Here is a 288,358-nt window from a genome sequence, read left to right on the forward strand (position 1 = left end):
ACGAAAGAGACCTCCAGGCCCCTGCCCACAGGGAGCTCCTGGGAGACAGCCGAGGGAAACTTGTACATGAACCAAAAAAAAATTTACAAGGTATGAAAAATGCAGGAAAAAATGAAGGAAAATGGGATGATGAGAAAGAGATGCCATATTGAGAGGCCATGACGGAAGGGGGAGGTGGTGCCTGGGGAGGGAGGTCAGGCAGTGGCTGAGGGGGCAAAAGCTGGGCGGGAGAAGCTTGCCACAGAGAGTACCGCAGGTGTGGCCCCTGCCCTTGATGGTGGCCACCATTATGCAAATGACTTCCCTCCTTCCTTACCACCTGGGGGGCTCTTATTGTCCCCTTCGAGGTGGGAGGGGACAGAGGCCCTAGGGAGGTGGAGGGAAGGGCAGGGATCCTGGAGCAGGGATGGGTCAGATCCCAAAGGAAAATGAGCTTAGCAGCTCAGCCCCTGGGGAATAGCCTGGGACGCCATTTTGACCCTCAGGAAGAGGACCCCAAAGGCTGAAGAAGGTGCCTTTGGGGCCAGAAATGCAACCTGAGGTCATGAGAAGAGTATGGTCTCTCCTGGGGCCAGCTGTGTGCCCTTGGGCAATGTACTTGACCTCTCTGAGTCTGTTGCCCCCCTTCCCCCTGCCCATTCAGTCCTGAGGGCCAAGGTGAGGAGCGAGGAGTAGGAGAGCGGAGGTGAGTCAGCGCCTCCCAAAGCTCAGAGCCCCGGGCCCATCTTGGCTGCGGTCCTTCCCCCCAGAGGGCTTTCATGAGCTCCCATAGCATTCGGGCTCTGCATCCTGGGCCCGGCCTCCATCACCTTGATCTTTGCAAGCCTGGGACACAGAAGAACTATCTACAAGAGGGGAAGTTGTCCACAGTCACACAGTGAGGACTCAGGTGGGTGCTCAGGCCCCGTGTGGGAGCCTCTGCTCTTCCCCAGGCCCCGATACTGGAACTTTTCTCCAGCTCCTGGAATCTGGGACGCATTCGGCTCAGCACGAAATGTTAGAGCTGTAACAAATGTTCAGCACTAGAAAGTCTCAGATCTTTCCAGGGCACAGACTAATTTGTTCCTGATTAAGCAGATGCCATAGGTCACTGTGTGACCATTTCTAATGCTGAATTTTTTCTGATGACCTCATTCTCACCCCCTGCTCATTTCCGTCTGGATTCTCTGCCTGCAGGTCCCCGGGTGCCTCAGGAGCGAGGCCCCTTCCTTCCTCTCTTTTTTCTCCCAGCCAGTGTTCCTGAGCTGCTGCTGTGAGCTCCAGAAAGTTCTGGGTCCAGGGAAACATCTGGAGCTTCCTGCCTTGAGAGAAGATGACAGGAGATTGAGAGGTGACTCTGCCTGTCCTCCAGACCCCAGATGGGTGGGGTAGGAGTGAGGGTGGGGGGCGTCAGCCTGGAAATCGGCATTGACCATCCAAGGACTGCTGTCCCTCTGCAGGCTCTCCCTCTATTAGCCTACTTGTCTCCCCAAGATGGGCAGACTCCAGGAGCCAGAAATCTGTCTCCCCACAGCCAGGAGTCCCTTCAGAGTCCTCACCCAACTGGCATCAGTCACTGCTTGTCAAAGAAAGGCGGGAGGGGGGGCGGGGAGTTGAGATTGGAAGAGTCGCTGGCTCAGCTCCCAGCCAGTCTGGAAAGCTGGCCTGGGTGGGGAAGGGTACAGCTCCCACCCCCACAGGCTTCTGCTCCCAAAATAGTCCCTGCTTCTCCCCCAGCTCACCGAGGACCCTGCACGGAGCCACGCGCTGATGAGTGTTTTCCTGCCCGAGGGGACACTGTCGCCCTTCTGAGGGCTCAGTACAGGGAAATGGGCGTCCGTGGCAGGACAGGGAAGGAGGCAGGCTCATCTCCCCGACTGTGGCCATGACGGGGGTTCTTACCCTTCTGGACGCTGCTCACTCGGGGGATCTGCAGGGAACCTCCGTTGAGGTGACACTTCGGGGGAGGGGGTCTGAACCGTGTGTGGGGCTGAAGGCCACCCAGAACGCCTGTGAGACCGAGGTCTCCTCATAGCAGACGGGCAAGGTCACTGCCATCCTCTCTCCCATTCAGGAGTGCCTGGGACAGAAGCCAAGAGAACAGACGTTCCCAGGAGCTCCCACTCGCCCTGCTCACCTCCCCTACCTGGGAGCTGCCTCCAACCTGACAGGACACAGGTCCTCCTTCTCTGGGGAGAGGGTCCCGGGTCCCTGCTCCAGGAACACTCTGAACCTCCTCGTGGAGAATTCCAGACCCAGGGGCTTAAAGAACTGGGAGCAGCACACTAGGAGCTGCTCCATCCTCCCTGCATGCTCTTTTCCTCCAGTCTGTCCTTCAGGGCCCACCTTGGGCTCCTGCTCCTCCAGGAAGACCTCCCTGATGCCTCCAGCCAATGCCGACCTCTTCCTTTCCTAATCCTCTCCTGTGCTCTGTGGGGCAGGGTCAGGTGGGGGAAGGAGCCTGGGCCTTAGTGGTGGATGCCTGGGGTTTGGACCTGGTCTGCCATCCCGAGCTGTGTGACCTTGGACAAATCACTAGACTTCTCTGGGACTCCATTTCTTCCACTTTAAACAGTGTATTTGAACTCATTTCTTCCTGTGCCCATGCATGCACACATTCCATGGTGATGAAAATTAAAGTGTGGTTGAGGCACATACATTATGGTTAGAGCACAGTGTCCAGCAGGAATGTCAGGAGTACCATTCTGGCTCCTGTGTACCCTGCTCTCCCCTCAGTGTCTCTGGGCATCCCGGGGTCCCCATGAGGGACTTAGGTCCAGGCAGCCACTCCACAGTGGCCCTGGGAGACTCTGGGTCCCTGCTCCTCCTGACCCTGCTTCAGGCTGCCTCCTGTCTACCTTCTTCTGGGAGCTCAGGATGACGGAGGCAGAGCGGACTGGGGCTAAGCTCTCAGCGGACTGAGGCAGGGCTCTGACTGAGCACTCACTAGACACCGCTATTTCCTTCTCACAACAGCCTTGTGAGTGAGACAATTAGTGGACAAGAAAACCCAGACCCAGGGAGGAGCTGGGGTTTGCCCAAGGTCATGTGGCTGGTGAGTGTCTGAGCCAGGATTTCAGCCTCCTCCAACATGTTCATGTACTCTGTGTGGACTTGTCCATGGGGATGTGCAGAGTTACTTTTCTTATCCTCTACTCTGGTGTCCACCGGCCAGGATGGCAGGGTCCCAGTCCCCAGTATGTCCTGGGGGTGCTGCTCCCGCCTGTGACACTGACCACTTCCCTGAGGCCAGCTGTCCTCCTCCAAGGAGGTTGATGAACAGCTCTTGCTGCAGCCGTTGGGGAAAGCAGCTGCTCATTCATCAAGCCTCCTTTATACACCCGTGATCGATGGTCCCAGTGAGGTCCTCTGTAGCCTGAGAGGGGCAGGTAGCTCTCAGGAAAGTGGAGAGTGGGGGAGCCAAGGAATGGGAAATGCCAAGTTCATTCACTTCTTTGCTCACTGTACAAATACAGACCATGGGCCAGACACGGTGCTCTCCAGGTGCGTGGGGGTAGAGACCTACAGTGCATGGCTGGGACTCACAGAGCTCTGATCTGACTCAACTCAAACTGGTTTAAATAGAGAAAGAAAAATGTATTTGCTCAAGGAAGTCAGGGGGGCTTCTGGTTTCAGGCCTGACTTGACCCCGGGGATCAAACAATTGCCACTTCTCTGTGCTGGGCAGCCTTCCAGGGCTGGGAGCACAGCAGGGGAAAAGCAGAAGACACTACTGTCTACCTTCCTTGGGCTTATGGTCAGTGTGATCTGAGTGCATACGCACATACATGTCTATACACACACTCACCCAGGCCAGCTCTTTCTTCTCTCTCCATTTTTCAGAGCTGCATTTATCTTCATTCTTAGGAAGGCTGTTTTCCAGATGACCACCAGCAGCTCTGGTTCATGCTGACCAACATAGCTACTCCTAAATTGTTTAGGGAAAAAAAAAAAATCTAAGGTCTAATTCTGATTGGACCCTCTGAGATCATGTGCCCATTCTTAGCCAATCACAATCGCCAAGGGGAGGAAATTACTGATTGGTTGACCATTGGAGGAGTCACATACTCACTCACTCTTGAAACCAGGAATGGGGCTCAGACCCAGCCACACCACTAGTGCTGGGGAAAGATGGGATTGTGGGTGTGGAAAGAAGGACAATACACCAAGTAGATTTGATTCTTATCTTTTCCTTGGCCGCTGGCCTGGGACAGCCTAACTCACCTGGGCTAATGTAAGGCGACCTTGGGGAACCTCCATAATCAGGAGACAGTGCACCTGTGATCTAGCATCCCCTCCAGACTCGGACTGCCTGGATCTGGTGACCACCCAGATGTCCACCCAGTCGACCTGGCCTCCTTCTGTCAGCGCATGGGTGGGCAGAGCTGCTCTGAAGCTGGCTGTCGTCAGAGCACACACTGACTGGGGCTCCCTCCCTGGCCCTCTGACCTGAGTGAGTTCCTCAACTGCTCTGAGCCTCAGTGTCCTCATCAGTAAAATGGGAATGATTAATGGCCTTGTAGCAGGGTGGCTTGTTGGGAGGGTCGGACAACCTGTGGATCACCTGGCTTTGGACGCAGCACACAGTAGGCACTATTGTATACAGGAGGCGCTCATGGAGTGGCAGCCTTTAGTCTGGTGCTTTCTTGGCAGCTGGATGATGTGTGTTGCTGGCAGGTCTGCCTCCCCCATCTGACTGTGACCTCCTCTGAGTCCAGGAACATGATTAATCTTTCTCTCTAGGTCTGGAACCCTGCACATGGCCTGGCGCTAGGTGGTAACATCTGCTGACTCATTGGAAACTGACGTCCCAGAGGACGGAAGGACAGGGAGGGCACATCATGGTTATTGTCCAACAACCACTGGGCTTGAACCTCTCCCCAATGTCTGTTCACGGCCTCACACATCTCTGTAGGACATAAATTTCTTGGCAGCAAAGGGGTTATTTAAACCTCCATTAAAACAGCTGGACCTTGATGGAAACAGAGCAGTTGTCACCAATGGGGTCCGAGAGGTGTCTGGGAAGGGCAGGGGCACACAGGGGGGATGTATTGCAGGCCTTTCAGAGGTGCCTGGGCTCAGGATGTGAAGACACCTTCTGACCTTGGCATTGGGAAGGGCAGCCTCCTGGTTTGCAGTGGAGAGGCGTGGGTGAATGCTTCTGTGCTGGGGATGTGGGGGTTTTTCTCTTTCTCCTGGAATCTCATCCTTCTTAGAAATTCCCTGAGACCTGGCTGCTGTGGCAGAGGGGAGAGGAGGCACGTTTTGGCTGCTTTGCAGAGAGCCCAGAGAAGGAGGCTGGCACAGGAGACGGATTCGTTGTTATTATTATTGTTGTTATTTATTTGCTCCCCACCCCCATTCCTACTGCCCGTATCGTCAGAAACCAGATTCCCCCACTCTTCTTTCCCTTTATTGGTTCAGTTAACCCTAAACTCCACGTATTTGAGTTGGGACAGAACTTTTATTGTCTTGGCATGTCCTCTTGGTTTAGCAGAGTTCATTCACTGTGGGAACAAAAATATCCCTGTCAGGTCAGTGGGGACCAGCCTGAGGGTGTGGTTTTTGGTTTCTGATTATGGTTCATGGGCAGCTGCTTTCTCCCTTTTCACTTCCCAGACAGAGATCATCAGTAGATCCTGGGTCACTGGTTTCTAAATGTCTGGGCAAGACCCTCCTGCACAAAACCATAGATCCTTGAACCAGGTGGATCATCTGGTTAAACCTCCTTGTGGTACAGTTGGGAAACTGAGGCCCAGGGTCAGGATTTGAACTCCTGACCCAGGGCTGATGCTCTGTCTGCCTGAACCACATGGATCCCATGCCTGGGGCTGGCTGGGCCCAAACCCCAAGCATGACCAGACAAGGGCTGGGGACTCGGGCACGAGGTGTGAACTTGTGCAGAGGGGATGAAATCAAGCCCATGGAGTGAATGCCTCACGCTAAGTCCCTAGGGGTCTGGAGGGGATGGTGATTGGACAGTCCCGACTGAAGCCAGTGGACAGACTTGACCCTGATGTCATGGCAGCCTGGGATGAAATTGTTATAGGCTCTCGATAAAATGAGGGAAAAAAAAAGGTCAATAGAGTCTGCCAACTATTAACACCTCCCAAATGACTCTCCTGACCCCAATTTTAAAGTGCATTTAAAAATCAGCATGATTTAGCAATGAACTTCATGGAATTGGTTGGGCTCTCCTGAGAGTCTGCACTCGGTGTTAGGAGGCACAGGGCTGTGTCAGCTCTATTCCTATGCCATTTGGGGTTGAAAACCATCCCGCAGAGGCATGGCAAAGTTGAAGCCCTGCCTTCTAATCCAGAAATGACAGTGTCACCCCTGAAGGCCATCTCAGCACCAGGGGAACAGCTCAGCTCCCCAAACCCTGGCCTGCTGACTCGCCTTCTTTTCTCTTTTAGGGTGTTTTCATGCGTAGATGACATCACAGGTGCTCGAACATTGTAGGGGCGGGTGGCAAAAGGAGGGTGACTCTCGCTGGTGTGTCTGGAGCCCCTGTCTTGGTGCGAGATGATGGGGCCACCGCTGTCAGCTTTGGTCTGGGTGTCGTGTCCCTGCTGGGAGGTCTGGACTGCTTGCCTCGTTTTCCATAAGAATTGGCCCCAACCTGAGCTGAGGTCCTCTAGTCTTCTGCGGCTGCCCCTTATTCTGGATAAAAAATGGGATCCGGACTGGGGCCATGACACATGGCACTGCGGGGTCCCCGCACAGCACCCACTTCATACCATGTTCCCTCTTACCTCCAGGCCTTTGCACATGAACCTCTGGCTTCCTTTCTGCCTCCAGTGCTGTCGGCCGTGAACTCAGCCCCAGGGACAGGAGCCTGGGCAGCATCACCGTGCGGTGCGCGCCTGGGGAGAGCAGGGCAGAAGTAGTGTCGCCCACTGTGAGATTTTTCAGACTAACCTTCTGAATCAATGATTTATTCACAGGTAAACAAGTCACACCATCATTTCTTGAAGCATCAGAGACCTAATACTTCAGTGTGGAAGAGCGTCGGCAGAAAGAAATGGTTTCTAAGGAACAAAGACTCACGGGCTTGTGATCATGTCCAATCAGGCAAACCCAGTCATTCTTAGAAATGAAAGGAAATGGCCCAGAGGTCATGGAGTGGAGAGTGGAGGTGTCTGAGAACCACGGCTGGGGCAGAAAACCGGTGGATGAATAGGGCAGTGTCGTTCCCCCAGGGCATCAGGTGTAACCTCCACAGAGGCCAAGGATCCAAAGGGAGGCCAAGTCACTCCAGCAGAATAACATTACTGCTTCTTGTCATCATTCCTTCAACTGACTTTACTGAGCCATAGCCTGGAAGCCGGGCTCAGTGGCAAGCCCTTCCTAAACATTTATAGGGTTTAATCCCATACAACAACCTTGGGGGGCGGGGAGTCCCGCAAATCTCCCCATATAACAGATGAAGAACTTGGTACTGAGAGCTGGGGTCACTTGCCCAGGTCCTGCAGGAGAAAGTGGTGCTCACCCAGGTTTGGGGGAGCCTAAACACCCCACGCTTCAGCCCTGGGGCTGCACAACGCTCACAGACACAGTGTCCTTCTCTGTAGAGGTGGGAGGGGCTGCTGGCCAGGGCAGGAGTGGGGGCTGGAAGGAGGGGGTGCTTTGGAGCGCTGACCCCCTTTCCTGCCCATCGTCTCTGCCACAGCCATGGAGGGCAATGGCCTCTGCCCTTTGAGCTGATAGGGAAGTGGAGACTTGGCCCAGGGCCTCCCTGGGGCGCTTCTATTCCGAGATTCCCACCTGCCCAGGACTGAGTGAATCCTAGATCACCATCAGTGTGAATTTTCTTTACCTCCCCATTTCCAATCTTCATTTTTTTTTAAAGATTTTTAAAAATTTATCCATTTAAGACCGAGTGACAGAGAGAGAGAGAGAGAGCGCGAGCCTGAGTTGGGGAGAGGCAGAGGGAGAGGGAGAAGCAGACTCCCTGCTGAGCCCGGGGCCTGAGGCAGGGCTCGATCCTACCACCTGGAGATCATGACCTGAGCTGAGGGCAAATGCTTAACTATCTGAACCACCCAGGCCCCCCCCCCCCCCGATTCCTGATTCCTTTTCTTCTTTTTGTTTTTTTTTCTCTATTTGCTGTGCCACTGACAATTTCATGCCCTGCTTCCTGATTTTCTCCCAAATTCAACGGAAGTCAAGCGGCCAGGGCATGTCCCACTTTAGGACTGGAGCAGGGCCATTGTTCCTGGAAGTCTCTAGGTACAGAAGGTCTGGCTTTCTGTCTGTTGTAGCGCCCAGGGTCCAGAGCTCCTGGGTCCTTTGTTCTCTGAGCTGGTAACCAGGGGCTCTTCTGACCTGCAGGAACCTGGGCTCCAGGGCCTCTGCGCAGCCTGCAGGGTTCAGGCTCCCTTATTTTTGCTTGTCTAGATTGTCATTCTTCCCAATGGATGAAAGGTTAAGAAGCCCCCTGGGAAACTGGGTGCATTTCATCTTTTATGTTTTTGTGGGTGTGCCTCTTTGCCTGCCTCAGGGGTGGTTTTACTCGGTGTCTCGGCGTCCCCCACCTCCAACCCACAACAAAGGTTGTGTGATTCTCTGGGTGGTGGGGTAGAAGGAGCTACTCCTGGATAGGAAGGGGATCCTCAGTGGGGTGTTCTTGGTGGGGGGAAGAAAGCACCTCAGGCCCACCAAACGGAGTGGTCTGTCCCACAGAGAAGGGGCCAGAGCCCACGGCAGGAGGTGGGCGGGAGGTGGACACCCTCTGTCCTGAGCTTTCCAGACTCAGAACTCGTCACCTGGACTCTGTCTCAGATCTCATGTCAAGTGTCAGTCACTCGTAGGTGTGTGTGAACACCGACTCTTGCAGGCACTGTCCTTAGAGCTTAGAAATGACACAGAGATCCCTGCCCTCACTTTGTTGACAACCTTGTGGGGAGACAGATGATAAATGATAAATACAACACATTCTACAGGACGTTAGCGGGTGCTACGCACTGTGGAAAAGAAGAGGAGAGAGCACGGGTACTGAGAGGAGCAGGTGCGTGGGTCGAGGGGGTGGGTTCCATATTCAGTAGTGTGGGGCCAGTAGGTGTCTGGGAGCAGAGACCGGAAGAGGGGAGGGTGAGCCCAGCAGACAGCAGGGAGGGCATGCCTGGCGGAGGGAACAGCTCGAGGAAAGCCCCTGAGGTGGGAGGGTCCCTGTGTTTGAGGAGTAGCCAGTGGGCTGGTACATCTGGAAGGACCGGAGGAGGAAGGGGGTGAATGAAGGAGGAGAGGTCACAGGGAAACACAGGCCAGATCATGTGGGCTCTTGAATGTTACTCAGAGGAAGTGGGAGCCCATGGCAGGGGCCTGAGCCGAGTGGCTTGGTCTGACTTGCATTTTAAGAGCCTCTTTCTGGCTGTATATTGAAATTCTTTAGTCGGCGCAGGCTGCTGTTAACAAAGGGTTATAGATTGGTGCTGATAAGCAGCAGAAATGTATTGCTCACCGTTCTGACAGAAATTTATTTCTCACAGTTTTGGAGGCTGGGAAGTCCAAGATCATGGTGCTTGTTCACCTGGTGTCTGGTGAGAGCTCAGACAGCCTGCTTTCTCCTGTGTCTTCATGTGGGGGAAGGGTGAGGGAGTTCTCTGCAGTCGCTTATATAAGGGGACTCCTCCCATTCATGGGGGCTCCCCCCCAGTGATCTCATTACCTCCAAAGGCCCCACCTCTTAATACCGTCACGGTGGGGGTAGGGTTTCACCTATCAGTTTTGGAGGAGATACAATCACTCAGTCAACAACCATGGTCCAAGGTCAAAGGCAAGGAAGTGTGTTGGCAGGTGGAGGTGTGGGGTGTGGGCGTCTGGGGTGTGGAGGGCATGGAGGTGTGGACAGTTTGTGTGGGCAGGAAGGGGGTGTGGGTGGTGGGGGGTTGTGCAGGAGGTGTGGGGGGTGGAGAGGATATGGGTGGTGTGGAGGGTATGGGGGCATGGGTGATGTGAGGTGTGGGGGATGTGGATGGTATGGGGTATATGAGGGACGTGGGTGGTGTGGGGGTATGTAGGGTGTGAGAGATGTGGGTGGTATGGGGTGTGTGTGTGTGTGTGTGTGTGGTGGGGTGTGTGGTGCGGGGCATGTGGGGTGTGCTGAAGATGTGGGGAATGTGGGTGGCATGGAGTGTGGGGTGTGTGGGTGGTGTGGGGCCGTGGGTGATGGGGGGCTGGATGATATGGGCGGCACAAGCACCGGCTGGGGTCAGACACCCCAGGGTTCAAGCCCATTTCTGCCCCACACTCACTGAGTGCCCGTGTGCAAGTCACTCAGCCCCTCCGTGCCTCAGTGTCCTCATCTGCAGCATGCAGTTTAGGACAGCACCTGGCTCTTGGGACTGTGGTGTGGGTGAATGAGACAATGCTGAGGCAGGGCCAGCTGGGGACTGACAGCGTGTCAGCGCCACATCTGGATGCCCACTTGACCCAGGGGGTAACTGGGGCTGATGCTGGCATTGACATGTGGTGTGTGGGTCCACAGACACCTGCACACACATGTTCTCATTGGATCCCCACGGGACCATTTTGAAGATGAAGAAGATCAGTCTCTGAAAGATGAAGAGGTTCATGTCATGAGGACCTGATCGAAGGGCCCTGGGCTCCCTGCAGCCCTCCTTCCACCCCTGCGGGCTCTGTCTCAGATGCAGCAGCCACAGACACGGCTAGTGTAAAGAACATGTAGAGGACATGTAAAGGACAGTCTCATCTCATCCTTCCATCTCTGTGAGGTGGGCATTCAAATCCCCAAATCCCCGTTTTACAGATAAGACAATTGAGGCTCTGGGAGAGTAAGTGAGTGCTTTGGGTAAGAACTCAGAGGTGCATTGTCTATATGTCCTGCTCGACACTGAGCATACAGTAGGCAAATGATTTGATAAATCCCTGCATTGTTTGAAGTAAGACAAGTAGGAGCCCTATAAGGGCTGAACGTGCACAGTCCTTACAAGTGAGACCTGTCCCAGCCTCCCCAGATGCCCTCAGCACACAGCCTGGAGAGCAGGTGGAGCAGAAGGTCCCAGAGCTGGGATGGGGCTGGGATTGGGGTCAGCAAGGTGGTGGGTGGGGACCTCAGTTCAGGTGAGGGAGCACTGAAGCCCAGCCTGGATGGAAACCCTGTGAGAGCCACTAAGGCACATGACCCCGAGATGTCCGTGTGGCTGGTGCATCCTTTATAGAACTTACACCATTCCTGTCTTACTTCTGCCACTCCAGAGACCTCTTGGCCTGCGTCAAACTCATTCCTCACTGTGGCTCATTAATTTCAACTGGACGTCCATTTGTAAAGCTTTGCTATTGATAAGATTTGGGGCAGCTACTGTGAGACTCAAAGTGAAAGGGTTGAAAAGAATTTAAAGATGCCTACCAGTTACTGTATTAATATGGTTCTGCATCTATTGCCTGTGTTTTTTCCAAGAAGACTTTTTGGAGCACCTTTAGGTCTACAGTAACATTGGGAAGAAGAAGTAACATACAGTAACAGAGATTTCCCATATACTCCCTGCCCCCACACATTAGGTAGCCTGCCCACATGATCTGATTCAAATTACTCACTGGGGCACCTGGGTGGCTCAGTCAGTTAAGCATCTGACTCTTGATTTCGTCTTAGGTCATGATCTCAGGGTCATGAGATGGAGCCCCATATCGGGCTCCATGCTCAGACCAGAGTCTGCTTGAGGTTCTCTCTCTCCCTCTTCCTCTGCTCCTCCCCCTGCTCTCATACAGATTCTAAATAAATAAATAAAATCTTAAAAAAAAAATTACTCTCCGTTCTGGTGACCCCTCCTGATCACTCACAGTCTGTAGTTTACCTTATGGCTCACTCTTGGGCATTGTATGGGTTTGGACAAATGTATAATGATATATGGCCTTCATTATAATACCCTCCTGAGTATTTCCACTGTCTTAAAAATCCTCAGCACTCTGCCTGTTTATCTCCCTCCCCACCCTACCCGCAAACTCGGATCTTTGTCCTGTCTTCATAGCTTTGTCTTTTCCAGAATGTCATGTAATTAAAATCATACAGTAGCATTTTCAGATTTCTTTTACTTAGTAGTAGGCGTTTAAGTTTCCTTCATGTCTTTTCATGGCTCGGTAGCTCATTTATTTTTAAAGCTGAATAACACTTTATTTTATTGTTATTTATCTATAATTATCAATGTGTCACAGTTTATCCATTCACCTACTCAAGGACATCTTGCTGTTTCCAAATTTTAGCAACTAAGAATAAAGCTGCTGTAGACCTTCACGTGCAGGTCTTTGTATAGACCTATGTCTTCCACTCTTTTGGGTAAATACCAAGGACTGTGACTGTTGGATCATATGGTAAGAGTATGTTTAAATTAGGAAGAAAGTGTAAAGCTGTCTTCTAAAGTGGCTGTCCCATTTTGCCTTCCCATTAGCAGTGTATGAGGGTTCCTGTAGCTCCACATCCTCGTCAGCATTTGATGTTGTCAGTGTTCTGGGTTTTGGCCATTCTAATAGGTGTAAATGGTATTTTTGTTTTGTTTTGTTTTAATTTGCATTTTCTTGCTGACTTACAGCATGGAGCATCTTTTCTTATGCTTATTTGCCATCCATATATCTTCTTTAGTGAAGTTTCTGTTGAGGACTTTGGTCTGTTTTTTTCACTGGGTTGTTTATTTTCTTACTGTTGAGTTTCAAGTGTTCTTTGTGTGTTTTGGATGACAGTTTTCTCTCAGATGTCTTTGCAAATATTTTCTCCCATTCTATGGCTTATCTTCTCATTCTCTTGCTATTGTCTTTTACAAAGCAGAAGTTTTAAATTTTAATGAAGTCTAGCTATCAATTGTTTCTTTCATGGATTGTGTCTTTGGTGTTCCATCTAAAAAGGCATCACCACATGTAGGAGTGTTGTTTTACATTTGGGTCTAAAATCCATTTCAACTGAATTTTTGTGAAGGGTGTAAGATTTGGGTCTAGATTCTCTCTCTCTCACTTTCTCTCTCTGCATGTAGATGTTACTTTTCTAGCATTTGTTGGAAAGACTATCTTTGCTCCTTTGTCAAAGATCAGCTGACCATTTATGGCAGTTTCTTTGGGGTGTTTTATTCTGTTCCATGATCTATTTGTCCCTTCTTTCACCAACACCACACTGTCTTGAATACTTCAGCTTTATAGTAAGTCTTGAAGTCAAGAGTGTCAATCCTCTGATTTTGTTCTCCTTCAATATTATAATATTATGTTGGCTAATATTATGGGTGTTTTTTTTCCTTCTCTATATGACTTTTTGAATGAGTTCAATATCCACAAGATAATTTGCTTTGAGTTTGACTGGGGTTGCACTGAATCTATAGATCAAATTGGGAGAAACTGACATTTGACAATATTGAGTCTTCCCATCCATGAGCACAGAATATCTCTCCATTTATTTAGTTCTTTGATTTTGTTTATCAGAGTTTTATAGTTTTCCTCAGATAAATCTCATAAATATTTTATTAGCTTTATACCTAATTCATTTGGGAGAGCTAAGGTAAATAATATTGTATTTTTCATTTCAAATTCCACTTATTCATTGTTGATATATAGGAAGGTAGTTAACTTTTGTATATTAACCTTGTATCCTGCAATCTTGCTAGAGTCTCTCATTAGTTTCAGAAGTTTTTTGTTGATTCCTTTGGATTTTTGACATAGACAATCATGTCATCTGTGACAAAGACAGTTATATGTTTTTCTTTCCAATACATATACCTTTTATTGTCTCTTCTTGCCTTATTACATTAGCAAGGACTTCCAGTACAATGTTGGAAAGGAATGGTGACTGGGGACATCCTTGCCTTGTACCTGATCGTAGTGGGAATTCTTCCAGTTTCTCACATTAAGAATGATGTTAGGTATAGGTTTTTTATAGATAGTCTTTATCTAGTTGTGAAAGTTGCCTTCTTCTGTAGTTTACTCAGAGTTTTTATCATGAAAGCCTGCTAGATTTTGTCAAATGTTTTTTCAGCATTTATTGATATGATCATGTGATTTTCTTTTTTAGTCTGTTGATATAATGGATTACATTCATTGATTTTCAAGTGTTGGATTAGCCTTACTTACTTGGGATAAATCCCATTTGATTGTGGTGTACAGTTCTTTTAATGGTTCTTAAAATATAATTTGCTAATATTTTACTGAAGATTTTGCATCAATGTTCATGAGTATAGTTTTCTTTCCTTGTAATGTCTTTGTCTGGTTTTGGTATTAGGGTAATGCTGGCCTCCTAGAATAAGTTAGGAAGTAGTCCTTCTTCTATCCTCTCAAAGAGATTGTACAAGGTTGTATCATTTCTTGTTTAAGTGTTTGATAGAACTGACCTGTGAATCCTGTGGGCTTGGCACTTTCTGTTTTTGAAAGTTACTAAATATTGATTTAATTTCTTTAATAGATACAGGATTATTTGGAGCATCTATATTTTTGGTGTGAGTTTTGATAGATCGTGTTTTTCTAGGAATTGGCCCATTCATTTAGGTTATTAAATGTGCGGGCATAGAGTTGTTCTTAATGTTCCTTTGTCAACCTTTTAATTTCTGTGGGATCTGTTGTGATGTCCCCTTTTTCATTTTTGATATTAATAAGTTTTGGCTTCTCTCTTCTTTATTTAACCTAGCCAGAGACTTATTGATTGTATTGATCTTTCAAAAGTACTAGCACTGGTTTCATTGATTTTCTCAATTGATTTGTTTTTCTAAAAGTTTTTTTAAATACACCTTTTAATTGTTTAGTTAATTGCCTGGCTCCTAAATGTATCTCTTTAATTTTTATTTATTTTTCATTTATGCAATTTTTATTATCCTGGTACTATGCACCACAAAATGTTCTAGTGCTTGAGATTCAGCAGTGAAGAAAATGAGCAAAAATCCCCACCTACATGGAGTTTATGTTCTGGAATTGGAGGGAGTGAGTTGGAGAGATAATAACCAAAAATTTCAAAAATTCAGCCCTTAATTTCCTAGTGAGGCTAGTTCTAAAAAAACTTGTTAAAGCAAGAGTTTTGTTATGTTCTTCCTTCATCATTCTCTTAAGTGTGTCTCTTTTAAATCTCAAGTAATGCTCTGACAATCAATATTTAATTAACATGACTAAATGTTAGTGGTGTGGTTTGCATAGAAGGAGGTGTGTTTCCCATTCTCAGGGCTATAGGAAGGAGAGACTGACATGGATGTGGGGAGGGGACATCTCATAGCATCCAAAAGTAACCGCTTCTCCATTAACCTCCCAAGATGTTCTTGGCAGTCCAGAGTGGGGTCAGAAGTCCCAGACTGCTGCTTTCTAGTGGGGCCTGTGGCCTCAGGAAATTTCAATAGGAGTTTCTCTAAAATGGAGATAATGATAACAATATCATGGGGTTGGTGTTCTTTTCCTGAATGAGTCTTAGGACAGAGGCCAAATTTGGTGAATGTTTGTGGACAAGGCAGGGGAAGGGTGCTCTGGGGAGAAGGCACAGCATAAACAAAGTCCTGGAGGCATAAACTGTATTTCACTTTTGCCTGGTTATAACCAGAGCATCAACCATAGCGAAAGAATGAGGGTCAGTTTTAGGGTGCCTTTGCTGAAATGTGGGCTAATTCCTGGGAACCCAACTAATAAGGTTGTTGGAAACATTTATATGGTGTTTAAATTTATAGATTTTGGAACCAACTGCCTGATTGCAAATCTGCCCTCTGCCATTTGTTTACCTAAATGTTGGGCAGGTTACCAAACCTCTCTGAGCCTCAGTTTCGTCATTTGTGAAGTGGATGCAGTGACAGCTCCCCATCCTGGGCTGGGTGGGGGTAAACCTATGTAAAGACCCTCAGGTTGTTCCTGGTACCCAACAGGCATCATGAGGGTGTTTTCTGGGACTGATGTTCAACTCCTAATCCTGAGAATTGCCCGGGAATGGGGGGCATGGTCAGGGCCACTGGTCCGGTTGAAGAAACTGAATCCCTTGGAATGAATTGGCTTCTTCAAGATCACACGGCTAAGCTGGTGCATGGGAGCTGAGTCTGCCCCTGTCTGTCTGACTTGGGAGCCCGGCCAGTGTCCAGCTCAGTGTCTGCCCCATGGTGCGGCTGCCTTGCCCCTCCCAGCTCTCTGGGGAGGCTCCTACTGCACCAGCTGAAGTGAGCCCAGACCCCGGGGATACTGGAAGACCCCAGATGCCCGGTGGAGAATGGTCCCATCTGCACACACATGGCCCCAGACCTGCTGGGGGACGCTCTCCCCCTGGCTTTGCCCAACCTTGGCCTGAAGCCTGCGCACAAAGGCCCTCTCAGTCCCTTCCACAGGAGACAGGGGCCCTCTTCAGATGGCAACAGAGGCCCAGTTACCAGCCCCTCCTTGAATGAATATAAGCAGAGCATTTCTGTTGAAATCCCTGTCTGGATTAACCACTGGCTGGAGGATTTAACTCGTGTACACACAGAAAATCTCCACACACTTGTCTCCTAATATTTATTCTGGCGACTGGAACATGCAGATAAGGTGAGTGCCTGATGTTGGAAGTGCAGAATAAATTTACATTCTCAGAACCACAAGAGCCATACATATATCCATGATACAAGCCTTGTTGGGGCCTGGGAAGGGGGAAAGGCAGCTTCCGGCTCCTGGAAGATTTGACTGGTGTTTCTCTGTCAGCAAAGACTCCCATGCGGGATTCCTAGCACCTTAGAACCCAAAAGTCCTTGACTCCCAGAATCTTAAATTCCAAAGTCTTAGAATCTCCTGTGAATTGAATCTTAAAACTATAAAAAATTCAGTCTGAATCACAGGGTTTTAGGATTTTGGGATCTTCCCCATCATCTTGCCCAGACACCCAAATGGCATCCTAGTCCCTGCCTCAGTGTTGCAGTGAATGCATCTTGTCCCAGCAGCACCTCCCCCAGAAAGCCCTCCTTGACTATGCAGACTGGTTCAGGGCCCCCATCACAGGCCCTTATGTCTCCATTGGCTTTGCCTTATAAGACCCACCAGGAGTGCCATCTTAAACTTGATTCTTACCCCTACAGGGAACTCTGGAGGGTAAGAGAGGATCTGTTGCTGTTCACTTATGAATCCCCAGCACAGAGGCTCAATGAAACCACCCCACAAGGCTACACAGCCCCTCCAGCTGCTGTGGAACTGCTCTGTAAGGCAGGATCCATGGCCACTTATCTCTGGGTAACTGGGTCCTGGCTGAGCCCACATGGGGGAGGGTGTGCAGACAGTGTCCACATTCCTCTACTGGGGGTTACTGGGTCAGGGACACTGTAGGGGGAGAGGTCAGGACCAGGATCTGTGTGGGTATTCAGAAAAGCCACGTGACCCAGAGGGTCAGAGCCTCAGTGGTGGAACCCTATGCTTGATTTAAAACCTGGCTCTTCCATCCCTGACTGAGTAGCCTTGGACAGTTACTGGACGCTTCCCGTGCATCAGTTTTCCCAACTATAAACTGAGGATGGCAAGAGTTCTTATACAGAGTGAGATAATAGGTGTAAAGCTCATAGCTCAGGACCTGGCTCAGTAGGTGCTCAAGTCTTTGTATCAGTAAGTTGTGTTCACCGGAGAGCATTCCCCAAGGAAGAGGCACCAAAGGACCGAGTAAATAGTGACGCCACAGCTAGCACCAGCCGTGACCACTCCAGTGTTGGTGTGACAGAGACAGAGGGAATGCATAGGCACAATGGCCTCGACCCCACTACCCAAGAATGGTCTAGCACTGCTGCTTCTGTAAACTAATCTGTCACAAACCATGACTGAACCCCAGAAATGGTGTCCTTGCTCAAGGAGAGGAAGGAGCAAGTAAGCCCCAGTGGGTCCCTTGCAATGTGGCAAGGCCCAGTGGTTTGTTCTCCTAGGAGTAGCCATGTCTCCCTGGTGGGGCTCCGCCAGTCCTGCCTGTGGGGCCTCAGCTGGCACCACTGTCTGGGGCCTTCCAGAGTGTTTGATCTGCTGGCCTGGGATCTCACGTATCAACGTGTCCGTCCTGGGGGATGGCTTGCTTATGTAAGGGACATGCAGGAACAGGCTCAAGGCCAAGGGGCGGATCTGTGTCACACCCGGTCCACCCAGAACCTGCCAGCCCCATGGGGTGTTGGAATGGTCTCCCGCACGTCCAGCTGAAGTGCCACTTGGAAGGAAATGCTGTGTGAGGCCAGAGGCCCATAAAGCCTTTTATAAGGGGCTGCGTCCCTAATGAGAGAAATACAGGGGTTAAGAAGCAGCAGGTAGAAGTGAAAGTGGCTTCACTTACCACCACTCCTGGTGAGCCACCGGGCGGGGGTGGCTGGTGGGACCTGGTGATTCTCCTCCCTGCAACCCTGGGCTAGGCAGGGCTCTATGTCCTGCTCCCCAGAGGACCCACACGGGCCAGGGAACACAGAAAGAGTCTCTGATTGATTTACTATGGTGGCTGCCTAGGTGCTTTGGGCTGCTTCTATCTAGGGACTAGATGGCAATGAGGGGGGCACTGTCTTGTGAAGGATCATTGATGCAGATCAGGGCATCTTGCTTTCAGAGGGGAGGGTGGCTGCTGGGCACGAGGGTGGGGAGCAATATGTGAGGACCCCTGATGATCTGGTGGGTACCTCTGATGCTCCATCCTCGAGGGACGGACCATCCAGCTCGTCCACCCAGCCTCCTCCTTCCCGGGGTCCACTCAGGGCAGAGTGAGGCAGAGAGGCCTGGCCAGTTCTGCCCCGTGCAGTCAGCTGGGACAGACGTCCCTCACACCCCTCATGCCCTGCTCCAGACCCGTTTGGCAGAGGTGGTCAGACCTACCTCGCAGTTCGACTTCCTTCCCTCCAGCCCTATTTCCTCCCCCTGCCTTTGCCCCATTGATCCCTAATAAATATCTCTCACCCCCAAACCCATCTCCAGAATCTCTACTGTGACAGGGGAAACCAATGACTTTGGATCTGTCAAACCAGAGTGTGAATCCAATGCCCATCATTTAACCTGCCAGGTAACTGGGTGGTGAACACTTTGACTCTCTGTGCCTCAGTTTTCTCATCTATGAAATGGGGCTAATAAATCTCCTGGCCCTGCCGGGAGGTAAAGGATGGACAGAAGAATACTTTGTAAAGGAAAATAGGTGTGCGCGAGCGCACACACACACACACACACACACACACACACAGAATTCATCAAAATCCTGTTTGCCTCTGTGCCTATGGTATAGGCTGAGAGCTACAGGCAGGGGCCTGGCTAGAGCTGACATCCTGCTGGGGAGGAGGTCTCAGCTGCCTGACTCCTCAGGCCAACGCACCAGTGTGTCCTGCTCAGCCTGCCTTTCAGGGTCCCTGCAGAAGGGAGGGGCAGGAGGCCAAGGCACAGGGTCGGGTGGGGGGGGCAGGATGAGAGGGCCCAGTGCGGGGACTAGTCCCTTCTCTCCCCTCTTTGCAGGAAGCCTCCCCTGCTCAGGCTGCTGCACCACGTTTCAGATCAGAACAAGATATGGATGTGCCAGCCGCACATGCGGGGAGGGGAGGCTAAGTCTAGGAGGGCCTCACAAGATCCCACTCTGTATGTGAGCAAGCAGACAGGCCAAGACAGGCCATGTGTCTCCCGAGGGCCCCAGGCTAGATGGGGAGAGTTGTGGGCGGCTCAGCCTGGGTGGGGGCTCCAGAAACTGATGCATTAAAGAAAATATTTATCAACAAACCAGGGCAGGAACCAACACCCTTCCCTGTTCCGGGAGACCTTGAATGATGGTTCCTGGATCTGCCAGCCCAGGGTTTTGCTTCTTGCTGAAGGTGATGAGTGCAAAGCAGCTCTGATGAGCAAGGGGCCTGGCCCCAGCGACATCCACAAGGCTCTCCATCTCCACCCTCTTCCATCTGTCAGCATGGGCCATGGGGAAACACACTCATTCACCACAAGGACTGGGGCTTGGGCGCCAGGCAGAGGCAGTCTGACCCAGAGGAAGGGCCTGGCACCAGCTTGGGGGGGGTGGCGGTCAGAGAGGGCTCTGGAACCCAGGTCATCAGGGCAGTCTGAGCAGCCTCCACAGGCCCCCAACAGAGCACGTGGATTCTCTAGGGGCTTGGGCTAGGTAGGGATAGGCACACAGGACTGTGCCTGCGCGGTGTGCCCCCCACCCCCCAACCTCAGCAGTTCACAGTAGAGGTGGGCATCTTCCAAACCAGAGTTCATGTCCCAGCCTGGACTCTTAGCTTTGTGACCCCGGACCTGCTACTTAACCTCTCTGTGCCTCACTTCCACCCACTTAGGTCCATTTGGGATGAAAGCCCCAGCACAGACTAAGGGCTTCAATTAGAGCTTTGTTCTTGTAATTATCAGTGCGATCCCCTAGCCTTTCGGTAGTCAGGGATGGCAGGTGTTTCCATACAGTAGAGCTCATATACCCGAGATCTTACTGTATATCCAGTTTCGTTTCCTTGCTTGTCACTGTTTTGTGAGTGTTTTCTCACATTATCAGAAGTTCCTCAAGAGCAAGATGTTAATAGCTTTGTAACAGTCCCTCATCCAGATGTACAATCATTTAATTTGTTACCGTTTATGGCTGGGTAAACAGCGAGTTACAGTTTCTCAATCTTACCATGGAGCGGCAGTAAACATCTCTGGGCATAATCTTTGCTCAGATCCCTGACCACTTCCTAAAGACTAGTTCCTGGAGCCCGCCCTTCTCCCGTTCATGATCGTTGTTACTTAATTGCCTTCCAGAAAGTTTTCCAGCAGGGGCTGGAGAGTCTCTGTCTCACCACACATTTACCAGCAGTGATTATTCTCTTTTTTATTGAGTCTTTACTAATCCCGTGGACCCCAAATTATATTTCATTGTCTTTTGGAGACACAGAGCTATGGTCTGTGGCTTCTATTTCCTGGCAGGGTGATCATCAAATTATGTTCAGGGTCTTCCAGCAAGCCTCGTGATGAAAGGCAGCCTGTGGCAGGGTAGCTCCAGGCGGGGAGTCAAAGAGCTGGGCCCCAGTTTTGCTCACTGACTGTGTGACCCGGGGATTTTATACTGCCCTCTCTGGGCCTTTGTTTATCAATCTACTATAGTAGCGTTCTGGCTGGTGCCCCCTCCCTCCAATCTGTCTTGTACCTAGAGCAGTGCCTGGCACATAAGTTGCGTACAACAAATATTGGTCGAAGACCGAGCTGCTGTGGTGACCTTTTTAAAGGGAAATCTTTGCCGGCTTGTTACGCTGCCTGTAACCTTCACACAAGCGCCCTAGCATTTTGTTGACTTATCTGGTCTTTTCCTGAATTTCTGCTTCTCCTTAGGATATGAAAAGACACAAGAGAGAAAATGAGAAAAAAGCCAGAGAGTCTACAAAATCATAACTTTTCTTAAGCCCACCAGGGAGCTGGGGCCGCAAGGTACCCAAGTGAACGGAAATCCACAGGATAACGAGACTTTCTGAAGAGAGATAGACTATGGAAACCGTTACCCCTCGGCAGAGCTCCGGAGGGAGACGCGGCTGCCATCAAGGCTGGTATGGAACAGCTAATATTTTGATGAATTCTTAAAGGCTGACTATGGACCAGCATGACAGCTTAATGTTCCTGTGAGCCCCAGATACAAGGGGAGTTCACGTTCATTCATAAGCCATTTCCCATGGTGCTCGGCAGAGACTGGGGGTGGGGGGATGGGTCTGCGAGAGTCACCTGCCTGCAGCAGAGCACGCTGGGATGGAAACCCACCCACTCCCCCACATCCTTCTCTCCTGTGAAGCTAAGCCTTAAAACATTTCACTTCCACTTCAGGAACCTGTCACTGTCAGGGCCCCGGGGAAAGATCTGCTGGCTGCCTCTGGGGGAAGGGCAGAAGCAAACATCCCCCCCCCTTTTTTTTTTTTTGCCAGGGAAGTGGATTATCTCCAACAGAAATCACCTTGGGGTGCACAATCTGGGTGCACATTCTTTCTAGACCCTCCAACCTGCATTGTGACCTCTGGCCTGGTTCCTCATCTGAACAATGAGGTGATTGGTATAGCTCAGGGGTTCTCAGTTCCAGCAGTGGAGATCTCTTCCGGGCAAGATGGAGTGACAGGGTTTGGATTTACCTTCCCACATGAAGTGACCAAAAGACAAAATTATGAAATAGTGCTTTACAAGACCCTGGACATCAGGCAACAAAGGAAGGATGAGAGACCAATTAAGGGGGCCCCCGCAACTGCACTGACTTCCAGCCCTGGGAGAGTTGCCAGGCCCTGGGACAGGGAGGGAGGAGGGACCTAGGTGGAGCCCGGGGGTCCGAGTCAAGGCGCTGGAGCTGAGATTTCAGAAGTCCAGGGTGACTGGAGTCGGCAGGACCCATGACCAGGAGGAGAGTAGCACGGAAAGAGAGCTCTCTGGAGAGTGTGCAGAAGGCGCTTGCCTCATGTGGGGAAAATTTAGCCCTAGACCCAGACCCGCTCTGGTCTCACCTAAGAAATATTAAATCAAGATCCTAAAGGTATCGCACTATTTTCGAGTTACAGAACAAAGCTTGAGAATATTTAGAGCCAAACAAAAATACCCAGTACCCAGCGGGTGATGTTCACAGTGTCTAGAAAGACACGTGGCTACAGTAATGTCTAAAAAGAAGGTTTCAAAGCAAACGCTTTTACAGGAGTTAAAGATCGTATTGTGAATTCATCCAGAGGACCTACCGATCCTCAATGTTTATGCCCCTAATAGCTCTTCAGAATACGTGAAATGAAAAGTAGATGAAGCCCAGTGATAGTCAGAGGCTTTAACACCCCCTTCTCAATAATGGACAGAGCAACCAGACAGAAATTGACATAAACCATACAGAGAACTTGATTAACACCATCAACCAATTTGACCTACGTGACATGGAATATTCCACCAGGCAACGATGGAGTGCACATTCTTTGCCCTGCGCGTATCTGAAATGCTACATAGACAATATTCTGGGTCATGAAACAAGCCTCCATAAATTTCAGGGGCTCGAGTAGAGAGCATGCTCTCTGACCACAATAGAAATCAATTGGAACCCGGCAACTTAACAGAAAGATTTCTTAAAAGTCTCCAAATATTTTGAAACTAAATAGCATACTTTCAAATAACCCATAGTGTTAAAGAACTAACCAGAGGGGAATTAGAAAGTATTTTTCACTGAAAGAAAATGAAAACACAACATATCAAAATCGGTGGGATGCCGTTAAAGCAGTTCTTAGGGGAAATTTATCGCACAAAACGCCTACATTCAAAAAGGAGAAATGTTTTCAATCCGTGACCTCAGCTTTCACTTTAAGAAACTAGAAACAGAAAAGCGGATTAAATGCATGTAGATAACAGAGGGGAAATAAGTATCAGGGTAGAAATCAGGGGAGAAAAGCGATAGAGAAAATTAATGAAACCAAAGCTGGTTCTTTGAGAAGATCAATAAAATTGATAAACTTCTAGCCACACGAATCAGGAAACAAAAAGGGAAGACACAAGTTACCAATATCAGGAATGGGAGAGGGGACATCACAAATTCTACATAAATTATCTGGAATCTCTTGCAAATGAAATCTGTCTTTTCTTATTCCTTCATTCCTATCAGTTTGGACTCACAAGTATTTATTTAATACTTTGGGTTATAATCCGATACTAATTTATTTATTTTGTTGCCCAAATTGTTCCAGCTTTGGAGACTGATAACACTTTTAGTTGGGCTCTTTTCTCCCTTTGCAATTTGCCCTTCATGGTGAGATTGTTTTTTTATTTTTTAGCACTTCCTTACTTTTGGGCATTAAAAGGTCCACTGGCCTCCTCTTATCTATTTCCTATTCTAGTTCTAGAATCAGCCTTTTCTCAAAGGAGCCCTAGATTCTGTTACCGGAGAATTCTATGACAAACCAAGATCTGGGTGCTAGGTATGCTTGTTGCTATTTGGAAGTCATTGGCCTCAAGGCCCTGTCAGCTCACTGAGCAAGGAAATATAGTTACACTAACTCATGCCTAAACAAGGATGTATAAATATTACTATAGGTAAGCATCTCTATCTGCATTCGGCTGAATGTGAGTTGCTACTGATGTTTCCAACTCTAATCCATGGCCACGTGGATCATTCTAGCCTTCTCCCTTTGTTTGTCTGGAAACTCCTACCCCAACAGTGAGAAATCTGGCTCCCACCCTCTGCCCTCTAAACACTAATGTTCATTTCCAGTGTATTTACATAGTGATTTCAGAATTGTTAACCCCTGTGGGGGAAGCAGCTCTATCCACTAGAGTCCAGTGCTTCTGTGTATCTCCTTCTGCTTTTCATCATATGAGTTCCACTCCTTTCCAAAGTTGCATAGATCAGCATCTTTTACCTCTACCTGCTTCCCTGAGGTTGTTCTCCACATTTGTAACACGGTGAGATTCTTTAGTCCTAGTCTGAACCCCATCCTGGCGTCCCCTAACCTCTTAGACAATGTCTTGAACTCTACATACATTCACTAACAGCCGCTCTTCCTACGGTCAAGTTCTATGGATTTTGACAAATTTGTGATATCATTTATCCACCATTATGGTAGTTTGCCTAAAGCTTTACCGCCCTGAAAAACATCTTTGGTGCTTTACCTCTTCAATCCTTCCCTTCCCTGAGACCCTTGCAACCACTGACCTGTTTCCTATCTCTGTAATTTCTCCTCTTCCGGAATGTCGCATTCATGTAACCTTTTAAGATGGCCTTCTTCCCCTTAGCAATAAGCATTTAGGCTTCATCCATGTCTTTGCCTGGCTCCACTGCCCATTTCTTTTTCCCACTGAGTACTTTTCCATTGTATGGATGTACCACGGTTTAGTTATCCATTCACCTATTGGAGGACAGCTTGCTTGCTTGCCGCGCTTGGCAATTACGAATAAAGCTGCTGTCAGCATTCACAGGCAAGTTTTTGTGTGTTCATAAACGTTCGGATCAGTTGAATGAATACCTGGGAACGTGCTGCTTCATCGTATGGTGAGGCTATGTTTAGCCTCGTATGAAACTGCCAAACTGCCTTCCCAAGCGGCTCTACCACTTTGTATTCCCACCAGCAGCGGGTGAGAATTCCGGTGGCTCTGCTTCCTCTCCAGCAGTTGGTGTCATCTGGGTGGGATTGAAAAAACACATCTAGATACTTGGGCCCCATTCCCAGAGATTCTGACTCCACCTGCCTGGGGTGGGGCCCGGAACTCAATGTTCTGGGAGATTCTGATGCGGGGTCAGGCTTGACGACTATGGAGCCACACTGACCGCCTCATGGTACAGATGGGGAAACTGAGCCCTGGGGGTGTGAGTGCCACTGTGGGACTGATCTCCATGATCCTTCCAGCGAAGGGTCTGGGAGGGGCTGTGTGATATCCTGGTTAAGAGCCAGGTTTCTGGACTCCCAGGCTCAAAGCCTGAGTCTGCCTTTCATCAGCTGGGTGACCTTGGGCAAGTGCCAGCACCTCTCTGAGCTCCTTGTCTGTGGGACGAGGATGTTCACGGGACCCGCTGCACAGGTTGTGTGAGGACCAATTGGATCAATGAGTCCAAAGCACTCACTCCAGAGCTGGGCACGTGGTGGAGCCGGGCACTGTCTACCACTGTCAGTGGGACTCTGATCACATGTCCTAGGCTGTGTCTGAGCTCCCACACTGGGAGGCTGTGCTCTGTGCCTTTTCTGGACCATGGGGGCCCTCCCTGCCCCTGCTTCCCATCCCCACTCCCGGTTGCCACTTGATCTCCTCCTGGGGCCTGCAGGGGCTCTCCTCTCTCCTCTCTGCCCCTCCCTTTCCTTCTCCCACTTAACAAACAGCTTCACTTAAAAAGCCATCTGGGAGGATGGATGGCACAGGCACATTTTGTAGAATAAGTTTTCAGGGAGAAGAGCCAAGAAATTAAAGGCACAGCACTTAGGATGCTTCCCTTATGAAGCCCCATAACTCTGACTGCTGGGAGATTGCTCCTGCATCGTACATTCATCCCTCCCAGCCCCTGCCCAGGGCTCGGGGCTCTGTTCTCTCTAGTTCTTAGTGGGCCTGCTCCCACCAGCTCTGCGGACTCCCTCCCTCAGGTGATCCTTGCCCTTTCTCACAGCTGGCGCGTTCCTCTCTGAGCCTCTCCCCTCCTGTGGGGTCACTGCCCCACCTCAGGTAGCTGCTCACTGCCCCCAGGAGTCCTGGGTGAAAGTTTATCTACTTCCGGGGTTCCCAAGGCAGATGGGCAGACAACAGGTGGTTGTCCTGGGAAGGAGAAATTTGTCTGCAGTTGGGATGCATGGATGGCCCTGGGGGGCGGATAGTGAACTCCCCATCTCTGGAGGTGTACAAGGAGGACAGGTGAGCACTCAGCAGAGAGACCTCAAAGGAGGCAAAATGGCCAAGAGGAGAGCTTGGGCTTCAGAGGCTGAGAGCTGTGGGCTGAGTCCCGAACATCTTCGACCTTCCGCAACAATTTTTATTCATTAAACCTCCATTTCTTCATTTGGAAAAATCAAGCAAAGGAATAATTCCCACTCCCCAGGGTTGTTATGGAGACAAAAGGACATGATGGGTGCAAAGGGCCGGGGGCAGAGTGCATGCTGTCATGAGCCGGGATGGAGGGGCTGGGCTGTGACACCTTGAATGATCTAAGATTCAAATGGCTTGGAGACGATTTAAGTTTGGAGTTTGGAGACATCCAAGGCTCTGTGGTCCCATCATTCAATTATCCTAAGATTCTAAGATTCCCTAGGATGCTAAGGCGTTAAGAAATTACGATTTTGTTCTTCTCATTTAAGGCTCCTGAGGAAGCACAGAGCTGTGTGATTCTCAGATCCGCATTCTAGACCCATCCGTCCATCAGTGAGGCTCGTCCCCGCCGCGGGCTGTCTGCTGCTAAGGGAGCATTTATCTCTGTCCCTCTTCCTTCTCACGTCCTCCCTCTGTATCCCCCACTGGCCCATCGCCCTTTCTCTGGGGACCCTTTTTGCTAATTCCAGGCTTCTCCACCGCTGCTCACTGGTACCCACATCCCGACATGTTGTCTCCTGCACTCCCACTCTCACAACAAACCGCATCTTTGGAATCTTCCCCCTTCAAGGCCAGAGCCTGAGGCAGACCTTCCAGGAGGCCTTCCTTCCCTCCCAGTTGAAATGAATACCTTTTGCCTCCGTGTTTTGTGCAGATTTTGTTTCAATCATGATAATAGCATTTATCAGAGTTTTAACTCATTATTGGAGAGAAACCTGTGCCCTTCATCTCACGGCAGACCCACCTCGGGTGTCTTTCCAAGACTCTCCACACTCCCCAAGGAAGGCAGCTCCATTTGGACCTGATCTTTCGGAGGTGGGATGCTGATGGGCCACGCTTCCTGGCAGGCAGGGTCAGTGCACGGAAGGTGAAGGTGCTGGACACGCTCCCTCCTTCCTCTTTTTCTGCTGCTGCCTGAAGCCTAGAGGCCAGTCAGTCTAGGACCAGCTGGGTGAAGCCAGGGTGGGTATCCCTGGATCCCTCCCTCGCCCTCCTGTTTCTCCCTCCCCCTGCAGGAGCTCACCCAAGTCCGTGGGGGGCGTCCCCGTCCATGCACTCACAGCCCCCGGGCTCTCTGTCCTGCCAGCCCCCCTGAGCCATGATCGACATCGAGGTGCTCAGATGTGCCCAGCACGTCCCAAGAGGAAGACACACAGTGGACAGGCTGCCTACCTCCCATCCCTTCTTGTCTGAGGGCTCCTGTAGCCTCTGACCTACAGAGAGCTCACTGTCTCCTGCCCCTCGGGTTTAAAGCGGAATCTTTCAGCTTCCTGTCGACCTGCTCCTCCTCACCTTGGGGATCCCCCAGCCCCTGCTCACCCAGATCAGAGACAAGGGCGACATCCCTGACTCTGTCCTGCTTACAATCCAAGGCCATCAGTCTTGCCCATTTTTACATCTTCAAACCTCCAGACACCACCCCCTCCCCCATATCCCTGCAGTCCATTTCAGGCCCCTGTCACCTCTGGTCCAGACATCCCCACGCCCTCCCACCAGGTCCCTCAGCCCCACTGCTGCCCCTTTGTCCATCCACTCTGCGACCCTGAGACCTGAGCAAGAGCGGGCCCAGCTCCACCCTCCTCCAGCAGTATCGCTCCCATCAGGACACGAGGGCACAAGGTCTGGTGCCCCGAACCCACAATCCCCTTCCTGATTGACTAGAACCTCCTTCTGGGGCCAGTGTGGGCCTCATCCCTGGGTCTGCAGTCCTTAGGGGCAAGAGCACGGCCCCTGTGCATACACTTGGAACCACAACGGGCGACTGTCTGCGGGGACTGGAGGCTGGGTCTGGGGGTTGGGGTGTCTGCACGTTGTGTGTGAGGCTGTGGGGGGACTGTGTCCAGGGAAGGAGGGCTGGCTCCAGGCTGGGTCAGGGGTCAGGGGCCGGTCTTCTCTGCTCCCCACATTCTAGTGAAGAGATCAAGAATTTATCAAGGTAGGAGGGCAAACTAATTTTATTTGACTGTTACTCGATTTATAACTTAGATATTTCGTTCACTGGTGTATGGGCCTCACTGGTTCTCTGGCCCTGGGCTGCACACACGTTGGGGCCTGCACTGATGCTCCGCCTACCAGATAGTGATCGTCCAAACACAGGACAGTCCCACGATCGCTGCCCAGCACCCTTCACGCTGCCCCAGACCTTGGGATAGCTTCTACATGCTGAGCCTGGCTCCTGGGACTGGGTGCCGTGGCCCTCCCTGCTTCTCCATCATTACCTTCATCTGGGCACCAAAACCACACTGGGGAAACTTCGGACTATGCACAAGATGCTGCCCATGTGGCGGGCTCAGGGCTCACAGACCTTGCTGCCCAGAGAGAGGACTGGGAGTGGGCCTAGCATGGCACTGGGGTGGTTTGGAGCTCATTGTATCCTGTGACTGATGGGAGCCCTGACTGCCACTCAGAAGTCAGCAGCCCCTGCGTCCACACCAACGTGACCAACCCAGAGCCCACCTGCTGGGGAGGATGGGGGTAAGACTTTGAGACCTTTGACTATATCAGGGAGAAGCATGTGCAGAAAGTTGGGGCCCATGCTGGGTGCTGGGGGAATGTACCCCTAGGGCTAGCGCTCCCATCCAGCCAAGTAGCAGACCCAGCCCAAGTCACTGGACCCCAGCCCGCCTCCAGGAGCCCGTTGGCAGCCCTGGCAGCTCTGGTCTTGGCCCAAAGGCAACCAAGCAGAGCTCTGCACTTCTCATTTCTGCTGGTAGGACCTGGGGGGACAGAGGAGGTTGTACCAAATAGAGCGTGGGTGACTTCCTCTGTCCTGGGGATTCTGCTGTGGGGGGTGAGAGAAGGAGGGCCTGACCCTGCCTGGGCTCAGGGACACCTGGCTCTGGAGGCTGGAGCCCGACTCTGGGCCTCTGCCGCAGGGCAAGTTTCCCAGTCACCCTGTTTCCGGGGCAACCTGAGTCCTCCGGCCAGGCTGAGGCACTCCCCACCCACAACTTATTCTTGCCTACGGGAAGGGCTAGCCTCAGGGCCAGCTTTCCCATCCAGGGAATGTGCCCTTGTCACAGAGGAGCAGGTAGGAAGAGGGGCTCATCAATGCAAGCTTGGGGTCCATAACCAGTGATGATTACAAACCCAGGGGTCCTCTGCCCCTGCTTGCTGCTGGTACACATCAGGGAGGTTTTAGAGCAAGGAGATGGGTCTGTGTGTGCTTTCGCAGCCTCTGAGCCCTAATACATCCTTCACTGCCTCCTGGCTCCCCTTTTCTGGTTCAATTCTCATCCCATTGGCTCTCCTGGACTCTGCTGTGTGAGCCTCCAGGCCAGTCGGAACCCCAGTGCACCTGGAGACTGCCCTGTCACCTTGCTTCTCAGGTGGTCGCCGTCATCAGGAACTCCGGCTTTCACCCGCAGTCCCCCATGTCCCCCCCCCCCATCCCCCAGCCCATGGAACACCAAGCCTCCCTGGGTGTCACCTTCCTCCCTGCTCCTCCTCCTCTTCCCATCCCTTCTTGCCACCTCTTCTGCCGAGGCACTGGTCCACACCCCCGCTGCCTCTGGACTCCTTCCACTCATGTGCCAGGATCTTCCTGAATCCAGCCTTGCTACTCACCTCCTACAGAGCCCAGAGTGGCTCCTGGTCTCCAGGATAAGGTCCATGCTCCCTCGTGTGACTCCCATGGGTGTTCATTCCACGGATGCACATGACAGGAGTCCTGCTGTGTGCCAGGGGCTGGGGCCACAGCAGTGGAAACAACAGCAGGAAGAGGTTCTGGCCCCGGGAAGCTTATCTTCTACTGGGAAAGTCGGACAAAAAACATGGAGATCTAATGTATTTTGTATGTAACATGGTACCAAGTGCCAAGGCGAAAGGCACATATGGAACTCAGGGCTGTGGTTAAAGTGAGGGCAGGGTACCTGGGGGGCTCAGTCAGTTAAGCGATTGCCTTTGGCTCGGGTCCTGATCCCGGGGTCCTGGGATTGAGCCCCACACTGGGCTCCCTGCTCAGCGGGGAGCCTGCTTCTCCCTCTCCCTCTGCTGTTGTTCCTGCTTGTGCTCTCTCTTTGTCTGTCTGTCAAATACGTAAGTAAAATCTTAAAAAAAAAAAAAAAATCAGTGAGAGTGGTTGAGGAAGGCCTCCCGGAGAAGCTGATGTTTTTCCAAAGCCTTGCAGGAGACGAAGGACGGAGCCAGGTGGGTATCTGAGGAAGGGCATTCCAGGCCAAGGAAACAAGGAGGGCAAATGCTCTTAGAGGCTCCCCAGAAATACAGGCTCTGGATTCCCCTGAGTTAGTCTTCATTACCTTCCCATATAGCTTCCGGTGCACGCCTGGCCCCCCTCCCCCCTTCCCTCCCCCCCTTCCCTCCCCCCTTCCCTCCCTCCTCTCTTCCCCCCTCCCCTCCCCTCTTCTCCCTTCCCTTCTCCTCCCCTCCATTCCTCTCGCCCCACCCCTTCTCCCCCCTCCCCCCCTCCATCCCCTTCTCTCTTCTCCCCTCCTCACCTCTCCTCCCTTCCCTTCTCCTCTCTTCTCTTAAGCATGCACGGTGCATCATCAGAACTAGTAATTACAGTTCCCGTCTCTGGCTCGTGCCTCCTCAACTCAGGGCCCGAAGAAGGAACTGTTTCATATTTAATCAGTATTAGTTCTGGAACGCTCTCAGGGGAGCGGGCTCACTTCAGGGCTGCGCAGTTTAATTCTCAGTGAGGCTAATTAGATCAGGAAAAGAGCCCGGACTCGGACAGGGCTGCTGCAGGGTCACCCACTAAACAAGCAGAGAGGCCGAGTACCCCCTGTATCCCCCTGCCCCCACCCATCCTCGGGGCTCCAGCCCCTGCCCCCCAGGGGTGCACAGACCCAGATGTCCTTCTCATGCCTTCCATGACTGATGAATCTCTGGGAGGAAGCGGGGCAGCTCATGTTCAGAGGGGGAGTCAGCCACCTCCGCTAGAGTTCTCGTCAGAAGGTTCCAGAGCCTTTTCTGCATGGCAAGGGATGAAGGACAGGTGGGGCATCCACGGAGAGTCAGCCCCATCCATTCCCCTGGTGAGGACGGGTCTTTGCCTCACCAGTTCTCCTCCTCCTTGTTCTGCTGTGTTCTGCCTGTTTGCGCGGCCACCCTCATCCCCTCGGCCTCCAGGTCACAGATGCTACCGGGTTCCAAGCAATTTAAACACAAGATTGCAAGTCTCGGAGGAAAACCTGCAAGAGGGCATCATTATCTCCATTCCTCAGATGAGAAAATCGAGGCTTAGAAGGTAAAATGGCTGTCCCCACCGCCAGGTGGCCAGTGGGGGATGGGAAGGCTTGGAACCAAGGGCAGCCACAAAGAAGCCTGGTCCTGGCTTCGGAGCTTACCAGCTGGGTGAGCATCGGGCGCGTTACCATCTCTGAGCATCAACTTCCACTGCTCTCTTACTTCATCTGAATCCCCTAAGGACATTGCAGTCTGGTGGTTATATTGTTTTCTCTCTCTCTCTCTTTCTTTCTTTCTTCCTTTCTTTCTTCTTTCCTTTAAGGTTTTGTTTATTTGTCAGAGAGAGAGGGAGAGAAAGTGAGTGCAAGAGAGCGAGAGTACAGCAGGGGTAGGGGCAGAGAGAGAAGCAGATTTTCCGCTGAGCAGGGAGCCCCATGTGGGGTTCAATCCCAGGACCCTGAGACCATGACCTGAGCCGAAGGCAGAGGCTTAACTGACTGAGCCACCCAGATGCCCCTGTTGTGTCCATTATTGCAGATGCAGAAACCGAGGCTGGGGGAGGGGAGAGCTTTGTTCATCTCTGAGCAGGTCAGTCTTAGCGGCGCAGGGACCTGGCCAGGTCTGTCGGGTGCTGTTCTCCCCTCTGTCCCTCTGCCCCAGCCGTGCCCGCTCTGCTAGGGACCCAGCGAACACCCTTCCCCGGAGCTCTCTGGGACAGATGGGTTTGCTCAGGGATGAAGAACACCCTCAAGTCAAACATAGAGGGTAGGGTCGTCCACACACATGAACTCATACAGTGTATTGCCAGTGCCAGACATGGCCTGGGTCTCCCCCAGACACCCAAGGTGTGGACCTTCTCCCTGACGACCGCCCAACCCTGCCTTCTGCCAAAGCACACAGACCAGGAGTGGCTTTGCGGGCTCTAGTGCCACACTGCCTGGGATGGACTCCTGGCTCGGCCACGGACCTGGCCTGTGCTGGGTGTGGCTGGGCCACAGACAGGGATGGGACCTGCAGCGTTGAAGCGTGGAGAGGAGATCACAGGAAGTGACCTGTGCTCAGCCCGGGGTTCCAGAAACATGACCATTCAGAGCACAATGGCTACTTCATTATTTGCACTTGGTTTGGTTTTCCAGGTCCACTGCAAAGGGTTGGGCAAGCCCCCAAGTCCTTGACCCCAGTTCCCACCCAGTGGAGCTTGTGGCTTTGGTCTTGGAGTCAGGGCGCCACATCCAGGACAGCTGTGATGACCAAATACATGCCTGCCTGGGCTCCGCCGGGATTCTCCGTGTGATCTGGGGCACCTTCAAGCCAGGCTCGAGAGATGACATCCGGGCTCCATGTGATCTTGAAGACTCCACTGTACTGAGATCAGTCTGAGCCCCCACCCACAGAGGAAGGAGCAGCAGCAGAGAGAAAATCCCCCCAGAAGAGAGGGGGCAGGGAATCCCACCCACTTCTGTTGTCTTTCTCTTCACCAGTGAGCCCTTCCTCTGGGCTGGGTGCTGAGCTCTGTACAAGCCATGCCTTGTTCAAAGCAACTCCACGAGGTAGGTACGGTTACCATCTCCATTTTGCATATGGGGAAACTGAGGTCTCTTGCCCAAGGTCACTTGTGACCTTGACATTGATTCCAAAGCCCGTGTTCTTGACCTCTTCACCATGAGTGCTGGGCTAAGACCTTAGAACTTTGCTGTGCACATGGGCATTCCGGATCCTAGTTTTGGGATGAGGAGAATGAGGCCTGAGGAGGCTAAGCAAGGTCATTCAGCTAGTGAGAGGTGAACCCAGACTCCGACCATGTTGTCTGGACTCCTAATTCCAAATCCCTCCCACCAACGTCCTCTGCCTCCCTTACTGTAAGCCACCTCATAAAGCCAGAGCTGGGGTGGGGCGTGGTGGGTGTCCCCTAGGTGCTTCACAGTCACTGGGCTTCTTTCTTGATTTTCCTTTCTCTTGTCCCACCACGGCTGTCCCAAGTAGCCACCCTCTTGGCAGGTGACAATAGGAAAGAAGCAGCCCCCTACCCCAAACATGAGCTTCCTCTCCCTTGTTCAGTCCTCATGCCATGTGTCATCATGGAGCCCTGCCCTGCTCCCCCTCCCACTCTCTCCCAGTCCCCTCTCTTGGTCCTGCAGGGATCCCTCTAACCATCACCTGCTGGTGACCATGGTGGGGCCACCGCAGATTACCATTCAGTGGTTGGTCACCACTGAACACCTACTGCCATCAGCCACCAGTGCTTGTGCTGGTCGCTGCTGACCACCATGGATTGCCTTTGACTACCATGGGTCATGGCTGACTGTCACTGTCATCAGTGATCATGTCTGGCCCCCACATCTTGATTTTCTGTCCCCCCCCCTCCACACATCACTCTTTCCCTTTCTTAGTTCCCCTCCCTCCTCTCTGATGAATTATTCTCAGCCTACTTGACTGGTTTTTCAACTCATCCTCATATACACCACTTTTATTATTGTCCTCGTCACATTCCCTCGGGAGCGTCTTGTCTGCACACACAGCATCAGCTTCCACCTCTGGAGCCAAGGGCCCCACACTTCCATCCCCAGGGCCACAGATGGAGGGCTGGGGACAACTCTGTCACTTACAAACTGTAAGGCCTCAGGCAGGTTGCTTCCCCTCCCTAAGCCTGTTTCCTCACCTGTAAATGGGGGAAATGCTATGGTCCTCTCTGAAGGGACCCCTGTGATCAAATAAGGTGACAGAAGAAGCTTTGACCAAAGACCTGGCACACAGGAGGTGCTCAGCACAGGCTCGTCTCTTCTCTTCCCATGAGATCCCCAAACTGACAGCCCTTCACTGAACTTCTGCCAATCCCTCTGGGTCCCCGGAGGAAGAATGGGGTTTCTGTTAGATGGGGCCGTCAGGGGGAGGAGAAGATCCTTCTGGGGAGGTGACATTTGATGAAGTTGGGGAGTGAAATACATGGATATCTGCAGAAAGAACCTTCTAGGTAGAGGGGACAGCTAGTGCAAAGGCCCCGTGGTGAGCATGGGCTTGGAATGTTCACAGGGAATTGGGGAGGCCACTGTGGCTGGGTGGAATGAGCATGGTATGAAATGGGGGTAGAAGGTTCTGGTGAGTCTGGGGACATGAGCTTTGAGGGATGCAGAGACACGATGAAGAGCTGTCCCTGCCTGCTCCCCACACTCTCCCCTCAGCACCATCCTGGCCCATTGGGAGAGGGGACAAAGGAAATCTTACTGGAAGAGACATTCGGTCTCACCCACCTGGCTCCCAGCAGGGCCTCAGTGATGCTCCCATCCCTGCACCATCTCTGGGGTTAGAAAAACCTGGCCCCTTGGGAGAGGAATCTGCTCCCTGGTGTGACACGTGTTGAGAGGTGGGGTCTTCTAAGGCCAACCCTACATTCCTGAACTCACAAAGCCCAGATGCTCACATCTGCTGCTCCTGCAGGACTGCATCGCCCAGAGACCTTATCTGCTTGTTCACCCTTTCTCAGCAACTTTACTGATCCTTCTGTGCCCAGTCCTGGGCGAACCATGTGGCAGCTAGAAATGATGGGACACGCCCCCCCCCCCCCCCCCCGCCTTGTCCCGTGAAGACCATGATGTTCACATCACCTTGTGAGACTGTGGGCGGGGACAGGCGGGAAGAGGACTGCTTTCTCCAGCAGATGCCCCACTTAGCCACAGTGCCAGTTCCTCTGGGGTCTTGAGGGTCTGTGAAAATGTGTAAGGTCCGGAAAATATCATGGCATTAAAATACAAACAGAAAACTGTACCACTGACACTGACATGTGTCAAAGAGTCACTCTCTGTTCTGCTTGGCTCTCACACGGTTACCTGCGTGTGGATTTAATGCGGGAGCCGATCTAATACGTGTCATCTCATGGTAGACAGAGCTTCCAAAAGTGAGAAGGTCTGGGGCCGGAAAGGTCTTAAAAGAACAAAGGTGGGATGGGGGCGGGGAGAGGGAAGCACTGGTGTTCCCTTCTGGAGCCTCTGTCCTTGTGGCACTTTCTTCCCCATCACTGAGGACCAGCTCTACCTTCATCATCACAGAGCTGAGCCAGTGTGGTGGCCGCAAGCCCTCTGGGTCTCCCCACTGACCACTCGGCCTGACTCCGGGTGTCTGGTCCTGGGAACCCACATCTGCTCATGGGGTCTTGGCATCAGAAGCAAAAGTCGGGGACGGAGGGGAAGATTAAAAAATGTAGAAACACAAACCCAGCTCAGACTGTTTTCACTGAATTTCTAGAAAGGAGCCAATTTCTACTTCTCTCTCTCCCTCTCCTCAGTGTTTCAGTTGAAACAGCCCACGTGTCTCCTTTAGGGAAAGACAAGCAGTTGAAAGCCTAATTTGGGAGTTACACCCATTCTTCATCCCAGCCAGAAAAAGCCTTCAGGCTAGTGATGAGAGCCTTGCAAACACCCAGCGCCTTCCTGGAGCCCCTAGAGGTGAAGCGGAGAGTTTACCGCTGCTGGATAGTCAATTAATGCAGCGGGGATCAGGGACCTGCCTCCCAGCGGAGCACAGATTCGAATGTGGGTCCTCACCTGGGCAGGTCCAGGCTGCGGTCCCACACTCAGATGCCCACAGCCCTGCACTCAGATGCTGAGCTGCAGGCGGGAAGGCGGAGCATCCCACCCAGCCACCAGCCCCTCCAGGCTGTGGTTCTGGGGTAGGCGGGGCTCCATGCTCCATCCAGATCCAGCCCACCGGCCACAGGCCCCCAGGTGATGGTTGAGCTCCCACCATCTGCAAGTTGTGGTTTTACCTTAAATGTTACTAATCCAGGTTGCCTTTATAAAGCACACGTTTTTTTTCCAACCTCAGGAGAATGAATGGAGGCTCTTCTCCCCAGAAGGCAGGATAAATGAGCACCTGGGAAACCTGGAGATTGAAAGGGCTGCTGAGAAAGGCAGAGAAGGGGAGCTGGATTGGGGAGGGGTCCGGGCAAATCGAACCACCTTCCAGGTCGTCCAGGGGAAGGTGCTGAGTGGCCCAACCCCCTTTCCTGTCTTTGTTGCACAAGGGAGGGGGTGAGGGGGTGTCTCCATCACTAGAGGACAGGATTGAGACTCGCAAGGCGTGAAGAACTGCAGGGCAGCAGGCTGGGGACCCAGTCCCATCTAGCTGGACAAAGTGCCTCCTGTGAATGTGGCTATATCCCAGATCGGGAGGGAATCTAGTCTCGGCTGGCTGGCCTCCTTCTCAGCAGCTGGCTCACCTGCGTTGCAGGGCATGTGAACTGGATTAGTCGTAAGGCTATTAGTAGAGCTCACAGTTTACTGATGCCTGGCACTGGGCAAGCTCTCATTGAATCCTCTCAAGAACCCTAGCTGGTGCAAACTATTACTGTCCACTTGTAATGAAAGGAAAGGAAACTGAGGCACAGAGAAGGACATGAATGTCCAAAGACGTCAGGTAGTGAAAGTTGGAGCCATGGGGTGATGTTCAAGTCTTCTAAGACTTTCCAGATCTTGAGTTTTCACTCTAAAAAACCATAATTTAATGATGCCATAAATCTAAGGTGTTCTGTTTCTAACACTTCATAATTCTAAGAGTCTATGGTCTGTGCTATGATGCTAAGTCTGAGGACCTAAGACTCCGTTGCCCTAAGATTCTCTATGTCTCATATTTTACAGGTAACACTGGGGGTTATTCAAAACCAAACAGTATGTGGCAGGGAATTGTTAGCCCTTACTTCCTCTGGAAGAGAGAGGTGATCTCTGTTTCCAAAAGTTCAGCTGTCCCTCCTGGCCCCTTGGGCCTGGAAGGGGAAGGCAGGGGAAGCCAAAAAACTTTGCTATTTTAAGCCCATTAATCTGAGATGTTCCCAAGGGAGATGGTTGGAAGCCAATGTATGGGGAAGGGTCTGGCCCAGAAAGCAGGGATGGGTCTTCAGCCGCATTTTTCTGGAGGTGAGCCATCAGTGACCCCTCCCCCTTGCAGCCTTCCCAGGGTCTGGGGCCCCTGGGGTGGCAGGTGTTTGGAGGGAAAGGGCTACAAGGTGTATGCCTGGAGGTTGGTCCTAGGGGAGCAGTCCTCTGCCCAACCCCTCTTCCCACCTCCAGGACTGGAACCCTCTGTCCAATTGTCCTCAGAGTCAGGGTCACTGTCTGTGGCTACCTTCCTCAGGCCTGTGTTTATGTTCATTGCTCCTCTGTCTGTTGAAATGTCAGCTCCCTGAGGGCAGAGACCAAGCCTGGGCAGACCTGAGGCAAGTATTTGTTCTCTGAAAGGGTGATGTCCAATGGCCCCATCAGAGTAAGGCTGAGAGTGAGCCTCCCTTCTCCTCCCCTCCCCCGTCTCCACATCTGATCAGTGGTCCCTATCGCCTAAAGAGCTCTGGGGTCCACTCCCCCGTAGCCCCATACCCCTGTTTGTAATGTCCTCAGTGAGGACGCAGGCTCTGCAGCCAGAGGCTGGGATCAAATCTACCACCTACTAGCTGAGTGACCTGGGGCAATGACTTAACCTCTCTGTGTCTCCTTCGCTCTATAAAATAGAGGTGACAATAATCCTTTTAAGATTAGTGGAAGAAATAAATGTCTAAGGTATTCAGAATATTCCTGGCAAACAGGAAGCCCTCAGTAAGTGTTAGCTGGGACTATTAATATACACTGTGATCACGATTACTCTCATACCTCCTCTCCCTAAAGCCTACAGGAAGAGGCCCAAACCCCTTCCCGGTCTGGCCCTCCTCTGCAGCCTGAGGGCACCCACCATCTCTTGGGTGGCACAGAACTCCTCTCCTCCTGCTTTTTCTGGCCCCCTTGCCATTGGGCATGCTGTTCCCCCTGACTGGAAGGGCCGCCCATCATCTTCCTCCCCCAGCAAACTCAACTCAGACTCTGCCCTGATGAATGAGCTCAGTTACCACCTCCTCCTTGAAGTCAGTTCAGACCTCCCCTCCCCACCCCCTTCTGGAAGCCCCCCTGGGCTGCCAGCACCTTCTCTGGGCTCCCACAGTAACTGATACATTTCTGTCAAATCACTCACCCAGTGCCAAAAGCATCACTTACATACATCCCCCCACCCCTGGGGCAGAGACTTCCACTACTGTCTTTCCTTCTCTCTGTCCCTGGTCCCAGGGCTCCTGGTGGCACAGCGTGGGTGATCATGAGTGATTACAGAACAGGTAAGGCACGGTGCCAGGGTCTGGGTCCTGAGTAATCTGCCCCAGCCATCCCTGTCTGAGCCTCAGTCTCCCCATCTGTGATATGGGTGTGTAGCCGCTCAACCCACCCCACCCTGGAGCATCCAGGCCCACGTCCAGGCGCCCTTAGGCCCGCAGCCAGCCCTGTGTGCAAGGGAAGGCATTCTCTCATTAATTAGGCTCATCAGTTCTGGAGCCTGGTCTTTGGGAGAGGAGCCTGGCGGGTAATGAGGGTTGTCAGGGGAGACGGAGACGGGGCTGCAGTCAACGCCAGCGTCACCCTAGAGCAGCGGACCCGGGGCTGCGGGCGGCAGAGGGAATCTGGGACTCCGCAGGCAGGCTGGCAGGCACCTGCTGCAGGGACAGAGAGGGCCCCGCACCCTCGTCCGGGCGTGGCGACCTCACGGCGGTGCCGGCTCCGGCCCCAAGGTGGCGCTGCAGGCTCTCGCAAGTGTCGGAGGAGGGATAGAGGTGGGGAGGAGGGGAGTAGAAGGAATTGGAGGGGGGTAGAGAGAGAAGAGAGAGGGGGGGCAGGGAGTCCAAAGGAGAGGAAGAGAGAAAATGCTGGGGAGGGGAGGAGAGCGGAGGGGAGGGAAGGGGAAGAAGGGGAGAGGGGCTTCTTCCAGGTCTGGGGCTGGAGGAAGCAGTTCCTCCTGGAACTGGGCCCCCCACAGGCACCCATGCCTACAGAGCAGTCACTTTGTCCCTTAACTCCCCTCCATCTGTCCAGGGCTCCCCAGGGCCCTCAGGAGGAAGCCCCGACTGCACAGCCCAGCTCACCCATCCTCTGTGATCTGACCCCATGTGCCCTCAGCCTCCTCTTCCTCCGTCTCCCCACCCCCCACTTGCACCCTCCATCCTAGGTCCCAGCCAGGCAGAGCTGCCTGCCACTTCCAAGGGGACAGGGCTCCCCCTCTCTGCCAGGTTGTGGCTGTCAGTACTAATCTTCTCCCCCATTTCCCCCTCCTCCTGGAAACCCCCCTTCTTCCAGTCTCAGCACGATCACCTCCTCCCAGAGGTCTTCCCTGACACCACTGTCCAGGGTCTGGTTTTCGCCTGGGCTCTGTGGCCTCCTGCCTCTCCCCCATCTGTGCACTGACCACTCTGGATTGTGATGGATCCTTCTGTTTCCCCAGCCAGAGACAGCGGGGAGACAGGGGGCTCCCTGAGGGCAGGGACAGGCCTCGTCTCCCTGGGCATCCCCAGGCCCAGCCCAGGACACAGTGGGCAGCAGAGGGTGCCCATGGGATGCGTGAATGATCCAACGAGAGGCCGAGTGTGGGAGCAAAGGAAGAGAGACGGGGAGTAGAGGGAAGAGCACAAAGCAGGGAGGAGAGGGAGAGAGTCACTGAGGAACCTAAGCCCCAGTGTGCAGGGACCCTCGGAGCCTCAACACTGCTGGTCTGTGATCTCCCTCTGAGGTCAGTTGGTCGCCTGGGTTTGGGTCCCTGACCCAGCCCTGGCTGGAATCAGGGCTCCTTCCATCATGAGGAACAGTATCTGGTTAGTTGCAGGGAAAAGATAGTTTAGTGTGAGGACCCTGGTCTTTCCTTTGCCACCTGGAGGGGGAGTGGGGGACTCTGGGAGGGACCCGAGAACCCATGCTCTCTGCCCCATCCCTTTCTGCTTCTCTTCCATCACAGTTTCCTGTCTACACACAGCATCACCCACCACCCATCATCCACCGCCCAAGCTTTACACAGCTTCAAATACCTTTCAGCCCCTAAAGTATGTGTGTTTACACACACACACACACACACACACACACACACTTTATGAGAAGAGGGAACAAAATCTTAAGAATTTTACTGAATGGCATCATAGAGCAACATGGGAACAGGCAACATAGCTCAAATCCAGCTCTAGGAGATCTGGTTGCCCTGGCTCAATGTTGGCATGAATATCAGCCTGGCCTTGGTCCCTGGTAACAACTCCAATTACCGGCAAAGCTCTTCTCTCCAAAGAAGCAAGGTGTAACAAGTATAGCCTACTTATTTTGGGTCTCATGTTAGGCACCGCTTCCTCCAGGAAGCCTCCCTGGATTGCCAAACCTGGATTAAGTACTTCCTCTGTGAATGTCTGTAGTCTCCTATAGGTCACCCATCATGGCACACGTTGGTATTGCTTGTCTGTCTCTTCCCATTGAACCAGGGGTTCTTTGAGGGCAGGGACTGTGGATCATGGCTGAATCACCAGGACATGTGTGTTTAATTAGCATTTGTTGAAAGAAGGAGTAAGTCCAGTGATTCCAGTGTCCCCACCTACCTCTGAACCTCTTCTTTTGCTCCTACACCAGCCTGGATCTCTGTTCTGACCCTTTGCTTTCGGGTCCTCCGTATCTGTCCTCTGTCCCATCCCCTTCCTTGCCCAGGGAAGTCACAAAAGGTCCAGGAAACACTGAAGTTACCAACTCACAAAAGCCCCATCTGTCATTGTCCAGCTGAGTGGCCTTCCGGAAGTTCACCTTTCCTGTTTGGGTCTTAATATTGTTTTTTTTTTAACTTTCTAAAAGAGATGGTTTGCAAGCAAGGGAGAGAAATTTAATAAACTATTTAATAACCTCCCTGGCAGAGACAGAAGGGAGTTTGTGCAGAACAGGGCATAAAGGGGAGAGAGGGAACTGCAATTACAGCTACCAAGAGACGGAAGCTGTCAGCAGGTGACTGCCATTTAGAAAATGACATCTGGACCTCGTTTCTCACGGTGGTGACATGGACGGGGCTACACAGAAGAGTGAGGGGTATTTGCTAAGCCTGGGAAGGGGCCAGGGGCAGGGTTTCTGGGGAGACAGGCAGGCTCCACAGCGTGCTGCCTGGCTCTGGGGCAGGGAGGCCCTGAATGGAATTGTAGAAGGACGATTTCATGTTTTTCCTTCACTCAGCCCAGCCTGGGGAGCCAGCCCTCTCCTACTGAAAGGAGAGGCCATTGCCAAGAACCATGGGCAAGGGGGCAGGGACTGGCGTGGACATCCAGTCCTCATCACTTCTGACCCTTGACCATATTTCTGGAGCACCTGCTCTTGCCCTGTGCAGTATGTAGTTCTGCAACCCTGCCTGGGCAGGGTTCATGTCTCTGTTTCACCAATGAAGACCTTGAGGCTCACAGCCCCAGGCTCTTCCCACCCTTCCCTGTCCCCAAATTCTGTTTCTTCCTCTGTGTCCACCTTGCTAAGTCACCAAGAGGCCCCTGCCCTCAGTGGGGCAGAGAAAAAGAGCCAAGGCCCCCGAGAGCCCGGGAGCCACGCTGTGCAAGTTGTTTAGTTGACCCCTTCGCTCCATCTGTAGGCAGCCAGCAAACTTGGCAAAGCTCATCTTCCATTCTCTTCCCTTGCCATGATTTGCTATTTGGGGTCCTTGGAGAAGCCCCCAAGTAAATATTAATAATGTGCCGTTGTGTACATTGGCCGAGACAGAGAATGAATCATTTCCTGCTTCTCTCCTGGGCTCAGAATCTTAACTAAAAATATATCAGATCTTTGGGTAACTTTGATGGACTTGTTGGAGGGGGCTGAGTCAGCACCAGGAAACAGCTTGCCCCGTTGGATGCCCTGAGGCTGAAAATTCCATCATCTCCCCCACCATGCCTGGGTTTCCCTAGCAGCACACAGAGCACTTGTACCAAAAGGCCTAGGTTCATGTCCTTCCCGGCTCTGGCATGTCCCAGCTACGTGGCTGTCGTGAGTGTTTCCTTTGCCCCTCTGACTCTTGCAGGGAGACCCCCAGTCTGTGTGCCATCCAGCAGGCTGGCCTGGGCCCTTCTGCAGGGCAGGCTCAGCCCATCGGCCCCGGCTGTCTGATCGGTTCCTAGTGCACCATTTCTGCATGGAAGGAGATCACGAAATGTGGAAGGAAAACATAAATCAAACTCCAGGTTGCCGAGGGGGCCCAGAGCAAAGGAAGACAGGTGGAAATGACAAGCCAGCCTCCACGCACTGGGTTTGCCAGTCAGCGCTGGCAAAGCTTCTTCACACCTGCTGTTTCATTTGATCTTTATGACAAGCCTGGAAAGTGTAGAGAGCTGCCCCATTGCAGAGATGAGGAAGCAGAGGCTTGTCAAAGGACCTGCTGAAGGCCCCGGTCCTGGTGAAAGAAGAGAGGTTTAGGGTGGGACTCGTTCAAGATTCATTCTTCCTCCAGCCCCATACGGTGACTGGGGAAGACTCATGGACAGGGGAGGGGAGATCAGGGAGGACACCCTCAAGGAGGAAGCTTTTGAGTGTTTCTGGAAGAAGAGAAGGAATAGACATGGGATGGGAGGGGGAAGGCGAGATGTAAGACTTGGGGGAGGGAGGCTCTGCAGGTGCAGCCAGCTTGTTTGTGGGGACAACAGCAGCTGCATTTACTTGAGCACCTACTACGTGCCTGGACTTTGCTAACACCTGGGATGTGTCATCTCATTTACTCAGGCAGCCCGAGATGTGGCCATTATCATAGCCGGTCTGTCATGGAGTCAGGATCGGACCCAGGTGTGCCTGTTTGCAGAGCCCAAAGTCTCGGCAGCCACACCCCAGATGAAGCTTCTGCCCCCAAATCTCTCCCTGGCTGTGTGCCAGTGGCCAAATCACCTAACTTCTCTGAGCTTCCATTCTTTTATCTGTAAAGCAGAGACGATAATACCTCTTGAGCACCAGGAAGGCATTTCTGATCATCACAGCTCTTGAGGAGCGTGGAGTCTTTGTCTGGTGGATGCCCAGGCAGATCAGAAGCTGACAGTCTGAGGACATGGAAACAGCTGGCATGAAGGTGTCTGAAGGGACACAGGTAAAACTGCTCTGTGTGAACCAGGATCAGCTTCCTCCTGAGAAGGCGGGGGAGCAGCAGGGAGAACAAAGCCGGCAAGCTGGCCAGTCGGCATCCCTCCCTCCGACCCCACAAATCTCCAATATACCAGTAAGTTCGGAATGCTTTGTGGGGGCGGGTGTTAGGGAGGGGATGAGGGGCTAAGCTTTGCACGGGGCCTGGGCTGGGGAGAAAGGTCTAGTTCCGGGCCTAGGACGGGGCCGTGTCAACACTGGCCTTGGGTGTCTGGGCTTCAGCCAATTACCCCCATGTTCCCTTTGAGTGTCTAGCACCAGCCAGCCCCTGGATGATGCCCACTTGGGTCTCATCAGCCCTCAGATACCCCATAGCATGTATTTCCACTCTTTCAGAGGCCAAGCCATCTGCTTTCACTATGAACCCCACCTTCACCCTGGCACACCCCGCTTTTCTTCAGCCCCATAGCATCTCCATGAAGCTAACTCAGGGAACATCTCCCATATTTCATTCAAAAGGGAACATAAAAGGCCCACGTCCCCTCCAACTGCCTCCCACTTTCTTTGCCATTGGAGCCAATTGTCTGCATCGGCTGGGGCCTCCTCCCCTTTCCATCATTTCTTGCCCAGTACAGCCTGGTCTGTCTCCATTACAGTTCTAAATAACCTTCACATCTCTACTTCATGTGGACACTGCTCCCCTGTGGCCTTTGGCTTCTCTGTGACGTTGGCTCAAGAGATCACTCTCACCTTGGGGAAAGCCATGTCTCTGTGAGTTAGTGCCACTTGCACTAACTCCTTTCAAGAACTAAGGAAGAAAAATTCTAGAGCTTTCTATAAGCCAACTGTGTCCAGGGGTATAATAGGCTGGTTCTGGAGGAAGAGGGGAAGAAGGAGGAAGAGGGACTTCAGGTATGTTGAGCACCTACTATGTGTGTTAGGTCCCATTCTTGAGGACTAAGATTTTCATCCCCATTTTACAGAATGTGAAACAGAGGCTCAGAATATGTAAGGGGTAACCTAGGATCACCATATAATGGGGGGAGGATGCTGCATTTACAGAACGATGCCAATAATACCTAGTACCCTTTATCCAGGTCTGCGGGGTGCTGGGCCAAGCCTTTCCTGTGAGCTGAGCCATCTTGGTTCTCACCACCACCTGGAAGGAGGCTGTGGTTGGCATCACCATTTGAAAGGAGGGAAGCTGCATGCCCGAGGGTAGGGGATTGACGTGAGTGCACCTAGGAAGCAGATGAAGGGGTTGAACTGGGGTCTAGGTCTGTCAGAGTCTACATCTCTGGGGGGACCAAGCACCAGGGGGTGACCCTTTGACAGGGTCACTGCTTCAAGGACCCACAGGACCTCAGGACGTGGAGCCCAGTGACAGGGAAGACCCCTTTCCACTTGAGGTCCCAGGCAGCTCCCTCAGAGAGACCCCACTGCCACATGTGCCTGGATGGCAGCTGCCAGCTTTGGTCTTCAGATAGCTGTTTTCAGACATCATCACAATCCCTTTCTGCAAAAACAGTCATTTCTGCTGTGAAAGCCACTGAGTGGCCAGGAGCACAGACACACAGAAGGAAAAGGCCAAGTGGGATCCAGGTGGCGTTTTACTTGGTGTAGACCCAGCTGGCCCATGCAGAACAAGCAGGGAGTCCGGGCATTGGGGGAAGGAGTCAAGGCAGTGAGTTGAGCTAGTCATCTGACCTCCACTGAAACATCTCAGTGACGGGGGACTCATGTTTGTTTGTTCATTTAACAGAAGTTCAGAGAAGTTCAGCAACTTGTCCACATTCACGCAGCTGGTGGGCAGTGGAACAAAGAAGCAAGCCTGGGGCTCTCTGATGGCAAAACCCATGCTCCCTCCATCCCTGAAACAGAAGAGGGGAAGGTGCATTTACAGCGAACATTTACTGAGTCCTTCCTAGGAGTCAGGGGGTTTTGTCTTCATGTTTCTATTCTAATAGGATTCCCACACACTGTGAAGTCATTACTTCTGCCTCTGTTTTGCAGATGAGAACACTGAGTTTCAGAGTGGGGACTCAAACTTTGACCCAAATGTCAGCACTCTTTTAAAATATTTTGGAGAAAAAGGAAGACCCTTGAAAAGGATCTCCTTGTTGGGTCAAGGTCATCAGAATGGAGGCCGCTGTCTGGGTGGGGCAGAGGCACTGGTGCATGGGAAGACACCGCCAGAAAAGAGAAAGTGTTGCTTGCAAGATGGCAGCCTCCTCCAGCGAGCCGACAGTGAAGGCCCCTCCTGAGTGTTTGCTTGCCGTCTGCTGTTGCTGGCTGACAGCACTGCAGGGTCTTGGCTGGAAGCCCACAGCCCCTTGCCTTCCCACAGGCGACTATGGGGACACAGGGTATGATGAATGAGGTGTAACATGTGACAGATGTGATGTAAAACAGGGTCTGAGGAGGAAGTGGAGGGAAGCTGAGGGGCCCATGTTGTCGGGGGCTAGCTGCAGGGGAGGGTGCTGGGAGTATGCAGAGGACTATGGGAAAGTGGCCAGAAGGGACAACTGGGTCTGGAGACCTCTGGATCTTGGTTCAGGAGTCATGAATATCAATATAAACATGGCTCCTGGTAAGTATTTTCTAGAAGCGGCTTGGAACAGTAGCAGGAGGACTTGTGTAGAATCAGAACAGGCAAGATGTGAGCCCAATTCTGCTTCCGACCTGCTGTGCAGCCTCAGGGGGCTCACTCAACCTCTCTGAGCTTTAGTATTCTTACCTGAGTAAAGGCCGAGCTGGGGTGTCTTAGGCTTTGGCAAGCCTGCATGGTCTAGAGCTGCATCCCCTTCACAGTCTGTCGTTCTAGTGGCTTTAGGACTGTGGATCTGCTGCTATGTTATTGTTTTTTTGTTTGTTTTGTTTTGTTTTGTTGATTATTAATTGTGGTAAAATACAAATACCTCAGAAGTTACTATCTTAACTTTAACAAAACGTGCAGTTCTTCTTCTTCTTCCTCTTTTTAAAAGATTTTATTTATTCATTTGTCAGAGAGAAAGAGAGAACACAAGGAGGCAGAGTGGCAGGCATATGCAGATAGAGAAGCAGGTTCTCCACTGGGTAAGAAGCCTGATGCAGGGCTCAATCCCAGGTCCCTGGGATCATAACCTGAGCCAAAGGCAGACGCTTAACCGACTGAGCCACCCAGGCGTCCCCAAAGCATGCAGTTCTGTGGCATTCAATATACCGATGTTGTTGTGTGACTGTCACAACCATCTGACCCCAGAACACCATCAGTCTTGCCAAACTGACTCTCTGTCCCCATTAAACACTAACTCCCCATCGCCTCCCCTCAGCCCTTGGCAACCACCATTCTACTTCCATCTTTATGAATCTGATGGCTCCAGACTCCTCATATAAACGGAGTCATAAGGTATTGGTCCTTTTGTGACTGGCTGACTAGCATAATGCCTCCCAGGGACCTTCATATTGTAGCTAGTGTCAGAGTTGCTTTCCTTTTCAAGGTTGAATAATATTCCATTATGTGTAGAAACCACATTGTGTTTATCCCATCATCCATGGATGGACACGTGGGTTGCTTCTACCCATTAGCTAGTGTGAATAATGCTGCTCAGAATGGAGGTGTACAGACAGCTCTTCAAGACCTTGCTTTCAATTCTTTTGGGTATCTGCCCAGAATTGGAATTTCCAGATTGTAGTTTTACTCTATTTTTATTTTTTTGAGGAATCATCATGTTTCCTGTAGCAGTGGCAATATTGTATATTCCCACAAACAGTGCATAAGTTTCCAATTTTTTCATACTCCCACCAAGACTTCTTTTCTTCTCCTTCTCATCCTCCTCCTCCTCCTCCTCCTCCTCCTCTTCCTCCTCCTCCTCTTTCTTCTTTATAGTAGCCATCCTAATTTGTGTGGGTGGTGTCTCACTGTGGTTCTGATTTGCAGTTCCCTATTTAGTTATGTTGATTATCTTTTCAAATTCTTATCGGCCATTTGTGGATCTTTTTTGGAGGAATGTCTATTCAAGCTCCTTGCCTATTTTAAAATCTGGTTGGAGATATGTTTTGGATATTAACTCTTTATGTACTTATATATTTTGGATGTTAACTGTTTATTGAATATATGATTTTCAAATTTTTTCCCAGTTCCTGGATTGCCTTTTTGCTCTGTTATCTTTTGATGCACAGAAATTTTCAACTTTGATGTATATTGCTATGTTTTTGAGGCTGCTCAGAGGAGCAAAGTGGCAATAATCAAGTTCCAATTAATTCTGCCTGATGCGGAACTCCACATACCATTTCTCACCAGTCCCTCCACTAATGGTTCTCCCGCAGGAAGGGACTAGATTCTATGAGATAAAAATCTAAAATCTGTTCTGTTTGTGGAGCATCAATGCCCTTCAGAGAATAGGGCCAGCTGTGGCTTCAGATAAGAGTGGGGCAAATTTGGGCAGGTCAAGGTCCACCTCTGAGCCCCAGGTTGCTCATCTGAAACATGGAAATAACTCCCACCTTGAGGAGAGCTGATGCACATGTGAAAACTCAGTATCCTGGCCCCATGGGCCTTACAGTTTGCATTTGTAGCCATCCACAGGACAGAAGCTTTGGGGAAGCTGGGAGAAGCTGGCTACTTCCTTGACATAATTTTCAAGAGGTCAAGGTCTTTCTTTCCACACTCCTATACCTTCAATTGTCTGTAACAATTTAGGTTTATCCAGACCACATGGTTTCTCCCTTCAGAGTCAAGGAGATTGACATTTGTGTTGTCTTCAGCCTCTCTTGAGCTTTAACCTCACTGTTTCCCAAATTTTAGTCTCTGAGATTTGAGGAACAAATCTATCTTCTCCCTCTTCACATTTCGTGAGGTAGACAAGGTTTATTCCTCAAATCCTGGAGAGGGACAAGAAAGTGAACCATGGGGCCATCTCTTGCCAAAACAGAAGAGGGTGCTAGGAAGTTCCTGGATACAAGATCTGTGTTCATCATCATCACCACCACCACCACCATCGTCATCATCACTATCATGATCATGATCATGATCATCATCATCATCTCCATCATCATCACCACTACCATTATCATCATCACCTCCACCAACATCACTACCACCATCACCATCATCATCACCATCATCACTACCACCATCAATCACCATCATCATCACCACCACCATCACCATAACCATCGTCATCATTATCACCATCATCACCACCATCATTTCCATCATTACCATCATCTCCATTGTAATGGAGTTTGACTCCAATTTTTATGTTGGATCACTGACAGTTTGAAGGTCACACTCTTCTTTCCCCCTTCTTGTCTCTCGTCTGAACAAACTGATGAGAAGGTCCATGCTTCCTCCCTTGACCCTGGCAAGAAGTTCAAACCAAGTAAACCATGTCCCATGCACGAGAATTCTCACCCTGGCCACACCCTTAACCATGATAGAAACCAGAGCCATTCACCTCTCTCTGTATACAAACCAAATGGACAGCATGGGTATATTCCCTGCTCTCCCCAGAAAGCCTCATTATGTGAGTAAAAAACTATTTCAGTTGGTTTGTGTATGACATCATTTGATTCAACATCCAAACCAATTGTGTGTGTGCATGTGCGTGTGTGTGTGTGTGTGCACATGTACCCACTCATGCACTTGATCCTGCCCTCTATGGAACAATCATGAGACAATGATGATCACCATTACCACTTTATCGTCATCATCACTATGGTTTAACTTAGTGGTTATTGCTGAGCACAGTGCTTTCCATGGATTATCTCATGTAGTTCTCATGACAACCCCAAGTGATGGGTTCACTTTCATCCTTATTTTAAAATGAGGAAACTGAGTCATAGAGAGGACAAGTCACCTGCTCAGGGTCATACGGTGAGTAAGAGGGAGAGCTGGGTTTCACACCCGCCTTCTTAACCAATGAACTCTCTGTCTTCATGGTGAGAAAGTTCTTCTCTATGTCTAACTCCTCACTCATCTGCTGCAGCCATAGTCCACTTGCTATTTCTGACTTCAGAGGAGTCTATGGACAGAATCCAGCTAGGGACTCCAGAGCTCCCCTTGGTGAAACTGTCCCTTCATCTCTTCTCTTCCCACACTCTCTCCTAGGGGACTCTTTCACTCCTGAGATTTCAATTATCACCTTCCTGTTGCTAATTCCTAAACCCTTCATACCCCAAGGGGCTCTGCCTGCTTTTAGTCCCTCAAACAATGGTCAGGAGCTCTGAGCTCCACTGCTTTGCTATTTTGTTGTTGATGTGCCTGACATCCCTGCAAGGTGGACCTGACCCCCACCCCCCACCTACTTACCGATGGAAAACTGGGGCCCAGAGAAACTAGAGCAGGGTCAGGGCCACTCCCATCTGGGCTCAGATCCTGCACTGACCCTGCACCTGCTGTCATCCTACCTACTGCCTCTGGGTTCTGTGCCCCCTGGATCACCAATGTTACCAAGCACTGGTTCCAGGCACTCCTCTTTAGGCTAAGTCCCTCAGTCCTCACAGCACCCCCTAGGAGGGGCCCTCAGGGTCCACAGATGAAGCGTCACCCAGTGCTGACCATCAGGTGGCACCTTGGGGCTTCACTCTGGTGCTCCCGCTCCTAACCCCAAGCTTCACTGAGGCACCTGCTGTGTCTCCTCAGTGTGGCCCCCATTGGCTTCATGGCATGTGCATCAGGAAAAATACTCTTGTTTCAAGGGCCAAACAAAGTACCACCTGCTCTGGGAAGCCTTCCCTGATCTCCACTCCAAGAGCCCCCCATCCCAGGCCTTCCTCTGGGAAGGCATCACCTCCCTCTTGCTCAGGGTGAGTCCATGTGTCCTTCTCCCCCTCTAGACCACGGGTGATCACAGGAGAGGTGAACAGGATGGCGCTGGCCGGGAAGAGGGGACTTGGGGTGTCTCCTACATGAGGAGCTATGTCCCCAGGGCTGAGAACAGCACCAGCCAGCAGGAAGAGAGTGGCCACACATCCCTGAGGGGGCCCTGGGCATGAGTGGATCCTGTAGCTATGAGTGAGCACTACACTCAGACCCCAAGAGGTACTCGCCCCCACGAATGAATGGCACTCCTAGTGTTGGCTGGCACCAGGGTGTCAGTGGGTGGAGTGTCCCTCCCAACCCCAGCTCAGTCTCATCCTGCAGCCCAGCTGCCTAATCCTCCTCAACTGCTCTGGTCCAGAGGCAGGTGGAATCCTCTGGATATGGGCTCTTGCTTGTCCCTCCTCTTTCCAAAGGATGTGGGTCTTCTGTCCTGGGGGAGGCAAAGGGAGGTTGCAGGTAGCTGCAGACTGGAGGGGAGCTGGAATGTGGGATCCATGCTTGGATGGAGAACAGAGAAGCAGGAAGGAAAGAAGTAGTGTGTAACATACATGTTACTGACCGGCACGCGGATGGATTTCCAAGTCTTTGCCAAGACTCATCCCTCCTGATGCATGGCCTTCCTGGTGACACTGGCATGATCTCATGGGACCTGGCCCCCTCCCCTGTGATCATGCTATGGCGAGGGCCAAGGGGACCACAGCAAAGGGCTCTGTGGGCCACAAGTCAGGACCGGGATCTGCACCCTCGGGCTCGATTCCACTGGGCTTCCCTGCCAGGTCCCATCCGCCGTTCCCACTTAGCAGCTTCCCCCCAGCTGTGTGACCTGGGCACTGGGCCCACCACAAGGCACTGAGGCACCCCTCTCACCCCCAGCTTCCCTGGTGCATTGAAGTGGGTGGCAGTCGGCCTGTCCCACTCCAGAATCGGTTTGACCTGGCTCAGCCGTGCAGCCTGACGTTCCTGTTCCTCCAGGTCCAGCCCCACCACCTCTTCAGCTTCCTCTCCTCCACCCTCACCTACCTTGGGCCCCTACCCCACAGCTCTTCTGGAACAGACCCTTTGTAGAAAGAACAGAGTGGTTAACCCCACACTGGAAGAGATCTCAGGAGATCCCTTACATCACCCAACCCCTGCCACCAACCCAGGCTGGAGACTGCTCAGGGTTTACTCTCTCCCCACTTTCCACAGACCCCCAAGCAGACCCCACCCTGGGCCATGCGGTTTCTATTACACAATGAGATCCCCCACCAAGGCTGATGGATGTCACCGTGGCCACACTCTGGGGACCTGTGGTCTAGAGGGGGAGAAGGACACATGGACTCACCCTGAGCAAGAGGACGGTGATGCTTTCCCAGAGGAACTCTGCCCTGGGATGGGGGGTTCTTGGAGTGGAGATCAGGGAAGGCTTCCCAGAGCAGGTGGTACTTCGTTTGGCCCTTGAACCAAGAGTATTTTTCCCAATGCCACATGCCATGGGGCCAGTGGGGGCCACACTGAGGAGACACAGCAGGTGCCTCAGTGAAGCTTGGGGTTAGGAGCGGGAGCACCAGAGTGAAGCCCCAAGGTGCCACCTGATGGTCAGCACTGGGTGACGCTTCATCTGTGGACCCTGAGGGCCCCTCCTAGGGGGTGCTGTGAGGACTGAGGGACTTAGCCTAAAGAGGAGTGCCCGGAACCAGTGCTTGGTAACATTGGTGATCCAGGGGGCACAGAGCCCAGAGGCAGTAGGTAGGATGACAGCAGGTGCAGGGTCGGTGCAGGATCTGAGCCCAGATGGGAGTGGCCCTGACCCTGGCTCTAGTTTCTCTGGGCCCCAGTTTTCTATCTGTATGGGGTAGTTGGCCCTGTTGGGCAGGAATAAAGTTATCCTTCGGTCTGTCATCTGCCTCTGGTGATCCCAGAGGATACTCCCATCCCAGACCCATACTCAGGACTTTACCAAGAGATTTTCCCCAAGAGTTCCTTACCCCCTTGATGGGAGATCAGATGACAGCCCCCTTCTCAGGCTCTCTGAAGCCAGCCCTTATGGCCAGAGTAATAGGTGGGTCTTTTCTCCTGCCCCCTTCATCAGCAATGGCACCATTAATACAGGTATTAATACAGGTCCTGTGGTCACAATATTTTATACTCTACTTTCCTACTGAATGGCTTCTGCTACTTTGAGCAGATAAAAATGGACATGGTTGAGACAGGGCAGAAAAAATCAATAAGTAATAACAGTTAACATGAGAGTAAATGTGTTATCTCAATCACAGAAAGAGCCACGAAGGTATCTGAGTTGTGAAATGGACCTAGCCCAGAGATGCACCTGAGGCCCCAGGAGCCCCAGGAAGATGCAGCTTTGGGGGTGGGGATGTGGGGAAGTAGGCTCAGGAGCTCTACCCCCTGCCCACTTGTTCCAGCGTCTTCCCAGGGGCCCTCACAAGCCAAGGCAGCAATGGAAGGAACTGGACTATGAGCCCATGTCCTCGAGCACCTCTCTCAATGTGCTCATGCATCATTCAGTAGGCATTTATTGAGCACCTATTGTATGCTAAGTGAATATAGTACAATGGATTAAGAGCATAATTTCTGGGATCTAACTGTTCTGGGATCTGAAATATTCATATTTCATCTCTGCCACTTACCAGCTGTGTGTCCCAGGGCAGGTAGTTCAAACTCTCTGTGCCTCAGTTTTCCCATTCACACATGTGAATATCTATCTTATAGGAATGTGACAAGAATTGAGGGAGATAATTCACATGAGCTGCTATGATTAATGCCTGGTCCATCATAAGTGCTTGATAAATTTAGCAATTTTCCTTTTGTATGAGCCCCTGCACTGAACAAGACAGACTCAGTCCCTCTTCTCATGGAACCTACCTTTAAGGTAGGGACTGCCAATTCTGTTTTAGCAGATGAAGATACTGCATTTTGAGCAACTTGCAAAGGTTGGACAGGCTAACTGTCTTACTCAGGTCACTTGGCTAGTCAGTAGCAGAGAAGAGACTTGAGTCCAGATCTATCTATATCAATTACAACTGTTTTTAGCTATAGGTAACAGAACTCTGGGTAAACCTGTCTTTTTCACCTGAACAAATGTCCAGATGTGGGTGACAGCGGGCCGTGGTTCAGCATTCCATGATGGCACATAGGACTAGGTTCTTTCTGCTCTACCATCTTTAGTACACGTGGCTTTTTGTCCTTGGGTTTATAGCCTCTTGGTCATAAAATGGTTGCCATAGCTCCAGACATCATGTCTGGAATAGCAGGCAGGAGGAAGAGTTTGAATGAAGACTAAGAGAATTGTACCCACTGAGTCTGTCTTTCTTATTCAGAGAAAGAAATCTTTCCTAGAACACTCATGTGAGAGGGATTTTCTTCCGCTTCATTGGGTGGAATATATAGCAAGTTCTGGACCAATCACTGGCCAAGGAGATGAGATTCCGTGGTTGATTTAGGCCAAACAAAATTACTCTCCAAAGAGTATTTTTGGAGGATCTAGCTGGGGGATCCCAGCCACTGCTTGCTTTCATCTGGACAGATGAAGGTTTTGATGAGTGATGAATAGTGTCAGTCACACAGTCTAAGAATAAGAGCACGTTGCCCCTCTGTCCTCTGACAGCCTGATGTTCTCTACCCTCTGTGCACTGAAGCTCCTGACTGGGATAGGCCCAAAGCCAGGTTCTGGGGCTGCAGGGGGTAGTGAGGTGTACCTTTACCTTCAATGGGGAGGCAGATGGACAAATGGGCCATTTCATTCTGGGTGGTCCTTTGTATGGTGGGGATGGGCACATGGGGCTGTGGAGCTTGGGGCAGTCAGGGCAGACCTCCCTGAGGAAGGACATCCCTGTAGACACCTGGAGGTCCCGGGAGAGGTGGTCAGTGGAGGGGGAAGGGCTCTTGGGGCAGAGGGGCCAGCTGCTGCAATGGGCCCCAAAAGAGCAAGTGAGACACACACATACACACATTAATACACACACACACACACACACACACACACCAGCAGGATGGTGGGTGGGTCTGTTTGGCCCAGGCAGGTGGGGGGTATTGGGTGACCCTGATTGAGAAGATGGAGGAGGCAGTGGGTCTCTGTAGAAGGAGATCCTCCTCTCAGGAGCCCCTGTAGAAGGATTTGACCTTGGTGCTGAGTCCAGTGGGAGCCCTGGGCGGGGGGGCAGGAAGCCCTGGAGAGATTTGGTGGGATATGCATTTTAGAAAAATTAAAATTATGCTGTGTGGAGGGTGTCAGGGGAAAGTGGTGGGGAGAGAGGGTGGGCTGAGGTGGCAGGTAGTGGGGAGAGAGGGTGGGCTGGGGGGCAGGTGGTGGGGGGAGAGGGTGGGCTGGGGGGCAGGTGGTGGGGGGAGAGGGTGGGCTGGGAGCTGGGGGTCAGTTTCGGCCCTTGGAGGGCAGCTTTCTCAGGACATCACGTTGTGCTGCTACCTGCACTGGGGACTCAGGCATTTGGCTGGGGGGTCCAGATGCCTGCAGGTCCAGGCTTAGGCAGAAAGCCCAGGTATCAGGACCCCCGAAGGGATGTTCATGCAATGATTCCTTCATCCTCTGGGCCATATGCTCCAGGCACTGGGACACAGAACTAAAGAGGATATGACACGCTTTCCTGAGGTTCCCAGGGATACAGGCAAAGGGTGGTGAGCAGGGGTAGAGGTGGAGCAAGAGAAGGGCTCACCTGGGGGTAGGTGGGAACTTGGCCTGGCCCTGCAGCAGGAAAAGATCAGGTCCCTCTTCCCACCAGGTTCTGTGCTGCATGAAGCTCCAGGCCCCTCTCATCTCCCGGACCATGTCACAGAATATGAGGTCTGGGCACGTGGGTGAGTCCCTACAGCGCAGCCCTGCAGGCCTGGGTGACAGCCAGTGGGCCCGAAGTCCTGTTGTAGGAAAGTTAATTAACAAGTTACACTGTGGGGTGTGTTGGCACTGTCACCCCCACCCCAACTGATCAGGCTTACCTCGGGAACACACAAGGTCATGTTGCAGACAGGCCTGAGTCCATCTCATGGACTCAATCAGGCAGAGAGTCATCACCTTCACTGGTGACAATGACAGAGGAAAGGGGGCGGGATAAAGAACAAGGCTGGCTTGGCCACTTATTGTGTGACAAGGTGGACTCGTAGTTTCACCTCCCTGAGTCTCAGTTTCCCTATCTGACAGACGTGGCTATAATTCAGCCTACCTCCTGGGCTTGACTTGAGGATTATACCAGACAATTTTCTCTGAGCCCATTTGTGCTGTCTGGCTTTGGACCATCCCCTTCCCCTTGCTGGGAGCACCCAAACACTTCTCCATCTGGCGAACTCATATTCACCCCTCAAAACCCAATGCAGCTGTCCTGTCCTTTAATGGTATTTACTGTTGTGCCCGTGGCACCCATTCTCCTTCCTCTGATAACAGAATCTTGGCTTTTCCTGTGGTCTTTGTGGTCCCAGAGGGGCCACTCAGCATCCTCAGGCTCTCTTTAAATACTTTATATGAGTCAGCACATTTAATTATCATAAAAAATGATGGTGAACATCAATATTTATTACCATGGAAAGAGGTGCAGCAAGATCTCATTTGGATAAGCCACAGTGATAGATATTTATGCGGAAGGCTGACATATCAGTCAGGGCTCTGGCGGGAAGCACATTTACCCTGGGGGGTTCAAACATAGAGGCTTTGATGCCTGGGCTGCTTGTGGAGGTGATGGTGAGGTTAAGGGAGCAGACAGGGAGGCGAGGAATGCCAGGGCAGGGGCACCAGGCAGCCGTGAGCACCCACAGCCAACAGGAGGGGGGCGATGAGCAGTGCCCCCAGAGCCCCATGGGAGCAGGTGGTGGTAGAAGGTCTGCCCCAGAAGCGTGGTCTCACGGCGGGCGCAGGCAGTAGTTTGAGGCCGGGACAGAGCAGGGAAGACAGACCCTGACCTCCCTCTCCTCCCACTGTCTGGACTCCCGGGGGGCCTCTCGCTAGTCTGAGAACAGGAAAGCCAGTCTTCTGGGAACCCCCACGACAGCCAGTCCAGCGGCCTCCTCCCCAAGCCGAGCAGGACAGCACAAGTGGGAATGAAGCGGGGGCGGGAAGTGGTGAAGGCGAGGGCCAGGCAGAGCGTCTTCCTGACATGTTAATAGTGTTACTTGGGCTGCATTTTAGGGATTTTAGATTCTTTGTCTTTTGGTGTTATTTTTTTGCAGCAAGAATGAGTCACTTGAGAACAATGAAGTTTTTTTATTTTAAGTGATCAGAGGAGGAAGCCGTGGAGCCCTCCAGAAGCCCCCTAATGCCTCTATACTCGGGACCAGAAAGTGGGTGAGGAACCTATGAACTTGACCTCATGACCCCTACTGGGAAACAGAGTCTCAAAGGCTCATGGGGGCTTGGCAGGTGAATCAGGCTGTGGTGACAGGAGGGCCAGGAGACCTGTGTGGCCTTAAGCAGGTCCTGCCCCCCTGGGCCTCCGTTTCTTTGTGAACAAGAGACTAACGACGACTCGGAACCTGTTTCTCATGAGGACAGGAGAACAGACATGGGGCTCTGGAAAGTGCTCTCGGCGCTTCCAGGATGATTCACACCCAAAGGTGAAGACCCAGAATCAGTGCTGTCCGGGATGGGGTGGGAAACTGAGAGCAGGGGAGATTGCAGGGGTCTGGGCGGGGCGGGGGGCCCCGGGAGTAGCAAGGGGTAGCCCAGCTACTGCAGCAGATGCAGAGACCTAGCCTGAGCCTGGGGCAGAGGCTCCCCTGCCCCTACATGGATGTGTGACCTTGGGCAAGCCTCTTGGCCTTTATGAGCCTCAGTTTCCCCAGCTGTAAAACAAAGAAGTTGAACAGATAACCCCTGTGGTCCTGTCCAGCTCTGTGTCCACGTCAATTGCGGAATCCCATGTAACAGGTAAAACTTGGCAAACTTCATTGTATCCAGAAGTAACCCCCCATAAGGATAGTAAATCCTGACTCCAGGCACACCGTGGAATGAGCTTTCATAGAGAAATGTCCAGCAAGTGGCAGGGAGGTCGGGATGCCATCAGGGGTCCTACTCGAGGGCCTGGACCCAAGAGTCAAGGCCTGGTCCGAAGCAGATGGCTGAGCAGAGACACAGCCACCCCCGGGACCAATTACTCGGAGAATCCCAGACCTGGAAGGCTCATCTTTGGAGGTGAGCACACCATGTAAGATTGGGGTGTCAGTTCAGTCAGGAACCAGAGGCTCAGAATCAGGCAGCTTACACCCAAGGTCCTCCTGGGAGTTGGGAGCAGCTCCAGGACCAGGAGCCGAGTGCCCAGGTGGCTCCCAAGGTCCCAAATCCCCCTTGATAGAGAGCAATCCTTGCTGTGGTCTGCAGCCTCTGCTGGGCTCAGAGGAGGAAGAGAAGCCAACCTCACATCATGGGGGACCTGGGATTCCCAGCAGCTGAGCAGCCTGAGGAGCCAGGTGTCCCCTCCATGGACATACCTGGGCCACTGGGATGGGGTTTGGAGATGAACACACCACGTTAAAGTCCCAGTGTCTCCTGTCACCAGGAAGTGCACCCAGGCCCCCCAAGGCATCTTGCTGACCCCCAGGTTCCTGTTTGCCAAATTCGTTCAGGACACCTGCCTCCCCCACTGCCCCAAGGACCAAACGAGAAGACATCTCTCCTCCATCCAGAACTGTCGTTCCCTGATCCGGTGCTGGTGATCCTTGTCTCTCTCCCTGAGTCCTCCAGACAAGGCAGGTGCTGTGATTGCCCCCTTTGTTGATAGGGAAGCTGAGGCTCTGCTGGGTGAGTGGCACCCCTCAAGTCCATGGCTATGGGCGGGAAGGCCATGATATCCACAGCCAAGCCTCCTGCAGGGCCACCTGCCCCCCCCCCCCCATGCCCATTGTGAAGGCACTCACTGGGGTCAGCATTTGATATTACATGAGGTGCGGCAGCAGTAACCGCATCTTGCACATCCCACGGTTGGCGAATGTGGCCTGGACTCCAGCCAGTGGAGTGAGTTCTGCCCACTCATCCGAGTTGGCCAACACCATGACATTGCTCCAGGCCCAAGAGACTAGGGGCCAGAGCAGCTGAGAATGAGGGGTATAGGCAGCTGGGGCAAGGGGACCATCCATGCTATCCTGATGGGTTGGAAAGAAACAACCAGGGGCCCTGTCTCTATGGCCAGAAAGCTGAAAGGGAAAAAACCTATGTTTCCATATTAAGACCCTTAGATCATGGAGTGTCCTGGCTGGAAAAGCCTTTGGGAATCATGTGGCATAGCATCTTCATTTTAGAGGTGAGACACGGACGCTCTAGGGAGCGACTGCCCGAGGGACTGCAGGAGCCGGTGTTCTCGAAGAAGGACGAGAATTGGGCTTCCAGACTCCTCCCTGGTTCTTTCTCCACGACAGCCTAATGGGCTTTTCTGCATGTTTGTGAGTATGGAGTAGTCTTGGCAAAATACTGCCCAGATGCTGCAGGCTGGGCAAGGTGTATTCTCTGTGATCTGGGCTTTACCTTGGTGACATTAGAGTGAAATCTATCAGGTCCTCATTTTCTGTTTCTGGTCACGCTGCTTCCCCAAGAAGCTTCTCTGAGAAAGTAGGTTCTGTCCATGGTGCTGGACTGGGATCTGTCTATTAAAAATAAATCAACAACAACAAAAAAGAGTGATGGCCTCCTGCCTATCTCCATCCTTCCCTTGAACTACCTACCCCCTCCACCCCCACTACCTGTAGCAGCCCAAAATGTTGCTGTTTGGAGCCTCTGGCTCCTGCAGTGGGACCATGCCTCCTATCTCTGAGTGGCTCAGGCCACTGTCACCCTCACCAAAATCATCAGCGAGGGTTCCCAGGGCAACTGTGAAATCTTTGTTGCCATGGCAGCCTTTGCCACTCCCAGTCAGTTTCACTCTAGCATGGACTCAGTTCCTGAACCTCGATGAACCAAGAGTGGGGACTTTAATAGAATGTTCCCCGGGAAGGGCAGACATCAGAATTAATGCCTTGAGGGGTCTGATAATGAGAGAAAGGAAGCACATAGTATGAGTTATGTGCCGGTCGATACTGCAGATAGTGTTCGTGTGTTATTATATATGATGAGGCCCATTTCACAAATGAAGGAACAGATTCAGAGAAGCTGAGTCACTTGCCTGAGGCCACACAGCTCATACGTGCAGGTTGCGCACCAACTTATCCCCAGCTTCCCTTCCCTGAAAAGCTAGCCTCCGATTTGGTTGTAGAAGACAAACACCCTGCTCCTTGGGGCTCAGGGCCCCTGTCCTTCCTACCTCCATGTAACTAGGTCACTGAGTGAGCAGTAGGATCCCCAGGAGCCACAAAGAAGAGCCCAACCTGACTTGCCCATATCCTTCCCTGGAATTTTGGGACTGCTGAATTGAGAAGATTCTTCTAGAAACTAAATCCTGCTCCAAGTCCAGCATCATCAAAACAGTCAAAGGAAACTGATGATAGGGATGACAGGTGCCTATCCATGTCCACCCTGTTAGGTCTGGGGCTTGGTGCTGATTTGGCTACCTGTTCGATGTCTGGCAGGTGACCTATCCTCTCTCATCCTTCTTGAAATAGGGCTGTGGAAGATGAACTACAGCACCAAGAAAGCTTAGCCCCTAACCAGCTTTCTGAAACCTTTCTCTTCCTCTCTCTCTCACCTGTTCGCCTGATCATTTCAGAATCTGCCATATGTGTGCATAGGAACCCGTGCTCTGAACAGAGGTTCTGGTGCTAGCTGGGGCCATAGCACTGTCCTAGGATTTGGGAGATGAATGTGAAAAGGTAAGGCCCCTCTTTGTCCTTTGTAGGCTTAGGGGCGAAGGGCGGCCCCATTCTTCCAGGTGGGCTGAGGGACAGGGAACCCTTATAAGGGGGAGGGAGCAAGCAAGCAAGAAAAAAAAAGCTTCTCAGATGAAAACAGGGACACAGACCGGGGGGAGCATTTTCTGGGTTTGCCTCTATTCCAGCCTGTTCCAGGCTTTCATCTCAGGCCCTGGATACCCAACATCTCTTCAACTCATCCACATTTTTATTTATGTCTGCCAGAGTGGGTTGCTGTCCCCAAAACCAGAAAGGCTGAATATATTAAGTATAAATGTTCTGTAGTAAGAACTAAAGACCCTTGTCTGAAGCGGGACAAGTACTGCCTGCTTCCCACCCACAACCACAACAATGCTATAATGCGTCTTCCCTGTGGCCCCTCCTGCTTCCTATCTGACTTCTCAAGAGAACGTTCTCCCACATCTGAAAACTTCTTGCTTAACCCCTGATTGTACTCAGAGGCCATGTCCTTGGGGTAGTCTTCCAGGATTGCCCTGGCAGAGCTCAGCCCATCTCCTGCCCATGAGCCACCTACATGCCAGATGTCATTCAGATCCTCTGGGCCTCTGCCTCAGGGTCCCCAGGAGGACCACGCTCCAAAGTTCTGAGCCCTGAGCCCCTGAGCCAAGCACTGAGGACAGACCTCACCCCTGCTGGATCCCTCTCTCCCTCCTTTCCTCATCTGGGGGACCAGGGAGCTGCCTCCCCCTGCCCACTCACATAGAGGCCCACTCTATGTAGGTTCACCTCCTGTCCTCAATGCCAAGGCATGATTCTGAACCAAGGCCAAGGCAGATAATTTTGCCAGGTCCAGCTGTGTGCTTTCCAACTTTTATTCCTTCTAACCTGACTTCTGTTGTACTGATGTGGGAAAGAAAGGCAGAAGAAAAATTATTAAATTTCCTTACTACGTTCTGCCCACTGACAGGTCATTGAAACAGGCAGAGTGACATTACTCTAGGGACTCATAGCTGTCTTGATGTTAATACTTTGCTAAGGGCAAGAGGCAATCCTAGTCTGAACCCCCACCCCAGAATCCCATAAGTCTACTTTAACATAAAAATTCCTTTGGAAACTTCCTTTATCTCTACCCCCCAAGATACATGTTGGCAATCATGCCCTTAACATATGACCCAACGATATACATCTGAAGAGTCTCATGAAGGAGTTTTTACTAAACAGTAATAAGTGACCTTCCCTAACAATAGCTAACCCCCTCAGGGTCCTGGAAACCTTGTTTTCAAAATAACTGGGAAACTTACGTTATCCCTAACCCCCTTCCGACTTGAAAGTATATTATGGGGCACTCCTTATGACCCTACTGCAGCTCTTCCAACCCATGGGTCCTATCCCTGTGCTCTAATAAAACCACCTTTTTGCACCAAAGACAGCTCAAGAATTCTTTCTTGGCCACTGGCTCTGGACCCTAATGTCTTTCCTACATCAGCTACAGCTGCTCTGAACTAGCTGGGCTCTGAAGGCATGAGTGGGTGATTGAGTGTCCGAGAGTGGATCTTCCCAGCATTCTTATCCTCCTAAGGCCACTTAATCCTCACCCCAACTCCCCTCCCCACACACTTAGTGCCTCCTGCCAGTCTAGACAGGAGCTTGGCCCTGCCCATCCCCCCTCCTGGACCGCTCCGGAAGTTCCTGGAACAAGTCCTGCCCCTCAGGTCAGACCTGAGAGCGCCTTCTTCCTGGAATGGGCTTCTCTTTTCCTGTCTCTCCCCCACTCACTTTCCATGGTGCAGAGCACAGAGCTTTTTTTTTTTTTTTTTCCTTCCCTCAAAGATTTTATTTATTTGAGAGAGAGAGAGAGAGAATGAGAGTGAGTAAGAGAAAGAGCACAAGCCAGGGACGGGGGCAGGGACAGAGGGAGACGCCCAGCAGGGAGCCCAATGTGGTGCTGGATCACAGGACCCTGGGATCATGACCTAAGCCAAAGGCAGATGCTTAACTGACTGAACTATCCAGGTGTCCAATCACAGAGCTTTCACAACACAAATCCCTGGCATGAGACCCCAGTTTCAACAGGTCCCACAGCCCCTACTACCTTCGGATAAGCCACTGGACTTTGGGACAGCCCACATGGTCCCATGTGACCTGGTCCTCGCAGGTTTCCAGGCTCTTTCCGGGCGTGCTGACAGCCTATTCCTGGCATGCCCCATGCTCCTTCCTGCCTTGGGGCCTTTGCACAGGCAGTTCCTGTCACCAGGAAAGCTCTTTCTCTTTCTTTTTGCCTAATTGGCTCCTCCTGCACAGTCTGGTCTCAATTCCAATGTTTACTCGGGGAAGTCTTTCCTGATAAATCAGATCCTGTTGTTCTGTCTTGAGTATTGTCTCATTCTTTCCCTTATTTGAGCACATCCAGTTTCCATTTATGTATTCATCTGCTTGACTGTCTAGTTCTCTCTGCCTCCTCCCTAGAATATGAGCTCAGTGAGGGCAGGAAGCATCCTGTGTATAGTGCCTCATGTACACTAAAACTGAAGCAAAGGCAATGCATGAGTGAGGGAATGAAGAAAACAAAGTTGAAGGTTCTCAGGGCCGCTGAGTGAGAGAGACAATGAGAGGTAGTGTTCCTGGGAGTGCATGACAGGTGCTTTCTCTCACAAATGCCCATGTCCCCTCTAGTGAGTGGGAAAGTCGGCAAGGATGCTGGCATCATGGGGACACATTCAGGAACCCACATCCCATTTCAGGCCTATACTTAATTCCACTTGGTTCCACTCATCACTTCTCTCAGGAAGATCATAACGTTTTGACCTCATCAGGGGCCTGAAGATGCCGAGGTATCAACGTGCCACTGAGGGTCAGGCAAGAGCCCTTCTCCTGCATGTCTCTAAAGTGGGCCACCCAACAGGAAGCCCCTTTGTCCTCTGTGTGTTGGGGGGGATGTGCCCGCAGATAGGGGAGGTGGGGACAGCCCCCGGAGGTCCTAGGTCTTGGGAAACCTGGAGGGACCGCCAATGCCAGCCCACCTGTCTCTTAATAGGAGCTCATGGCGTTGCTCAACACGTGATTGGTTGAACAGAAGAATTAATCTGATTGGTCCAGCTCATGGGCAGCAGTTACTGATTGGTTCCTGCTGTGGTGTGCTTGCCTGTCTCCCCAGTCCTGGGATATTTTAAGGCGTCTACCCTTGTATTGCTTCTTCGTCTTGCCTGGAGCCCTCCAGGCAGCCTAGCACAGACCGTAGCCCTTGAGAGTGCCAGGGGCATGTAGCTCTTCCAGAGTCCAATGGTACTGTGGTGGGGCTGGGTCACCGGCTCAAGTCCCTCTGGAATTGTTTTCTCTTCGCACCATTAGGCAGAGAGCCAGAGAAACACACTGGAAAGTTCTCCTACTTTTCCCACAAGGACTGTTTCCTGAGCTCTTTGAACTGAGCCGCCAGATCGGGGGGCCCCGTTCTCAGAAGCAGAGGGAAACTGGCCCTTGGTGGGTCCTCGTCTTCCTAACCCCAGATCCACCAGCACCACCAGAAACCTCACACATGCACGTGGGTGCCTCCATGTGCCTCCCCCAGGCTCTGCGAGCAGCCACCCCTTGGCATCCCTCAGGTCTGGTGCTCACCCCACACCACAATCCATCCTCAAGAGAACAGACCCATGGAAGAGGCTCATGTGGCTCAGAAAGTGGGGTCTAGGCCATTTGGGCAGGGACTTCTGAGGTCCTAGGTATAGAAACTGTGAGCAAAAATAGGAGAGGGACCCAGGTTTCAGGCAGCCAGTGCAGATTACAGCTACAGTGGGCCAGAATGGAGTCCTTTAAAGGGCAGGGCTGAGGCCAGGGGTCTGTCTTCACCCAGGTTTGAGGATGGTATGACATCTAGCCCATCCAGCACCCCCACTCCACTTGCTGGTCCATCTGCCTGGTTCTGCCATGGGAAGGACCCAAGAGGCTGGAGCAAGTCCTTAGGAAAGTAAGACTGACAGCCTCAATGCCAAGTCCACATGCAAAGGTCAAGAGATAGGACCGTAGCTGGACCATGGAGCCTCAAAGATAGATTTGGCAAGAAAAGGGGTCTGGGCTCAGGGAGGAGTGTTCAAAACAGAACCTCACACCTGCCTCCTTCTGAGTCCACCTAAACAGGGTTGAGGGTACATGTAGAGCCTTTCTGGGCTTTCTGACAGGGCTGAGGGAGGATTGGCAAATCCAGCCAAACCTGCCTAACCATCTGAGCATCACAGCATGCAATGGAATCCATGGGTACCAGTTAGGAGCAGGTACTTAAAGAGAGATCTACAGCAAAACAATTTAACCTGTACCGTGAAATTGCCTGAGTTTGCACACTCACATTTGGTGGTACTTCATGTTGCAAATGAGTATAATTTTAAGAGCCATGACTTCCAGGCGTTCATGAATTTTATAGACTCCTCTCCTTTCCTGGTTCTTCCCCAGACGGAAGACTGAACAAGAGATTTTGTCATTTAAGGAAAAGGAAGGAGAAAAGGGAAGGAGTTGTATGGTGGAACTGATTTCTATATAATGTGTCTTAAAGGCTTAGCTTCATTTTCCCAAATTGTCAGCAACAGGCCCCTTACTGGTGAGGAGGGAGTGGGGGGAAGTGTGTGCAGCCTGAATTGTTCAGAGGAACAAAGCAGGACCCTGACAGGTCTGTGCTCCCATCATGAAGTGGAAAAGAAAATTGTTTTCTATGATTCTCAGGGTGAATCATCAACTTTTATGAGCACAGAGAATCCATTTCTGCAGACTGAGTTCAGGCCAGACCTGCCCTTGTCAACGCTGGACAGCAAGACACAAAATGGTAGGGGATCAAGGGTGGGACAGCCTTGGGCCCGCATGAGGGATTCTGGAAGGCCACTCAGAGTGAACAATAGTTGTGGGAATCACAGCCCTCCTGTGGATCCATAACTTCATGGTCTAAAAGGTCCCTTTAGAACCAACCCCCTACCCCCAGTCCTGGGTGAAACTTGCCACCTTTGGTGAAGAGCACTGTGCCAGGCACTGTACAAGGATTGTGTCACTGAATCCTCAGCATGACTTGGAGGGAGGTGCTGTTATGATTCCTATTTTGCAGATGAGGAAGCTGAGGCTTGGGGAAGGGGGCAGGCTTGCTTAGGGTCCCATAGTCAGGAGACAGTGGAGCAAGTACACAAGTCTCAGAAGCATGACTGTGGGGCGCCGGTTAAATGAGGTAGCCAGTGTGGGTGTATGGGGTGACGTTAAGCTCCATAAATAGGAATGATTATGCTTTTTAGCTGCTCTAGTTTACATGACTTCCAGGAACATCCAGCTCCCACCAGTGACGCTCTCTCCAGAGTTTCCACTGATGCTAGAATCCAATCAGAGTGGGATGTAGATCTTTCCTTTTTCTCAGTTCAAGGGGAACAAGATGAGGAGTTGAAATAACCGTCCAGGTGCAGCCAATGCAGAACCCACAGCTGAACGGAATTAAGGTTTTTCAGTGTCTGATGAGCTGCAATTTACCTCATTGTAACCTGTGTCCTGCAGTAAATTGAAGGTGTAAACTTTGTCCTGCTTCCTCCCCACCCCTCGCTTCCCCCCACTCAACCAGGACTGGGAGCCTGGTGATCGGTGCCCCCACATTTCCTGCTCACTGATCCATGGAGAAAGGATGGGGACAGAGTTCATTAGAAGGGCCAGGACCCTAAATCTGCCCTCCGGGTTGGTAATGAGAGATGACTGGAGTGGCTGCCTTGGTTTCCCTAAGGTGGTCCTAGGGAGGTCAAAGAGAGAACACTTCAGAGAGCTCTTGAGTGGAATATGCTTTAGGCCTGTTGAACAACCACCTCTCCTCAGAGACGGCAGAGATGGCTCCAACCATCACCTTCAAATCATTCGTTCTTGTGTTGGGTTCTCAATGTATTTAGGAAACAATGGGGCCGTCATCCCTCCCCAAGCTCCATTCTCAAGTCATCCAGGGAAGCCTCCAGAGCAAGCCTCCATGAACCAGGTCTTTGGCTGTCCACCATGAAGTCCAAGCCCAAGACAACTTGGAGAGGAGCCCAGGCTTTGGAGCAGGCCATCCTTGAAATCAATCACTGGGGAGGGCTTTGAGCAGGACACATCTTGGGGTAAAGCTCACTCTTGTAATAGCGAACATATTGCTTTACCTTAGATAATGCATCTATGTAAGATAGTGGGGTGATGTGGGGATCATAGGGTGTGCTAAGCTCTAGCAGTCCCTCCTTGATGGAATCAGGGTTGGAGTCCTGCCTCCACCTTGACCTAGCTATGAACTTCTGATGTGTTCCTTCACCTCTTTGCTACTTAGTTTCATTGTCTGTAAAATGGGAGTAATGTTGCAGGTTTGCTCTGGGGATGAAATGTGATTAACATTTGCAGTAGTTCAGCAGAGGGCAGGGTCCATGGTCACCAAGGCAGCTATGCCTTGAGCCTATCCAAAGTCCTTGGGACAGGTGATGAGAGAGTTTACCTGAAAAGGGTCCAACAGCAACCCTGCAAATATATGAATCTCACAGGAAATACCTGCCTTACTGGAAAGTTACTGAAGGTGCCAATCTCCATAAAAACCCAATCCTAACATCCCCAGCATGATGACAGTATAACCACACCTGTCCAGGATTACCTGATGCAGGCAGAGAGTGGGACTTACTGAGGGAAAGCACAGGCTGCAGAGTAGGCTTTATTTACTGGGTTCTAACTGCCTTACTGAAGTATAATTGACTTACAATAAACCAGTCATATTTAGAGTGTACAAATTGATAAACTTTTTAAAAAACATATTTTTATTGAGGTGTAATTGACTTTCAATAAACCACACATATAAAAAGCATGCAATTGGGTATGTTTTGACAAATTTATATACCTATAAAATAATCACCACAATCAAGATCATGAATTTAACTATCACCTTCCAATCAGATTCCTTTTATCTCTTGGTAATCCCTCCCTCATGCCAACCTCCGCACTAACCGTCCCCAGGCAACCACTCATCTGCTTGTTGTTACTGTAGATTACATAGAATTATATATAAATGGAATCATTCAGAATGTCCTCTTTTTGGTCTGGCTTCTTTCAATTCTGCATAATTATTATGTGATATATTCATATTGTAGTGTGCATCAATAATTCATCCAGTTTTTAAAGTTCCAGCTCATTTTAAAAAATAAACTTTTCATTTTAAAATAGTTTTAGATTTACCGAAAATTTTTGAAAATCGTACAGAGAATTCCCACGTACTTCATACCCAGTAGCCTCTATTTTTTTAAACCAATGTTTCAGTCCTCAGATTAACCCCGTTTGGTCATAAAGTATTATCAGTATTATCCTTTTTATATTATCATTGAGTTATAATTGCTAAAATTTTGTTTAGAATTTTTGAATCTATGTTCATATGGGGTATTAGTCTATGATTTTCTCTCCAATGTCTGATTTTGATATCCAGACAATGGATCTCTATCATTTACCTCTATCATTTGTTTCCTCCTGTGTGTTTTGAGTTTAATTTTCTGGTTTTTCTCTAGTTTTGTACTGAAATGTTGAATACTGAATTATATGCCTCCCCCAAGTCCATATGTTTTTGCTCTAACCCCCAAAATGAGTGTATTTGGAGATACGGTCTTTAAGAAGATAATTAGATTGGGAATGAAGTCATAAGTATAAAGTCCTTCTCCAATAGAACTAGTGTCCTTATTTTTTTTTGACAGAGAGAGAGTGCAAGTGGGAGGTGGGAGGAGGAACAGAATCATAAGCAGGCTCCATGCCCAGTGCAGAGCCTGACATGGGTCTTGATGTGGGGCTCAGTCTCATGACCCTGAGATCATGACCTGAGCTGAAATCAAGAGTTGGATGCCTAATCAACTGAGCCATTTAGGTGTCCCAGAACTGGTGTCCTTATAAGGAGAGGAAGAGATACTGAGTGTGTGTATGCACAGAGGAAAGCTCACATAAGGACACAGCAAGAAGGTGGCCATTTACAAGTCAGAAATAAAAGTCTCATGAGAAACTAAGTCTTCCAACATCCTGATCTTGGATTTTCAGCCTCCAGCACTGTAAGAAAATAAATTTCTATTGTTTATAACACCCAGTCTGTGATATTTTGTTATGATGACCTGAGCAGCTGAATGCATGCATTTAGTACTATAAATTTCTCTCTAAATACAGCTATGTCCTCTAAATTTTTATCTGCCTTATTTTTATTTTCTCTTTATTCAAAATTTTTCTATTTCCCTTAAGATTTCCTTTCTGACCTATATATTTTTAAGTTTCCAAATATTTGGTCATTTCCCAATTGTATTTCCATGGTTGATATCTAATTTAATTCTATTCTCATTTGAGAATTTAATTTATATTATTTCTATTCTTTTAAGTGTGTTTTATGGTCAAGAATATGATTTATACTGATGAAGGTTCCCTGTGTACTTGAGAATATATTCTGCTATTGCTGGGTGGAGGGGTCTATATAGGTCAGCAAGGTCAATTTAGTTGATAATGTTCTTCAGGTTATCCATATCCTTACAGATTTTCTGTTTTTTTTTTTTTTCTCCAATCTATCAATTACAGAGGTGTGTTGACATTTCCAATTATAACTCTGAACTTGTCTATTTCACCTTTCAGTTCTATCTGATTTTTCCTTAAATATTTGAAGGTTCTTTCCTTAGGTGTATATACTTAGGGTTGCTAGGTCTTCTTGGAGAATTGTCCCACATATCATTATGTAATGTTACTCTTTATATCTGATGACATTTCTTATTCTGAAGTCTATTTTTTTCTGATATTAATATAGCCACTCCAGCTTTCTTTTAGTTAATGTTTGCAAGATATTTCTTTCTATATCCTCTTACTGTTGCGCACCTGATGCTTTTATGTTTAGAGAGAGTTTATTGTGGACAACATATGGTTCCGTCTTGCTTTTTTAATTCAACCTAAAACTATATTTTAACTTGTGGGCTTAGTTTCTTTGCATTTATGGTGATGATTGATGTGGTTGGTTTGAAATCTATCATCTTATTAGATACTTCCTAACTTGTTCCATTTGTTGTTTCTTTTTTCCTCTCCTGCCTTCTCTTGAGTTAAGTGACATTTTTGATGATTCCATTTTATTTATTCTATTACCATCTTTCAAAAAAATTTTAGTGGTTACCATAGTGTTTATAACATACATTTCAATTAATCTGAGAATATCTTAAAATAATATACCACTTCCTGAATAGTATAACAACATGAAAAAATGTATTCCCAAATCTAACCCCTTACTCTTTGTACTATTTTTGCCATATTTTTCAGTGTTACATATGCTACAACCACATGGTACATGGTTACTATTTTTATTTACACATTTATGTTTTAGAACAATGAAATAACAAAGAAAATTAATTATGTCTTCATTTACGTCATTTATGATACTCTTCATTTGTGTAGTTCTGAGATTATACTGATAAATTCCTTTAACCTGAAGAACTTACCTAAATACTTCTTAATCAGAGTTGGTCTACTAGCAATAAAGTTCTTAACTTTTTGTTTGCCTTAGAAAATATTTATTTCAAAAGATATTTTCACTGAGTATAGAATTTGGGGTTGACACCTTTCGGTATGTTATTTTCCCCTGGATCCTTTAAATTACCATTCCATTGTCTTCTTGTCTGCATGTTTTCTGACAAGAAGTCTGCTGTCATTCTCATCTTGTTTCCTCTGTATATGCATCTTATTTCTTTGGCTCTCTTTAGGAGTTTCTCTGTGTTTTTTGTTTTCAGCTATCTGAGTTTGAATATATTTGCCTATATTTTTTGTTATATATATATATATGTGTGTGTGTGTGTGTGTGTGTGTGTGTGTGTATCCACCCCCTTTGGACTTGATCCTGTTCATTGGTGTCTGAGCTTCTTGGACCTCTTGTTTGGTGCATGTCATCACTTTGGAAAATTCTTGGATATTATTTCTTCAAATACTTATTTTGTTTGTTTTAGTTAATGTTTGCAAGATATTTCTTTCCATATCCTCTTACTGTTGCACACTGTAGGACAACTGGGATTGCAATTACTTGTATATTATACTATTTGATATTGCCCACAGTTCTTGATGCTCTGTTCTGTTTTTTTGTCTCCCTCCCATCCGTCTGTCCTTCCTTCCTTCCTTCCTTTTTTTGTTTCAGTTGGGTAATTCATTGACTTATCTATAAGTTCACTAATTCTTTTCTCAGCTATTTCAAGTCTATTGATGAGCCCGTGGGAGGTAACTTTGTTACTGTGTTTTTGCTTTTTAGCATTTCCACTTGATACTTTTTTAGAGCTTCCTTCTCTGCTGAAACTAATCATTTGATCTTGCATATTGTCAGCATTAGAACCTTTAATATATTAATTGCAGTAATTTAAAATTCCTTGTCGGATAGTTCCAACATCAGTGTCATAGCTAAGTTTGGCATTGATGATTGCTTTGTGTCTTTTTTTTGTAGTTTTTTCCTTGCCTTTTCATCTGCCTCATAATTTTTTATTGAAAGCTGGACATCTTTTTTTTTTTTTTGGACGATAAATTCTGAGGTAAATGTTTTTTCATGCTTGGATATGTGCACACCTTTTCTTCTGCTAGACTTTTGTGTGGGAGTAGGTGTTAATCTAGTCAGGAGTAGGGCTTAGTTTGAGGTCCATGGTTACTATGGTTATTCTCAGTATACCACAACCTTCAAGTTCATCTAGCGACACCTTGTACTTAGAGTTTGGGCTGGTTTTTCAGAGGTTAGTTTCCAATGTCCTCTCCCCTGTCCCTGACTTTGGGTCTTTCCTTTGTACTGCACTGTATCTATCTTTTAACGCTCTCCCAGACATATTCCATTGTTATTTTTACTTAGTACTTCTTAGCCAGTGTGGGAGGAGTGTGAGAGGGTATATTTCTGATGATGTGATTAATTTTCAGTCTTAGGCAAGTACTATGTCCCTGTGTCTCCAGGTGTGGACTTCACAAGCGTTTCTGCCTCCAGCTGTAACCCTAAGCCTATCTTAAGCTTGCATTTCTGCTCCTCCCCCTCCCTGGTACTTATTTTTATCCTGTTTCCTTTCTCCAATTACAATGCATTTCCACCAGTGCCCTAAGGCAACAGTTTTTGTTTCTCTTTGCTCTGCAGATTAAGGTTTAATGTCCTTAGAGGAAATTGGTCTGGGTGGATTTTTGCAGTAGGAAGAATCCCTTCCCTAGCTGCATTCAAGGATGCATTCTCAGGAGGAATTGCTGTGATTTTTCCTATGAGTGCCTGGGATTTGCTAAAACCAAACCAAACAAAAAAGCCTAAAGCTTTTTTTTTTTTTTAAACTTTGTCTGTTTATTCCTACAGACTTATATTCTTATATGAACCCCAGATAATGCTTTCAGATTTCACCTGCACCATGGGCTATCTTGGGTCTCTCTGCCTGCTGGCCCAGACTGCAGATCTGGACTTGCCAGTCTCTATCACTCCTGCTAACAATTCTCTTTCTTGCTACATAAACACATTCCATTTGTCCTGTTTCTCTAGAGAACTCTGACTAATGCATGTTTTGGTATTGAGTGTGGTTCTAGAGGAACAGAATCTTAAGAAAAATTATTTTCTAGTCAATTTGGGGGTTTCTGGAATAGGCTTTCCAATCTGATTGAAGACACTAATGACTCCGTATCTAGTCATTGGTAGAGAGAGCACTGATAGTCCATGGTGTGATCTGGCAAGAGAAATATGCAAAACATCACCATTGGATAATCCTAATAGAGCACTTAGAGAAAGCAAGGATCTGAGTGATCACGTATAAGATATATTTGAACAGTCTTGTTAAACTAACAAATATAATGAGATTGGATGGTTATACCTAATGTCACTGGACAAAGTGGGAAAAGAAAAGAATGAGCTCAGGGATTCTAATTCCCAGCACAAGTGCCTTATAAATGACATGAAATCTTCTAGTCTGCCCTAAGAGACTGTTACCTCCTATAGCCACAGGGCTGAGACGGCTGAGAAATAAACCCAGAATCTCGTCCTGCAAGAGGTTGACCTAAAATGCAGATTGAATGAATTCCCAGCCTCCCAAGGTGGGAGGGAGGGGCTTCTTGCCCTGCTCACACTCTCTGTGCAGCCCCAACCCCTTAGAGAAGAAGAGGGACATGAAGGCTCCCCCAGGGCCTACATGTGGTCTGGGAGTCCTGTGCGGTCTTATACTCCCACTGGGGGACACTGGAGCCTAGAAACCCCTGGCTAGATCTGAGTGGGGTGCAGAATGGGAGCTTCACAGGTCTCAGGGTGCCTTTCCTTCTCTTACCTTCTACTTTAGATCTGGTCCAGAAGTTTCTCTTCACTCAGCCTCTTAGTAAGGGCCCACAGGGCTTACCCGTGGCCTCCTCCTCTACTGCCCACTCATTGCTGGAAAGGGTGGCTCAGCTCAGGACTGGCTCAGGTGCCTAGGGCTGAGCAGCCCTGTGGACACTCCATAGTGAATTCCCACTCCACAAGTTGGTCCCATGATGGTACCTAGGGCCAGATGCAGACCCTGTCCACCCCCTGGGGGATGGGCAGGTCTCTGCAGGGGACAGCAGGTCCCCAGCAAGGCCAACTACCAGAAGCCTGAGGGCTGGGACCTGCCACCTGGACCTCAGGACCTAAGTCATCATCACCCATGGTCATGTCCTGTCACCTGTGTGGTCACCACACTGTCCCTATAGCTGCCCCCCCCGGATGAGTACTAATAACTGACCCTCCCTGAGCACTCATCCTGTGTATGCTGAATTCACAGCCCATTGCAATCAAGTCTGACAGCTTATGGTCCTACGTGGGAGGAACCATCACTGTGCCTGGTTTGCAGGTGTGCAGAATGAGGCTCTAAGAGGGGAAACTGACAACCAGGAAGTAGGGGACCCCTTGGCCTCCAGGGTTTCTGCTGACCCTCCAGGGACAGACCTCTACCTGCATCCCATTACCTACTCCCCAAGTAAACATACATCATTATCAGTCACCAGACCCCACATCCTCCTGTGTCTTGTCTGCATCTTATCGTGCCTGGCCCCCACTCCCTCCCCCGGCCCTATGATTGCGCATGCTCAGAAGCACATGCTCTTATGCACATGCTCAGGGACATTCATGCATTCACATGCACAGGTGCTCGCATACACGCCCACACGTGGGGGTCCTTGTCCCTGACAGGCCCTCACACCCACATTCATCCCCTACCCACCAGACTCCTTTCGGCCCTCAGGAGTCTCCTCTAACTCTTGTTTTCAAGCATGCTATGTAATTCACCATCTGATTCCAGCTGAAAGGAGAGAGACAAAGCCATGCTGAATCTCATTTTAATTGTTTATGGTAGGAACTCGATTCCTCAGGTGATAATTATAATAATTAAAAATTTGGTTATCAGAATGGCAAGGGGAGGCACTCATTACTGGCTACAGGACAAGTAGCAGGGAGAGTGTCTGACTGGTTCTGAGGCTAGAAGAGGGTAGAGGGAGACAGGAACACGGGGAACCTGACAGGTGACCCTGATCTGGCTGGGCTAAGAGCCCCTGGCCAGCCCCATGGAGACAAAAGGAGCCAGTAGGGCCAGACCTTTGGTGATAAGGAGATGCTCAACACAGGAGCTGGATGTTCCCAGAGAAGGAGTAGAGCTCAACAGGCCATGGGGGGTGGAAGTCAGGGGCTCCATGCTAGGTATCATTGTAGCATTGAGCCACCTGTGTGCTCAGGGCTGCTCGGGTGCTTTCATGAGTCCCCCAGTGAGTCACTTGTCCCCTCTGCATTGTCAGGGTTCTCAGCAACTCGTGCCAGGTCCTCAGTGCAGTGCAACTTGATGACCCAACTAAGGGGACTCAGAGAAAGCAGACCCTCTTCTCCACTGCCCACCTCCATGTCCTCAGCACCCAGAACAGGGCCTGGCACCCAGGAGACCCCCAAGAAATGTGTGTTTAAGGAAAACAAGGATGTGTCCATGAACAGAACAAATTCATGAGGTGGGCATGCTGAACCCCATTCAATAGAGGAGGAGACTGGTGAGGAAGTAGGGAGGGGAGGGTTGGGCTGGGGCGTGGGGAGCAGTATGGCTCCTGGGGAGATAGCGCCAGAGAGTTCCTGCATTTAGACAATAAAGCCAATGTTTTACCAGAGTCCAGCCATTCTTCCGGAGCCAACCAGCACAGGTGAGATCCCAGTGGTGGCGGCCTTGGGGGAGAAGAGGGAGCAGGGAGGGAGCAGCTGCTTTTGCATAGGGCTCTGCCTCTTCCAATCAGCTGGACTCTCAAGGGCGGGCATGCCAGGGCCTGGCCAATCACTGGGAGGCTGGGAGCAAAGGCAGGTGGAGCAGAGCCGGGCCAGGCCCTGTGCTCCTGAGGGACCCCATGACTGGCTCTTCCCTCCTGGACCTCAGTCAGTCCTCCTCACAACCCTACGTCCAGGGCAGGAACATTGATCTCCAGATGAGGCAGTGAGGCCCAGAGAAGCCATGTGACTTGGCCAAGGTCATACAATGTCAGAACCAGACCTGACCCAGGCTCTAACTCCCAGCCCTGGGTGTGGAGTCCTGCCTCTCTGGCTTCCTTCCTGCTGCCATGGCCCAGGCCCCCAGATGGGCACACTGACCCCTAGGCCTGTCCTCAGCAGCCACCAGCTCCCTCTTTCTAATCTCCCCAACCCAGAGATTAGCTCAGTGATGCTGCCTATCCTAAGGCCCCTCATCCTAAGCCTCATCCCTGAACCCAGACCCTTTGCTCCAGCTCCCCTTCCACGGCCCACCACCCCAGCATGGGGTCAGAGACCCACAGAATGTCAGGGTGGCTGGGGCCCCAGGAAGTGTCTGGTCTATCCCCCCTGGGGGCACAGTTTGGGGGAAAGGCCCCTCAACGGCCTTTCACCTCCAGGCCAGAAGACCCCCGCCACCTCCAGGGCCTGTTTAGGGGCTCTGTTCTTCTCACTCAGCTTCCTGCCTGCAGATGCTGCAAGTTCAGGTCAAAGGTTTGAGTTAGACTTGCTGGGGAGGGAGGGTGGTATCTATCAGCATCGGCAATTACTAAGAGGCTCAGTGATTTACTCTTCCCCAAAATGTTTGCTTCTCCAAAAGGATGCCTTTGACTCCTCCTTAAAGGCTGGGATTTTCTGAGGCTTCCCTCTCCCAGAGAAAACCACCTGTTGGCTTTGGCAGGAGGACAGCAGAGGTGGAGGAGCCCCAACCTGTGAAGAGCTAGCCCAGATGATGTGGTTGGGAGGACGAAGATGGATTTGGGGGTCACTGGGGCCCTGGCTTTGAACCCTGGTCAGGCTGCTTGACCATGAGCAGATCATTTAACCTCTCTGGACTTCAATTTCTTCATCTGCAGAATGGAAACAATGACATCTGTTCCATAAAGTGATGTGGCTTAGATGAGAAGTCACAGAAAAGGGATCATTACAGTAAGGGCTCAGCTAATCTGAGTTCTTCCCCCTAGTCCAGTGAATCTGCCCTGAATATTTTACCTCCTCTAGGTTTCCTCCTAGGTTTCCTTCAAATCCTGCTCCCTGCACAGTTCCTTCTGCTCCCAGGGGTTGGGGATCTTACATATTTAGCCTCCATCCTCCGTGCCTGGCAGGATAGGCCCTGCCCCAGAGGCTCTGTTGGCAGGAGCAGACTGTTGCGGCTGCAGCATGCCCAGGACTCCGGGCACAGATGGTGGCTCATATGCTCGGGGATGATTTAGTGTGTGGCTGCTTCTCCGCTAACGAGTTAACAGATCTCACTGTTGGAATGGGCCCTTGGCAAAATAAGGGGCCTCTGGAGTCCAGAGTTCTGCTGGATCTCAGAGGCATTAGAGTCCTATAACGTTCTGATTTCTAGGAAAGCAGAGAGGGTCTGGTGGGGGCTCTGGCCTTGTTAGATGACCCAGGGTCTGGGGGCAGGACTAGGCTCACATCCCTCGAGGGGTGGACAGATTTGAGACTAGGACTCCATTGAGCTCCATGGCTTCCTCCACAGCCCGACCAGAAACCAAGAAGAGTGCTATTGTTCTGGAGAACTAACGTTCTTCCAGAACCTACCAGAACCCATCAGCACCTGAGACCCAGGACTGGCTCTTGGCAAACCTTAGCAACAAATTCCTGTGGCCCCTGAGCCTCTCTGCCTTTTTACCTGTAAAGTGGGAGCGGTGGTCCCTCCCTCATGTGGTTGTTGCGAGTGGTAAGTGTGGGGAGCAAAGCCCCCTCATGGTGCCCAACACATAATGGGTCCTCTGCAGAGGACAGCTGTCACTACGGGGAGCTGTATTTTAGAGGCTCGAAGGAGAATTAGGTCAGCTGTGGACTTGGGAGCCGACTGTTGTATTCAGTCCTGCCTGGTTGGCCCCAGTGCCATGACTTAAAGAAGCAACATGTGCGTTCTGTGCCTTGATTTGCTGTCTGTAAAATGGGGTAATAACAGTCCCTCCCTCACAGGGTGGTAGTTCGGGTTTCCTGAGATGCTGTGTGTGGGGAGCGGGAGAGCAGAGCGGCCCTCAGGAAGCTCTGGCAGTCATGGTCAGCTTTGCTCTGCTTGCTTGCTGTCACTGTTCCAGGGCCTTCCAGGCTCTTCCTTCCTGGCCCCTCTAGACCTCTGCAGGCCACCTTTGTGGCCCCCCCCGGCCCAGGTCTGTGAGAGAACTCATGGTTTTTCCTCTGGGTCTGCCCTGCCCTCCTTCTGCTCCAACTCCTAATACCACCGCTGTCTCTCATGCATGCTCACATACACACACATGTGTGCGCACACACACAGGCACACACATGCACACATACACACACACATGTCTCTCTCCTGGCCCGACTCAGGTGGTGCAGGGTCCCCTCGGACTCCCTCCTGTTGACAAAGCACACCACCGCTTCTCCCTGCCCAGGGCACGGGTCCTTACAGCAGCATGGGCTCAGGGCGGGATTTTGGGGCTGTGTCACCCCTCCCTGTCCCAGGCTGCCCCATCTCTCCTGGAGTGTGGACTCTATCAGCCCAATTCACAGCTGCTTACAGGGAAGGAGACTTCTAATTGTCACCCCTGACTATGTTCCAGCTTCGTTTCAGGACCCTTTACGTCTGTCACTAATGGATGACCATTGTGAAACACAGGCCTACAGGCCAGATCGCCCACAGACACGTGGGGTTGTTGCCTACAAAATGGGTTGTAATTTCTGGTTTGTTTTATAAAATTAGAAAGTCTAAAGATTTCATGTAAAATAGCATCAGAGAAGCCAACACACTGGGCCTGCACTTTACGGGGTGACTGTCACTGGTGTTGAGGAGCAGCAGACCCTGCTGACAGCCCCAGCCCTCCAGGTGTCATCTGTCACTTGTGTCCCTTACTTGGCTCCTGGCTAGCATCTGAGCTTCTGACCTGGCTGCAGAGACCCCATGCTGCCCTCTGTACAGATGGGTAAACTGAGCCAGAGGAGGAATGACATGTCATGTGTCCACCCCTCCTTCATTGTCACCTGCCTGAGGGAGGGATCATTGGTCTGTTTTGTGCACTGCTGTCTCCCCAAACCCAGAGTAGGGGCTGGTGTGTAGTGGGGGTTCAGTAACTATTTGCTGCGTTTGAAAATTCCTGAATGTCCCTCAGCAAGTTTTAGGCAGAACCAGGGCTTAAAGTGATTCCAGTCCTGCTGCTCTTTCCCTCAGGTGATCTGAGCCCAAGACGGGCTCCTCCCTCCCCCATGCCTGTGTGTGGCCTTCGGGCCCCACATGTCCCTTACCCATAGTCCTATACTCATTGTCTCCATCCAGATGATCTTAAGGCATGACCTAAGTCAACCTGGAGAGAAAGATGAACCTTCTGCAGAAACCACCCATGACCACTGTGGTTTTTGGGCTTTAGGAGCCTTGCTAAGCATGAGTAAAAGAAAAGACATAGAACTCCTGTGTTATATGTGCAGTCCTTGTAAGCGGCAGGGGTAGAGAGCAGGCTCTGGTGTGGACAGATCTGGGTTCAAACTCTGAATCCATTGTGTCTTGGGTATGTGGCCTTGAAATACCCGTTTTCTGGGTCTCAGTTTTCTGGTATATAAAATGGGGATAAGGACAACACCTAACTGGTCTGCTTGTTGTCGGGGCTGAAAGAAATAAGCACCAAGTTCAGGGCCCGGCTCATCTGTGATGCATGGAGGAGAGACACAGTGGGCAGATGCCCATTGGAATGCTCTCCAGGGATGCCTGTCAGAACATTTCCTTGTCATCACAACCACTGTAACATGCACAGGTAAGGGAAGAGCGGTCCCACTGTGCAAGGGAAGAGCGATCCCGGCGTGCCAAGCCAGTGATCTTGTCTGCAGATGGTGCTGGACACAGGGATGAAGGCAGGGGCCCCTTGCAATAACCACCCTGAGAAATTCTGGACCCTGTGGGATTTGTGCCACTCACGGTTATGGGTAATGGTCACAGGATGACGCCAGGTCCCGCTTCCCTTTCCCTTCCCCTTACCCCTTCCCTGCACCAGAACCAAGCTCTCGCCCCACTCCCATTTTCACCCTAAACCCCAGGCACTAGTAGCTGAGGTTTGTAGTTCTCTTTTTTCCCAATGAATACATAACTGCCTCCCAGGATGGGCAGATGACGAGTGTAATAAAACCAGTTCATTACATCCCTCTACACAGAGCTATTTAATGAACATGCAGCCAACGGCACCAAGGCCTCTGAGCCAAATGCAAATGAAACATGTTCCACAGTATCATTTAATTAGCTGAGGGTGGTGGTGGGGAGAGAAGAGATAGTCGGGGATACAGGCAGAAAAGCAGGAGATGGTGAGGGAGATGATGTCAGGGAGACACGGAGAGAGAGAAGGAGGTGAGGAGGACAGAGGGGATGGGCAAGGAAGCAGGCAGAATGGGGAGAGGTGGATATGGGACCATGTTTTATATCTGTCTTTCCATATCCCCCACCTGTGGAAGACAGGGCCGGGCAGCCTTATTCTTCTAACTGGAAAGGTGAGGACACCAAGTCCTACTCTGAGCATCGTGATGGGTACTGAGAGCTCACAACAGTTGAGACAGACGAGGTTCCTGCCTGCGTGGTGTTCACAGTCTGATGGAGGAGGCAGACATCGAGCAAATAATACCTGTAAGTAAAGTAAGCTGTGGGATGGTCTGATGGTTGCATGGTTATTGTAAGAAGGTCGAACAGCTCCCTTAGATGGTGGGCTCTGAAGTGTGCCTTCCTGGGTTCAAATCCTGTGAGCCTTCCAGCAAGTTGCTTGACTTTACTAGCCCTTAATTCCTCATCCAGAAAATTGAAATCATACGGTAACTACCTATCAGGGTTTTTGTGAGAATTAAATTTGTTAATACATGTAAAACACTCAGTATCTGGTATATAGCAAGTGCTCTATAAATGCTAGTTATTAATATAATAAGACCTAAAATGGAAAAGATGAAGATTAAAGTCTCCTGGTTTCGATCAGTAAGTCAGAGAGGTCCTCCTTGAATAAGCTGAAACCTGAAGCAATGAGCAGGAGTCAGTCACAGAGAATAAAAACCATGGGCATCTAGTTTTTCACTTTTAAATTTTTTAATTTATGGGCTCAGCATCTTTTGTGTCTTCCTTAGTTTACATACCCTGATTTTGGGCGGGGGCAAAAATGTCCCCCTTTGCTTTCAGTCCATGTAGGTTGGGCCGACCCCAGCTCTTATTCCAGAGTGAACACACCATTCAGGCCTGGCTAACAAATGAATTCCACTCATGGTCACTCCTGATTCAGAGGTGCACAGATGATCTAAGGCAGGCCAAGAAGAGAAAATGCCAGAAGCTTTTGGTTAAATTATAAGCAAAGAAATGTGATAAACCTTCATAAAAGAAGTTTGAAGCTACCTGTGGCCATCTCTCCTGGAGGGTAGAACCCTGCTGAAAAATAAAGCCAGTGCAATAGAAAACCCAGTTAAGAGATAGGAAGAGAAGGTTCTGACAATATCATTTGACTCCCTGGATCCAGCTATACCTGAATCAGACACTTCAGATGAAAGAGCTAGTGAAACTGTGCTCCCTCCTCCTGCTTGTATTTCATTATTTTATTTAAATACATTGAGTTGGGTTTCTGTCCTTTGCAACTGAAAGAATCTTGTGTGATAGTGCACATTCCTGTCAAAGGGAAAGATATGACAAGGCACACAGCGAGAATCATGACCTATGAAAGGATGTCAATGTGGCTGAGATGTGGTGGGCAAGTAGAAAGTGATGACTGTGTATGCAAGTTCAGAGGGTCCAAGGAGCTTGAACATAAACTGGAAAATGAAGGGAGGTTCATTGTTGGATTATGAGACTGGGAAGGCCCAAAGCAAAGACATCTCACTCCTTCCAACAGGTGCCTCTCCTGGCCATCCCAAATGTCTTCCTTCTCTCATCTATCCTAGTACTTTGTGTGCTCTTAGAAAGGCAGAAGCAAAGACCAGGGTGGATTAGGACTAGAAAGGACCTCATGTGCCACATGGTCTGATATCTCCAGTGTCTTAGTTTTGCTGCTGTTACAAAAATATCATAGACGGAGTGGTTTAAACACAGAAATTTATTTCTCATGGACCTGGAAGCTTGAAGTCCAAGATCAGGGTGTCAGCATGATTGGGTTTTGGTGAGAGCTCTCCTCCTGATTTGTAGATGGCTGCCGTCTCATGTGTCCTCACTTGGCAAAGAGTGGGCTCAGGTGTCTTTCTCTTCTTACAAGGACACTAACCCCAGCATGGGCCTCCACCTTCATGACATCACCAAAACCTAATTACCTGTAAAGGCCCTACCTCCTGATGCCATCCCACTGGGGGTTCAAGTTTCAACATATGAAAAATATGAAAATAAATGGAAACACATGAACAGAAACATAATTGTTTTGTTTCTAATTGATCAAGCAATACATGAATATATACTTGGAGAAGAAAAGAAGGAAGGGGGGAAGGGAGAGAAGAAGGGGGAAGAAAGAAAAAGAAAAGGAAAAAAGGAATTCTAACCACATGTATTAAACAAGAAGTCTCATTTTCACAGGGGAACAGAGTCTGGAAAGATTATGACTCATCTTAAGTAACATAGCTCCTTGAAAATAGCTGGTATCAGGATCGTGGCTTAGCATTTCTTATTCCATCAAACATCCTGCTGTGGAATGAAAGTTTCTGTCCCCCCACCCTTCAACTCTCGTGTTCATAATGTTGAAAATCTAATCCTCGTGTGATGGCATTTGGAGGTGAGGCATTGGTGAGCTGATCTGACCATGAGGGTGGAGTCTCATGATGGGATTAATGCTCTTACAAGAAGATACAGGGCAGAGCTTCCTTCCTCTCTCTGCTCTCTGCCACATGAAGATTCAATGAGAAGACAGCTGTCTACAAGCTGTGAAGTGAGCTCTCACCAGACATCAGATCTCCCAGCACCTTGATCTTGGCTTTTCCAGCCTCCAGAATTGTGAGAAATAAATGTTTCTTGTTTAAGCTGCACAGTCTATGGTATTGTTAAAGTAGCCGGAGCTTCGTAAGATATAACTCAGTGTCCCTCCTCAAAAATATTCTTCCCCTAAGAGTGTTGTCAGACCCCTGAGGACAGGAATGCCTTCTGTAGCACCACCCCTCCCCATTACTATATATGGAAAAGCTCTTGGGGATAATAGTAACAAAATTTTAAAGCATTTACCATGTACTAGTCTCTGAGCTAAGATCTTTATTCTCATTTCTTTGAACCCCCTAACCCTTAACCCTATAAGGTAAGTACTCTTATTATCATCACTTGTCAGACAGCAGCCAAAGCATAGAAGAGATGAGGCCAAGGTCGCACAACTTGTGAAGGGTGGGTAGTCTGACTCCAAATCTGTGCCCCTGTTTCCGATCACAAAGTATTCTTTACAAGAGTAAATCTCCTTGGGCAGCCAGATAATTTCACCTAAAGAGAGAAACCAGTGAATGAATGGCCTTACAATGCTGAAGACAAAAGCCTTCCATAGGCCCCGGAGTTGTCCGTGGTGCTGACGTGCAGCCCTATGTGTGTCTTCTTTGAGCCTGGTCCCTTGTTTCTGCCTACTCTTAATAACACTTCATGTTCCAACCTGATGTCAGGTCACCCCTCTCCCCACGGGCTGTCCCAGCTGAGCCCTGGACCAACATTCCTGTTCTGAGGCTACATCTCTATTGACATTTTCTCCTAACCAAATCCTCTCATCCCTGAATTTAAACTAAGAGAAAACACAATACCTGTCCCCAAGGAGGTACAATGTGGAGAGATAAGACAGTTAAGAGGTGTACTAGGTAGGGTCTGGACATAATGGGTAGGGCTTGGAGATACTAGGTAGGGCCCGGAAGTCTTAGCACCATGTACAAGGTCTTACAAAACCTACTCTAATGTCATCCATTGCCCCTCACATCACCTGTGTGCCTGCAGCTCTCTGGACACAGGATGCATTGCTCCCTCCCAGTACCAATCACGCTCCAACTTTCCTTGTCCCTCCATCCCTACTGTGATTGCTTGTCTGTCTCTTTCAAGGAAATGGCAGCAACAAGAAGCCAAGGGCTTTGTCTGCCTTGTTTGCCACTGTATCTCTGATGCCCAAGCATTGTCTGACACAAGGCCCCAGCTCAGTGAGCACCCAGTGAATGCAGGGAGAATTGGGGTGGAGTGGGGAGACTGGTGATAGCAAATACAAGATGTCTGGCACAGTGGATGAAGCTTAGGGTGCAGGAATTGGTGAGGAGTCCCAGGGGTTGGGCTGCAGCCATCAGACTCTGCTGCTACAGGTCAGGGATGGTCCAGGGCTCAGGCGGTGAGACTGCTGGTGCGGCCAAGTGGCCTCAGCAGTGGGGAGGGTGAGGGACAGCCTGCTGAATCCATCAGACTCTGATGGTGACCTACATCCATTAAGATGCCCGGGATGAGTTGGGGCAGAGGGCCAGGCGCCAGTCCCTCCTGAGTCTCTGAATTCCTGAACCAGAGTTTAGGTTTCCTGGAATTGTTCCCCCATCCACCATCCCTTTTGTGTTGTAAAAGCTAGTGATTTAGGACCTACAGTTAGAAAGAGAGATGAGTAAGAAGTCATCTGGGAGGTCACCTCATGTCTCAGCATGCCCACCTCTCTGGACCCTTACCCATCACTGTGCTGCTGGAGATGGAGCAGCCATGATCCTGCACCTGGTTGCCTCCTGTGGGAGCCTCCACCCCAGGCCCTGGGATGTCTCAGGCTATCCCCACCCTGGAGGAGCTCCCGGGCTAGAGCAATAGGGGAGTGGGGAGCAGGACAACAGCTAGACCAGCCATCACCACCCAATGGTGAAGTGCTGAGAGCTGGATAAGGCCAGAGGTTGTGAGGATCCCAAGGAGGGACCACTAGCCTTGCCTGTGGGTCAGGAAAGACTTCCTGGAGGAAGTGTATGGAGCAGAGGCCTCAAGAGTGACTTGGAATTAGATGAGTGACAGGCAGTGGAAGGGGATTTGAGGAGAAAGGCTGGGTGTGGGAGGGGCACTTCAAGGAGTCCTAGGGTCTGGGCCTGGGGATGCTGGCAGGAGGTGAGGCTCGAGAGGTGAGTGGGACTTTACCACGCTTATCCCAGGGCTTCTGCTGTGCTCAGGAATGAAACAATTTGCCTCAGTGACCTCACGAGGCCACAAGGGTCACAACCTCTTAATCTGGTGGAGTCCTGGGCCTGATGTGACCGTTCTCCCCAGGCAGGCCTCCTGGGCCTCCCTGCTCCTCCTGGCAGGTCTAGGACATTAGGACGGAGTGAGGTCTGGGGAGGGAAACCTGCCAGCAGGCCACCTCTCTGCAGGCAATTTGTGGAAGAGGTTTCCAGAAACGGCAGCTGCAATGAACTCAAATGAACTGTAAAACTCTATTTGGTTTAAAGGACTTGTGGATGAGGTTATTGGTGGTAGGCTGTACTGAGGGTTAGGAACAGGAGGGGCCCCGAGGTCAGCAGGCCTGACACTAGATTTCCTTACACAGTTGACCCTGGCCAAGGGCCCTCCACATACCTGGCCCTACGCAGGGTCTGGGGATCAGAGGCAGGTGTGACCCAGGGTGGCCATGGGGAGCTCACATCCCAGGCCCGATGTGGGAGATGGAGAAACAGTCAGACAGAGGCTTAGGGGACACACAGGAGTATACAAGAGGGGCTCTTAGCCTGGGATAGTGGATGAGACAGGGAGAGTTGACATCACACAAATGACCTGGGTTCAAATCCCAGCTCTGTCACTTCCCGGCCCAGTGACTTCGGCCATGAGCTTCATGTCTATGAACCTCCATTTCCCCTTCTGTGAAATGGGGATAATCATTCCCTCCAGAGTTGTTGGAGTATTAAATGAGATAGTCATACAGGGCCCATAGCCTGGAGCATGGTGACTGCTCCATGCAAGCCCGCTGGTAGGACTGATTGGTGAGCGAAGCTGTGGAGAAAGCTGGTGGCGAGGTTGTGGGGTGGGGGAGTCTGGAAAGCTGCTGGGGAGGGAGGATGGCACATGGAGAGGCCTGCACGCGACTGGGGTTGGGGGTGAGCGTGTGAGCCAGGGGTTGGGAGAGATGGGGCCGGAGAGGTCCAGGAGGCAGGCCCATGGGGGCCCTGTAGTCCGGGTGAATTGTGGGGATTTTCACCTTCAGAGCAGGGGAGCCATGGAAGGTGTTTGAGAGGGGGTCTGGCATGTTCATGTGAGCTGTGGACTAGGTGCTGGGTGGGGAAGCAGGACAGTAGGTGGCTGTGCCCTGGCTGAGGAGAGAGGGTGATGTTCTGGACTCAGTGGGGACCATGGGGACAGGGGACAGAGGTTGGGGAGAAACAGCAAGAAGGTGGGGCTCGGAGACCTCTAGGTGGGGTTTACAAGGAGGCCTGGCTGGGGCAACAGAAGGGAAGGAGGTGCTGAGCTCTGGCCAAGACCATGGGAAGTGGTGGTGTCTGCGGCCAGGGAAACTCAGCCTCAGGCCCCTGTGGGAGGTGGTGCCCAGCTTGGACCACGGGAGGATGGGGCAGCCAGGCCTTCAGCAGCCCTGCGTCCCAGCATGTGGGGGCCCGGCTGCCCTCAGAACTGCTCAGACCCCGTTCTTGCGGCGAGAACCTCCCTGAGCCCGGCAGCTGGTGTGTCCCAGCCTGGCCCCACAGGCCACCTCTTTGGGTGCTCAGGCCGACTGTGGGTGTGGCCCCCGGCACCTCGGCCCCCAGCTGCCAGGGAAGGTGACCTTGAGCGAGTCCCGCTGTTCCTCTTCCCTCCTCTTCTCCCAGAGGGAGCATCACTGTTGGGAATGTGGGGGAAGTCCCCAGCTCAGCTCCTGGCAGCGAAGGAGCACGGGGAGGGGGACCCTGGCACGGTCAGGACTCATACCTGGGGCCACAGAAGCAGAGAGAGGAGAGGCCAGAGAGAGGCCGGGAAGGGCTTGTTGAGGGGCAAGGGCTCCAATAGCCTCCAACAGCCCCTTCTCTGGGGTTCATAGTCTCAGAGGAAAGAAATCACTCTCCACCCAATTAATCTGATTAGACGTCTTCACGTTGCAGAGATGTATGCAGCAGGGTGGGTGATTAGAGAAAATTACCTCCCTGCAAAGAGTGTAAATGTAATTTTCGTTCCCTCATCTAAAAACCAAATAAAGGAGAGTGGGCCTTCTGCCATCTCCCCCCACTGCCTGGCCCCCGCCTGTCACCAGCTAAGAACCCTAGAGTTCCCTGAGAAGGGACACCAGCTCAGACAGAGGGCCAGGCTCTGCCCGCACGGTGATGGTCAGGGACGAGTCGCGACAGCGGTGTGCTCCCCTGACGCACACGTGCACAGAGCCGCGCACGCAGGCACGTGCATACACACCATCTCACGGGGACGCTGCATGCGACACACAGGAGCCCCGGCTTAGTCCTGGCTCTGCCGCTAACTGGCTGCGTGGCCTTTGGCACCTTCTGTGGGCCGGTGTCCCGCCTACAGCGGCGAGAGCTGTAATGATCTGGGGGCTCCTCCCAGCTGGGGGAGCTTGGGGTTCGTTTTCCTCTCCGTCTCAGCCTCTCTCTTCTTCCAAAGCCAGGCTGACTGAGAACATGAGGTTTGCAGCCCAGTAGGTCACCCAGAAAATGACGCCCCGTACCACGTGAGCCCCCTACCCCTACCCCCGTCAGCGTCCTGGCGGCACTGCACCTCCAGAGCCTGGGCGCAGGAGGACTTCGCTGTCCCCAAGCGCAGCCACCGCGCACCCATGTCTCACTGGGGACGCGGGGCTCCCAGCGATAAGGGATCTGTCACTCAGAGCCTGGCCTCGCCCACGCATGGCCCGGAACCAGCAGCACCATGTGTCCCTGAGTGCTTCTCTGAGAATTGGGCTGGGAGGGAAGGCAGGAGCAAAGAGCAGCTGGAGCCAGAGGCCAGCGGGGATGAATTTACACCCTGAGGCTCCTCAGGGTGAGCTGGGCCCTGGGGACAGTCTGGAGGAAAGCAGGGGTTGGAGAGTGTCCTGGAGGCCCAGGTGGGAGCACAGCCTGGAGGCCAGGCTGGGAGTCAGCAGAGGTGGTGAGCATGTCACTGAGGGTAACAGGGTCCCTCCCATCCCTGAGGGGGTGACGTAAGAGCCCCACATGCCACTAGGGGCCATGCCTGGCTGCTGCCTGTCCTGTCCCTGCTCTGCATAGCTGTGGCCACCCCAACCCCCTCATATGACCAGACAGCTCAGGAACAATCCTGCCCCAGCGGGGGTGGGAGGTATTAGAGAGTTCCAGAGACAGATAATGGGGTTGGGGGTGGAGTCTGGCCTGGGTTCCAGTCCCAGCCTCTGACTCACTGTGACACCTGAGCCGCCTCTCCTGTCTCTGGGCCTCGGGTTCTCATTCTCCCAATAGGGTGAGGAGCCTGCCTGGACCCCACATGGGCTGACTGGTCCTGGGGCATCTACAGGTGCTCGGTGGGTGTTTATTCTCATCCCCTTGGTGGCCCCCACAGTGCCTGGCTCCAAGCCAGCGCCCTGGAAATATCGAATAACCTGGAGAGATAATGAGAGGAGGTGATGTTTGGGTCTGGGCCTCACAGCACAAAATCTAAAACTGGGTTGGACAATGAAACAACCAGAGGGCCAGCTGAGTGGTCATGGGGGGTTTGGCTATGAGACATCAGGGAAGACTTCCTGGAGGAGGCAGGCCTTTGGGCTGTGTAGGATTTAGCTAGAGGAGGGGAAGGCATGTGAGGAAAGGAGACTGCTTGTGCGAAAGCAGGGAGGGAGGAAGAGAGGGATCAAGGTGACACCTCTCTCTCTTGTGTTGTGAGGCTGGCCCTGGGCAGCGTGTGTGTGTTTGTGTGTGTGTGTGTGTGTGTGTGTGTGTGTGTGTGTGTGTGCATGTGTGCATGTGTGTGTGTGTGGTTGGGGAAGCCCCAGCATACTGCTGGGATCCCAGGGGATATTGGATAACAGGGGTTCCCTCCCCTCTGTCAGCCCATGCAGGTCACCTGTTCTTCTCTGTCCCCAGGGCTGGCCCCTTCAGTGCAGGGACCTGGGGGACATGGATATGTCAGTCCATTTGGGGAAGATCACCAGGCTCTACTTGTTGTGAAACACAGACCTTAGAGCCTTGGAGCTGGGAGTCCCATCCAGCCCCTCCATCCTGTAGGAACCCAGCACAGAGAGGTTCAGGGAGTGGCCTAAAGTCACCCAGCCCTCAGGGTGGGTCCCCCAGTGCTCTGCTCTCTGCCCAGCTTGGGGGAGTGTCCTCTGTCTACAAACACCTGAGCTGCGTGATTCAAATGTTAAGGATTCCTCTTTTTCCTGCCCTTATACCTACCCACTCACTTTTAGGCTGAGAAGGGCTGGGAAATGAGACCCTGGGGCTCCTGAGAATCTAGGCCAGTGATCTGTGGTCCCCTTGGCGAAGGCCTGGGCCTGTGCTGGAAGGACAGGCTTGGGTTAAGCCCTTCCTGGTTGATGTTTAACTTGCAGTTTCTAAAGGCCATCAGGAGCCCCACAGAGCAAATGTTTTCTGTCTTAATGACACTGCAGCAGATTAAGGAGAGGTCCATCTCCCAGAGACCATTAAAGAGACACCATCCATTACCCGGAATGATCTGGCCTGGCAGCTGGAATAACTTCCCCGAGATCTGGGTGGAGGAGGGGTCCTCTCTTCCCCATTGGCATCAGATTCTACCTGGTTCCATGGGTCCAGGACCTGGGGATGGTTAGGCTAGGAGGACACTGAGACAGGCTGAGGCTCAGTTCAACATGAAAAAAATCTTCCTGCCCTAGTGGGCCACCAGTGGCCACCATTGGCCTCAATGGGCTGTATTATGTTAAAGGTTGGCTTGAGCAAGGAAGCTGTCTCCTTCATATTCAGCTGGGGAGCCTTTGGGAACCCATTATGGATAATCTCACATGCAGAGTTAGCCAAGTCTTCTCTTCCTCTATACTTGGGGTAGGAGATCAGCATCCATGTCCTGCCTCTGGAATTTTGGAAAAGTGGTTTTCCTAACAATAACTACAACTCCCCTTGCTTGAGCACCTACCATGTGCTCAGCCTGTGCAAAAGCTTCCATCTGAACTCTCATTTAATCTTCAGCAGGCAGGTGTTTCTGTGTCTATTCTGTATGCAAGAGGACTGGCTCAGAGATGTAGAAGACACAGGCCAAGATCAACAGCGGCAGAATGGAGTCAAGCCCAGGTGTGTCATCCCCCAAAGTCATGCTTCTTTCTATGGTATCATACATGAGCTTCAGTTTCTTCAGCTGTAAGATGGGAGCACTGTATGTGCCTTGTATACCTTAGAGGGTTGGCTAGTGTGGATGAGAAATGCACCATGTACATGGGAGGGATATTGGAGACACACACACACGCGCGCGCACACACACACACACACACACACACACACACTCATGCAGAAGTTTCACCAGACAGGATCTTATTACTAGTTGATTACAATCTAGGAAGGTTTCAAACTCAGAGGGCTTACCAAGTCACAGATACTTAACCAATTACCTACTATCCTTGGGTAAATGTAACGTCTCAAGTGTGAAACTGACCTGAGAGTGAATTTAGGGGTATATAAATCCCACAGTATGTATCATAAGCCTTAAAAATACTTATATTTTTTACCCAAACACTCTACCATCAGAAAGCACAATGAAAACTTACTATCCAGATTTACAAATAAGCATGTTCATTGCGGTGTTGACAATGAGGGCCAACAATTGGGAACAACCTAAAGGTCCAATAGAGGAATAGATAGGTGAACTACCAGGGAATCCATACGATGGAATATTATGTAGCCAGTAACAATCATGGCTATGAAGCATGTTTAGTGCCATTAGAATGAAATCTATACCTCCTGGTCCCTATGGAGGTACCCTGAAGGTAAAATGACAGGTGATTTCCACTTCTTCTGTTTATTTTTATGCACCAAATAAGGCAGGTTATAAAAAGCAATCCATAAAATGCACCTCGAAGCCCCACCTCCCCAGCTGTAGAACATGGACTGTGGAGCGTATTTTAAGTTTGCTCCACATCCCAGGGCCTCCTCACACTCCTGTGAGTTCTAACCCCAAGGCATTCCTAGAGACCCTTCCCTTCTTCCCAAATATCATTGCTTCTCCCCCACCCCTACCACCTGTCCCATTTGAGACTTGAATTTTATGTTTGTTAGATCTCTTGATATTGTCCCATCGATCATGGGGGCTCTGTCCTTATTTTGCATTTTTTTTCTCTCTTGCTTCCATTTGGATAGTTTTTATTGCAGCTCATCAAGTGCACTCATCTTTAGTTCTATAACATCTAATCTTATATTACTAAGTAAAATTTTCATATCAAATAATGTAATTTTGAATTGTAGAGTTTCTTCGATTTCTTGCATCAGTGTTTGTGTGTTTTCTCCCTATAGATCCTGGGCATATTTTGTTGAATTTATACCTAAGTATTTCTGCTCTTGGTGTTACGGGTGTTGTTGTACTTGGTGGTATTGTTTTTCTAATTTTAAATTCCAGTTGTTTGTTCCTGATGCATAGAAAAGCAATTGACTTTTATATAGTGATCCTGTATCCTGAAACTCTGCTGTACTCACTTCCTAGTTTGAAGAGATTCTTTTTTTTAAATTTGAGATTCTGTGAGATATTCCACATAGACAGTCATTTTGTTTGCAAATAAAGAGAGTTTTGTTATTTATTATTTTTATTTTATTTATTTTTAGTTTTATTATTTATTATATCTTTTCCAATCTGTATGCTTTTTTTACTATTATACTATTACTATTGCTATTATTATTATTATTTTGTCTTATTGCACTAGCTAGGACTTCTAGTGGTCCTAAAAAAAATCTTTGTCTTGTTTCCAGTCTCGGGGGAAAATGTCTGTGAGGGTGATTCTAGAAGAGATTTGAATGAGTAGATGAAATAAAGAGGGTACACCCTCTCCAGTGTGGGTGGACATCATCTAACCCACTGAGAGCCAAAATAGAACAAAAATGTGGAGGAAGAGTGAATTTTTTCTTTCTTTTCTTGAGCAGGGATGTATGTGTCTTTGGACATCAGAGCTGCTCGTTCTTGAGCCTGGGACTCCCAAACAGGGACCAGCAGCCCCCTGGTTCTCAAGCCTTTGGACTTGGAGTGGATTTTACCACTGGCATTCCAGCTTACAGATGGCATATCCCAGCCTCCATAATAGTGCTAACCAATTTCCATGATACGTCTCCTCTTATATGTTTCCATGTATCTTATTTATTTTATTTTTAGAAAGAGAGAAAGTGTTCACAGGGAGAATCTTAAGCAGGTTCCATGCCCGCATAGAGCTCCACCTCACTATCCTGAGATCATGACCTGAGCTGAAATCAATAATCTACTGAGCCACCCAGGTGTCCCTCTGTATATCTTATTGATTCTGCTTCTCTGGAGAGCCCTAATAACCAATGGAGAGCATGACCATGGCTTCTCAGGCCCATGCTGACCCTTGCTTCATCATAGATGTAACATTCATACCTGCACTTACTTTAAAAATCATGATAAGGGCTCCTGGTTAAGAGTCTGTTCTTGGTTAAGAGTCTGCCTTTGGCTCAGGTCATGATCCCAGTTGAGTTCCAAGATGGACTGCCTGTTCATCAGAGAGTCTGCTTCTCCCTCTCCCTCTGCCCCTCTCCCCTGTTCGTGTGCTTTCTCTCGTGCTCTCTTTCTCTCAAATAAATAAATAAAATCTTAAAAATTAAATTAAAAAATAAAAATCATGATAAATATATATAGCATGAAATTTATAATTTGAACCATTTTTCAGGGCTCAGCTCATTTTGTTGCTCAGCCACTTCCACTGTTCCCCTCCAGAAGGTTCTCCTCCTCTCCAGCTGAAACTCCAAATGCATTAAACATGCACTCCCCATTCTGAGTATCCCTCAACCCCTGGGAACCTCTGTTCCTCTTTCTGTCATTATGAATCGGACCATTCTGAGTCCCTCATGGAAGTGGAATGAATTAGTATTTGCCCTTCTATGACTGACTTGTTTCATGGAGCATCATGTCTTCAAGATCCGTTCACATTGTAGCCTGGATCTGAGTCTCCTTCTTTTCTAAGGCTGAGTAATGTTCCATCATGTGGCTGTATCATATTCTGTTTATCCATCCATCTGTGGATGGACACTCAGGTAGCTCCCCCTTTGGGTCCCTGTGAATAATCTTGTTGTGCACATGGGTGCGCAGATACCTGGTGTCTCTATTTTTGATTCTTTGGGGTACATACTCAGAACCAGAATTCGTGGATCATATAGTAATTCTCTTCTTAATTTTTTTCGAAGAATCACCATGTTGTTTTCCCTTGTGGCTGCCCCACTTTCCTTCCTACCAGGAACGCACAAGAATTCCAATTTCTCCACATCCTCGCCAATATTTGTTGTGTTTGTTTTCCGTTTTTTTTTTTTAATTTTTTTTTAATTTTTTTTTAATTTTTTTTTATATATGATAACCACATTCATGGGTGTGAAAAGGTACCTGGTACTCACTGAGGGTCGCCAAATGCCCACCCATCCGGGTTCATTGGGATTCTGTGCGCAGGCAGCACGGTGGACATTATGTGCAGATGGGCTGGGAAGGGTCACAAACGTCTTCCCCTGTCACCACGGGCTTCACTTACCAAACACAAGTTTGAAGATAAAATGATTATTTCCAAACAGTGACAACAGAGCAGTCAAACAAGGCATGAATAGGCATTTCACAGAAGAAACCCAAAGGTCGATCATCCTTTGAGAATATGTTTAGTTTTATTACCAAGCAGGGAAATGGAAATTAGGAAAACAGAGAGTCACCATTTTACACTGAATTCTGGCAAAATGTAGGAGACTGACAAGTTTGGGTCTGGACATGGAACGATGGGCAGTGGACATTGCCACAGCCATCTTATAAAACAGTTGGGTGCTGTCCTATAAAGTTGGGCAAACACACTGCCTCCTGACTCAGCAATTCCGCTTCTAGAATGTACTGTCTGAGAACCTGCCATGCAGACGCGTCAGGAGGCGTATGCAAGAATGTCTGTAGTAACCAACAAGCAGACATCTGAACAAAACAAATCTGGGAACAACACCTCTCCCCAGAGAGGAGGAGGGACACACGAAGTATCATATATCCTAGGGTGACAGGCCGTGCCTCAGCAAGGTGATGAGCCATGGGGACACGCATCTCCACAAGTGTATCTAGTATCAATGTTGAGTGAAAAATCAAGGCACAGAGAAACTACACACAGTGAAGTCATTTTTATAAAGATCCTGCTCAGGCACCCCCAGACAGCTCCTTGTGTCCTGGCACAGACACAGGCAGTCAAACCACAAAGAGAAGAGGGACAGGATAAGCACAGGATGCAGACAGTGGTCCCTCTGGGAGCTAGCGGTGGAGTGAGTGCCCAGGGAGGGGCAGCGTGGGCCTTTAGCTGCCGTGGAAACATTCTACTTCCCTGAGTTCCGCATCGTGGCAGCTTATTTTATTACTACACTTCATCATTTATACACCTCTTACATAGAGCTTTTACACAAATAAAACATTTCATCATGAAAAGGAGAGATTTAGCAAGGGAATACAGGACAAGCTCCTAACACAGGCCTGGCGCGCACCCAAGATGGCGGCTAGGAAGGCTGAGCTCGTTCTGGAGTCCGGCATGACACCACGTGGTTCACATGCACCTGCCGTGTAAGACATTTTGTTATCACAGAAGTGTTCTATTTACTTGTTTTACAGGTGAGGATGTGGACACCCAGAGAGGGTGAGGGTCTGGGTCACACAGCCAAGGTGGTCTGAGAACCAAGCCCGGGGATAGACTCTAGACTCTAGGGTGCTCCCTCTCAGCCATGGTCTTCCTGCCACTCACCCAGCAGGTGCTCAGTAAGTGGTGGGGTTGCTCCGATGCCTGCTCACCCAGCAGCACTCCCCTACTCCCTGCCCCACCTACAGGCTCTGGGATCACCCTCACTGGGGCCCAGGGCAAAGCTGAGGACCCCTTGGGGGCAGCTGAGGAGAAGCCTCTGTGTCTGTGACCTTGATCATTGACATAAGAGAGAAGGTGGAGGGGGAAGCAGGAAAGGAGAGGGAGGTGAGGAGGGGGCAAGAGAATTTGGAGGATAAGAGAAGGAGGTGGGGGAGAGACTATAAAGGGACCATGACAAGGAGAGAGATGGGGGAGGGGACAGAGAGAAAGGGGGACAGGCAGACACCAGCAAACCACAGGGAGGACAGACAGAGGGCCATAGACAGAGGACAGCAGTCAAGATGTTCCTAGAAGGCAGTCTCCAATGGTGTGCCCCAGGGCTCTGCTCCCTGCTCAGGCCTAAAGAGGCCTTCACTTGGGAGAAGAACTACAAACACCAAGCACCCAGCTCCACAGAAGACAGAAGCCGAGGGACACGGGACACAGCCGCCAGGGGATCTCAGGGTGAGAGTCAGCAGATGGGGGGGCAATCCGGACACTTGGAAAAGCTCTGCATTTAGGGTCAAATATTCACGGCACAAGTAGGGAGGGTGGGACAACTGTCTTGTTTGGGATTCCTGGAAAAGCACAGCTGGAAGCTTGCTCTGAGCCGTGGGGGGTGTGGTTACTGGAAAAGCTGGTGTGACCCTGGATGGTATGGATGCACGTAGAGGGTCCAGGAGGAGGAGGGGAGGGACCCTGGTCCTCTGGGCTGTCCTAGAGCCACCTGAGCCTGCTGTGCAAGGAGGGAGGACAGGCACAGGCACAGGGAATGTTCTGAAAGTCTCGCAGAATCAGAGACAGAACATAGAGTACCATCAGGAGACCAGGCAGTCCGACGGGGCCTGGGTGGTAACCCCAGCTCTGGCACTTCCTGTGACCACTGACCAGTCCCTTCACCTCTCTGAGCTTCGGTCTCCTCATCAATAATATGGGAGGGATCACAGCACGCGGTTCTCACTGTGGCCGTGAGGATTCTGTGTGAAGAACCGAGCACCAGCTCACTTCTCTGACTAGAGACAATTCCCAGGCCCCAAGCTGGGAAGAAGGACAGGGACTTGCTACTTGATGAGGCCCATCACATCCCAGACCATGAAGGGCAGGGACTTCGGAGCCAGACCTGGGTGTGACCCAGACCGTGTCACTTATCAGGTGAGGGACATGGTCAAGTCCATGAATTAGTTTCCTCATCTGTGAAAAGAAGCCTAAGCCTGTTTCTAGATCCAAGAAGCAAATGTTCTCTGATGAATCCCAAGTGCTAGAACAGTGCCTGGCATACAGTAGGTGCTCAATAACTAATGTTCTAATGGATGGTGGCACATAGTAATCACTCAACAAATGATGGCGTTAAATATTTGCATCAAGAAGGTGTGCAGCAAGGGCAGGGATGAATCAAGCCTAGTGTTCTGGACAGGCCACCCAACCTGGAAGCTGCTGTGTAGAGCCTGGAGGGGGTGGTGGTGGTGAGGTGGGGTGGCGGCGGGGAGGGGGAAGGGGAAGGCAGGATGGGTTCTGCCTCTGTTCCCTGGGTGATCTGGGCCAGGCTCATGCCTCCCTTTGCCTTTTGCAGTCTCTGGCTTCCCTCTCCAGGCTGCATCCACAGGGCTGACACCTGAGGGGAACTGAGCCTCAGGGAAGGGGTGGGCAGCCCGCAGAACCCCTGCTCCTCACGCACCCAGCCCCCAGGAAGCGGCCCCACTCGGCTCCAGCCACTGCACCTCTGGGCCCACCTGGCCGCTCTGGTCACCTCAAGGGTGGAACAGGGCACCGCCCTCACTTACCTCTTGCAAGGATGGCAGTGATAGTTCCAGAAGGATGAGGGTGGAAAGCTGCCCCCCTGCGTTGCCACCCAGAGGCCCAGGATCAGCGCCCCTCCCCTGGGGGCCGGGATACCTATCCGTCTCCAGGAAATGGAGTGTACCAAGTGGGGGAAAAGTCAGAGGTGATTGGAACACCTGCTTTGCTGTTTGACCCTGAGTCCCCACCTTCTAAGCTGTTCTCTCCATGCACACAAACCTGTCCCTGTTCCCCAGCACATGTCCCGTCTTCCAGTCAGGCCTATTTCCTCACCATCCCTCATGATGCCACGTAAATTCTCACCTCCGAGCCTTCATTTGGCCGTTCCCCTGCTGGAAACTTCTTCCCTCTCCACCCTGCCTTTCCCAATCCTCCCCATTTCCGGTGGGAGGTGGGGGAGGGCGGGGATGGCGAGGACACCTGGGCCTCCTGGGAGAATGAATATTGCCCCCGTGTGGCATCTCAAGGATGGGAGACTGGCCTCCGTGCAGCATCTCAAGGATGGGGGACTGGCCCATCCAGCACATTCGTGGCCTAGGGCAGGGATAGCTCTCCCCGCCCCTGCCCTGCCTCAATTTTCTTGTCTCTACCCTTCTCTCCCACTATGGAAAAGGCAGAGCAAGAGTCTTGGAACCCAGAGCCAGCATCTGGCTGCCATGACCCCATGGCCCAAGCACTATGGACCCCTTCACCGGCCTGTTTCTGTGTCCACCCTCAGGGAAGCCCAGGACAGCCCTGCTGCCCAGCTGGGGAAAGGAACCCCTGACAAGGTGGGCCTGTGGGACCTTCTGGATCCCAGGCCACCCTCTTCTCTTCCCACAGCCCTGGGTCCTCCGAGTCTGCCTCCTTAGAGCCAGCATGTCACGGCCCTAGCTTGAAGGACTAAAGGAACCCAAGGCAGGAAGCCTCAGAGGGCCTTCCTTTTCCGGTGACACCGTTCCCCAGGGTCTTCTGCAGGCACAGACCTCTCCTGAGATCTCCCCAGCCCTCAAAGGACTGGAGCCCCAGGCAGGGATCCAGGCAAGGGCTCTCTCGTGGGTCCTCCGAGACTTGTTCCCTCCTTCCAGTTAACGAGCTGGAAGCTTCCAAAATGAGGCGGCTTCATCATTAAATGGAGCAGAACAGACTCAGAGGGAGAGAGGTCGGGACAGGAGGGGAGAACAGGGGAGGGAGGGTGCTGTCCCCCCACAGCCTGGCGTCCCTGGGGTCTCCCCATCACTGCCAGTGTGGACCACTCAGTGGAAGAAGGCACAAGGCTCTCCAACATCCCTGTCGTGCTCCCTGTGAAAGTCCTGTGCTTGAGAGATTTGAGGGGTGAGCCAGCCCCCTCTCAGCCGCTGCTCCCTGGCCTCCCCAGTGACGGCAAGCTTACCCCCTCTATCCAGTCCTGGCACTCCCTGAAATGAGCCCCAAATCTCTGCCTGACTCTTGTTGCAGGAGGCCCCTGCCCCTCTTTTTGGGGCTGCGGGGCCTGCTATGACCTCCTCACTGCCAGGCCTTTGCACACGCTGCTCCTTCCTCTGTCTCCACTTCCCTCCTTGGGCTCCCGCTGCCCCCTGAGCTGCTCCAGACTGGCTCTGCTCTGAGCTAGAAGCAACAGTTCTCTCCCTCCTCCCCTGCATGGGTCTGGGAGCCCTTCAGGGCTCTGCGTCCAGCTCAGTCACCACTGACTGCCCAGAATGCAGGGTGCAACCTTACCCAGCATTTACTGAGAGCCTACTGTGTGCCAGGGACTCCACTCAGCTCTCAACAGGCCTCTATCAACTAACCATCCAGGTTATGTTCAAGAATATATTGGAGAGAGGACAGCATCGGGGCTGGAAGCACAGACTTGAAGGCCAGCCCTGTCGGACTGGAATCGCACTCTGCATTTGCTGGCTGGGTAAACCTTTAAGTTTTATGCCAGCTCAATGTGCCTCAGTTTCCTTGCATAAGATGAAGGCAGTGGTGACAGCACCTGCCTCTTGGAGATGTTTCTATAGATGAAAGAAGCGAACACAGCCCTCTACCTATTCTAAGTGCTATATAGCGTTAACTCTGAGCACTACCCAGCCTTAGCCTGCTTCTCCCTCCATTTCTCCCCTCCCCTGTGCCAGCAAGCCTCACGGACTCAGGGAGCTCACATCCATGCTTGTTCCCTAAAGGCTTATATGCCAACCCCTGGGTGTGCAACCTTGCTTCCTACATATCAGTTGTGTTTCTCTGTACTAGCAACCCCAAAATTGGCAATAAAATAAAAATAGTATTTATTATCTCCACAAACCCCCGAAATCCACAGAGAGTTTCAATCAGAAACAAGTATCAGACTTTCCTTATTAAGAGCCTAATAAAGATGGTCAAAATACTCCAGGGGCACTTTACGGTAGTTTCAGGATGGCTGAGAAGCCCGTGAAAAGATGGACAACATTGTCAGAGAAACGCAAAATAAACCACAACAGATACTCTACTCCCACTAAAATGGCTAAAATTAGGAAGACCGATGATACTAAGTGCGGGCGAGGTTGTGGGAACACGGGGGCTCTCGCTCTCACGCTGCAGGTGGGAGTGTGGGCCCCCGGCCGGTTTTGGAAGACAATCTGGAAGCGTCTCACAAAGTTAAATGTACACCTTATCTGTGTCTTCGTGGTCCCCCCTCAGCTGTCTCCCTGGAGGAATGAAAACATATGTCCACAGAAAGCCTCTTACGGAAGTGTCTGCGCTAGATTTATTTGTGTGAACCCGAAATTGGAAACAAACGCCTATCTTTTTTTCAGGTTCCTCCTGAGCAACTCCCTCATTAAATCACTCACACAAGAGGCAGCCCCTCTGCTGCCATCCCCGTCCCGAGCCCATCCCTCCTTGAACCGGCCACTGGAGCCGGGATACAGGTCCAGGCCCAGCGCACCCTGGAATCTGGGCTGGGGGACTGAGTAGCCGTTGTGAGTAGTGGTTCCTGAGGATAGTGAGGCTGCCCGCCCCTAACAGGTGGGGTCAGAGCTGGGTGGGGAGGGAGGCAGATGGATTCACCAGCTCAGGGCGGCCATCCTTCACCTGCGATGGGTGTCGGCTGCTAACGGCTGGTGGGAGCCCTCACCCACGCGCCCACCCTGGGCCTGCCCCCGCTGCCCATGGTCTTCCTCCGCTTGGGGAACGGTCCTGCTTGCCCAGGCCCCCAGGAGGGCAGCGGGTCCTCTTAGGGTCCCTCTCATGCCCAAACACCTGCCAGGCACTCATCTCAATTCTCCCCACATCTTCTCTGCCTCCATCGAAGACCCAGCTTCCAAATCTCTCCCCACTTTTGGTTTGACTAACAGAAGGCTATCAACAAGCCGGACCAAAGGGGGGAAACCAGCGTCTCCCAGGGCAGCTGAAGTCTATTGGCAAATGTCACATTACTATGCAGATAGATATTTCTTTTATTTTTGTGTAGATAAACAGAGCTAAGCTAATTAATATATTTTTCCTTCCCTCTTCTGGTCTTGGATGACAACGGAATCTTTATGCCCCGTGGCGAACTGGCCACCAGGTTTCAGTAGGGATATGATCCCTGCAATCATGGCTCATTAATAGCTTTACAAGAGGGGGTGGTGGGATGGTGAAGCCCATCTAAGAGGATTGTTCTGCTTTCCTCTTGTTTAATTACATGGTTATCTCTTGGACCAAAGCTCTTTGAAAACCAGGAGCAGGGAAGACACCACTGGCCTCCCCACCCACAGCTTCCGGATCAGAATGCAATTAAAATAGGAGGAGCAAGAAGCTCCATGGGGCTTTCCCTTTGCTTGGGAGTGGCCTGTGGCCAGAGGCTCTCCCTGGTGGCATCAGGTGTGTTGGCCCTGGGAGGGGCTGCTCTGTTACCGGATCTGGGTCAGGGTAGGCTCTGTTCTCTAGGGAGCTACCGTTCCTGGGCATCTACCATGTACTAGAGAGTTTACATGGATTTTCTAACATAAATTTCACAGAGATCCATTATATAGACCCATCTTACAGACAGAAGAAGTAAGGCCAACAGATGTGTGTAGGGCGCTGGGCGAGGTGCAGAGTGGGCAGGTGAAGAACACATCATAGGTCTTAAAGAGGTTCAGAGACAGTGGGATTGGCCCAATACACTCGAGTTGGAGCTGGAATTGAGAGCCAGGCCTGTTGTCTCAAAAGTTTCTGCTATTTCTTTTCCCTCTTTGCTGCCATCTGGTAGCTCTTTCTGGGCCTTGGTTTCTCTGTCTGGGAAATGGGCCCCAGAGATAGAACAAGATGAATCTGAAGGTCATCTTGGGCTTTGCGGTGGTGTGTTTTGAAGAAGGTGGTCTGGAATGGCAGGCGTGGGACTGGAGTGATGTCTCTGTGGTCCAAACACAAGAGGCCTCTAGTTCCTGGCAGGGAGCAAAGCTCAGGCCTCATCAGAGAGGTGGTTCTGTCCCTGTCACATTATCCTTTTAATATCTCCTCCCAACGCTCCTGAGGAGGACAGTGAGCTCTCTCCCATGAAGGAAGACTGTACCTTCAGAGAGGACTATAATGCCTCTCCAGCCAGGCCCCCCTCCCAGATCCCTTACCCCAAGATGTTTATGGAGGGTTTCTGAGTGGACTCCTTTTCCATCTTCATGAGCCATCCAGAGGTTTTGCCAGGCAGAGGGTGGGAGCTGGCATGGGGACAATTCACAGTGACCAAGGGGAGCCCTAGTCAGTTACCAAATCAATGGCCAGGAGTCATCAAACTTCTCATTCAGGCCAAGATATTAAATATTTTAGGATTGGTAGTTCAAGAGTCAATTGAGGATATGATGTAGGTATTTGTATAACCAGACAGAATGAACAAACTCCCATAATTTTTTAACCGACACAATTCAAAACTTACTTATGACACTGGATTTCAATTTCATGTCAGAAAATAATTCCTCTCTCGATTATTTTGCCCTCATTTAAAAATGTCACAACTGTTCTTGACTCATGAACCACACCAGAACAGGTAACAGCTGGATGTTAACTGCGGGGGTGGTTTGCAGACCCCTGATTTATTGCCGCTCAGCCCCCAACTCACCCTTGGGTCCCTGGTCCTTGATGAAGGGCTGGGCTCTGACACCTCTCCTGGGCGAGACCACCACTCTGGGCTTTGTCGGCAGGGGGCGCTGAAGGGACGCTGCCAGGGAAGGGGCCTCTCCCTGGTCAGCCCGAGTCCACTTGGATCTTCCTGGCTTCTACTGGTACCTGAGAGCAGGGGGTGTCCAGGAGTGCTTTGCCCAGCGGTACACCCCAAGTACATGGCCCCTTGACCAGCTCACAGCCACTCCAGGTCTGGGGACCACCTCCCTGTGTCCCCAGCCACAGGTGATCCCCAGGGACCCTGTGCATGGGGCCTGATCCGCACAGCCTGCCAGATGCCTCTGGGGACACTTATGAGCCGTGGTTGACCTGAGTCGAGGTGCTGACGTGACTTCCTGCCCGCTGACGCCTGCTCTGGCGGAAACCAGCAACTTCTCCGCCACCTTCTCCACCTTGGAGGTTTGAACCTTGGCCTGTCCTTCCTTAGTCACAGGATTCCCTTCAGATGCCTCCTTACAACCTTGGGGTCAGCCCTTGTCATAGCTCCGTCATTCTTTATAGTGAGCATCCTCTATCTGAATCGTTGCCTGGTTTCAGTCTCCGGATGGAAGTGTGAGCCCTTGGGTCCCCGAGAAGGCCCTTCAGGCTCCCTGGGGAGAAGAGCCAAGCCACAATCCGAAGAGCTGGGGAGTCCTCGCCTGTCCCTGGTGTGCATGTGCGACTCAGGGCTCATAACTGCATTTCTGGGTCTCAGTTTGCTCAGCTAGGAAATGGGGGCGAGCATGCGGTGCGGTACTTGTCTGTGCTCAAGATGGAAACTGTGCCTTTGCTGTGAGGTGTTGTGAGGGTTATGTCAGGTAGAGTGTGGGACCCGCCCAGCCAGGGCCTGGTGAGGAGCAGAGGCTCCCGACACAACCTGCTGCCCTTCCCCTCCCCCTTCTCTCCCAGGCTCCTGCGTTTCTCCCCTCACTCCTGCCCAGAGCTGCCTGTCCCCCAGGTCCCGCCTCTTTTTGTGCGGTTTCTATGGCAACCCCCCAGCTCCTGGGTGCAAAGTGGCGAAAGGGCTAGAGCAGGAGTGCGGCTGCGTGGTTCCAGGCAGGCCCCCGACGGCTCTGGCTTCACAAGCACCTTCCCACTCTGAGCGGGCCTGGGGGTCTGGTCCTTGAGCCAAAGGCCTGTCCTACCTTAGCCTGGGTGGGTGCAGATGTTCCGTCTGCTCATACCTGGCCAGAGGAGGCCCGGCAGCCAAGTCCAGTGATGCTCCCTGGACCCCAAGTTCACGGGAAGTGGATTGGTGGCGCCCTGGCTGCCTGGCCACCAGCGAATGCTCCTCCTCCTGCCTGTGGGACTCTGCCCCTGCGCCGAGGGAAGCTTAACTTCCAGCACCGCTGTTCCTCTGCTCCCCACTGGAGGGCGCAGCCCAGAACTGTGTCCACTCCCTGAGGCAGCCCGCCGGGAGGGCTTGGTGCCTGCTGAGGGCTCCCAAGGATGACACAAGGACCTCCATGAGGGGTGTCTCTATCCACGAGGCCAAGTGGGGCCCCGTGGTGGTGAGTCAGCTGTCTCTGGGCCCAGCTGTGGCCTGGACGGTCTGTCCGGTGGCTTACGCTGAGGAGGTTCTTCCTTCCTCCTCCCAGTGAGCCAGGCAGTCGCTGGCACCATTCCCCACCTGTTTCCTGAGAGTGCTGCTTGCTGCCTGGCTCCGCAGTGAGTAGAGGTCTCTAAGCAGGGCCTTCTGTCCCAAACAGCTCCCCTTGGGCTGCCTGAGACGCCGCTTTGGGCTCAGTGTGGCTTCCTTTCAGATACCAGTATGTTGGAGGGAACATGAGGCCCTGGGCCAGGCCTGCGCTACTCAGCAGACAACTGCTCTGGTAGCTGAGGTCCCTAAGATGAGACCAACATTTCACGGGGAGAAGCTGGGGTCAGTGGCTTGTGGGTCCTTGAGGATGAGCTGTGCACAGGCCTGCCAAACCCCTGAGCCTCAGACCAGAAAAGGCTGGAACATCCGAGATGAGATCCCCTGGAAGCCTCTGCCCCCTTCCTTACCCCAGAGGGTCAGAGCACCCCTGCCTGCCACAAAGGCCCAGGCTCTTCCAACTGGGGCTATGTCTGGCTCCTGGGGCCCAGGGAGGGGAGTGGCATGTCCTTGTCCCCAGAGCCAAGTCCTCTAGGCTCTGACCTCCGGGTTCCCTCTGCCACAGGTGCACAGGTGCCCTAGCCTTCCTGTGGAGGTCTGGTGGGTGGGGAGCAGCCGCTGGGCCATCCTGGAGATCTGAGCGCGAATCCAGCCTCCTCCAGAATTCCAGCCCCACTGGTGTAGTCTCCACTTCGCCCCCTCCCTGGATCCCTTGCCTTCCCAGAGAAGCCCAGCCGAACCTGCAGGACAGCCATCGCTCAGAGCCCACCTAGAGCGCCCCAGATTTTTAATAATGAATCTGGGAGAGACCTCTGTGGCAGAGCAGGGCCAGTGCTTCAGGAACAAACAAAACTGAAATGCAAGTGTGCTCCTGGTTCCCACTCCAGCTGCTGCTTTTTTTCTCAGTTGCACCAGAAAATTCCACCAGCATCCAAGGCTGTGCCAACCATCCTCTTCGTAATTAATATCCCAGGGGAAAATCTGTGGGGCTGGGAGCACGTCTGCCGAAATGTTGGTCTCATGGGCTCTGGTCAGCTGGGGCTCTGGGGCCGTTCAGCCCACTAAGCCTGTGGGGGGTGAGCTCAGGGAGAGCCCAGGGCATAGCATATCCACCTCAGGAGTTAGAGCAGAGAACACTGCCAAGGGGCTCCCAGCTGGTGTGCCCACACTGGCTGCCCTGGCGGGGGAAGGGTGGGGGGAGGAGAGAAGCCAGGAGTGAGGCCAGCCCTGTCTTGGGGGTGTTCCCAGGGAGTTGTGGGTGGAGGAGTCCAAAAGCACTTCGACACAGACTGGTGTGAAGTACCAGGGCCTGCCAGGAGGTGTCCATTTCTGCGGGCAGGTTTACCAGGCTTAGGTAGGGGTGGTGACGGGGAAGGAGGAGCTCTTCTGGGTTGCTTGGTTCACCCCTAGGACCCTGAGATTCTTGCTGGGGGAGACTGGGGTGAGCCAGGTGATGTCAAGTGGGAAGGGGTGCATGGGCTCTGGGGCTCCTGGGGGCTCACATTGAGTGCTGAGAGGAGCTTGCGGGTCGGCGGCCCAGTGTCCTCCCTCTGCAGATGCTGACTTGTGCGGGCCGAGGGTCATGGAAGCTTCCTCCATCTTCAGATCCGCCGGTACCTTCCGTGGCACCCGTGACGCACAGGATCTGGGAAGTAGAGCGGCTTTCACAGACTCAAGGCTACCTTAAAGGAGTCTTTGAATTGCAGAATCTGAGAGTCTTATCCTTTTCACAAAATCCTAGAATTATAGGATCACAGATGTATTCATAGAATCACAGGCCCAAAGAATCTGAGAATTAAGGAACTGCACAGAAAGACTTGTAACCACATTCACAGCATGCCTGGACCTTGGAAATACAGAACGATTCAGAGAAATATGAAGCTGAATTAGACACGCTGGAACCAGAATCTTAGCACAGGAAGCAACCTTGGTCCGGCCTCCTCCGGTAATCAGGATGTACTCTCTTCCCTTTCCTTGCAGGAATAACTGGGACTTTCATGGGGATGGGGAGCTCACTCCCTGACAAGTGCACCTGCCCCATGACTGGGCAGCTCCTTTCCTTGCCCCCTCCCTGTATCCCTCCTTAACACCCCCTCCCCACCTTCCTCCTTTCTTCCCTCCAGGACTAGAGCATCAAGCTGTCCTGGTAATGGGGAACCATCCTGGCTCCAGCCCCTGTCTTGGAGTCTCCCTATTTCTTCCTCAAGCGTTACCCCCTCCTCTCTCAGCTTGGCGACCCTCTTTTCATCTGAATTCTTGCTTCGCCTGGTGAGGTATCTGTTAATCCTTGGTCTGGCCTCCCAGCGTCTCCCAGGCTTAAGTTTCTTAAAAAGAAATCCACACCCTGGAATCATTCCTGTTTTCTAGAGAGCAGGGAAATGTTAATCACTGTCAGTGCCTTCCTTGTCTCTTTTGAGAACCTCCATCTCAGAGCGCTTCTATAAAGGAAATAAATCCTAATGAATAAAAGCACCATTCTGAATGTGTGCTCCCCTGTTCATAGAGATTAGAACCAGCAAGGGAGGATAGGGGAGAGATGGAGAGGAGGGGGAGGGAAGAGAGAGGGAGAGAGAGAGAGAGAAAGGGAAACATGAGAAAGAAAACAGCCATCCAGCTGGGGGAGGAGCCTCTGGGGCTTTGAAAACAGAGCCAGGCCTTGGGTGATCCCTGGAGCGGACTGTGGTTGACTATGAGTCAGGCCAATAAAAACTGCAGAACTCAAGATTCTGCCGAGGTCTCTAGACCTCCACTCTCTGGACACAGCGTACTCTTTCGGTTGTGTGGAGAGCTAGTTTGTTCAAAGAGAATAAAAGGGAGAGCCACGCTGTCTGAGTGCCAGGTACGAATGCGGGCAGGTGGGCATGGCTGTGCTTCCGCACACCCAGCACACCCCCACCCCAGTGCCAATGAAGTGTTGAGCTCCTGGGCGGAGATAAGATGCTGGCAGCCAAGCAAGGCTTTCTTCCTGAGTCACCCTTCCTCCACCCTGTGTCAGGCAGCCTAACCGGGATAGGCACCAGCCTCCAGGTGGCAGGGCACAGGTGTGGGGAGCCTAGGAGAGAAGAGTACTCCTGGCTGGGTACCCACAGCCTCTGAATGTCCCCATTTGCCAGGCTTTGATGGAAATGATGCACATGACAGCAGACCCGGCCTGGCCGGATCTTAGCAGTTCACCTGCAGTAACTCAGTTAATCCTCATAAAACCCCACCAGGTCTATTGCATTAGACTTCCTATTTAACACCTGGGGAAACTGAGGCATGGGGAGATACGTGATTGGCCTGAAACCATTGAGGTGGTGAGTGTCAGAGACAGGGTTCGAACTTGGGCACTCTGGTTTTAGAGTCTGGGCCCTTAAAGGTCAGGCTGGCCAGGCTGAGACTGAGAATTTGCATTTCTAACAAGCATCCTGGTGATGCTGATGTTGCTGGCCTGGAGGCCCCACTTTGACAACTGCTGATCCACAGGAATAACATTTACTGAGATATTTACTGCGTGACGGCCCTGCTGTTGTTACAAGGACTATGGTGGGCGCCTTGCTCTCTGCCTCAATTTCCAACTCTGGAAAACGGGTTTGCTGTGAGGCTGCTGTAAGTCCATACACTACGTGAGGTGCTCGGTCTGTGGCTTGGTCTGCCCCCAGGGGGCTTCTCAGCCGGGTTATCCCCAAACCCTCCATCAGCTTGGATAAGACAAGATTAACTGAGTTACTGCAGGGACAGAGAACTGAATGAGTAGGGCCCCACTGCTCAGTGGTTTTGCTGGGAGCTTGGCTTCAGGCTGGTCCCCGCAGCACCAGGAGAGGGGGCGGGGAGAAGGCAGGGTGGGCATCTCCTGCTCTGGGAAAAGTCCAGGTCTGGCAGCCTAGCCAGTGGCTTTCTTTCCTTCCTTCTCTTCCCACCTCTACTCCCCTTGCTGGGGCTTCCTGGGGCCACTTCCAAACAAACCACTCACACCCACACCCTCCTTGGAGGACTCAACAGGGCAGATGCCTAAGCACTCACTGTGGGTGTGGTCCTACTACTTCCTCCCTGGTCAGGGTCACGCCCCCTGGCCTCTGTCCCCCCCCCCCCCACCCCACCCCTGCCATTCCATCGGCAGCACCAGCCCCTTCCTGACGCAAGTCTCCAGGGCCAGGCATCTGGGGGTTTCGGGTAGAACTGGGTGCCGTGACCTAGGACCCTCCTGCTGGAATGTTGGATTCAATGGGGCACCACCCACCTCTGGTTTGGCGGTGACTTTCCTAGCTGCGTGTGTAGACGGTGCAGTTAGACAAGTCGTGTCCAGAACAAACTCTTCACCTGTGCGATTTTTTACTCATCTCTGGACATGGTCACTTTTTGCCTTGTGAAAGTGACAAAAATAGCCCTTCCTGGGGATTCATGCCCAGGAAGTGTCCCAGGAGGGTCTGTGACGGGAACAGTGAGGAGAGAGACAGGAAGTCTGGGGCACATGCTGCTCTCCAGTGGACCAGCTGTGTGCCCTGGGCAAATTGCTAGCTGTTTCTGAGCCTTCATGTCATAAAACGTCAGTCCGGGGGAGTCTTAGAGATCATTCAGTCCAACTCACTCTTCACAGAAGGGAGAGATGAAGCCCTGGGGAGGCCCAGCTAGGTGGGGAAGGGCTCACAGAGGGCCCTGAGGTCTGGGTATCTGAGCAGCACAGAGCTATCCTTCTTGGGTGTGCTCTGCAGCAGGGAGTTTGGAAGAACAAGGCTGGATCCGAATCCCAGCCTGGGTGACCTGGGGCCAGTTACCTGACTTCTCTGTGCCTCAGTTTCTTTATCTCCAGAAGCCCCTTCTCAGGAAACCACTTCAGCAAATGGGCAGGACCAGTGCTGGGAGCTCTCCACCCACAGCCCTCCAGGAGGAGTGGGTGGTGCTCTTAGGCCTTACAGAAGAGGGAAGGGGACCCCAGAGGCAAAGTGTCAGGGCCCCTGAGGATCCCTGCCTGGTGAAGAACAAAACCCAGACTCTGGGCCCAGCCGTCTGAGTCCAGGTCTGTTCTTGGATAAGGGCCCAAGCTCAGGGACCTCTGGGTGTCCTTGACCGCTCATCCCTGGTGCCTAGCACGGTGTCAAGCCTGTAGTCGGGACCCAGTAAATATTCGGTAAATAAATGAATGAATGTAAGATCCCTTCTATTTCCCAATATTTTCACACATATTGAGGGTTTCCATTCACTTCGGGCTCCCCAGGCCAGGAGGAGGAGGAGCCCAATTTTCAAAATAAAGTGCTGGCTTAGGGAGGTTTAATGACTCATCCAGTGCTCCACAGGACTCCATGGGACTTGAACTTGGGGCCTGGGCTCCTGGAGTGTTCTGAGCATCCTGGATGGTATGCTAGAGGTACTGTTCTGTGCAGTAGGTCAGAGTATAGACTCTGGGCACACACCTGACTTGAGTTTGAATTCAGCCTTTCCACAGGTGTGTCACAGCTGGGGACCTGCTTCACCTCTCTGGGTCTCAGTTTCCTCTTCTGTACAATGGGAATAATAATAATCCTACTTCCTAGGGCAGCTGTGAGGGTTAATGAGAAATGACGATAGAGCAGGAATCCTCAAGTTTGACACTCTTGCCAAACAGGCCAAATAATCCCTTGCCCTGGGAGCTGTCCTATGCATTGTGGGGGGGTGTCCTGCATCGCTGCTCTCCAGCTGCTAGAGGCAGGGAGTCTTTCCTCCCTCTCTCCATGCGTGAAACCCCAAAGTATCTCTGGACCTCATCAAACATCCCCTGGGGACAATCACTGGAACTCTCAACACAGAGCTGGCACCTAGAGAGGACGAAGGTTTGTTATTTGCCATGATCATCCTCATGAGGGGCCTCCTGGCCTGTCACTGCTGTGTCCGGGGAACCGCGCTGGCCTGGCACACAGCAGGTGCTCCGAGGCCACTGCCTGTGACAGGGTCCCTCTGCACAGCGGGATGCAGCCTCTCCGACACCCCTTCTGCTGCAGGGACAGCAGCAGAGCCACGTGACCTTTGAAGAAGGTGCCGTTTCTGGAATTTTCCAACTCTTTCTCTCTTTTCTTCTCACCCTCACCCCTCCCCAATGTTCGTGCCAACTGGGTTCTGGCAGAGTGGGTGGCAAAATGACAGGCAGCCGAGGTCTCTGTGCCCTTTGCTCCGGCTTTTATCCACCCGATTGCACGCAGCCAGATTCTTGGCCGCCCTCAGCTGGAAAAATGTCAAAACTATATTAAATCACAGGGCACGAGTGAGCAGTAAGAGAACACTTATCACCCACCCGTGCCCCAGGTGGGGAGGGGCCATCTCGGCCTGACTCCATGTCTTCTGAGGACATTGTTCACCTCCCCTGCCCCTCTCTGTAATCACACCACTGGAATCTGAGGCGCTTTTGCCGGCATGAGAGCTGGAGGAGGCTGGGTCAGCCAGCCTGCACGTGGTAGCCAGCAGTGCGCAGGTTCCTGGGGCTCCCACCAGGGCAGTGCGGTAGGGCAGAGGACAGCAGAACAGGCTCACAGAAACGAGCTGGCAGCCAGACTTATCTTTTTCCTCTCCAATTTAATTAATTAATTGATTAATTCATATTTATTTTTAATTTTTTTAAAAGATTGTATTTATTTATTTGACAGAGATCACAAATAGGCAGAGAGGCAGGCTGAGAGAGGGGGGAAGCAGGCTCCCTGCTGAGCAGAGACCTCCCCCTTCCCCTGATGTGGGACTAGATCCCAGGACCCTGAGATCATGACCTGAGCTGAAAGCAGAGGCTTAACCCACAAGGTGCCACTTATTTATTTATTTATTTTTAAAAAGTTTGCTTATTTATTTGAGAGAGAGAGAAAGAGAGCACAAGCAGGGAGAACGGCAGGCAGAGGGCGAAGGAGAAACAGGCTCCCCTCTGAGCAGGTAACTGGACATAGGGCTTGATCCCGGGACCCAGGATCATGACCTGAGCCCAAGGCACAGACTTAACCAACTGAGCTGCCTGGTGCTCCTTATCAGTATATTTTAATAGCTGTATTGAGGGATTACAGACATAAAATAAATTTCCCTTTCAACAATGGGCCATGTGGTGAGCTCACGTGCCGTCCCCAGTCAAGATGAAACCATCCCTGCATTTAAGGTAGTAAACAGTTTCCTCATGCCCCTTGGCTAGCCCCCCACCCTCTCCACACCCCTTCTGCTGACCAGCTGGCTGTAACTACAGAGGAAATTTCATTTTCTACAATTTCATATCAGTGGAATCACACACTATGTTCTTAGTGTCGTTATATTGAGATTCATCTATGTTGTGTGTTTCAGTCATTCATTGGTACTGAGTAGTATTCCATTGTATGAATAGACAAAGATATATTTATTCCTTCACCTGTTAATAGATATTTGAATTGTCTTGGGCGTTGGCTATGACCACATAAAATTGCTATGAACAAGCCTTTGTATATATAGCACATTTTCTTTTCTTTTGGACAGATACCCAAGAGTAGAATGGCTGGATAATATGGGAGGTCTGTATTTCATTTTTTAAGAAATGAACACATAGTCTTACCCACAGTAGGTGGCATCCTTGTGTAAGTTTCAGTTCCTGTATGTTCTCACCAACCCTCGATGTGGTCACTCTTTTTAATTTTAACCATCCTAGTTAGGTGAGTTTTTATGTATTTTGTAAACAAGTCATTTTATTAAGTATGTAACTTGCAACTATATTCTTCTAGTTTCTGACCCATCTTTTAATTTTTTTTTTTTTTTTTTTGAAGAGCAGTTTTAAATTTGGGTGGAATCCAACTTGCCAATGTCTTCATTTAAGGGTGTGCTTCTGGTATACCTAAGAGATTTTTTTTTTTTTTTTTTTTTTTTTGGCCAAACTCAAGCTCAAGTACATAATTTTCTCCTATGTTTTTGCTAGAAGTTTTTATAGCTGTAGGCTTTGAGTTCAGGTTTATTATGAATACCGAGTTTTCCTAGATGGTGCAAGGTATGAATCAAGGAGTTTATTGTTGTTTTGCTTATGGACATCCAAGTGTTTCAGCATCATTGTTGGAAAGATCATTGTTTTCCCACTGAATTGCCTTTGTCCTTGTGTTAAAAATCAGTTCTCCATATATGTATGGGCTGATGTCTAGACATCTGTGTCACTGGAAATTTTGTTTACCCACCAACATACTATCTTATTTTCTGAAAACTTACAGTAAGTCTTCAAGTCAGGTAGTGTTAGTCCTCTATTTTTTTCTTCTTTTTGGCTGTTCCAAGTCCTTTGCATATTTATATGATTTTTAGCATCAATTTGTCAATTCCTGTTTTAAAAGGCTATTGGGATTTCACTGATGCTTGCGTTGAATCTATTGATCAGTTTGGGAGAATTAACATCTTCCAACCACAAATATGGAGCTCTTCCCCATTTACCTAAGTCCTTCTCAATTTCTGTCAGCAGTGTGTGGGAGTTTTCAGAATTTGGGCTCATCATATCTCTTGTCAGATTTATCTCTTAAGTATTTCACGGTTTCAAAGCTATTATAAATGGTGTTTTAAAATTCTTATTTCTGGTTTTTATTGCTAGTTTATAGAAATACAATTGATGTTCGTGTATTGACATTTTATTTTATAACCTTGCTAAATTCACTTATTTGTTCTAGCAGCTTTTATTGTAGATCCTATTATATTTTCTACATAGGTAATCATGACATCTATGAATAAAGACAGTTTTACTTCTTCTTTTCCATGCTTTGCCTTTATTTTTTCTCTTGCCTTATTATACCAGCTAGAACCTCCTATAAAAATTTGTACAGAAGTGAGCACAGGTATTTTGGGCTTGTTCCTAATCTTAATAATATTTCACTATTAAGAATGATCTTAACTGTAGATGTTTCATAAATGCTTTTTGTCAGGTTGGTGAATTTCCCGTATGTTCCTAGTTTGGTGATCACTCATATAATTAATACTGGATTTTATCAAATTTATTTTTGGCAACAATTTTGATAATAATATGGTTTTTCTTTTTCAGTTATTTTATGGTGAATTACATTGGTTGATTTTTCAATGTTAAACTAACCTTGCATTCTTAGGATAAACCCCACTTGATTATGATGCATTATTATTATTACTCTGTATTGTTGGATTTGATTTGTGCAAATTTTGTTACAAAATTTGGCATTTATGCTTATTAGGGACTTTCCTTTCCTGTAATGTCTTTGTTAGGTTTTGTTATCAGGATGGTGTTGGCTTTATAGAATGAGCTAGGAAGGGCTTTCTTCTCTTCTATTTTCTGGAAGAGTCTGTATAAATTGGTAACATTTCTTCCTCAAACAGTAGAGTTCTCAAGTGAAACCATTTGGGATGGGAGTTTCTCTCTCTCTCTCTGTGCGTGTGCGTGTGTGTGTGTGTGTGTGTGTGAGTGAAGGGGGAAAGGTTTTAATGAGAAATTCAAGTTTTGAAGTATTTAGTATCTAGAATATCTATTTCTTTATGATTGGACTTTGGTACCTGATGTCTTTCAGGGAGTTTGCTCACTTCCTCTAACCTGTCCAAGTTATTGGCATATAGGTGTTCACTATCCTTTTCACTTGTTCTGAATCTGTGTGAGGTCATGTTCTCAACCTGATATTAGTGCTTTTTGTCTTCTCTTTCTTTTTCTGGACCATTTGTCTTGAGGTTAATCAATTTTATTAATTTTCTTGAAGAAGCAGATTTTGGCTTTGATTTTCTGTCTTTGTTTTCTGATTTCTATTTTGTAGACTTCTGCTCTTTTTCTGATTGCTTCCTTTCTTCTGCTGAATTTGGGTCTAATTGCTTTTTTAAAGTTTCTTAATATGGAAACTAAAGTCATTAATTTGAAATCTCTTTTCTTTCAAATAAAGACGTGTGGTGCTAAAGTTTCCCTCTCGGTGGCATCCCACGAATTTTTAATATGTTGTGTTTTCATTTTCATCCACTTTAACATGCTTTTAAATTTTCCTGCCAATTCCTTCTTTGACCCATGGGTTATTTAGAAGTATGTGATCTAATTTCCAAATGTTTGGGGACTTCCTAAGAACCTGTCAAATGATTTTCCAGAGTGGCTGTCCTATTTTGCATTTTCACCAGCAACGAACAAAAGTTCTAGATGATCTGCTTCCTGGCTAGCATTCGTCTTTTATCTTAGCCATTCTAATGGGCATGTGATGGTGTCTCACTGTAGTTTTAATTGGCATACTTCTATGGCTAATCATGTTGATCATCTTTCCATGTACCTATTTGCCATCTGTCTCTATCCTTTGATAAAACGTCTCTTCATGTCTTTTGCCCATTTTTAATTAGATTTTTTGTTTTACTGTTGAGTTTAGAGAGTTCTTTATATATTTTAGACACCATCCTCCATCAGATAAGTGGTTCGCAAATATTGTCCCCTCTTTAATAGCTGGTCCTGTCATCCTTTTTATGAAGTATTTTGAAGAGTAAAAGGTTTTAATTTTGATGAAGTCCAACTTACAGTTTTGCCTTTTATGGATTGTGCTTTTGGTGTCAGTTCTTAAAAATAACATGACACAAAAAAACCCAGATCATAAATATTTTATTAAAAAAAAGTTAGTTTTACATTTTATTTTTTATATTTATCTGTGATCTATATCCATTTTGAGTTAATCTTGTGTACAGTGTGAGGTCTAGGTCAAGGGGTTTTTTGTTTGTTCTTTTTTTATTTTATATTATGTTGCTATTTACTTATTTATGGGAGAGGATATGGATGACCAATTGTTACAGTACCATTTTTTAAAAAGGCACCTTCCTCCATTGAACTACTTTCACATCTTTGTCAAATATGAAGTGGTTGTATTTGTGTAGGCTTATTGCTGGGCTATTTTCTTCAACTCATTTATATATCTGTCTCTTGCCATACCACATTGTCTTGGATGCTGTAGCTTTATAGTCTTAAAATCAAAGTATGTGGGGGCGCCTGGGTGGCTCAGTGGGTTAAAGCCTCTGCCTTTGGCTCAGGTCATGATCCCAGGGTCCTGGGATCGAGCCCCGCATCGGGCTCTCTGCTCAGCAGGGAGTCTGCTTCCTCCTCTCTCTCTGCCTGCCTCTCTGCCTACTTGTGGTCTCTGTCTGTCAAATAAATAAATAAAATCTTAAAAAAAATCAAAGTATGTGATTTCTTCGGCTTTGTTCTTCATTTTCAAAGTCGATTATACAGTTTATTTGCCTTTTCATCTGTATTTTAGAGTCAACTTCTCTATATACACAAGAAAATTCTGCTTGGATTTTGATTGGCATTACATTAAGTTAACAGATCACATTGGGGTATATTGACCTCTTAACTCTATTGAGTTTTCCGATCCATGAACATGGTATATCTTTGCATTTACTTAGGTCTTCTAAAAATTTCTTTCAACAGCATTTTGTAGTCTTTGGCATACAGGTACTGCACATTTCATTAGATTTGTGCTTAAGTATTGCTGTTTTCTTGGGCTATTGTAAATGTTATTGTGTTTTCAAAAACATTTTTGCTGAATATAGAATAAAAGATTTACCATTTGTGTGTGCATGTGTGTATTTCAATTACCTTTTAAAGAAACTTAAGTAACAAAAAAAAATCTTACATTTCTGGTGCTCTTTATTTCTTTGTGTAGATCCATATTTCTATCTGACATCATCTTCCTTCTACTTGAAGGATTATCTTTAATGTTTCTTGTACCTAAGATCTTTATATGTCTGAAAAGTTTTTATTTCAACTTCATTTTGAAAGACATCTTCACTGGTTAAAGAATTACAGGTTCACAGGTATTTTTTTTCGTTTGATCCCTAAAGGATCTTCCTCACTGTCTTCCTCTCCTAATTTCTGAAGAGAAATTCAGTGTCATTGTTATATTTCTTTGTCCTTAAAGTAAGTTAGTTTCTTTCTTTCTTTCTTTCTTTCTTTCTTTCTTTCTTTCTTTCTTTCTTTCTTTCTTTCTTTCTTTTTTTCCTGTTGGCTTTTAAGACCTTTTTATCACTGGCTTTAAGAAACTTGATTCTAGTATGTGTCAGTCTGTTTTTCTTCTTGTTTCTTTTGTTTGGCATCTATTGAGATTCTTGTGTCTTGGGATGTAAAGATTTTATTGAATTTATAAAAATTATTTCTTTAAGTATTTTTCTGACCTTACTCCCTTTCCTTTTTCTCTTCTGGGAACTCAGATTATATCTCTATCAGTTTCCTTGAAGTTGTCTCACCATTCATGGATGCTCTTTTTATTTTTTTAAATATTTTTTTTGTGTGTGTGTTTCTTTTTGGATAGTTTCCATCGCTATGCCTTCAAGTTCGCCACTCTTTTCTTTAGCAATTTTTAATCTACTAGTCCCATCTGGTAAACTTTTTATCTCAGACATTGTAGTTTTCATCTGTATAATTTTGATGTGTCTCTGGTAAAGTATATTTCTCCATGTCTTTACATAACTTTTTGAACATACAGACTACTGTGATAATAACTCTTTTAATGCCCTTGTCTGCAAATTCTAACATTTCTGTCAGTTCAGGATTGGTTTTAATTACTCAATTTTCTCCTTATTATGGGTCATGTACTCCTGCTTTGTATGCCTGGTAATCTTTAATTGGATACCAGACATTCTTAATTTCCTTTGTAAGGTGGTGGATATTTTTGTATCCTTATAAATATTCTTGAGCTTTGTTCTGGGACCTACTTAAGTTGCCTAGAAACAGTCTGATTCTTTTGGGTCTTGCAGAGCTTAGGGCAAATTTTCCCTAACATTGAGGCAAGACTCACCTGAATTCTCTCTCTAGCCAGTGCTCTGTGAGTCAGGTTCTTTTCCAGTCCAAATGGTGGAAGCAGCACCCTTCCCAGCCCAGTGTGAGTACTGGGCATGATTCTCTCCAATCTTCTTTGGTGACTCTTTCCCAAGAATAAGTGCTCTCTGCACACATATATGTTGATTATATGAGGCTGAACACTTGAGGAGGACCCTCTGCAGTTTCCAGGGCTCTCTGTGCAGCTCCCCCCTTTTATTGTAGTCTGTCCTGTGAGCTCTAGTTGCTTTGTTCTCCTCAGACTCATAATTCAGAGTGTCTACATCTCTGCCCAAGTTCACCCTCCCTGTGCTGGAAGCTCTCACATCTGCTGGAGCCAACATGGACTCACCTCATTCATTTCCTTTCTCTCAGGGATCACTGATCCTCATTGTTTGAAGTTCGGTGACTTGACAGCTCTTGTTTCATATTTTTTTAAATTTATTTTTTATTTTCAGCATAACAGTATTCATTATTTTTGCACCACACCCAGTGCTCCATGCAATCCGTGCCCTATATAATACCCACCACCTGGTACCCTGACCTCCCACCCCCCCCGCCCCTTCAAAACCCTCAGATTCTTTTTCAGAGTCCTTAGTCTCTCGTGGTTCACCTGCCCTTCCAATTTCCCCCAACTCCCTTCTCCTCTCTTGTTTCATATTTTTATTTGTTTGTTGGACACTGTTACTTCAGACAGGAAGGTTAAGTCCAGACCCTGGTTGGACATGGCAATCTGTCATGTGGGTTTTCCTGTGGCTATAGTTGGGCAAGGTGGACAGCAACTTCCTGCTTGAGGACTGAACAGAGGAAACACTGCAAACCTTGGTTAGTTTCTGGCCCAGACCTGGGTTTGCCTGGAGAGGGTATAAGCAACACAGAGCCTGTTCCTGCAAGTCTGCCTCCCCATGGGCCCTTCATAGGAATGCAGTTCTTCCTTAAGATCCCATCTCCCCAAATATCAGAGGCTGTGGTTTTAGAGGTCCACCACCAATTTAATAATATTTTTATTAGAAACAAAGACACATGAATACATTAAATATTTTTTTGTGAGACAAATTCCACTTTTTATAAATATAACAACAACAACAACAACAACTTGAATTAACAGCTAATATGTTTGAGGCACACAACAACAACAACAACAACAACTTGAATTAACAGCTAATAGGTTTGAGGCATCTAATATATGCCAGGCCCCAGCTCAGGGCTTTGCAGACATGACTTCATTTAAGATGCTCATGGGGACTGTGATGTGGGCACTGTTGTGGTCATTTTACAGATGAGTAAACTGAGGCTCAGAGTGGTTGAGTTTCATGCCCACACTCACCTGGCTGCTAAGTGACATGGCTAGGACTGGAACTCGGGTTTGTCGTGTTTCCCCAAAGCCCAAGCACCCAGATGCTGTGTGGCCTCACAGTCAGCATCTATCCAGGTGCAGAGATGAGACCCCAGAGCAGAAGCGGATCCCCCTGGTGTGCAGGTGAGGTCTTCATTCTTGCCCTAGTCCCCTCCCAGCAAGCACCCTCTGGACTTGACTTCCTGGGCCATAGGCTCCCCCGCGTGGGCCATCCTGTGTGGAAGCTCACATGTCTGCAGTTGACATATTGCAGGAAGAATTGGAGAATGCAAAGAAAACATGAATTAACTTCTGAAAAATGACGTTTTAGTGTTTTTTTTTTTTTTCTTTTAGATGAAACCCTGGCTCTCTGAAATATCGTGGTTGTTGTTTTTCTCATTTCAAATGCTGTATTGTTTTTTACTGTGAATATTAGGAGACCTGGCCCTGTGGGGCATTAGAGGAGCCTGGGGTCATTAGCACCCTCCTCCCCCACTGTTTTCCCTGGGTCCCCAGTCAGGCAGACAGGGCTTGGCTGGGGCACTGAGAGAGCCAGCAGAAGGTGGCTCCTGCACTTGCTGGCCGGGATCCCCAGGGAAAGGGAAAGGAAAGGCTCAGGGCCTTGGGTGGGTATGAGGCTGAGCGCCTGCTGGGCTGCTGCTTCTGGCATTTCTGTGAGCACCACCCCCCCCCCCCCCCCAACCTCCGGGGCCAGGCCTTAGCAGTGTTGAGTCACTTAGGTCTTCCACCCACTCTGCAAGGGAGGTGCTATGATTCTGCTTCACCCATGGGGAAACTGAGGTCCCGCTTCTTTGACCAGGGTCATAAAGCCACTATGAGCAGGCAAGGAGACGGAGCCTGGACTGGACATGGCCAGGGTTCCTGTGGGCAAGGTGAATTCGGGCTTCAGTTACTGACCAAGCTGCTATCAGGCCTCGCTGTCCTCACATGTAAAGGGAATGACACTTCCCCAGGGCGGGGGCCTAGGGGTGGGGGTGGCTGGATTGGGGAGATCAGCAGAGAGCCTGCGGCTGTCGGGCCTTGGGGTTCCTGGCTGGTTGGCCCACTGGGCCCCTGCTGGTCATCTCCAGAGAAGCTTGTGTGGCTTGGGTCGGGCCCTGGAGAGGCCGGGTTGGGTGGGCATCCTGGCAGGGGGAGGGCAGAGGCGCCCAAGGACTCTCCCTCCTGAGACAGGGCTCACACTAACTCTGCGCTCAGCACAGGACACGAGCTCCGTAGGCGTCTGCTGGACACCTCAGTCTGTGCTCGCTCAGTAACCGGGGACTGCAGGCGGGATAGCTTACACGTGGCGGAAGTGTATTTATCAGTTCCGGGGGCGGAATCCCGGCGCCGCACGGTGACGTTCTGGCCGCGATCCGCTTCCGGGTTGCAGACCGCCGGACTTCCGCTGGCTCCTCACCGGGCGGAAGGACGGCGAGAAAGCTCGGGATGGCTTCTAAGAGGGCACTGATCCCATTGATGGGGCTTCACCTTTGGGACCCGATCACCTCCCGAAGGCCCCACCTCCTCACACCATTACGGGTTGGGGGTGGGGTGGGGCGGGTTGAGCTTTGACATATGAATTTGGGAAGGACACAAACATTGGGTACATGAATGAACATGTGAAAGGACATCAGTGTGTCTTTATTGAAGCTTGATGTGCTGGGGCCTCAGCCTGGCTGCCGGCGCGTCCCCGGCCCCAGGCTGGACCTGGTTCCCAACCGTCTGCAAAGCCTGCCAGCACCCCCCACCCTGCTCTGGGCAGCCTAGGGAGTTTCATCCCTGGTGCCAGGGTCGAAAGGGTCTGAGCTTAGGGGGTCTGGGCTGTCTCCCACCGGGCGCCATCCCTGAGGAGCTGGCCCCTCTCTCTGTCCCCCATCCTCCTACCTGGGCATGAGGCTAATGGTCTGTCCAGAGTCCCTTGCATCTGGGCTGGAGTGTGGGAAGAACCAGTGGCCAGGAAGCTGGAGGGCCCCCTTCCACCAAGATCCTCTCTCTTCCGTGACAGAAATTCTTACTGTTCATTTCTCAGAAAATAGAAGAGGCTTTTCTGGGAGATGGGGTGGGGGAGGGGGCATCTGCTCTTCCCCTTCCTCCTCCTCAGCCAATCGCTATGCAGTAAAAGGGGGTTTTAGGGCCTTTCCTGGGTGCAGCTTTGATGGGGGAGGGCCAGAGAGCACAGGGGCTGGAGTGCTGGGGGAGACAGAATGTGCAGGAAGGGAAATAGGAAATACCAGAGGGTCTCCCCACCCACCCACACGGTCCCCCGCACTGCCACACTGATTCATCAGTGCCCCAAAGGACTCTGCAGAGGGGGAGGGATTCCTGACGCCCCCCCCCCCCCCCCCCCCGCCCCGGATATCTCCAGGGGTTGCCCTCCTCCTGTCCTGCTCTTGTATGATCCCTTCTTGGTCTGCACTCCCCATATCCTTGAAGGGCATCTCGTCCAGGCATTTCAATGCTCCCCTGGGAAATGAAACTCAGAGAGGGGCAATGACCTGCCCAAAGTCACACAGCACATGGGAGCAGGCTCAAGATCACAGCCCAAATCTCCTGACTCTAGTCTAGAACTTTCCCTGATGCCAGTGATCAGAACTGCTGGGCTGGCGGGCCACTGGCACTGGGCCACATGGCCACAGGGACCCGGTGTTGGTGCTGAGAATTCCTCCGTGCCAAGTGGCTGCTTTTGTCTCAAGTCTGGCTTTTATTTCTCTCTCTGAGTGGTTCCAATTTCAGGAATTTTTTTTTTAATCTTGTTTTTATTCTCTCATCTTTCATTGTGCTTTCTCTCTGGGTAATCCAAAGCTTGCAGGCAGCTAAGTACAACATGTACATTCAAATGAAATGCAATAAAAAATAATCGAACGTGTTTCTTTCATGTCTGAGCAGCGGATTAATTCCCTGGCACATCCTATTTCCTCTTTACTCCCTCTGCTTTTTGTCTGAGATTTTTCCTCTCCTTCTGAGAGTCTCCAGGCTCGGAATGCCCCATGGTCCCTGCTCACTGGAGAGACACAAGATGGTCCTAACTTTACAGCCTGAGTCCCCGTGATCAATAGGTGATGCTCCTTGGGCAGAGGAGAGGGACCTACAGGTGTAGCGAGGGCCCGAGAGGGCCGCCAGCCCTGGGCAGGGAGAGGAGAGGTCTCTGCCAATGATGCACTCTCCGCTGATGATAGTGTCCACGGGCAGGTCTGGAGGGGTCTCCTGTGGATGCCCCCCTCATGTAGGCAGGGACCCTCCTGGGCAGACACACTTGTCCCTGCACATGCGATGGAAAAAGGCAGGTTCTTCTCTGTTGTCCTAGAACTAAGCCTAGATGTTTGTGATTGTGACTTTCAGCCAAAGCAGTTGTCGCAGGTCCCAGTGATGGTAGGATCAGCAGGGACGCTCTGGATGTGGCCATGAAGTGTGGGCTCAGTGTGGGGTATGGCGAGAGGCATCAGATGGAGGCAGCAGGAAGGGTTTACTTGCTGCATGACCTTGGATGAGTGTCCCAACTTTTGGAGTCTCATGTCCACATCTGGAATATGGGCGCACATCAATGCTCAGGACAAGGTGGTGGGAGGGTGAACAGAAGAAACACCGAAGCTGTCAGTGTGGTGCCTGGCCAGTGGTGGGTCCTGAATAAACAGGGGCTGGCTGGTACTTGTCATTCCTCCCATTCCCACCTACTTCCCCCCTCATCCCTCACTCCCTCCTTCCCTCATTCTGTGTGCAGGGCCACCATGTAAGGGAGAGAAGAAGAAAACCTCCAGTTCCCTCCAGTGGCTCAGGGTCCAGCAGTGACACTGAAATAATCAGTCAGGAGACAGAAGCTGGGCTTTCCGGGGACAAAGGAGGGACAAGCAGAGCGGGCACCAAAGGGAACCAGAGAGGGCCTCCTGGAGGAGGTGAGCCTTGAGCTGAGCCCTGAAGGGGGCTTGAGTTTCAGGGACAGGGGGAGGGGTGTTCCAGAAGAGGGGACAGCAGGGCACAGGCAGCGGAGCATGAAATGTGTGGCGGGTTGGGGACTGGGCACTGTTCTGGGGGCTACAGCTGTGAACCCCATAGAGCTCACAGCCCTGGAGGGCACAGATGTTCACCAAACACCTGGTAAGCTGCCCTATGACCACAGTGCTGAGGACAAGCTTCCCAGATCTCCACGTTGTTAGGGAGGTAAAGGAGAGCTTCCCTGAGGAGGGGACACCTGCACTGAGACCTGAGGAGTGAGAACAGGAAGCTCTGGGAGAGGAGGAGGGGGCATGCTCCAGGTCTTGGGGACAGCATGTGCAAAGGCCCTGTTGTGGGAGGGAGGGCGGTGCATTCAGAGCCTGAATGGTGGTCCCTGAAGCTGAGTGGAGACTTGAAGAGAATGAAAGAAGCTGGAGCAGATGAGAGGGGTTGAGGATGACCCCAGTTTCTTGGTAGAGGTGAAGCCTCGAATGCAGTCTGCCATGACCTGGGAGCCAGGTTTTGGGGGAAGGTTGTGATCAACAAGGACATGCTTCTGTGGTCTAGTGTCTTCTCTGCCCCTTCCTGCCCCTAAGGGAGGCATCTCGAAGGGGCAAGGAAAAGAGAGGCCCAGAGAGGGAGTGCGATTTCCCAAGGCGACACAGCGAGCTTGGACAGAGCTGGAGGCAGCTCCCAGAGCGGGGCCTTCCCTGCCCCCTGGATATCACAGCCACAGGTGAGGTCACCACTCTTCAGGCTCTGCCCTCCATGCCATGGCCCACGGCTCCGTCACCCCCTGAATGAACAGCTGAAGAGCACCTGTGTTTAAGGAGTCAGTTTTTCAAATGGTTCAGAAAGAAGTTGATAAATAGGTCCTGTCCTTTCCTGGGAGATTTCAGATTGTCTTTTTCTTTACTACTTTTATTCATCTCTTATGGCTGTCTCTGGAACACGCAGATTCCCTATGTCCCATGGCAGCTGGGGGTCCTGGCAAAACTGCTCCCACAGGGCTGAGGGCACCTGTCTGGAGGTGGCGCTGGGCTACCCTGCAGGGCTGGTGCTGGGAGATGCAGCAGCGTGGGACTCTTTCCCTCGCCCTCCCCAGTCAGCCTCCAGTCCGGGGGTGATGAGCTCCCCATCCCTAAAGGTCCCCAGGGCCTGGGCAACGCTTTGCAGAAATGGAGGCATGGACCACGGGACTGGGGCTGTGAAGGGGACTTCAGCTTTGCACGCTCCCCACCTCGCCCTTCATTCCACCTTGAGGAGTCCAAAGTGAAGACAAAAGAGGGAGTGATGGGGAGAAGGGGGTGGGGAGGAGGGGAAGGAACCTGCAGTTCAAGGTAATCCCAGGGCAGGGCGGGGCTGGACTTCGAGGCCAGGGTGGGGGGTAGGGGTGTGGAGGAGTGGTGGAGTGGAGGGGTTGGGGGGGTGGGAAGGTGAGGGGTGGGGGGTTGGTCCAAATCATCCCCTCCAGCTCCAGCTCCTCCCCCAGGACCATGACAAAAGTAAGGCTGTGTTTTCTCCATCACACTGATGAGAAAACAGGCTCAGGGAAGTTAGTCAAGTATGCAGTGAAGTTGAATTCGAACTCAGGTCTTTCTCTTTCCTGACGTTCCCATTTGTTTTCAAGAACACGGGGCGCTCTGAATTGAGCACTTACCTTGTGCCAGACTCTGAACTAGACTCTTCTTCTGCTGTATTATTATTATTTTTTTTTTAACCCAACGAAGGTCTATAGACAGACACTGGAGGGGATTTGCAGGTTGGTGGGTGGTGAGCAGACGGAAGAAGGTAGGTGGGCAGGTAGGAGTCAGGCAGGTTTGGGGGAGGTGAGCAGGCAGGAAGGTTTGGGAACAGAAGATACATGGTGCTCTAGATTGTGCGATGACCAGATAATCACAGGATTGATGAGAAAGCACATTCCTTCCACACGTGAGCCCGAGTAGCTGGGAACCGGGACGCACTATGGAGGCTATGAGTGAAGTGCTTGTCTAGCTGTCCTTGTGTCCCTGTGGCTGTGAAGATCCTCTTTTAGAACAGCACCAGAAAGTCCCATTGGGGGCCTTGAAGAATGTGGGGGTTCAGTTCTTCCCCCTGGGGCTGTGCATATACACATACATGCACGTCTATGGTGGGAAGGCAGGCGATCGGACATTTGCAAACATGCTGGTTTTAGAGCTGGAGCCACTATTTGTCATCTTGTCCCTGCTGAAGACCAGAGAGAGGACAGGATTTGGGCTTAGGGCTGGCAGCTGACACCGAGGAACGCTCCAGGGGCGTTTCTGCAAACTGTGCATCAGGAGTGGTCCCCGGACCCTCTCCAGGGGTCTGTGGGGCGAGGCAGGTAGAGAGGAAATGATAGCTTCTGGAGATTCTACTGTGTGCCAGGCTGTGCCCTGTGAGCTTGTATGTGGGGTTCATCGCCCCTGCAGCTCCCAGCAGAGGCAATGTCATCAGCAAGTCCATTGTTTTTACAGATAAGGAAGTGGAGGTAATTGGCTAATGCTGAATCTTATATTGGTCTTCTCCGATAACTTCTTGAGAGATATGCTCAAAGGAGGAAAGATGTCTTTCCCGAGAGGTGAGATGTCTTTCCCCTCCACCTCCCAGGGCTCCCTATGACGGTGAGGCAGGCAGGAGGGCAGGGACCAGGCTGGGCTTGTGCTCTGGCCTCCACGCCTGTGTCAACCACATCCTGCTGACTCCTCCTCCGCGGGATGTTCTCCAGGCCCCAGAAATATCAGGCATCAGGAGGAAAAAGAACAACAATAAAAGATTCATCCATCATGGGGAAAAGAATCTTCCCTAGATAACCCACAATTATGTCAAGCAGTTAACAGTGTTCTCATGATAGAACGAGTCTTATTTCATACCTTGATCTTACGTGCTAGAAAAATGAATTCTGTCAAATCTCCTAAAGCCAACTGTCAAAGTCAAGCATTTGGGGGGAGACAGATCTCTTACTCAGATGGCAAAATTTATTTGATTTGATTCTTTAATTCAGTCTCCCTGCAAAACCTGGAGCTGAAATTTTCAAGCCTGTTCACCCTGCATGTTTGTTCCTCATTTTCCCGTGGCCTCCTCTTCTGTGGCCTCGTCCTCCGCCTCTTATAAAATCACACAGCAAAGAAGCGACCCTGAGGTCAGGAAAACCATTTGGTTTCTCAGAAAGAACGTAGGGCCCTTTGAGTGAAGGAAGGAGGGGTGGGCTGCGGGGTGGGCGATCGCCCGGGTCCACCACCTTCTCATCAACTCTGTGACGGAGTGTTCTGGGCAGGGTGGGGTCAGGGCTGGTGGCTAAGCCCAGCCCTGGGGGCTGAAAGCCCTGCACTGAGCCTTGGTCCTCCACCGGCTGTGTGATCTGGTGCACGGTGCAGCCTCTTCCCCTGTGGAGTGGGCACGGCGACAGCACCTGCTGAAGAGGGGTCGAGCAGGTAACAAAGTCATGCGTGGAAGACCGTGACCCCAGGATGAGTGAGGGAAAACAGATGCCAGCCGCGGTGCTCTGACCCATTGTGGGGCCTTGTGGGAGCCGGCACAGGCAGGTGCCCAGGGGACCCTTCCTGGCTCTGGTGAGCGTGCCTGGGGTCCCAGGCTGGTGGCTGGGGTTGATGTAACTTCTCACCCGGATCTCTGTCCTTCCAGAGCTCCGGGGCCCAGAACCTGCCAGGTGGGAGACGCGCCCACCATCCTGGCCGTCCAGACCCTCCAGGACGACAAATGGACCCCCGTCATCAGTGATGGGAGAGCACATAATCTTCAAATTGGTGTCACCACGTCTAGGTCGTGAGCTGGCAACTCATGTTCTTGGGGGAACAATCCGCACTTATGCAGAACATAAGCACATGCTAATGACGGGTAATTATACTCCGTATTTATAGATTTACCAAAATATGTAAAACCACGTCTGACAATCATACACCTACAGGTACATCACGATTTCATGACCTCACAGGAGGCTCCTGGCCGGCACCGCAACGTAGGGGGGAGCACTGGTGTGGGATGAAAGGCGCAGCCCAGCCCTGCTGGGGGCCTCGCTGTCAACACTGCCGGCCCCACACTCAGACATAGGCTCATCACTGCCCGTCCAGCCTTCCTGGTCCTCTGGGCTTCCCAGAGAGACAGAGCCTGTAGGGGATGGGCCTGAGAGAGACGCTGAGGACCACAGAGTGTGACTGTCCCCTTTCCCAGATGGGGAAACTGAGGCCCATTCACTCAGTCACTCTCCCACCCAGCAGTGTGCGGAGTGCCCAACATACCCCAGGATCTGTTCTAGGTGCAGGGGATTCAGCTGCTGTTTGTGGTGGGGGGACACAGAGAACAATGCCAGGTGGGGAAGAGCACCATGAGACCTCACAGGCGTGGGGGAGAGAGTGATGGAAGGGGGACGTGGGGTCTGGGAAGCAGGTGACACCGTGGGAAGCACTGAAGGAGATGAGTCAGAGCCTGGCACCCTGGGCTGTGTGTGCAGAGGCTTGTGGGGTGGGGGCAGAGCCTGGGGTGGGGCAGAGACGTCCCTGCCCCCATTCTTGGGTTCAGCAAATGTTTATGACTCTTGGTCCCACACAGGGTACCACACTGAGGGCGAGGGGAGCACGGACAAGCAAGGCAGAGTCCTCCTCCAGGGCATCCTCAACAGTGGTCAGGACTCCGATGGGGGCAGTCCTCGGAGCTGAGAGAGGCAGAGGCAATGCAGGACGGACTCTGTCCTGCCTGGGGTCCTGGCACTGACACTTCCTTCTTCAACTCCCTGGCCTCAATCTCCCTATCTGGACAATGGGCGGGGGAGGGTGTTCCTAATGTCTTCCCCATGGAGGTGTGGACCCCACTGGACCATGAGCTGGAAGGGCCACACACGATGGGTGTCACTTGCTCCTCCCTGCTCTGAGTCCCCTTCTTTTTATGAACTCTGACTCTGGCTGCTTCTCCTGGGGTCCCTCATTGTAGTGTCCTCTCGGGGGATCTCAGGGATTTGAAAGGACACCTTCCAGACCTCACTGGAATTCTTTCTGGGATTAGCACCGACAGAAGACTACTTTCCCTTCCTCCTGTGGCAAAAAACTGAGAGGTGCCTTAAGCCTGGGTTGTATTCACTTTCCACACACCCAACCTCAATGCTCTTTAGAAAAAGGAGGTAGACTCAGGGTCAGAATTATAGAATCAGAGTTGGGAAGGGTGGGAAGGAGGCCTGAGGGTCCTGGCCACCCCTGCATTGTACAGGTTCTGGCTCCCGCTTCTGTCCTTTGCAACCAAAAAGTCCTGGGGAATAGATGTGTGCAGAGTCTTAGTGGTGGCCATCCATGGCACCTGCTTGCTTGCAGACACGGGCGACCGTGTTTCACTGCCTGAGCCCTGCACATGGCGGGCACTGTCATTCTTGCTGCTCTTTCACAGAGGAGGCAACGGAGGTGGCAGGAGGTGGTACCCGCCCCAGATCACAGCAGTCTGGGTCCGTTAGTGCTGGAGCTGGGAGTAGGTCGTAGCATCGTGTACTGAAGGTCCCACTTGCACAAGGTAGGGCGCTTAATTCGAGCTTGTTGGCTGAAGCTGCCAACGAGCAGCACAGCTAGGAGGCCTGGGGGGCAGGGGATGTGGTCACAGAGATGGAGTCCTGGGCTGGACAGGCAAGAAGATGGGTGAAGGGTGTGCCCAGCGAGGATCCAAGCGTGTGGTGCTTTGGGACACTGAGTGACATGATATCGTTTGGGAGGCATGTCCCAGGGCTGGCTTTCTTAACTTTCACCTTGACCCCTGCAGAGTGCAGAGCGGGATCCATGGCTCTATTTATGGTTGCCCGGGGAGGAATGGGGACTTAGAGAAGGTCCCACATTTAGCTGGGTCAAGATCAGAATTGGAACCCAGGGCTTTGGGTTCAAAGACTCATTATCTGCCCCCAAATAAGCCCTTTGATGGGGCCCTAAGGGCTCCCAATTCCTGCCCTGCCCCTGCTACCTGGGACTCCTAGCCAAGGCTGCGTAAGTATCTAGGGCTCTGGCTGCTCCAAAGGGAGGAGGCAGAAGGGCTGGCGACAGGGAGCCCCTGAGACTATCTATGTGAAGACAGAGAGGCAGGCAGGGAATGAGAACAGGAAAGATGAGCTGCATTTTGAGGTTTTGGGGTGCTGGGGTCCAAGGAGGTAAGAGTGAGGGGCAGGGCGGGGCTCGGCTTCGTCTCAGTGGAGAGAGTTCTCGAACACTGATCCCAGGCAGTCTCCACTAGAATCATCTGGGAGCTCCCTTTCTGGGCCAACTAGGGCTGGGGAAGGTCCCCCAGCTGCACCTCCAACATGCCTGCCCGAGGTGCCGCGGTTGCTCAGGTCTGGGAGCAGGCTCAGCTCTCCAGGCCCATCCTGCTCAGAGATGCTCAAGGGCTCCCTGCAGCCTTCTGGGGTGGGGGGCCCAATCCTCAGGGTTATGCTGTTGCTTCGGAGTCCAGACCGGCCTCAAGTCCCCTGCTCCACCCACCCCACCATCTCCTCCACTCCCGGTGGCCACTCCTGCCTGGGTGCAACACAGCAGGGACTGAAGGAGATGAAACAGAAAGTTTACTTCAGAGCCACTCCGCACACCAACCTGTGCCAGCCCACCCCACCAAGCATACATTGTGCTCCCTGAGGTTGGTGGCACCCCAAACCCACCTGTGTCACAGCCGGTGGACTGGGGACACAAGGCCCTGGGCCAGGGTTTCAACTGTTCTGTTTCTGCCCTGAGCTTCACTATGGATCTGCTCATGCATTCAGCAGTGCTTACTAGGCCTTGACTCTGAGCCCAGGTCAGTTCTGGGTGTTGAGGCTGCAGCAGGGACAGACCTTCCCTGCCAGCGTGGTGCTGGCTGTGGGGGTCACTCCAAAGCCCTTGGGGACTCCTACAGGTAGACAGAGGCTCGGAGATTTTAGTACAGTCCTTCTGGCCCTGACATTTTGTCTGTCTGTCCGTCTGTTGATCACTCTCCCCTCTATCCATCTATGCCTGCATCCCCATCTCTCAGGTACAGTGCGGCACCGTGTTCCACGTTGTGCACTTGTCGCATTTATCACCTACTCCATGAGGGAAGCCTCCAGTCTCCTGACTTTTAGACAAGGTCAGTGAGTGATCCCAGACCTGACAAGTGGCAGAGTAAGGCTAAGTCCAGGCCTCTTCCCTGGGCACCGTCTCTCACCATTTCCCACACTCAGGTCCCAAGATGCTGCCGTGCGGTCCCCCGGGTCCCAGGTACCAGGTGTGTCACATCCTTGCATGTGGCTGCCTTGTTCTGGAATGCTTACTTATGATTGGGACAATGATCTCAAGCGCTGCGTTGATAATCTCCTGTGATTTTAACATTTCATTATCCAATTTTGCTTAACGGGCTCTGTTTCTAATCCGCGAGTGTCGCTTTTGGCAACTCTGTGAGAAGACACCGTCCCCAGCCTGCTCGGCCAGTCCCCAAAACTGAGCCTTCCCGCTTTCCTTTGATTCACAACCAAGCTGTCTTCGGCTGCTCCCTTCTCCAGGGCCCACTTCTGACGCTCTGAGTTTATGGCTGTCACAAAATGTTATTAGCCATGATAATGGCAATTAGAACAATTAGGCCGGGCCATAAACTAGCTCCGGATTTAGGACTGACAGTTTCTTGAGTCCAGGAGGCCACCATCCGCCTGATGGTTTCCACAGCAACAGAGTGACGCGGTCCCTCTGGAGCAGTGCTGCCCTGTGTCATGGGGAACCCTGCAGGGAGCACCCTCCCAGATACCCCAGGGCTTGGGTTTGTTGGCTCTTGGGTTCCAGACTCCCCCTCCCTTCCCTACTCGAGCCTCCTGCTCTCTTCCCCCGCTGCTCCCAGGACAGCATCTCAGTAATGATCTCTGGGGCCTCTTGCCTTCAGATTCCAAACCCCAGCTGTGGAGGCTCTGTCTCTGTTAATAGTCCTGAGCCCCAGGCATGGGTGGAGGGTGGAGGGTGGCAGTGTGGACTACTGGTTAACCAGCTCTGGATGACTGCGCTTTCCAGTCTGGGCTCTGCCACTGCCTTGCTGAGAGATGGAGGGCAAGTTACTTAACCTCTCTGAGCCTTCTTCTCCTCTGTAAAATGGGCATGGTTATACTGACGACATCTGGTTGTTGTAAGGATTTGACAAAGTAGCTGAAGGCAGATGGCTGGGCTCACTCTATACCTCCAGGCAGCATTTAGGGGCGCCCTGGGCAAACCCAAGGGCTCGCCATGCTTCAGATCCTCATCTGTGACACTAGAACTGTGACAGCCTGGCATGCAAGGACCTCAGGCTTTAATGTGCATTAAATGTCTGTGCATATTAATTGGCATCGTTACCACAATTTTTACCATCAGCAGTACTCAGCTGGCAGACAAATGTCCCCATGCTGTCATTGGGCACGGAGCCCCTGGCACAAAGCCTGGGCATAGTAAAGATCAACACTCAAGGAGCAGAAAGAACAGGGACTTGGGAACCGACTGCCCGGTTCAAGGCTCAGCTCCACCACTTCAGAGCTTTGTGACTTTGGATGAGTTTCTAAACCTCTCTGAGCATCTGTGTCTTCATCTGTAAAAGGGGGGCATAGCAACAGTGTCTCCTTTGCAGGATTGTTGAAGTATTTCAGTGGATCAATGCACATAGAGCCCTTGGCATAGTGCCTGGCACTTGGCATTAGCTGTCATCAGTCCAGGCCCCAAGGGAGTGCGGGCACTCGGCGGCCCCTGAAGATCTCCCTTCCTGCCACCTCTGACAGCTGAGAAACACAGGCTGGGAGGCATGAGATTAAACGTTTGGGAACAAGATGTGTATGGCCGTGCTAAATTGTGCAGGGCAGACAATCCAAGAAAGAGAGGATCTGTAATAAAGGGCTAATTGGGCGGCACCAAGGCTCAGCGCTCAGGGGACCAAGTATCAGTGTGCAGGGGACCAAGGTGTGGGAGAGATGCCTGTGGCTCACGGCAAGGCTGGCGTCCACAGTGTCCTCCTTAATGACAATGAGTTTTCTTTTAGTATAAGTAATGTATACTTACCTTAAAACCCTTGGAATGTGCAAAATGTATATAAACCACTGGTGTCTCACCACCAAAGACAGAAGCTGATACCTTTCTTCATTTCTGATTTACATACAAGTGCATATCTTTCTGTTTGATTTCCCATTGGTGTGACTGTGTTCTGGTCACTTACCACTCACTTCGCAGGTGAGGGAGGGGTCTCCTGTCCTAGACAGAATGAATAAAAGTGCTAAGCCCATAATACAGGGTTGGACAGAACGAACAAGAGAACTGAATTCTGACCCTTAGAAGCTCTCTCCTGGGAGGTCCACTCCCTACCTCTACTCACATCGCTCAGCCAAAGCAGGTCTCTCGGGCACCCTGACCTGTGAGCAATGGGGACATGTGGTTTTCCCGTGGGGGCACCCAGAATGACAACTGGTTCTCAGTGAACCCCGGCCACATCCTCCCCATGCGGCACCAACAGATTTGGGGTGCTTCTCACCTGACACTCCTGTCCGGCCAGTTTTCCTTCTCATTATATATGCTTTTTAAAAAATTAATTAATTTTTTCATTATGATAAGTACACTCCTTAATCCCCATCACCTACTCAACCCATCCTCCACCTCCCCTCCCCTCTGGTAACCATCTGTTCGTTCTCTATAGTTAAGAGTCTGTTTCTTGGTTTGTCTCCTTTTTTTATTCCTTTGCTGTTTTGTTTGGTTTCTTAACTCCCACATATGAGTGAAATCATATAGTATTTGTCTTTCTCTGATTGATTTATTTTGCTTAGCATTATACTCTCTCGCTCCATCTACATCATTGGAAATGGCAAGATTCCATTCTCTTTTTTTTGTGGCTGAGTAATATTCCTTTGTCTTTATGCACTCATGTGTGGATGGACACTTGAGCTGTTTCCATAATTTCACTATTTTGTAGATAATGCTGTCATAACATTGAGGTGCGTGTATCCTTTTAGCTTAGTGTTTTTTGGATTTTTTTGGGTAAATGCCCAGTAGGGCAATTACTGAATCATAGAGTAGTTCTATTTTTAATTTTTGAGGAACCTCCATACTGTTTTCCATAGCAGCTGCCCCAACATTGCATGGGTGCTCCTTTTTCTCCACATCTTCACCAACACCTGTTCTTTTTTGTGTTATTGATTTTAGCCACTCTGACAGGGGTGAGGTGATGTCTCATTGTGGTTTTGATTTGCATTTTCCTGGTGATGAGTCATGTTGAGCATCTTTTCATGTGTCTGTTGGCCATTTGCATGTCTTTTTTGGAGAAATGCCTATTTTAAATTGGATTATTTGTTTCTTAGGTGTTGCATTGTATTCATTCTTTATATATGTTGGATATTAAGCCTTTATCAGCTATGTCATTTGCAAATATTTTCTCCCATTCAGTAGGTTGCCTTTTGTTCTGTTGATTGTTGTATTCTTGGAAAGAGTCCATTTAATTAGTGTTCCATAATTTATTTAACTAAACTACTATTTAAAAATCTGGATAATTTAAATCAAGTCTCATAAATAACGCTGCTACAGATTTCACTCTTGAACCTTCCTCCTATAAGGAGATGCCCGGCAAACTATATGGAGTTTAAGAACCTAATAATACTGAGTGAGTATTCATGAAGTGAATAATCTTCATGTCCCATTTGCTTGGCCTTCCTATGACCCCAGATCTGGAGATTTCTCCAGTTCTGCAGGCTCCCAGTCTGGCCCCACCACCATGGAGCCGGGACCAGGGCAGGGGCCTCCTGCCTCTGCCCCTGCCCTGCTCCCTGCAGTCTCTCCCCAGCAGCCAGAGGACCCAGTGAGAATGAGGGCAAAGTTGTCCCTGCTCTGCTCCATGCCCCCAGACCCTTGCATCACTCCGCACAGGCCACCCTGACAGTGGCCCCAGCTTTGCCTCTCGGTTGCCTGCCCCTGGCCCCTCCCCATAGCTCCTCAGGTCCCTTCCTTGCCCTCTGCATCTTCAGCCTCAAGGATCCTCCTTGTTCTTCCCTCCATCTGGAACTTCCTCCCCACATGTGCCCTGCTCCCTGCCTCCCTTGCTTCAGGTCTTTTTCCCAGTGTCACCTGCTCTCACTGGCCTTCCCTGAGCTCCCTTTGCAGCTGTGACCTCCTCCGCCACACACACACTCTGGCACCCTCCCCCACCTGCTTTCCTCCATCCCTTACCCCTATTTTCACACTCTGCAGCTCTTCTCTCATGCTCAGTGGGGCTCCTCTTCTGGAATCAGGCCTCTCCCTGCTGCGAGGGCGGTGCTGCCCACAGTGGGCTCTGGTGGGTGTGGACGCGGAGCGCTGGCCCCGCCCTGCGTGCAGGGCTGTCCTGCCTGAGATGCTGTCCCCCCGCTTCTCCCAGCAGCCTGGGAGATAATCGCTGGTGGCAGGGCTGTTCTTCAGGCAGGAGGCACCGGTGTCCACACGTGGCCTGGTTCGGGAACTGGCAGGGCTTCAGGCGGCCCAGGGGTGCACTCAGGGCTCAGGTGCCACCAGCGTCCGGGGCTGGGTTGGCATGTGGGTGGGATGCCGTTCCGGAGTGTTCCAGGACTGTGACTATGGAGCAGCCACAGAGGCGTGGACCTTCCTGCTCATGTGCTGGCGGCATGGAATCTGCCGCCTGCCCTCTGCACCCCTCTGCTGACTCTGGGCTCCCAGCAGGTCCACCTGGGGCTGCACAGACGGGGAGACCAGGTCACCCTCTGACAGCCTGGGGCCCATCCGACCTGGAAGGCCCAGCCACCCTGCAGCTTCCTCTTCACCACCCTCCAGGGACCCCGGCCTGTCTGCTTACCTCGGGGGCCCCGCCGCCTCCCCCAGGTGCTGTTGATGAGGTGGAGTTTGCAGGAACATCTCAGGGTGGACCCAGAGGGCGCTCCCTGCTGGTCCAGTTACTAGAGGCGCCTGGTCCGGTGCTGATGGGGTGAGGGCTGCCGTTGGTAAACGTTTTGTCTCCTAGCCGGTCTACCTCCCTAATATCACTGGTACGAACGTCTTGTTAGCATTACTGCAGTACCCTGGGCTTCTCTGCCACATCCCGGCCAGGCCCCTCCCACTGCTCCCCTGTGCCTCGTGGGACCTCCTCGATGCCCCGACACTTCCCCTCTCTCCTGGTCAGCCACTGTTCTCCACATGGACGAGGGAGGGAGCGCTAAAAGCATAACTCAGTGCTGCGCCCTGGCGTCCTGCAGTGTTGTCCAGGGCAAACTGGCTTCTCCCGCCTCTGCAGCCTCAGCACCTGCCACCTTCTCCCCGTTCAAGGTGGTCCCGTCACACCGACATTTCTTCTGCTAGTTGAACCTCTGAGCCTTTGCCTATGTTGTTCCCTTTGCCAGGGGGACTCCAGGCCGTCAATCCTGGGTGACTCCGCAGGGAAGGGTCAGTCCCTCTGGAAAGTTCACTCCATGAGGTGAGGCCCCGTGGCCCTCCATGGTGCAGCTGATGACAGTGACTGCTTTCACGTCAGCCGATCTAATGATTGGAAACCTTGCAGGGTACGGACTGTGTCTCCCCTAGTCACACCACAGCCCAGGATCTAGCTCTGGGCTTGCTACACTGCGTACTTCACAGTCCTGGGACCCTGTCTGCCTAGGGCCCTGGGAGGGAGAACGGGAATGAGGGGACCGGGACCAGGGGCTCGCGTGTGCTGAGGGAGGAGAACAGGACTCCCAGCTGTGCTCGCGGCTGCCTGGGCAATCAGGATGGAGCCAGCCAGTCCGCCCTTCGTGGGTGAGGCTCGGTGTGCACAATAATAATGAAGTCATGAGCCCTCCTAACCTGGCCGGCCCACGGGCCCACCAGGAACGTCCCTCACAAGTGCTCTGTTGGTTAAGGTGGGGGTCGCCCTGGACTCAAGTCTCCTACCCTTCTCCAGAGCATTTGGGGCAAATCTGGTTCCACACCCAGCATAGCCAAAATTTACATCTTTGTTAGAACCCTGGTGGAATGTTCCTCTGAGCATCTCTGGTTTTACACTAAATGGTCTCTGAGTTTTTGCTGGTACTGGCTCCTTTTTCTTAGACAGGAGCCTTAGGGGCCGTGGGCCCTGGGGCTGGATGGTAATATAATAAGGAAAAAAACTCTCATCAGAGAAATAATGAAAATGGTCCACTATGAAGTAAATGGAGCTAACTCTTAACTAAAAAATAATTTGACTAAATGAGCCACACATCATCTCCCTGTACTCACCCTCACCAGCTTCCCCCTCTTCAGATGCTGCTTTTCCTCTTTCTTATTCTTCTTTTTGCTTAACTAGGAGACAGCAGTTAGGGCAACATCGTCGTCATGAAGATTTCCAGAGAAAGGGAGGGAGAAACCTAGCCATGCTGACAGCGTAGCTTTGTTCATGGGAACTGAAGAAACCATTTTGCAAATTGCATAAACTGAGTAGAAATTAGAACACCATTAAGGTCAGTTATAGCTGGGGATGGAGGGAGGGGGGCCTGAGGCAGGGAGGGGCCTAGAGAGAGGGGCATGCCTTGCCTCTCCCCAGCTGTCCCCCTCCCCCCTTCTCTCCAGCCTCACCTCCCACAGGCGCCCTCCCTGAACCGACCCTGTGCCTCACACTGAGCCTTAGGAAGTTGATAATCATAATATGTCATTCAGGTCCATTGAGAACATTGTAAGTCCCAGATGCTGAGTGGAGCAAATTCTCAGTGCCTTATTCATTCACCCCGAATATCATTCATGTATTCTCCTTCTTTCTTTCATTTATTGGACATCTACCAAACCCTCCTGTAGCTAAGATGCTGTGGCAGAAAGCAAGCTGGTATTTACTGAGTCACCATTATCTCAATTTATCCCTACAATGATCCCTTCTTACAGTCAAGACTCATGAGCTCAAGACAGTGGGACTCATGGTTCAGGCTGAGGTCACACAACATCTGTTTGGGGTCTCGTGGTCACCCAGTGAGGGTCCATCAGCCAGTGACATCTCTCATCCATTTCTGTCCCCCTCATCCCCGCCCCCATATGAGGGTCTCCCTGTTCAGGGGATAGTAGTATTGCCCGCCGTGTGTGACAGGCACTGTGCATCTGCCCCCTTGTTGACTTTTAACAAACAGTAAGCTTACAAGGCAAATCTCTGCCCTGGAGACAGATATGGACCCACGAGGCTCGGGATTTGCCTGGCGCATCAGCAAGCCCATGGTGGACCCAGGTTTCGAACCTGGGTGTAGCCCATCACCTTTGCTAGCCCTAGACACAGGGATGTGTGATTTCAAGAAAGGCAGGTGGGCGGTATGTACAAGGTGAGTAGAAAAGCTGAGAAATCCGGCTGCAGAAGGAGGCATGACCCAGAGGAGCAGAGAAACTAAGATGAACCTCGAAAGAGGGAGGGATGGACGGGGCTGCCAGGTCTCCACTCCAGGCCCAGGTCTAAGTTCCCTAAGGCCAGAAGAACCCCCTTGGGCTCATCCCTTCCACCATTATCTTAAATTGGGTGCTTAAATTGGGTGGACAGTTTTCATGTCACTTATAAGGAACCCTGACCCAATGCCAAGGAAACCTGTTTATTTTTAAAATCTGCACTTAGAAAAAAAAAAATCTCATTTCTAACAATGTGTGTGTCTTGGAGAGCCCTCATAAATAACAGCAAGGAATTTTTTGCAAACCTTTATGGGAATAAAACCTGCAATCTGGGCACACACTTGTTTAACAAGCGATAATTAAGCGCTGACAATATAATTTCAGCATGTTTTTCATTAAAAGGTACTCAAAGACAGCCATGCGTGGTGAGTCTGGTCTCCTGCGCAGAGTTCAGCCTCTCTGCCCAGAGCCACGGAGCTGGCCTGGAGGGTCCCTGCTCCCTGCCAGGTGGGACCTGGACCTCAGGCATGATATTGGTATTTCAGACCCTTGGCTTGCTGAGCCCCACCGACTCCCTGGCTTCCCCCATCACACCAGCCACACAGAACCACTCAATGCTCCTAGAACATTCTGTACGCTTTTGCACCGCCAACCTTTGCATAAACTGGTTCTCTTGCCCTCCATTTCCCACCCTGGGATATGTAATGTTCTGAGTCCCACCTTGAGCCCAGGTCTGTGTGCCCTGGCTGAACATAGGGCAGGGGCTCCGGATCCATTTCCTACGGCAATACCGTGTGCTCCATTCTCCACACTGGCCTGGGTACCTGTCTTCATAGACCCCCTCAAGGTGGGCTTTATTGGCTCTATTTTCCAGCTAAGGCTCAGGGAGAATTGACTTGTTCACAGTTACACATCTAGAAAGTGCCAGCGTCCAGTTGGAGACCCATTTCTGGCCAACCCCAAATCCTGGGCCACCGATACAGCCCCAGGCTCCCTCCTTTCTGTTTTTGGACCATCTGCATCCAGATTGTTCTTCCCCTAAAAGCAGCAGGATATGGTGCTCATGAGTTCACATTCACATTTGCATTGATCCGGGCCCGAGGCACAAAAGTTGTGCCACAAGCCCAGCTTGGCCACAAGCCCAGGCACATGTAGATGTAGGAACAAATGACTCAAACACACCCATGTGGACACTGAACATTCCCAAAGATGTTAGTGAATGCATCCCCTGAACTCCACATCTGTATCCACACCCCAGGTCCATGTGCTGAGCCCTGATCCATATATCCAGCTGCCTCCCGGCATCCCTGGATACCTCATGGGATCCTCAGGCTCAGGGAGCCCAGAGGGGTCTGGGGTGGGTGGGACAGGAAACAGATCCAACTTAGAAACTGGGCTCTGACTCCTGCTTCTGAAAACCTTTTCCCTGCAAACTCTAGAGAAAAGGACAGGGACATTCCCAGGGAGTGGAGAAGAAATGAACATCTGGGTGGCAAGTACCACGTTGCGGGCGGGGGGGGGGGTGAGATTATGAATTTTGGTGACCCTAGGGCTTGGGATTAATACTCTCATGGGGATAAAGGAGGTCTTATGCCCATGGGAGCTCAAAACTGGGTTATGTGGTTCCCACACAGAGCTGGGATTTTCGAAGTGCTTACATTTTCTGTGAAAGGGTATATTGGAAACATATATTCTATTGGGAAGAAGTAGGAGATCGCAGGGAATCTTGTTTGTTTCTGGACTCTGTGTAGATCTTCGGAATTTATAAACACAGGCCAGTACTTTCCTTGGGCTTACAGTTTTAATTTACCTCATGGGTTTGATTTCTGAACAGAAACACCAAGGAACTCATCCATAATTGGACCCAGGCTACTGGTACTTCTGAGGCGTCTGAAGAATGCAACCCAGGCCACATCCTCCACTCAGGTTGGATGAGATTCCCACAGAGAAGGCCCCAATAAAGAGGAGCTTGAAAACCAAAATCCCAAAAGAAATGAATGGCTATCTTATGAGAGGTAGGAGACAAACAATAACAGGAAGATAATTCAAAGAACCTCAAGTAATAGAATGATTCTAGGGGAGGTCGAATACAAGTATGCTTAAAACAAAGACATGAGAGTGAGAATCTAAATTGTAAGAATTGTGGGGGAGGGACGAGTAGGCGGAACACAGAGGGTTTTAGGGCAGTGAAAATATTGGTATGCGGTTATAATGGTAGATACATGTCTTTATACATTTGTCCAAACCCATGGAATGTACGACACCAAGACTGAATCCTAATAGGACTTTAGGAGGATTAGCGCAGTGAGCACGTGGGAGAGGGAGCCACCCTTGGCATTGCCATAGTTCTCTGTGCCAGGCACTGTCTTGGCTCCCGAAACAGTCCCCTGAAGCAGTTACCCCTGCATCCTCACTTCATTGTTGAAGAAACAAGCTTAGCAGGGAGAACCTGCCCAAGGTCACTAGACTGGGGAATGGCCAAGCCTGGACACAGACTCAGGCCCTCTGCCCCTGAAGCCACTGGATGGCTGTGAATTTGCATAGCCAGCCTCACCTCTTTGGGCCTCAATTTCCTGATCACTGCACTGCGGGTGCACAGGAAGGTCATGAAGCTGGCAGAGATGGAACTCCCAGCAACATTCCCGGCACAGGTGACCACTCTGGGGATGCTGTTATTGCCTGCATCATCTAGACAGGGAACCCAAGGCTTTGACATGCTGAGAGCTGACATGAGCTCATCAGTCTGTGCTGACTTGTAGGCATCAGACTCTGGGCTGGAATGTGAGCTCTGGGCAGGACAACTTACCTGCCTGTTTCACTGACTTATACCTAGGGCTGGGCTCGGGGAACGAATGAATGAATGAATAAATAAATGAATGAGGTATTCTCAGGTCCTACTCCATGCACCTGTTATTCTCATAAGAATGTTCTCCATACCCAGGAGTATCTCCAGGAGAAAGCTTCTCTGAGAAGCCATGTGGCAGCTGACACAGGGGAGGCTTCCTCCAGGATGATGGAGGCTACCTGACATCCAGCCCTGTTCTTCTCCTTACCTCTCACTACCTGACATTTTACATCTTCATCCTGCCTGCTCTGTGCTCCCCAGTACGTCACCAGCTCAGGGGGAGCATGAACTTTGTTCCTTGCTGGTTCTCCTGGTTGGTTGCTGTGCTGTTGAAGTGTTATCACTGCTCTGGGCCTCAGTTTCCCCATGTGCACAGCAGGGAGATGAGGTTCCCTTGCAGTCACTGCAGAGATGAAATGAGACTGCTCATCTGGTCCCTGGTACAGGGTCAGGGTGACACATGGAGCAGCAAGCCCCCCTCCCACCTCTTTGCAACCAGGGACGTTGGGTAAGAAATGGATTTTATGAACATTGCAGGGCGGGCATCTTCTTTTTTCTTTTCTTCTTTGGTGATAAAGCTTCCTGCAGTGGAGCTCTCTTTTGTAAGAAGACAACGAGATTATCAAACTGGCTCACACGGTCTATTGAGGAAATTTCCGCAGGGACAAAGAGGCAAGAAGTGTTTCTCTCAAGACAACCTCTGCTCTAGCTTTGCTCGTCACGTGGTCGGTCACAGCGGCAATACGTCTGCAATGTCCGCAGTGCCCCATGTTTTACCTCTGCTCTTCTGCTTGCACCTGCGAGAGAGATGCTGCCTCCCGCTCTGGAAATGAAGAGTCCGAGGTCTGGGAGGTCAAGTGCAGTCTGTCCACGGATGGGGTTGAGCTCAGACCTGGTCCGTCTGATGCTGAATTCTCTTGTTCTTGGCTCCTTCAATACCCAGAACCCCTACTCACTCAATTATGGAAGCATTCGTCCTAACCAGGGATGAGTACATCATATGGAGAATATAGTTAGAAATTTCCATGTTTAATTATTGATCTTTTTCATAGAAGCTACTTTTATTTATTTTTCTTTTTTTAATAACTTCTTCCTTTCTCTCTAAGAGTCATTAGTAATGACTAGGGATGATTTAAAGAATGCAGCAAACCAGAAGAGTTCTGGCCACCAGTCAGGTTGTTGGTGTCCTTGGGTGGGGGGTCCTTGGCTGTCTTGGAAAGGTGAGTGGGGATCCCCTGACCCAGCTCCTGGTGAACCTTCTAGGGCTGCCCCGTGAAGCTGGACTTGCTCTGGGAGAACAGAAAGCAGAGAGGAGTCTGAGCCAGGATGGTCCTGCTGCACAGAGCTGAACAGGTGGCCAGCTGGGATGGTCACTGGGTTTCTGCCCAACACCATCAGCTGAGATGGGAGGCATGTATGTCCTGGAACTAGTGGTGGGTCCTGTAGCTGATGGACCCCAAGTTAACTCATAGTCATGTGATTCTCTGGAGACCTGGGGTCACCTCTGGGTTCCTGATCCGGTGGACCAGCGTGTTCATCTTGGCTATGCAGAACTGACTGTGAGCTCACTCATCTGCTCCTTGTTGCTTCTGGGATCAAGTCCACCCTTCATGATTCTCAGGCCTTTTGTGATCAGCTCCCAATGCTCTCTTAGGCCATTCTTCTCTCCCTTCTGCCACAGCTAATTGGGGGGTGTGTTGGCTGTCACCCAAATGTCAGGGAGTCAGATACAGACAAGGGCATCATGCTGGGATGTCAGGGGTGATGACTAATTCTGACCCTGACCTGGGTCTCTAGTGAGAGGTCCTGGGCCCCTAGGGAGGGTGGAAATTTGGAGAACCATCTTCACCTCAACAGGGCCATGAGGGACTGAGGCCCAGGTGAGGGAGTGACTTGCCTGACATTCTGAATCTGGGTTCTCCCAAACCTGAGCTCTATCCACAGCCTCACCTGGCCATGGGGTCTCACCAGACCATCACAGCAACCGCACCAGTCCCTTTCCTCCCTCCCAGGCCACTCCACAAACTTCCCCACACCGACATTAATTATATTTCCTGGAGGTCAATTGTAAGGTGACAGTGAAAATGTGTTATTTAAATAGCTATTATTAAAGTCATGCTAGGGGTGGCTACATAATAGGTAATTATCAGTGACCTAATTGTGAAGGCAATGTTGTGGTTTCCACTTAGCTCTTTGCATCAAAGCCAGAGTTGACCCCAGGGAGGGGCCCACCGCATGACATCATCGATACCGGCTTAGTGATGTTTTTAATAAATCCAAACTGAAGTCACTTAAGGAAACTTCTTTGAGGAGAATGCACTGGGTTGTCCAGTCTCCTGGCCCCAGGTGTCTGAGTGGACACACCTTCCTCAGAGTTGGGGGTTTTCCACTCTTCTCGTTTCCTCTCATGCAGCCGTAACATACTGAAGCCTGTGTCCCCTTAGGCACATACCCAATCATTCATCTGCTTCTTGTTTCTTATATTTTCACATCGATCATTCCTTCCTTCACTTCTCAGTTTTATTTTTCAAGCATATCTTGTTTCTTTCATCTAAGTCTTCACACACTCACCCATGTGCTATTTGTTCCTTGTTTCACTCTGCCATTCCTGGTTCCTTTGTCCCCCCCTTCCGCCATGTCTTCTTGTTTATTTGTTCTTTCTTCCACTGGCCACCCGTGCGCTCAGCTCCTCACAGTAATGGGGGCTTCCTTTCTCACCTATCCATGTCAGTCCCTTCCATCACTCACCTCGAGTGCTCAGTCACGCTCATGTTCATTCATCTGCTCAGTAGTTCCTGTCTTCTTAAATTAATTTGTTCCTCTGCACAGGATTTGACAAAAGAAACTTCTCTGGGAGGGTTGGGTATCTGTCCAGTCTGTCCAGTGTGCTCTGTGTGTTGGGTGTCTGTCTAGTATGCATTCTGCCACCTCCCTGCAACCTGACAGCATATTCTGGGTATAGCAGTGAAAAGGGCCCTGCGTTTTTATGAGCCCACTTCTCACTATGGCATAATAATGTAAAACACACATAGAGGGAAGGATGCACGCGGTGAGTGAAGCTCAGAGAGCTCCCAGGGCTGACCACGCCAGGCACCAGCACCAATCCCCAAATGCCTCTGCTGCCCCCCCTGATTGCTCAAGCATTGTTTTAGTTTGGGTCTCCTGGTGGCAGAACCTATCATATCTGTGGTTCAGGTGGGGTGAGAAGGAAACACTTGAGGGCAATGAGGAGGGAGAGGCAGCCCTCCCACGAGGCTGGGTTATCAGCTCAGTGACCATGGCAGGTGGGGTGGGGTGGGGCTCAAGGCCAGATCCAATGGGGAACCAGAACACTGCATCAGGCACGGATTGCACAGAGCTCCCCACCAGAACGGCGGGAAATGGGTGTTTTTGTATAAGCTGCCTCCTGGGATCTTCCCAGGGCAGGAGCTTTCACACCCAGACAGGTAAGTCCTGCCACACAGGACATCAGAGCAGGATTTGGTGGCCAGAGAAAGCCACACAGGGCAATGCAGGGGTAGGCAGTTGGACATGGTTTTCAGACTGAAGTGGTCCAGCAGGTCTTTAAACCGGCATGTTCATCAGAGTCCTCCTCCCCAAATTTCCCTACCCCAGCTCCTTCACCATCCTCCATCCAGGCCTTGCATGGACTTACTGTCCTGCTCCACTTAGAAGGATCCTTAGACCCCAATAGGCCCCATGGCTATATTTTACATATTGGGGAAACTGAGGCCAGAGAGGGGAAGCCACAAGTTCCAGAGCATCCAGCAGTCTTTGGGATGCCCCAACCCCATACTCTGGGTCTGACCTCCTCCAGGAATTCTCTGACTTCCTCCAGGAATTCTCTGCCAGAAAGGTTCAGGGAGAATAAAGTGGAGAAACAAGAGCCACTGCCTTTGAAAAGCCTGGAGACTGATTTGCCCTGGGGCCGTCTCTGTCTTTGAGACCCTTTTTCCCCAAAACACACACATTTGCTCATCTACTGTGGCTGCCAGTCCCACTTCAAAAGAAATGCATGTGATCGCTCCCCCATGAGTACGGTGTGCTATTGATGTAATTATATCCAGTTAAAATCCCATCTGGGGAATATATTACAGAAGGAAAGGGTTTGACCTGGGAGAATTCAATCACCACACAGGTACTTTGATGCCTAAACTAACTTCATTCAAATAGAGAAAGAGGACAGAGCCTTCAAGGGTTTCCCTCCTTCTTCAAAAGGGTCTGGGTGTCCAACACGTGAGCACTTTTAGACCATGTAAAAGGTCAGTGTTTGTCACTTCTCTGATCTGGCCCTCTTGTCTCCCTCCAACGCTACTAAGTCTTCCTCTCTGCACAAGGGACGCCCCCCTGTGCAAAAGATTGCTTCCTGCAACTTATCTGCAAATTTTTCTTGCAGCCCAGGGGTCTTCTTCCTCTCCTGGAGAGACTGGACAGTTATGGGCAGCCAAGAGATTCGATTTCAGATACTCTGCTCCTTTTATGCACTGTTAATAATAGTGACCATCTCCTGAGCCCCTGCTGTGGGCCAGGCACCGTGCCCAGGGCTTTCTACAATCACTGTAGCCTGGCAAAGTGGTGGGTCCTTTCTGTGCCTGCTGTTGTCTCATGGTCAAGCTGTCCTGATGGTCTCTCTGGTTCCATGGCTCTTCCTGCCATTGGCCACCTGTGCCTGTGGATGCATGAAACCCAGCTAGTCTTGTTCTCAGAGTGAAGACTGGCCACTGAGCAAGCTGGATTGGTACAGAGGAGGTTGAAGTGCCCCCCCAACCCCCTGTTATTTCATTTAGGAGGCGGGGTAGACAGTGATTTGTCACAGAGAGAGGAAGGACTCACTAGCAGACATGTCATGACTGGCAGCGGCTCACAGTGTCCCTGGGGATAGGGATGTGGGAATGAATGTCCACTGGTCAAATCGTCAAAGGAAATGGGTCTTTGGGTGGTCTTTGGCCCTGGGACCAGAAATCAGGAGCACTGGCTTCCTCATCAGATGTATCTGGAACATCATGCACTTTCTCTCTCTTGAGATCATGGGATTCTTTGAACAACTAGGATCTGTTGATATCATTTGACAAATATCTGTCAGGTGCCTACTAAGTGCTGGGCACAGTAAGCCCCGTGATGCTGGCAGTAACAGAGACAAGCCAGATGGACTCTCTGCTCTGTCCACTGTGGTTGGCATCTCTGTCACCATGTGAAATCTCTACTTATAAGCGCTGGTCCCCCTGCTGCTCTGTGTTGGGAACCATCCACCCCCCACACGCATCATATATTGGTCTTTCCATCTTTTCCTGTCGTTGGGGCTGGGGATGGGAGAGGGAAAGAAAGGGTCCACGGAGGACACATCACAGAGCCAAGTGGGGCTCTTCCTGTTCCTTTCCCCCAAGAAATGAGCAGTTTTATGCAAATTAATTTAAGATCAGCCCATAACTAAAGAAGAAAAAAAGAACTGGTTAGGTTCATTTTCTTAGTCAGCTTGTTCAAGTCTAGGATTAATCTACTCATCAGCTTAGCTCATCAGGAGAAAACATGCTTCTTCAGGAATTTTCTAACTGAAAATAATGCCTCATTAAGTTAAACATATTAACCTGAGAACAGTGTTGATGTCAGACAGACTAATGAACGTCATTACAGGGAATGCGCCACGGTCAGTGGAGGGACCCACCAGCCCCAAGAGCGGTGCGCAGATGTGCTCAGCTGTTGTCTGTTGGATGAGGGAGGGGGGTGTGGACTCACAGAGGGAGAGGAGGAGGTATGGGAGGAGGATAGAGAGGGAGCTGGTTGGGCGCTGCAGGGAGGCATGCCCCAGGAGGGGGAACCCCCATGAATTCTGTTCAGGTGGTGAAGGGAGCATGGCCAAAGGAGGCGCCAGGTATGGCATGACTTGTTGTTGAGTCTGAGGGGAGGGACACTGAGTTTTAGCTTCTACAACAGGCTGGAGGGCAGGAGGGTTGGAGTGTGGGTATCAGAACACTGGGGTCTAGTCTTCCTCTCTTCCATGTCCCAGTGGACAAGGTTCGGTTCCAGCCCATCTATACCGAGTGGAGTGTGGTGCTAGGCACTTCCCTGCACTTTACACTCAGGCAACCTCACAGATCCCCAGGGAGGCAGGTGGTTTTGGTCTCGGGTTCTAGATGGGGAAATTGAGGCTCAGAGCTGTTAAGGGGCTTGTCTAAGGTCACAGCATGTGGGCAGGAGAGCTGAGGCTGTGACGCAGGCTGCCTGACCCTGGTGGAGGTTTCTTCTCCGACAGTCTCTCCACAGTCTCTCCCTCCTGGTGGTCTGTCTTCAAAGCCCTCCTAACTCCATCCTCAGAGACTCTGTAATTCCTTAATTACAGCTGTGGGGAGAAGCTCTCTCTCCATAATTACACAAGGAGCACCGGGCTGTGTAGCAAGTCACAGGGCTTAGAAGCCAGGTTGATCTAGATTTACCAGTGTCCCAGGAATAGACCAGCTGTGAGCCCTGGGCCAAATTAGTACCCTGAACGCAAGTTCCGGACATACTGTGCATGCTCAGGAATGTGGGCCCTCTGTTGTGCATGAGATCCTGGTGCACTCAGCTGGATTTGGTCATTGGTGAAGGTCCAGGCAGGTGGAAAGCAAAGGGACAGAGCTTCCCTTCCTGCAGAGACAGTCTAGCCCCAAAGGTGGGGACAGAGAAGAGTGAGAAGAGTCTGGAGACAGAGGTGGAGTCACTGGGACTGGCCGAGAGAAAATCTGGGAGACAGCATGGAAGCGGTGGTGAGGCCAGAGGCCAGACTTCTGTATAAAGGGCCAGTTCAGTTGGAGGCTCAGTCCAAGGTCAGGTAAGAGGGGAAAATATAGATATTCATATTTACAGACATCACAGCTCCTAGCCGACCCTCAGGATCTTCCTCACCACTGAAGTATAAGGGAGTGAACAGAGGCTAAGCCTATTCCTGAGCCAACATGTGGAAGATTTCATTTGATTCTAAAACATAAAACCATCCCCAGGCGGTGGTTATTATTAGCACCATGTGTCAGGTGCAGACATAGGCCCAGAGATGTGGACTGACTGGCCAAGGTTATGCAGTTCATAAGGGATGGGTTTCGTGGATCCCAAGGACCAGGATTTCCCCTACGCCTTTGGTGCCGTCCTTATTTCTACTAATGACAGATGTCCAGAAAACGCCAGCCGCTGAGTCCTCTCTCTTCCTGATTTGGCTCTGAGGTGGGATGGGTCTCAAGCCCAGGAGACTGGAGAGCCATGAACTCTTCCCAACCCTGCCTCTGGAGAGACGAGTCCTGCCATCCCCCTGGCAGCACGAGCCTGAGGGACCCTACTCAGAGCTGGTGTACCTGCCTCGCAGAGGGATCCCAGCTGTTCCCCGATGGCTGAGCCGTCCCCTCACTGGGAGCACCTGCTCTTTCAGAAGGGGAGCTCTGAGCATTTGAACTGAGCCTCATGGCTGCGGACTTCAGGTGTCGAATGGTGTGATGTTGTGTTTAATTTCACTGCAATTATTTCTGCAATTATGTGTTTAGCACCGTTCTCTCCCATAAGCTCTTCGTTGGAGAAATGCATCCAGCTTTGTCAGATTGTGTCAAAGGAGAAAAGAAACGCCAGCTTAATTGCGGGAGCAAGCTTCATGAAGGATGTGTGATAAGTAACTCTGAAAAGTAATGCGGCCATGCAACACAGAGACGAACATCCCGTGTGCAGATGAGTGCTGTCTTTCAATGCAGGAAAGGCTGCCACACAAAAGACAGAGTGAGAGGGGCCTGATGGACTGTCCTGCAGTCAAAGCTATCTTGCCATGGAGATGAAATGGGCTACCTTGATAGATAGTGAGCTTGCTGTCCTTGGGGGTAGGTAAGCGGAAGGTGAAGAACTTCTTGTTGGGAGGCACAATACAAGGACAGCCTGGTTGGAAACACATCACAGCTTTTGTGCGTTTCAGGGCACATGACTCTACCTTGTTGGGCCCGTTTCCTTTCCTGTAAAGTGGGGATAATAATGCTATTTTTCACATGATTGTGTTACTGGGAAAGGATACACGAATAGCCTTAGCACAGAGCTGGGCACAATAAGAAGCTGACAGTGGTCTTCTACGGTCAATCAGTGTATAAATTTTATTGTGGGGTTTCTGGTATCATATGAGGCATTGGATCTAAGCCCGTTCCAGCACCCAGGATCTTTGGAAATTCTCTTTTTTGAAGATGTTCTAGCATGAGGGGAGTGTCCCTCCCTCCCCTTGTCCTGCTCCCTCATCACAGTCTTCAGAAATGGTCTCTGCTGCTCCAGAGTCCCTGCCTGGTCTCCCTTCCCTGGTGGACTGTGGCATTGGGGTGGCATTTCGGGTTTCCTCATTTTCCACTGCTCCTGCTCCTATGAGGATGCCCGGTGTCCAAAATGTGGAGGGGACTGTGGGAACCAGAGGCTGTTCCCCGACATTCATGGGGTATGAGGAAGAGAAACCCCTCTGGGGGAGATGTGAGGGGTCCCTCCATCTCCACATAGGGCCAATTTGCTGAGTCCTCTCTGGACTCGGAAAGGAAGTTTAATTTTAGCCACTGGGAAAAACTATATTAAGACTCACGAAACCCCAGTGTGAATCCCCCCCACATCTCCTGAGGTCTCTGGGCAGGGTGCCAGCCAGCCGCCACATTTCCTCTCTCAGTCCAGGCCTCCCTGTGAGCCACTGGCCACTGCTTGCTTGTTAATAGATTTAATTTCCACGGGCTCTAGGTGTTTCCTTGGAATTGATCTGCCTGTAAAGAGTATGCTTTGAAGACCTGAAATAACCATCAGAGAGCTTTAAATGAATTACACTTTATCAAGAAGGGAAAACAATGTGCTCAAAACACTCACTACAAGAAGACAGAGGGCTTCCCGGCTGGGGGGCAGGGAGGGGGTGTGTGCGGTTGTTCCACGGGAGCCTGGTGTCCCAGGTCATTTTCTTTATCATATGAAGTAGCATTTCCTGCTTCTGTCCCCACTGGCTTTGCCCCCACAGAGAGAGGGATGTTGGAGTCACTCCCCTCCTCTCTGGGGGGGGGGCTTGCTTTACCTGGAGAAGGGAGGACAGTGTGTCACACCCACAGTCTCAGGTAGGACCCTCGAGTGCAGGTTAGGTCCGGCCAGGGCTCCCTAGATCCAAGAGGGAGCAGGCCGTGGCCAGGGCCCAGGCTCCATGGCCAAGAGCTCAGTCTCTACAGCCACCAAGACTAGGTTTGATCCCAGTTCTACCACTTTCTTCCAGCATCCTGGGAACACGTCTTGATGTCTCTGAGACCTAGTTTTCTCATTTGCACAGTGGCTTCTGGGTGCCTTTGGATCCAAGTTCATTTTTCCTGTGTGAGGACAGGAGGCGAGGGAGCTCATGCTCTCCTGACATGGGCTCACGCCGCTCACCTTCCAAGGGAGTTGGCCAGAGGGAAACCCTCATGTCTGATTTTTTATGGGTGTGAAGGACCTCCAGCCCTGGACTGGAAGTTGGGAGACTTTGGATCAGGTACCTGCCCTGCTCTGTGCTGGCATGTGACCTTTGGATGACATGTGACCTCCGCCTGTTGTCCCCAAGGACCCTGTGAAGGGAAAGGCACCTGGCTGGAGGCATAAGGAGACTCAGCATCCTAGATCCAGGGGGATTTGGAGTGACTCAGGCCCCCTGATTTTACAGGATTGGAAACACACAGCATGCTCCCCAGGCTTGGGCTGTTCTCAGCCTTGGGGCCAAGTGTGTCTGTTCTGTGTGCAACGCAGTCCCTGCTGGAACTTTGTATGGGGGACACAGGAGCAAGAAGGCAGGTGGAAGGGCTTCGCACATTTATTGTCACCCTACAACTTGCTGGGGGCCGGGAAAACAGCAACCAAAGGCCTGTGTCCTTGCTAAGCTTCCAAACACTGGAACTGATTTCTTTAGCCTTTCGAGGGGGAGAACTGAGTTCCAAAGAAGGTGAAGTCTCATTGCCATTTCATGGGGGAGTGGGGTCTGGGGAGGCCGGGCACCTGAGGTCACACCTCTAGCGAGGGACAACTGGAGATACCAAACAAAGTGTTTTCCCGAGTCTGAACACTACACACTACTGGGTACCATGAGGGACCCAGCACCCCGGGGAACAGGGGACAGAGGCTGATGGCGTGTAGTACAGGGGCCTCAGAGGGCCTCCATGTGCATTTCAGGGAGGCCCAATACTCTCCATGATCAGAGGCAAACCTTTGTGTTTACCTCCTAGAAGGTAATAATTAAAGCAGGCAGAGAGGAAGGAAGAGCTCTGGTCTCTCAGGATGGGACTCCTCTCAGAGGGAGGAGCAACCTAGTTCTCTCTCCACTTTCCTTGAAGAGTGGGGTGAGCAGAGGAGGAAGCCCTAGAGCAGGAGCTCACAGGGATCCCCCACTTTCATGCTGTGTGACTTTGGGAGAGCTGCCTCTCCACTCTGGGGGGCAGTTCCCACATCTGCAGATGGGAGGCACTGATTCCATCGCCTTTCCCTCCTGGGCTGGGATGGACATGAGCCCTGAGAGCTGCACCAAAGGTCTCCCAGGACCACAGCACCTGTGAGTGCAGGGGTCAGGGCTGGGGGGCTGGAGTCGGCTGCAGGTCCAGATGTAGAGCTATCCCGTGAACTCCGGCAAGTTCTTGAACGCCCAGCAGTCTTGCCAGTGCGATCTTCATTCAAAGATTTTAGCTTCCACTAATCATTGTTAATAACACACCACGCTGTAATCACTGCAAAGCCTCAAGAGGAATGAGACGTACTGTGGACATAATGAACTAATTATTGTCAGGTAAGTAAGTCACGATCAGAAAGCGGGCTGGAGCGCACACAATCTTTGTCTGCTGCAGGGTACCAGCCTTGGGGGCTGGGAACCCATCTCTGCCATGTGCTCAGGGGGAGCTCTGGGCTTGTTCTAGGCAAATGGGCAGGGCGGGATCAGGAAGGGGACAGCTGAGCACGGGGAGGTGGCTGGAGGTTACCAAAAACGACGTCCCCACACACAGGGTAGTGGGAGGGTGGGGACATGTGTTCCCTAGGGCTCCCTAGGGTCAGGTGGGTGATGACTTGGCTATGACTTAACCTCTCACATCCTGAGCTTTCCTGCCTGGAAGGCAGAGCTGGCAAGCCCCCCTCCCACAGGGGCCGTGAGGGTCCCAGGGGAGGGAAGCTCTCCGCAGGGCCGGCTCACAGGAGGTACTCGGGGGAGAAAGTGGCTGCACCTTGAGTTGGGGGCGCAGATGACCTGCTGAGCTGGGTGGGGGGTGATGTGGGGACTGGCTTCCGGCCCTCAATATCACATCCCTGGTCACCTGAGGGGGTTCTGGGCATCATTCCACAGGGTGGGCAGACATTGAGATGGACTAGATTTAGAAGAACGATGTTCTGGATGACACACAGAAAGATTTTGGGGGGAAGCTCCAGGCACGGGGAATGTGAAATTCAGCCCACCATTTACGGATCTGGTGACAGGTGCTCACCTGGCTGTCTGGGCCAGGCCAGGTGTCCAGCCACGGGTAGGGCACAGACGTGCCTTAAAGCTGGGAGCAGCTCCATCCATCCTGGGGGCCTGACTCAGGCTCAGGGAGCAAGATTCAGGCTCAGCCTCAGTCAGTGAAGGTTGGGATTGGAGGTAAATTCTCCGTCTTCCTCCCAAGTCATGGGTACCCCGCAAAGTCTGCACTAGGGGTTTATTCTCAGGGGCGAAGCCAGAGCCCGTCCCTGCCCTGAAGCCGGGGTCCTGATGATGGAGATGAACGTGGGAATAACACCAAGTTGTCCTAGGTGTCTCGTCAAGGGTCAGGCACCACTCCTTCCTCATGAACTCAGTTTGCAGCCCAGCAGCCCTGTGGAGCAGATTCCATTACTGTCCCACTTTACAGAGGAGGAAACTGAGGCATACAGAAGTTAGGTGATTTGCTGAGGGGGGGCAGAACCAGCAGCCAGGCTGGACTCAGGGCTTTGTCTCCTCAGTTGCCAGCTGCATGAGAGGCTTTGACAAGCCCTGTAGTGGAGAACCATTGCATCTTTTCCCAAATATCTGTGACAAGGAACCCTGTGCTCAGAGCACTCTCTGACCCACTTCGGGATCTTGACTCCCATTGGCTCCAAGGAGCACAGACCCATCCTTGCACCAATCACAAAGGTCAAAAGGATGGCCTGGGGAGGAATTAACCCTATGCATGCCAGACTGGCCAATTGTTGGGACTGGGGTCTGCACAGGAATTCCTATTACTTAACGGGTGGAAGAGTACAAGGTTCTGGCTGGCAAACCCCTACAGGTATCTGTTTCTGAGTTGGAGGCAAGAACAGCAAATACAACTAGCAAACAAAAAGAAGAGGCCAAAACACGCCCCTAATGCTTCCGGAAGCTTCCGGAACATGGCAGATCTCACTTCCTCTCCCAGCGTTTCAGGACTTTGGAACTACTTTTTTCCTAAGTCCTAGAGTTTTAGAGAGGAGGCCTTTAAAGTCCCTTGGTTGAGTGCCCAGATCTTGGTGTCTAACGCTGTTCTCCAATAAGGGGAACCATAGACCGTTAGAGAAATGGCTGAATCGAGGGCTGAGGAGGGGACTGCGGAAGGTGCGTCTGGGACCGCGTGTAGTGCTAGGAAAGTAAGAAAATGCTCAACAGACTCTGGAGGCCACAGCCAAAGGACTCAGGGGCCCCCACGTACTCCCCAAGCCAGAACAATTTGAGTAACACAATGACGCCGTGCTGGACTATAACCCAAAGTATTAAAATACATATCCATGTGTCTATATGGATACAATAATTGAATGAATGTATAAATAAATAGGAGAGAAGAGACAGATCTTCCCAAAGAAGAATTCCAAATAATTTATACAGTTGACCCTGGAACAATGCAGGGTTGGGAGCACGCCCCCACCAAGAAGTTGAAAGTCCGTGTATAATTTTGGTTCTCCCAAATCTTAACTACTAATAGCCTACTGTGGCTGGGAAGCCTTACCGATACCAGAAATTGTACATTAATACATATTTTGGTTACTTGTTATAGACTGTATTCTTACACTAATGTCAGCTAGAGAAAAGAAAATCATAAGGAAGAGAAAATGCATTACAATATCGCAGTGTGTTCATTGAAAGACTGCATGTGCAGACGGGACGGCTGGGCCAGGACAGCGGAGGTGGTGGTGGCAGGCGCAGGGGGCCTGGCCCCAGGAATGACAGTGTTCCACAGCCTGGTTGCTTCCGTTTGCAGCCACCGCTGATGGGACAGTGACCTGGGGCAGAGCACAGCTGTCCCATCTGCCTGGAGGAGTACTGGTGGCCTGTGGCCATCAGCAGCTGTGGCTCTGTGTGTATTCGGGACACTTTTGGGAGGCTGTGGGGCTGGGATGCCCGCATGGGGAGAGGCCTGAATTCTGTGGCTGCACCTGTGCAGCAGTGCTGGCCCAGCCTTGGATGATCTCTCTGTGCCTTTGTACAGGATTTGGGGTGCACAGGGGGACCCCGGCTACAGGGCACCATCTCTGCCTTCTGTATGCTTTTCTCTGCTTCAGCCCCACCTCCTGCCCACTGGCACCTGCCCACCAGCTCTGTGCACCTGCCCAGGTGAGCTACAGCTGGCCAGGTACTCAGAGGGCAGCAGGCACCTCCTGTGTGCCGGGTGTCTCCCACTGGGTCCCCTGGAGACTGGGGTGGGCAGCTGCCTTGTGGCTTTTGCCATCAAGTCTAAAAGAAAAATCTGAGTGTAAGGTGACTCACTCCATTCAAGTCCCTATTGCTTATGAGTCAACTGCCCTCTGTGCTTGAGCATGGGTTCCCACTTAGTGACTTGCTTGCAGAGAATAGAGCGGGGGGAGGACCCGGGGCCAGGACTTGGGGAGTGCTTACAGTGGGGAAACTTGGCAGACATCACCCTGACTGGGTGGTGGAGGTCAGCATCACGGTGATACGTCACATGGGTAACACGTGTCCCCTCATAGGATGTGAGGAGAAGAGCACTTCACCTCCATGCTCTTCTTCTCCTAAACCAATAACTCCACGTAGTCGTGAGGAAGACATCAAGCAAACTCGAAACTGAAAAGCATTCTACAAAGTACCTGACCAGTACTCCTCAAGACGTCGGGTCACAGGGCAAGAAAGACAGAGAGTGTTGCAGACCAGACTGGGTGGGGGTGGGGGGTGGTAAGGGGGCCGGAGGACTGAACGTAATGTATCCTGGATGAGAGTCTGCAACCGGGAAAGGGCATGAGGGAGAGAAACTACCAAGACTGATAACGTCACGTGTCAATATTGGTTTCGTACTTTAAACAAAGGTACTCCAGCTATGGAAATTGTTAACCTCAGGGCAAACTTGGTTAGGGGTACAGGGGTACTCCCTATACTCTTGCTGCAACTCTTCTGTGAATCTAAGTTCTTCCAAAAAAAAAAAAAAAAGTAATAAAAAAAATCTCTTGGTTCTACCCCATCCCTTTAACATATGAACAAAGACAGACCCAAAGAGGTCACCTGACTGTAGAAAGTTCTTGGGGGCCAGGCTTGGTGTTGCTCAGAGTAGAGAACCTGACCATCAGAGGCCTAGATACATCAGGGGTTATTTTTTCCCAGCAAGGAGGCAGCTCCCAGATGCCACAGGTCCCAGCCTGCTGGTCTGTTTCCCCTAGGTGTCCTCTGAATGCCCAGTCCACCCTGAGGTCCCAGAGCAGCCGCTCTATCTGAGCCTTGGGTCCCCTTTCAGGACAGGCAGTGCGGGGTCCACGGTGAACCCAGCAAACACCGTGTGACAACCTCTGCCCCATCACAGTGGCCCTGAGTTGTGTCCCAGGACTAATGTGGGAAATGTAATGTTTTCCACGTCTGGCTGGAACTGTGTCATATGACTACCCACAGGCGGGGTGGGGGAATGTGATGTTTTTAAGCAGGGGAACCATGACAAATGGGGTGTGTCAGTAAGGAAGAAGAGGAGGGTGACTGTCAGTGTGTGGCCCACTGTCTCCGCCTGGACACGGACAACCTCGTTTCCAGTCACCTCTTTGCATCCGCACAACTTGGTTGCTGTGGTCTGGCGGGGAGAGGCTGTCCTCTCGCCATGGTCCCACAGAAGTGGTTTGTGGGTCTGGCCGGAGCCCTGACTCCCTGCCCTAGGGCATCCCACACCTCCCCAACTCTGGCTGCTGCCCTCTGCTTGCCCTCTCTGCTTGTCCAGTTTCTGCCTTTCCAGCCCCTGAAACCAGCGGGCGGAGGGGGGCACATTCCCACAGCTCAGAGACCAGCAGTGATGGGTTACCATTTATGGTCCTGGCAACACTTTAAAAGTTAAAACCCACTTTCAGGACGCCTCGGTGGCTCAGTCATTTAAGCATCTGACTCTTGATTCCGGCTCAGGTCATGATGTCAGGGGCATGAGATCGAGCCCAGCATCGGGCTTGGCACTCAGCACGGAGTCTGCTTGAGATCCCCCCTCCCCTTCTACCCCATCTCCCACTCTCACTCTCTATCTCTCTCTAAAACAAAATTTGAAAAAAATCTGTAAAGTTAAACCCCACTTTAAGCAAACCTGCTATTGACTGTCACACTCCTGTGCTGCTAGTGGGGTGCTCTCTGGAGCAGTCTTTGTGGAAGACACTTGGGCAGCATCTACCTAATTCAAGAGGCACCCATCTTTTCGCCCATCAATTTCACTCCTAGAAGTTAGTGATTCTGAACAGCTCGGGGATATACATTTATGCAAGGGGGTTCTCTACGGCATCATTTATAATAGCAGATAAAACATGGAGACAGCTTAAATGTCCATCAGTAGGAGATTGGTTAAATAAATAATGGGGCAACCATACTACTGAATACTAAGCAGTCATTAAAAAGATTGAGTTTGGTCTCTGTGCACTAACATGGGAGGATCTTCACAACATATTTTTGAATAAAGAGAACAAGTTGCTTAAATATATGAGCAGCGTGATGCAAAAATATTCTATCCATCTTGGTCTGTGCACAGATAAATATGTGGACGGATGTGCACCTTTGTGGGGAAAGCCTTGGGGAAATTCATCACGTGTCTGAGACTTATCTGTCCCTTTCCAAGGTCACTTGTACACTAGATCCTGTCCTTTCCTGCCCACTCGGGAACATCACCCCAGCCACCCTTCTTACCCGCCTGCGTTATCAAAGTACCCCTTGCTGCGGGACCACTCACATCCATGTACAAACATGTCAGGACCTGTTTCTACAACTACAAAGAATAAAACACACAGTAAAATAATAATAAAAAAACCTCAACTGGTAACGCTCATTTCTTTGCTTTATTTTTACAGTGAAACCCCTTAAAAACATTATCTAGGCTCATCATCTTCCACTTCGCTCCTCCAATTTACTCGTAACACAATCATATCTGGATTTCTTCCCCACCCCTCTCTCCACAACTGCTCTTGGGGACGTGACCAATGACCTCTGTCACATCCAGTGGGCAGTTTTCAGTTTTCTCAAGGTCACTCCCTCCTCCTTGAAACCCTCTCTCCCTCCTCTTGTCCTCATATTCCTTGGATTTTCTCCTCCTCCTCTGGCTGTCCCTCTCCATCTCCTTTCCAAATTCCTCCTTGGCTCCTCTCCCTGTAAACAGGTGCTATCCCTGGGCTCTATCCTTGGTTTTCTTCTCATTACCCTCTCTCCCTCCCTTGGAGATCTCACCAGAAGGCATCCAGGCCTCTCAGCCTGGCCTCTTACTGAAATGTAAGCTTGTACATCTCTACCTGGGCATTCCACAGGTATCTGGTGTCCTTCACACATCCCAGATAGAACCCTCTGCTCCACCTGCCTTGCTTTCCACTCTCCCCACCCCCCGACTGCTGCCACCATCTCCCTCATCTCCATGAGTTCTGATTGCTCAGGCTGGAAACCTGGAGTCAGGCCGGACCTGCTCTTTCTTCCTCTTGTGTCCCATGTCCCATCTGTCAGCAAACCTGGTGGCTCTTCTTTGAAAGATGTCTGAAGCTGATCCCTTCTCATCACCTCCACAGCTCCCTCCCTGGTCCCCAGTCACAACCTCCTTCTTCTGGATATCATGGTAGCTCCTGTCTCTTCCAAGAGTTGGCATCTTGGGGAGGGAGGGTGGTCTTAGGAAACTTGTCAAATTCAAATTAAGTCCAGCAACATGTGCTCAGAGTCTCTTTGGGTGGATGAGTTTGAGCTTCCTCACCATGATGGCCTTGGGGCAGTCAGAATATGTATATGGCAGCTCAAGTTTCCAGCATGAGTGTTCCCAAGAACCAAGCCAAAAGCTTCATTATCTTTAATGACATAGCTTGGAAATCATATGATGTCATTTCTGCTCTACTCTATTGACTGACCAGTCCCTAAGCTTGCCCAGTATTTGAGGCAAAGTGACATAGACCTTATCCTTCTGATGGAGGAGTGTCAAAGAATTTATAGACATGTTTTGAAACTAACACAGATAATATTTGTTGTTCTTAAAACCTTGCAAAATTCTGAGTTGCCTTCTGTAGAAAAACTACATATCTGCATAGAGAGAAGAGGACACGAAATGACCACAAATGCCTGCCTAAAATTCACTTTGTCTGAGATTATGTCCAGACCTGGTTTTAGCCAAAATAGAGTAACCCCTTCTCTCCCATTTCCTCTCTCTGACAACCAAAATCTCTGGACACAATGCAAGAAAAACTCATAGGAAAATTCTGGAAGGTGGAAAGAAGAAATCCTAAGACTTCAGGACTTTAGGAATAACATGGCAGGGAGTTTCCTGAGTTTTTTCATTGTGTCATATATACCCCAGACACAGTGCAGAGGAAGCCTCCAACCTGGATCACAACAGGCACAGCCAAAAAACAAGCTCCAAGCAAAGCCTGTTTCCTGAGGCAAATAACCGGGGAAAGGGCTGTCTAACTCAACAGAAAGCTTTTTGGCAACACTTCCTATTTTACCCACATACCAATGGGAAAACTGTCCACATCTTCTGGTGTCCACAGGGCAGGCAGGGAGCTGATCTTCCAGGGCTGGTGCTCTGAATTCCCTACCGATGATGTCAGCAGGCTCTGGTGGTGATCAGAACTTCCATCTCTTCTCAGTACCTACATGACTGAATGATAAAATATGAAGCAGGATTAGTCGACCCTCCACACATTCCAGATACCCTGCTCTGGTCTCGATGGGAAATAGTGAAGAGATGAGCACACATCAACAGAAACAAGATTGAGTGAGGGAGTGTGAGGCAAGGCTAGTAGCTCTCGGGTCTCCCCTGTCCACCCTGGTATCAGTGGAGCTCATTGAGAAGCTGGCTTCCATCTGGCATCAACAAGGAGGAATGAGGTGGCGCTGTGAGGCAGGATTATTTGCCAATCCACTTTCCTTGCCCTGTGTGAGTGAGGACACAGTGGTGATTTTCTGGCATGTAGGTGGCTTCCTACATGCCAGACTGAAAATTGGAAGACTGAAAATTGTCATTGTTGTTTTATTTTCGATTCCTTGAGGTTTCCTATGTAGACAAGCATGCCATCCATAAGTAGAGGCAGTTTTATTCCCTCCTTTTCAGTCTGTATGCCATTATTTGTTTTTCTTGCCTTATTGCTCTAGTGAAAACTTATGATACTATGTTGAATAAGTAAGAACATATATTTTTACCTTGTTTTTAAACTTAAGGGGAAAGCATTTAGTCTTTCACCATCAAATACAATGTTAGCTATAAGGCTAGTTGCTGCTTTGGTAGTTGCTGATAATACACTGAGGAATTTCTTCTCTATTCCTAGTGTGGTAAGTATTTTTTTAAAATTTTTTTTAATTTTTTATTTTTTATAAACATATATTTTTATCCCCAGGGGTACAGGTCTGTGAATCACCAGGTTTACACACTTCACAGCACTCATGTGGTAAGTATTTTTAATCATCAATAGGCATTAGACTTTATCAAATGTTTTTCTTCATCAACTTACATGGTTATATATTGTTCTTCTATAGCCTGATGATACGGTGGGTTACACTGACTGATTTTTCAATAGTAAACCAAAAACTAATGGTGTAGTATATGTTGGTTAATTGAATTTAAATTAAAAACAAAACAAACAAACAAAATGACCAGTAAACCAGCCTTTTATATTTGAGTTATACATGTTCAAAGCTTATAATTATTTTTATACACTGCTGGATTTGATACCTTAATATTTTGTTGAGGATTTTTTTTTTTTTTGTATCTACGTTGATGAAAGATTTTGGTCTACAGTTTTCTTTTTTGTACTGCCTTTTGTGGGTTTGGTGTCAGAGTAATATTGGTCTCACAAAAGGAATTGGGAAGTGTTCTCTTCTGTTTTTCTGGAAGAGTTTGTGTAAAATTGAAATTAGTTCTTTAAATATTTGGTAGAATTCTCAAGCAAATCCATCTAGTCCTGGATATTTCCTTTGGGGAAGTTTTTTAATTATAAATTCAATCTCTTTAATAGTTATAGGACTATCTGAATAGTCTATTTTATCTTGGTTGAGTTTTGATAGTTTGTGGTTCTCACAAATTGGTTAGTTTCTTGTAATTGTGATGATATGTGCATGAAATTGTTCATATTATTACCTTATTGTAATTTTAGTGGCTGCAGGATATGTAGTAATATCCTCTATTTCATTTTGAAATGGGTTATTCATGTCTTCTCTCTGCACATCTTTGTCAGTCTTTCTAGAGGCTTATTAATTTTACGAATTTTTTCAAAGTACCAGCTTTTTGCTTCATTGATTTTTCTCTACTCCTTTTCTATTTTAAAATTCATTGATATGTGCTATGTACAAGAAATACACTTTAGATATAAAGAAACAGTTAGAATAAAAGCAAAAGGAGGGAGAACGATATACCATGCTAGCATTAATCAAAAGAAAGCAGGAATGGCTATAGTAATTTCAGATAGAGAAGAGTTCAGACAAAGGAAACATATCAGGGATAAAGAGGGGGGTATTACATAATATTATGTGGCCAATTCTCCAAGAAGGCATAATAATCCTTACCATGTATGCACTTCACAACAGAGGGTCAAGCATAAATGGAAGGTTTTGTGTAAAGCAAAAACTTAAAAACCTGCAAGAAGCATATGAATCCACTATTATTGCTGGGGACTTCAACACTCTTTTATCAAAATGGACAGGCATAATTTCAGTAAGGACATAACTGAATCCAACTATCCCATCAATCAATTGGATATAATGCATATCCATAGACTTCTTCACCCAACAACAGCAGACTACACATTTTTCTCACATTCATGTGAAAAATTCACAAGGCTAGACAACATTCTGGGCCATAAAACTCACCTTAATACATTTAAAAAAAAAAAAACAACTCGTACTATGTGTGCTTTCAGACCACAGTGGAATTAAACTAGAAATCAATAACAGAAAAGTAGCTGGAAAATCCCCCAAATACTTCCGTAATAAATAATATCTTTCTAAAGAACACGTGAGTCAAGGGAGAAAACTCAAGGCAAATGAAATAATATTTTTAACTGAATGAAAATGAAAATACAACTTATCAATATTTGTGAGACACCGTGAAAATATTATTTAGAGGGAAATTTATGGCACTGAATGCACATTTAAGAGAAGAAGAATATAAAATCAGTCTTCTAAGTTTTCCTCTGAGGAAACTAGAAAAAGAAGGGCAAATTAAATCTAACATAAGTGGAAGAAAAGAAATAATTAGAATAAGAGGAAAAATCAATGAAATTGAAAACAGGAAATCAATAGAGAAAAATCAATGAAAACAAAAGCCTGTTCTTAGAAAAGATTAATAACAGTGATAAGCCTCTAGCCAGGCTAATAAAGAAAAAAAGAGAGAGGGGACATGAATTATTAATGCCAGAAATGAAAGATAGGACATCATCACAGGTCCCATGGAAATTAAAAGGATAATAAAGGAATACTATGAACAACTTCATGGCCACAAATTTGATAACCTAGATGAAATGGACCAATTCCTTGAAACACCCAATCTGCCAAAATTCACACAAGAAGAAGCTGATGATCTGAACAGGCTGATAGTTTTTTTTTTCAGGCTGATATTTTTAAAGAAACTGAATTAATAACAACTTTATAGAACTTCAAGAAAGCACACAGGCCCAGACAGGTTTACTGGTGAAGTCTACCAAACATTTAAGGAAGAAATTATACCACTTCTCTATACTCTCACTGAGAGGACAGAAGCACGGGGAATACTTCCAAACACATTGTATAAGGCCAGAATTACCCTAAAACTTAAACCAGACAAAGACGTAGCAAGAAAAGAAAACTACAGATCGTTCATAAACATAAATGCAAAAACCCTCAACAACATATAAGCACATAGAATCCAACTATATATAAAAAGAATTATTTACCATGACCAAGCAGGATTTATCCCAGGTATGCAAGGCTGGTTCGACATTCAAAAATCAACTAATGTAATCCATCAGATCAACAGTCAAAAGAAGAAAAATCACATGATCACATCAGTAGATGCAGAGAAAACATTTGACACAATTCAACTCTCATTCATGTTAAAAAAAAAAAAAAAGCCTCTCAGTAAACTAGGAATAGAGGGGAAATTCCTTGATTTGATAAAGAACAGAGACCACCCCTGACTTAGTGTGGTTCAACTTATGCTTTTTCAACTTATCGATGGTGTGAAAGCAATACACATTCAATAGAAACCATACTTCACATTTTGAATTTTGATCTTTCCCCAGGTCAACAATATGTATCGCAATGCTCTCTCATGCTGCTTGGCAGAAGCAGTGAGCCACAACGCCCTGTCAGCCACATGACTGTAGCCATAAACAACCCAAACACTTAAAACTATTCATTCTATATCAGCCCTTCTATTTTTCATTTTCAGTACAGCATTCAATAAATTATATGTCAATATTATGACAAAATTAATGCCAATAAATTATATATAGTCAATACTTTATTATAAAATAAGTTTTGTGTTAGATGATTCTGCCTAACTGTAAGCTAGTGTCAGTGTTCTGAGCACATTTAAGATAGGCTAGGCTAAGCTATAATGTTTGGTAGGTTAGGTGTATTAAATACATTTTTGACTTACTTTATTTTCAACTTAGAAGTACATAATCCTATTGTAAGTTAAGAAAGATCTGTATCTATAAAAAAAAAACCACCTATAGTTAACATCATACTTACCAGTGAGTAACCTGAAATTTTTCCACTAAGAAGTCAGGGATGTTCCCTCTTACCACTGCTTTTTAACACTGTACCGATAGTCTCATTTAATGCCGTAAGACAAGAAAAGGAAATTAAAGGTGTACAGATTTTGAAAGAGAAATAATACTATTTTATTTCACAGATGACATGATTGTCCATGTAGAAAATCTAAAAGAGCTGGCTAAAAAACTCCTAGAACTAATAAATGAATAGCAGTATTACAAAATACAAAGCTAATACACAAAAGTCAATCATTTTCCTATCTACCAACAATGAACATATGGAATTTGAAATAAAAATATAGTACTATTTACATTTGTGCCCCCCAAAAGGAAATACTTAGAAATAAATCTAAGATAGTATGTACAAGATCTATATAAGGAAAAAACAAAACTCGGAAGAATGAAATCAAAGAACTAAATAAAGAAATATTCTATGTTTATGGATATTCAATACTGTTAGAATATCAATTCTTCCTAACTGATTTATAGATTCAATGCAATCCCAATGAAAATATCAGCAAGATTTTGTGGATATTGGCCACCTTATTCTAAAGTTTATATGGAGAGGCAAAAGACCCAGAATAGCCAACAAAATACTAAAGAACAAAAAAGTTGGAGAACTAACACTATCCAACTTTCCCCATAAATACAGTCAACTGACCTTTGGCAAAGGAACAAAGATGATACAATGAGAAAAGATAGTCATATCTTCAAATGGTGCTGGAACACTGCACATTCGCATGAAAAAGATGAAAGATGATTCTGGACACGGACCTTACACCCTTCACAAAAATAAACTCAAAATGAACCACAGACATAAGTGTAAAATGTAAAACTATAAAACTCCTAGAAGACAACATAGAAGAAAATCTAGATAATCCTAGTTTTGGTGATGAGTTCTTAGATGCAGTGCCAAGGGCATAATTCATGAAAGAAAGAATTGATTAACTGGAATTCCTTAAAATTATTATTATTATTATTTGATCTGTGAAGGACATTGGCAAAAGAGAGAAAGGAAAGGCTACAGACTTGGAGAAAATATTTGAAAAGACATATTTGATAAAGTACCATTATACAAATATATATAAAGAGCTCTTAAAAACTCAACAATAAGAAAACAGACAATCTGATTAAAAACAGGCCAAAGACCCTAACAGATATCTCACCAACGAAGAAATACAAATGCAAACAAGTATATGAAAAGATGCTTTGCATCATATGCCTTCAGGGAGATAATGAGATGCCACTACAACAATGAGCTGTGACTACATACCTGTCAGCATGGTCAAAATCCAGAACACTGACAACACCAAATGCTGGTGAGAATGTGGATCAACAGGAACTCTCAGTCATTGCTGGTGGGAATGCAAAATGGCACAGTCTCTTTGGAAGACAGTTTGATACTTTCTTACAAAACTAAACAGAGTCCTACCATATGACCCAGCAATCACACTCTTTGGTATTTATCCAAAGTAGCTGAAAATTTATGTCCACATGAGAACCTAGATGCAGATGTTTATAACAGCTCTATCCACAGCTGTCAAAACTTGCAAGCAACCAAGATGTCCCTCAGTAAGTGAATGGATAAATAAAGTACGGTATTATTATGAGTTATCACTCCATGAAAAGACATGGAGGAAACTCAAAGGTGTATCACTGAGTGAAAAAAGTCAATATGAAAAGCAAACATCATATGTGGATCCAACTATATTATAGTCCAGAAAAGGTAAAACTACGGAGACAGTAAAAAGATCAGTGGTTTCCAAGGTTTCGGGAGGGGGGAGGGTGGATAAGGGAAACACAGAGGATTTTTGGAACAATGACACCGTAATAGTGGATACATGTCCTTGTGTGTTTGTCCAAACTCATAGAATGTATAAGACTAAGAGGGAACATGATGAAAACTATGGACTCTGCGTGATATGGATGTGCCAAAGCAGGTTCAAAGGTACTGCACTGGTAAGGGATGCTGATAATGGGGAGCTATATGTGGGATATATGGGAAATCTGTATCCCTTCTGCCCAATTTTGCTGTGAATCTGAAACTAAAAAATAAAGTTGTTTATTTTTCTAAAAAAAAAACCCTTATAACTAATAAGTGTGTTCAACAAGGTCACGGTATACAGGATCAACAAGCAAAACTCATCCACTTTTCTATCTACTAGTGACAAAAATGTGGAACCCAAAATTAAAAACAGAATACAGCTTACAATTACCCAAAAGAAAACTGAACTCTCAGGTATCAACGTCACAAAACACGCATATGCTCTATATCCTGACAATTACACAATGGCGATAAAAGAAATCAAAGACGAACTAAATAAATGGAAAGACACACAATGTTCAGATTGGAAGAGTCAACAAATTCAAGATGCAAATTATCCTCAGATTGATCTACAGGTTTAATGCAATCCTTATTAAAATCTCAAGAAGGCATTCTGTAGACGTAGACAAGCTTGCTCCAAGCTTTGTATGGGAAGACACAGGGCACAGCATTGCTAAAACAAGTTTTAAAAAGAATAAAATAGGAGGAACCACTCTAGCTGACATTAAGGCTTACCATGTACCCACAGTAATTGGGGGGTGTGATAATGATGGACAGATGGACACAGTACCAGTAGCACAGACTAGAGAACAGAAATAGACCAATGCATGTGTGCCCAACTGGTTTTTGACAAAGCTGCACAAGTAATTAAATGGAGGAAATACAGCCTTTTTAATGAATTGTATGAGATTAATTGGACAACCATAAACCAAAAAAAAAAAAAGAACCTCAACCCCAGCCTCAAAATTATCTCAAAAATGGATCAGTGACTTCAACATAAAACATGAGGTAACAAAAGTTGTAGGATAAAAAAGATGGAAGAAAACTTAGGATCCAGGGTTCAATGAATGGTTCTTAGACTTGACACCAAAGCACAATCAATGAATGGTTCTTGGACTTGACACCAAAGCACAATCCACTGGGGGACTCAAAATTTTCACTGTTTGTTCATGTCCATGAATGATTGCAAAACACCTTGAGTATTGTTTTGGGGGTTATGAATAAGTTTTAGCTAGTAGGCGAATTTTCAAATAGGAGATCCATGAATAATGAGGATACAGATAGATATAGATAGACAGACAGGCAGACAATGGATGGATCTATGGATGAATGGAGGTGGTGGGGGATGGAGATCCAGCAAGAGAGACAGAGGGAGCTGGGAGGTGTTTGTGAGGCTGTACCCAGCTTCCTGATTGAGGATTATTTGCAACAGAAAGAAATTCTGCTCTTTACCAAAGGACTAGCCAAGGACTTCATTGAAGTGCTGTGCTCTCCAGCGAGAATTTGGGTTCACTGACAGTTCTTTCCATTCTTTGATGCCACCCTTGAGAGCTTATTCAATTTTCATTTCAAGTTCTGCCCAATTCAACCATTTATTTTCTCCATTCTGGCTAAGTGCTGGCTCTGTACTTGGCACCGTGGGGCACACAAGTGAATCAGACAAGGTCTGGGACAAGACGGAAACTGACACAGGCCAACTCTCTTGCAGAGGAGGATTTTCAAGAACTTCTCAGAAGCTGGGCCAGGGGGCAATTCAGCAGGCCCCTCCTCACTGTTCCCAGATCCACCCAGAAGCCAGACTGCAGACTTGTGGGGTGTCTAGGGGGCTCACCTGCCTGAAGAGGGGAGCGGGGAAGGAGAGAAGGAATATCTCCTCTGCGTCTCCCACCATGAGCGTGCATACTGCACAGAAGCCACTTCTTAGGAATAGTTGTTTAGGTTATAGGTCAACAAAGCCTGAAACCATGATTAAAAACAGTTGGAAAAAGCTTGTAAGCGCATCCTAATGAGACCTGGAGAAGATCAGTGAGAGGTGAATGGTGCCCCTTTCAGAGTCTTGGTTCCCTACCAACCAGGCATGCACCCTGTAGCTCACTCTGCTTGTATCGGTGCCTGCCCCATCTTGGGAGAACAGCATGTGCAAAGGCCCTGAGGTGGGAGTAAGCAGGGCCAATCTGAGGTTCCCCAAGAAGGCCTGCATGACTGGGGTGGAAACATTTAGGGCAGTTGAGGCTGGAGAGAAGAGGGGTCAGGCCAGGCCGGAATTGTCACCAATGCAGCGAGAAGCCACCAAAGCTTCTCTCCATCAGAGCTGGGGAAGCTAAGAAGGCAGAGGCAGAGAACTTGCCCATAAATTCTTGTCTTCTCGTGAAGCCATCTGTGTGTAGCACACCCATATGGTTCTGTTTTATTCCAATTTTCTGAGGTTTGGGACCATCACTCAGACCTGTCAGCCAACTTCTTTCCATGTTTTTCTTTCTGAAATTGCTTTGTTTCTGAGACAGTATGGACTCAGGGAAAAGAGAGGCCCTGATGCTGGCCCATCCTACCCTGGGGACCTGGCCCTTTCTCTACATCCTTCTCTTCCAGCATGGTGGGGCAGGCTTGTAGCCTGTCCAGCAGGGAATGGGGTGGAGGTAGGATGGTTGGGAGGCACTCAAGGTAGGTCCAGGACCCAGACACCAGCCTGGTTCAGCCCAGCAGTTAGGCCTGGAGGCTCCAGGGAGATGTGGCTCAAGAGGAAACACAGGCGTACAGATATGGGTCACCATCATGGGAGCTTTCTGGGACTCAGCAGGGCCCAAATGTGGGGCTGGATCGCAGGAGTAGAAGCAAAAGCAGAGTCCTGGGGTCCCTGGGCAGGGAGGAGTGGACAGAGGCCGTCGCCAGCCAGAGAGCGGATGCTGGTCCAACAGACATCAGCCATCTACTGGCACCTGATTCATGCTCACCGAGCCCCTGGGGCTGGGCTTGCTGACTGCATCCTGGGCTGGGCTACAGCTTCTCAGATTCTTGAAGGCAGGGCTGAGCCCATGGGGCAGGGGGCAAGCAGCAGTCTCAGGATGGGAAGTGAAGAGGGCAGAAAGAGATAGGACCGTCAGTGTGCACATACCTGGTTTGTACAGTATCTGAGTCACCTGGCCACACCCTGGGGGGGGGGTCCACGAAGGGCTCAGGCTAGAGCTGAGTACTGGTCACACTAACCAGAGTGAGCAGCTATTGAGTTATTTCTGTATCCCTGGATGGTATTAGGGGCTCACATGTTTCATCTCACTTAATCTCATGAGGTAGTATTCGGGGGCATCTGAGTGGCTCAGTTGGTTAAGCATCTGCCTTCGGCTCGGGTCATGATCCCAGGGTGCTGGGATCGAGTCCTGCGTTGGGCTCCCTGCTCTGTGGGGAGTCTGCTTCTCCCTCTCCCTCTGCTCCTCCCTCCCACTTGGGTTCGATTTCTCTTTCTCTGAAATGAATTTAAAAAACTTAAAAAAAGAAAAGGCGGTAACCATCATCCTTGTTTGACAGACAAGGAAAATGAGGCTCAGAGGGGTGAAGTGACTTGCCTGAAGCCACACAGCATGTAGCTGGGATTTGAACTTCCCCAGAACTCAAAGTCTGAATGCTACTCTGGGCTTCCTTATTGCTGAGTGGGTAGGAGGGGCCCCAAGAGGCAGAGAGGGGGAGGTGCAGAGCAGAGGACAATGATGTGCTTTTTCCTGGAGCGGATGTTCTGGCCTCCTTTCTGGGTAGCTGCCTCCTTGCTCAGGGCCAAGCCAGGGTGGCCATATCCACGGGTCACATTCGAGTCACCATAGCAGCCACACAACAATGAGGCAACATCAACCATCGATTACTAAGTACACCTTCTTCTTCTTTGGCTGGAGGCTCTAACACCATGCTCTCCCTCTTAGCGCTGCCCCCACCCAAGACCCTGTCCTGTCTTGGCTCCAAGCAACCTGCTGCTTCTCAGACCAGGCTCCCAGCCACCCCTCTTCCAATCCAAATTGGGTCCCTGGCTCCCACTGTTCATCATCCCATTAATTTTTTTCCCACACAGTTCATCAAACCCCATAATCATATGTTAACTAGTGGCTATTTAACACCTCTGAGCAGTGACCTGCTGAGCAGTGGATGATCTGAGCAGAGGGCCGGGGTTTGTGTCCTCTGCCATGGCCTTGTGTCTAGAATAGCCCTCAGACTATAAGAGCTATTCAATAAACACCTGCTGAACAAATACATAACAGGATGCTAGCCCCCAATTTATCCCTGTAGAAACTAAGGAGCGGAGATGTTAGGCCATTGTCCAGGGTCACAGCAAGTTGGCAGCTGAGCTGGATTTGACCTTGGGTCTGTCTGACTCCCTGACCAGTGCTCATCACCATCATGATCTGCGCATCAGTCTACACATGTCAGGTAGAAATGGCTCATTGAATCAAAAGCCACATGTACATCAGTGGGGGGCCGGGCCCTGTAGATTGTAGAAACAAAGATAAAAGAGTAAGGTGCAGTGTTCACCTCTGGGGAATGAGCCAGAGATGCATATCGGGCTTATGGGCACCCGGAGAGGGAGGAGCCCACCTTGCCTGATAGCTGTGGGGATGAATCGTCAGCGTTCATGAGGGCAGGGCTGTGGACGAAGAGCAGTAGAATTTCTGCCACAGAGCAGGGAGCAGGGCTCCTGGCAGAGAGAGAAGCAGGGGCATTATCTAAGCACATGTCCTAATTCACAGTTGGAAGCAGTACTGTGAGTGTCAGTGCCGGGGACAGGGAGAAAAACCCCAGTACTGGGCTCCCTGGCCTCATCTCTCACCTCTGGGTCTAGCGCTTAAATACACACCCCATCCTCTAGTCATTCCAAGCCTGGTGCTCTTCCTTGAACAACCCAAATGCTTCTGAGCCTCTGGACTCTTGCATGTGTTGTTCCCCCTGCCTAGAGTGCCCTTCCCACCATGACCACCTGACAAATGCCTCCTCCACCCTCTCAGGTCAATGTCACCTCTTCTGGGAAGCTTGCCCACCCTCCCTCTCCAGGCAATGCAGACAAGCCCTGGAGGATCCCGCGCCCCCCGCCCCCACCGCTGCTGCCTCCAGCTGTGCCAGAGTCTCCTGTGCTTGCATGTCCCTCATGTCCCTCGGCTGCCAGGCTCAGAGCTCCTGGGGGCCTGGGCCGCAGCTTCCTGAGTGCTAAAGAAATGCTCCCAGTGCCTGAACAAATGTGTGTGTGAGTGGGGCCAAGGGGAAGCTGAGGGGCTGCTTCAGTGTCTCCTTTTCCTCTTGAAGTGTCAACACCATGGCCACCAGCCCTGCTGTGACACAAAAAGAGGTTTCTGGGACTGGAAATGGCAGGGAAAGGTCTCTCGGTCCATCCGCCTACCTCTAGGCCCGAAAAGAGTGTTACTGTGACTCTTTTAAAAACAGCTTTATTGAGGCAGAAGTTGAGTACCAGAAAATTCTCTTTTAACGGGTACATGTCCGTGGCTTTCAGCATTTTCCTAGGGTCACGCAACCAGCATGGCTATCCAATTCCAGAATTTTTATCACCTCAGAAGAAACCGTGTGCCCATGAGTAGTCGCTCCCCAGCCTCCGACAACCACTTACCCACTTCATGAGTCTGTGAGTTTGTCTGCTCACGGCATTGCATGTCAATGAACTGTCCTACCTCGGGCTGCTTTAACAACACCACAGACCAGGGGCATCGGCAGCGACATTGACTTCCCACGCTGCAGGACCCTGGGAGTCCGCGATCAGGGTACCCGCGCAGGTGGGCTCTGGTGAGAGCCTTCTTCCTGGTTTGCAGACACCTTCTTCCTGTGTCCTTGCAAGGCAGACAGAGGATGCTATCATTGCCCTCCTGCAATCCCATGATGAGGGCTGCGCCTTCGTGATCCTGTTACCTCCTCGCAAAGCGCCATCGGGAAATCGCACCGTATCAGGGATTAGGTTTCAACATGCAAATTTCCAGGGGAAACTTTCAGAGTATAGCAGGAACTATACAAGTTCTTTCGTGACTAGCATCTGCCACCTTGTTTTCAAAGTTAATTCCTGTGGCAGTACCTCCTTCCGTGCACTGTTGAATATTCGTCCATTGCGTGAATATGCTATGTTTTGTTTACCCCTTCAGTGGGTGATAGACACGTGGGTTGTTTCTAGATCTTCACTCTTACGAATAACATTGCCCTGTATGTGCTTTCATGGGGACGTTTCATTTCTGTCGGGCATAGATCCAGAAGTGGGATTGCTGGGTCCTTATGGTACTCTGTGTTTAACTCAAGGAACGGCCAAACTGTTTTTCAGACAAGCTACACTATTTTACATTCCATTAGCCATCACGAGGGTTCCGAACGATCTACATCCTTGCCAACACTTGTTATTACCCGCCTTCTTGATTACAGCCCTCCTACAGCTGGGAAGTGGCTTTGCACTCTAGCTTTGATTTGCATTTCCCTGATGGCTAAGGGTGCTGAACATCTTTTCGTGTGATTGTTGGCCATCAACAGATCTTCTTGGAGAAATGTCTATTCAAGTCCTTCACCGTTTAGAACACTGGGTTGTTTGTCATTTTATTGTTGAGTTGTAAAAGTTCTTTGTATATTCCAGATCGGAGTCTTTATCAGACATATGACTTGTAAATATTTTCTCCCACAGAGTAGGTTGCCCTTTCATTTTCTTGATGGTGCCCTTTGAAGTACAAATATTTCTAATTTTGATGAGGTCAATTTATCTATTTTTTTTTCCTGGTTGTTATTTGTGCTTTTTTGTGTGTCATAAGGAAGAGCTTTATCCCCCAGTTCAAGGTCACAAAAATTGACCCCTATTTTTTCTTCTAAGAGTTTTATAATTTCAACTCTCACATTAGGTCTATAGCTAGAGTTAAATTTTGTGCATGGTATGAGGTGGGTATCCAACATCTGTCATGTCTTTATCCAGTTATAACAGGGTCATATATTGAAATGATATTCTTGGGTGCCTGGGTGGCTCAGCTGGTTAAGCGTCTGCCTTCGGCTCAGGTCATGATCTCAGAGTCCTGGGATCGAGCCCCACATTGAGCCCCTTTTCTACTGTTTCTCCCTTTGCCTGCATCTCTCTCTCTGCGTCAAGTAAGTAAATAAAATCTTTAAAAAGAAATAAAGAAATGATTATTCTTTGTCTGTTGAATTATCTTGGTGTCCTTGGTGAAATCATTGGATCACAAACACCTTACTTCAATTTGTAGACATTCTATTGTTTTTGATGTAGTTGTAAATTGAATCTTTTTCTTAATTTCATTTTCAGACTGCTCATTGCTTGTGCATAGAAATACAGCTGGGGCTCCTGGATGTTTCAGTAGGTTAAGTGACCAACTCTTGTTCTCAGCTCAGGTCATGATCTCAGGGTCAGGGGACTGAGCCCTCCATCAGGCTTGCGTTCAGCTTAAAGTCTGTTGGTCCCTCCCCTCGCCCTCTGCTCCTTCTCCCTCTCCCACTCACACACACACACTCTCAAATAAATAAATAAAATCTTAAAAAAAAAGAAATACAACTGATTTTTGTATATTTCTCTTCTATTCTGAAACCTTGCTGAGCTCATTTTTGAGTTCTAGTAGTGTTTTTCTGAGAATTCCTTAGGATTTTCTATATTCAAGGTCATGTTACCCCATACAAGGCACGATTTTACTTCTCTGTTTCCAAAATGGATGCTTTCTATTTCTTTTTCTTGCTTAATTTCCCTGGTTAAAACCCCTGGGACCATATTGAATAGAAGTGGCAAGGCAGCATTCAGTTGATCATTAAGGATGATGTTAGTTGTGGGTTTTTCCTTTAGTATGTCCTTTAATAGGCTGAGTAATTTCCCAACATTCTAATTTTAGAGTTACATTTGCCAAAGCCAGAGAGGTAGTAACACTTGCCCAAAGTCACACAGCAAACACCCAGGACACAAACCTTCATTTCTCAGAGCCACATGATGATCAGAGCCGTACGGCAGCTACAGGCTTCGCATGCCAAGCACATGCCCAGCTGTGTGCTGTGGATGTTGTACCACCTCCAACACTGACCTGTAAGCCAATGAGGCACGCAATTTCCCAAGGGAAATATATGCTTGTTTTAAAGAACTCAAATATCAGAGATAGGTAGATACCAGAAAGCAGCAGTCTCCATCCTTCCATTCCTATGATTCCCATTTTGCAGATGAGAAAACCGAGGCTTGCTGTACTTCCCACAAGACCAAGCTTTAGTCCCGGTGCACACACAGCTGGGCTCTCTGCTCACCTGTTGCGACAAGGTTTTCAACTCACTGAGTTCCAAGGGAAACTGAGGCCCTGGGGAGCTGTTGGAAACAACGGGTTCACTTGAATGGACTGTTTCTCTGCTGGTTAGGTGTCAGCAAATTCATCTTCAGTTGTGCCTCCCAGTGTGGCACCCCCACCTCCCCACTCAGGGATGACAGAGAAAAACAGTCTTGATGTAATCTACATAGAAGTGTCCCGAATACCCTGGACAGAGACATGTGCAGCGACTCCGGAGGAGGAGTCCATTAATCTGCGGCTGATGAATTACCTGAGCAGGTGCCTCTGCCACCAGCATCCTCCCCGAGGAAAGGAGTCATGTCATTACTTCCCTGGCACTGGTTATCTGGAGCGAGCTGGTCCGTTGTCTCCTTTTATTACTGCTGAATTTCAGGAAAGTGTCTGCTGAAGTCCCCGACACCCCCAGAGCCCCTTCTTTTCTAAATGTTGGATTTATTTGATGATTCCACCAGGCTGGGGCTGAGGCCCGAGTCGGCCCTGCAGGAAGGAGGACTCGGTCCCTGAGTCGCCCACCCTGGGGTTCTCCCCGTGGCTGTGACAGCGGGTGGCGGGACAGCCAGCTGTTCATAGCCATCATCCCATCAGTGGTACCAGGAGTTTCCCTTCCTTCCCTTTTCCCTGCTCTTCAGGTTCTTATGCCCGAATCTGTTTTGAGGCTGTGACTGCTGAGTTGGGGAATTTTCTGGGGTGTTGTCTGGAAGGGAACAAGTCCAAAGGAGACCCCAAATCCAAATTCCCTGCTGGCTGAATATTTCACATCTGTCCAATGAGACTCCTGACTGGAGGAGGCGGGAAGGGTCACCCTCGCCCCTGGGCCCCGGTTGCCACCTGGTAGGAGGCTGCCTGCTGGGGTCAAGGTCAGAAGTGAGCCTTGGGGCCTGGGGGCTCCCGTGGTGGGGTGGGGCGCAGTGCACCTGTAGCTAACACCTGTGGAAGTGAAGCAGCCAGCCACCTCCAGGTGCCTGCCATGTCGCTAAATCCCGGTGCTCCTTCTCTGTACCCCCGTGGCCGCCCTGTGGCCCTCCGCCTTCTGCCCTGGGGATGGGGAGGTCGGGGAGGTTAGGTCTGAGTGTGGCTGCTGGAGGCGGGTGAAGAGAGAGGCTTGGAGCTCTTGAGTGGTGTCCCCAGGGTCACCTGGCAGGTTGGTGCCAGCCGGCTCCTCCCAGGCTCCCCACTATCGCCATGAGACCCTCTTCCCGGGGCAGTGTCCCGAGCACGATGACCGCCACATCAGCCCCGTCGCTGCTGCCATCTTTCCACCCGGGAGCCCGGCTCCCCCACCTCCACATCTCAGTGTCCGGGGCTGCTGTATTAGGGGACTTCCTTCTGGGAGAGACACAAGCCACGTCTTTGCAGACGCACAGGCTCTGTTCTCTCTGTATCACCTGTCCTAACACATTTCTCTCTCTGTGGAATCTTTCTGCTTGTTTCTGAATCAAATTTCAAAACCTGCTTCATGGAAGGCCAGCTGGAAAGGCCTGAGCCCATGCGCTTCCCCGGCACCCTCCTGCCCCTCCCCACCCCCCCGCCAGGGGACCTCTCCCCCCACCACAGCCGCTCCCACTAAGCGAAGGGCCAGACCCTGTGCTGACCGTTGTCTAGCAGGTGCCACGACAGAGCTTCGTGGCAGCCTTGTGAGCTGGGCCTCAGGACCCCAGTTACAGATGCACAGCCCGAGGCTAGGGGTTGGGGGGGGATGGGACCTGCCCGGGCCACACAGTCACCAAGGGGCAGGGCCGGGATTTGAACCGCCATCTGCCTGGACTGCTGAACATCCTCCCCCTTCCTCCAGGTCCTCACAGCGATGTGACGAGGTGAACGATGGTGGTGAGTGCGGCTGTGGTGTCACTAGGCGCTTGGGGGTGATGATGCGGTGACAGGTAGTGGTGAGGGAGAGGGGCAGCAGAGGTTCTGAGGCAGCTGGTGGGCGGGACAAAATTTCCCAGCCCCCCTTACATCTGGTTGGGGCCAGCTCTCAGCTGTGCGTTAGGAGAAGTGATGTGTCACCTTTTACCTGAGGGGATTAAGAAGAAGTTGTGCCTTCTCTCTGTTCCCTCTGCGGCTAGAAGATGTCCTTTGACCTGAGGCCATGGGGTGGGGGGTACCCTGGGATGGAAGGAGGCTCGCTGCAGGGACACTGCCTCTGGCTAGGCAGTGCTGGATGAAAGCCAGGGATGGGTTTGATCTAAGGAAAGGCATGATGGGGAAAGGTACTGCTGCAATGCTGCTGGGACCGTCACTTAAAACCCCCATGAGACCCATGAAAGGGGCATCATTGGACCATGACCCTTACTGGCTTTTGAGGGTCAGGGCCGTGAGGTTCCCTGAGAATGGAATCCCCACAGGATGGGGGCTCACAGCCCTGCACTCCATACTGGCCCTGGAAATAGTTGTGTCTGCTCCTCCTGAAGCCAGACCCTGCTCCTCCCAGGCAAGCCATGAGGTAGGAGCCAATGGATGCCTCACCTGGTCTCCTTCTCTGGCAAGGTCCATTCTCCTCTGTAAAGAGCATCTCCACCCATCTGGCCAGCTGCTTTGAGCCCAGAGGAGGCAGCTGTGTCCCCAACAACTGTCAGAGCCTCAGAGAACTCTGGGCCATACCCATCCCTGCCCTGTTCTCTTTGGAGGGAGGCCATGGCTCTGTGGGGCCTCCAGGGCCAGGCTCTGGGCACCTCAAGGGGTTCCAAACCCATCAGTGTGAGCCTGCAGGACTGCACTCTCCACCACTCCAGAAGCCTGCTTTAGAAGCTGACCGTGGGCTGAGTGTTCAAGGCCAGACCCCAGCTGCCTCTTGCCTGCAGTGAGACAGATGAACCAGAAAGTGATGCAAACCCAGAGGCAGCATTGGAGCCATGCCATCTGTCACCCACATGCCCCCGATAGGGGCCTACACCCGCCTCTTGTTTCCCCAGTGCAGGCTGAGTGGCCCGGAAGCCAGCACAGCATTTCACTTGGGTTCCCCTCTCCTTTTCTACTGCTGTACCAAGTGAAGCCCTCCCTGGGTCCTGCCTGGGCACGTCCTTTGTCTCCTAGATCTGTCCCGGCACTGCCTCCCTGTGTGTTTCTAAAGCCCAGATCTGCTGGTGTTACCCCTATGACATTCGATGGCCCCTCGTTTCCTATTTAGGGAAGCCACTTAGTGTCACAGGCCAGACTGCCGTGATCAGGCCTCTAACAACAGAGCAGGAGGGCGTGTGACCCAACTCAAACTTGTCTGTGCACCCAAGATGCAGTGAGCCAATGACTCAGACCCTGGTTTTGAAGTAAAGAAAGATTTATCAGAAGAACAACCCAGTGAGAAGGAAGGAGATCCTTCCTGAAGCTACTTTGCCCCATTGAGCCTAGGGACAGCTTATATATATGAAAGGAAGGTGAGGAGTTTCTCAAAATCTTGAGTGGGGCTGCTTGAAATAATCTGGGGGTAAGCAATGTTCCGGACAATGAGACTCTCTTTGGGACTTTGCAAGATCAAATACTTCAAGACACAAGTTACTGCCGAGCTCCTGTTAGGTTTCTACAATCAGCGGGTAAACAGGGAGTAGGGATAAAAAGCCAAAGTTAGTGACTGATCTTGCACGAGCTGAAGCTGTGTGTAAAGCATAATTAAGTAGGGAACAAGACAGAACCCAGAGCTACGCCCGTAATACAACGAATACAACTATACTTGTGCTCCTGCTTTCGGAACAGGGCCAGGAACTTAGAGTCCTGCCTCGGGGGGAGCAGTGAGGGGTTAAGACCCAAACTCTAGAGCCAACGTCCAAGTTACATCTGTGCCCCCGACTCGCTGTGTGACCCTGGGCATGTTACTCAACTTCTCTGAGGCTCAGTTTCCTCGTGTATAGACTGGACATAATGCCCATCCCACAGGATGGCTCCGAGGGTAGAGGAGACAGCATGTGCGAAGTGCTTGGAGCAGTGTCGGCAGCGCACGTGCTCTGGGCATGTGTCAGCTCTGGTGGCCCATGGCTTCTTTGCGTCTGCTCAGGTCAGCACTTTTTCCTCTTACCCCCGCCCACTTCATCCCTGCACTGACCGCTCAGAGAAGCCAATGTGTCTTTCAGGCTCAGCCAGAATGAACTCGATTTTCTCTCACTTGCCGCCAAGCTGTCCTGGTCCTCCCCGACACCTGGGGGCGCTGAGCCCCCCGCCCCAGCCCTCCTGACGGGCCCTCCAGACATGCCTGGTGTGTTCTGACTTCTGTGCTTTACTCCTGCTGTTCCCTCTGCCTGGCTGCTGTGTACCCTAAATTACTCTTGGTCCCCCCAATGCTGCCTGTCTTTTAGAGCCCCAGCCCCTGCAGACCTTGAAGGCAGAGCACAGAGGAAGGAAGGAACAGACTTTGGAGCCTGAGAGGTGTGGTTTCATGCCTGTCCCACCTCTCACTTGCCAGGTGATCTTAGACTTGTTATTTACCTGCCCCAAGCCTGTGATTTCCCTGCCCGGTACACCTGATGTGCACAGATGGTAACGCCCAGCCCGCAGGGCTCTTAAATGCGCTGACCGTGGTGGTTCCGAGAAGGGCCTGGTGCACAGTGGGTGCCTCATAATTGCTGGTTGGCACAGCTGGTGCCAGGCTGACATAAGCCAGCTCTGCCCCCCTCGCACTTTACCTCTGGAAGGGCAGGCTGGAACCCCAGGGAAATCTCGCCCAGCAGACTAGCGCTGGGAAAGAGAAATAGAAAATACTCTGATTCTAAAGAGTAAATGTCAGAGGCTTGGGAAGGATTCAGAGGCTCTGAAAATAAACGGGACCTGGAAGAGGAGAGGGGAGGAGGCTGGGAGAGATGGAGGCGGGGAAGGGAAGCGGGGGTGGGGGGGTGGGGGAGGTGCCAAGGCCTGATCTGCAAGGTGCCTCCCTGTGACCTGGGGTAGGTGGGGATTTGGCCGACCTCTGGGCACTCTTGGGGGTGGGCTGGAGGACCTGACCCTGAGGAGGGGACTCTGGTGACACTGAACAGAATATAGGGATAACATGTTGCCTTCTTCAACTCCCTCATGAAATCTCGGCTCAGATGCCACCTTGCTGAGCAGCTCGGATCCCTTTCCCAACCCCCACACTTAATGCAATAGTCCCACATTCCTGTCCTGCCCTCTCCCCTTGTTTCATTGTCCCTCATGGCCCCTTTCACTCTGCACAGTTCGTAGGTGTTTATTGCATGTTTTCACCTCCCTGCATACCTCAGAGTGTCCACACCCCCTCAGCACCTGTGGCCTCGTTGGCTTGTTCCCCACTGTGCCCCCAGATATGGAAGGGAGACAGATTTGAGGAGACACCGGCTCCCAGGACATCTACCTGAAAGGCCGATTTGATCACACCAGGCCCCACTTAAAACCCTCCAGGGCTCCCGCTTATTCTTGGGATGGACACAGCCAGCCTGGCTGGGGCCTGTAAACCCTGCCCGTTCCTGTTGCTCAGCACTTCCCCTTGCACTCTGTTCTCCTAATCCCTGTCCTTGCCTTGCGTCTGCTTCCCCAGGGCCTTTGCACATGCTCCCTCTCTGCCCTGTGTGCTCATGTTCCCCTCACCTCATCAGGAGACCTACTCCTCATGCAGTTCTTCACCCCTGGGACATTCTCCCTGACTCCTCGTCTATCTCCAGTCCCCATGCCTGCAGAGAGGGTGACCTGTGGCTCCACAGAAACTCCCTTCAGTATTCCAGATAGTTCCAGAAATTACACGCATGTTACTCATTTCCCTCCCTCAACTGTGAGCAGTGCATGGGCAGGAACTAAGTCCTTCCTCACTGCCCTGTTCCCTGTCCAGGGCTGTGCCAGGCACAACGCACACACACGGAATGAATACGTGATTGAGGAAGCGAATGAATGCAGGTGTGTCCCAATGATGCCACGACATCATGTGGCCATGCTTCTGCAGAGACTCAAGGGAAGGAGGGGATGGCGGGGTGTGACGAGGGCGGACCTGGTGGAGTGATAGAGATGGGAAGGACAGCTGTCTGCTCTCAGCCCAGCTAGGCGAACCCCAGCCCTTCGCTCCAGAAAAAGCACCCTGAATTCACTGCTCCCTCCCAACCACCACCTGCCAACTGAGAGGTGGTTGGAAAGAAGCAGAAAGAGCCCTGGGTGGGCAGGGAATGGATCCTGTCTTTTTCCTGACACTGCTGCCTCCTCCCAGAAGCCGTCCCGGATTACCCTGGCCAAACTGGAGCGCACCCCTTCCTCCTCTGCATTGTCTGTATCTTCCACATACTTTCCTTTTTGCTCTTTTCATGGTAAGTATCAAAATATAATTTATAATAGAACCCTTCCCTGATTAATGGGAACTTCTTCAGGGGAGGAACCCTGCCTGATTCATCCCCGGGCCCTAGCCCCCAGCGAGGGGTTGGCCCCGTTAAAAAACAAAATTCTACAGGGTACATTTGACCACCTAATTGACTTAATTAAATGATACACAAATCAGGCAGCATCCAGTCTGGCAAGCGGAGAGCAGCTCTGAGGTGTACAAAATAGAAGGTTTTTATAGAAACGAAGGTGGGGCAAGAAAGTTACTAGCAACAGAAAGAATTGTTCCAGGCAAGGTCACTTTCCCTTAGAAGGATGGGCAGGGGGCAGGGGTGGGGGTCTTACACGGTCTTGCTCATCTTCCGGTGGGGGAATGGAGAGGACGTCTGGGATGAGGACCTCTCCAGCACTGCCTAGAGTTCCCGACTGACCAGTTATGGCTACATTTCTGAGGGAGGTGGAAAGTGGGATTAGATTAGGAATTGAGCGCTGGTTTGGTGAGTTGGCCTAGATGTGGCCATTTGGGGTCTGTATCTTCCATTATAGTGCCCCTTATTACCTGTCCTTGAGTGGAACCAGCTGGGACAGTTACGGGGTGACCTGTCCACCAGGGTGGTTACTGCAGGCAGCAGAACCGAGTTCTGGCTGATCAAAGCAGAAAAGGAAGTAATGAAATAGCTAGGTATGATTTGCAGACTCCCTGAGAGAGCCGGACAGCCAGACTCAGGGGCTGTGGTACCAGGAGCAAGACCCACATCATCCGAGTGGCGACAGCATCATGGTCCGTGGAGCCCTGGCCCCACAGCTGGGGCCACCTTCCCCACCACCGTCTGAGCCACAGGCCAGAGCTGGACCATAGCTCATGCACAACAGGTGGGCTTGTCCCAACCTCCGTCCCCACGACCTGGCAACCTTCCCACTCAAAGCGCAGACCGGGAGCCCAGGGATCTACTCAGAGAAACTTCATCATCCGACCTCACCCAAGCCGCCAGGATGCTGGGGAAGTGCACATCTGATGTTTCCTGCTCTGTGTCCCCAGATCGGGAATTCTCCATCCCTGGGACGGAATTTCACGGATTAAAAAGCACACCAGACAAGGCCATGACCATCATTCCAGGTGACAAGGCTGAGGAGTGTGGAGGTGGAGAGGATGGAGCAGGACAGGACCCGTGGAGAACGGTCTGGGTGTGCAGGAAACATGAGAACCCAGGTTGTGTGCACATACATGTGTCACCTCACTGCCTTTCAAGTCCACTGGAAACGAAGGAGGTGGGGACTGGACAGTGTGTATATATCTGTGTGTGTGCACGCATGTATGTAGTGGCATGTTTGCATGTGTGTAGGAGCATGTACACGCATGTGACTCCTACCGTCGGACAGTGAGTGGCAGGTGCAGAGAGGCTGCCTGTCCGGTACTCACTGGTGTGTCCAGGCAGTGGCGGGGACAGTGCTGGCAGCTTTATGACCCCTGCCTCACTTAACCAGGCCACCTGACTCCCCAGCTGCTGACATTGGCTGCTGATCTGTTCCCAACACCGCTCTTTAAAGAGTGGCAATTGGCCCCTAGGTCCCCGCCTGTCCCCAAGACAGGAGCAAGCCACCGCCGGGGAATTCTCTCTGGGAGATATCCGGGTGGAGGTGGGAAGCACAAGGCTGTCTCGTCCATCTGGAACTGGATGTCCCAGGACCTACAAGCCCCCTCTCTCATGCCCTCATTGATCATCTATTCTGTGCTGATGTCTCCACTCCCTCGGCATCTTAATATTGGTCACCTACAAAGACAGCTTTGGGACAGGGAGTGCACTGACTGCGAGACCAAGTCCTGACTCGGGCTCCGGAGAATTGCTCTTGACTCTGGCAGCCCACCTGACCTCGCCGAGCCCGATTTCCCAGTGTCTGAAATGGGATGAGAGCCTGCGCTCTAACAGTGTGTATTACATGTTGCTTTATTCCTGCCCCAAGGCCCCATCGGCATGAACTTACTCCCCCTTGTGTATTCTGCATCTCACCACCAGCTCCCACCTCCTCACCGGTACTCGGCGGTCCCCCTCTCGCCAGCCAGCCTGCAGGAGAGACCCAGCGCAGCTGCTTCCTTGCCCGCAGGGCTCGCAGGTGCCTGCAAGCTGTACACAGCCCCAGAGGGAGTTGGGCAGACCCAGCAGGGCTGGCAGACTAGTGCCCTAGCACTTGGAAGGCACCGTTGCGATGAACTGACCTGGGCACTGAGACACTTGGCTTGACGAAGGCCACATGGCAAATTGTTGGCAGACCTGAACCTAGAACCCAAGGGTCCTAATGTCTCACCCCAGGTATTCGTATATGTAGACCTGGCCCCACATGTCCTCCTGACCCAGTGTGGAGGTGGAGCCTGAAACAGCCTTGACCTGCGGAGCTCTAGTGCTGCTGAGCTGTGTGGCCTTGGTCAAGCCACTTAACCTCTCTGAGCCTCAGTTTCCTCTTCTACTAAGAGAAGGGCTGGCATTATGCTTCCTTTCACCCCAGGCTTCTGTAGCTTATTATAAATTCAAAAAACTCAAAAAATATATTAATTATATATTATGTGCCAGGTTTTATGTCATATATAAAAATATATATATGTATCAGAAATAAACTTTATGTCTTTATATATACTACATGCATATTACATACATGACATAAACTTTATTCATTATATACATACCTATATATTATATAGATATCAAAAATAATTCTATTTCTGTTTTTGTTCCCAGCATTTCACAGAAACAAGGTTCCCGGAGGTGAGATAATGTGGCCCAAGGTCACATGGATAAGAACAGAGCCGACTCTCCCATGCTCTGCTGCACCACCCACCCTGCACTTTGAGAAACCCAGAGCCTGCCTTCAAATAATTCCATTTCTCCAGAGAAGGAACCACTTCATTACAAAAGAAGAACCACTTCATTACAAAAGATCCCTCTTCACAAAGACAGAACAAGGAGACCAATTAAAGTCACTTGGCTTTGGCATCACTTTGGAAATCGATGCGCTGTGATTGCGGACCTGGCCTCTGCAGGCGGCTGCCTAATTTTAGCTGGATCTTTGCGGGCTTCTCACCAGGCTCATTCGCCCCCATGGACTGGCAGAGTGGTTCCGAGAGCATCATTGATCTTTGGACTAAAGCGTCCTCACGAAATACAAATCTGCTGTTCCTTGGATGGCCATCTGCCCTGCAGGCACAGGAGAAATGCGCCCAGGGGCGTGGGTGGGACTGGAAGCACAAGTGCATAGCAGGACCCGTCCCCTTGCACTGTGGTCCCCACCCCTTTGCCTACCTAGATCTTGGGCTCACAGAGCAGACCTGGAAACCTGATGCCTTTTACTGCCTCCACTTCTTCCCAGAGTGATGGAGGGAGGGGCCATCAGTGGGGTGTTAGAGATCTTTTCAGGCATGTGCAAGCTCTTTACAGGGGCCTTCGGCCTCTCAAGTTTACACCAGATTATTTGCATGGGGGCAGTTCACGGGAGGGTGATTCAGGGCTGCAGCTCCAGGACCCTCCATCCAGACCCCATGAAGTTACAGGCTTTGAAGAGAACACTGTTCTTGAACAGCAACAGCCTCTCCCGGGCAGAATGGAAAGGAGGAGCCAAGCGTTCTGTCTCACCATCTGTCCCCGGGGAGTGGGGCTCTCCAGGAAGCCAGAGGGAACAAGAGAGCCCACTGCTTCAGGGCAGCTGTCTGTCCGGCTGCACAGGTAGGGAGGGCTCTGAAGGTCCAGCCTTCATTCAACAGGTGGGTCCTGAGCCCCTCAGGGGAAAAGTGACTTGTTCTAAGGCTACACGGAAAGTTGGTGGAAGGAAGTGGACACTGATGTCCCTCATTAGATGGTCAGCTCCTTAAGGGCGGGCCCAGGGTTTTCACGCTGGTAGGACCACTGACCAGCAGGGATCGGGGAAGGAGTGAATGGCTGAATGAACTTGGTAGTGACGGTGAACGTATACAGTGGTGGGAAGCGTCCAGTGTGGGCTCCGGAACCGTGCAGGCTGGGTTGACAGAGAACAGCAACCCCACCACTTTCCGTGTGACCATGGGTAAGGACCTGGACTCCTGGCCCTGACGCTCCGTGTCCTCGGCTATAAAATGGGGAATGCTGGCCGTCACTTTGTTGGGGTGTGGATGGGATTAACTGAAAACAAAAGCAGGTTCAGCATTGTGCACTGTGTTGGACACACAGAAACCAATTAAAATAATCGCTATTCACACTAGAATTATTTTTCACCATTAACCTGTTTGCTTTATTCTAAGATGCCGCGCATGGGAAGATACCCCATCAGTTGAACAATAGCTTTTGATGGGGGGGTGGAAACAGAGAAAGAGGAAATAAAATGTCTACATCGATTGAATGAGGCATCTTGTTTTGGAAAGTTTAAAATGTATGTCCCAGAACTGAGATGCATGATCAATATCAAAAGGCTGTTTCTGGATTTCAGGCTCCTGGAAACACTCCCAGGAGCTGTCAGAGAAGAAGGACAGATACAGGGCTGTTCAGGTGCTGAGCCCCGAGTTCTACTCTGCTACCTGCTGACAGGGAACCTAGGGATGCCTGGGAAGCCCCTCCCCTCATCTGGCCTCAGTTTCCTGCCCAGATAAAAAGCTAGCGGGTAGGATTAGATGAGTCCTTGGGGCTTCTGGCCCTGGATCTGCAGGAGAGGTGTGGAGTCCTCTACCTGACTCAGCTGCGGAGGTGAAACTTCCTGGGGGGTAAGGTCTTCTTGCCCAATGCAGGGCAGGGGCAGGGTCAGACCCAACCTCTCCTGGGCCCTGCACCTTCCCTCAGGCCCCTGATCCAGGAGTGTGGAAGCTGGGACCACATACTCTGGGCCTCCTCCATGCTTAGCAGTCCCCACTCTGCATCCTGTTCTCCAGAGGCCTCTATTCACCTCTTGCTGTGAGGCCTTCCAGGTCTTGCCCACCTCCCCCAGGCCATCCTAGACCTGCTCACATGATTTCTGGAGGGCAGACCCTGGATCCCCATTCTGGAGCTCTTGGGGAGCCTTCAAGGGGTGGGAAGTAGGAGCAAGAGAGCCAGAACCAGGAGGGAGAGGGAGTTAGATGATGGACTCAAGTGGGTCTCTACTCCTATTCGCTCCAAGTTGCCTTTAAATAGGATAAATAGGATAAAATGATACCCTAGTCCCCTTTATTCCATGCAGCGCTTCTAAAAAAAAAAGGGTACCTTGACATTTTAGGAGGCAAAAAAAATAAGGAAAACCTGAGACATGTCATATTCAGTGTACACTGAGGATGGAGAAATTTCAACAGACTTGTCGCCAAACCTCCTTAATGTCTTGAAAAGTGAAATCATGACAGGGTTTGGTGGTAAGAGGGGAGAAGAATATTCCAGGAGGAAAGCCCAGCTCTGAGGTAGAAGGAGGGCAGGTGGGTGATGGAGCAGAGGCAGGTTGGTCTGAGATGTGACATAGAAGCCAGTCAGACCATGACAATGCCAACAGGTATTTTAAATAATAAAAGCCTTCAAGAGGGCCTCAGGCAAGTTCCCAGGGACCCAGTGCTGGACTCAAAGAACTATTAGGTGTTACAGCTCCACGTCCACTCACAGGTCCAGCTCAGTTATGCCAACACTGTCTCTTCTGTGCTTGTGGCTACAGCAGATGATCTGAGTGAGGGCCCGAACCCCCTCTGACCACTTCCGGCCCAGGTGGCAGCCTGCATGGCTCTTCCATTCAGCACATGCTGCTCTCCAGCACGCCCCTTCTGCAGCAGACCTGCCCCACGCTTTCCTCCGGCACCGCTGCCTCTTCACTGTCCTGCTGTGCTGGTCTCCTGGAAGACACAATCTGGCCCCCACCTGTGGTGTGAGGGACATTCCCTTGTTCAGCTTGCAAGGAGCCTTTGCCTTGGAGCACAGTGTGCCTGATGAATATGCTCACTGTTCCTTGAAGCCCTACTTGCGTGGGCTTGGAAACCCACCTGTGCCCATCCCACGGAAACCAGTCCTGCTGTCCTCCCCACCCCAGTAAGCTCCAGACCCCTCATGGCAAGCCCTTATGACAAGACACTCAGGATTTCTTGTCCCTGTTACTTCCCTTTGGAAGTGATGTGAGGCTGGAGGCAGTGTGTTCAGGGAGAAAGGGAATGAACTTGGCAGTAGACACACCTGGCTTCAGATCCTTGTTCTAACATCTGCTGGTCATGTGACCTTGCAGAAGTTATTCTCAACCCTGGAATCACAGATTTCTCCATAGCAGCCGCCTGACAATGTGACCCCCTGTCTGACACATGCCACAATAAACCAGGGTCCACCTCTGCCCCCAGATCCCCGGTGCTAACCTCTTTTCTAGAATTTCTCCTGTTGTATTTTAATTATCTATTTATTTACTATTGTCCTTTTAGGCTCAAGACCTCCTTGAGGGCAGGAGTTATCTCTTGTGCTCTTAGCTTCAAGCCCAGTGCCTGCCCACCCTGTAGCAGGTGCAGTCCAGGCAACCTGATTGAGTGGAACGAAGCACGGTTCTTCAGATGCTGCTTTGTCCCAATCTTGTTCTTTCCCTTGGTAGCGCTACACATGTCTCAGATTTCCGTGATCTTTCCTCCATGCTTATCTCCCTCTGTATTCGTTTTTCCCTGGAGTCACAAGGTGTTCAATTACTCCTCTTAGGCTGTACATCTCATGTATTATTATTATTTTTACAATTTCATGACATATATTATTTTAAAACATCAACATTTCAGTGAAAAAATGTATGTATTGTATTTAGTCTTTGTAATATACTATATGGTGTATACATTGCATACATAATAATATATGCTTGTATATATAGTATATACATGTAGTGTATGTATAGTACACATCATATATAGTATTTAATATTTATTATATATACAATATATAGTATATATCATATATAATATGTATATCATATATACATATGTATATATATCATATATTATATATAATATATCATAAATTCTTATACTATATATAATATATTAATAATATATTATATAATATATTATTAATAATATATTATATATTATATATAATATATATTATATATAATATATTATTAATAATATATTAATAATATATTATATATTATTTATATATTATATATAATATATATGCAGCATATTATAGATATTGTATACTGTAATATATTATACTTATAAAGTGTATAATATATAATATATATAATATATATAATATATAATATATATATAATATATATTGTTAATATACAGTGTATACTATTATATATAGTGTATACTATAATATATAGTATATAATAAATATACTATTTATTAATAATATATATTATATAGTACATATTAGTAATATATAGTATGTATAGTATATTAGTTATATACTATAATATTAATAATATATAGCATTATAATATATAGTAATTAGTATAATTACTAATATAGTGATTAGTATAATTAGTATAATTAGTAATATATAGTAATATAATATACAGTAATATATTAGTAATATATAGTAATATACTATATTAGCAATATATAGTATGTATAGTATATTACTGTATGTACTATATATTATGTTGTATAGTATATACGCAATATGTTATGTATACTGTGTATATATATTGTTTATATATACACTGTAATATATCATACTTATAAAGTATGCAAGTAATATACTAATATATATTAGTAACATATAGTGTATACTAAAGATAGTATATGATTATATAAATATAATATATGCATAATAATACTAATAGATAGTATATAACATATGCTATGTTACATATAAATATGTTATATACTACCCATTTAGTAATAATGTATATAGTATATATTAGTAATATGTAGTATACATTATAAAGTATTGTATTAATGGAGTATGTGTGTCTATATATCTATTTTTTCTCCTAGCATGTAGTTTTTAGTATGGATCATGACAGTGGAATGTCCTTTTTGATCTCGCTGCCTTTTCATCACATTTCATCCCAGAAAAGAGTGTTAGTAGATTCAAAAGTGCTGATTGGAAACAATGAAAAGACCTATGTAACCTGTATTTTCTTGAAACCTTTGAGAACCAAGGATTATTGTGCCCAGAGATTGTCCCAGAAAATGATATTGCCTGTGCACAGTCTGGCGCGTCTGCCTCAGGACCACTGCACATGGTTGCACAGTGTCTTGAGGGCTCCCAGGGTGAGGTAGGTGGTGTGCTGGATCTCTTCTCTGTGTCCCTGGGAGATGCTTTTCTCATACTGCAAGCATCTTCGCTGCAGGAGAAGTAGTAGGCAGTGATGGTCATGTGCACGCTGCCAGATCAGTTGCTTATACATGTGGCTGCAATTTGATTGGAAGCTCTTACAAAGAGATCAATTAAAAAGAACCACCCCTTTCTTTTGAAACATCCTCTAATTAATTCCATTAGTTTAGCAGGGAAACCAAGGCACAGAAATTCTAGAACAACAGAAAAGGCTGTGATGTACATGTACCATCTTCCACAGCTACGGAGACTGGTTTACCCATCATGTAACCCAAACGCCCGCCACCAAGTGCGGCCGCAGCTATGAAATAATCTCTGAGATCAAGAGTTGAGGTCAGGAGTTGCACAGTTTTCTGACTGAGCCAGCCAGGTGCCCCAGAATGACCCTTGTGGCCTGTGGGTGAGGGAGTGAAAGTAGAAAGTGTCTGTAAGAGGACAGACAGCAGCCATGGAGTAGGCCAGGCAGGTGAGGGCCTGAGCAAGCTCTACACACCATGGCTACTGTGGTCACTGTGTCCCACTGCCTCGCCAAGCAGACCCACAGGAAGTCCTGCTGGACATGGGCCCTGCAGAGTGGTGATGGGGGGGTGGTCTATGTTCATTTATCCAACTTCGTTCTTTTCCATTTTGAGTTGAGTGATTACTTGAAATTGCTGTTCTGTGTCCGCAATGGAATTCCGTTCTTGCCTACTTATTTTTATTGATTTTTGTGGCATTTATCCCTGTACTGTGTGCATTCATTCCCTCTATCTCTTCCTTAAGATAAACCTGCTCTTTTTTCAACTCGCTCTTTTTGTAATTATCATAACTATTCTTTGAGCCCTTGACCCTGAGTGTTTTTGTTTTGTGCTTCAAAACGTCCTAGCTTATCTGAACTTTTCTTCGGAATCTTGGGTAATTCTTTGTATGAAGTTCTCCATCCATGGGCTTATGTTTCTGTTTTTCTCACATCTTTTTCCTTGGCCAGGGGCTGTTTCTGTGCGCAGGGCCTTTTACTCTTTCCTTGCTGGTCAGTATTCGCTTTTGAAGAAGAATTGGCCAGTTGCATTGGAGCAGAAGGGGTCCCTTCGCTTCTGTTTGTATTTGTCATCTCAATAATCCTCACCACAAGTATGTTATTTCCTTTGTCAAAGTCCAAGTGTAACATCCTCCCAGGTTTCCATGGTCAAGAATTTAGCATGGCTTTTGAAAAATCCCAGCAAGTCACAGGCTCTCCAAGAGCTATGACCCAGTGGTCCACACTGCAATCTCCATTGTGCTCGTGTCTGAGAGTCCAGAGGGCGGTGGCCACAGCTTGCCAGCCTGAGGTCTCCTTCACCCACTGCCCCGCCATGTTGAATCTGGGCACCACATCCCTTGTCCACAACTCCACCCCAAATCACCTAGCAAGAGGTCACTGTCTGACCTTTCAAGGACGTTCATATGCAGAAATTAGCCTGCACATCTCAGTGAATGACAATCCTTCCAGTACCTCAAGTCCCCTCCAACTCCTGTGTTTCTCTCATATCCCACAACAAACCCAACCACAGACCTTGTTGGCTTCATTTTACCATCAGTCTGGAATTAGTCACCTTCTTACCACCTGTACTGTCAACCACCCTGGATCCCACCACCAGCACCTCTTGCCTAGATATCTGTAAGAGATGCCCAACTGGTCTCCCTCCTTCCTCCTTTGTCCCCATACCCAACGAATTGGGAAGGGTGGTTCTGCTCAGCAGAAGGCCCCCAAAGTCATACCCCTGCATGGAATTATGGAAGTCTCCCTGTCTCACTGGGGCCCATGGAGCCCTGTCTGCTCTGGACCAACAGCTCTCGCTCTCCTCTCCTGATCTGCCCTGTCCCCAACTCTCTCTGCTTCCTCTGTGGCACCTCCTGGCTCTTCCCTGTCCTTGGCACCTGCTGTTTCTGCTGTCCTGGAGGCACATTCCCTCTCCATGTGATGTGCCACCTGTAAGAAAATGCAGCAAAATCCTAACAGGGACCATCCAAGGAAAAGGAATCAATGGTGGTCTTAATTCACCCCCTTGTATTTTTTCCATGATAAGCACATATTGTTTTTAGAGTCTGTGGGGCAAATTATGTTATTTTTAAAGAGATCAGGGTATGTTCAGCCCTCTCACACCATGACTTGGCCACAGTGACCATTTGTGGGTGTGTGGTTGGAGAACTGGTCCCAGTCCTTCACCCCCTATCTATGCACAGGCCACGTGACACTGTTCCTCCTAGAGAAGGCAGAGTGGGCCTCCGTCTCTTGGGCTCTTGACATTGGGGTCACCCACATCTTCTTTTGGTCAATGTTGAAGGGACGGTTGTCCATTCTGAGTCAAGGGCTTAAGAGGAATCACATGTTTTTGTGTGCCCTGCTGTGCCTCCATCATTGCCATGAGACGAGGATGCCCTGGCCAGCCCACGGGTCCCAGGAAGGTGACAGACACATGGAGCGGACCTGCGTCCACTCCGCAGGTTAGAGCTGTCAACCTTTAGATGTGTGAGAAATGCCTACTTGCTGCAGAAGGTCACGTAGACTTGGGCTTGTTTGTTACGAGGCTCTAACTGACTAATACAGTGCTACTGAACGGCTTCACATGTGCTCAGATTTAATCAGGAAGGTGGAACTTGATTAGAATTATACAAGAGAAAACTGAAATCTAGAACATTTCACAACAAAAAACAAAAAATAATTCTTAAGGATCTCCAAGGCAAGAAAAAGCCCAGACCATGCCGTCGGGAAACTTGGCTCCATTTCACATGCCCCTGGTTCCTAAGAACTAAAGTCACAGAAGGAAATAACCTTCTTATTCTTAGGTATTATTAATTCCTGGGGATGCCAAAATGAAAACCTCTAAGCATCTCAGGGTAAGAGTACATCTTTTTTCCTCTTGGAAAAATTATAAGTGTTTATTATAGAAAATATAAAGAAAAAGCACTCAATCTTATTATCAAGATACTTGCAAACCTCTGTCAAACCTTAACGTATACACACATATATGTGGTTCTATATGTTTACGTTTTTCCCAGGAAAAATAGAGCATACTATATCTTCCACTCTGTAATCTTCTGTTTATAGCTACTATATCATAAACATCCTCCCTTACTATCTAATATCTTCTGCAGAATCATTTCTAATTGTATAATTCTTGCCTAGGTGTCCACTGAATGGATGTGCTATAAAATAACTTTACCCAACTCCTGGGGTAACATGTATAAAGTACACCCAGTTTTTAGCTATCGTAAGCAACATTATATATATTCAATATCCAGGTACAACTCTGACTGTTTCTAAGGGCTAAGTGGATGGGGCTATGTGCATTTATAAAGCATCTTACCTCTGAGTGTCAGTGTCTTCATTGGTCTGATGGGAGGGTTTGAAATTGGTGACCTGCATGATCATTTTCCCTCCCATGGGCTTCTGTTGAGTCCAGCTCCTGCGAAAGAAGTACCCCTTGAACAGCATCATCCAAGGAATGGTATCCTGACTCTATCAGATCTGCCTAGCCACAGATCTCCCTGAGGAGAATAAGCAATGGGAAAGGCAAGTTATGAGGGTGTCAATGTGTGGAAAGTGCCAGAGACATGGATTGAAGTTTATGCACTTAGGGTTCACAAAGAAAGTCCAGTGGGAAATGTAAAGGCGACAACCCAAGTCCCTGAATAAAGGGGCCCCCAGGGGACCCTGAGGCCAACTTTGCATCTGAACCAACTTCACAGCAAAGAGCCTTTGTTCTGTGGCTCTTTAGTCTCCACCCATGATACCAGCAGGGAGACAGAGACAATGTGTTGATCATCTGTACCCTTGCTCAGGTGGGCCTTTGACTCTGGTCCACTGGCCAGTCCTGTGACTCTGCCTCGTTCTGGTGTGACATCTAGAGGGAAGAGCCTGGGGCACTGCTGCACACTCAGGAGACTGGGTTCTTCTATTAACCCTCTGGGTCTCCTGGGACATCATTTCACCTTTCCTGGGATGGCAGAAAGACCCTCCACCTGTTCACCAAATATGGTTCTCCTTCTCCCTGGGCACAGAGCAGGACTTAATTTCCCAGACTCATTTGCAGATAGGTGGGATCATGTGGCTGCACTCCAGCCGATAGAATGTGAGTGGAAGTGACACACGCTGATACTGTATGTTCTTTGGGACCCTTGTTCAAGCTTCTCTTCTGCCAGCTTGACACAGATGAGCAGGAAGACCTCAGTTTCAAAAGCCAGGTGCTGAAAACAGCAGAGCCATAAGATCTGCCCATCAGTGATATTTATTCTCTGCTTGGGAGAGACATCAGTATGTGTCATGTTGGACCCTTGCATGCCAGGGCTTGGTTCTCAGAGCAGCAAACACTGCCTTTAGTACCACTCAGGGCAGTGTTCACTGAGGCTCTGTTTCATTGGCCATGAACTGGTACTACACATACAATGCACGTTTGCCCTTCAATGCCCCAAAAAACCAAACATGACCTTGGAAGGATAATCCCATTTTCCTAGAGCACTGAATGAGTCAGAATTCAAACTCAGGTCTTCTAGGCCCCAATCCCACAACTGGCACAGCTTGAAGGGCCTAGAAGACCTGACACTCCAGGATCCTGCTGACGTGAGTCTGACTAGCTGAGCAGAGGCGGGTAGCATGTTGCTGAAGTCTGGCAGGCCGGGGGCCAGGCCCTCCCCACCCAGGCCTCAGGTAAGGGGCTAGCCTACCACACTCCAGTTTCCTGGTCTGTCCCATGCAGCAGCTGAGAGAGGATCTGTCACATTAGGTCATATGAGGATGCTTTTCCTGGTTATACTCAAGAACAGCATTTTCTTCCATTCCACTGGGGACCTCTGAAGCTCAGCCTTGCTGGGGGAAGGGGGATGCTGTCACCATTATTCATTGTTACCCAGGGAGCCAAACTGCCTTTGATGTTTTATTGACCTGACTTTCTTCTTCAAAGGTCCCCTATCAACGGCTGCTCTGGTTTCTACCAATTTGATGAGATAAGCTCCCTCCCAAAGGAGAAACCTGAATGTAAACTATCAAGGAGAGCAGGAAAAGGGTTTGATTTTATTTGGGGCTAGATTGGGGGGTCTGGTCTGAGGGAGGTTGCTCCTCAGAGCCTTATGTGAGAACTCCCACAGAAGCAGTGGGAGGTCTGGTAGTGGCTGCCGCGTCAGGCAGGTAAAAAGACGCTGTCCCCAGAAGGATGATCTGTGTCTTCTCTGTGGGACCCCTGCACGAGTGAGCCTTGGCGACTAGAGCTCAGATCTCTCCCACAAGCTCAGGTCTTTGTGACCTGCCCCCAGTGTCCCCCCAGGATTTCATGAAACTATTTGTGTAACTTCAACTCAGAAAAGCCTGTTAATTTTTGTCAAATAAAGTCAACAGCCATTGCTGGCTTTGCTGGTTCCCAGCATTTTAGAGCCGAGGGGACTTTAAATGTTATAGGGTCTAACCTTTCAGAGACCATGACTTGTGGACTGCCCAAACACTTCTGACGGGCCCACTTTATGTTTGGATAGATCCGGAACCCTCAGAGCACATTCAAGGTCAGACACGTGCTCATCCCCAGCACACTTTCAGGCTTGCCTATTGTCTCTGCCCTGTGTGGACCCTTACCCCTAATCATAGTATATATTGTCCTTACCCCTAATTATATATATCATATATATATACCCATAGTATATATTGTCCTTACCCCTAATCATAGTATATATAGTCCTAATATATTAGCACCTCCACCCTCCAGTTCTGGGCCTTTCCATCAGTGTCTCCCATGTCTGCCGTACCTGTCCCCTCTGCCACCTGGTGAAATTGTCAGCTCTCCCCAAAGACAAGCTCAGGTGTCACCTGCTCCCAGAAGACTTCCCTGATCCCACCAGGAAGAACTAACTGCTCTATCTTCTATGCTTCAGACACCTCTGTCAGAAAATATGGAGTCCTGATTCCTGTCTTTCGTTTGCCACTCTTTCCCACAGAGAGAGTGAGTCACTCTAAATCGGGGGCTGTCTGTTCTTTATATTTCCATTCTGAGTGTGAGTCCCTGTGGAAGGACAGGCAGAGGAGCCTAGCATATAGAAGCATTGAATGACAGACTCATTAGGCAACTGAGCTGAATAGGGAACAAGAGGAAGAAGATTTTCAAAATAGAAACTTGTATCAAATGGGACCTTCTCAGTTTTTAGAAGCAGGAAATATAACATCAACTTCCCAAAATAATAGAGGGAGTATACTGGCTCACAGAACTAAAGGATTCCAGATAAGGGGTTCAGGAGTGGTTTGATCATGGTGTCAGGTTGATTTTTTTTTTTTATTGTGTTCTCTATTGTAGCCATCTTCTTATATTGATTTTGGCCTCAGGCTGGTGTCATTCATGGTGACAAAGTGACTATACCAGGTTTCAATTTCTTGTCCTCACTCTAGCCATTCAAAAAACCAGAGAACAACCATGTTCAATAATTCTCGAATCAGATCATAATTAAAAAAAATAATAAAGAATGCCACTGATTTAAATCCCTGTACATCAGTTGCTGTGGCAAGGTGAATGTGATCCCGGAGTGGATTAGACTGACTATGCTCTATCTCAGTTTCTCAGGATAGTAGGTCCCACCCAGCCTCTGAGGCTGTACCTAATGGGCTATTTAAAAACATGAATTTCAGTTTTCCTTTCTTCTTCTTTTGCCTCCCAAACAAGTAACACACAGCTATGCTATAATTCAGCTTCTGTGCTAGGTATTGAAAGCACACAAGATGCTGACCTCATGCTGTTGATAATCCTACTGAAAGAGATTCTGAAAATTATCTTGTGGGCGATGAGGAGCCACAGGGGAATGTTAAGCCACTGTATGGCTGTGTTCGTTAGGTATGGCTGTGTAACAAATGATCTCAAACCCTGGCAGGAAAACACAGCAGACATCAGTGATCCCATAATTTCTATGGGTCAGTGATCTGGGCACAGCTGAGCTGGAAGCCTCCAACTCAAGGTCTGTCATGTGTCTGCAATCAAGGCATTGATGGGGGCTGTCCCCATCCTCAGAGCTGCTGGGGGGAGGGCCTGCTTCCACACTCACTCTTGCATATCTATATCTCCACTTACGACACGACAGCTGCTTCCCACCCCAAGACTAGCCATCTAATAGAGAGTGAGAATGAGCTCCCAGATCTGCTGTTAGAAATGAATCCCATGCTTTCCCAGCATGTTCTGTCTGACAGATGTGAAGCAGTAAGTTTAGTCCACACTCAAGGAAAGTGAATTACACAAAAGTGTGTGGAGGGGAGGATCACGTGGGACCATCTAAAGGCTGTTTATTCCAAGGACTGACCAATAGCTCACCATCCCAGAGCACGGACATCACATCAGCCTGCAAGCTTGTAAAAACAGTAATTAACATAGGAGTTAAGAGCCAGGAGGAGAAAATTGTGTTGGATTCAATGGATCTATTTAGTCACTCAACAAACACTGGAGTGCCCACTGTGAGCCAGGACTGTGCTAGGTGCTGGGGCTGCTGCTGTGCCGAAGACAGACCCACACCAGTATCTAGCAGGGAGCATCTGCCAGTCCAGAAGGAGGTAGTTGGTGTCTAGCAGAAAGAAAAGTTGAGCAAGACATTTACCTATTGCAAAAAAGGACAAGAGTCAAAACTGTAAAAATACTTCCCCACCTTGCCAAACCTGTCTGAGGAGTCAAGGAAGGCTTCTTGGAGGAAGAGACATTTCAACTGATGTCTAAGGGAGGAGGAGAGGAACTAGGAGAAAGGGTGAGCAGAGGACACCACAGGGTGGTTTCGGTGTAGACCTGTGGGGTGGGTCTCTCTCTTCATCATTCCTGCCATCTCCCCAGGTCTGGCTCCCCATCCTTCCGGGCTCACCTCAAAGGTCCCCTTCTCGGAGAGGCCCTTCTAGTCTCAGCAGCCCAAGGCCATCACAGCCAGTCTCCACACCTCACCCGTGTTACTATGTTACCTTCTTCCCAGCGCCTCTCCCACTTGGACCACTCCTGTCACACCTTGTCCGCCTGTCCGTCCTGCCTCCCCGCTCCAGACACAGGCTCCTCTCTGTTCACCACTGCACCCCAAGACCCCACACAGGCCCAAACACAGCAGGGCCTCAGTGAGCCCGGTGGTAGGAGCGGACCTGAGCTGCCCTCTCTGGTGTCACACATCTTCTCTCCGTGAACCGACCCCTGTCTGGAGCCGTGCGACCCCCGGCCCGTCCCTCGGCTCTCCTCTGCAGCCGGAGGCAGCTCAGAGCCGGCAGACCCTGGCAGCCGGCCTCACCCGGCGTGTTCTATGGCTCTTCCATGGGCTCCTCACAGCAGCCACGTTGTGAGAGTTTGGAGAAGGAGCGTGAAGGCCAGTCAAGTGGATAAATCACGTCTCTTTAAATGGGCCAGGCATGGATTTACACAATAGCCTGTGACGAACGCATCTTCAGGGGGCACTCTGGCAGGAAACATCCTTTTTCCAAAGGGCGCCTGGCCCTGGGAGAAATAACGAGGTCTCTTTTAGGATTCTAATTATTGCCAGTGCTGACAGGCTGACGCCCAGCGCTGCCTTCCGCTCTGAGCTCCCGTGTACCCCACGCTGGTTGTCCCCAAGCCTCCCGGGCAAGCGTCCTGCTCCTGAGGGGTCCCCAGGTATGCAGTGTCCATCCCTGATCTTCCCGCCTCCCTCCCTCCTGCCTACTAGCCCCTTCTTCATCATCAAGGTCACAGTGCCACTGCGGATCACCTCCTGTCATTTGCCTGTGTCCCAGAATTGACCTGGTGCAGGTGCAGAGGAGACCAGACCCACTGAGTCACACAGGCCTGGGCTGCCCCATCCTCAGTCCCCACACTAGTGGGCAAGGAGCAACAGGCATCTGGAAGGAGGGAAAAGGGGAGGATTATGAGCTCATCTCGTGCCCTAATGGCCCCTCAGGGAGCTTCAGGACTGGGTGGCTTCCTGACATCCCGCTAAAGAACATCCTGAGGGGTAGCCGGCTCCCACTCGTGCCCCGATCCTTATCCTTCCTCAACCTGGGAAGACCCTGCCCAGTGCAGCCTTCTCTGTGTAGCATCCCATCTGTGGATCAGCCGGCGTCCTGCTCCTCATCCTTTTGTCTCCCTGGTCTGGGGCTCCCAGATCCTGCACAGTTGTCCTGTCTGATCTCAACCCCATTGGCACTGCCTCAACAAACTCTGCTGGTCCCTGCGGTGGCCACAGTGTGTCCCCCATCCATTCTTGCCTCCAAGAGCCATCCTTCCCCACCGTGGGCATGGAAATCTTAGCAAAACACTCAATCAAAAATTAAGTCCTGGGAAGGTCTCCCTGCCTGCTAGGGGGGAGGGTGGAAAGTGGAGGCAAACATGGATGGGGCCGCACTGGGGACTCCTGCAGGGTCCAGTAAGGGATTGTGTTATGGACTGAATGTTTGTGTCCCTGCCCTTCCCCCCAAATTTGTAGGTTAAAGTTCTAAGCCCCAGTGTGATGCTCTTGGGGGGTAGGGCCTTGGGAGGTGGTTGGGTTTAGTGAGGTCATCAAGGTGGAGCCCTATAATGGGACTGGGGCCCCAGAAGAAGAGGCAGAGAGACCAGAGCTCTCTCTCTCCTTGCTCACACAAGAAGAGGTCACATTAGCAAGATGGTGGCCGGCAAGATGGTGGCCATCTCTGAGCCAGGAAGTGAGCCCTCACCAGGAAGTATTCTGCCAGCACCTTGATCTTAGACTTCTCAGCCTTCAGAACTGCTGGAGATAATTATGTGTCCTAGCTGCCCCGTTGATGGTATTTTGTTATAACAGCCCAAGCAGACCAAGGTGGATTGTGAACTTGAATCCTCAACCAATGTACAGTTGAGAAGGCTGAGGTGCCAAGAACCATGTAATTGTGTGGCCTCACCCAGCTGGCAAGGACACGGAAGGGGTGCACCCCCAAGCGGGCTGGTACATATCTGCGTCCCAGACTCTTGCCCTGAACTGCCTCCCCAACCCCGACTAGGTCCAAGCGTAAGCAGATGGGCTTTTAATCCTGGCTCTCTCCCTTGCCCCCTGAGTGTGATCTTGGACTGGCCGTTGCCCTTGGGCTATTGAGCCCCACTTTGTCTAACTACGGAGCGAGAGTAATGTTGCCTCCCCTGGGACTGTGGGAGGGCTCAGCTAGGGAGAGTTTGGAAGGGTTGATGCAAGGGTAGGAGCCCTGTGGCTGGGGCCCCTACCCTGAGTCACTTGCAGGGCAAGTGTGTTCCTGGGATCCTCATGCCTTACCCCTCTTCTTCCCTCCCCCAGCTCTGTCCTCAACCGCCAAGGCCTGACTTGTGCTTGAGTCCATAGTCTGCACATCCAAGGGCCATCTGTACCTTCTACTCTCTCTAGATATCTGCCTTGTGGCCCCTGGGGGCCTCAGGGTGCTCACACATGCAGTGTGGACTTCTCTTGGGGGAGCGAAAGGAGGAAGAGTCCTGTGCCGGGTCTAAAACGGGTTTGGGGCCTTTGGGCCAAGAACTCTAGGAGCCTGGATGGGTAGGATATGGTGTAGAGGGGAGGCATAGCCTCGGGGGTGGAGAGAGCACATCCTCTGGGCCCTGAAGAATCCCTATGGGGTGGCTGAGCTGTGGGACCAGTGCGGGGCCTCCTCCCGTGGGAGGATGTGGGGCAGGGGTCCTTTGCTCCTGGCCGAAGGGTGGGTTCCTTTAAATGTGGGTCCTCTTCCTCCCCAATCCGCCTCACCCCCAGGGCTTCCAGAGCCACCCATCCCCACCCCCACCCCTGCCTGGCTCAGCTCAGCCTTGTCTGGCTCAGCTCGCAGGTCTGCTCAGCTCTGCTCAGCACAGAGCGTGGCTGATGAAATGTTATCAGAAAATCTCAATGTGAGTTTTTCCTGCATGTCAATCCTTCATCTTCTCCCAGAACTCCTCCCTGAGCATTTCATAGCAGGGGGAAGGGCAAGGAACAAGTCACCCTGGCATTTATTGAGATAAATTGTGAGAGTCTGCAAGGCTGAATTGTTAAAAATGCATCTTCACCCGCCGCCGATGTCGTGAGCGCCGCTGATAAGTCAAGTTTCCTTTATCTTCTCAGAGTGCCTGCACAGAGAGAGGGCTCTGTGTCTACCTCCTCCCACTCCTGGCGTTCAGACTGCGGGGAAGTCTCCAGCCCCTGATCTGTCCTGGGATAGCAGCAGTTCTCCCCCACGCTTCCCGTTCTATTATGAGCAGTGCCCTGGAACGCTCGTGATGGATTTTTCCTTGTTGCCTCCTGTGGGAAGGCATGAGGGGTGCCACTCGCTGAAAGCCAGCTGCCTTCAGGCATTTTGCCTGTTCTGTCAGCCACCTGTTGGGGGTAGCACTCGCCCAACCCGCAGAGGCCTTGAATGGCCTCGAACGAGACACGCTGACGTGGCTCACGAGGCTGGGGACCCTCGGAGTCCGGCTGGCCCAGGACCTCCCACTCGCATGTCTCGAGGCAGTGGGCAGGGGTATGCTTGGCCGGGTTGGCTGGGCTCTCCCCTGCCCCTGGGGCTCTGCGGCTGCTGATGGACTGGCATGGCTCTGGTCTACAGGCTAGCGTCTGGACTTCCGCCCATGGCAGTCCTGGGGTCCCAGGGAGAGGGAGAAGCACAGTCTCCTGATGTCTGGGGCAGAACTGGGGCAATGCCACTTTGGCACATTCTTGGGGTCGGAGAAAGTCACGAGACCAGGCCAGATACAAGCCTGGGTTGGGGGTGGGGTGAGGCCACATCTCCATGGAAGGAAATGCAGAGTCACCTGGCAGAGGGCTAGCATGCTGGCTAAGGGCTCTGAGATAACTGCAGACACTTTTGCCAGTGACCTAGCGCGTTCACATCAGACTTTGAATCCTTGAAGCCACATTGTGAGGGAGGAATCAGTTACCCCATTTTTCAGGGGAGGAAACTGAAACCAAGAGAATCTGGTTTGCTCATTCCTTTGACCTCCCTCTGGTGCGTGGGGCACGGACTGGCTTTGGGATGTGGCTGAGACCAAGACACGGCAGCCTGGTATTAGGGAAGCCTAAGGCAGGAAGCGGACAAGGAAACAGACCCAGGGATCTGATCCCAGCTGCAGAAATCATGTTTGGGACCAGAAACGCAGACTGGGGTCGTGGGAAGAGCACGGGAACAGGATCTGATCCGGGTCCTCCCGGGCTAGCTGTGCGCCCTTGGTCAATGCCCTTGACCTCTCGGAGTCTTTCCTCACGTCTGTGGGGAAGCAGCACTAACCCTCAGAGCCAGAATAAGGACGTGTCCATGGCTCTGAAACCCCAGAGCCCAGGTCATATCCCTGCTGGGGGCCTTCATTCTACACAACTTTCCTGGGTCCTGGGTCCTATGTCTGTCACCCTGATCTCCTCAAGCCTGGAGCACAGGAGGACTGTCCACTGGATGGAAAGCCACTGAAGCAGAGACCTGGCTTGTCCGTATCGCTCTGCACCTGGGACAAGGCCTGGGACCCTCCAGGCACCTACTACATATTTGCTGAATGAGTCAAGTATTCCTTTCTTATAGACAAGGCAGCTGAGGGCTGACAGTGAGGGCAGCAGAGACCCAGCCACTTATGGAGGGCTCCCAGGGTATTAGGACACCTTGGTGTCCTTGGGTTTCTTGGTGTTTCTTGGGTATTTTGGGAGGGATGCTCAGATGGGGCTTGACTGTGACATGCTGGGGAACCTGGGACTGCCTGGCCAGTCCCGGCTCGACCCTCACCCATACATGGGTGAGGTGGGCCTGGGAGGGACAAGCAGAGGTCATACGGGGGTCCCAGGAGGAAACGACCTGGGGACAGGGGTTTGAGAGGGCACAGGTAGAGGTCCCCATGCATCCTGGGGCCTAAGCCCAAGCGTTCTGCCTTGGCAGCAGTGGGCCAGACACCCCAAGCCCAGCTGGGATCAGGGCCTCTGCTCTTCCCCAGGCTGTGGACCTGAGATTGCCCTCCGGCCCCTGGCCTCTCACAATGTCCCCAGCTTAGTGTGAATGACACTCATAAGAAACATTTTACTCCCCAAAGCTCTACCGAGATGTAGATCAGTGCTCACACGCCCCTGAGGCCCAGAGCAACTTGTACTTGCTTCAAATGGAACAGCTCACAGTGTGAACCGCTTTCTCTGTTCTGCTTTCCTCACTTCTCACCACGCATGTGTTCCCAGTGTTCTTCTTCATCTTCTGTCCTCACACTGGGCAAGCTCTTCCCCCCACCCCCAGGCTTCCCAGTCCTGCTACTTGTGCTGCACCACGTGAGGTCCCAGGAAGACAGCTGTGCGTGAGATGACCACAGCACTGACCTGCTCTCCTGGAGCTTCTGGTCTGGAGGGGAAATGACAGGCAGGAGATGAAAACCTGTCCCCCCCTGCCACCCTCCAGAGTCCAAGTCTGACTTGGACTGACTTGGTGGTAGTGCTGGGGGCCTGGTGCATAAGTTGGCAATGTCTCTGCAGGGAAGCACCCAGGCTGCTGGGGTTGGGGGGGAAGGGCACAGAAGTGTGTGTGGGTTTATCCTGCGGGTCAGGTTGGATCCCCAGAGCAGAGCCGGGTGAGGTGTGACCGTGAGGAAGAGGGTGGATGAACACCAGGGCAGAGTGTGTCAAGGTCATATCTGTTAGATGGATGAGCGAGCATTTAATGAGCCCAACCCAAACTTTCCTTTCTGCTGCTACCACTTTAAACACTCCAAGGGCCCTGCCATTCTAGGGATTGAAGACTCAAATCTTTAACCCAGAATGTGGGCTAAACATAAGGCCTGGCCTAGGCCCCCTTCTCTAGGTCCCTATCTACCTGCCTTTCAGTTACATGGATCTTAAAGCTCTTCATGGGCACTAAGTGCCCTGCCCTGCCTCCAGCCTCAGGACCTCCAAACCATCTTAAAGGCTAACCTGCTTCAAGCTTATGTACTTCTTGCTTGCTGACCTAAATCCCTTGATCTGTAGCAGAACTAGCTTCCTTTCTTTGAGACCTGCAGACCACTGGCCTTGAGGAAGGAGGAAATATCTTTCCCAGAAGATGGGGCCTGACTCCTTTCCCAAACATCCCACAGATGCCAGCGAGCCTGTTCAGGGTCATGCCCACATAAGTCTCACCGTGTGGGCACCGGCTTCTGCGCAGACGTCCCTCCTTTGTCCTGTGCCTTCCCCCTTAGAACCCCCTGGCTTCGCCTGCACAGGGGAGATAGGGTCTGAGACATTAGTCCATCATCTACCCAGATTGCCAACTTCTTAAATAAAGCAACCTTTCAGGGTGCCTGTGTGGCTCAACTGTTAAGTGTCTGCCTTTGACTCAGGTCACGATCCCAGGATCCTGGGCTTCCAGGATTGGGCTCCCTGCTTGGCAGGTAGAAGCCTGCTTCTACCTCTCCCACCCCCCCTGCTTGTATTCCCTCTCTTACTATGTCTCTCTTTGTCAAATAAATAAATAAAATGTTAAATAAATAAATAAATAAGGCAACCTTCCCTTTCTCACTTGTCCCTCGACTGTTGACTTTCAAGCGGAAAACAGCCAGACCTGAGCTGAGGACCAGGTTAGGGAGCACTATTCCTCTGATGGATAACTCCTGCTCCCTTTACCAGACCCAAGTTCAGGCATCCAACCTCAGGAAAGCCTTGTCCAGCCTCCTCTGATCCCCACACCCCATTACATGCCTCCTGGCCACCGGGAGCCTGTTCTTTAGGCCAATGCTACTGTTGTTAATTGTGCAGTTTTATTATTTTTTTAAGCAGGCTCCATGCCCAATATGGGGCTTGAACTCACGACCCCAAGATCAAGAGTTGCACACTCCACTGACTGAGCAAGTGGGCGCCCCTGATTGTATGGCTTTAGAATAAGCTCTTCTTGTCTTCTAGATTGTGAGCTCCGTGGGGCAGCGACCATGTGGCTTTGCTTACGGTCAGTTCCCCTTATACAGAGGCTGTCACCCGGCAGGTGCTCCTCATGTCTGCTTAAGAGACACACGTCTGCTGTCACTCCAGTCTCCCTCTGTCCCTATGCTTGTAAGAGATGGGCTGTCCACGCAGGGCAAGTACCTGTCTGGTGTCCCCATAGCCAGGTCTGCACCTAACTGGCGTCTTTGGAAGGAAGGGAGGGAGGAAGGGCGGGCAAGAGGGGGCGGGGAACTGAGATTGAAAGAATTGCTGGCTTAGCTCCCACCCTGTCTGGAAAGCTGGCCGGAAGGGGTGTGGCTCTCACCCCCACAGGTCTCTGCTCCCGAGATAGTCCCTGCTTCTTCACAGGCTCACCGAGGACCCCCCACGGAGCCACGCAGACCCGTGTTTTCCTGCACCCGGGGCCGCTCTCATCCTTCTGAGGGCTCAGTACAAAGAAACAGGCGTCTGCAGTGAGGCAGGGAGGGAGGCAGACTCATCTCCTCCCATGACAGGGATTCTTACCTTCCAGGGTGCTGCGTAGATGCCTGGGGTTTGGACCTGACCTGCCGTCCCAAGCTGCGTGACTTCGGGCAAATCACTAGACTTCTCTGGGGTGCCATCTTCTCCCTATAAAATAGAGGCAGTGATTACAGAGACAACGGCCATGCTCTTCCCCCTTTGTTTCCAGGTTAGCCTCCTTCGTGCGATAAGAGGTTCTCCACGGTGGGGACCATATTTATTTTCTGGATCAAACCCGCACTTTCTATCTCTGGAGAACTGCTGTCTTTCTTTCAGAGGTTTCACTTGTAGTGGTACCTGACAGCTGGCCTGAGACATCAGAAATGTGAGGAGATGTGGTTTCAAAAGGATCACAGATGGACCTCCCTGCAGCCCCGGGAATAATCAGCACAGACGTGGGGCACCTACTGTACGCCGGGCCCTGGGCTTGTGGCTTTGCTGAGGACATCGGTGCCTAGTAGGCTTCTCATTCCTGGCTGTTATTCTGGTGCTATCATTGATGGTGACCCTCCCTGCCCCATCTCCTGTGCCCTCTCCTGCCATCGGATTTCTTCCCCTGCCCCGCCCCCCACTGTGGCCTGTCTTCCCCACGTCTCTGTCATCCGGGAAGGGCTTCACTCCTTGTCCCTGGCTAGCTCCTCCTTAAACCCCATCTCTGGGAAGGGGCGCATTGTTTTTGCTCACGGTTTCATCTTGTTCCACTCACATGGGAACCAAAGCTCCCCCCGCAGCCAGGCCGGCCATGACAGGCACGCGGCCGGGTCTTCTGGTCTCTGGTCGTGGTGTTCATGGATCGGAATCGTGGCGAGGTCTGTTCTCCTTTCTCATCTCCCAAAGAGAGACCATCAGACTAGGACTTGTGCCATTTCTCACGAATATCTCAGCAAGACCTTCCTGCCCAGAATCAGAGATTCCTGGACCACCAGAAAGGGAGGCACCAGCTGAACATTCAATCCAACCCTTCATGGTACAATTGGGGAAACTGAGGCCCAGATCATTGAATGAGCGGGGGGTGCAGAGCAGCGAGCAGGACTCGCTTTGTGGACTCATGGTTGGTGCTGTCTGGGCTCCTTTACTGACGGGGTCCCAGGCTGCGGCTGGCTTGGTCCAAATCCCGAATCCCAAGCCTGAAGCAGACGAGGGAGGGGGAGTTGGGCAGGAGGTGGGGGCGTGGGTGGTGGGAGGATGGAATTGTGTCCATGGAGTGAATGCCTCATGCTGGTGCCCCGCCGTCCCTGCCACTCCCACCCTCACCACCCAGACTCTGGAGGAGACATGATGCAACAGTCCTGAATGAGGCCGGTGGACAGACTTGAACCCAATGTCATGGCAGTCTGGGGTGAGCCTGTCATAGGCACTTGATAAAATGAGGGGGAAAAAAGTCAGTATTTTCTGGTGCCATAAAATTACCAACTAATATTTTTTGGAAGGGGCTGTTTTTTATGATGTGTTGTTCTGTCTTTTTTTGGAGAGAAACTTTCTTTCCAAAAGGAATTTGAGAGTAAATGCTAGCTGCTTCTTCTGAATTTCTTTGTGACTGTGGGAGAGTTCTGCACCTGCAGGACCTCAGCAGACAGGTAGCCAAGGGATGTGCGGAGTCTTGTGTTTGTGCTACCGGACGGATCCAGGCCTGAGATGCGGGGCATGTGGTTGGAACTGGCTCATCCACGGGGAGCAGGGCAGAGAACCGGGCAGAGCTGGGGGCAGCAGGTTGGGAAGTGGGCCTGGGCTGTGTCTGTGGAGTAAAGGTAAGTGGGCTGATCTGAGAAGGGGACTTCTACATGTGCACCCACTCCTCTAGGACTTCCTGATGGCTCCAATGTCAGGGGGCATGGATGCCTGAGCCCAGAGCGAGGGTGGCTGTGACCTGCCCTGAGCCAGTCTGCCGAGGAGCAGTGGCTTGGGGAAGGAAGTGCAGAGCCCTGTTTGGGACAGGAAGGTTTAAGATGCTGGCCAGGCCTCCAGTGAAATGAGAGTAGGCAGCTGGATGTTTAAGAGCTCGGAGAGGTTGGGGCTGGCATGATAGGTCTGTAGCCATTTGGCTTAGAGAACACAGAGTCATCCTGGAAAGAGGAATTCCTTCCTTTCATTACTGTTGACCTGAGTTTTTATAGGAAGATTCATTCTCGAACACTCTTAAAGATAATTACTAAGAGTGTCCCTAGGCCTCATGCTGGGGTGGAGATCTTGTGGGATGCTGGTCAGAGGTGTCCCAGGGACGCTGAGCTCAGGCAGGAGGAACCTGGAGGTGATCAGACCCCTCCCCTAGCACCACCCAGTGTCTTCATCATCTCTCAGCCTCTGCCCTCGGCACCTATGACCTGTGAATCTCCAGTGAGCCTCTCTCTGCCCATCTCTGAAAGTTCTCTCTCCCCCCAGCCTCTGATTTTCCTTGGGATCCACGCTCAGAAGGTGCCTGGTCTCCTTTGGCCCATGAGGAATGTGCCACAGGGGCTGTCTCCCACCCCTGCAAATGTTCAGTTACCCACTTAGGTCTGTGATTTAGACACTTAACTCACCAGTGGGGGCCGTGTGATGAAAGTCACTCGAGGCTGAGCAGAAATCAGGCCAAATCCCCTGTTGGACACCGATCCCGGTTTCAAGAACATGGACGGAGGGCAACTGCAGGAGGATAGCTCCTCCCAAAGGGCGCAGCTGGGCCAGTCCCCGGTGCGGGCCAGCCTGCGTGCTGGGGTGGGAAGCAAGGGCTCCGGAGTCGCTCTGTTGGGGCTCACGCCTGTGTGGGCAGCACATGTGACCGCTCCCTGTTGACAGCTGGGACTAAGAACGGTTCTCTAGTGCAGGCTGCCATGTGTGGGACAGGGCGCGGAGCACGCTCAGAGCCCCATCGCTGCTGGGCCGTGCGAAGCCCAGGGCCCCTCCATCAGGTCCTTGTGCTCACTGTGACACGAAACTGTTCGTCTTTCTGAGCTTGATCTTCCGCATCTTCAAAACAGGATCGGATGAGAACACGTGTGCGAAGGTGTCTGTGGACCCGCACACCACACGCCGATATCAGTGTGTCACCCTGGTCACGTGGGCATCCAGAGGTGGCACTGACACACTGTCAGCCCCCAGCGGGCCCTGCCTCAGCATTGTCTCATTCTCCCACACCACAGTCCCAAGAGGCAGGTGCTGTCCTAATCTCCGTGCTGCAGATGAGGACACTGAGGCACGGAGGGGCTGAGTGACTTGCGCACGGGCACTCAGTGAGTGTGGAGCAGAAATGGGCTTGAACCTTGGGGTGTCTGACCCCAGCCGGTGCTTGTGCCGCCCGTGTTATCCAGCCCCCCATCACCCACGGTCCCACACCACCCACACACCCCAAACCCCACACTCCATGCCACCCACATCACCCCCACACCTCCCACATCCCCACCCCCACACTGCCCTGTGGCACCCACACTCCCTGCACCCTCATTCCCCCACCTCCCCACCCCCTGTACCATCTGCACACACTACTCCCACCCTCACATCCCCCACACCCCCCACAACCCCCACATCATCCACGCCCTACACACCCCTGCATGTTTCCCACTACCCACCCCATCCCCACGGCCCCTACCTCCACCCACACCGCCCATGCCCCCCCCCCACTGCCTCCATACTGCCCACCTCCCCTACACTTCTCCCAACCCCTCTACTCCCCACACTGCCCACATCACCAGGAGGCTGGGTTCCGGTGAGTGGAGACAGCTACTCCTCTCTCTAGGGTGCAGCCCCCCACTTTCCCATCACCTTGCTCTGTGCATCCATCTCATCAGCCCCACCTGGCTCTTCTGTCTGTCTGTCCTCCTGCCCTCTTGGGTCTTGGTGTCTCTGTGGTGAAGCATAGGGACCGCGAGGAGCGTTGCTGGGCTGCAGGGCTGTTCCGCATTCAAGCATCCCTGTCCTTGTTCCTGGCAGGGCCCGGGATCAGGGGTGCAAGCCCAGGAGGAGCTTCCTTCCTGCAGCCAAACACCCTGACTCAGGCCTTTGCCGCATGCCTGAGCCTGTCTCTGCTCCCGAATCCTGTGGCAGCTAATGGGGGAGCCACTCAGAGTCCCAGAGCAGTCTGGGGGTAGGATGGAGGAGAGGAAAGAGCCAGGGCACAGGGGACCTCACCTTGGCAGGAACTGGCCAAGGGAGGAAGAAGAGAAGGAGAGAGAACCAGCATGTGCAAAAGCCCAGTGGCCTGACAGAACCCAGTTCCATCTGGTGCTGGGGATACTGTGGTGTGGCCCCAGTGCAGGGCAAGTGTGTGGAGGGACTCGGGGTGGAAGGAGGCCAGAGGCATCTTGAAGAGTCTTGAAAGTCAGGCTAAGGCTGTCTGGGACAGCAAGACCGGGGGCTGGGGCCACAGGGCAGGTGCACGAGGACGGCAGTCCGAACCCAGGCCGGGACAGACCCCGTCAGAGCATCTGAAGGACAGGGACCCAGGTGTCTCTGTAGCTGGTGTTTCCATTACAGAGTCTCCCCACTCCAGGCTCACAGAGCCTGGGCCACGGAGCCTTGGCCTGAGACAAACTCACCCCTCACTTTGGCCAATTAATTCCAACTAGTCATAAATTTTAACAGTTTCCTAATCGATAGGCCTCAGGCAGCCAGCACCAGTGAGTCTCAGAATGAAGGGCAGGGGAGTTGAAATGATGCCTGCCAGGTGAGTGCGGTAAAGCGGATCCGTGTTTACCGCCCATTGCTGTGAGTGAATTACCCGGGGCCTGTGCGCGTCACCTGTAACACTCAAGCAAGGCGCCTCCAATCTGCTCACGGTCAGTGCACGCGCCTCACCGACAGCAGTGTGGGGCGGCGGGAACGAGGCGTGACTCCCACCCTCAGGGCTGTAGGAAGGAGAGATGGACCTGAGGGGGCACTGGAGAGCCTCCAAACAGACCAGCTGCTCCATGAACCCCACCAGGTGATCCTGGTGACCAGAGTGGGGTCAGAGGTCCCGGATCCCTGGGGTCAGAGGTCCTAGACTGCCACCTGCTAGCGGGGCCTGTGGCCTCGGGAGATTACAAGACCTTTGTGACTGGGAGTCTTTCTACGATGGGGTAATAATACCAAGGTCCTAGGGTTGGTCTTCCCTCCTGGAAAATGAACTAAGATTCACTCGCAGGGGCCACACTTGGTGGAAGTTGCTGGAAGAAGGGAGGAGTGCAGAGAAGCAGCAGGTCCTGAGGTCAAGATCCTGCTTTTCAGCCCCTACTCACAATGAGGGAGGAGGCAGGGGGTGCATGGGAGGGTTGGGTGGGGCTGCGCACGGAGAGCACGGGTCCTGGGCCTCAAAGTATGAGAAGGAGTTCCCCGGATGGACTGGCAGTGTCCTGGGGAGAGGGCAGCGCCAGCCAAGGCTGGAGGCATCCCCCGCATTTTCCTACTGCCGGGCTGTGACCCCAGCATCGGTCCCTGCAGCAGAATGAGGGCCAGTCCCTGGCTGTCAGTGCTGTCGTGTGGCCAATTCCTGACACCCAGTGAGGAGGGCTGTGGGGAAAACATAAGTGTTTTTACACATGTTCACAGGCCTTTAGATCAACTATCTGCTGTCGGGCTAGATACTCAAGCTCCCTGTGCCTCAGTTTCCTGCTCTGTGAAGAGGGTCATGCCAGGCCCGCACTCAGGCTGGGCGAGGATGCACCTGTGTAAACTGCTCCAAGTGGGGCCTGGTGCCCAGCAGGGGGCACGAGGGTGTTTGCTGGGACTGATACCAGGTCCCGGCCCTGTGCTGGGGGCTCCCTTCAGTCCCGGGAACCACTGGGCACCGGGAGGTCAGCACCAGTGGTACCACTGAAGAATCTGAATCCAGGGGGGTGAAGTGACGTCTTCAAGGTCACATGGTTGAGCTGGTGCATGGGAGCTGAGGTCTGCCCCCATTGGTCTGACTTGGGAGCCCAGCCAGGGGCCAGTGCAGTGTCTGCCTCATGGGGTGGCCGCCCTGTCCCTCCCAACCCTATGGGGAGGCTCCTACTGTACCAGCCTGAGTGAGCCCAGACCCTGGGGTTCCCGGGAGCCTCCAGATGCCCCACAGAGTAGGGCCCCACCTGTGCCCACGTGGACGACGCCAGCTGGGGGACGCTCTGTCCCTCCTGCCTCCTCCCATCTTCCGGAAGCCTCTGCACACAGAGGCCCTTCGCCCCTTCTGCCTCTGCTGGGCTCGCGGCGGCAGCCCCATCACCAGCCCCGCCTTGCAGAGAGCAAGGGATTGGCAACCTGTTAAAATCCGTGTCTGGATCAGCCGCTGGCTGGAGGAATTAGCTCACATACATACAGGAAATCTCCCCAGACTTGTCTTCTAATATTTATTCTGGAAACTGGAGCATGTAGATAAGAGGAGCGCCTGACTCTGAAACTACAGGACAACTTGGCATTCTCCGTGCCACAGAGAGCGCATACACGTCCACTTTCTGAGCAAGGGGAAACTCCCATCCAGTGGATGGAAGGTTCTGGCAGGTGCCTCTCCAGCAACAAGGCCACCATGCTGGAATCCAGCCTCTAAGGACCTGGCCGATGGCTTTTAAATCCTAGAGTCTTAAATTCCCAAGTCTTAATAGAATCTTAAAACTACCAGAGCTTGAATCAGAATCCTAGGATCTTAGATTCTCTTGTCTTAAACCTTTTACTTTAACGGAATTTTCGAAGTGCAAAATATTGAATTAGAGTCCTAGAATGTGAACCTCAGGTCAGACTCTTAGGATTTCCAGGGCTGTAATCATCAGCTTGCTTAGATGTCCAGCCTACAGGCAGGTCCCCTCCACAATGTGCCAACAAGTGACGTTGAGGCCTCGGATCGTGCTCCAGTGTCACCACCTCCAGGGAGCCCTCCCTCAGACATCACAGCCTCAGCATGGTCTCTCCTGGCTCCATCTGTGTTGCCTTTTCGGCCCTGCCACAGAAGCCATTTTACACTTACTGTCATGATTCTATCCCTGAGTTTGGTCCCCCTCCATTTCCCAGACTGCGAGCCCTTTGGGAGTGGGTTTGGGCTGCTTTGCTCATTGCTGGTTCCCTAGCACAGGGTGTAACACACAGAAGGTGCTCAATCAATATCGGTTTAATGAGTGACTAAATGAATGAATGATTTGGATGGATGGACGGATGGATGGACGGACAGACAGATGATGGCTGGCCACCAACCGCCTCTGCTCTTCCCACAAGTGTACATGGACCCCTACCCCCTAGTTGCAATGTATCTGCCCCAAAGTCTGGTCAGGAGACCTGGGCTGTGTGGGCTCAGTCAGGCTTCTGAGCCTCTCTGACCCTCAGTTTTCTCATCTGCAGTACTGGAACACAACATCCTCTCCGCAGGCTGCCATGGGGGCTGAATGTGGTGATGTAAATCGAGGGCCATGTATGGAGTGGTACGTGTCTGCCGGGCTGCTTCATTTGGAAAAAGGACTTCCATTCTGTCTTTGAGTCCAGAGAATTTTCTGGCTTCTCAGAGTGCGGTGGGACAGGAAGAACAGCGAGGCCAGGAGCCAAAGTTGCCCTGACTGGACTCTCTCCTCTGTCCCCGCCTCGCTGTGCATTTTGGGTGAGTCATTGCCCCTCTATGACCCTCTGTCTCTTTGTCTATAAGACACTTATACTTGTCTCTAGAGGAAAGATGGGTGGCCAGAGCTAAACGGTGCCTCGGCGTTCTGCCGAGGCCGCATGTGCACAACTTAGAGGAGAGCCAGAAAAGTCAGACGGAGGGAACTGTCTTCGTCACGCTGAGTGAGAGGCCCAGATTGATATGCGGCGAAGGCGTCCCAGTTGGAAGTAAATACTTCATTACGGAACAAGTTTTCCTAAAATTGATTGCATCGCCTGTTTCTCCGCATTTTTTAATTACAAAACCAATTAGCTTTCTGGCCAAAGGGAGGGAAGACAGAACTCAGATTGGCTTTGCAAACTCTGACTTTTTTGGCGACCACAGCAGTAAACCAGAGCAGGTCCGTGGAGGGCGGCGGCGGCTCCCATCCTTAGGACAAAAAGACCCCTGAGACTCAGGGAGACAGGGTTGGGCAGGTCCCAAAAAACAGGCGGAAGGAGCCTGGCCCACTGCCTCCTTGGAGCAGGTGAGCGGAGCAGTTATGGGTCAGTTAAAGGAGTGGACAGTCCCCAGCGGTGGCCAGAGGTGGCCCCATATCAGCGCCCCTCTCCCCCAGGACTCCGGGCTCTTTCCTCATCTGACTCCACATACCTATCTTTGAACCAAGCTTGCTTCATGCAGCCTCATCTGCCTGGTTCACAGCTGTGTCCTTGGGCCCAGAATTGGTGCATTGTCTGCGTTAATATGGATGAAGAACAAAGGAGGAAATCTCAGCTTATCAGAAGAAAGAATTCTCAGAGCCAAGCTGATTCTGGTGGGGGGCAGCCTCCAGAGGAGGGAGACTTAGCTCTCTCGTTCGGAGGGTTTTGAGGACCCCGGAAGAGCCATGAAGGAGGGAGAGTCAGAGAAAGAGGAGAGAGGAGAAGGGAGTCAGGGGAAGAGGAGAGAGTCAGCTGTTGACTGGGGGGACTGTCTGTCCTTATGACCTTGGTCCTTCCCCACTCGTGAACCCTCTCCTCCTCCTGTGCCTGGAGATTCTGGACTCCTCTCTCTCTCTCTCTGAGGGAGGCTGTGCATGTTTTACCCCTTAAACCCAAGTTCAAGTCCACCTGCCGCACTGACAGCTGCAAACTTGGAGCAGACTGCTTGCCTCTCTGAGCCTCCTTTGTGACACCTGTAAACTGGGACTCATCATCCCTTCAGGCCCTGGGGGCTGTGGACAATGGAGATGAAAACAGTGTTTTGTAGAGGATTTTACACATAAACACGAAGAACTCATTAACATTCTCAAAGCGTTCCCCTCCACCCCCGTGAATACACACAGTACAACTGTTAACAGGAATTCTGCTGGGAAACAGCCCAGGCAGCCAGACTCTTGGGGGTTAAAGTGCAGCACAGGCTCCCTCCCACCCCAGTAAAACTTCCTGCCCAAGTCACCCAAGGAAGGCAGCAGGAGGCCCAGAGGGCCTAAGAGGTATGGGATGGGGCCCTGGGAGGGTCCCACAAGGGCTCCATTTCCTCCTCCTTCCTAGAAGCCTCACTGCCCTACTCAGCCAGCTACTTGAGTCCTCATTCAGGTGGGAGCAGGGTACCCCTCAGCATAAGCTGTGCATGAGAGGAGATGCAGGGGACAAGTCCCAGTGCTTGTTGGATGGACAGGGACCCATCACAGGTCATCACTGCTGTGCCACAAGGCACACAGGCCCAAGAGGGAGTTTCCCAAGAGCCCCTGCAGCTGCTGGGCCGAGAGGGGAGGTGGGTGAGTCAGGAGAGGAGTCAGCATGTAAGGAGCCCTTGAGGAGTAGTTCCTGCTTGGGGTTTGCTCTTCCCAGATGTTGGGGGTACAAGCACGCAGGTATGCACAAGCTGGGGTACCAGGCAGCCTCTCAGCTGTCCATCCCTCACTAGGTAGCTTCTGTTTACCAGACAGAGCTGAACTCCAAAGATGTTCCCCCGGGCTTCCTGCAGGAGGGCGCTGGGCTGGCCCGAGCGGGGAACCCTTCATGGGGCCCACTTGCCAATGGGGCGGGAGTCTCCTCTCCCCTCCAGAGGCAGGCGTGCAATCCTCTGGGCCTGAGGCGGGGATTTTTCAGGGTGGCTGTCACCAGCTCACGTCCATATCTGCTGCCCTAGCCAATCCCATCTCTGCAGCTTGCAGAAGAGGACCTCTGGGTCTCAGCCCCACTTCCACTATTGACCTTGAACCCAGAGACCCTGCTTCAACCTTCTTCCCCGCGTAAGGGACCGCTGAGCATACCCACCTCAGCCCTGCCTCCGCAGTCCCGTTTTCAGCAAATAGGAAGGTCTCGAGTCAGCCGGGCCCAGGTTCAAATCCTGCCTCCATGTCTTAGCTTTGTGACACTGGACATGTCACTCAACCAGGGCAAGGAGTCAAGAGGACCCCTCTCCTCCCCCCCTCCCCCACTTTCTCCTTCTTCCTCCTCTTCCCCTCCCTCTCTTCCCCCACTCCCCTTTGCCCTGTTCCCTCCTTTTCTCCTCCCCAGCTCCTCCCCCAGCACTCTTACCATTCACTCTGCTCATACTGAATTCTCTGTTCTCTGAATAGTCAGCTCTTCAGGTTTTTGTTTTTCTTTTTAAACTCTCCATACATCATCAGCACTTTCCCCATCACTGATAATTCCTCAAAAGCATGGCGTTAACAGATTCCTAATCGGACCTCATTTAGATGCCCCAACACTGACCTTACCGACCCAACACTGAGCTCGACCTCCCCGTTACCCACAGGCAGGCTCCTGGAGGACCACAGCCTCTTCCTCATGTACGTCCAGCTGGGATGGCCACTGGGGCCCTGTGTGCCCAGGGCCCTGACCACGTCCTCAGCACAGGGTCCTGCGTGTGGAATCGGGAAAATGCTTTCCCAGGCTCTGGGTCTTTGTCACCCAATTGCCTTCCTGGAAGTTGCCTGGACAGACACCCCCAGCCGCCCACAAGGGTCGTGTCTCCCCATCCACAGCCCCGCATGAGCATCCCCTAGAGATCAGATTCCTGGGTGTCCGCAAACCTCAGGACAAGGACGAGAGGCAGCCGGGATGTTCACCCAGGCAGGGAGTGGCAGGCGCTGGTCCCGGTGGACGGGTCATTCCCTGGGCTTCTGTCCCAGTTGCTCCCTGGGGCCCATGTGGTGCCACGGATGGGGCATGGGTTCTAGCATCGGTCCACGGGATTGCAGCCCCAGATCACCATGCCGTAAGAGCTGGGTGAGCTCTCTGAACAACCGTCTCTTCTTCTGTAACATGGAGGCAAACATACCCACCTTACCAGGTGCCCTGGGGAGCTGTATGAATACTGTCTAGAGTACCCGGCCCACAGCAAGTACTTGGTAAAACTGAACTCTCACCTTCTTCCCACGAGGAGGGAACCTTCTGCAGCTACTTCCCTCTCCCCACTCCCTGCTTCGTGAGGATCAGAACCTCAGTGTGGCTTAGGACGGTGTCTGTCCCCGGGTACCCTCCGCACTCGCCCCTCACAGGGCTCACCACAACTCATCTCTTGCATGTGTCATCCCATCTCTGTGTATGTTTCTTGGAGGGTTCTGACCAGCACAGTCTGTGCTCCGAAGAGGGCATGGGAGCTGTCCAAGGAAACCAGTGGTGAGAAGGTCTTTGGGGCTGGCTCACCTGCCTTTGTCCAGGTAGACGTCCGCATCCTGGTGGGAAGGCTGGCACAGGGAATACTTGGCATAAAGCCTCGGTTGCTAACAATTTTATCTGTGGTTCCCTGGGAAGACGCCCTAGGAGAGGCTATCCCGTGGCAGGTGTGACAAGGCAGATACCGGAAGGATGTGTGGGGTGGGAGGCACAAGGCGGCACAAGCAGAGGCAGCAGAGAGGGCCAGGCACGGACCTACCATGGCCATTTCATTGAGAGCTGAGCTGCTCAGTGTGATCACACGGGGGTCAGGAGGAGTGGGAGTCGTGGAGGAGAGTAGGTGTGACCGCAGTGGGTGGCATCGTGGAAATCTTGGGGGGTATGGAGTGGTTCTGATCTTGAGGGTGATGTGGGTTCTGCCTTTGTGACAGGATGCCACCAAACCGTACATAGAAGTCCCCCAGGTGTCGATCTCTTGATTTTGGTATTGTGCAGTCGAAACGAAGGTGTTACCGTTGGGGGAAACTAGCTGAAGGTTACACGGAGCCTCCCTGTACTATTTTTGCCACTTCCTGTGGCTCTATAATTATCCTAAGATTCAAAGTTAAACACAAGACAGGAATGGAGGAGGCAGCTTCTGGCCGCCCCCTCAGTAAAAAAAACATGACAATCACTTGCCCAGTGATCACGTCGGAGACAGTGGTGAGACCTGGAACCCACGGGGGGCAGGTAGAGGCGGCCAGGCCCCTCAGAAGAAGGGTCCTCAACAGCACAGCACGTATATACCATAATGATTTCCCTAGACTGTCCCGCAAGGGACTGATGGCTATTTATTCAGGTGACTGGGCCGTGGGGAAAGGAGAAAAAAAAAAACAGCCTATGGGGATCCCCTAAGGACTGTGGGGCATAAGGTCTGAGCTCACACGGGCCCCTGAAGATTCCGTTCAGTGTCCTGTCACCGGGCTATGGGGGGGGGGGTGACTATGCGAGATGTTCAAGGGCATTCTGGCTCCAGTCTGGCTCACAGCAGGCCCAGTGGCTGTGAGTAGGTACTTGGAACTGATACACTTGGCAGTGGGGATAACCCCACATTTGGGTGTCTGGCCTACGGGATAAGAACTACAGAGTAAACTAAAGAAAAGCCTTTGAGGGGGTCTGGGTGGCTCAGCCTGTTAAGTGTTCAACTCTTGATTTTGGCTCAGATCATGTGTAGGGGGTCCATGGAGCCTGCTTGGGATTCTGTCTCTGTACCACACCCCTGGACCCCTCCCCCACACTGGCTTTCTCTAATTAAAAAACAAAAAAAAAATCTTTACAGCCACCACTACCCTAGCCAAGATTACTATCAGAAACAAAACCACATCTGAGTGGGGGAGGGGAGTGGGGAGAGGGCGGCAAAGAATTGTGACATTTTTAAAAGCCCAGTGGATTCTGTGTTCCTGTCATGTCTCCTTTTAATCTGCGAGTGTGGCCGCTACGGGAAGAAAGCACAGGCTAGGCTCAACCACATGGCAGCTTTGAGTGCTGGGACACAGAGCAAGGGTCCTCACCTTCCTCTCCCGAGTTTCCCCGCAGGGTGTCTGGAGGGGATGCTCCCTTACCCGCAGGGGCAGATGGGACCCTGCAGCCTGCAGGGGCCTGGCGTGGCTGTGGGATGGCTGCCCAGCTACTGCAGAGAGCCCCCAAGAGGGCAGGGTTCCTATTGCCCACACGGGCCCCTGTTGGCCGGAGGGCTGGGCTGTCCCAGCAAAGGAGGGAAAGGGGGAAGGACAACAGGCCCTGGAAGGCAGAGGTGGAAGGGGATCCAGGGGGTCTCCTGCCGGCCACGGCCAGTTCCTCCATCCAGTGATGAGCGGTGTGACCTTGTCCGAGTTCCTGCCCCTTGGGGCCCCGCTCCTCCATCGGTACCAGAGCTCGACGTCTTCAGTCTGTGGTGCGGATTTACTGGGCAGCTCAGAACAGGACAGCGAGAGCTTAGAAAACATCATCAGTTGGAACTGGGTCTCCTGCCCATCATGAGCCCACCAGAGCCCAGGGTCTTGGTCCTGGAGTCCTGGGAAAGCCACGCTCAGCCCTGAATGCTGCTGCGGGGCTGCTCCGCCTGGGGCTCCTCCCACCCCTCCCTTTCCTTCTCCCACTTAACAAACAGCTTCACTTAAAAAGCCATCTGGGAGGATGGATGGCACAGGCACATTTTGTAGAATAAGTTTTCTGAGAGAAGAGCCGAGAAATTAAAGGCACAGCACTTAGGATGCTTCCCTTATGAAGCCTCATAACTCTGACTGCTGGGGCATTGCTCCTGCATCGTACATTCATCCCCCCCTGCCCTCCTCCCCCCCACCTCCCCGCCTGGGCTGGGGGCTCTGTTCTCTCTAGTCCTTAATGGGCCTGCTCCCACCTGCCCCTCCTCCTCAGACTCCCTCCCTCAGGTGATCCCCGCTCTCTCTCACAGCTGGGGCTTTCCTCTCTGAGTCTCTCCCTTCCTCTGGGGTCACTGCCCCACCTCGGATAGCTGCTCACTGCCCCCCAGGAGTCCCACCCAGGTGAAAGTTTATCTACTTCCGGGGTTTCCCAAGGCAGATGGGCAGACAACAGGTGGTTGTCCTGGGAAGGAGAAATGCGTCTGCAGTTGGGACACATGGATGGCCCTGGGGAGGGGTAGCGAACTCCCCATCTCTGGAGGTGTGCAAGCAGGACAGGTGAGCACTCAGCAGAGAGACCTCCATGGAGGCGAACTAGCCAAGAGACTGAGAGCTTGGGCTTCGGTGCCTGAGCGCTGTGGGCCGAGTCCTGGCCGTGTCCTGACTGCGCTGATTACAAGGTGTCCCACCTTCGGCGAATGCTTACACTCACTGAGCCTTGGTTTCTTCATCTGGAAAATCAGGCAGAATAACGGTCCCCACTTCCCAGGGTTGTCATGGAGACTAACATGCGGAGCCCTGACCGTAGCGTGCGTGCTGTCATTAGTGGCACAGGGGTGGGGCGGGCTGGGTGGTGACACCTTGAACAATCTGAGATCCCAAATGGCTTTATTTTTTAAAACTTAAGACTCTGTGGGGCTCCTGGGTGTCTCAGTCAGTGAAGCGTCGGCCTTCAGCTCAGGTCATGGTCCCAGGGTCTTTGGTGTCGGGCTCCCTGCTCGTCGGGAAGCCTGCTTTTCCCTCTCCCACTGTCCCTGCTTGTGTTCCCTCTCTCATTGTCATTCTCTCTGTGTCAAATAAATAAATAAAAATCTTTGAAAAAGAAAAGCCAAAAAAAAAACCCACTTAAGACTGAAATCCTATCATTCAATTATCTTAAGATTATAAGGTTCCCTAAAATTCTAAGGCTTTAAGAAATTATGATTTTGTTATTCTATTTGCCTAAGGCTTACTAGTCGTCTGAGGGTGAGTGCTTCAAAGAAGCGCGTTAGAACCCCTGAGCCATTGGCCACAATTTTCCCAGCCTCATGCCTGTCTGATGGACAAGGAGTGCTTATCTCTGTCCCCGCCTGACTTCAGATCTTGTTTTTATTACCAGCAGCCCTTCCCTTCTGCTGGGGTCTATTTTTACTCAACCTGGCCTTACCTACTGGATCCCTTGTCCCAGACAACACACCAGACCCCTCAGCATTCTTGACCCTCTGTGCCCGTAGGCTCCTCTTTCCCTGTTTCCAACCCTGATCCCCCTGTCTGTTGAAATCCCCTTTTCAAGTCCGAGGTTGCAAGTAGAACTTTCCTGAAGCTTCTCTTCCAATAGAAATCAGTAGTAATGTCCCCCTTGGCGCTTCCAGCATGCTTTTTGTTCAAACCACTACAACAGCAACTCACAGTCTGATTCATTATTATTATTATTCAGAAGGAAACCTCTGACTTTCAGCCCTTGGCAGACCCACTTCTCATGTCCTTCTGAGACCCCTGCACGCTCTGCAGGGAAGGCAGCTGCATGGACCTGACTGCTCAGAGGCTGGACGATGATGGGCCACACTTACTAGCAGGCACGGTCAGCGCACAGAAGGCAAAGGCCCTGGACCCTCTCCCTCTTCCCCTCTCCTCTTCCACTGCCCTCAGCAGCCGGGAGACCAGTCAGCTCTGCAGACCCGGCCAGTGATGCCAGGAGGGAGGGAGCAGCAGGTCTCCCGAGACTCCCCTTGACCTCCAGGCCTATTCCAGTCACAGTGCAGAGTCAGGAAAAGAGAATCCACTCGAGAGATTCAGATGAACAGCTCCAAGCTGGTAACTGGTGACATGGGCCACAGATGAGCTGGGGAGCTAAGCAGCCCCGCGCTGTGTATGCTTAGCAGGCCAGCAGTTGCGGGGGGGCGGGGTGGGAGGCATCACCTGTGTGCTCTGCAGAGGGTCCTGGGTGGGATCTCAGCCTCCCCACCAGGTCAGCTCCGTGGGAATCTGCATGCTACCCAGATCCCCAGGGGATTGGGTGCCCACTGAAAGAGGAGGAGGGCTGGTGGGGAACAGGGGTCTCGGACAGCCACTGAATGTCAGGATCACCTGCAGCGGCTGGAACCACGTGGAATGCATCGGGGGTGGGTGAGGCTGGTGCCTTTTAGTCTTTCCAGGTGACTCCACTGCGACTCCTGGGTTAGACACACGGATCCCCCCAAGGGCTTGATGGTGTATAGTTTAGGGGGGATGTCAGTGATTATCTCATGCCTGGACATCCGGGGAGATTGAGTGTGGGCATGTTTACATCTCGCGAAGCTGGTTTCAGGGGCAAAAGCAACTCGGTCTTCGTCTCTGCTGCTGCATATGCTGCTGTGCTGTGATGAGAAAGATGGACCCGTGGGAAGGGAGCCCCTTCTGTGCTGTGACAGCCTCAGAGGCTGCGGGCCCGGCTCTGGGGATGGGAGTAGGAGGAAGCATCTTGAGAAGCTTGTGGGTGCTCGGGGAGAGGGTGGGGTGCAGCAGAAAGCAGCTCGTGGGGTCACAGGAGATGGAGCCATCTCATATGGCCCCTGGGCATCCCCAAACGGACCCCCAAAGTGGAGTCAAGGACAGGCAGGTGTTCATAATCCAACACAGCTGGCTCCCCTGGTCCCCTAGATGGGCACCTGGCCTGTCCCATCTGGGAGCTGAGGCCAGCAGAAGAGAAGGGGTTCTGGGTCCACTGCCTCAGCTTCACCTGACACACCACACCTTGTTGGAAGGCCCTGCCTCGGCTGCAGTGACTGGAGTGAGCACCCACCCCCTGCCCCCCCAACCATCTGAGAGCACCCATGTAAATATCATTACTGGCTTGTGATGGAAAGTTCTAGAAATGGCAAACATTTTAGTTGCATCTGGACCTGGGGCTCCAACGAAGCCATCGGACTCTGGTGGCCAACATTTCTCTGTTGTCATCTTCCAAGTCTTGTCCCCAACAAATCTATCACCCTGGCCCACCCCGTGCCAAAGACCCAGAGGGCCTCTTCCCTCACCGTACAGTAGAAATCTCAGAAATGACTTCCACTGGCTCACTGGTCCCACGCCCATTGCTGATCCCATCACTTAATTGGGAGAATGGAAGGGCCTGCCTAGCTCAGCCCCACAAATGCACATGAGCAAAGGGGCTCCGGAGAGACATTACCGAGAAAGATGGGATTCTGACACCAGAGAGCAATGTGTGAGGTCAGCTAGACGGCCACACCCACAGTCAGTGGTCATGAATTTGGATAGTCAAATGGTCAGTCCTCAGACCTACCCCCCAAAACCCTCCAGACTGGGGACCCCTGAGCCACAGGCCAGGACTCTGCCTGCCACCCAGGAGGAAACTGTGCCATTTGGAGCCACACAAAACTCTCTGAGCAGGGGAAACCAGCATGTCCCCCCTGAGGCCACCCCCCCCAACCTTTGGCGCCCCACCAGACCACCAACACGGAGACTGACACTCAGCCTGAGCCCCTCCCTTGACTCTGTCCCCGGAAAGCTCCCCTCAGCTGGGGCCATCACGGGAGTCGTGTGTCCCCACCCCAAGTTCCTGGATGGTCGCAACACACACCTAGCCAGAAAGCACTCTAAACAGCGGGAGCAAGTGTGGCCCGCATCGCTGCATAACGCCAGCCAATTCCTACGAGCTTTCTGCCCAAATCGATATCCACCACTGACTGCCCAAATGATGGGGTGCAGTGGCTCTGCAGGGTCAGCTTGTACAGGAAAGCCATTGGCAGGACAGATGACACTCCCTCAGCTCCTGCTCAGGGCAGCAATGACAGGTCAGGCTTGGAGCCCATCTCCTCAGAGGAGGCAAGAGAGGGCTGAGCCGCCAGCACCCTTGACCTGGTTTCTGGAGCCGAACCTGTGAGAGAGAAGCATCTGCGGGAAGTCGGGGCCCACGCCCTGGTGCTGGGGTCCCCTGCCCGCTGCCTCAGGATCAGCGGTCCCTCCCATCCAGGCAGGTAACAGACCCAGCTCAAGTCTCTGGTCCCTGGGCCCACCGCCAGCAGATGGTTGGCAGCCCCCGAAGCTCTGGTCTTGGCCCAAAGACACTGAGCACAGCTCTGCACTTCTCATCTCTGCCGGTGGGACCTTAGGGGGACAAATGAAGCTGTTCCAGGAGCCCAGGTGACCTCCTCTGCCCTGAGAGTTCTGACATGGGGGATGGTGGGAGGAGGGTGGACCCTGCCTGGGCTCAGAGATACCTGGCTCTAGAGGCTGGAGCCTGACTCTGGACCTCTGTCTCAGGGCTGACTCCCAGCCACCCTGTTTCCAGGGCAACCAGAGTCCTCAGGCCAGGCTGAGCCCCCACCCCACCCCTGCCCCTGCCCCTGCGAAGGGCAAGTGCCCTTGTCCCTAGAGCAGGTGGAAGGACGCCATCATTTGAGCAGGCACCGGGGAATGTCAGCCAGGCCGGGATGTTCATGACGGCTCCTGTGTCTTTGCGTCCTCTGCCCTGCATCGTTCTGGTCCAAATCAGGGAGGTTTTGGAACAGGGAGGCAAGTGTTTCTGCTTTCTCTTGGCCTCTGAAACTGAATGCACCATCCTCCTCCAAGAAGTCAGAATAGGCCTCCTGGGTTGGTGGGAACCAGAGCTCCAAGCAGTACCAGGAGGTTGCTGGTGGGCCGGGCAGGGACCGGAAGCCTAGTGGGGGAGTCCTGGTGCCGGGGGGGCAGCTGGCAGGACCTCCCAGGGCTCCCCTGCTTCCACTCAGGGCTGACCCTGCCCTGTTCCCCTCCCACTACCTCCTGTGGATGCCTCCAAGGTAGCCAGTGGGTCATGGAGAGGGGCCCAAGTAAGATTCAGTCTTTGGAGGCAGCAGATCTGGGTTTGAATCCCCGTTCCAGTCCCAGGCCTAATGCAAATCTTTTCCTTTCCATCGAGCTCTCTCTCCTCACTGCTAGAGTGGAACGAGGAAGCAGAGGCCTGGTGGGTCCAGGGTGTAACGCGGGGCATGAGGACAGCTCCATAAAGGGCAGGACAGGGCACAGTCTAGGCACCCGCTCTGGGCCAGACTCCATGGCGACAGCTGCAGGCCTCTGCCACCATGGCCCAGCTCCTGCAGGCTGTGTGACCTCAGGCAGGTCGCTCCCTCCTTGTTCCCTGATCCAGGAGTGGGGTCCTAGGGAAAGGAGAACACAAGTAGGGGGTGTGGAGCCCAGCATGTGGTGCTCACACTGTCTGAGCCCGAGGGGGAGCCCCTCCCGAGGACACTCACAAGTCTGGACGTCGGATGGGAGCAGGGGTGGGTTTAGGGAGCTCAGGGGTTAAATGTACATTATGGAGATGTCAAAGAATAGCCCCAGTGGGGGTGGCCTCCCCCCTGCCCACCTCTCCCCCATCTGAGAGCCAGACAGCCACCAGCCCCCCCGTCCCCCCCCCCCCCGTCCTGGGGCCTGAGCCAGGGGTCCTGACCTGCTCTGTGGCCTTAGGTCTTTGCAGGAAGGATCTCTGCCCAGGGTCACAGACCTGGGAAGCATGGTGACAAGGAGGCAGTGACAAGGAGGGTAATCAATTCAATCTGGAGAGCGGCTGCCTCGATGGAGCTCCCACCAGGCACCGGGCCCCGTGCCAAGAGCTGTTAGCGTTGCTCGGCGCTTGTAGCATCCCTGCAGTGCCTGTGAGGACCTGGGCTCAGAGAGGTCCAGCACTTCTCCCCTGCATGCACAGGAAGGGGCAGAGGCAAGAACTGCCCCATGCTGACCTCAAGGCTCAGCCTTTGAGAAGAACAGTGCACCCCGTTCCCAGTGCTGTCCACGGCTCAGCCGTCTCCCCTGACCCCGGGTCCCCCAAGCTGATGGATGTGGGCTTGGGCCACAAAGGTGCCCAAGCCTCTCCTGGACAGGCTGTCTCCAGGTGGATGGGCTCCTGGGGCCAAGCCAGCTCTCAGAGGAGCCAGGATAAGTTGTCTATATTCAGAGCTGTTGGCAGGGAAGTCCTTTAGCCTGGGAGCAGAGCCTCGCTGAAAGCAAGGAAGCACTTGACCACAAAGGCAAAATGCCACACCTTTGAATCCCGGAATGTCACCAGCAAGGCTGGGCTCTCACTGGGCAGGAGGAGGGGCCAGATCGGCCATAGACTGAGAAGGGGCTTCCAGCCTGGCTGCGGCACGGCCACCATTGGGCAGGTAGCAACAGCCATAGGGGTGGACCTACCCTGGCAGGTCGCTGCGCCTGAGGCTCAGTCCCCAGAATGCCCACTCCCCATAAGCCCACTCACCGCCTGGGTCCCTGCGAGCTGTCAGTCTGACCCCCTCTCCTTTGGAGAGCTCTGAAAGGTCCGCCATGCTGTCTCTAGTCTGAGCCAGGCAGAGGTCACACAGTCTGAGCTTGGGGCCTCTACCATCCCCCATTTCCCCACAATGGGCAGATTTGTACCTTCCCTGTCCTATAGAGATGCAGCTCTCCCCTCTGGCCTGCTCCTCCCCTGCCTGCCCTTGTCCTAACTCACCAGTATCCTGTTCTTTATCCCCAGGCCCCGCTGTGTGACCCGGACGTCCCCAGGCCCCTCCAGTACAGCTAGGCTACCTCTGAATTTCTCCATCTCCTAGAGCCTCCTCCGCTTTCCTAGTTAGCCCCCAACCTCAGTGCTTCTCACCGCCTCCAGCTTCCTACTGCCCAAGGCCAAGCACGCACAGAGGTCCCCTCATGTCCCTATATCCCATCCCCTTCTGCTCCCTCTGCCACCTCCGCCCTGGGCCAGACCCATCAGCTCACATCCCAAGGGCAACACTGCCTCATCTCTGTCCCTAGCCCTTAGCCTCCTTGAATTTGGACAGAAGATCTTCCCAAATCAGACCATGACACTTTCCTCCTCAAAAATCCTTCCGCCCTAAGGATAAAATCTACCTCGTAGTACAACTTTTAAAGTTATTTGTTCATTCCTTCACCTGTTCTTTCATTCACTGAAAAAGTCTTAACCAAATCACTACTATGTCTCAGATTCATTCCCAGTGCTAGCAAGACAGCAGTGAATACAACAGGCAGAAATCTTTGCCCTCATGGAACTTGCAGACACAGGAAGAGTGTGTGACATTCTCTTCATTTTCAGGTCACAGGGCAAGAGTGCCTCGTCCAGGCAGCCCTCTGTGAACTCTCCTCCACCCTCTCCTTGACAGGAATGGAGATTTTTTCCCTTGTTCCAAAGCCTCCCTGTGCCTCCTCCATTAGGCAGGCCTTGGAGTTTCCAGTCGTCTGAGTTCCTCAGATTATCCCAAGTATGTTTCTACCTCAGGACCTTTGCCCTTGCTGTTCCTTCTGTCCATACATCTTAGACATGCTCATGAGTCACACTCTAACTCTCTTCATGTCTGCTCAAATGTCACCTCCTCCAAGTGGGGGTCCAGGCAGTCAGCGGTTCCTCCTGGCCATCGCCTGTCTATAGCTGGTGGGGATGGGGAGTGAGGATGGTCTCCTTACTCTGTCATGGCCTTTCTCCCCGCTCTGCTCTCTCTCCCCAGGAGAAATGGTGCTGTTCCCAGGGGTGCCTACAAGGTGTCTCCCACTGGGCTCTCCCCTGCACTCTGCCACCTGGATGCCCAGCTGTTTCCAGCCCCTTTCTCTGCCCAGCTCAGAGCCACATGCCCCAGCCCACTCCTTGTCCTTCTCACTCAGGAAATGGCAGCTCCTTCCACTAGCCACCTCGGCCAGAAAGCCAGGTATCCTCTCTACACACCCCTCAGCCCACACCCATACAACCCCAAGAGTGGGTGTTTCTTCTTCCAAAAACCTTCTGATCCTCCCACTGCGATCCATTCCCTCAGCATGGTTCTGGTCCCCCTCACCTCCTCATGGACTCCTGCTCCCACTCCACCCTCCACAGAGGAATCAGAGGATCTTTTGAAATCCCCAAACTGCTCAGACCACTCCCTCACTTAATACCCTTCCATGCTAATCAGGGACCCTCGAGTAAACAGCCCTGTCCACCAAGGCAGTGAGGGCCCTGCAAGGTCTGGCTGCTCCTGGTCCCCTCCTTTTCCTCCCTCCTCACCACACTCAGCCCAGGGGCCTTCTATAGGCCTCTGATGCTCCTTCTCACCCCAGGACCTTTGCACATGCTGTCTATGCTACCTGGATCACACTGCTCTCCACTCTTCAGGTAACTAGCCCCCTTGAGTCTCTGCCAAAATGTCGGCTCCTGATTCCCCTGTCTGAGTTAGTTCCCCTTGTAATCCTCCCACTTTGCCTCCTAATCATGGCATGGTTGACCCCATCCAAAGCTGTAACTGTCTGCATGACTTTTCCTTGAAAGACCCTAGCCCCCTCTGGACCATGGGCCCCAGGAGGCCGGCCCATGGCCTGACTTGTGCCTCTCCTATCCCTGGCCCAGTGTCTACCGGCGCGGAGTAGGTGCTGCGGAAATGACCCGAATGGACACGTGGAGGTGTGAAACTCTGAAGGGAGCAAAGAAGAAAAAGCCCGTGTCCCTTTAAATTGAGCAGAAATAGCTGTGAGTGTTGTTAATTGTTTTTATTTGGAGGATGTTGGTTTTCATTTTATTTTATCTTTTAATAACTCACACTGCATAATCAGCTGGTAATTACAGCTTCCAGCTCTGGCTTGTGCCTCCCTGACTCCAGCTCAGAGGACGGGAGCGTTTCATATTTAATCAGTATCTGAGCCCGAATGCTCTCAGGGGAGTGAGCTCATGTCGGGGTAGAGAGTTTAATTCTCAGTGATGTTAATTAGAACAGGAAAACTACCTGAGCTCAGAGCACAGGGCTGCTGGGGGTGGCCTCCCTGGGATGAGAAAACAAGAGGCCACACCCGGCTTGACTCATCCCAGCCCAGCACAGGTGAGCGGTTGACAAGTGTCATCCTGGCTAGGGACATGGCAGAATCAACTATCCCTCCAAGACTTCCGTGGCCTGTGAGTCCCCTTTGGGGCATTCTGGTGTGAGGGGAGCAGGAGCAATCATGGTGACAGACTGGGGGCATTTCCGGATAGCCCCGTGCCCTCTGCAACAGGGACCCTCTATCTCCCTCTCTCTGTTCTCACCTGCTGGCCCCAGGGGCTGCTCCCTCCAGCACAGGAAGAGGACAGACCCAACCCCGCTAGCCTGAATCACCATCACACACATGACCTGGACCATCATGTCCTCTCCTTCTTGGAATGCATCCTGTCCCCAATCCACGTTTGTTTGTGTGACTAGACTGTGAGGTTGGGAAGGCAAGGTCTGCTTTTCCCTTACCTGCTTGCCCCATTCCCTAGGGTGGTGCCCAGCACACAGCAGGTGTTTGCTGGATGAACAGGGGAACCGAGTGCAAAGCAAATGACAGGCAGCAGGGAGAGGGCGGTCCTCGGGCCAGCAGCAGGTCAAGAGGTGGGGACTGAGACATGACTCAAAGTGACTTCTGGGAGCGGGGCCCTAGCCTAGCTCATGGAAATCTCACAGTCAACATGTCAGCTTCTTAGGTGTGATCCACATTAGTGAGAGCCAGTAACATGGGATTTGAGACACAGAACACATCCAGTGGGAGCTGGGAGGGGCCGTGGAGAGCTCATCCTTCCAGCTGTAGTGGGTCATCTCTTTGCCACACTAATCAGGGTTTCTCAGAAGAGCTGAGTATCTATTGAGCACCGGCTGTGTGCCCAGAGCTGGGATCTGAACCTCACACATATGAACCCATTTGCATCTTCACAACAGCCCTCCAGGGGATGAAAGAGCTATTGTATCATCCCCATTGTGCAGAAGGGAAAGTTGAGGCACCAGGGATACGGCCACTTCCCCAAAGCCTCATAGGTGGTAAATGTGCTCCAGAACAGCTCCAACCTGGTTTCAATGGTAGCCTGGTGACGTAGCAGTCCCGTGTCCCAGAGCCTGGACAGCTTGGATGGAGGGAGGGGACTTGTTTGGAGACAAGAGTGGGAGAGGCTGAAGAGAGACTGGGTGATCACTAGATGTGAGCGTGCAGGAGGGACACCCGCGTGAAATGCAGGTGTGAGGCTGTGATGACCAGTCTCCAGCCTGGGGGACAGGGAGGCCACTGACAGAGCCTCCTAGAGGCTCCTTAACTGGGTCACCATTCATATCTTTCAGTGGCCTGACCTGGAGGGCCTGGAGCTATAGGGGGATCTGGCTCCAAGGTGGCTGTGCTAAGGTCACAGCAGGCCGCTGTGAGGAACGAGGCAGACAATGGCCAGAGAAGCTGGAAACTGTCTGGGGTCCTCTGGGCTCCCCTCTTCCTCCCGCCCTCACACGGCAAAGAAAATTCTTTTGAAAACGACGGTTTAGCCTGAAGTAAACAGATTAGTAATGGTGACGTGCTAGCGCTTTGTTAATTACACGCCATGGATCCATTGAAACCCAGGCCTTTAATTCAGATTTATAGGAATAACTTAGATTTATAAGAATAGTTATTATGCATTAAGTACAGAAAATGCCAATTGGTTTTCATGGGCAATATTTATTGAAGTATAAAAGGGAAAATATGTAAAATCTAATTGCCCTTGAGTTTCGCTTCATAGATGACAGGGGAGTCAGGGGGTGGGGCGGATACACCTCAGCTCACAAGGCATTCTCATCTCTCCTGGGTCGTAATTTTGTCCTCCCCATGCTGGTTCATTTAAATAAAAACCAGACATCACACCATGACTGAAGCACACACCTGCCCACAGTGGAAGATGCTGTCTGGGGCTGTGTCTACACCAGCCTGAGAGTGAAGGACAGATTGCGGGGGAGCAGGAGGGCATGGTGGAAGGAGCACTGGATGGCGAGTCCAGATCCCTGGGCTCAAGTCCGGACACGGACTTCTTGCAGCAGATCCAGGAACCAGGAGGCCTGGGGCTGGGTGGTCTGATGCCCTTTCCGGCTCTGAAGTGAGACAGATCTAGAAAGGTGGTCTCACCTCCCGAAGGGGATGAGCACTTGGTTCCCACCAGTTGTTGGGTACCATGGCAGTATCGGCCCCACTGTCTCTCTCCCACACACCCAGCCCTGCATTCCCAGAGTTATGGCTCTTACGAACCTGAGAAGCCTCACTGCATGGCCAGGTGGCCCTGTGGGCAGTCCTCCCCCCAAGTTGGGCCCAGCCCAAGATACAGGGAGCATGAAGGAAAGGGAAATGGGTGCAGTGAAGGCCAGGCTCTGGGCTGGGAGAATTCATGGCCTGGTTGGTGAAACAAGGCACTTGGCTCCCAGGAGCCAGATCTGGGGGAGCCTAGGAGGTTGTGAAGGGTGCCTGGAAGCTGCTAGTAGAAGTTTTGGTGTTTACCCATTCCAACCTCCTGATTTTCCAGAGGAGACCCTCACAAGTTCCCACAGCCAGTTAGAGACTTGCTGCCTGAAAGCAACATGGCAAACCACCTAACAGTGTACAACAGAGCAATAGTGCTACCAACAACTTCCCTCCCAGGATCTCTCCTGAGTCCCAGGACAGTGGCGCAAACCACTCCTAATCCTTCCTTCTTCAGTCTCCAGAAACCAGCTCTTCTGCTCTGTCCATTCCTCAGGATTCATGGTCAAGAGCGGCCCAGCAGGAGGGAGCTGCAGGGAGCATCTAGAAGTTGGGGTAGGAGGTCTACCTCCCAGGACGGTTTCCATGATGATTACAATCATAGCCACAGCCGTTTTTCAGACTCACTGAGAACCAAACCCTTTAATGTATCCACTCATCTAATCCTCCTGACAGATCTCAGAGGGGGCCACTGTGATCCCTGCTAGACGGATGAGGAAGACCAGAGAAGTTATGCCTGCCCAAGGTCACACAGCTAGAAGGCAGCGCAGAAGGGGACAACCCAAGCTCCTGCTCCTGCTGCAGGTTGCTTTCCTAATCACTGTACCTGCTGCTTATCAGTTCCCCTCTAACTCCATTCTGTAGCTAGAACCTTTGCTAAATATCACCTAGTCCATAGCCTGCAGTGTTTCTCTGCTCTCCCTAGAAGGAGTCTTGCCTTGCCTTTGGGTGCTGACTGCCCTTCCCAGTCTGGTTCTGACCCGTCAGCCTCCTGATCTGCCTGTATCACCTCTCACCGCCCGCTAATGACCGAGCATTCCAGACAGGCTGTAGGGGTTAAGAGCCTTTGGCCTTTACCAGCCAGTCCCTCTGCCTGGATGCAGAGGCTTCCCTACTTCTGTGCTCCAGCAGGGCTCACCTCACACCAGGGCTCTCAACCCACCTCCTCATTCCCCTCTGCCTCACGCTCTGGGTCAGGGACCAGCAAACGTTTTCTGAAAAGGGCCGGATAGTAAATATTTTAGGCTTTCAACCATATTGTCTCTGTTGCAACTTCTCAACTCTGCCAGCTTGGCTGCGTTCCAAAAACTATTTATGGATCCGAAAACATAAACTGCATATACTTCTCTTCTGTTACAAAATATTCTTCTGTTGATTTTCTGGTCAACAATTTACAAATTTAAAAATAATTCTCAGCTTGCCAGCCACATGAAAACATGGCAGGCTGGATTTGGCTCATGGGTCATAAAGTTTAATGGCTTCTTCTCTAAAATGGAAGCTCCTTCAGGGCAGAAATTGTGTTTTGCTGCTTTGTATCCGGGTACTTGTTGAGTGGGTGAATTAATTTACTCTCAATCTGTTTGGAACACATCTGAGGAGCCCATAGTCTCCCCTCACTGTAGAAAAGCGGCTAGCACCAGAGAGAATGGAAGAATAGCTTTGCTCCTCCTTTGGCCCTCTACTGGCCCCCTGATGCCTCCCATTGGCTGAATGTAACAGGAAGGATGCTGGCAAAGGATTCTGGGCAATGTAGTTTTCAGAGGTCCATCCCTGGACCATTATGGACTAGAGGAGGGGGAGGTCGGAATGAAGCTGGTAGCAAGCAGGAAATCCCCTGCTCATCATCTCCCCTGCTCAGCCTGCATGCCAACATTTCTACCCATATTCAGTAATAACAGCTTCTGTGCATAACAGCCACAGCCTCAGGCTTCCACCCAGTATGATTAACCCTCCTATAAAGGAACACATTCTTCATCCTTTTCCAGAGATGGGCCACACCAAATCCCATCAGCCACTTCCTCCAACTCTAGGTGACGAGGATTCTTATTCCAACTGCATCATTGTCTCACTTGGATATTGTGTTGATGGAAAAAGTGTGGTTGTCAAGATCCTCCTAAGTAGATCCTTCCTTATTAGATCCCTATAATCTAGATCCTAACCTGAAATAATAAAGAGAACAGGAAAACATAAGTGGTGTTTTTGTCCATTTGGGATGCTGTAACAAGATTGCCACAGTCTGGGAGCCAGGGGGAGGCTTACAGACAACAGAAATGTATTTCTCACAGGTCTGGAGACAAGAAAGTCCAAGATCAAAGCAGATTCCGTGTCCGGTGAGGGTCTGTTTCTTAGGTCATAGAAAACTGTCTTCTCTCTGTGTCCTCACATGGAGGAAGGGTGAAGGAGCTCTTTGGGCTGACTTTTACAAGGGTGCTGATACCGTTCATGAGGCGGCCACCCTCCTGACAAAATCATCTCCCAAAGGCCCCACCTCCTCATACCCTCACAGGGGATTAGGTTTCAACACAGAAATTTTGAGGGAACATATTCAGTGTGCTGCAAATAGTTAACATACATATAATTGTCAAGCACAGAAATAAACATATTCATAACTACTACCATCCTTCTTCCCTGTACTGACCGAGGACAATAGTTAATATTTGTAACTTTCTTCTTCTACCATCCTTTTCCTGGTCCATTGGCCCTCAGATCATGCTATTTACCTTGTGGGTAATTTAATCCTTTTTCCTAAAAGATCTGAGTCTTCGGTGGGCCTATCTTTATGGAGTTAAAGATGGCTTTCCGTCACATTTTACTACTGGAGACATCCCAGAGAATCTCCTGGGCTTCAAACATAGATGCCGCTGCCATAGCTGTGACCCCAGATCACTCTGGATAATTGGGAGCAATCACCCAACCAGTTCAGAACCCTCCTCTTTGCCTGCAGATTCAGAGGGAGGAGATGCCCAGATTGGCTGACTGGCCATCTTAAGCTCCAAGTTCAAAGGCCCCATCACCATGATTCCTAGGGGGAAACAGTCTCTCCTTGGGAATGACTGTATTTTAGCCAACAAAGCCCAAATTGTGGGGACAGAAAGAAAAGTTTCTGTGATTGGGCAATTAGTTTTAATAGTGAGAGGAAGCACTCCCCCTTCCACTGCTCAATTCTTGGGCCCAAGGACCAGGTATTGGTGGTTGATTCACATGATGTACCCCATTTTGTAGGATCCCATGCAAAATTAGTAAGGTGTTCTCATCAAATCATCCGTAGGCCATTCTCCCATTCAATCAAGGTAGCTGCTTCAGGGGGGAAGCATGGCACACTATGAATTCCACAGATATAAGCCCCTTGTTCATGTCTTGCTCTGGAAAATCACTTCCTTAGACAGAAGCAATGTTGGAAAGGACAGCTTGATAGTAAGTCAGGAATAGATCCGTTGTAATGGAGCAGCTGACAGAAACATGAGTTTCTAATTTATCCCTTCTGGTAAAAGAGATAAAAGTAATCCACCTGCCACCAGGTGGCTGGCTGGTCATCCCAGGTGATGTTACCATATTAAAAGCTTGGGGTTAGATTCTGATACTGAAAAATTGGGTTCACAGTGGCTGCAGCTAGATTAGGCTAGGGTAAAAGAAGTCCATATTGTTTAACATCTATTGCATGACCATAGCACCTGGGAGCGCTACAAGATCCTGAGAATCTGAGGACACGAGCCAGGTCATATCCACAGGATGGCTGTCTTGTCAGTGGCTTATTGGTTGCATCTTTTGCATTAAAGCGCTTTGTATACTCTGCCACCCCCAAAGACCAACACACCTAACTCTTTGCCAAATCTCCTTGTCTCCAGGACTTCTGTCTTGTGATTTCCCTAATCATTGGGCCAAGTTTTAGACTGAGCCCACCAGTCAAGGGAGATTTCTGCCTTTGGCCCTCTATCCACTCAAGCCAAGTGAACAGACAGAAATGCTCATTGAAGCTCCTGTCTCCAACAGAGGGTCCCTTCATTTCTGCCTTTCAGGGACACTCCTGGGCGAGGCTGCGGCAGCGATCCCTCTTTGTCATATAAAGTTCAGGTGCTATGACATCTCCTGGATAAAAGGGCTCTTGCATGGCAGCCCAGCCCCACTGCAGCCCCTTTTCCTGCTGTTCGCCCCACTCCCTGGTGGGTGACTCCACCTGCTGCTGAGTGATTCTGAGTGAAGGCAGTTGGTGCAAGAAACAGACAGTTTTCTCTCTTTACAGATGGCATATCCCCAAATTCCACATATCAATGGACTCTAGACACCTCTCCAAGGTGACAAGCGACTGAATGTCCATGGGGTTATTTCCCATCCATCCGCCCATGCACACACCTTAGTAAGGCCCTTATGGTACTTTCTACTTCCCGATGAACATTCCCGATCAGTAGGATGTCATCCACCTGGCAAATCAGCATGACATTCCATGAGACACCAAAATGACCAAGGTGACTCAGACTAGGTTAAGACCGATCTAGAGAGTTGACACAAGCTAAGCTCTACCTTGTCTTCTGGGTAAAAGTGAACCAATTCTGGTGTGATTGCAAATTAGTATGGAGAGGTAAGCATCTGCCAACTCAATGAAGGGCAAACAGCATCGGAAGCAGTGTTTCCTTTCCTGGGGGCTAGAGGTGGTATTGACCTTGAAGAGCAGCTATGACTAAATTCACCTCCTTATTCATTCTGTGGTCATCCATGGCTATTTTCTGAGCTAGAAATGCTGTCTGTACAGGCCAAACCAGTAGGTCAAACGGGTTGTGATTGGAGTTTACCACCCATGAGCGTTTGTTATTACAAGATCTTTAAGAAATGGAGGTTAATTTCTTCAGACAACAGAGGGACATCTGCATTGATGACAAAGAAGGCCTCAGGGAGACGTGCAGGTTCTTTTGCATTCTCATGCCAATTCTCGGGGACCCTCTGCTCCCCCACAAATGCCCAAACTTCTACACATGAAAACTGCCAAAGCTGGGAGTCCAATTTATACCATAATTCTGGACCACACATGAATGAATTTGGGGTCTGATTTCAGCTGTATCTGATCTATTGGTCCCAAACATAAGAGTCATCATAGAACATCCCTAGTTCCATGACCTGACTTTGAGCTGATGCTTTAAAGCCCCGAGCCTGTGAATTTCCATCTCTAAACTCTTGGGTACAGTCATCGGCCATAGGTAACCCCGAGCCCCACGTTCCTTGTGTTTAGTCATGAGAACCACCATAACCCTCAAGTTAGCAGCCACAGGCTCTACCAAAGGTTTTGTCTTCAGTTGGCATTGCATCCCACACAACCACATCACTTAAGGAATTTTGGTAGTTGAAGGAATTTAGATGCCACTGCATCTAGGGAGTCCCAAGATCCCATTTTTCACTGGTAATGAGGCCATCAGCACCCCCAGACAATTGACAACGAAGTCCCATTCTTGATGGCTTGTTTCCTGCAATCACTCCTGGGGCCAAGTGCTGTAACCTTCAGGGTTCATTTTGGAAAACCGCAGGAGAGATTTCAGGTACAGGAGATTTGATTCAGGGATCTGTCTAGAACAGTCTTAAAAGAGCCAACAGAGTAAAAGGAGAAGATGAGGCAGCCTGAGGCCAGATGTTTCTGGAAGCTGGTCTCACTTGAGGAATGAGGTGTTTCCAATGGGGCTCAGGACCTCACTTCTCACTGGCTCCAGGGCCTGTGCTGCTCCAGAGTCTGTGCTGCTGCCCCTGCTGAACCTCTAGTTGCCAGAGGCCTCCACACATGGAGAGAAGCACCATAGAAGCGAGAACATCTCCCTTTTGGATATGCTGGGGAAAAAAAGAGAGAAAGAACACCCAATGGCCCCTACTCTCCTTGCAGCTTCCAATTTTCCTCTGGGCCTCCTTCTGATTGCAGATAACTGCAACCCAGATGACAAGGTTAGCCTGGCATCTGTAAGCTGCAGAGGTCCAGAAGGCACAGGAGAGACATAACAGAGGGGAAGAGAAACTTCACAAACAGGCAAATGATACGCACCGTAGTGCACAGCTTGGATTTTTTTTTTACAAAAAATGAATATGTTTGAAAACCAGCACTACTTACTAGCTGTGTGACTTTGAGCAGGCACTCAGCCTCTCTGAGAATCAGTTTCCCCATAAGGAAGCTGGGAGGTAGGAACAGCCACTTGCCAGGGTCACTGTATGAGGATCGAATGAGATCAGTTATGTAAATACACACTGGATGGACACACCGCAGAGGTGTGCGGGTTTGGTTTCAGACGGCTGCAGGAAAGTGGATATTGGAATAAAGCGAGAGAAACGAATTTTCTGGTTTCCCAGTGCACATACTTACACGATACTGGAGTCTGCGTATGCAATAGCAGCATATCGAGAAAAGCCATGTGCGTGCCTTAATTAAATTATACTTTATTGCAAAAGCAGTGCTAACTATCATCTGAGCTTTCAATGAGTTTTTCACCTTTTTGCTGTCAGAGGGTCTCGCCTCCAGGTGGACGGCTGCTGACTGATGGGGGCGGTGGGTGCTGAAGGCTGGGTGGCCGAGGCAGTTTCTTAAAATAAGACAACAATGAAGTTTGCTGCATCTTCCTTTCAGGAATGATTTCTCCTTAGCATTGTGGCGGGCGGTGCCGTTTGATAGCATTTTACTCACAGTAGAGCTGTTCTCAAAATTGGAGTCAATCCTCTCAGACCCTGCTACTTTATCAACTCAGTTTATTTGATATTCTAAATCCTCTGTTGTCTTTTCAACAATCTTCACAGCGTCTTCACCAGGAGGAGACTTCCTGCTTAAGAAGCCCTGTTCTTTGCTGCTCCCGAAGAAGCAACTCTTCATCTGTTCAGGTTTTATCATGAGACTGCAGCCATTCAATCATATCTTCAGGCTCCACTTCTAATTCCAGCTCTCTTTCTATTAACACCACATCCGCAATTACTTCCTCCACTGAAGTCTGGAATGTCGCAAAGTCATTCAGGAGGGTAGCAATCAGTTTCTCCCAGAGTCTTGCGAGTGTTGATATGCAGACCCCTTCCCATGAATCATGGATGTTTTTGGTGGCATCTAGAATGATGACTTCTTCCCAGAAGGTTTTCAATTCACTTTTCCCAGATGCACCAGAAGAATCACTCTTTATGCTAGTTACAGCCACAGGAAATGTATTTCTTAAACAATAATATTGGAAAGTCAAAATCACTCCCTGATCCATGAGCTGCAGAACGGATGTTGCGTTAAGCAGGCATGAAAACAACCATAATCTCTCATACATCTGCATCAGAGCTTGTGGGTGACCAGGTGCATCGTCAACAAATAGTAATATTTTGAAAGGAATCTTTTTCCTGAGCAGTAGGTCTCAACGGTGAGCTTAAAATATTTAGTAAACCATGTTGTAAGCAGATGGCCTGTCATCCAGGCTCTGTTGTTCTGCTGATGGAGCACAGGCAGAGTAAAGATGTAGCGCAATTCTTAAGAGCCCTAGGATTTTCAGAACGGTAGATGAACACTGGCTTCAACGTCAAGTCACCAGCTGCATTCAACCCTGATGAGAGAGTCAGCCTGTCCTCGGAAGCCAGGTCTGACTTCTCCTCTCCAGCTATGAAAGTCCCGGATGACATCTTCTTTCTGGAAGGCTGTTTCATCTACACTGAAAATCTGTTGCTTAGCGTAGCTACGTTCATCAATTATCTGAGGGGGATCTTCTGGAGAACTTTCTGCGGCCTCTCCATCAGCCCCTGCTGCTTCCCCTTGCACTTTTATGCTATGGAGACGGCTTCCTTTCTTAAACCTCAAGGATCCACCTCTGCTAGCTTTAGATTTTCCTTCTGCAGCTTCCTCCCCTCTCAGCCTTCACAGAATTGAAGATAATTAGGTCTTGCTCTGGACTAGGCTTTGGCTTAAGGGAATGTTGTGGCGGCTGGATCGCCTATCCAGATCAAACTCTCTCCATATCGACAATGAGGTTGTTTTGCCTTCTAATCATTCATGTGTTCACTGGAGCAGCACTTTTAATTGCCTTTGAGACCTTTCCTCTGCATTTACAACTTGACTAACTGGAACAAGAGGTGTAGCTTCTGGCCATCTTGGCCTTCAACATACCTCCCTCACTAAGCTTAATCATTTCTAGCTTTTGATTTAAAGTGTGAGACCTGTGACTTTTCCTTTCCCTTGAACACTTAGAGGCCATTGTAGGGTTATTGATGGGCCTAATTTCAATACTGTTGTGTCTCAGGGACTAGGGAGGCCTGAGGTGAGGGAAAGAGATGGGGGAATAGCCAGCTGGTGGGTGGGGCCGTCAGAATTCACACAGCATGGATGATTAAATTCACAATCTCATGTAGGCACAGGTTGGGGGTCCCCCAAACAGCCAAAAAGTTACAATGGTAACATCAAAGATCACTGATCACAAATCACAATAAAAATATAATATTAATGAAAAAGTATGAAACATTTGCGAGATTACCGAAATGTGACACAGAGACACAAAGCGAGCCAATGTTGTGGGAAAAAAGGCCCCCAAGACTTGCCTGACACATGGTTGCCATAAACCTCCAATTTGTAAAAACCGCAGTATCTGTGAAGCTCAATAAAATGAAGCACAATAAAATGAGGTCTGCCTGTCTTTTCCTCAACGACCTTGAATCAGTACCCAAAACTCTCTGGGGCTGTTTTCTCATCTGTTAAATGAACAAGGTTGGACTAGGGGCTCCCTAAAGTCCTTCCAGATTTGATGAGCTGTACGGCTGTGAATCACCCCTTAAATGAAGTGAACAGATTGGGACTGGCAGGAGGGGTAGAAGGAGGATCAGGCTGCTGGGATGGAGCCCGGGGGAAGGGCCAGGGGGCGGGAAGAGGCTGTCATTGTGCTTGGGAGGTCTGGCTGGTGCACTTTCCTGGAGAGCATGTTCAAATGACAAACGGATCATACTTCAGTGCCCTTAATGTGTCTTATAACTGTTGGCTAATATCGCCCCTGGCAACGACCACTGTGGTCTCTATTCTCTTTGATGCTCACTCTCAATGCTGCTCAGACAACAGGAGACCGCCTGCCGCAGCATGTTCTGCACCTCTTGGAAGGCAAAGCAAAGCTGCCTTGAATCAAAGCCATCGCAAAGAATGGGTTTGTACTCTCTCGAGCTTCCAGGGTCTCTGAGCTTTAAGAAGTCTTCCTGTCTGGGTCAGAATCCCGAGCTGAAGCCCACTGGGGCTCAGGTTTAGGGGCTGGTTGAGTGTTTAAGAGCCTGATGGCTAGCAGTATGGGGTTCCGGAGTCAGGCAGAGATGGATTTGGGGTTCTGCTTTGCTGCCTGCTGATTAATGTCATTTATTGACTTCCCTGAGACTGAGCTTTCTTGTTTGTTAAACTGTCACAGTGATAGCGACTATTTGTGCCTTTGTGTTCCCTCGGTATCTCCTCCCTCTTTCTGGTCACTGGAGCCCCTCCACCCTGTTTGAAGGAGTTACTGGCCTCCACTACTTGGACCACACAATTCTGATAGGATTGCCCATCCCGCCCTTTACCGTCTATCCTTAGTAAAAGGGAGTAAAAAGGCCCAGGCCCAGGCCCAGGCTGGACTAATCGCATCACAGATTCAAGAGTGAGCAGATAACCAATCTGGCTCCTTTCTGGGATTGTACACAGGGGTCTCCGGAGACCCCAGCTCTCCATACCCTCTCAAGGCACTGAGTGGGATGGCAGGAGCGTGGAGCTCATTCTCCCTTCTCTCCCTGCTTCCTCTTGAAGAGGTCCAGCTGCAAAGGGAGAGAGAGGCCTCCACTCAAAAAAAGAGTCCAGTAATGAGAGGGAAGGATGGAGGGAAGGAGGAAGGACGAGAGAGAGAGAGAGAGAGAGAGAGACCCACTGACCCAGTAGGACTTCCCTGGCTAGTTAAGCCAGTTTGATTTGGGTGTCCAACATTTCAAAAGGATTCTGACCAATATGTCTACTTCTTTGGCATGTTGTTAAGATTAAATGAGATCATTTAAGCAAAGGGCTTCAAAGAAAGCTTCAAAGAACTCAAAGTACATGCTCAGTAAACACTGGCTCTTTCTGCTGTTGTTCCTATGGTCCTTTGTCTCTCATCCAATGCTGGCTGGTGAGTTGCCGTGACATATGACCTTCACCCCTGGTGTCCCCTTTGCCCCAAACACTCTTCCAAGCTCTTTGCACAGCCTCTTCTCATCTTTCAGGTCTCGGCACACATGGCCTTTCTCCATGGGGCTCCCCCTGACCAGCCAAAGTTGGCCTCCTCATCACTCCCTGGGGCACTTCCCACTCACCTCAGGTGTCAGGGCTCACTCACTGGTGGTGTATTCATTGTCTGCCTCCCCTGCCAGACTGTGAGCTCTCAGAGGGCAGGAACCATGTGAATCCCGTCACTTCCCTGTCCCCTAAGCTAAATACGATGTCCGACACGTGCTAGGCACTTTGAACAGTCAGCCTTTGATGTTTAACAAACTACCCCAAAACTCAGCAATTTACTCTGAATCAAGCCTCACAGATTGGCTGGAGGTCAGTTACCCAAGATGGGGCTTGGATGGATAGATACACTTCAAGCTGCAGGTCTGGCTGGGCTGATGTCCTTGCTGTGCACTGGGCTCTCAGCCTATCAAGTGTATTGCTAAGCCAGGGTTCATGGAAACTCTACGACAGCATGAGCCAAACTAGGCTTGGAACACACCAGACGCTTGAAACCTCCCTCGACCCTGAGACCCTGGACCAGACTGCTCTCCTCAAACCTGTGCCAGCCAGGCTCAGCCCCACCAAGCCCCACTATCCACAGCCGCTCCAGGCTCTGGGCTGCACAGTGGGCCTGCGGAGAGACTGCTGGCGGCTTCACTCCCTGTAAGTTCTCAAGTCTGGTGGCCAGAGTCAGTCAGCAGGAGTGCAGAGGCCCAGAAGCCCTATGAAGAACAAGGAAGCACATCTAACCGCTAGGCTCCCCTCCTCCTCTTTCCCTGGGGTGGGAAGAGGGAGTGTGCTCAGGCATGTTATTCCATGCTCAATTCAAAGTGATAACTGCACCTTTGTGGGCCCTGCTTATTCTCTGAATGCCTCAGGTTTAAAGACACCTGGAGGCGGAGTCCCGTCCTGAGACCCAACCCCCGCTGGCCCCGCCCCCCTCACAACATCCCCTCCACCCCGCAACCCTGCCGTATCCCCGGGAAGTCAGAGAAAGCCCGTTGCCCAGCCCATTTCCGGTAGTCCCTGCTCCAGTGGCTACTGTCTGCAGCCAGTCCCCCCAGCTCCCGCTAGCTTCTAGACTCCTCTCCCCTCTTCTCCTCCTCTTTCAAATCTGTTTTAAGAACCAGCTGGCTGCTGTGCGAAGATAAGGATTTTTCTGAGAACTTGCCAGAAAAGGGCACTGGAGAACCCCTGCCTTTGATTCAACCAACTTCTTCCAGGGTGATTGGCAAACTAGTGTCTTGGAAGGAGCCTAGGCCTGTCTGGGCTCTGGGCCCCCCTCACTTTACAGATGGGGAAACTGAGAAGGAGAAATCATGATAAATAACCACCAGCGTCGGAGCTTCTCTAATCAGCTTGCAAAGATTCCCACATGTGATAGTGTCTCTTGCTGCCTGGAACCCTATGGGAACCCTCTGAGGCTGGCTGGACAGATATTATCTTTTCAATTAATGGAGGCCCAGGCAGAGGAACTAACTACCCCATGGTGGGAGCCAAAGCAAGAGACAGAATTTGGACAAGAGTGAGCCCCCCTGTTATTCTCCCCTTGCCCACACTTGTTCTGGTCTAAGGGATGGAGAGGAGACGGGAAACCAGAGCCTTCTTCCTGTCAGTGGGCATCTCCTTTGTTCCATTCTTCCCTACACAAGCCCTCTGGGTCACTGTGATCATCTCTGCCTTCTCCACCCCTCCGTCTTCACCTCTAGCTCTATGTTCTTAAGGCCAAGGCTATCCTGTGCACACAGTAGGGTGTGGAGAGCATGGCTGGATGAATTGGTGTCTGATAAATGTGCACATGGTGGGGGGAGCCTGAGCTGGCAGGAGCCCAAGGACTGAGAAAGCCTTTTCATGAAAAATAAAATGCATCTAACCCTTCCTCCTACTCATGCCCTCTCTCTCTCTGGAGTGGGAAACCTGCCCGGGAACGCATCATTTTCTGTTCATTCGTAAGCTGAGCAGTCTCGGCTGACGCCAGCATCACCCCTCCCTCCGGGGTCCCTCTCAGTTCTGCTTCTGCTTCCTTCATTGCAGACCATCCCAGACCTTTACCCTTCTGGAGTTCCACCCAGCTCCCAGCCCCTCAGTTGCTGCTGGTCATCTGGCCTTCTCCAACATTGGGGAAATGGAGGCCAGGAGGAACATACTCCCAGTCTCATTCCCTACTTATTCTTATCCCTTTCAGGCAGAGGGGCCCTGCACTCGTGGAAGGCTGTCCCTCTGGTCCTCTCTGGACCCACTCTGGCAGGGATGCCTGTAGGGGCCCAACTATCTCCATCATCCTGTCCTTCTCCATCTGTCTCCCTTTCCTTCAGATTGTCCCCTCCAGTGGCCCAAGTCTTCTCTGTATACGTACAAGCTGCCCAGACCTTTCCCATTCTTGGCCTGGAAACGGATCTCATGAACCCTCCTGGCCCTCAAGCCACTTCTCTCTTCCCATGAGCAATAAATGTCTGAAAACAATGTCCTGCCTCTCATCCTATCCCATGTAAATGTCTTCCTGGAAAAGCCATTCTGCACACCTCCTTTGGCTGAAAACCCCTATTCAGTCTTCAAGGTCCACTCAGACATCTCCTTTTCTTAAAACGCTGCCGTAGATGCTGTCCTCAGATTTCTACTCCCCACTTCTTTGCCTGTGGATTTTCTCTGGCATCACAACATCCAAGTGGAGGGGACTTACAGCCTACTGTGGGGTAGGGGGTCGGGGGGAGAGCTGGTGAGGGTCAATGCAAAAAGGCTTTAGCTTCCTAGTCACCAGGAGGATGGTCCTGAGATGTCCTCATGCAGCTCCTTTAGAATTCCCCAGTGGGCCTGAATCCACTGCCTACAGAGGCAAACACTCAGCAACACTCCTTTGTAACTTTTCTACCCTCCTTGTGTCATTCTTTGCACTTCCTCACTGGGCTCTCTGAATAAGTTCCCAGATGAAGTACCAGAACTCAGCCCTTATCCTGGGTCTGCCCTGGGGCACCCACATGAAGATAGACATCTTCATCACCTACCCTTTCCCAAAGGAGTTAAGTGTTCTGATATCCATTCAGTTATTTATCATGTCAGAGTCTCCCTCTGAGACAAGACTGGGATCCCTGAAGTTAAGGGGGTGTCCTTATCACCCAGTGCATTTGCCCAGCAAAGAGATGCTCAATAAATGTTTCTTGAGAGAATGAGAAAGTGAATGAATGAATGAATGCATGAGGGAATGAATAAAAATCGTTGTGTCTCTAGGGATCCAAGCTGGGTATTTGTTGCAAGAGATTCATGCCCAGGTATCTGGTCCTGCCAAAGCCAGCCTCCTCCTACCACATCAAAACGTCTATAAACGTCACCCTCAGCACCCCCAAAGCCTTTACTCTGCCGCCCCATTCCAGCGTTCATAACAATCATCTCCGTACAGTCAGGACATCCTCCTGCTATGAAAAGTCTCCAGATTCAGCAGGAGGTTCCAACTCCAGTTAAATAAAGGTTAAAGAACCGAGTAAAATGCTATTATAATGTGCTATAATTCAATGTCACCTCCCAGAAAAATGTCACTTGGGAAAGATAGATTTATCCCAGCTGGACTCCAGGGCTCATTCAGAAGGCCTTGGACAACCACCTGTTCACAACTGATGAGAGCATCCCCAGGGAATGGTAATTTCTACACATTAATTTATTGAGTCCACGTGCATGGGTCAGGGTTTCCAGCAGGAGGGATTAAGTCATCATAGGCGAATTGAAGTAGCTAATGCCAACTGAGATCAGCTGAGTTGCACAGACAGACCACATCTGGCTTTGATGTTCTTGGGGGGCTCAGCTATTCTTTTTTTTTTTTTAAGATTTTTATTTATTTATTTGACAGACAGAGATCACAAGTAGGCAGAGAGGCAAGCAGAGAAAGAGGAGGAAGTGGGCTCTCTGCTCCGCAGGGCAGAGATGTGGGGCTCGATCCCAGGACCCTGGGATCATGACCTGAGCTGAAGGCAGAGGCTTTAACCCACTTAGCCACCAAGGTGCCCTGGGGGGTGAGCTATTCTACGCACATCCAGAATATCCAGGTCTCAACACCTTGGGTCAGTGAAAAAATATTCTCCAGAGGAGGAAACTGAGGCCACATACATTGAGTCACTGGCAGACCTGGGACTCTGAGCCTGAATCCAGGTAACTCCTTCCCCACCCATGGCTTCTCTGAAGAGCAGCCTAAGTAAAAAGCACACTGAAAAGACAAACAAATGAATAAAACCCTGGATCTCTTCATAGCCTGTGTGACAGATGGAGGAGAGACCTGGTGCTGGCCTCCCCACCAAATCTCTTCCTTCTCTTGGTCCGTTTTCTCATCTGTACCAGGAGGAGGTTGATAATGTCTAATGTTTTTCTAGTTCCAAAAATATGGTACTCTGGGCCTCAGTCTCCTGTGTTTCAAGTGGGCATAACATTCTACTTTCCCAAATGCTGTGAGGGTCATATGAGCTTCAGGAGCTCATTGATACAGTTGTGTGAAATATATCCTGGCACAGGATATCATGCCTCACATATCAACAGCAAAGTGATGCTGGGAGGAGAGTCAGGTGATGTTTGAGCTGCTGCAAAGGGAAAACTGATGTGTTGGTTTCCAGATAAGAAGCTCTAGACCCAGGAAAGTGGTCTCAGGCTGGACCTTAGTGCTTGAACCCCTTGAGATTTTCCCTATAAAACGAGGGAGATTTTTATGGCAAAATCCTCTTAGCTGCCAGGGCAAGTTGGGCAGAATCACAGATCTCAGGCTGCCTATCCAAGGAGACTTGGAAGTTCTGGGCTGTGGGCAAAGAGCTGGGATAGAGGAAGGGGAAAAGGAACACAAAGAAGGAGGGGCAGGACAAGGACAGGCTCCTTTCTTGGTGCAAAAATGTGAAGGGTATTACCTCTTGAGTCAGAAATGCCTGAGACCAAATGCTGGATCCATCATTCATTAGTTAAGTAACTGCGGGAAACTAACTCAACTTTTCTAAGCCTCAGTTTTCCACAACAATGTAAAGGAGGATGAGAATGGCACCTGTCTGGCCAAGTTCTCAACACCACACTCAGCCAGGGTCATTTTTAGCAGTGGTTGCAATAACAGCAAGGGTAGTTACTACAAATCTATGAAGTGGTGTGTTTTCTAAGGAGGGAATGCAGAACCCATCCCACTGACTGTGGGGATAGGAGAAGAAAGGGCCCTGGTTTTGGAGAAGAGCAAATGGGTTGGCCTAAGCTAAGTGAAATCTGGAGTGGCACAGAGATCCAGACCATGCAAGTAAAGGAGTGCAGTTAACAACGTTTGATTATGTTAATGATAGCAGGAATTATTCATATCAGTCCAACAGCAATTATATTAGTGGCAAGAACAGTTATGAATCCGTGTTCTAATGGTGGCTATAATGAGTATTGTAATAAGAAGCTGAAGGCAAATTCCATCTAGTATATGAATCAAAAAGAAATTAAAATAGAGAATTATGAGTGAACCATTGTTCTGTGTACAATTGTAAAAAAAAAATTAAGTGAAAATGTTAGAGCAATGGGAGAGGGGAATTCAGATGGCTCAGCCTAACTGTGAATGATTACCCATGAAGCTAAGAAAATGAAATGGTGTTTCCAAAATTCCACAGAGAGGGGTAGTGGATCCTAGACCCAAACTCAGTTCTGTCTGACACCAAAAATCCATTCATTTATAAAAGTTGATCAACTTTGAGTCTTTGTCTTTGACTGGCTTCCCTTTCCCAGCAAGAAAAATACCCAGAATGGCTCAGGAGAGAGAGATGTAGACATCCAGGGTGAGATTCCTTCCAGTGTTGATTGGGTTATACAAGATATATACCCAGGACCTATGGTTTTCAAAACTGGAATGCAGAATTATTTTGAAAATTGGACCAAAACGGGGCACCTGGGTGGCTCAGTGGGTTAAAGCCTCTGTCTTCAGCTCAGGTCATAATCCCAGGATCCTGGGATGGAGCACTCCATAGGGCTTTCTGATCAGAGGTGAGCCTGCTTCCCCCTCTCTCTCTGGCTGCCTCTCTGCCTACTTGTGATCTCTGTCAAATAAATAAATAAAATCTTTAAAAAAAATTGGACCAAAACCCACATACATTGCCATACAGAAGTTGTAAAAAGTCCTCATATTATGGGGGTAATTGCTAGAAGTCCCCTTAGAGATCATAAGGTGCACCCTTCACTTTAAAGATGAAGAATTGGAAATCAGATGGTGAATATAACCTGCCCAAGGTCATGACATGAGCAAATAGTAGGAGTCAGGGATTAGATTTATATTTTTCTGAACTTCATCCAGTGTTTTCCCCATCATGGCTTGACAACATTCTCTGCACACTTGCAAATATGTAGTGGTTTGGATAACATACTGAGTAGATGCAATGAGCTATGTTTGCCATGTGTCTTGACACCATTAGCCAGAAGATACCAGGTTATCTTTCTGGGCCTAACAGTGCAGTTGCCAGCATTCTGCTTGTCCTCAGTGGAGGTGTCTCTGTCCGTGGTACTGAACCCGTGTTAGCATTTCAAGAGATGTATTCTCATCATAATGTCCCTATTCTGTCTCCATAATGTGAAAGATGAATGGAGAGTAGAGGGGCTGAGTACTGCTACTGCTGAGAATTAGGGAGTGAATTTTTTAATCAATTTTATTGCATTATAATTTACAGGCATTAACAATAAACACATTTTAAGTGTACAGGCCAATAACTTTTGACAAAACTGTACATATGTGGTACACTATTCCAATCAAGATATAGAAAGTTGTCCCATGCCCCTTTTCTGTCAATCTCTTCCCACATCTCCCCATCCAGTATGGTAAGATATGATGGGGCAGAACCGGGATGATAGGACCATGGGAGGGGAACATGCCTGTCAGAGAAATCTTCCTGGGGAGGATGAACTTTAATCTAATGTGAGTAGGTGTTAACCAGGCAAAGAGGTGGTGGAAGAGAGAACTCCAGGTCTGTATTCTTGGTTGGTGTTACTCATGTATCTAACTATTTTTAGCTTGGTAGTCTTGAATGAGAAAAATAATTCTTTAACTCTTTGCCATCACATCTCACTTAGATGCTATTATCTCCAAGCCATCCAAGCTCACAGCTTTGTTTATGAAAACAGCAGCCAGGGGCTCCTGGGTGGCTCAGTCGGTTAAGCTTCTGCCTTCAGCTCAGGTCATGATCTCAGGGTCATGGGATCCAGCCCGGCATCGGCAATAGGCAATCGGGCTCTTTGCTCAGCAGGGAGCCTGCTTCCCCTCCTCTCTCTCTCTGTCTGCCTCTCTGCCTACTTGTGATCTCTCTCTGTCAAGTAAATAAATAAAATATTTTTTAAAAAATAAAATAACAGCCAACCTTTCTTCCCAAGGACCAAGTTTCATTCTTCAGGGACTATGCTAGGGAGGAAAGGAGTAAAACAACCCCATTTACCTTCTGCCTAGGGAGAGGGGGATTGAGATGCTGAAGAGTAGAGTAAATCACATCTGCTACCAGAGACCCTGAAAGCCTTTTGGAAAAACAGACCATAAGTACCCATATGCAGATATCAGAACATACACATAGAAACACGTTGACATGGTTACCCATAAGCACATATACATTCCCACATTGATACATAACCACACACACACAGATGCACATATGTATGTGCACCCTTCTTGTCACACCAAGTGACTAAACAAATGCAGCATTTCATGATGTGATCCTCCTTCCCCAACTCCATAAACTGTTAGCTCCAGGTAGGAGTGAACCACAGGAACTCAATAAAGTCATTAATTGTGAGTTTGGGCAGTCACTTCTACTTTGGATCTTTTAGGTTCCTCATCTATAAAATAGAGGTAGGAGGGGGTGTGGAGGAGGGTAGGGATTGGATTGGTTGATTCCTTAAGGACTTTCGAGCCCTCATATTGCAGGCCTTAGGACTTCACCTGTAAAAAGAAGGTAACAGTAAAATCTTCCTTGGAGAGTTGTTGGAGGATTACATGTAAAGTGCTAGATATAGTGCAAGTTATGGCTTTTAATATTAGCCATTCTAATAGGTGAATTTTCATATTTCACTATGGTTCTAATATTCATTATCCTAATGGATACTATTGTTGAGTGTATTTTAATGTGCTTATTTGCAACGACTTTGCTATATCTGCTTTCATGAGGTATTTGTTTAAGTTTTTTGACCTTTAAAGAATGAGTTGTTTGTTTTCTTACATGAAGGTTTGAGAGGTCTTTATGTATTAAGAATACATGTCTTTCAGCAGACCTGACTTGCAAATATTTTTTTTTTTCTGTCTGTGGCTTATCTTTTCATTCTCTTTAAAGGTGTCTTTCAAAGGGTGGACTTTTTTTTTTTTTTTAATCTTGATGAAGTCTGATTTATCAGTTTCTTCCTTTTTGAATTGTGCTTTTGAACTTATATCTAAGAAATCTTTGCCTAAGCCTATACTTTCTTCTGAAGCTTTATAGTTTTATGTTTTACATTTAGTATGGATCAAAGTTCTCTGTCTTTCTCTCCGTGGATATACAATTGTCCCAGAATTATTTGTTGGGAAAATCCATTGCTTTGCAGCAATGTTTTAATTATATGAGCAATTATTTTACTCATTGTAAAAAAATCAGTTGTCTGTATATGTGTGAGTTATTTCTGATTTCTATTCTATTCCATTGATCTATTTGTCATTCTTGATGCCAATATTATAGTCTTAATTACTGCAGTTTTATACTAGGTCTTGAAACCAGATACTGTTAGTACTCCAACTTTGTTTTACTCTTTTAAATTTATTTTGAATATTCTAGGTTTTTTGCATTTACCTATAGATAGTAGAATCAATTTGTTAATAGTTGCAAAAGAATACTACTGAATTTCTGATTGGGATTGACTAACTCTGTATAATAATTAGGACAAAACTGATGGTGTTTTGTACTTTTCAGTATATAGAACTTGTACATATTTTGTCATATCTGTAAACATTTCATATTTTATGCTATTATAAATGGTATTATTTTTATAATCCTCATTTCTTTTTAAAAAGATTTTATTTATTTATTTGGGAGAGAGTGAGAGAAAGAGAAAGAGTGTGAGAAGGAGAAGGGGCAGAAGGAGAGGAAGAGAATCCCAAGCAGACTCTGTGCTCAGTGTGCAGCCCTAGGAGTGGCTTGATCTCATGACCTTGACATTGTGACCTGAGCTGAAACCAAGTCAGTCATTTAACCAACTGAGCCATCCAGGTGCCCCTATAATCTTTATTTCTCATTATTTTATAATATATCTTTACTTTCTCATTATTATATGGTAGCATATAGAAATACACCTGATATTTATATGCTGATCTTGTATCCTACAACCTTGCTACACTTACCTATTAGTTGTACTAGCTCTTTTTTGTATTATAAATTTCATCATTTTCTATATGTATGATCATTATATGTGAATAAAAACAGTTTGGGTTTTTTTTTCCTTTTCCTTACTGAATGATTTTAATTTTTTTTTCTTGTCTGATTGCACTGGCCAAAGCTTTAGCATGATATTGAATAGAAGTGTTAGAGCAGAAATCTGCCTTCTTCCTGGTTTTAGGGGTGAAGCTTTAAGTCTTTTACCAGGAGTATGATGTGAGCTATAGGGTTTTTGTAGATGTCCTTTATAGGTTAAGGAAATTCACTTCTATTACTTGCTTACCAAGTTTTTCTTAAGCATTTTGTCAAATGCTTTTTGTGTGTCTTTTAAGATAATCATATAGGTCTTTTTGAGTTTGTTAGTATGATGAATTACATTGATTTTCAAATGTCACATCAACTCTTCATTCCTGACATAAGTCCTACTTATACATGATAAATTATTCTCTTCATTGGTTGTAGCTTTTTTCTTTGCCAGATTTTGGTGTAAAGGAAATGCTGGCCACAAAGCATGAGTTGGAAAGAATTCACACATCTCCAATTTGGGGGAAAAATCTTGCATGGTATTTGCATTATTTTTTCCTTAAATGATTAGGAAAATTCAACATTAAAGACATCTGAAGCTGGATTTTTCTTTAGGGAAAGACTTTTAATTTCAAAATATATTTAATAGATTTACAACTATTCACATTATATATTACTTCCTGAGTGAGCTTTGTTAACTTTTACCTTTCAAGGAATTAGTCTATTTCTTTTAAGTTGTCAAACTCATTGGCATAAACTTATTCATAATATCCCCTTAATTTTTTTAATATCTGGGAAATCTGTACAGATTTCACTTCTCTCATCTCTGATATTTATAATTTGTGCCTTTAATCTTTTCCCCCCAGTTTGGTTAGAGGTTTACAATTTTTCTAATCTCTTCAAAGAACCAGCTTTTGTTTTATTGGTTTTCCCTGTTATTTATTTAATTATTTCTACTTTGATCTTAATTATTTCTTCTCTTTACCTTAGGTTTCATTTGCTCTTGTTTTTCTCTTTCATAAGACTGAATCTGAGATCATAGATTTGAGACTTTTTAAAAAAAATTTTCTAGAATAGGCCATTAGTTCTACAATAAAGGTCCTAAATCCTGATTTAGTGTCATCTCACAAATTTGACATGTTGTTTTTAATTTTCATTCAGTTCAAAGTACTGTCTAATTTCTCTTTTGATTTTTTTCTTTGACCTATGGGATATCTAGAAATGTGATTAGTTTCCAAATAGTTGATTTTTTTAAGGATTCTTTCAGTTATTAATTTCTAATTCAATTCCATTGAAGTTAACATATTTGTATTGCTTGAATCCTTTTAAATTCATTGATACCTTTTTATGGTCTAGACTATAATTCATCTCAGTAAATGATATATGTGCATTTGAAAAAACATGTATTCTGCTATTATTTGGAGTATTCTATAATTGTCAATTAGGTCCAGTTGATAATGTTGTTTAAATCTTTAAAAACCTTTGCTATAATTTTGAATTTGTCTATTTCTTTGCTGTTCTATCAGTTTTTGTTTCATGTATTTTGGTTGTTACTAGTTTCATAAACATTTATTTTTATTTTTTAAAGGTTTTATTTATTTATTTATTTGACAAAGAGAGAGAGAGAAAGAGAGAGAGATAGAGCGAGCTTAAGCAGGGGTAGTGACAGGCAGAGGGAGAGGACGAAGCAGACTCCCCAAGAGCAGGGAGCCCCATATGGGGCTTGATTCCAGAGTCCTGGGATTATAACCTAAGCCAAAGGCATCCGCTTAACAGACTGAACCACCCAGTTGCCCCTAGTTGCATAAACATTTAAGACTGTATATTCTCCTAATGAAGTGACTTTCTTACCATTATGAAATTATCTTCTTTGTCTCTGATAACATTATTTTCTTTCACGTATACTTTATCTGATAATTTAGCCATTCTAGCTTTCTTTTGATTAATACTTGTATGGTATATATTTTTCAAACATTTTCTTTTAATCTATATATGTTTTTATATTTAAAGTGTTTTCTTTTAGTAGATGATTTGTAGTTGGGTGTTTCTTTTTACCCAATCTGACAATCTCTGTCTTTTACATGACATGTTTAGATGGAATTAACTTGCTGAATTATTGTGAACATCAATATATTCAAAGATAAATATCAATTACTCTTCCTCCATGCCTCGTCAGCCATCTCTGTTGCATATCTTTTAATCATTTATACTTGACTCTCCATCGTGTCCCTCTTCATGGCCCTTATTACAAAATAAAATATAAGCATAATATAACAAATACTTTCATATGATTTCTGTTTGTCATTTCCCCAACTAGAAAAAGTTCCAGGATGGAAGACACTAGTGAATGAATTAATGTATAAATAGTGAGTAAGTGATATCATGTTCCATGATGATTCTTCGTAACCTTAGAACGCTGTTCCCCACCCCCAGCCCTCTCCATTTCCCTGTCCCCTGCTGCCCTCAAGAAAGGAATCTGAGTCTTATAGAGGCTGGAGATGGGCCTGAGATGGCAATCCACCCCTCAGCCCAGACCCACCTCTTGTGTTCTCCCCACCCCTGCCTTCTCTGCTCTGGTCTGTGAATGCACACATATGTCCTTCCTGCCTAGCACTGTGAGGAGCAGTCCATACCCCCAAGCAGAGCAGAGCAGTGGGCTCTGGTCTGGCCCCCACCAATTGACTTCACCCTTTGAGCTTGTTCTCTGGCAGGGGATACCTTATCATTGCCCTTTCCCCATCTCCAGCACACACCAATGAGCAGACTGAGGAGAGAGTCCCAGAGCTTGGCTGCTCAGATCAGCCACAGCCCAGAAGTACAGAGTTGAGTTTTTGGTGGATTTTTTCTCACTCTACAGTATAATTATGGCTCAAAAACCACTAGAGATTCTGTGTAAGCTGAGGCCTCTGTCATGTAGTTTGCATGTTATATCATCTAAATCTCTTCCTACTGCTCTAACATGGGGCTGGGGTCTCCAGGAGGCTCTTGGGGGCAGACAGAGGAACAGCAGCTTGTTCCTGTCAGCATCATACATGATCCTGACCATTGGACATTAGTGCAGGCAGATACAGTTCTTGTCTCCGTTATTCAACAGCCCCATTGACACCTGCTCTGTGCCAGGCCTGTCCTGGGTTCTGGGGCTGCAGGGCTAGCTTGGTCATCACCCCTGCCCTTAGGGAGCTCAGTCTGGGGCTGGTGGATGGATCACCAATGAAAGCCCAGAACAGGCGTATGGTTCCACTGGGCCTTACAGTCAGACATGAGCCTGGGTTAGGATAGACCACTAATGCTGGGCTCTCCAACCAGGACTTGCATGCAGGTGTCACGCCAGTGTTAGAGGTCAGGAGACGTTCCCTGCGGAAAGATCCTCCCTCCTGGTAAGAACGGTATGTGGAGGTGGGATCCAGAGGAAAGGGATTTGGCCAACACTGCCCCATCCAGGTCCAGGTACCTGCTGGTCACTCCTTTTCCAGCTCCATTCAGGACTGTCCCCCAGAAATGCCCTGCACCAGTGAGGAACTTCTCACCGGAAAGTAACAACAAATGGGATGAGCATATGAGAATTTGCTGCCTCGGCTGAGGACAGCAGGGATGGGTCTACCCAGAACCCATTTCTCTGACATTCTCTCCTCTCTGACCTCCTCCCCACATCCCTTCATCCCTGGCCTCCAACACCTCCCTGTATGGAGCCAGATGAGAGCAGGTGTATCTGGGAGCTCCCTTGAAGGAGAGGGGCAGATCCCTTTCCCAGAGCTCCTGGCAAACATCTGGCCTTTTATCGGCCTGAGCTGGACTCTCCAACCCTTTCCTGAACCAGTCAATACCAGCAGGATGGGAGTAGGCTGACTACTTAAACCAATCAGGCCCACCTCTGGAGCTGGGGGTGGGTCATTCAGACCACGTGACTGAGAGGGGCACAGGGCAGTTCTGCAAAGAAGAGTCTGGTGGGCTTGGTGGGAGGAGATGAGGGGGAAGCTGGGGCAGCAGCACAGCGCTGGGACAGAGGCCACTCCCTAAGATGACACATAGTATGCAATCAATGAGAAGCCCTCCCTGCCACTCCGGTCCCACCTGCCATGTCCTACCTTATATCCAAGCCGGATGAGTGGCATGTAGTCCCCGTAACCCGCCATCCTGGCCCATGACCCCAATCTTTGCCCCGGCTGGACTTTCCCACTGGGACTGTCTTCTTCCATGACAGATCAGATCCCTCTATGACCCTGAACACCACGTAATTGGATCATCCCTGTCGTGGGTTCCCATGACCTTTGGTACCCCCTGCCATCACATCACTTGCAAAACTGTCATGGGTGGGTTTCCATGTCTGCCTTCCCCAAACAGGGGAGTGCCCACACACATGCAGTTTGTGAATTCCTGGAAAGTACGAACCGAGTCTTAGTTAATCACTCTATTCCCAGCCTCTAGCCACTGCCTAGTTTAAAGAAAAGACTCAGAAAAGATTTGCTGAATGAACAAACATGCTATTTTTGTTGAATACCTGGCTGATGTGAAGGTATTTACATTTTTACAAAAGACGAAATGGCAAGCCAACGTGATGAAGCTTCCAGTGGTGAAATTTCAGGCACCAGTGAGCTGGGCCTGGAAACTTCTTCAATTGTTTAGTGCCTGGGGGAGGAAGTGGCTGTCACAGCAGGTGCAATCTTCCATTCATTGCTTTCCAGTGCAAAATTAGGAAAACAATCACACTGTCTCTTGGAAAACATTAATGTGTCATGGAAACAAATGTGTTTCCTTTTGGCTTTCTGGAAGGGAACACTTCTCTAGTCCCGTCAGGTTTTCCTGCAGTGGTTCCAGTCGACAGAACCCTCCTCCTTCCTCACTTCCCTGTGAGCTGTGAGGGTGAGGCCCTGGCTGACTCTAACATCATCTCAGCAATCTGACCTCACAGCCACCTGTCCTCCCTGCCCTGTCTGGGGGCAAGGAGTCTAATGTTATCTGGGAGTTGAGGGAGCCATACTCCACAGCTTAGCTATTTTCACATGGAACTCACTGGCTTGGCTGTTTTTCCCGCATTGATCTTGGCCCTCTCTGGTCAGTGAATTCCTCCCTGGTTCTCTAACCAAGCCCTCCTAGTGCCCTGGCTCTATGCCCCACATTCTCTCTGTCCTTAAGCCCATCCTCTCTGGCCGACCCTCCACTCTGGCCCAGAGCGATCCTCAGGAGCAAAATAAATGACTGGGTCCCTTCCTGTTGGAAACCTTTCCCAGACCCCACAGTTTCCTCTGGCCATAGTCCGAACTCCTTAACCCCTACACCAGCCATATACTAGGGGCATTAGGCAGGTACACAACCAGCAAGCACCTGCCCCTGCTTTTGCACCAGCACTTCCCTCTGCCTAGATGTCTCCCTGTTGGCCTAGTGAGCTCTTACTCACTCCTCAAAACCCAGAACCAAGCACCCCATTCTCTGAACCCCTCCCTGATTATCACTGGAAAGCTGATTCTCCCCAGTCTTATGTCTCCATCATTAAGGTTATTTTTATCTCTACAATGACACCTCATTATAGATCCCCACATCTGTCCCCCTACTCAACTGTGATCTTCCTTGGGCCTAACTGTGTTCTCAGCACCTGAAAGCAGATGTGTCAGTAAAAGTTTATGGAGGGATGGGGACACTTCAGTGGCTCAGTCAGTTAGGCATCTGCCTTTGACTTGGACTCTGATCCCAGAGTCCGGCATTGGACTTCCTGCTTGGCAGGGGAACCTGCTTCTCCCTCTCTGTCTGCCTGCTGCTCTGCCTATGCTCTCTATCTCTCTGTCAACTAAATAAAAAACAGAATCTTTTTTTTAAAAAAAGAGTTTATCCAGGGAATGGAACACTGAATAAATTTTAAAAAATCACTGCACCCTAATCCCTTCCCTACTACTGCTTAAATAGCAAATATGCAGCAGTAATTCTCTAATTTCTGGAACATATGCTCCAGTGCTAGACCCCACAGTTGGCTCCTTGGCTGGATCAGTTCTGACAACTTCACAACCTTTTCAAGAGTTGGCATGATTGTTAGGTCCATTTTACAGATGAGGCACACTGAGCTCAGTGAGGTCAAGGATCCCATTCAAAGTCATACTTTGGAGGACGTACAGAAGCCATGACTTGAACTGAGGGATGTCTGGCTCCAACTTCTTACTTTCCTGAGGACTTACTATGTGACAGGTTCTGTCATGTGGTCTGGGGATACAGCCAGAAGCAGAACAGGCCTGGCCCTTCTCCCTCCCTGGTATGTTGTGATACTCCCTCTCCAGGAGAGCTGGGGCCCTAACATCTGATCTTTCTGAGCCTACCTCACCCCTTCTGCCGGTCCTCTAAGAGTTAAGCCTCCTGACATCTTGGTCAGGGTGGCTGTAGGACAAAGAATGAGCTTCAGGAGAACTCCAGAACAAATTGGGTCATGTTAATTCCCCCATTCATACTCTGAAACAGCACCTGTGAAGTCCTTTATGGTCTGGCCCTGCCCAAATTCCCACACTCTTATCAAGTTACTCTCCCTCCCTGCTCCCTACCCCCTGCTCCTGGCAATTCCTAGAACAAGTTCTTCTCCTGCAGGTCAGACATGGAATGTTCTTCTTCTTCTCTCTCCCCATTTCCCACCTCCCACTGCACTCTCCACACCACAGACAAAAGCACTTTGCCCACACAAACCCATGTCCTGGTAACCCAGCTTCAGTCTCTCCCATGGCCCCTACTGCCCTGGGATAAGCCACTGGATCTTGGCACAGCCACAACATCCCACCTGACCTGATCCTTGTCAGTTTCTAGCTTCCCTCCATGCCACAAGCCCCTTCCTGCCTCAGGGCCTTTGCATAGGAGGTTCTTATCACCAGGAGAGTTCTTCCCTTTCCTTTTGGATTCAGTTTAAACTGAGTTTCTTTCTTCCTTTTTTTAATAGAAAATTTACTCTCTATTATTTTTTAAGATTTTATGATTTATTTATTTGAGAGAGAAAGAGAGAATGAGTGGGAGGGAGAGGGAGAGAGAATCTGAAGCAGACTTCATGCTGAGTGCAGAGCCTGATGCAGGGCTTCATCCCATAGCTGTGAGATCATGACCTGAGCTGAAACCATAAGTCAGATACTTAACCCACTGAGCCACTGAGGCACCTCTAAACTGAGTTTCTTAAGTGAGGCCTTTCCTGGATACTGACCCAATAATGGCTATGATTCTTTCCCCTCATGTTCTCCCAGTCTCTCCCTCCTCAGATACATCCCAGTTTCATCTCTTTATCTATTTACATTTTCCCTTTGCTTGGACTATACCCTGTGTGGGAATAGGGCACATCCAACTGTATTCTTTGCACCTAGCACATAACAGATGCTCTGTAAACATCTGGTGAATGAATGAGTAAACAAATTTAAAGGTCTTAAGTATGACACAAATTATAAAAGAAAAAAACCCAATAAATCAAACTTTATCAGATTTAAAAACTGTACCTTATCAAAGATCCACAAAACTGAAAAGATAGACTGTGGACCCAGCAAATATGACCCAAACATATATCTGGTAAAGGAGTTTCATCTAAAACATATAAGGAAATCTTCAAACCTGATAAAATAAAGCAAACCTCACAAAATATTTTAAAAGGCATGGATACATGAATAGCAAAGAAGTGCATGGGAAGATGGTCCACCTCAGAAGTCATTAGATAAATACTAATGAAATCTACAAGCCTGCTAGAACCACTTAGACCCAGAGGGCCACCGATAACGCATTTGTCAAAGCTCTTGGAGGGGGGAGGGTCTCTCCACACTGCTGCCTGAATGTAAAACAGTATATCACTGTGAAAAGCATGCTGCCAGTCTCTTTTAAGAATTTAAAAGAGTGGTTCAGTTGGTTAAGCATCTGCCTTTGGCTCAGGTCATGATCCTGGGTCCTGGGATAAAGCCCTGCATCAGGCACCTTGCTCACGATGGAAGCCTGCTTCTCCCTCTCCCTCTGCCACTTCCCTGGCTCATGCTCTCTCACTATCTCTGTCAAATAAGTAAGTAAATAAATAAGTCAAACACACACCTATCAGATGACCCAGCTATTTCCTGCCTGGCTCTTCCCTGCAACGGAAGGAGGCATCTGTTCATATAAAGATGTGTCCGTGAATGTTCCTTACACTTTTGTTTGTAATAGTCCCATATGTCTACCAACAGGAGGATTGGTTTATTCAAACAAATTGAGGTATATCTATACTATATAATATTACTCAGCCATCAAAAGGAACAAACTATTGATACAAACACCAACAGGGATGAATGTCAAAATTATGAGGGACCGTACAATTAATTTTATGAGTCTAGAAGACATTTGCTAATCTCTCGAGAGCCAACAACTCGGGAGTTGCTTGAAGGTGCTGTAGGAAGCCAACAGAGGGGCCCAAGGAAATTTGGGAGGGGATGAGTATGTTCATTATCTTGGTTGTGGTGATGACTACATGGCTATAGACTTTCATCAAAGCTCCTCAAGCCATACAATTTCAAGATATGCAGAATGATGTACATTGACTTCACTGCAATAAAACTATTTTTTAAAAGTTGAATAACTCCACCTTGAATGAGACTGACACAACAGGACAGGCTCCTTTTCCCCAACCCAATTGGGACTCACTGATGCCTCTGTTCACTGAAGGTCCGTATGTCTCCATGGTGATATATTCAGGGACCTGACAAGTATTTAACCCTGCTTGATTCCACTGACCATTTCTTCCAGGAAGATCATAACATTTGACTGCTCTGACAAGCTTAATGACTCAAGTATGTATCAAAGGGCCATTGAAATGCCAGACAGGACCACACCTATGTGCCTTGCACTGGGGGATGCTCATATGAGGCCATTTTGTCCTGAGCTTATCAGAGAAGCTGTTCTTCACAGAGGGAGAGGTAGGGAATCCCCTGGAGGTCATGGAGAACCAGGACACACCTGTCTCATAATAGGAGTGCCTATCAGTGCTCAGTACATGATTGGCTGAATGCAGCAGTTCATCTAATTGGTCCAGCTGACATGAGGCAGCTACTGATTGGTTCATCTTGGGATTTGCTTGCCACAAGGGTAGTCAGATGCCTTATTGGTTTGCTGTGATAGATGCCCACATCCCCAACCCTAGGTTACACTAAAGTATCCACCATCCTATTGTTTGCCACCTAGGACACAGCCTAACAGAGGTTCAGAGCTGTGGGGAGCGCCTGGGCACTTACCCCTTGCAGGGGCCCTGGAGGCTGGGCTGGGTACTCCAGTCTGCTACCCCATCCCTCCCGCATCTCTCCAGTCCTTTTTTCTCTACCCGCCTCCTGCCAGCTTGAGGAGCAGATGAAGGCTTTTCTGCTTCTTCTGCAAGGCTTGCCTCTTAGCCCTTTTATATGGCCTACCCTTGCTTTTGCCCATGGGGTTTGAGCAGAGCAGACGTGGGCCACCAGCTCTGGGTGAGAGGGGAGCTCACTCTCACCCTCTGCAACCGAGGGGGGCTGCAGTCACACCAGGGAGACCCACATTTTCTCGAGATCATGTGCAAGACATCGGAACATTTGATTTCTAACACCTCTACCCCTAATCCCACAGCTGAGGGGGACAGAATCCTGTCTGTGAAGGGGAAACAATTCTGAATGGTGCAGCAGGCATGGTCCACTAAGACACATGATGCACCACAGTCAATCAGAGTCCTCCCTGAGATTTAACATGTGGGAACATAGGAGGAGACCTGTGTCCCTGGGATCATAACTCAGAGGACCTTGGTGGCTTGGGAAGCCTAACTCTTCCCGGAGCTGCCCAGAAGGCCTGCCTAAGAAGGGTGTCAGCAGAGGAAAGTGGAGCTAAGAAAAAGGAGGAAGAAAAAAGGACACTGGGGAGATGGCTAGAGCACCTGCCTCCAGCCATGCCTGAAGCCATCCCCTGCATGTCTGTCATATGGGCCAATAATCCTTACACCTTTTGCTTCTACTATTTGTGATCTATCCATGGTTCTGCCTACAACAAGCTGCAATCAAGGGACAGAATCGAACTCTGGAAGGGAAGCCAGGCCCGGAACCTAGAAGCAAAGATGCCACAGAGAAAGATGCACAGAGAAAGCTGCCAGGAATGATGGGCAGTATCACTCTGGTGAGGGCCCCTACTATAGGTAGGGCTAGGGTCAGAGGCTCTGTGTGCCATCTATACAGCCTGCAAGGACCCCACTCCACTGCCCCCAAGATGCTGTGCCTTTGCACCGGGTCTGACTATTTTACTCATACCTGTTCCCTGTCTGGCTGTTGTGGGCATTTAGGGTTGAGATCCTAGGTAAACAGAATAGCAATTTAGAATTCTAGAATCATAGCATCGTAGGGTCCTAGACTCAGTCATAGTCTGGGGCATGTAGGATTATCTAATCTTAGAGTTCATTAATTTGATAATTATGTTCTGAATGTCTCCTTTGTGCTGGGTGCTGAGCTGAGAGCTGGGACTACAGGGCTCAAGATATGTCCCTCAAGAGATGAGGGACATCTCTTTCCTCATGGATGGTCCATTCTAGAATCACAGAAACTCAGAATAAAGGGTGTTCAGCTTCCCTTTTCCATTCTCCTCTGTCCCCAGAGGAGGCAGGAAAGTTCAGATTTGTGGAAGGACTGGCCCAAAAGGGGAAGTTATAAGGAGGGTGAACTGGGAAGGAATCAGAAGGAAACAGCTCCAGAACACAGCCCCTGCCCCCAAGGAGACGCCTCATCTTCATGGACGTCACATGGCTCCCATGGCCTCCTTACTGGCTTTCAGAGCCTCAGGGGTCTGGTTGGGGTGAGCTGCTGTTAGAAGGCCACTGGGGAGGGAGGCAGAAGTAGGGTGGACACTGCTGGGAACAGTGTCCCGGGGAGGTGAGGACTGGCCATCTGCTCTGTCCTTTGGGCCTCTAACTCCCCCATCCCTGACTCCACCAGCTCTGGGGACCCTCCCCTGTAAGTTTAGGACCACCCAGGCCTGGACAGTGATGAGTCTGTGTGGATCATGGAAGGAGCCCTTGGGTAGCAGAGTGCTACAGGGATCCAGCAGAGGGACAAGCCTGGCCGTTGCTGCTCAGACAGCCTCCCCCAAGAAGAGGCTCCCTGGGACAATGGTCTCAATGACCAAGTCCACCTCTGATCAAGCTACTTTTTCTTTAAACACTAGAGAGAACCTTATCCCAGGTTCTATTTTTAAACTTTAAGTACACAATCACATCAACAAAATAAGCTATGTGGCTTTTACTGTTTACCTTTCTCAATTTTAAGAATGAGATTTTATTTTTATAAAACAAAAAGTAAATGGGCTTTTTTCAGCCAAGTCAACAAAATAGTGTGGAGAAATGGATAATGAAAAGTAGAGGCCCCTTGAACTTCTCGCCTGGATTTCCACACGGCAGATAACCACTTTAAACTTGTTGAGCTTTTTCTCTTACCAATTTCTTCATAAAGCTAAAGAATACATTTGTCCCAACATCTCCTGGCTCCCTGCTATGACGAGTGAGGCCTTAGCTCATTTCTATGCCAGCCGGTCTCCCATTCTGCCAACATTATTATATTTTAAGTCTCTTGGATACCTTGGAAATTTCAGGTAATGGACTCATACATTTCTCTAAAAATAAGGGTACAAGTTTTAAGATAACAGAATTACTGTTTACTGGCCCATGTAACCAGAAAACACAGAGGGTAGAATTCACTTGGTTTGCGGCTGGATCTGGAGTCCCACCTCCTTTTTTTTTTTTTTTTATCTCTGTTTTCTTCTGTGCTGACCTCCTTCTCAGGAAGGTTTTCTTCACTCTCTGGGGAAGGTGGCTTAAGTGATTTGGCTTCCATCCCTTGCTATGAAAGGTTCTGCTTAAAATTAGCTACACTCAAGGGTCAAAACCATATTACAAAGGGGAAATGAGTCCTAGAACTGAAAAGTGCAGTGTGTTTGCCAAGGCCAAGCCCCTAATCACCCAGCCTCCAAACAAGTATTTATTAAGCCTGTATTTTGTGCCAGGCCTTGGAGACTGCAACCTGAGCCAAGATCAGCACAGTCTCTGATCTCATGGAGCTGACAGTCTACTTCAGCAGACAGATGCTAAGAATATGGTTAATTAATGTGGATATGTAGCTGTAAGAAATACTATAAGGGAGAGGGATGAAGCACTATGAAGACATATACATAGGAGATCTGACGTTGTCATAGAAAGTCAAAGAGAACATCCCTCAGGGGACGATGGTTGAGCTGGAATTAAAGGGTTAAGGGTAACTGGGGAAAGTGGGGTCAAGGAAGCACTACAGGCAGAAGGAACAGCCTGTGTAAAGGTCCTGTTGCAAAGAGAATTGTGCCACTCACAGAGGACTGAAGATTCCCAAAGGTCTCAAGAAGGGTTAGTAGTGGGGAGCATGTTATATATCGTCTCAGGAAGGGACAGGGCAAGGGGCCAATTGTGCAGGACCTTTCAGGTCAACTTAGTAGACCCATTCTTTATCTTTTTAAAAAAAAGTTTATTTATTTGATAGAGAGAGTATAATTAGGCAGAGCAGCAGACAGAGTGGCAGGCAGAGAGAGAGGAGAAGCAGGCTCTCTGATGAGTAGGGAGCCCAATGTGAGACTTGATCCCAGGACTCTAAGATCATGACCTTAAGCCAAAGGCATATGCTTAATGGAGTGAGCCACCCAGATGCCCCCATTCTTATGGAGGAAGCTGTGGAACAGGGCAGAAAAGATGAGAGGAAGGGACACAAATGACTAGTTCTATATTCTGTAAAGATTTCTTGCCTGTGACATTGGGAACAGCTTGCGGTGGGGAAATAAGAAATGGAATCTGGGAACCCTGTCGGCAAGCAGCTGCTGCTGGACAATCACCCCCACTAATTAGCGGCCTCCCACAGGTCCTGGCTGCACCTGCCCCCAGAGCCGGAAGACAGGAATCCCCCTCTTCTGGAAGAATCCAAAATGTCTACAAGAAAACTTTTGTAAATGTCCAAGATAAAATCCCAAATTATTAGAAATATGAAAATGTAAACTAAAATCAGGAAAATGGCCAATCAATGGAGAACAATCTCAGGATGATCCAGATGTTAGAAGTATGAGACAGATTTTTTTTCCTTTCTTTAGAGAGAGAGAGCATGTGAGCAGGTAGGGGTGGGGAGACCCAGAGGGAGAGGGAGAGAGAGGGGGAGAGAATCCTAGGCAAGCTCCCCGCTGAGCATTGAGTCTGACATGGGACTCAATCTCATGACCCCAAGATCATGAGCGGAGCCAAAATCAAGAGTTGGGAAGCTTAACTGACTAAGCCACCTTGGTGCCCCTAGGACGCAGATTTTAAAGCAGGTATTATAATTAAACTCAAGGTGGTAAATAAAAACATGCTCAGAATAATGAATGGAAAGATAGGCAATCCTAGCAGTGAGGTAAAGCTCTAAAAACGAACCAATTGGAAATTGTAGAACTAAAAAATACAGTATTTAAAAAAAAAAACAAAAACAAAAACAAAAAACTAGTGATCTGAAGGGACAACTGCACTGGCCCAATGTTTATAGCAGCTATGTCCACAATAGCCAAACTATGGAAAAAGCCCAGATGTCCACCAACAGAGAAATGGATAAAGAAGGGGATATGGTACATATATACAATGGAGTACTACTCAGCCATCAAAAAAGAAATTTTATCATATGGCAATGATATGAATAGAACTAGAGGGAATTATGCCAAGTGAGATAAGTCAATCAGAGAAAAACAATTATCATATGATCTCACCCACCTATGGAATTTAAGAAACAAAACAGAGGATCATAGGGGAAGAGAGGAAAAACTAAGAGAAAACAAAATAAAAAGAAGACAAAATCTGAAAGGGAGAAAAACCACAAAAGACTCCCCCCCCCCTCCACACAAGAGACTCTTAACATAAGAAACAAACTGAGGGTTGCTGGAGGGGAGGAAGTGCAAGGATTGATAACCTGATGATGGACATTAAGGGGGTGTCACATAAGATGGATGAATCAATGACCTCTACCTCTAAAACTAGTAATACATTATATGTTAATTATTAAACTTAAATTAAAAATTAAAATAAATTAAAAAAAACACTAGATGGATGAATAGAAAATTAGAGATGGAAGTAAAAAATCAAGAGATTAAAGATGCATCAACAGAAATTTCCAATTTGAAGGGTATGGAAATAAAAATTGGAAAATAAAGAAAAAATCCAGAGTCTCCATGACACGAAGAACAATATTGAAAGAAAAACCTAATGGACATGGGATTGTTGCTTCAGAAGGGTGCGTGCCTGTATGCTGGGGTGGGGGATGGGTGGAGCACAGAAAAAACTAAAGGAATATGGGCTGACAACTCCCCACATGTGGTGAAAGGTAAATATTTACAAACTGATGAATCCCAGCAAACCCCAAGCAAATTGAATTTAAATAAAATCACACTTAAGTGTACCGCAGTCAGATGGCAGAAACTGGAGTCAAGAGGGTTGCTATAGCAGAGAAAGAAGACGTTACACCCACATGAATTTGCCTCTGGAGTGAACACTGCAGAGCACGTGATATACGTGATATACGAGGGATTGGCCAGCTCTAACCGGAAGCCATGGAGGCCACAGGGCATGGCCTGACATCTTTAAAGCATGATCCATCCAGAAGTCTATCATTCAGAAGCCAAAGTGAAATCAAAGCAGAAAAGAAAACTCAGGGAATTTGTTACTAGTGTAGGAATGAATTAGAAAAAAAAAATACTAAAGACCCAAGTTCTTTAGGCTGAAGGAAAATGGTGCCAGATGGAAATGCAAATATTCAAAGAAGTAATGAAGAACACCAGAAATTATAATCGTGAGAGTAAATAGGAGACTATACTTTTATTTTATTTTTAAAGACAATTAGATTCTTTACAGCAAGAAATATGACAGCATGTTGAGGGATTTAGAACTCTGAAGCTGAGAAGTGCACAAATATTCTGCCCCCAAAGGGAAAAGAATGGACCCTTCTACGGCACAAGGTCAACACTTAGGAAGTATTTTGTAATCTTTAGATCAATAAATTTTTAAAAATGCAAACAGGTATCCCTGAAATGCCCATAGATAAATACAAATGAAATTCCTAAAAATAGATTCAGTCAATTAAAAATAAGGCAGAAAAGGAGACATAGAGAACCAAATTAACAATGACAAATAACCTAGAAGTGATGGGCAGAAAATCAAGTGAGACACTAAACCTTCTCCGACCACATCGTCATTGTGTTCACGTCCACAGAGTAAACACTCTAGTAAGGAAGGCATCTTATTTCTTAGAACCTCTCCTGCCCTGGAAGGTAGCCCTGTCCATGGTTCTGACCCACTTTACTGATGAGAAAAACCCACAGCTCAGAGGGAGGCAATGGCCTGCCAGAGGTCATCCAGCAGGTTGAAGTTAAGAGTCCACAATGAGGCTCTGAGCCTCCACTGGCTTCCAGTGGGCCCTGCTGCTCCCTGATTCTGAGATGAGGGGAGCTGGGTGGGAGGGTCAGAAGCCTCATGCTTCTACCCCACACCTCCTCCCTGGCAGGGACACAGCACGGAGCTGCCCGTGTTCCAACCTGAGTCACAATAGAAGACACTGAACCTCAAACTGGAAAAGGTAGATTAAGCCTTGTTGAGGGGCCTTAGGGTCTTGACAGGGGAAGAGGATCGTGAGAGCAGAGGAGGAGGCCCCTGCAGAGAAGTTGCTGGGGAAAATGTGGATGACAACTGTCACAGAAATGTGTGGTGGCACAGGGTTGAAGGCTGTAAGGAGCTTGACATCCTTGCTCTGTCTCCATCTCCCGACCAACCCAAGACTAGGGACTCTATCAGGGGCTTAAAGGATTGGCAGGGTCAGTCCTGCAGCCGGGAGAACTTGGCCAGGTACACTGCTTTGTTCCTGTCCACACGCAACTGTGGTGAGATGTGCAAGTTGGCACCAGGAAGCAGTGAGTGCTTCGCAAAGGTGTGGAACAGAGGCTGGGAGACCATCCCTGGGGCTTCCAGGATCACAGCAGTGTGCCAGGAAATGAATCAGAAGGTTGTGGGTTCAGTCTCAGCTCTGGCTCCCCCCCGGGGGAGTGGAGGGGTTCTGGAGCCAATCATCTGGGGAGGGCTCAGGTGCAGGCGTTGTGCACCCCGACCTGAGCCAAGCGCTTTCTGCCGATGAACTCACCGAATCCTCACAACAACACTGCGAGGGAGGCAGGATCACCACCCCCATTTCACAGATGTAGAAACAGAGGACTGGCACAGGGAAGCAGCTTCTCCCTCCCATGGGACCATTTTTCCCACTCACGTCTTTTGCCCCAGGAGTCCGAGGTCCAGAGGATGGGCTCCAGGTCACTCAGGGCCTGAGTGGCTGAGACAGAACTTGAACTCAGGCCCCTCTGGGTTTGGACTCTGTGTGGTCTGTGACATCAGCACCTGAGCTGGGTGATGAGGCCTGAGTCTAGGGCTCAGCACCCCCAGGTGATTGGGAGGGAGACTGGAGAACATTGGAAGCACGGTGCGCTTGCTTTCATGGGGATCTCATTCTGGAAGGGCTGCTCTGCCCAGGGCAAGGCTGACCCCACGGCTCAACAGCCTCCTGGTGGAAACCCAGGCGTCTGGCAGGTGCTGGCTGTCAACTAGCTAGAAACTGCCCTCTTCTCCCAGAAATGCTGAGCATGCCCTGAGCCCCAGAGAGGAGTTGGCATTCTGACTTGGGCACCGATGGATTGCCCAGTGCTAGGTCCCCAGGCAGGGCCTGATCCACCCACCCCAGTGGCTGTCCCTAAAGCCAGCACCCGAAGGAAGAGTTGGGCTCTGTAGGCTTACTGCTGTGTTGGTTGATTCTAATACAGGCATCGAAGGGTCCACACTTGGAGAACTAGGATTTTCTCTGCTTTGCATGTTCTCAGACCCCTTGGAATTCCACTCCAGACTTGGGAAGAACCAGCCACAGCCCTCCCTAAGCCCAGCTTCTTCTCTGCCTGTCCTCAGATCTGCTGCACACTTTAGGAGCACACCTGCTATGGGCACACCAGCGCACACGTTCAAACACTTTCACAACCCCCTTTGGCACCCCTTAGTCTTCGCAGGGGGTCCCCCCTCAGCAGGCAGAGTCAGGGAAGAAGCCCACCAGGCTCAGGAAGAGGAACTTGGGCCATTGGGGTGGGGAATTCTGGGGTCCCACATACTAAAGAGCGGCCAAGAATGGCAGGGGTGACAGGGAGTCCCAGGTGGGCCCATCATCCCTTTGGCTCTGTGCATTCCCTGTGCCAGGGGCAGGGGACAAGGCAGAGCAGGATCCTCTGGAGTGTGGGACCCATGGCCCGAACTCTTGTCCAGGTCTGAAGATGCTGCAAAATCAAGCCCTACTCCACCTGCCAGGCTGTCTGTCCAGTTCTGCTGCGGGAAGGACCAAGAGCCTGGAGCAAGCACAGGGAGAGTTAGACTCCCAGACTCATGCCAAGGCCACAGACAAAGACCCAGAGGTAAGGCCTGGAGCCCAGAAGTGAAGTCATCCAGAGAGGAGGTCTGGGCTCAAGTCGCTGCCCAGGTGACAGGTGCAGGTGTGGCCTCACCTGGCTGCCTCAGGGCGGTGGGGGCAGGGCCGACAGACCCACCCAGGCTGCAACACTTCTCTGAGGATCACACCTGGAGGCTGAAGCCGGGAGCATCAGTTAGGAGCGGGTAATTATGGACAGCTCCACGGCGGCGAGACAATTCGAGCCAGCCCCTTTATGGCCCCCATGAAATTGCCTACGTTTCTGCATACGCAGAGCCATATTTCACACAGTAAATGAGTACATTTTTTAAGAGTCAGAGCATCCGAGTAGTTAATGAATTTCCTTAGGATCTTTCTTTCAAGTTTTTCCGCGAGATGAAAGAATGAGCAGGAGATACAGTCATTTAAAAGAAACAAAAAAAGAAAGAAAGAAAGAAAGAAAGAAAGAAAGAAAGAAAGAAAGAAAAGAAAAGAAAAGAAATAGTTCATAATGTGTAAATTCTGCTTTTTATATATTGTGTCTTGAAATATTGGCTGCATTTTCCCAAATTGGCAGTGACAGGGCCCTCGTAGGTCAGGAGGGAGTGGGGGTGTGGCACAGCCTGGCTTGCTTCTAGAGGCACAAAGCAGGACCTGCCAGCTCCATGCTCTCAGCCTTAACCAGGTAGAGTAAAATGAGGCTTTCGGCAGGATAATCAAGATAACTGGACAGTTGTCATGAGGATAGCAAAGCCACCGCTGCAGACTGATTCAGGCCCGCCTTGTCAAAGCTGGACAAAGAGACAAGATGGCAGGGACTTGAGAGAGAAGCAGTCATGGCCCCCATGTGGGATTCTGGAAAGGGCACATGGAGCAAATGTTGGTTGTGGGAGTAACAACATTCCTGTGGGTCTAGGAACTCATCATCTAAAAGGTCCCTGAGGACGCACCCTTCCCCCCAGCTCGGGGCAATACCTGCTGTCTTCTGGGTCCTGCCCCAGGCCAGCTGGATGGAGATGCTGGTATTATCCTCATTTGGCAGTTGAGGAACCTGAGGCCCAGGGAAGGAGAGAAGCTTGCCCAGGGTTCCATAGACAGGGGGCACTGGTGCAGAACATGAATGTGACTGCGGAGCCCACATTCCTGGGCTGGGGTGTCTGGACACTGCGGGGCAGTGGGCAGAAGGGAGCCCTGTCTACCTGGGACCTTCATATGCCAGCTCTGGGCTGGGCATGGTGCATGTTTCAGGATGTGTCACTCCCCACTGAGGCCTTGGGAGCTGTGTCACTCTCCCCAGCTCAGAGCTGTGAGACAATCCATCCCGGGTCATGGAGAAGTATGCAGGGAGCAGGGGCCATCCCCACTGGTCACTCCACACCCAAGTTCATCCCTGCAGAGGACTGGTCCCCCCAGGGGGCGGTGTCTTCCAGCCACCTGCCCCTCTCCCCATCCCATGACCCACCTAGGGAGCACTGAGCCTTCAGCAGGGCCTCCCAGAGTTAGGGTAGATGGCATACCTCACATGATTGGCCAACACCACCTCCTAGGAGTGATACCTGAGCTGCGGCATTGTCAGAGGCTGAGGTCCTGGTGGGACCCAGGTTTCAGAAGGGGTCCTTTGTTCTCTGCAGGTGGCCTGGGGGTTGGTTCGGCTCAGCCCTTACCTTGCTGAGCTGAGACAGGCCTTGTCCCTGTCTTGACCTCAGAATCTCTGCCCATAAGGTTGTGGGGCTCAGTTCTTTGCAGGAGGTGCTGAGCCCCAATCCTCTGTGAGCCCTTGAGCCCTTGACAAGAGGTTTGGTCCAGTGCACAATCCAGGGTGGCCTGGGCCCTTCAAGGTCAAGGAGACTGGCACTCTGCCTGACAGAGGCCCGAGCTGCCTTTGAGCTGCCACACCCCGACCTCCCCCTCCACTCATATAGATGGCACTTCCTATCTGCCTCTCTCTTAATTCCCAGTATTGTTCCCTGAAGTCCCTGGCCTTGCTTGGGCTCACGTCTCTGATACTCTTGGCTCCTGACTCACCCTTTTACCTCCAGCCCCTCTGCCTTAGGTGTAGACTCGGTTCCTTTCTCCCCTCCTGCCTCTGCCTGTCTGTGGACATCGGGGCTCCAGTGGTTGGTGTGGGAGCAGCCTTACAGAGACTGCCTGGCTAGCCATGACATTTGTGCAGAAGCTGATCCCCCCAGTAAAGCCCCAGGTTCTGTGCATGCATGTCCATGTGCACATGTGTGCACACACATACACACACACTCACGTATATGCATACGTATGGCGTCCTGCTGGTTCCACCTCTCCGGGACAAACCCTGACTGACTCAGTGATACAGGTGGGCACTATTAACATCCTTATTGTCCAGATGATGACATCGAGGGGCAGAATTCCAGTTTCATGGGTCCACAGATGGAGAGGAATTTTGCCCCAGGGTGTCTCCTACCTAGAATCTCACCTGATATTTGATTTGGGTTGTTTAGATGTTGAGATTTAGGGTTTTTGAGAAGTTGATATTTAAATGAGCCTTTACTCTCTGGGTTGATGCTACAAATGGATTGAGGCTTTGAGGGATTTTGGGATAGGGTGAATGAGTTTTGCATGTAGGATGCACATGAATCTTTGGAGGGCAGAGAGCAGGCTGAGGTAGACAGGACAAGGGCCATCCAAAGAGGTCCACATCCTAGTCCCTGGAACCTGCATATATGTTACCCTGCATGTTGAAAGGGACTGTGCGGACATGATGATACTGAGGACCTTGAGACAGGGAGATAGCTCTGGAGTTCAGAGTGGGTCCAGAGTCATCACAAGGGTTCTTGTAAGGGAATGGGAGAGGTAAGTGAGGCAGAAAAGGAGTCAGGATGGCAGAACCAGACTGAAAGATGAGGAAAGGTGCAACCCGCAGATGAAAAAGATAAGACAAGGGGCACCTGGGTGGCTCAGTTGGTTAAGTGTCTGACTCTTGATTTGGGCCTAGGTCTTGATCTCAGCATAGTGAGTTCAAGTCCCACATCAGGCTCCAATGGGTGTGGAGCCTACTTGGGAAAAAAAAATAGAGAGAGAGTTAGACAAGGCAAGAAGGGAGAGACAAGGAAGGAAGGCAATGCTCTCTTAGAACCTCCAGAAGAAAATGCCAGCCCATTTTAGATTTCTTATCTCCAGGTCTTTAAGGTAATAAAATCTGGGAGGGGGGTGTTTGAAGACTTACTTTTTTAAAAGATTTATTTATTTATTTATTTATTTATTTATTTATTTGAGAGAGAGAGAGAGAGAGAGAGTGAGCAGGTGGAGGGGCAAAGGCAGAGGGAGAGGGAGAATCTCAAGCAGCTGAGTACTGAGCATGGAGCCCAGTGCAGGACTCGATCCCAGAACACTGGGACCATGACTTGAGCCAAAACCAAGAGTCAGACACCAACTGAGTGAGCCAGCTTGGAGCCCTGTGGACAGTTTTTTAAAGAGCAGTTTTAGGTCTCCAACAAAATCTCGAGGGAGGTACAGAGTTTTCCGACATATCCCCTGACTTTGTTCGTGCAATCCTTCCTGCTCATCAATATCACTCAACAGAATGGGGCACATTTTTCCAAGGATGAGCTTACAGGACCACATCCAAATCCCCCACGGTCCTTAGACCACTTTGGGGCTCACTCTTGGTGGTGCATGTTCTCTGGGTTTGAGAAAATGTGTAGGGACCTGCATCCATCATTAGAATACTATACTGAGTATTTTTACTGCACTTAAAAATCCTCTGTGCTCTTCCCACTCCCATCTCTGGAAACTATTGATCTTACTCTTTTCTCTATAGTTGTGTCTGTTCCAGAATGTCATGTAATTGGGGAAAAAAATAAAGATTTTTTTCTTGCTTTTTGTGGTTTTAATTGAACATTTTATATGATTCCATTTCTCTCCTTTCTTAGTGTATCAGTTAGATGTCTTTTTGTACTTTTTTTAAATGGTTGCCTTGGAGTTTGCAATAAACCTTTGCAACTAATCCAAGTCTGCTTTCACATAAGACTATATCACTTCACAGGGAGTGTGACTACTTCATAGTAATGAAATGATCCTAATTCCTTTCTCCTGTCCATTGTATTTTTGCTGCCACTCATTTCATTTATACATAGGCATACATAAGCATATGATATATACACTCACACACTTACAAATACATAAGATAAATATATATAAACATACATAACAAATACATTGTTGCTACTGATATTTTAAACAAGCTATAATCTGTTAGATCTATTAAAAATAAGAAAAAGAAGAGCACCTGGGTGGCTCAGTAGGTTGAACATCCAACTCTTGATTTTGGCTCAGGTCATGATCTCAGGGTTGTAAGATCGAGCCCTACATTGGGCTTTGTGCTATGTGTGGAGTCTGCTTTAAATTTCATCTGCCTCTCCCTGGTCCCCCTCCACCCTCTCCCCTGACAAAAAAAAAAAATAAATAAAAATAAGAACAACAAAAAGAACAACAAATTTTTTCATGTTACCTTCCCTAATTCCTTCTTTGACACTTATTTTCTTTATCTAGATCCCAGCTTCTGACCTGTGGCATATTCCTTCTCTCTAAAGAATTTTTAACATTTCTTGTAAGGCAGGTCTATGGCAACACAGTCCCTCAGTTTTTTTTCTGTCTGAAAAAGTTTTGATTTCTTCACTTTCCAGGGATAACTTTACTGGGTATGGAATTCTAAGTCAGTGGTGTTTTTTTTGTTTTGTTTTGTTTTTTTGTTTTTGTTTTTCTCTCTTCCTCTCAATCCTTTAATTATCTGATTCCATTCTCTTCTTGCCCATCTGGTTTCTAAGGAGAGCTTAGATGAGATTCTTTCTTTTACTCCTGTCTGGGAAAGCTGCATGTGTCCTCTGGCTTCTTTCAGAATGTTTTGTTTATCTTTTATTTTCTGTAGTTTGCAGAGGATATACCTAGGAGTAGGGTGTGTGTGTGTGTGTGTGTGTGTGTGTGTGTGTGTGTGTTCCTCATTTTGGAAGGAGTGAAATTTATTCCTAAGTTCTGGGATCTGTGGCCAGTGTATGACATTGATTTGGAGAAATTCTTAATCATTGTTGTTTCAGATACTTTTTCCGTGTCTTTTTCTTCTTCTTCTGGTCTTCCCATTCTGTGTATATCGCATCATTTGTAGTTGTCCCACTGTCCGTACGTAATCAATTCACTTTTTTCTGAGTCTCTGTTCTCTTCCTTTCTGGTTTTGGGGGATTCTGAGGATACATCCTCTAGCCTAGAGATTCTTCCCTCACGTGGGTCCCGTTTACTAAGAAGCCCATCAAAGAATTCTTCACAGAGTTTTTTATCGCTAGCATTTCTTTTCAATTCTTAGGATTTCCGTCTCTGCTTCCATTGCCCTCCTGTTCTTGGATGCTCTCTGCTTTCTCTGTCAGAGCCTGCAGCAAATTCACCAGAATTGTGTTCGTTTCCTGGTCTGATGGCATGATTACCCCTGTGGTGTATGTCTCCGATGCTCGCTCTTTCTCTTCACATTGTGTGGTTTGACTGTCGGTGTGCCTTGTAATTGTTGAGAGCCAGCTCTGATGCACTGAGTAAAAGGAACCACTGTAGGGGCATCTGGGTGGCTCAGTGGGTTAAGCTGCTGCCTTCGGCTCGGGTCATGGTCTCAGGGGCCTGGGATCAAGTCCCGTGTTGGGCTCTCTGCTCAGAGGGGAGCCTGCTTCCCTCTCTCTCTCTCTCTGCCTGCCTCTCTGTCTACTTGTGATCTCTGTCTGTCAAATAAACAAATAAAATCTTTTTTTTTTTTTTAAAAAAAGGAACCACTGTAAATAGGCTTTTGGTCATGTGTTGCTGAAGTGTACAGGGAGGGGCAGTGCTCTGTAGTCCTATCACTGGGGCTCAGTCTTTTTAGGGAGCTTGTGCTCCTGGACCCCCAGCTTCACAAGTGCTTCTCATTTGTTTCCTCCCCCTTTTGGTGGGACAGGGTGGGTTGAATAGGCTGGAGTTGTGTATTTCTTGTCCCCAGTTCAGTCAGTCTCTGACGATAACCCAGCAGGTTATGCTCTGGTTAACTAGTTTCCCCAGAAGGCAGGCTTGGTGAAGAACAGAGTGCTCTGGCCTATCTCAGAATGGTTTCTTTTTTTTTTTTTTTAAGATTTTATTTATTTATTTGACAGAGATCACAAGTAGGCAGAGAAGTAGGCAGAGAAGTAGGCAGAGAGAGAGGAGGAAGCAGGCTCCCCACTGAGCAAAAAGCCAGATGCGGGGCTTGATCTCAGGACCCTGGGATCATGACCTGAGCCAAAAGCAAAGGCTTTAACCCACTGAGCCACCCAGGCACCCCTCAGAATGGTTTCTTTTCCAGTTTCCCTGATGGAAGTCTGAGGGAATTTTGCTCCAATATTTACTATAGGAATCTGACGAAGCTCCTGTGGATAATTCTTAGAATTTTGTGGAGGCCACCTTGTGACTGGGTCCCCTGGAGACTCTACCTCTGAGCTATTCACACCAAGCCTCCTACAATTCACTGGCTAGGGTTCAGCTTTGATTTCCTGTGCTGGTTTCCACCTATGAGTCTGCCTCAGTAAGCCATAACCTCTAGATTTGGCTGCTTTCCAGTCTGGGGGGCAGCAGTTCACCCTGCATCCTCCTTTCTCTCATGGGTCCAGGAGAAAATGTTGATTTTTCAGTTTGTTCGGTTTTTCACTTTGTTGTTAGGATGGAGTGAGGACTTCTAAGCTCCTTAGGTGTGGAACCAATTTGTGCTGTTTCAACCCACTAACTGTGTGGTGTAATTTGTTACAGCAGCAATGGGAAAGTCATAACAATTTGGATACCTTCTTGTGTTCCTAGTCACATCACATGCATTGATGAACCAGTGGTAGTTCGTATAGATGCTCAGAAGCTGAAAAGGGTCCCCCAGGGGACCTGAAGACATACACCTGTTGCACTGAGAGAAGAGCTTCATGTGCACCTGCCATGGGCACAGCTCTGTGTATCCTGGGTATGCCCTCCCCAACACACAGCTGATCTGGACCCCCCAGCTTGTTTGCCTCTACCTTGGCAGGGCTGCCTGTCACTGGGCTCAGTGGCAAATCCATCTTCAATAAACCTGGAAACCCCTTTCTAAGGAACCCATTCCAAGTCCAGAAAGGCTAGTGATATGCTCACTAATAATTACGTTTTCTAAGTATCCCCCTAGCAGGGCTCTGGAGACACCAGAGGCTTGGCCTGTTTCTCCTTTTAATCTGATGTGTCCATTTATAAAGACCTTGATATACTAATGTGACGAAAGAAGGAAGGAAGGAAGGAAAAGGAAAGGAAAGAAAGGAAAGGAAAGCAAAAGCCATGAATCAACAATTTCTGTAGTGTAAACATTCCCACCATGGCCAATTTCAGTCAACCCATTGTTTAACAGCTGGTTCACAAAATTCCTGACTGTTGAACATTTGGCTCTCAATGGGCTCAAGGGCTCTATAATCCAGTCCAAACCAACTTTGGTGCCTGTCTACTGCCCAGCTGGGGAAACCAGCCTCACTCCAGAAACAGAAAGACAATAAATTGTAATTGTTTTGGCTTCATCAGTTCCAAACACGGGGCAGGCTGTGGTAGTGGAAGAAGGGCCTGAGTTTCAGGGGTTACACATGAATGATGTGCCCCCTGGAGCTTTGTTGTCCTCAGTACTGCCTTATTTGTCTTAACTTTATTTATTCTGGTAAATTAAACCAATACCATCTTTCCAATCTTATTCTCCCAACAGAAGCAGACAACAGTGGCAAAGAGCAAGTTGGCCACAACAGGAGCGTTTTATACATCGCTGACCTCTGCTTCCACTGTCTTCAAATTTCACAGCCCTGAAAGCTGCCAGGAGGAACACCCTCCGGGATGGGGCTTGGGCACTGAGTGGACCCATACTTGTCCTTATCCCAGAGTAGAAGAGGGGTCTGCAGTGCCCGATCCAGGGGCACCTTCCCAGCTATGTGAGCATTCTGTTCCTCAGCTGTCCCCAAATTGGGGTTGGCCTGAGGGTGGTAATAGTGTGTGAGCCTTAGGGTCTCAAATTTTAGATGAGGGCTGCCCTCAGACATGATGCTGGGACACTGGTGAGCTCCCAACCTGGCAGTGTGTAGGAGGTAAAGAGAGGAGAACAGGTCTCTTAGCCCCTGATCAGAAGACCCTCCACTCCAGAGGCTGCCAGACCTGGGCACACGTTCACCTGTGAGGTATGTTCAAATGCAGTTTCCTGGACCACAGAATAGATAGAACTCCCCAGAACTGCAGACTGGGAATATTCATTTTCTAAAATCTCCAAATAATGTTGATGTGACATTGCCCACCAATATCAGGCCCTCCTCTCATTCCTGAGTGCACAAAAGACCACACTCCCAGCTTCCTTGTTGGCTAGGTGGGCCATGAACTAGCTCTGGTTAACGGGGAGTGACATGGGTTCTTCGTGGGCTGAGGATCCTCCAGCTCTCTTCCCACGTTGAAGGATATGGGGGCTAGGCATTGAGAAGGAGGGGACACAAGAGCCAAGCAGCCTGAATCCCTGGTCAGTAGGGGACTGCAGCCCCTGAGGGTCACCTGGCATGCAGTGTGTATCAGGGGAGAAAGTCAATTATTAGATGTTAATCTATTGAGATCTGGGCTTGGTTGTTACTGCAGCAAAGCCTAGCCAGTTTTAACTAATACAGACTCCTTGGAGACTCTGATAAATCCTTTGGACTTTCTGCCCAGGAAAATGTCCACCTCCCTGTAAACATTATACATGGCGACCCCCTCCCCCTCCACACACACCAGGTGTGTGCTTCCTGAGAGCTAGGAATTGTTGCCTTAAGCCCCTACTGGTTTTCCACTTTGTGGTCTGATTATGGAACTAAAGTGGTATTTCCTCCCATTCCTGCACCATCTCTGTTTCTCGGGTGACCTCTGAGCTCCATATTCTCTCCATTTCCCTGTGCAGAACAATCCAGGCCTCCTCTCCTACTGAACAACACCTGCAAGGGATGGGCCTAAACCCATCAATAAGCTATGTAATAATTATTAAGTTTACCCAAGTTTAAGGAGTACATGGGGATGTTGGCATCCTTAAAGCTCATCCACAGACCTTCAGCGAAGAACGCCAGTTCCTTGAGCCCCATGTAAATTTTCCAGACCTCACTCCTGTCCACTGCAGGGCACTGGCAAGATTTCTTTTAGACTGAGCCCAAGCTCTGACACCTCAGGCCTACGTAGGACAACCACCACCCCACCCTGGTGGCCAAAGCTTAGTGGGTGTGTGCCCACATGTAGCTGTGGCTCCCTCTCCGAGAGTACACTCAGCCCACCTTGGTAGCTCCATATCTGTTTCTCAGTGAATCAATTACTTCCGTTCTTTCTTACTCGCTCCTCCCCCCACCCCATGTTTGTTGCAGATGCCATCCCAGGGATCTGGGAGACTCAGGTCTGGGGCGCCCCAAATTCTGAGGGTGGAGAAATCAGATTTCTGGCAGGCAGGCAGCTCCCAGTTGATCCCCAGGGATGGGTCATGTTACAAATCTGAGGGGGACCCAGGATCATCTCACCCACTGTAGCAGGAGAAACACTGGACCCAGAGCCAGAAGATCATGGCACAGTTCTGTCTCTTTAACTTCCTGTGTGACCTTGTGTGAGTCCCTCAACCTCTTTGACCCTCCGTCTCCACATTAGTAAAACGGGGCTGTTGCAAAGATAGAACAATTTCATTGCTGTGGAACTGGAAGCCCAGGGCACAGTGTCGGGGAGGGAGACATGATAAATAGGCAAGACTCAAAGGCCACTGAGTGTGGCCAAAGGCTCTCAGGTGGCCACTGGATGGAGGAACTGTGGAAGCTTCCAGAAGGCCGTGCAGAGACAGGCTTTGGGGCACAGACATTGGGTGCTCAGGCTGAAGAGGCTCTGTGGCTCTTCACTTATCCATTTCTGGGTTCTTGTCCCCACCCCTTCAGGGGTCTCTGCCATGGCCAGTCTCTGTCTCTCCTTTTTTCCTCTCCCCCACCCCCTACTTCTGTGACTCTTGCCCTTTACTTTTCCACTCTCAGCCACTCTAAGGACCCGACAGTGTCTATGATGACCTGTCCCTAACTCCAACCTCTCTCTCTTCTTCCTGTCTCCATCTTGGGCTTTCTCTGCCTCTCCCTATCTCTTCCTGACTCTGTGTGCGTATGTAGGAGTGTGTGTGTTTCTCCCTCTCTGGGTATCTCCTATGTGCAACTCTGTTTGTTTTTATCTCTGTCTTTGTCTCTCTCCCACCATGCTGGCTGGGTACAGAGATTTAAATAGGTGGAAGAGGAGAAGAAGAGGGGAGGCTCTGCTTAGCCACCTTGAGTGCATCCAGGCCCACATCCCCAGCTACTCCCAGGGACCTTCTCCATGAAGACCAGGCAGGGAGGGTCCCAGGCTCCCTCTGAGTCCTCGGATTCTCTGACATCCAGACATATTCTTTCCCAGTGATGTTCTGACCAGGCAGGGTAAATGTCCCACCAGCAGGTGAGACACCATCACATCATATTCTTCAGATGGACAGACCCTGGCCCAGACAGAGGAACAACTTGCCCTAAGTCCCTCAGTGAATTGGAGTAGAGCCTGGATCTAGACCCAGGTGTCCTGATTCTCCTGCTGAGCTCCCCCACTGTCTCGGATCCCCACTTCCTCCTCCACTCACTCCAGATCTCCATTTCTGGTTCCTTTTCCACACTCAGGCCTCAGTTCGAATGCTTCCTCCTCCAAGAAGCTATTCCTGCCCAACCAGAAATAAGTAGCCCCCTCCCCTTGCCCACCACACTCTGGTATCTCACCTTGTCTCTGTTCAGTCATGGCCTTATCACTTCAGACTCCAGGAGTCCCAGATCCTCACTATTAGAATGACGTCAGTGGTGAGTCCTCCAAGTCGGGGAGAGTGGAGGAGAGGGTCCTGCAGAGCACTGAGCACCAGCACCAGCTGGCGTAGAAACTGGAAGCTGCCATAGAGGAAGGAGTTCCTGGCATCTCCCAGCTGCTGGGACACAGGCTGGAGACACAGGAGACAGTGCCCGACCTGGCCCTGACTTTGGAACTCCCCAGCAGGTCAACAAACAGCCGTGCACAGAAACCAGCTGCACAGTCTCAGGAACCAAAGTGCCATGAACTTGAACAGAGCAGCCTGGCTGGCCGTCATTCTGTCCCCACTTGGCATCTAAGAAACCCAGTGCTCAGAGATGGTAGTGACACACATGGGGTCACACGATCATTCCATCAGGAAGTGACAGCATCTGGATTCCCAGCACACTGCCCCGGGCCACACTGACCCCCAGCCCCTCCTTCCATTTCTCTCCCAGCCCACGACTGCTCTGAAATCAGCTCTGTTTTTTTGGTTTTGTTTTTGTTTTGTTTTGTTTTGTTTTGTTTTTTTTTAAGACAATAATCCATGAGAGAAGTCAGTGAAGTCCCTGAGGCCCTGGACAGGAGGAAGGAAGACAGTCCTTGTCTGTGGGTGCCTTGGTGACTGGCTCTGGGGCTGGTGACCCCCCAAGGGTAAGCAGCAAGATGAAGAACTGACCTCTGACCTCCCTGTGCTCAGCTTCCTGGAAGGCAGCCCAATTGGAACTTTCTCTTATTCAGAAAGCCCTGGCAACTTGCTTTATTAAGAGCAGTAAATCTAAAGAGAGAGAGAGAGCAGTAAATCTCTGAGTTGTTTTTGTTCACCTTCCTTTTCACCTTTACTAACACACACAGCAGCATTTAGAGGCTCAGTAATTTTCCTTCTTGGGGGCCACAGAATCTCCAAACTGCTCTTGGTCCAGCCCTACCTGATGGTGTTACCCATGTATATAGCCATGGATGAGCCCAGCTCCCCCAGAACTCCCCCAGGGCAAGGTGTGGGGATGCCCGAGCTCAGCTGAGGGAGGGAAGACTCTGCACTCTCTGACAAGTCCTGCCATGGGGACTAAAACTCAGGAGGAGTGTCCTGGATGGAGCTCTAACCCGCCCCCCCTTTAAAGGCCAGCTCCTCCCCTGATGAGCTGCGTGATCTTTGCTAAGATGTTGTGACTATGAGCAAAGGGAACAGCACCAGAGTGGGCGGCTAGAAATGGGAGCCAGGGCATCCAACATTAATAACAGCAAGAGTTGTCAATTACCCCAATGAAAGAGTGATCAGCAGGCAAGGGTCATCACTTACAGGCCCCAGCTGGGAGAGGTGTACTTTGCATCTCCTACAGGGAGTCACTATCCCAGCAACTCAGGCAATGAGAAACCATCAGCATCCTCCACCCTCCACTCATGCTTTCCCCCAGGGTACTGTCCTTCTAAACAACCCCTCCCAACTTCCTCCTTCTCCATAAAGTGACATTCCTCTCCTCTGTGCATCGGACTTGCTATGGTTTTGCTATAGATCGTGTGCTCCACACTGCAGCTGTTATTCCAAAATAAACTCATTCTTGCCAGTAAAATAACCATTAGTTTTATTTTTTAGGTTACTCGCATTCAACCGCTCTGAGCCTGCTGCGTGGTCTGTTGTAGGTCATGGGGGAGAGGATCATGGGAGTTCCTATTCCACAGGGGGGTGCTGTTAAGACCCAAAGAGACAATGACTGATAAAGTGCTTTACCTAACATTTAATAAATGCTCATCATTGCTATAAATGCGCTCGTGCCTACAGTCTTGCCCAACAGTGCTCTTCCATAGCGTTCTGAACCCTGGGAGGGTGGTAACACGCCCGCTGATAAATGAAGAATCCAAGGCTCAGAGCAGGTAAGGAACTTGTCTGAGGCCACACTCTTTTACCGCAGAACACTGAACTTCCACCCCCTGCAGATCTGTCCCATCCATGCTGAGAACGGCTGCTATCCCTTCGTAATTGTATCTATACTCTTCTGGAGTCAAATGTTATCTAAAGTCACACACCAGCAGGGGAAACTTGCAGTCAGGTGCTAGCTCCATCAGCACAGGTACACAAACCCCAGCCTATGAGGGAGCCGGGCTTAGATGAGGCCTGGGGTCTCCAGTTGGCTTTCAGAGCCTCCAAGAACTGGAGCTGAGATCCAAATCTACTCTGCGTCCCATATCTGTCCTTGAAATGTAACACAGTTCCAAAGAGAGCCTCCTGGGGCAGGGAGAGCTAGGGTGACTCCAGGCTCCAGATAAGTTTTTAGTGCTAAGACCAGGAAGATACCATGTTAGGGAAAGCCCATCTGACTTTGTGTGCAGAGTGATAGTATTAGGTGTGAAAGAGGAGTCCAGAGGGAAGTAAGCATTGCTAAGAGTCCTTCCAAATCCTATCAGGAGGATACTGAGGAAGCAGGAACCATGTGAGTTTCCTGTTTCAATTCTTGGAACACTGTGAACACTTGGCATTGGTCAATTGCAATTCGTCAATTGCACCTTGCCCACCTTCTGGAAGACATCTTTCTATTTCAGAGGGATTAGAGATAATGTAACATACATTAGTTTAATAGCCAGTTGTGTACTGGAGAATCAGTTTTCCTCTGTCAGTGCCTACCATAATTCCTTCAAAACAAGTTATGTGACTTGGTGGTATTTACCTTTAGAAACCTGTGTTCCCTGCTTGGCTTGCAAGTTGGAGCATGCTTTCAGTTTAGGTCAACTGTGTGCCTCCTGGATTGCAATCCCTGAGATCCCAAATAAACACCTTTGTTGCTTTGCAGGCTTTTCTTCTTGATTGACATAGCTGCTCATGGTGAAGACGTCCTGACTCCGTGCCAGCTGCCATGTTGAGCCCTGGATGTTTTATTCTGCTGTGACAGCCTGTTGAGGTTATACCCAGTTAACATATGAGGAAGCTGAGGCTGGACCAAGGTTCCAAACACTTGAAAGCTGGGATTGAAACCCAAGCCTACCTCCTGAAACTGCCCTATCACCTTCCCACCCAATATGAAAGATGCCAGGTTGAGCTCCCTCCAGGTGAGTATCAGCAAATTGAAACTAGAAAGAGAACCAGAGAGAACCAGAGAGAAACCAGAGAGAACACCTGTAGTGAGCTATGGAGTCCTGACATGATCTGAGGGGGGTCCAGGAGAGCATGAAGAGGCCAGGGGTCCCGCATTCTCTCCTGGCCCCCAGCAACCCTGACCCCATTCCAGAGGGGGTGTTACCTGAGGTGAAAATAGGAGGGTCATGTGACTTTGGGCTGGGTCTGGAGCATGTGCCAGTAGGGCAGTGGCTAGGAGCACTGACTTTGAGGTCGCATGGAGTGGAGGTTGAGCCCAGCTCTGTGACTCACTAGCTGTGTGTCCTTAAACAAATTACCTTACTTCTCTGTGCCCACCTTCCCCCCCTGTGAAATGGGGCTGAAGAAGCCTGTGTTTTTGGATCACTTCAATTACTAAATAAGAAAATAAGAACAAAGAGACCTGATATGTTTTGTGCCAGATACTCTGCTGGATGCTTCAACTTGACCTAGTAAGTGCTAAAGTCTGGATTGCAATGCAAGCAGGCTGGCTCCAGAGTCTGTGTTCTGAAAAACTGTGAAAAATGAACTGGAAGTCCTTAGAACAGGGCTTGGGATATACCCCAAACCAGGATTTCTCCATGTGTCAGAATCATCTTGGTCCGGGAAGAAAAGGACAGGCATGGGTGGGGGTCCTGGCTTGAATTTCAGATTCCCCATCTTCATCTGATACTTCATCTGATACTCTCAGAATCAGAATGTCTGGGCCCAGGGAATCAACATTTGGAGCAGACACATCCACCCTCAACTGGGTGATTCTTAAGCCACTAAAGAATAGCATTGGAGACTTAGTGTGCCAGAAAAGCAGTGAGGAGTTTATTTTACAAGTTTTATGACCCCCCAAAGATCTAGAGTCCCATGTTCTGGACCAGTCCCCAAACCCCTAAAGAAGCCACAGCACCATGGACAAGTCCTCCACATTTCCTGTCTCCATTTTTGTATATGTCCTCTGGAGATCCTGCTCCCCACACAGCCCCCCTCATGGACACATGTGAGCAGGGATCTGATGGTGGCTGCAGAGATCACATGTGACAGACAGTGTGGGCAGGCCCAAAGTCACATGACCCAAGATGGACTCCAAGCTCTGCTGGTAACATCACCTTCATTTCCTTGTTGTTTCTTCTACTGTATTTTAAAATTATTTTCTAAGTGGCTGCCTCTGGGATTACAAGCAACATATTAGTTTAAAACAATCTAGTTCAGATTAATACCAATTTAATTTCAATTGTATAAAACATCTTTGCTCCAATAAAGCCCTATTGTCTCTTCCTTCCTTTGTGTTATTATTGTCATGTGAATTATCTTTATATATGATGAACCCACCAAGAGATTTATAATTACTGTTTTATGCATTTGTCTTTTAAATCAAAGAGAAGGAAATAATTACCCCAAATTATTTTTCTGCTGGGTTTTTTCTTGTTGTTTGTTTTGTTTTGTTTTGTTTTTACATTCACCTAGATGCAAGTACCTGGACCAGTGTTCTTTACTTCTTGAACTAAAGTAACCAACCAATGTCCTTTCACTTTAGCCTGAAACAGTCCTTCTGATAGTCCTCACAGGGCAGCTCTGCTGGTGACAGGTCCCCAGTTTTTGCCATCTGGTAATACCTGAATTTGTCCTTCAGGTTTGAAGGATAGTTTTCCTGGATATAGAATTCTTGGTTGACAACTTTTTCTTTAAGTATTTTGAATATGTTATCCCACTGCCTTCTGACCTCCATGGTTTCTGATGAATGAATCAGCTGTTAATATCATTAGGAAATCCTTGTATGTAATGAATCATTTTTCTCTTACTGCTTCCAAGATATTCTCTTCGTCTTAGGCATTTTGACAGTTTGACTACCCTGTATTTAGGGTATCTGTGAATTTAGGGTACCTCTTGAATTTTTTCCACTTGGAGTTCATTGAGATTCTTGGATGTACAGATTTTTTCCATGAAATTTGGGAATTTTCAGCCACTACTTCAAAAATTCTTTTTGATCTTTCTCTCTTTCCTCTCCTTTATATCTGTGTGCTTGATAGAATCCCATGAGTCTCTGAGGCTCTGCTAATTTTTCTTCATTTATTGTTCCATCTGTTCCTCAGACTAGATTAGGTGATCCCCATTGACCTATCTTCAACTTCACTGATTTTTTTTTCTGCCAACTCAGATTGCTGTTGAGTCACTATTGAGTTTTTATTTTAGTTATAGTTTTCAACTTCAGAATTTCTATTTGATTCTTTTAAAACATAATTTCCATCTCTATGTGATGAGATGTCATGTGAATTCTCTTCTCTAATTCTACAGATGTGGCTTCTTTTAGTTATTTGAATATATTTATAACAGTGAATGCAAGTCTTTGTCTAGTAAGTCCAGCCTCTGGCCTTCCTAAAGGACATTCTCTATTGACTGTTTTTTTCTCCTGTGTATGGACCATACTTGTTTGTTTCTTTGCATGTCTTGTAGTTTTTGTTGAAATTTGGACATTTTAAATAATCTGATGGGACATCTCAGGTAATTAATGTCCCACTGCCCTCCTTGAGGTGTGATGTTCCTGCTTTCATTTTTTATCCCTGCTGATGCTTCTTTGCTTAGTGAAGTTCCTGAACTAATTCCATAAAGTGTGTATTTCCTCTTATGTGCTACCACTGATGTCTCTGCTCAGATAACTTAACGGTCAGTTAGTGATCAGAGATTTGCTTAAGTGTTCTGAACCAATAAGTCTCTTACTCCTTACCAAGGGTCCCTGTGTATTTGGTACATATTCATTTTTCTTGTAATTCATAATACTGCCTTATCCCTGAACTTCCTGTTTTCACAGGGCCTCAGCACCAGCCAGAGATGACAGATTAAGATTTCTCAGGTTTTTTCTGACATACACATACACAAGGTCTGCATATATACAAGGTCTTCTAGATCCCTTTGAGTATGTTATGACTTTTCAAAGCCCCATACCTAGGGATATTTAATTCCCCAGATCCTCCTTTTAAGTTTTTTAACCAGGATTTTGTTTGCCTCAACTGGTGTCACTGACTTAGGCAGCTGGATTACTAAACAATTGCCGCTAATTGTTTTTGACAAGCATCCTGGGATAAGACTTATTCCAGTGAGCAAGCTCTGTGTCAGACCAAATAATAAGACCTGTGAATAAGACTTATCCAGTAAACTTCTAGAGTCTCTACAGGAGTACCAAAGCTTCTCTGCCCCTTCAGTGACTGCTACAATGCTGGCTTTCACAGCTACTGTGATTGCTGCTTTGTAAGCCTGCTACAGAGCTGGGGAGAAGGATATGAGAATAGGGCACATTAAATATCAAAAACATCTTTATTCTTGTTGAGATTCAGAAGTTTTTCTTGAATAGATTCTCCTTGGATTGTTAAAAATCTTTGGTTAATTTCAGAGTTTCCCAAAAAAGGGAGATTTTTGAAAAGTGTTCTTGTTGACTTTATGGAGGAGAAGACTCATTAGAGGTTCTTACTCTTGCCATTCCAGGAGTCCTGCCTTAAGGGCAATTATTCTTGTTATTTTAAAAATAACAACATTTTTGATTCATGTACAATAAGAACCACCCACTTAATGTGTACAATTCAGTGGTTCTTAGTATAACAGACAATGCACAACCATCACAACAACAAATTTCAAAAGATTTTTATCATCTCCTAAAAAAATCCCATACACTTTAGGTATCACTCTCTTATTATCCCATCTCCCCAAGCTTTAAACAATCACTAATCTACTTTCTGTCTCTATAAATTTCAACCTTCTGGACATTTCATATAGTTGAAAACATATACTATATGGTCTGTTGTAACTATCTTCTTTCATTTAACATGTTTTCAAAATTCATTCATGTTATAACATGCACGAATACTCTTTTTTGTGATCAAATAATATTCTGTTCTATGGATAAACCACAATTTGTTTATCCATTTCTCAGTTGATAGATATTTGGCTTTTTTCTACTTTTTTATTGTTATGAATAATGCTGCTCTAAACATTTGTGTACACATTTTTGTGTAGACATATGTTTTTAACCACTTTGGGTATACACTAGGGAATTGGTGGGTCATGTTGTAATTCTATGTTTAACACTTTGAGGAGCTGCCAGACTGTTTTCCAAATGATTGTACCTTCCACATTCCCATCACCAATGTATAAGAGTGCCTTCCAAGTTTTCTACATCCTTGTCAATACTTCTTATTATCTGACTTTACTATTTAATTGGGAATGAAGTGGTGTTTTCTTGTGGTTTTGAGTTGCTTTTTCTTGATAGCTAGTGAAATGGAGCTTCTTTTCATGTACTTATTGTCTATTTGTATATTTTCTTTGGAGAAATGTACATTCAAATCCTTTGCCCATTTTTAATTGGATTACTTGCCTTTTTTGGTTGCTATTGAGTTGTAAGAGATTTTTTAAAAATATTCTATCCATATTAGACAGGACTTGCAAATACACTCTCCTAATCTTTAAGTTGCCTTTCCATCTTCTTGACAGTTTCTTTTGAAGAACAAAAGGTTTTTTTTTAAATTATTTTTCTTTTTTTACTTATTTTAGGTGTCATATCTAAGAAATTGCTGCCAAGTTGAAGGTCACGAATATTTACTCTTGTGTTTTCTTCTTAGAGTTTTGTAGATTCAGCTCTGACATTTATATCTGAACCATATTGAGTAGTTTTTTTGCATATAGTGCAAGGTAAAGGTCCAGCTTCATTCTTTTCCATGTGTCTATCCACTTATTGCAACACCATTTGTTGAAAACACTATTCTTTCCCCCATTGAATTTTTTGGAGCCCTTGTAGAAAATCAATTAACCGCAGACACATGGATTTATTTCTAGGCTCTAAGTTCTATCCCATTCATTTACAAGTCTGTCATTATGCCTATTCTACGCTGTCTTTATTACCACTGCATTGTGGTCAACTTTGAAATCATAAAATCTGAGTCCTCCTGCCTTATTCCTCTTTTCCAAAATTATTTTGGCTATTCTGGGTCACTTGAAACTCCACATGTATTTTAGAATCAGCTTGTTGAGTTCTACAAAGAAATCAGCTGAGATGCTAGTAGGGATTGTATTGAATCTATTGATCAATTTGGGTAGTATTGCTATATTTAATGATATTGGACCTTCCAGTACCTTAACACGGAATGCTTTTCCATTTATTTAAATCTTATTTAATTTCTTTCCATGTTTTTTTGTAGTTTTTTGGTAGGTTTTTTGTAGTTTTATATTCTCTTTGTTAAACCTATTCCTAATAGTGTATTCGTTTTGAAGCCATGTACATGTAATTGTTTTCTTAATTTTATTTTTGAATTGTTCATTGCAAGTGTATAGAAATACAATTAACTTTTGTATATTGATCTTATATTTTTCAACCTTGCTGAACTTATTTATTTGTTCTAATAGATTTTTAATGTGTTTGGGTTTTTATTAGTTGTAGATTTAGTGGTTAACATAAAACTTATTAGATTCAAGATTATGAGGGATGCCTATGTAGTTCAGTTGGTTAAGAGTCTGCCTCTGGCTTAGGTCATGATCCCAGGGTCCTAAGACTAAGTCCTGCATTGGGCTTCTTGCTCATCTGGCAGTCTGCTTCTCTCTCTGCCTGTCTCTCTCTTTCTTTCTGGCAAATAAATAAATAAAATCTTTTTAAAAACCACAGAAGATAGTGGCATATGTGACTAAAGATAATTTAACTTCTTTTCCAATTGATTCTATTTTATTTCTTTTTCTTGCCTAATTTCCTTGGCAAGAACATCTAGTACAATGTTGAGTAGAAGTGGGGATTCCCACAGTCACCCTAGAGTGATCATATCCAATGGTTCAACTCTACTATCTACCTGTTAATTGCTATATTGTTTCAACAATGCTCTGGAGCATACATTTGTTCACAGACAAATATAGGCAAATTTGGGCTCCTTTGAAGGGATAGTTCCAGAGCTCAGTATTTGAGATTTATTCTGACTATAGGAGAGCTCTTCCTACCTGTCCCTTTCCCTGATTCTCTGGAAAAATAGCTGGCCTCCAGTTTAACCTACATTTTCAATAAATCTAATTCTTTTGTTTTTTGTTTTTTTGTTTTTTGTTTTTTTGAGAGAAGGAGGTGGGGGAGGGCAGAGGGAGAAGGAGAGAGAGAATCTTAAGGAGGCTCCAGACTGATGGGGAACTCAGTCTCACAACCCTGAGGTCATGACCTGAGCCAAAATCAAGAGTTGGAGTCTTAATTGACTAAACCACCCAGATGTCCCAGTGTCTCCAATAAATCTATCAATCTCTTCCCGATTTCCCTTTACCAGGACTTCCATTTACTTTGATAGTTCCCATAGACTACAACTTCTCCACACTCTGTTATAAATAAATCAGCTCACTGAGGGTAGGGAGAGGTTGATTCCATGCTCTGTTCCATGCCCAGCTTTCCCCTGAGCAAAATCTCTACCTCAGTTCCGGCTCTGGGAGTGGGGACAATAATACACTTCTCTTTGAGTGACATCCCCATTTCAGGATCTGACTGTTTAGTGGATGGGGTAATAGCAGCTTGAGGTCTCCAGGGTTTGTTTCTCTCTGTCTGAAATTCCCACTCCATGATGGAGGGTGAAGGCAGTCAGGGTCCCATGATTCTCTGGAATGCTGCATTCAGCTCAACGAGTGGGGGTTGGACAGAAGGACAGAACCTCCACCTCTCCACTGTGCTTGTCCTCAATGTAAGCCATAGCAACAGGTAGCTGGGGGGCAAGATGAGAAATGCTGATGTCTTACCCCTCCTGGGAAGATGGGTCTCTGACTGGAAGCTACAGGGAAAGGGAGCCCCAGGTTCTTGGCCACCAATTTTGAGTGATGTATTCATCTGGTGGAGCTGGAGAGGAGATTTAAGGATAAGTGTCTTGGCTCAAATACCACAGACTCTTCAAGGGTCGTTTCCATTTCTAATACATTTTCTTGAATAAATGTTTCTTCATTTGTTTTATGCCAACAGGGCCATCTCTAGAACTCTAAATGTTTAGGGTTTTTTTTTTTTTTTTTTTTTGTATTTTTCACCAGTTTCATAGGAAAGTCCCTATTGTTGCTTTTTAACTTTTCCCCTCAAACACGCTCTCCTCCTGAGCTTCCGCTGAAAGGCACCATCATCCACCAAGTCACTCAGAGAAGAGGGTAGGGGATTCCTTGGTTCCATCTACCAAGGATCTCAGGACTCGGTCTTTCCCTCAGCATATGGTGGTACTTATCTCCTGATCCTCCTGGTTCAGTGGGAGCCTGTTGGGTGACTAACCCTGACTCATTCAGTGTGAATGAAAGTGACACAGTTTAGGTAAGGCCAAGACCCTTCAATGCCAATATGAGACCCCCTCATCCCCTCCTGTCTCTTACTTTCTGTCATGGTGACAGGAGACTTTCCAGATAATGACTACTTCCTCAGTCTGGCATCTTTTTAAAAAAGATTGATTGATTGGTTGATTGATTGATTGACTGATTTGAGAGAGAGAGAGAGAGAGAGAGAGAACTTGAGAAGAAGGGGCAAAGGGAGAGGGAAAGAGGATCCAAAGCAGATTCTTCCCGGAGCATGGAGACCCATGTGGGACTCCATCTCACATGAGATCATGACCTGAACCAAAGCCAAGAGTTGGACGCTTAACTGACTTAGCCACCCAGGAATCCCATTAGTCATCTTAAATGAAGAACAGACAGAGTTGAGCCTACCCAAAAAACCTGGAGTGAGGGAAAGCCAAAACAATGTAAGAAAGACATGACTGTTCACCAAGCATCCCTCTGTGATAGGCACAGCACTCCCTATCTTACACAGAGGACAATGAAGCTTAGAAAAATCAACTCATTTGCCTGAGCTCCTGGGAAATGGGGATCTGGGAAATGAACCCATGTCTGATACACAGACCTTGCTTTCAACTGTCCCCCTTCCGTAACCACACCAGCTTCTGAACCTTGTTGGCCTTGCCCTTGGATCTGGGATGGCTCTCTTGGTGCTGCCTGGCTCTGACAGTCAGAAAGTGCTTCTTCCCTTTGAGTTCCTACCTGCCTCCAGGAAGATTCTACCAGTTGGTTTTTGTTTCGCCCTCTGGAGCCACACAGAGTGAGTCTAATCTCCTTAGAAACTGCAACATAAATTTAATAAACTCCACTAAAGTCTGCAATCTCCCAGAAGGGATGCAAAAGTTTGGTCCTTTGGACTTTTTTTCATAATTACTAGAACCATGAAAATTGCAGGGATTAGAGTCTTGGCTGGAGACAAGGATGGATTGTGTCACCAGGAAACTATAAATGAACCAAAACTCCTGCACAATAAGGCAGGCTGGGATTTGCATGAAATTAGTAGTCAGGTCCAGGCCCATCAACTCTGTGGGGACTAACAGCAAACTTCTAGGATTTATTTTGGAAACCCAGAAGCAGGGAGATTTGAGGTCTTTCTTCAAAAAACAAATGGGTCACTAATGTTTTACTCAGTGAAATGGTGAAAGCTTTATCTCTGAGGTCAGGAAAATGAAGAGGACTTGCTTTCACCAGTTCTATTAAACATGATACTGAGAGTCCTTGATGAAGCAGTCAGGCAAGAGAAAGAAACAAAAGGTGTTGAAATTGGAAAGGAAGTAGAAGAATAATCTCTGTTCACGTAAGATATGGTCTTATTTGTGTAGAACCCTGAAGATTACACAACACACCCCACACCCCCAAGCACACACCACCACACACACACACCTATTAGAACTAATAAACAATCAACAAAGTTGCAGGATACAAAATCAACAGATAAAAATCAGTCGTATTTCTATACATTAAAAAGGAACAATCTGGAAAGGAAGTTAAGAGAATTATTCTGTTTACAATAAATAGTATCAAAAAGAATAAAATATTTAGGATTTAGGTTAATCATTGACATGAAAGACTTTCACATTAAAAACTGTAAAACACTGCTAAAAGAAATTAGGATGTAAGTAAATAGAACACATCTCATGTTCATGGATTAAAAGACCTACAGTTACACACTTAATATTTTTTAAAAGATTTTATTTTTAGTCATCTCTATACCCAAAATGGGGCTCGAACTCATGACCCTAAGATCAAGAGTCCCACACTTTTACTGACTGAGCCAGCTAGACATCCGTACAGTTAATATTAATCTTAAACTAATTTTAGGATGTCTGTGTTACCCAAAACAATCTATAGATTCAATACCATCCCAATGATGTTTTTTGCAGAAATAGAAAGACCCATCCTAAAATTCACATGAAATCTCCAGGAATCATAATAGTCAAAACAACCTTGAAATAGAAGAACAAAGTTGAAGGCCCCATACTTTCTGATTCAAAACCTACTACAAAGCTACAGGAATCAAAACAGCATGAAACTGGCATAAAGACAAACATCTAGACCAATGAAATCGATTAGGAAGCCCTTAAATAAACCCATGTACATATGGCCAAATGGTTTTGAACGAGAGTTCCAAGACCATTCGATATCAGTGTATCTCATTCACAAAGACTCAAGGCTGATCTCTGTCCTCAGGGAGCCCCTGAGCCCCGTCTTCCTGCCAGGGCTGTCACCTTGCACACTCAGCTGCCCACACACCCCCCACCCCTGCCATGACTCAGCCCATTTCCACCTCCGCCAATCCCTTCGGACTGACTTTTAGGGCAGACTGGCTGACTGCTTGGTCTTCCTTCTAACCTCTCCTGAGGATGCTCTCTACTGTGTTTCCAGAGTTCTCTGGCTCTGCTGTCCACAGGCCAGTCCTGTCCCTCCCCATGCTCATAGAGCCCACCCCTGGGATTCTCTTCTTGGGCTACTACAGATTCAAGAGGTAAGCTTGGGTCCCAGCTCTTCTGAAAGGACTTGGTCACTTGTCCTAAAGAAAACCCCAAAACAAGGATTTAGGAAGGGTTCCCAGGAAGCACAAGTGAGATGGGCTGAGACAGGAGAGGTTGTGAGTAATTGGGGCTCCATCTTTTCACATACCCTCTGGGCGACCCATGCTGAACACACTTCAGGGTAGAAGCTGGGTATTTATTCCTCACTGCTTTGACTCTTGGGAGTGCAGGAGTTCCAGAAAGCCCTGCAGGAGGGCTGAGTAAGCTTCCGTAGTGCTGGACAAAGTCCTTAGGCCAGCCAGGGAGAGGAGGCTATAACGCAGGGTACTACCGGGAGGCACAGGAAATGTCCACTGCAGGTGGCCTCAGAGGTGGTCAAGGACAGAAATAGCCCCAGGCTTGGACATCCTTGGCCACAATCTCCTTTTCACTCTCAGCATCCCCCTGCCCATGTAGGGGATCCTTTACTTTTTAAAATCTTGGTCCCCTGGTGATTTGTTTATGGGCTTGACTGTGAAGTTGTTCCTATTCCCTTCCTAGCAGTATGTTCTTGGACAAGTTCCTGAACCTCTCTGAGCCTTCCTTTCCTCACCTATAAAATAGAGCCACAGCAGCTTTGCGGGGACTGAGGTGCTATGAGATGCTACAAAGCAGTCATATCACATTTTCACCTGGGGACTTGGCCCTCTGAGGCTCCTTCTGCTGGCTGAGCAGTGACCTGACCTCAGAGGTGGGGAAGACATGGCCACTTCAAGCATCTCCTCCTTGTCCCCCGGCTCAAGGATGTTTCTGCTTCTCCAACATCCTCATCCTCTCACTCCTTTCTCTGCCATATCCTGACAGCATGTGGTGGCTCAGTCACCCCCTGTTTGTGTCATGCCTGGCGGAAGTCAAAGCTTTGATAAAAAGTTAGAGGAGGTTGGGGGCAGGGCTTTACCAATCAACAGACATATGTTCGGTAGGGATCAAGGGGAGAATATGAGACAAGGTTTGGGTCCCATGGGGCAGAGGGGAGGACTGGTTGCAGAAACAGCTGTGAGCACAGGGAGAACCTGGCACTTTCTGGACAGGTACCCACCTCTCACCCCAGTGTGTATGGGGTCTTCAGGGCCTCAGACTGGGATTCCAAGACCCCACCCCTGCCTGGACAGACTTCCCCCATTGTCCCCACAGCTCCCAGAAAGGCCACCCTTGGCTATCCCCTTCACTGTGTGCTCCTCACGTCCCTCAGCTGAAGAATGTTACCTGCGGCTGAGGAGCCAGGCTGGGTCACCCCGTCTCCCTCTGTATCTTCCCCAGCCGCTCTCTGGCCTCAGTTTCTCCATCTGCAAAATGAGGAAGTCCCTTCCATCTGCAAGCTTTACCAGTGAAACCAGTTTGTTCCTCTCAGACTCCCCACCACACAAACAAGATGGCAGGAGAGTCAAGGGGTGGGGTTGGGAGGTCAGGTGATAAGGTTCTAAAAAGGGGCCTTCCAGGGAGGCCTGGTCTCTGGGCCTCCACAGTGGGCTCTTTCACAGGCAGGACATATTTGGCAAGATTTCATTTCCATGACTGTAGGCAGAAGACCCAGCTTTGATGGGGGCGGGGACGAGGGACTGGGGACAGCGTGCACTGGAGCAGCACAAACCAGCTCACAGAGTTGATGGCTACACGTTCAGGAATTTTGTCAGCCACCTGTTAAACAGCCATAATTAAACATTCAGTTGTGTTAACTTACCATGAAATAAATTACATTAAGAAAAGGGAATAAACCCTCCAAACCCATCTATTACTAATTGTTTTATGATATCGTGCTATCGTATAGGCTTTGGGGGAGACTTAAAGCTATTGTACAGAAATGCTACATAATGGGGCATCACTCTGTGTCTCCTCCAAACTTCATGCTCAGCAACATCTCCCTGGTACCTTGAGATGGCGGGCTTACACCACAGAGTCTGGCAAACACCACCAACCATGATCTGTTTTTGTTGTGGTTGTTGTTGTTTTTCCTGGAAAACCAGTTGTTGAATATTCACCAGTACAGCACAGAGTGTGGGGAAAGGCATGGGGCCGGAGCAGAAGGCGGGAGATGCTGGCCTACAGCATGTCAGCCAGCCCAACCCTGAGTCAGGGATAGATGATACAGTAATTCTCTGGCAAGTGCAGCTGGGATCCAGGCCTCCCATCTCCCTGGGGGAGGGTGGGGAGGAGTCAGAGAGGGTCTGTGTTTATGGAGGGGAGCTCTGCTTTGGAGCCCAAGTACAGGGGGAGGGTAGCTGTCCCTCTGTCTCACGCACAGATTTTGGGGGATGGAGGTTGCACCCTGTGAGGGGGCCACCTCACTAGTGGGTCTCTGTGAGGACAATGTGAGCTCCTACCTCTGTGAGTCTGCAGAGACCGGGGTCCGCTCAGCTGTTCCTGGTCCCTGGTGCCTCCCAGAGGGACCACAGTGAGGAAAAGGACTTCCCGAGTAAACTACAGCTCTCTAAAGGATTGTCTCCCCCATCAGACTGGAGGTTTTTAAAAGCAAGGCGATTTTTCTGCCCAGACTAGGGGCTCCTAAGGCGAGACAGTGTCTCCCAAATCATACTGAGGGATCCAGGGGGCAGGACTGCTTCTCTCTTCAGATTCAGGGCATTGTGGATGTCTTACTTAGGGTTTCCAAGAGTACAACTGTGTCTCTTCCTCAGCCCGAGGCCTTCTGAGGGATTGAACAAGCCTCCCGCACTGGATATCCTCCCACAGTCTTGGTGAGACTGGGTTCTGGGGCGGATGGAATCTGGGGGAACAGCCATCTCTGTCCAATCTAAGGGAACTCTTAGGGAAAGATTAGTAAAAGGTAAAAGATTTATAGCAGAATGCTGATCCTCAAAGCCCTTGGATATAGGAAAACATCAATATTGGGAGGACCAGGAGCCCTGGGCTCATGTGGACTGGCCCTGCTGTATTTGCTAGACAGAAGGGACCAGACAGGGCCAAGATGGCCCCTGCCCCTAAGTCCCCACTAATAACTGTAGGACAGGGACAGCTGACCCTACTTATCCATGCATCCATCCATCCGTCCATCCTTCCTCCATCCATCCATCCATCCTTCTTTCCATCCATCCATCCACCCACCCATCTGTTCTTCCTTCCATCCATCCACCCATCCATCCATCCATACTTCCATCCATGCATCCATTCATCCAACAAGTGTCCAGTGAGCTCCGACCAAGTGCCTGGCCCGGTGTAGGGCACTGGGGATGCAGGAGGGTACAACACAGACAAGGTCCCTGTCCTATGGAGCTTGTAGCCTCATGGGGGAGATGGATCAAAACATACCAAAGAAGGAATAATTTTCAAAAGTGGCAGATGCTGTGATGGAGACAAAGCAAGATGATGGTGTGAAGGGTCCCTGGGCTGATGTCCTTCCACCAAGGGTTCTAGGAAGGCTTTGACTCCAGGCTGAGGTCTGTGGATGAGATGGTCTTCCCAGGCATCGGGACAATGAATACAAAGTTCTTGATACCCTCTAGGGGTGTCTCAAGATGCCAGGGAGCCAAGCTGGGGTACCCAAGGGACTATGGGACAAGAGGAAGCTGTAGAAATAGTTGGAGATGGCTGTTGGCTCACACACAACCCTGTGTCCATGGTGAGGGCTCTGCAGTTTATTCTGGGAGCCGTGGGAGAAGGGAGAAGCCAGGGGAGGAAGCCGGGCCATGGGGCTCAGAGATACTATCAATGAGGCTGAGTAATCAAACCACGGTAGGCCACGTCCAATCAGCTGGGGCTGGAACACAGATTATAGTGAAAGATGCTCATTGTTCCCAGATCAGGGTGCTGGCCTGGGGAGGGCTGAGTACCAGGGAAGGGGTTCTGTTCAGGGCATGGGGTCAGTGAGGACTCCAGGCCTGAGAAGAGGGCAGTTCGGGGTGGGTAGGTGTGTCAGGGGTACCATGAGCCAGACCCTGAACAAAACACTCATGGGCACATCATCAGCTTTGCACATGCTCAGTGAGTATGCTCTCTGGTCACCAGGCTCAGTGTTCATAATCACCACCATCGTCACACTAGTCTCTCTGTTGAGCATTCACCTTAGCTGCTCGAACTGCTCCGTGTCTGCTAACAGGAGACACTCAGCACACCTCAGTGTCTCCCTGTTTGATAGGTGAGAACCCAGGGAGGGGAAGCAACCAGCTCAAGGTCACGGTGTGCTGAGGGCTGGGTCTGAACCCAGGGTACTGGGCTCCCTGTCCCAGGTGTAAGCACTGCACTGCACTGTCTCTGTGTAGACACCACTACCCCCAGGGTAGGGATCCTTATTTTCATGGGACAGGTGAGAAGACTGAGGTTAAGAGAAGGGGAGGGATCCACCCCAGGTCGCACTGGAAAGTCCCCTGCTGGAATCTGCACCCGATGG

The sequence above is a fragment of the Mustela nivalis genome (assembly GCF_964662115.1).
Source record: "Mustela nivalis genome assembly, chromosome: 10".
Classification (NCBI taxonomy): domain Eukaryota; kingdom Metazoa; phylum Chordata; class Mammalia; order Carnivora; family Mustelidae; genus Mustela; species Mustela nivalis.